General features: G+C 39.0%; 5 protein-coding genes across 5 annotated transcripts; 4 read left to right on the plus strand and 1 right to left on the minus strand.

Moving 5' to 3' along the window:
* The first annotated feature begins 12,436 nt into the window (after nt 1-12,436).
* Nucleotides 12,437-16,792, plus strand: LOC104118075 (uncharacterized). The gene is made up of 7 exons (XM_009629254.4): nt 12,437-12,745; nt 12,865-13,011; nt 13,452-13,550; nt 13,816-14,007; nt 14,435-14,554; nt 15,734-15,805; nt 16,303-16,792. The coding sequence occupies exons 1-7, from the start codon at nt 12,479-12,481 to the stop codon at nt 16,525-16,527; spliced, it is 1,122 nt and encodes a 373-aa protein (XP_009627549.1). The 5' UTR covers nt 12,437-12,478; the 3' UTR covers nt 16,528-16,792.
* A 34,267-nt stretch (nt 16,793-51,059) lies between these two features.
* LOC138906948 (uncharacterized) lies at nt 51,060-51,416 on the plus strand. Its single transcript, XM_070196612.1, has one exon. The coding sequence runs from the start codon at nt 51,060-51,062 to the stop codon at nt 51,414-51,416; it is 357 nt and encodes a 118-aa protein (XP_070052713.1).
* Nucleotides 51,417-63,880: 12,464 nt separating this feature from the next.
* Nucleotides 63,881-210,536, minus strand: LOC104114923 (large ribosomal subunit protein P1-like). The gene is made up of 2 exons (XM_070196663.1): nt 210,526-210,536; nt 63,881-64,650 (listed from the first exon to the last, which is right to left on the minus strand). Exon 2 carries the CDS (start codon nt 64,643-64,645, stop codon nt 64,313-64,315), a length of 333 nt encoding a protein of 110 aa, XP_070052764.1. The 5' UTR covers nt 64,646-64,650; nt 210,526-210,536; the 3' UTR covers nt 63,881-64,312.
* LOC138906949 (uncharacterized) lies at nt 72,176-72,727 on the plus strand. Its single transcript, XM_070196613.1, has one exon. The coding sequence runs from the start codon at nt 72,176-72,178 to the stop codon at nt 72,725-72,727; it is 552 nt and encodes a 183-aa protein (XP_070052714.1).
* On the plus strand, nt 82,464-86,440 carry LOC104098975 (uncharacterized). Its single transcript, XM_009605830.4, has 6 exons — nt 82,464-82,926; nt 83,182-83,257; nt 84,274-84,404; nt 84,488-84,558; nt 84,841-84,922; nt 86,065-86,440. The coding sequence occupies exons 1-6, from the start codon at nt 82,537-82,539 to the stop codon at nt 86,083-86,085; spliced, it is 771 nt and encodes a 256-aa protein (XP_009604125.1). The 5' UTR covers nt 82,464-82,536; the 3' UTR covers nt 86,086-86,440.
* Nucleotides 210,537-268,303: the final 57,767 nt, after the last annotated feature.

Consider the following 268,303-nt stretch of genomic DNA (forward strand, 5'->3'; position numbering starts at 1 on the left):
CCAAACTGAACATAATGGGACAAGCAGATATGTATGAAACATCAGAGGCTAGAACACATAACAATAACTCAAGCTTCAGCATTCAGAAAACGAAAGAGGAGGAGAAAGAGGCCTGAAGTTGTTTAAAAAGTGGGTACAAGTTAAAACGTTTTTTAAAAAGTAGGTATAGGTTAAATGGGGGCGACCAAATAGGGCGCCCCGTATAATTTTTACATGTAACAACCATCCAAACAAGTTGTAAATACATAAAATCTTTAAAGTTGCCACAACTTTCATTTAGCTAGAATAAACTCTTTATTGAATACCAATAAAAAATATGTCGAGAATTGTTGATCTTAGATAAGATTTTACATAGCAATACCAATATAGAACTATTGGAAGCTTAAAAGTATTATTGAATAGTTAAACTAATAAAATCTTAAAAAAAGAAGGTGAGTAAGAATAACAAAGAGAAAGATAAAAAGGATTTGGAAAAAGAAATATTGACTTGGACAATTTAAGGAAGAGAGTAAATTTTTTAATGAAGGACTAAAAAGTGAAAAACTGAAACGTTTGGAAAACTAGCCATCTACCCACTTTTAAGTAAGTCAAATTATTACTTTATTTATATATCTAAAAAGTAATAATTACTTTTTTTCTTTTATATTAAAAACTTTACTTTTGAATTAAAAGTACTAAATATTATTTTTAAGATATTTATGAACCTATTACTTTTAAAAAATGGCCCCCAAATTTGGAAGCCTGGGGCACAAGTCTTATGTCACGACCCAAACTGATGGGCCGCGACGGGCACCCGGTACCTTACTCAACCAAGTACCAACTTAACGTATCTTTCTTATTACATTATCATATACACGCGACATACGGGCCTAATAGGCCAACATGATCATTTATAAACTCTAAACATAGGCCGGCAAGGCCATACAAGCATTCGTATACATGACATCTGTCTACAAACCTTTAAGAGTATATACTTATCACAAAGGTCGGGGCAGGGTCTTGCTATACCAAACAATACACGTCTAAATTATACTGACCAAACAAGCAACTCTGGAGCAAATGGAGCGCACCAACATCTTCCGCTGATCTGATGGCCTACTTGGAGGACTTTCGACCTGTCTATCGGAACCTGCGGGCATGAAACGTAGCGTCCCCAGGCAAAAGGGACGTCAGTACGAATAATGTACCGAGTATGTAAGGCACATAAATAAGTACATAACAGACATAGAAGAAATATAGAGTAAATGACTCAACCTGTAAGTCTGAATAACTCTGTAAATCATGAAATAATTATAGTGTCATTCATATGCGTATGAATGTCATGTCGTGCATAGGTACATGTTTCATAACATCATCAAGCCTTTGAGGGTATCCCATCATATTATCTCGGCCACTATGGGCAAAATCATCAACGTATACCAGCTGATCAGGTGGTGGTGCGTATATAATGCCATAACCTTTTTCCATATCCCATATACATATAATATACACGTATATAACGTCATCTGGTCATGGGTCAATGTACATGTATAAATGCATGAAATGCATAAGAAATACGTTAATAAGATTTCTCGAATATCATAAAATCCATATGCCTTTCGGACAAACTTTATCAAATACGTATTTTTCTGAGACCCATGAACAGAGGATATAATAATAATTCACATAGGGAATCAAGAATATAGACACCCCTAATATTTCTATGAATAGAGTCATTTATGAAAGTTGCGTATTTTGCTCGTTTCGTTTGTATCATTTGGATCATGCCAAAAAGAAAGAAGGGATAGCCTTAACATACATGGAGTAGGGAAAAATTCGTATGATATTCTTGGAAAAGGTTGCACCGTACTCCTTTAGAACCGCAAATTTTTACGTTGCTACGGTTCTAACAATTCTCGTTTGAATTGTTTGGTTTCAAGAAGTTTGGTTGAAATCTTGTAAGAATTGCTTGAAGATGCTATGAAATCTCCCGTTTTGAATGGAATATTGAAGCAACTACGTTGCTAAGATGATAAGCAGCTTTGGTTGAATTCTTATTAAAGATTCACTGCTAAACATATGCACTTCCCGTTTCCATTTAATGATTGAAGGGAGGTTATTTCTTTGTCAAATTGAGTAGGCCCCACTTTTTGGATTACTTGGCCAACTAATTCTTAAATCTTTCCACCTAACTTTCAAGACTTGCTTAGTCATTATTTAATCCTTACTAGCTCCCACGTTTTTGCCTCTTAGGCTTATCCAATCCAAGATCCTAATTAAGTATTCACTAATTATTAATCTCTCACTAAAATCAATAATTACCCGATTATTCACATAATTAAAAATTATCTCAAATTACATAAAATACTACTCACTTTTACTACACTTTATATACCTTACTATCATAGCCGTATGGTACCTTGAATGATACTAGTCCATAAATGTCAGGTATTTTAGGTCGGGCCATATTTTATCCCAATATATCAAATTTCGACGAAATTTATTTTCTTCGATTTGCTTACCCTTTCACCTTCACAAATTTACTCACCACTTGTTTGAAATAGCATAATATTTGTAACGTCAAAATAATCTCATTCCCGAGCTTGCGTCGATAAACTTACGACGAAACTTTAACGTCTGAAAATGCGGGATGTAACATCTCATTTCCGAGCTTTCATCAATTTATTTCTGGCGTACTTCCACGTACGAAAACATGGGGTGTAACATCTTACTGCTCCTGAATCCAGCTTATAAACGCATTATACATACCCACTTTTGTTGATATGCATAATAGATGAAGTTTAAATGGTGAAGTTACCTCTTGAACTCAAATCTTAAAAAATTATTTTTTGTGATTTTTGAGTCATTGGAAGATTTTATGAAAAATCTATACTTTTGTATGTCAAAGTGATGTTCGAGTGTATATATATTTTGAGTATAATAAACTTGAATTAACACTTATAACATACCTTAGTTGGTAGACTTTGTGTATAGACCAAAATCGCCACTTTGAGTTAAAGAACCCTAAAAATTTATTTGTTGTTCTGACTGTGCAGTATTTATTATCTAGGGAGACATGCAGCGAGTGCATTGTCTTGGCTCATCGTCTGACTGTGCAGTATTTATAATCAATATTTATTATCTGACTGTGTCTCGTCCCGGGCTTGCCCGTGAGAGCTGTACCATGTGCCTAGTCTTGGCTCAGGAACCTTCCTCGCACTGCAAGGGAAATGCAAGGAGGTCCTAAAGCCTTCCCTTTACTCCACCTTTAGTTTCTCTACATGTTCTTGTCACTTTACCATATCAATGATTGTAGAATCATTGTACAACACCCATTTCGCAGGAAGTCTTTTGCCATTTATTAAACCATACATTTTGCATAGCTTATTGAACAAAAATGGCGATATTGTTCCTCCATTGATCAAGAATTTCTATTTTTGGGGTAACATTTTTCATTCTTTTGATCTCTTGCATTAGGCTCCGGACTAATTGGGACAACACCTCTTATTTTAGAACCATAACATGCACATCATTTATGAAATTGTCCGCCTTGTACAAAGTCGAACAATTTGACAAATGATGAGTACGATAATTCTAAAATCGAGGTGTTGTCACCAAGATACTCTTACTGTAAGCTTAAATAGGAACCAGCAGTGAGAGCGTTTTAGCTTGCACCTTCGATTTTGTACATGGCTAACAATTGCATAAATGTTGTGTATGGTGATTTGAATCCCAGATTTTATCCAACTCGTGAGCTTAATTGTCTCCTAAAATGCTTTCCCAAAATACTTTTACTATCTATATTATTATAAAAGCATGAATACAATGTCGGTTTACAAAAATAACCTTATAATTTTAAGCATAATAACTCATAATAAAAGGACATAACCGGAATTCTAGATATTAGCCTTATAATCCTATTAATTTTAGGACATAATATTACATGTTAGGAATCCTACATGACTACCTTTAGGAATCCTATTAGTATAATTATTTCCGGGTTGTCTAATCCATATAAAATTCCTATTACCAATTTAATTTAAAAATGTATTATAATGTCCTATTACTAATTTAATTTGAGACTGTATTATATTGTCCAAATCCATTAAGAAAAATGAGAGCATATACTATTATAAAAGCATAAATACAATATTAATATATCAAAATTGCCCTAAAATATTAAACAGAAGAACTCATAGGGAAAAGACATAACTGCAATAACCTATTTTTTGGACAATAGTATCTTCTATGCTAATTTTTAATATTTAAAACTTTAAATTTAATAAAATTTTGTCTATTAAATTCTTATTAAAAATATGTAGGAAGGTTTAATAAAATTAATTTCATAAGAATCCTCCGTATTGGCAATACATTACCACTACATAATGTTCTGACAAGAGACCTCGTCATTCCGGTGAGTACAGTGGTGCCTCACCTACAGGCCGGAGTACTTTTGGTAGAGGCCATCCTCCCAGGCCATTTCATTCAGCGCTTCATGCATCTCACGGTGCCTCAGGTGGTCGTGGCCCTCAGATGTATTATTCCGACCAGCTAGCCTACAGTGAACTATCAGCTCCTATTAGTGCACCTCCACTCCAGAGTCATCAGGATGGTTATTCAGGTCGACAGGGTCAGTTTCAGGGCCAGCAGTCACAGCAACCGAAGTTATGTTATACTTGTGGTGATTCGAGGCACATTGCTAGATTTTTCCCTTGGGAAATGGGCAGCTCACAGCATCAGAGTTCTCGTGCCATGGTTCTGGCACCAGTTGCTGCACCACCTGCTCAACCAGCCAGAGGTAGGGGCCAGGCAGCCAGAGGTAGAGGCTAGACTGTTAGAGGTGGAGGTCATGCCGTTAGAGGTGGAGACCAGCCAGCTAGAGGTCGTCCTAGGGACGTAGTTCAGGGTGGTGGGACCCAGCCCCGATGTTATGCTTTCCCAGCCAGGCCTGAGGCTGAGTCATCTGACGCTGTTATCACAGGTACTGTTTTAGTTTACAGTAGAGATGCTTCAGTTCTATTTGATTCGAGATCTACTTACTCCTATGTGTCATCCTATTTTGCTTCCTATTTGATTGTGCCCCGTGATTCTTTGAGTGCTCATGTGTATGTGTCCACACTAGTGAGAGATGTTATTATTGTAGATCGTGTTTATCGTTCTTGTGTGGTCACTATTGGGAGTCTTGAGACTCGTGTAGATCTCCTACTTCTCGACATGGTTGATTTTGATGTCATACTGGGTATGGATTGGCTGTCACCTTATCATGCTATATTAGATTGTCACGCCAAGACAGTGACCTTAGCCTTGCAGGGGTTGCCTCGATTAGAGTGGAGAGGAAATCTTGGCCATTCTGCCAGCAGGGTTATCTCTTATGTGAAGGCTCGGCATATGGTCGAGAATAGGTATCTAGCTTATCTGGCTTATGTCCGCGATTCTAGTGCGGAGGTTCCTTCCATAGATTCAGTGCCAGTTGTTCGTGAGTTTCCAGAGGTGTTTCCTGCAGACCTGCCGGGGATGCCACCCGATAGGGATATTGATTTCTGCATTGATTTGGCTCCGGGCGCTCAGCCTATTTCCATTCTGCCATATCGCATGGCCCCGCTAGAGTTGAAAGAATTGAAAGAGCAGTTGCAATATTTGGTTGATAAGGGCTGCATTAGACCTAGTGTCTCGCCCTGGGGTGCACCTGTGTTGTTTGTGAAGAAGAAAGATGAATCGATGAGGATGTGTATAGATTATCGGCAGTTGAACAGAGTCACCATCAAGAACAAATATCCATTGCAGAGGATTGATGATTTATTTGATCAGCTTCAGGGTGCCAAGGTGTTTTCAAAAATTGATTTGAGATCTGGCTACCATTAGTTGAGGATTAGGGCATCCGATGTTCCTAAGACAACTTTTCGAACTCGGTATGGACATTATGAGTTTCTAGTGATGTTATTTGGGCTGACAAATGCCCCAGCAGCATTCATGGATTTGATGAACCGGGTGTTCAAACCCTACTTGGATTCCTTTGTGATTGTGTTTATTGATGATATCTTGATCTACTCCCACAGTCGAGAGGAGCATGAGCAGCACCTTCGGATCGTTCTTCAGACTCTGAAAGACAGCCAGTTATATGCTAAGTTCTCAAAATGCGAGTTTTGGTTGAGTTCAGTTGCTTTCCTGGGTCACGTTGTATCAGCAGAGGGTATTTAGATGGATCCTAAGAAGATTGAGGCAGTCCAGAACTGGCCTAGACCTACATCAGCTACAGAGATCCATAGTTTCTTGGGTTTGGCGGGCTATTACTGTCGATTTGTGGAGGGGTTTTCATCCATAACAGTCCCATTGACCTGATTGACCCAGAAGGGTGCCCCGTTCAGGTGGTCAGACAAGTGTGAAGCGAGCTTTCAGAAGCTCAAGACTGCTTTGACTACGGCACCGGTATTGGTGTTACCCACAGGTTCAGGATCTTATACATTATATTGTGACGCATCTCGTATTGGTCTGGGTGCGGTATTGATGCAGGGTGGCAAGGTTATTGCATATGCTTCACGGCAGCTGAAGGTTCACGAGAAGAATTACCCTGTTCATTATCTAGAGCTGGCAGCCATTGTTCACGCGCTGAAGATTTGGAGGCACTATCTTTACGGCATGCCATGTGAGGTATTCACTGATCATCGGAGCTTGTAGTATTTGTTCAAGCAGAAGGAACTCAATTTGAGGCAGAGGAGGTGGCTGGAGCTATTGAAAGACTACGATATCACTATATTGTATCATCCCGGGAAGGCCAATGTGATGGCCGATGCTTTGAGTAGAAAGTCAGTCAGTATGGGTAGCCTTGCATATATTCCAGTTGATGAGAGACCGCTTGCATTGGATGTTCAGGACTTGGCCAACCAGTTCATGAGGTTAGATGTTTCTAAGCCCAGCCGTGTTCTAGCTTGTACAGTTGCTCGGTCTTCTTTGTTTGAGCGCATCACAGATCGGCAGGATGACGATCCTCATTTACTTGTCCTTAGAGACACAGTACGGCACGAGGGTGCCAAGCAGGTTAATGTTGGAGATGACGGAGTTTTGAGGATGCAGGGTCGTATTTGTGTGCCTAATGTGGATGGACTTCGTGAGTTGATCCTTGAGAAGTCCCACAGTTCCCGGTATTCTATTCATCCGGGCACCGCCAAGATATATCAGGACTTGAGGCAGCATTATTGGTGGAGGTGAATGAAGAAGGACATAGTTGCCTATGTAGCTCGGTGCCTAAATTGCCAGCAGGTAAAGTGTGAGCATCGGAGACCTGGTGGGTTACTTCAGAGGTTAGATATTCCTGAGTGGAAGTGGGAGCGTATCACTATAGATTTTGTTGTTGGACTCCCATGGACTCAGAGGAAGTTTGATGCAGTTTTGGGTTATTGTGGACAGGCTAACTAAGTCAGCGCATTTCATTCCTATGGCATTTACCTATTCCTCGGAGAGGTTGGCAGAGATTTATATTCGGGAGATCGTCCGTCTTCACGGTGTACCTGTGTCTATCATTTCTGATCGAGGTACGCAGTTTACCTCGCACTTTTGGAGGGCAGTTCAGCATGAGTTGGGTACGCGGGTTGAGTTGAGCATAACATTTCATCCTCAGACGGACGGGCAGTCTGAGCGTACTATTCAGATCTTGGAGGATATGCTCCGCGCTTGTGTTATAGACTTCGGAGGATCGTGGGATCAGTTCTTACCCCTTGCAGAGTTCGCCTACAATAACAGCTACCAGTCGAGCATTCAGATGGCTCCCTATGAGGCATTATATGGTAGGCGGTGTCGGTCGCTAGTTGAGTGGTTCGAGCTGGGAGAGGCTCGATTATTGGGTACAGATTTAGTTCAGGAGGCCTTGGATAAGGTCAAGATTATTCAGGATCGACTTCGCACAGCTTAGTCCAGGCAGAAGAGTTATGCCGACCGTAGAGTTCGTGATGTTGCATTCATGGTTGGAGAGAGAGTGTTACTCCGGGTATCACCCATGAAGGGTGTAATGAGGTTCGGGAAGAAGGGCAAGTTGAGCCCTAGGTATATCGGGCTATTTGAGATCCTCGAGAGAGTGGGGGAGGTAGTTTATAAACTTGCGCTGCCTCCAGGGTTATCTTCAGTTCATCCGGTATTCCATGTGTCTATGCTCCGGAAATATCATGGTGACCCGTCCCACGTGTTAGATTTCAGCTCTGTCCAGTTGGACAAGGATTTGACTTACGAGGAGGAGCCGGTGGCCATTCTAGTCCGGCAGGTTCGTCAGTTGAGGTAAAAGAGTTACCCTTCAGTTCGAGTGCAGTGGAGAGGTTAGCCTATTGAGGCAGCTACTTGAGAGTCCGAGTCCGATATGCGGAGTAGATACCCCCACCTTTTTACCAGCCCAGGTACTATTCTATGTCCCTTCGAGGACGAACGGTTATTTTAGAGGTGGAGATTGTGATGACCCAAAAGGTCATCTTATGTTTTAGAACTCGAATCTGCGCTCTTAAGCCTTAAAAATCTCATTTTTACCCTCCTTGATTTGTGTGTGCAGTCCGGGCAGGTTTCCGGAAAGCTTTTATGTTAAAAACTAATGAAAATAAGAATTTTTGCCTTAAAAGTTGATTTTAGTTGACTTCGGTCAATATTTTTAGTAAACAGGCCCGAATCCGTGTTTTGACGGTCCCGTTAGGTCCGTATCGAATTATGGACCTGGGCGTATGCCCGGAATCGAATTCGGAGGTACCTAACTCAAGTTATGAATTTTTGATAAAAATTAATTATTTTTAACAATTGATCGATGTTTGGCATTGTTAGTATCGGGTCCGTATTTTGGTTTCGGAGTCCGGTACAGTTTTATTATGATATTTAAGACTTGTCTGTAAAATTTGGTGAAAAACAGAGTCGATTTGACGTGATTCGGACGTCCAGTTGAGAGGATACAGATTTTAAAGTGTTCTTGAGAATTTCATTTGATTTGGTGCTAAATTCGTAGTTCTAGATATTATTTTGGCGATTTGATCATGCGAGCAAGTTTGTATGATATTTTTAGAATGGTGTGCATGTTTGGTTTGGATCCCTGAGGGCTCGGGTGAGTTTCGAATAGGCCACGGGATGTTTTGGACTTGGGAAAAATTTCATTTTCTGCAGATTCTGGTGTCTGGCATATCCTTTTTCACGTTCGCGAAGGTCCTCTCGCGAACGCGAAGAGTAAACTGGTGAGGCTGAGACTTCTTCTTCGCGAACGCGAAGGCCTGGTCGCGAATGCGAAGTGATGGGGGATTTACCCTTTACGAACGCGACCTGACCATCGCGAACACGAAGCACTTGGGGACCTGGGGGAGGGTTGGTCAAGTTCTTCTACGCGAACGCGTCCACTGGGTCGCGAACGCGAAGGCTAGGAGGGAGTTGCCTTACGCGAACGCGTAGGAAGACTCGCGAACGCGAAGGCCTTAGGCCGCTGTGCATCGCGATCGCGACAGGCCTCTCGCGAACGCGATGAAGGCCTGTCCAGTGGCTTAAAACAGACTCCAAACACGGGTTTGAGCCATTTATTCAACATTTTCAAAAACCAAACGGGTAGAGGCGATTTTCAAAAGTCATTTTCTTCCCCAAAGTGTTGGTAAGTGATTCTAAACCATTTTCTTTCAATTACCCATTATATTTCTTGAATTTTTAACCAAAAATCTAGAGTTTTCATGGTAGAATTAGGGGTTAGGGTAGAAACTAGGGATTTCGGGAATTTAGACCTCGATTTGAGGTCGGATTCTAAAACTAATTACATATTCGGGCTCGGGGTGAATGGGTAAAAGGATTTTGGTCCGAACCTCGGGTTTTGACCAAGCGGGCCCGAGGTCGATTTTTTGACTTTTTGGAGGAAAACAATTTGGAAAATTTAATTTATGAAATATAATTGATTTCTTTAGCAATATTTGATATTATTGAGTCATTTTTGAATAGATAAGAGTGGTTTGGAGGTGAATTCCAAAGGAAAAGCTGTGATTGAGAATTAAGTGACCTTCAGAGCGAGGTAAGTGTTGTGTCTAACTATGGCTTGAGGGAATAGGTATTGTGTGAGTATTTGCTACGTGTTTTGTTGTTAAATACGATGTATAGTTGAGATGATGGGTATCTATACGTTGTGGTCGAGTCATAGTACGCGAGTGAAATTCCATTCTTGCAAATTTGTAGTCTTAAATCTTGTTATCCATGCTTATTGTTGTTGTTGAAATGTTGGGAAACTTGTATCCGGTTCCACCAAGGTCGATAAAATTGTGAATATTGATTCGAGGTTGAGATGTTTAATTGTGAAAGTAATCATTTATGAAATATTAATTTTTTTGTGAAACTCCTCTCTATCCGTTGTTATTGATTTTGTGAATTGTAAAGAAGAGTGTAAAGCATGAAGGGCGATGCCGTGCATAATTTAATTATATTATGAGAAAGAGTGTAAATCACGAAGGGTGATGTAGTGCATAATTTAATTATATTGCGAGGAAGAGTGTAAAGTACGAAAGGTGATGCCATGCATAATTTATTTATATTGTGAGCAAGAGAGTAAAAGCACGAAGGGTGATGCCGTACAGTTTTCCTTGTTGTCTTAATTGCTCAATTCGTTTAAGGATTTTCGGTTTAATTATGTCTTTTCATTATTCTCACTCCTTATATTGTATTTCCCTACTGTATGTTCCCCTCCTATTATTTCTTGTTATTTCTTAATTACTGTTATTGCCACTAGTATAATTATACTGTTCAGGTTATATGTGAGTGTCTTGTCCTAGCCTCGTCACTATTTCGCCGAGGTTAGGCTCGATACTTACCAGTAAATGGGGTCGGTTGTACTGATGCTGCACTCTGCACTTTCTGTACAGATTTTGATACCGACTCAGGTTGATCGAGATTTGCTATTGGTCCGCTGTCCGGAGACTCAAGGTAGATTTGTCGGCGTTCACAGACCTTGAAGTCACCGTTTGTCCTTTATGTCTTACTGTTTTCTTTCATTCAGACAGTTGTATTTCTTTCGGACCATTACTTGTTGTAAATTCTAGAATGCTCGTGAATTGCGACTTCAGATCCGGGTGGTAGTAGTTAATACAGATTTATGATATTCCGCACTTGTTACATTTCGTTGTAGTTAATTAATGTTAATTACTAAATGGAAATAAGAAATTGGTAAATAATTTTCTAACATTGGCTTGCCTAACAAGTGAAATGTTAGGCGCCATCACGGTCCCGTCGGTGGGAAATTTCGGATCGTGACAGTAACAGACATCGATAAATTACTAATCAAAATGCATACAAATTATCTCGAACACCATCATTATTAGATTATAAGAGTCGATAATCTGAAAAAACATGATATGCAATTGAAAGTTCGTAAGTTCTTCTTTTTTAATTGTAGTAACTTTCTTTGTTTAGTTTTCATTTAATTTTCTTTTATTTTCAAAGAATCCCAATTATGTTTATCTTATACTTTGTCTTTTTTTAAATTGAACGTTTCGAATCGACTTTGTACTGAGATACGAAAGAGGTGGAAAGTCTGATTTGTTTACACTATTGGTTAAGACTTGAGAATACATATTTAAATTTGCTTTTTAGTTTTTAGGCTTTGTTTCCATTCTAATCTTTTTAAAATATAATCTTTTGTGCCTAAATGTACCTAGCATATTTAAGCTTTCAGTTTGACTCCCTTAACTTTTACCATTTTTTAAAATTTATCTTTAAATAAATTTTTCAACGTTAACTCAAATTTTGTCCGAACACATTCCTTTGCATGCCTTCCCTTTCCACTTTTATTTTCATTATTATTATTATTATTATTATTATTATTATTATTATTATTATTATTATTATTATTATTATTATTATTATTATTATTTCTTCCGTTTATTTTTACTTTTTCAATATTTTAAAAATAGATTTTTATTTTTACTTGTCACTTTTAGCATATCAAGAGAAGATAATTTCTTTTTTTATTGTTATACCCACAATATTAATTACTCATTTCAAATCATTTTCTCAAATTCATTAAAAATATGCATAAAAAATATGGGTATCATGGTAAATTATGCACTTTATTTATTACTCCATCCGTTCACTTTTAGTTGTCAAGTATTCTAAAAATAAATTTTTATTTTTACTTATCACTTTTCGCATATCAAGAGAAAAATAATTTATTTTTTTTGTTTCACCCTTAGCATTAATTACTCATTCCAAATAATTTTTTAAATCCATTAAGATTATACACCAATTAATATGTGTATCATGATAAATTATACACTTTATTTATTATTTTTTAAGGGTCGTGAAAAGTTTAAAGTGGACAACTAAAAGTGAACGGAGAGAGTATTTTTTAAGGGATATACAAAGTTCATATTTGACAAGTAAAAGTGAACAAAAAGTTATTAAAATTTTTCTAAAAGAAACTTTTTTGTGCTACTATTGTTCTAAAAATAAATAAATGTACTACTAACTACTTAGCATAGTCGGCTATTAAATTGACTACTTTGTTTGGGTTTAAGAAATGCTCTCAGTTTTCAGCAGAACTCTACTCCAAAAACCTAAACTCTTCACCTTCAAACATCAAAATCCTCTCGCATTCTCTCTAGTAATGGCTACCGCTAACTCCTCGTCTTTCTCACCTGTATCTTCCCCTTCAAACCATGTTCTCCTAAAGCGAGTAGGTACTCACAATGGTAGCTTCCATTGTGATGAAGCTCTTGGTTGCTTCATGATTCGTCTTACAAACAAGTTTTACAATGCTCAGATTGTCCGTACTCGCGATACCCAGGTTAGCTTAATGTTTTTTGTGCGTATTATGTTATTGGGTATTGGGGTCTGTGGGTAATTAGATGTTTGGGAAGGCTTATGTAGGTAAAATGTTTGACGAAATGCTTGAATGAATGAAAGGTGTTGGAAACGCTTGATGCGGTGCTTGATGTTGGTGGGGTTTATGATCCTAGTCGAGACCGTTATGATCATCACCAAAAGGGATTTCAAGAGGTCTTTGGACATGGTTTCACTACTAAGCTTAGCAGTGCTGGTCTTGTTTACAAGGTAATTTCTTTCTTTATGTAAATAGTTAATGTCATGGATGTGCATAAGTCTCACCCTTTCCGTTCTAAATTTCAACTATGTTGTATGTCACTGTGTACTTCCTCCCTCATATAAATATTGTCACTCAGTGTAATTTTTACACAATTTAAGAAAAATTGAGGTTTCAATATTTAATCTACGCCTTTAGATTATGAAAGGATTCGAAAACTTAAAAGTGATTGGACCATTTTGGAATATATGATCGAGTGTTGGAAATTTCACAGAATTTTGACGTGGGGGAATACTAGCTTGTGGATTGGATACCTTGTAGTGACTCTTTATGGAAGTTTAGTAGTTCAAGGTCTTCCATTTGGCTAGAAAATTACCTAGCTCTAATGTATTTTGATTAATTTCATATGTAGCTCTTAATTGCAATTTTCTTGGCCTTTCCTGCTTCATAGCACTTTGGGAAGGAGATAATTGCAAAGGAGCTCCAAGTTGATGAAGAACATCCGGACGTTCATAGGTTGTTCCTTGCTATTTACAAGAGCTTCATGGAGGTAAGGCATTCAGTCTGAGAAATAATTATTTCTTGGAATCTTCTTATCTCCAAGTTACTGATGTTAAAATCATCAATTGTGTCTATGTTGTGGTTTGTGATTGGATTCTTATTTTCTGATTTTGTTTCTTTTTTATGTTATTACAAGTATTTGCAAGGTTTACTTAAAATCTTGAGAGCTGATACCATGTGATATAATTGAAGGATCAAACTACCATATCTCTAGTACTATTAGTAAGCCTAATACAATTGCCGACTGCGAACAGGCAATTGATGCAGTCGACAATGGGATCAATCAGTACGATACAGACCAGCCACCAAGATACGTAAATAATACTCATTTGTCCTCACGAGTTGGAAGACTAAACTTGGACTGGATTGAACCTGATCAGTCTTCTGAAAAGGAGAATGAAGCTTTCGAACGTGCAATGGATTTAGCTGGCAGTGAGTTCTTGAATGTAAGACTTTCTTAACAGAGCTAAAAAGCTTTGTTTCTATTTTCTTTGGTTAGTAATATAAAGTTTATACTAGCACAGTGGCGAAACCAAGAAATTCAATAAGGGTGTTCAAATTTTGAAAACCCTTTGCTAGTGGGCTATGCAAGGGTGTTCAAAGTCTATTTTTAATCAATAACAAGCAATATTTTACCTTATACGTAGTATAATTTTTCGGCGAAGGGTGGTCGACCACCCTTGGGCCAACATATCTTCGCCCCTGTACTAGCATAATGGTTGGTCTTCAGAGTGCCCTTTTTCGTCACCAGACTGTCTTAAGTCATTTAGATAACACATTTACCAGCGTGATTTTATTCTGAAAGAGGCAGGTTTTAGAATGAGCGTATGGTTCAGTTTCTTTCCCTGAGTTAACATGTTTGTCTATGCACAGAGCGTCCGCTTTCATGTAAGATCATGGTTACCAGCACGCTCAATCGTTATGGAGTGCCTTGCTGCAAGACACAAGATTGATCCTAGTGGAGAGATTGTAGTTCTTACTACGTTTTGCCCGGTAAGTAAACTTTTGTGCATGAGGCAGCATGAACATCATTAAAATTTGCTTTGTTTATAGCTAAATAGTGCTAGAGGTCACAAGTTTTTAAGTTTTTTGGCTAATTTAAATAATGATTGTGTATTAGCTTCATTTTCTTACATGTAGAAAATAACTTTATCAAATGCCTAGTTCTCACTGTGACTAACGTGTACGGACAAAATTTTAGTCGGGCATAGTAGCTTTTGAATGTCACTTATATACCAGCATAAGTAGAGCATCTCCATTTTCAGTCAATCTATAAATATTTGGCACTTTATTAAAATGACCTGTCCTCTTGTATCTTGATAAGCTGCAGATATGGTAGTTCATTTCTAGGAAGCATCCTTCTACTGAGTACTTCCTCCGGTTGGTATGCATCACATCACATGTAAAATTGGGATACACCACAGATTTTGTGAAGAACCTGAGTCACAATATTCAGTGGTAGTATGGGAGAGGCTAGGAAGACGTGGAGGGGAAAGGGTAAGGTCGCCGTTGGTGAAATCGTATTATCCGGAGAGTGGAATAGGAGGGAGGTGTGGAAGAAATGTTCTAACCAAAGCACTAAAGAAGGCAGCTTTCTTGGTTTGGTGTGCCATTAAGGATACAATATTCACAGCAGATAATTTGTGAATGAGAAGAATGATAGCAAGCTATTGTTCTCTATGTAGAGAAAGGGGGAAAGACACTGACCATATTCTATCCATATCCTATTGCACCACAAATTTACTATGCACTTGTGGAATCTAGCATGTTCAATACGTTGCATGGGCAATACGAAGTAACGGTGGAGGAAACAATAACGAGTTGTAGGATTTGTAGGTTGATAAAAAGAAAGGCAATTTCCATTATGCATCTTATGAACAGTGGAATGAAAGAACTGGAAAATTGCCAGAATAGTGTAAGAGATATATGTCGTATAGGAAGGTTGCATGTATGTTTTACGTCTAAAGAATATTCCTGTGTATATATGATTGGGGTAGCTTATTAGCTAACTGTGCTTAAGTCACTTCCTCACATTTGGGACATACTTTGGTACACACCTTGTGTTTTTAGTTAATGAAATACCTTGAGTTATCATTAACAAAAGTGAATATTCACTGCTAGTATGAACTCTGTACTGAAAATACATTTTATTTTTGTATTCCTGTCCAACAGTGGAAGCTTCATTTGTTTGAGCTGGAAGAGGAGATGAAGATTGATCCTCCCATCAAATATGCTTTATATCAGGTGCCTGAGTTCTCTGCTGTTTCGTTCTTCCGTTTCTGCGCTACAGTTAATGTTTTGTCTCATATTTCTGCTTAAATTCTTCATTTTGGGTTCCTTGTATGCGAGGAGAGGAAAGATTCGGAGCAGGTTTGGTAATAGTGTGGGGGTTGTCTTTTCGCTTTAGGTCGCTCTGGAAACTTTATCACCCGTAAATATTTACTACTTGTATCAGTTGTAGAATGATTGGTTGAAGAAGTGTGCATTAGTATTAATTGCTCCATCAAGATCTGCTTTTTTGCTTAATCTCTATGTTGAACAAATGAAGAAGTGCTCAGGAATGATTTTGCTACATTTTCCAGTGTTATTGTCCTGGAAAAGAGTAGCTAATAATCACACAGCATGATAAAGGCAGTGGTGGGAAGCAAAAATAGAGAGAAACATGAAAGAGCGAAGTGTGGCAATGTTCTTTCTGTATTTGATTAAGAAAACAGCAAGTGACAGTGACTTCATGTTTGTAGGATGATAGGAGCAAAAGTTGGCGAGTGCAAGCTGTGGGTGTAGCTCCTGACAGATTTGAGAGCAGGAAAGCCCTTCCATCTCAGTGGCGAGGTTTAAGAGACGATGAACTCTCCAAGGAAACAGGAATTCCTGGCTGTGTTTTTATCCACATGAGTGGGTTTATTGGAGGAAATCAAAGTTATGAAGGAGCACTCGCAATGGCAAAAGCTGCTCTGAAGCTCTAGGCACAGAAACAGTTTTATAAATGGATTTCAGAAACTGAGTGATTTCTTTTTGATTTAACATTATAGCTGATCATGGCATCAGGTTGCCATTTAAATAGCACATTGGAGTTGAATTTATTCAAGGTTATTAAGGAAACTATACACAACCCGGCAGACAGTTTTTTACATATTCAGATGCTATCTTTTACTTTTACAGCCCAATGTTGTGTTTGCAGTTGTTGTAAAATACAATAGATTTCATCGTCATTCAAAATCTTTTTTGGTATTTGATGTCTACTAGTTGGTCATAAAGTCAGCTGCGCGAAGCTTTTTGATACATTCATCGAAGCCCCTGGCTCAATACTATTTGCGTTTGTGGATGCTCTGCTTTTGCGTGCTTCACCGTTCACTTATGTGTACAGAAGTTGCTGCCTTTGCAAAACTGAACAAAGCCACTGCCCACTGTATCCCAATCAGCATGAGCCTTTGCTTTGCTTGGTATTAGATGCATTTGGACGAGTACATTGCCACCAGAAATTCGGACAGGTCAGGAGAAATTTTTGTATTAATCCGATACATGCATACTTAGCTGACAAACGTCAACCTAATAGTACTACTAGTAAAATGTAGTATCCGGTTAATTTCCTAAAAGTGCCTAGTGAGTATTCTTTAACAAATTGATGATTATTGCGAGTGAATTAGAAACAATAAAAATCTAAAGACAGATAATAATTTGTTATTGGAAAGGCTAAATGGAACATTTATTTAGAGACGAAAGATATATGAATTGCTCAATCAATAAAGAGAGCTTGTCACGGGCCTAACTCAAGTAGGCAGACAACGTTGACAGCCTATATGCTATCCAAAACTTCAATCCTACCAAGAAACTTAGCTCCAAAGTAAAGGCGCACACAGAAAGGTAATGAAAGACAATGAAAGTAAAGGCACACAGAAATTGGGAGGCCAAAGCTAATTTACAGATTTACTTGATAAGAGAGAAAATACAAAGTTTGAGATGCCTTGCCTTAAGGCCTATACATGTATATATAATTGGGCTAGCCACTACTTGGCCTAAATTACAAGAGAATCTACCCTAAAGGTGCCTAACTAGAAGAGGAAAGGGTGCCTAACGTTGAGAGCTTGTGTGGAAAGGCTCCATGGCTTGTGGCAGCTAAGTTTGAATCAAATGGTGGTGCTTTAGGCAGCAAAGTCAGTAGGGAAGTTGGCGGGGCAGCACTCTCCCTACCTGAAATGGCGACGACCGCGGCGCCACAAAGCTTCAAGTAATCATGCACTTGATCCTTGAAGTGCCATAAATCTTAGTATTTTTTCCACGACACCTCCTCAGGTGATAGCCCCTTCCAATGGACAAGAAATTGAGCACTTGAATTGCCCCAACCTTTGCCTCAGACCAATTGATGATCAATTATGGCCTCAATCTTGTCAATAGCTGAAGGGGTGAGGGAACTCCACGTCCACATGTCTTCATAGTATGACTTCAATTGGCTAGCATGGAAGACTGGACATATTTTCAAATGGTGTGGCATGTCTAGTCTATAAGAAATCTTGCCCACCTTGGCAATGATCTCGAATGGCCCCTCGTAACGTCAGATCAAGCTTTGATTAACGCCTCTTAATGACTTGAATTGACAGGGATTAAGCTTTACTATGATTTTATCCCCAATTCCGTAGTGAATCGGACGATGCTTACGATCAGCAAATTTTCTTTATCTTGCGGACAACCTTGTGTAGATAAGACCTGGCCATATGAACATGCTCTTCCCACGCCTTTGCCATATGAAATGTGCATGGGTTCTTCAATTCCGCACTCACGGGAAAGGACTATGGTATGTTGGGCTGCTGCCCTATTAGAAGCTCAAAGGCTCCTCTCGGTTGATTCCCTATGTTGCAAATTGTATGAGAACTGATTTGTGTCAAGCAACTTTGCCCAGTCCTTCTGATTGGCGCTAATGAAGTATCTTAAGTACAGCTCCAAAAGCGCATTGACCCTCTCCGTTTGGCCATCCGTTTGGGATGGAAACGTGTTGAGAAATGCAATCCGAACCCATTAAGTTGAACAACTCCCTACAAAAAGTATCAGTGAAACATGGATCACGGTCACTAATAATTTGCTTTGGAATGCCCCAATGCTTTACCGCGTCCCGTAGGAACAAGCTGCCTCTTTGGCTTTGCAATTGGTGGTAGTGGCGATGAAGGTAGCATTCTCGGAAAAACGATCGACCAATACCATAATCATGCCAAAGCCTTTTGAATTTGGCAATCATGTAATAAAGTCCATTGTGACACTGTCCGATGGCCTTTTTGCCATTGGTAAGGGCTCAAGCAAGCCCCCAGGTACCTTCTGCTCCACCTTGTCTTGTTGGCAAATAAGACATGTTCGGACGTAGACCTCAATGGCATCCCTCATATGAGGCCAATAAAAGGATGACTCCAGTAATGTCATTGTGCGTTTTTGACCCGGATTCCTTGCCCATACCGTGTCATGACCCTCTTTGATCAAAATGCTCCTATGATTTCCCCACTTAGGCACAACGCTTTCCGGTGGTATATAGAAACCCATATTCCACCCAAAACTTCTTTGACTTGCCTTGGTTGGCCAAGTCAAGAAGCTGCTTCACCACCGGATCATGTTGCATCCTTTGCTTGATGGCATCAAGAATGTCACTACTAGTGGTGTTAACAATGGGTGCTAGCACTACTACGCGTCGGCAGCAACATTGGCTTTCCATGGTTTGTATTCTAAGGAATAATCAAATTCGGCCAAGAAGTCCTGCCACCGTGCTTGCTTAGGTGACATCTTCTTTTGGGGGAAATATCTTGTCGCCACACTATCTGTTTTGACAATCAAATGAGCCCCCAACAAATAATGGCGCCAGGTTCTTAGATAATGAACCACAACCGTCATCTCTTTCTCTTGGACAGTATAGCGATGCTCTGTGTCATTCAATTTTCTGCTCTCAAAGGCTATCAGATGGTCCTCTTGCATTAGGACGCCACCAATAGCAAAATCATAAGCATCCGTGTGGACCTCAAAGACTTTGGTAAAGTAGGGTAGAGCCAAGACAAGCTCCTCCGTAATTGCTGATTTGAGACCCTCAAACGCCTCTTGACATGAATTAGTCCACTACCAAAAGTGATCCTTCTTTAGCAAATCAGTGAGCGGAGTTGCTATTGCTGAATAGCCAAGAATAAATCGTTGGTAATAATTGGCGAGGCCAAGAAAAGATCGTAGTTCAGTCACTTTCGCTGCGGCCTCCCAATCTCTAATCGCCGCAACCTTGTTTCTATCCATCTGAATATGTCCTTGATTGATTGTATGACCCAAGAATTGCACTTGTAGCTAAGCAAAATAATGCTTCTCTTCTTTACAAACATGTCGTTTTCCCTTAGCACTTGGAAAACTTTGTTCCTTCATACAGCTGCTATAAAAATGTCTCAAGATAGATTACCACAAATTGATCCAAAAATGGATGGAACATGTAAAGACCCGATCGGTCATTTTGAGCTCTAGCACGTCGTTCGGTAATTTGAGGCCTTGAGTAGCTTCACTTCAGGTATTGTGACTTGTACGTGTAGTCGAAATTTAATTTTGGAAAGTTCAGGATTGATTTGGAAAGAAAATTCTAATTTCGAAAGCTTTAAGTTGGAATAATTGGCTAAGATTTGACTTTTGAGTAAATGACCTCAGAATCGGGATTTGAAGGTTCCAATAGGTTTGTATGATAATTTTGGACTTGGGCGTATGTTCGGGTCGAGTATCGGATCACCCGGGAGCATTTCAACGCTTATTATGGAAGGTTGGCATTTTAAAGGTTTAAGAATTTCATAAGTTTGGTTTGAAGTGGATTTTGATGTTATCGATGTCCGTTTGGGGTTCCCAGTCTTGGAATAGTTTGTTATGTCATTTGTGACTCGTGTGAGAAATTTGAAGTCATTCCGGATTGATTTGCTATGTTTCGGCACATGATATAGAATTTGGAAATTTGAAAATTTATAAGTTTGATTTGAGGCGCGATTCATGATTTTGTTGTTGTTTGACGTGGTTTGAGGCTTCGACTAAGTTCGTATTATATTTTGGGACGTGTTGGTACATTTGGTTAAGGTCCCGAGGGCCTCGGGTGAATTCCGGATGGTTAACAAATTGATTTTTGGACTTAAGAAATGCTGAAGCTGGACAACAGCTAGTATGATCGCTTCTGCTTTGTCTTGGTCGCAGAAGCGACATCATAGAAGCGACATCGTAGAAGCGAGGTCGAGCTTGCAAAAGCGAAATGGGAAGGGACTGGCAGCGGCCGCAGGTGCGAAGATTTTCCCGCATCTGCGAGACCGTAGAAGCGGCCCAGTGGTCGCAGAAGCGATAGGGAGTGAGGCGGGCTAGAGGCACAGGTGCGAGGTTTGTGCCGCACCTGCGGGACTGTAGAAGCGGATTGTTGGTCGCATGTGCGAGTGCGACTCCGCAAAAGCGGAGTCTTGTCTGCAGATGCGAAGGCATGGGGGCTGAAGGGTGACCGCAGAAGTGTTATTTTGGCCGCACCTGCAGAACCGCAGAAGCGGTCAAGTGGCCGCAGGTGCGAGAGGTCGCTGGGTAGTGTGTTCTTTTAAGACGGCGGTGTTAGATGCCACCACGACCTTTAGTGGATTTTGGGTCGTGACAGCTTGGTATCAGAGCATTAGGTTCACTTAGGTCCTACGAGTCATGAGAAAGTCTAGTAGAGTCTTGCGGATCGGTACAGAGACGTATGTACTTATCTTCAAGAGGCTACAGGGCCGTTAGGAGAACTTCCCTTCTTGATTTTCTCATCGTGCGATTTGATTCCATTGGGGCTTGTGCCTTTATTTCCTTCCTACTCAATCTTATGCGACGCGAAGCGCTTGTAATCAATTTGGCGTCGAGGAGTTGTAGTGGTACTGCAAACGTGGTGCAAGATATTTTTCCCCGCGTGTTCGGGCAGGCTATTATCATTTGCCTTACGGAAGGATGTTCTTTTGTTCCAGCTTAGTATCTGTATTTTCTATGGTTTCGAGACAGCGCACGGATTACTATGATGTCTATGCGTTGTTATCGCACAATGTTGGTGTAATGGTAAGTGCTCGTTTATGTGTTGAGGTAGTGAATGGCATGAAGAGAGGATTTCTCAGTGCATGATTAAGGGGTTCAACATTTAATTCCAGCGGAGGAAAGGCAATCGGACTATAGATGTCTAGGTTTGGTTAATGAAGTAACGAGACTTGATATTTTCGAGCATGGTGGAATTTTCATTGTGATGCAGTTTCACCGTCCTTCTTTAAACGCATTATGGTTCGCCGGTGTTATGGTCTTCTTGGATTTTGCCTTCGGGGCAGGGTGTTGTGAAATGGTGCCTGAGGGGCGGTTGTCAGAGATAGCGGTGTGCAGCGGTTCAGAATCGAATTGGTGGTATTTCTAATGTTGATGGCTCGAGGAAGATGATCTTCTAGGAGGTTTAGAGTTGGTAGCAATTCCTTAGTTCCGGTGCTACATGTATGGATTTGATTTGAGGCAACATTTGGGCGGTGAAGTATAAGGAAGGACACGGCGAGAGGTGACTCGCGGCGGATGAATTACTAGCAGGTCAAGCATGAGAAGCGAAGGTCGAGAAGTTGCTTAAAGGAGATGGTTTGACCGAAATGGGAGTGGCAGAGTAGCATATGGATTCTGTGGTAGAATAGTCATGTACCTTGAGGAAGATTAGAGCGATTTGGGAGGCATGGTGGAAAGTAACTATGTCACGACCCAAAATCCCAACCTGTCGTGATGGCGCCTATCTCGATACTAGGCAAGCCGATAAGCTCGATAAACCACAATTTCTCTTAAGTTTGAAAATACAATAATTAAATACAATACAAAATCTCACAAATATTGATACGAACACTCCCCAAAACCTGGTGTCACTGAGTACATGAGTATCTAAATGAATACAAAGTCTGATTGATAAACATCACTATCTGAAGTATAGAACAGTACAACAACTAAAGAGGAAGGGAATCAAGTCTGCGGTCGTCAAGCAGCTACCTTGATACTCTCCAACAGAAATAACTCCGAATTCTAGCAGTCGTCGTATCCGGGAGCACCTGGAGCTGCGCACGAGGTGCAGAGTGTAGTATGAGTACAACTAACTCAATAAGTAACAAGACTAACCTCTGGGCTAAAAGAAATGATGAGCTCCGCAGGTACAGTCCAGTAAAAATAATAGTACAGAAATGTAGGCATGCTTTCATGTTCAACAGTTAAACTCAGTACAAGTGAAATAGATCAATACTGCATGATTTGAGGCATATTCCATCTCAGTAGAAAGACCTCATGTAAATATTGGTCACAAATTATCCGGTCACTCGGTACTGTTTATGGCCAATCCAGCCCAGGGGTGTTCCAACCCGTATATATATGCACATCGACTGACAGTCAGTCACCCAGTACCGTATAAGGCAAATCCAGCCCTGGGATAATTTATCCCTAAATATAAATGATACTAACAAGATCCATTTCCAGATACCTCATTACAATACAATTAAGTAAGGCAAGTCCATGCCCTGGGAAAATCCATCCCATATATATATATATATATATATATATATATATATATATATATATATATATATATATATATATATATATATAAGCAGTAAGTAAGGCAAGTCCATGCCCTAGGAAGTCCATCCCGAATATCGATGATCATCTACGCTCACTGGGGGTGTGTACAGACTCCGGAGGGGCTTCTTCAGCCCAAGCGTAATACAAAGCCAATATGGCCTACTGCAGGCGGGCAGTCCCGATCCGTATAATAACAAAGCCTATAAGGCCTGCTGCAGGCGGGCAGCCCCCGATCCATAAAATAGTAAAGCCTATAAGGCCTCCTGCAGGCGGGCAGCCCCGATCCATATAATAATGATGTATAAAGCCAATAAGGCCTGCTGCGTCGCGTAGCTCAATCCCATAAATATCCTCACAATGGACAATTATTACTGAGTATGATATGTAGGCCTAATAGGCTTTATTATTATACAGATCGGTACTGCCCGCCTGCAGTAGGCCATATCCGCTTTATATCATGCTTGGGGTGAAGGAGCCCCTCCGGAGTCTATACACACCCTAGTGAGCATAGATGATTATATATTCGGGATGGACTTCCCAGGGCATGGACTTGCCTTACTTATTTATATTGTGACGAATTTTCCTGGACATGGATCTTGTCCATATCATTTACATTTGGGGATGAATTGCCCTAGAGCTGGATTGGCCCTATACGGTAATGAGTGACTGGCTATTAGTCAGTGTGTGTGTGTGTGTGTGTGTGTGTGTGTGTGTGTGTGTATGTGTGTGTGTGTGTGTGTGTGTGTGTATATATATATATATATATATATATATACAGGATGGAATATCCCTAGGCTAGATTTTCCATAAAGTCATTAAGCTTTATAGACATGGTTTCTGAACAACTACTCAGTTTAAGAGTATCTGGTACTGTTATGCCGTTTATTGAGATTACAGATTATAAGTTATTAAAACCTATAGACATGGTCTCTAAGCGATTTACGCAATAGGGGGAATGAAAACCATTGGGAATACTCATAATTACTCGTGTTTGATCCTATTGGCATGCTTTCTAAGCAAGTAGCAGTATTTTATAGCTAGGTTATAATAGTTGGCAGTTGAAAATTGATTCTGTAATACTTCATCCCTATAGGCATGTTTTTCTAGGCGAGCGATAGATATAACAGTAGTTGATGAATCAATTAAGAACCTATGGACATGATATCTAGATGAGGACCAGTAGAGCATAAGCTAGTATAATCCTATAGGCATGGTATCTAATGAACATGCTGCCGTTATGAAAATTGGAGGATGGTTATTGTCATTTGTTTCCTATAGGCATGCTGTCTAGTGACACATAGAAGTGGACATGGGAATAAATAGATTATTTAAGCTCATACTTTGATAGTAAACAAGTTGTGCGAGTGTGTGATTCCCCTAATGGCATGATTTCTACTAGTGTACATGAAAATTCAAATAGCATATATGGCAGGTTGGATAAAATAACATGCAAATCATACGAATCCTATAGGCATGTTTTCTACCCTTTTATGCAAACATTGGAATATACCGTTTTTCCAATTTCACTAACACCCCAATTATTTATTACAAAATTATTATAGACCAGATGAGGAATATAAGTCCAAATATTACACAAGAAATTATAGTAGGCCTAAAGGAATTATAGTAGGCCTCAGCTATAGTAGCGTTGTCCTTCCTGATACCACTTAAATCGTCCATTTTCCCTTTCCCTTTGTTTTTGCCTTTAGGATCACTTGGTGGAAGAGGAGGTGGAAGACCTCTGGATCTAGTGTGATATGTTGACGATGCTAGTATACACGAACCAACCTTGGGGAATGGGAATAATCAAAAAGAAGAAAAGCAAAAGGTAACCAAATTAGTATGGGGTATTGAAAGAATGCTTGAAATATTAAACATGTTTTGCAAAATTATGTAATAATTCACGTCCTAATTTGGGGACCTCGTTTTGCCCGAGGTAGGCCTAAGCGATACATAGACTTGGAGAAAATTGATGCCAATAATTGCGTCATTTCATTAATGTGAAAATGATCCAAACCTTCACTAAATCGACAATAATAATAAAGCTACTAATGGCATTTAGCCTTATTACAATTGAAATCTGAAACTAAGCTAGAAAACAATAAAGGACATTATTTGCTAGTCTACTTGGTCCCTGAAGGACCTTCTCTGTGCTTGGCTCTTTTGACTCCATCAATCAAGTTCCCCAGATCGCGCATATCCAATGATAGGTAAGCCTTTTCTAGATGCCATCCTTCACTGCCATCTGTGTTCTGACAATCCGCAAGCCTCTTTCTCATCTTTCCCTCAAGCTCCATCAATCCTTGTTCTAGATATTCCAATCTCTCGGTGGACATAGTGGCGATTTCCTTCCATTCATTAATTACCTCCATGTCCACTTTATGTTGTTCCAGATGTCTAACTTCCTACTTAAAAACCCTTTTGCGAAGCCTTCTATACTTGACCTGTGCCTCAACATCATCATCAATGATCCTATTTTCCAAATTGACCCCTGGCTTGACGTCTCCCGCTATATCATCTACCAACCATGATGGATAGAAATACACATGACCAACATGGTACCTGTCTGGCTCGATAGTCTCTCTTATAACAATGACCTTCTGGTTCCACATATGTTGCGCCTCTAACATGAAATGAATGATGTCCCCTTTGAAATCTGCTTTGTACTGGACCATGTTGGAAACCTGAGGTATGACCTGTTTTCTTCCTGCTTGTCTTATTACCCATATAGGATCATAAGGATAAATGCCTCGCAAATGATCAATACCAAATGAGTAGTATCCCTCGACCTGATGATGAACTCACTGCTAGGAAATCACTCAAACATCTAATGTACCTTCTCGTCTTTTAAATTGCTGAAGAAACGTACCCAACTTACAGGACTTCTGGGTTGTGCGAACCTATCTGGGATGAATGTTATTTTATTTGGATGGTGATAAGCTATGTAGTCATTCAATGGCTGTCGCAGAAGCTCTTGGCGATATTTTCCCCTCTGAAAGTGTTCCAATAGCCAGACTTGCAGTAATAGATTACAAACTTCAAAATGTCCAAACCCCTGCTTGCACCGGTCTAGAGCGCGGTACAGTTCAGCTAGGATCATAGGGATGATGGTTTAGATTTGCCCCTCGATGCCTTCCATTAAAGTTCTTGCAACCATAGCTAAACGAGTGTGAATCCTTCCCCCTTTCATTGGAAATATGAACAAACCCAAGAAGCAAATGATGAATACATAAAATCAGCGATGCGTCCAACCTAAGGAGGTAATGGCATGTTCTTCATGATGAAGACTGTACGACTTACTATGCCCATAACGCTCATAAAAAATCCCAAAGGGATGTAGGATTTCTTTAAGGAAAGCAATTCTTCATTTTTCTTAAAGCCCAACATCTTTAGAAAATCGTGAGGGGTGCGATTTTCTGGCACTAGTAACCCCGGACTATTCCATGGCAGCTTAGCAAAACCTCCTATTTCTTCTAAGAGAGGAGTCATTTCTATGTCACCAAATTGGAAGACCGCTCTTTTCTCATCCCAGAACATGGTAGCAGCCTCAATCAAAGCTCAATTTGGTTGGATATTAAGCAAAGATGGCAAGTCACCAAGTACTCTTCTCACATGACTCTTGTCGCAAGGCACAAGGTCTTTCCACCGGTCAAGTAGCAGAGGTGGGATGTTTTGGACCATGCCGAACCTGGGGACTTCGTCTTTCATTTTCTACAAACAAATAAAGTTAGCCCTTTCCCTCTCCAGATTTGACCACTTACACAATAATGATCAACATACTAGCACATTTTATCCAAGTAATGCACATAACATGGTGGCTCCCATTGGGATTATGGAAATCCCGTCGGGCTTTGGACAAGGCTTATCTTAGCGGGCTATTATGTTAACAACGTTTTAACCCGTACTAGATTTAACATGATGCATGTACATTTGATATTGGAATAAGGTTTCTAGAAAGGTCTAGATAGGTACTCTCAAGTGGAAAACTTGGGAGGGAAAAGCACGGGACCATCGACTGCACCGCTGATCGACTAGTCTACCACAAATAAGCCTTTCCGATTTTAAAAAAATGGAAATTTTGGAAGAGCGCGGACACTCATGAAGCGCCGCTATGTTGATAATTGGAACGAGTGGAGTATGATGTGGAGCATGCTTTATGCAGAAATAACACGTTGTCAAGTATTTTCATGGTAAATATGTTAAAGCAGTAAATACAATAGTAAGGTAAACATAGGAAATATAGAAAGGAAAAACAAAAGGAAAGAGTCAGTTTAGTTCGTAGAATATATAGAAGAATGTAATAAAGCAGATATGGGAATAGGGATGGGAGAGGCATGATATGGCAGTCTTATACAAGATGAAAGGAAGAGTGATCACAACAAATAAAGGTGAACGGGAAAGGGATGTGCATGTCATAACATATTTAAACAAATAAAGGTGAATGTGGAAGGGATATGTATGTCATAACAAATTTAAACAAATAAAGGTGAATAGGGGAAGGGTTATGCATGTGATAGCAAAATGTTTAAACAAATAAAGGTGAAGAAAAGAATTGCATGTAATAAAGCAAGTAATCCACATAAGTCAAGTTCATTATGGTAAGAGCCTAAGTGTAAATCCCCAGCAGAGTCGCCATGCTGTCGCACCTCTTTTTCTTGCGAAAGCGGGCTCTGACATTGTAACAACTCTTTTGAGTGGGAGGTAAAGTGTTAAAAGAAGAAGAGTCGCCACCTAACAATTTTAAGGTGCGTTAGAGCACCTATTATGCAGATAACTCTGTTTGACTAGTCAGTGCCACCAAAGATCGGGTAAGGGCTCAAATTACCTCAAAGAGAAGGTGTTAGGCACTCTTCGAAGTCCACAACTATGGGTCCCGGCCGAACTTAAGACTATGTGGATTATAATTAGGCAAGATGATTAAATAAACAAAGAGAATAAAGGGTCAAAGAGTTTCATTATAACACAATGAGAATTGGTACAAATCTTATGGACTACAAGGATACAACTATAACGGTCTATATTAGATGACTAAGTGTATAAAGAGAAAGGGGGTCCTAAGTTTTTTAGCCTAAAGGATCACCCCGTGCAACATAAATAATACTTCGTAACTCCTTTTAGACAGGAGTTGCTCATATTATTCAGCGGGCACAGACTATCATCTCCTGCTACTCGATTACTATATTGAAGTTGTTTACTTAGAGAGTTCTAATTCAATTCCAGGTCGCGTCCTATGCGTGCACTACCCGTCCCATGCTTATGGTCCAGGAGGCGTTGGACCTCTATTTGGGTGGTTCTAGACTTTACTTAGGCTGCTCAAAATGATAAAACTAAGCGACATTTAAAACAAATATGACTTCACTTAAGGACAGTTAAAGGCTCAAGTTAGCCTCCACACTTAAACAACAAATGCACGCAAACAGATTTCCACGTTAGGCACTAGACAATTTCAGAATTGAGGCAAATTGAAGTCATTAAGTTCTATAGACATGGTTTCTAAACAACTACTCAGTTTAAGAGTATCTGGTACTGTTATGCCGTTTATTGAGATTACAGATTATAAGTTATTAAAACCTATAGACATGGTCTCTAAGTGATTTACGCAATTGGGGGAATGAAAACCATTGGGAAAACTCAGAATTACTCGTGTTTGATCCTATTGGCATGCTTTCTAAACAAGTAGCAGTATTTTATAGCTAGGTTCTAATAGTTCGCAGTTGAAAACTGATTCTGTAATACTTCGTCCCTATAGGCATGTTTTTCTAGGCGAGCGATAGATATAACAGTAGTTGATGAATCAATTAAGAACCTATGGACATGATATCTAGATGAGGACCAGTAGAGCATAAGCTTGTATAGTCCTATAGGCATGGTATCTAATGAACATGCTACCGTTATGGAAATTGAGGATGGTTATTGTCATTTGTTTCCTATAGGCATGCTTTCTAGTGACACATAGCAGTGGACATGGGAATAAATAGAGTATTTAAGCTCATGCTTTGATAGTAAACAAGTTGTGCAAGTGTGTGATTCCCCTAACGACATGATTTCTAGTAGTGTACATGAAAATTCAAATAGCATATATGGTAGGTTGGATAAAATAACAAGTAAATCATACGAATCATATAGGCATGTTTTCTATCCTTTCATGCAAACATTGGAATATACTGTTTCCCCAATTTCACTAACACCCCAATTATTTATTACAAAATTATTACAGACCAGATGAGAAATATAAGTGCAAATATTACACAAGAAATTATAGTAGGCCTATAACATACTAAAGGAGATACCCAGTACTGCCTGGGCCTTCAACAAACTCCTTTTTCGAAAATAGCATGCCCAGATCCAAATAGGGGACTATGCCCATCAGCAGAGCCCAAAAGTCATAGAGGAACTCAAGCCAAACCAATCAATCACATATTACCCATATGACCCAAATGTTGAATTACACAAAAATCACTTACACAACCCAGTTTACAGATTATACAAATAATGTGAAGAAGAAAAGTTAAATGCCAGAGACAACTCAAGTTCCAGTAGCAAAGAGAGTGATCAAAGAACCCCAAATCCTAATGTGTTAGAGTTCACAAGGGTCTCAAATGGACCCCGAACAGTGCTCACACTAGGGAGGTCAATAGAGAGAGTTTTGGTGGCCTTGGATTTCAGCCGGCCAAGGGTGATAGATTCAGAATAGTGTAGGTAATAAATGAGTATGAGATGACAGTGATCAAGTGATAGAATTTGAAGAGGTGCACTTATATTTTAGAAGTAGACATAGTAGGGGTGATTAAACAAAGAACATACAAGCAAAGAGAATCAACAAAAACTCAAAGGACATGTTGATATCAAAAGTTCAAACACTTAGCATATTGGGCAGAAAATATTTTGCAAGAAGCAGGGGAATCAGGTTTTCTGAGACTACAAGATTAACATACAAAGGTGCACAATGTCAAACGAGTCTAAAGTAGAATACTAACTTAAAGGATTTAAAGCCTAGGGGTCCAAATTATGTTGAATATCCATCACAACACCAGAAAGTAAACATGCCAACTTATATCACTAAGACAAAACAGTATCAAACATTATAAGGAAACACACGTTAAGATGACTACTCTAAAGGTCCCAACTAATCACCAGGGGATACAAGATTAGGCAAACCGAAGACATAATGAGTGACAAAATAGCATGGGAGCAGGTCATAGCTAGAGTGAAGGTCATAGATTAGGACATATTATAGATACGAGTTAGTCATTACAGGAACCCAGAACAAAGCAGGGAAGCAAACTCATGCCAAACAGTAAATGTAGACATTCAGGTACCAACACATTAGGTAAACAAACTTAAGAGAGTCCAAATTATTCAAGTTAAGCATAAACATATCTCAGAACTGGAAGATTTAGGTAAAATTAAATGCTAAAGAAGTTCAGATCACAAAACGAGTTCAATGCCAACAAGGTTGCACATACAGATGGTCTAGAAACACATTAGGTCATGAAATTTCATAGGTATGAATATGCAAATCATGAACACGGGAGAATAAAATTGTGAAAGATAAGGAACTTACCAGTTATCACTTGACAAATAGACAAACAAGAAAGAACAAACTCCACAATACTCTAAACATCAGCAAAGAGCAATAGAACCCAGAATATTAGTGCGTTAGAGGTTCCAAAGGCTTCAAACGAACCCAGGGCAGTGCTCACACCAAGAAAAGTTGAAAAATCGAATTCCGATGGCCTTGGCCTTTAACCGGCCAAGAGCCAAAGTATAGAACAAGAGAATGAGAGAATAATAGAGTGACAACCTTTAGTTTTTAGTGAATCTCGTGAAAAAAAAATCTGTTACAAAGGGGAATGGGGAGGGATTTTTATAGTAGTAAAGATCAACACATAAAATAAGGAAATACAGTAGATTAAACACAAATATCAATTAGAATCAGTTTTAGGGTAAATCCAGGAATCCCTTGTTCCAACGAGGAACACAAATGGTAAAAAGCTCACTTAATCGAAGCCATGGGGGTATGATAGTGAGTGTATCAGGTCAGAAACATAAAGATGATATAGAATCAGAGTCAAACGAACACCAACAACTCAGCTTCCATAAATAATCAAGTATCCAGTACTTGTAACGTTCAAAAGATGGTAAGTAACTCCGTGTGTGCAAGAAAAAGAAAGGAATCATGGATGATTTCCATGTAATATCGGATTGGGGCTGGGATTTGAGTGAGGAGGCTAGGGTTTAGGTTTGAGAGATGAGAGCGTGTGAGGGTGGCTGGGGAAAGGGAATGGTCTCTAGGGATTTTGGGTAGGGATATAAGGAAAGGGAGTGAAGTGTTGTGAGCCGTTGATCGCTTTTGATCAACGGTTGAGATTTGAGGAGAGCTGGGTCGGGTTTTGGACTGGGTAGGCTTATTGGGGTTGGTCTTGAGGATTGGGCCAGGGGTTTGGGTATGTTCAGTCCGAAAATAGCACAAAATATTGGGCCAGCTTTTTAAATAAGAGATTAAAAGGGAAATAATTTAATACAATAGTTAACTAAATATATAAAAATGTTATTTATGCAAATTAATACCTTAAAACAATAGTAAAAGATTATAAAAAATGTAAAATATTATTTTGACCTTGAATAAAATGACAAATGCAATAAAGTTATAAAATATAGGCTATTATTGCAAGGTTGTGCAAATAGCCTAAAATACTAGTGTAAAAAATGAAGTTAAAATATTTGAAACAATGTATTATGGATGCAAATAATAATTTTAGATGATTAAGTCATCACAAAATGATTTGAAGGAGTAATTAATAAATATTCAAGTAATTTAAATGTAAGAAAATCAATTTTAAAGCTCTAAAAATTATGAAAAATTATAGAAAATGCTTGTATAGATTTTGTAAACTAAATAATAATGCGAAATGATATTTTGAAAGTATATATACTATTTGAGAAAATATGAGAGCAAAATAGGGTATCAACAACTGCCTCTCTTTACCCGGGAATGATGAAAGAGCTGTCGGGTAAAGAAAATGATGACCAATTTTGGCCGAATTTAGTGAGGAATGATGTGATTTGAAAAAATGGAGTCCGAACCCCGATTCCTGAGTTGCCTACATATCCTGGGAATCAGGCCGTGTGTAGTTCTGGATCCAACAGTGAATGAAACCGATGGAGTTGTTAGAGGAATGTTTGCATGGTTCAGAGAGGGTTATTTTGGGTATGATAGTATCGGATGAATTTATGCGGAGTCGTGAATGTGAATTTGAAACGTTACGGATGTGTCACAAGGCAGAAATCTGAACGGTCACAAAGTAAAAGGTAGGCAATTACTGGTAATTTGTTATGTTTGAAACAATTGAAGGATGTGAATGTTATGAACAAAAACCGGAGCGAAGGTTGCTCCCGTTTGTAGAACGGTTACCTCCTGGATTACCTACAAAACTTAAAACACGGTGCGTGCGAATATATATATGGGTTATTGTGAAAGTGTAAACATATATATATATATATATGGGTTATTGCGTAAGTTTAAACGTGATGCAAATTCCCTTTGGACCATGAAGGTTGTCTTTGGAAGATGAGGATGATGTCCTTAGACCATGACGTCCTGGGTTATGAAGCGAATGATAAGGGATTCGCAGGCCATGAAATGGTGTCCTCGGGCAACGAGGATGGTGCCTCTGGACTATGACGCTTTTGAATAATGATGTGCAATTTTGAGAGATCCTCAGGCCATGGAATGGTGTCTCCCGGCTATGAGGATGATGCCTTCGGACTATGATGCCTTTGGACAAAATGGCGATGTTTCAGCCCATGAAATGCAAAGATATGATGCCTGGTCACATGCGAGGATGAGATAAGACAAGGCTTAGTCTTGTATGAGATGAGGGCGGCACTTAGCCCTAGGTGACCAAAGAGATAGTGCTAGGTCTTAGGTAGCGTAGTGGAGATAGTATTTAGTCTCAAGCAAGGAAAGTCAATGCTTAGCCTTATGCAATTAGGGAGGCAGTGCTTAGCTTCATGCAAGAAAAGGAGACAATGCCTAGTCTCATACAAGGAAAGGTAGTGTTTAGCCTTATGCAGTTAAGGAGGCAGTGCTTAGCCTCATGCAAGAAGAGGAGGCAATGCTTAGTCTCATGCAGGGAAAGGCAGTGCTTAGCCTCATGCAATTAGGGAGGCAATTCTTAGCCTCATGCAACAAGAGGAGACAATGCTTAGTCTCATGCAGGAAAAGGCAGTGCTTAGCCTTATGCAATTAGGGAGGAGTGCTTAGCCTCATGCAAGAAGATGAGACAATGCTTAGTCTCATGCAAAGATGGGAGACAATGCTTAGTCTCATACAAGGAAAGGCAATTCTTAGCCTTATGCAATTAGGGAGGCAATGCTTAGCCTCATGCAAGAAGAGGAGACAATGCTTAGTTTTATGCAGGGAAAGACAATGCTTAGCCTTACGCAATTAAGGAGGCAATGCTTAGCCTTATGCAAGAAATGGAGACAATGCTTAGTCTCATGCAGAGAAAGGCGGTGCTTAGCCTTATGCAATTAGGGAGGCAGTGATTAGCCTCATGCAAGAAGAGGAGATAATGCTTAGTCTCATGCAGAGAAAGGCAGTGCTTAGCCTTATGTAATTAAGGAGGCAATTCTTAGCCTCATACAAGAAATGGAGACAATGTTTAGTCTCATGCAGAGAAAGGCAGTGCTTAGCCTTAGGCAATTAAGGAGGCAATGCTTAGCCTCATGCAAGAAATGGAGACAATGCTTAGTCTCATACAGAGAAAGGCAGTTCTTAGCCTTACGCAAGAAAAGCAATGATCAGCTGCGAGAGAGTAAAGTATTTCTTAGCTTGATGTATTTGCATTTAGCAACTTGTCATCATGGAGGTAGTGATTTTGCTGCGCGTATGTATTTGTGAATATTACTGTTGTGTCTATCGTACATGCATTCAAAGGAAAATTGTGAGTTTTGCGGGGGACGGTTGGTTCGTGCTCTTGATTCCTTGCTTCACCTTCACTCTTATCTTGCACTCCTGTTTGAGTTACTCTGGGTAGCATCCGACTGTTATAGAAAACAAATTTTTTGAATGTATGCATTTGACAAATTATTTGCAAAAATATAATTGCTTGAAATGTATTGTAGTATGTAAGAGCAAATAATTTAGATGAGTCGGTGACTGTGACACATTTAGAGACATTGCAACCTCCTTGTTTTTTTTATAATTCTGAGGGTCCTCCTCAAAATCCTGCCCCAGTTTAAATGCATACTTCTGACAATACTTTTTGGCTGTTCCATACACGATGAAGTCGACTGAACTTGCGAACTTGCCCCTAGTTTTTGACCATGGGAAAATGAAGATTTATTAAGATGCGACCGAACCCATAGGGCTGTCTACGTATCCCCTCTTAAACGGGAATCAGGTCAAGCGTAGTTCAGTTACATCAAGTGAAGAAGTGCGAACAATATTAAACATAGTATCTTTTGACTGCGTCTAAGTTGATAGGTTTTGGCCAAATCTCTCCGTCCATTTCTGCAAGTATGAATTCTCCCCCTATTAATACTCGATGAACCATGTAGGGACCTTGCCAGTTGGGTAAGAACTTCCCATTGGCTTTATCCTGATGTGGGAAGATCTGCTTTAGCACCAACTGCCCTGGTGTGAATTGCCTTGGTCTAACCTTTTAGTTGAAAGCTCTTGCCATTCTGTTCTGGTAGAGTTGACCGTGACATACTGCATCCATTCTCTTTCCATCAATGAGAGCCAGTTGTTCATAGCGGCTTTGTACCCACTCTGCATCGCTGAGCTCAACTTCTTATATAATTCTCAAAGAAGGGATTTCTACTTTGGCAGGAATAACTGCTTCAGTGCCATAAACCAATAGGTAAGGAGTTGCCCCAGTTGATGTGCGAACCGTGGTGCGATACCCGAGCAGAGAAAATGGCAACTTCTCGTGCTATTCTTGTAATTATCTACCATTTTCCTTAGTATCTTCTTGATGTTCTTGTTGGCGGCCCCTACAACTCCATTCATTTGCGGCTTGTATGCCGTGGAATTCTTATGCTTTATCTTGAAAGTTTCACACATGGACTTTATTAGGTCACTGTTGAGATTGGTGGCATTGTCAGTTTTGATTGACTCTGGCATTCCGAACCGACAAACAATGCGATCCCGAACAGAATCTGTGATGACCTTCTTAGTTACAGCTTTGTAAGATGCGTCTTCAACCCATTTTGTGATATAGTCTATGGCCACTAGAATGAATCTATGCCCATTCAAAGCGGCAGGCTCGATCGGGCCTATGACATCCATACCCCAAGCTGAGAAAGGCCAAGGTAAACTTGTTGCATTGAGTTCATTGGGTGGTACCCGTATCATGTCAGAATGTATCTGGCATTGGTGGAACTTCTGAACATACTTGATGCAGTCTGTTTCCATAGTCATTCAGAAATACCCCGCTCTTAGTATCTTTTTGGCTAAGGTGAAGCCATTCATGTGTGGTCCGCAGGTTCCGGCATGTATTTCCTCGAGTAATCTGGAAGCTTCCTTGGCATCGACACACTGTAATAATCCCAAGTCAGGAGTTCTTCTATACAATATTTCTCCGCTTTGAAAGAAATGGTTGGCTAATCCTCGAAGTGTGCGCTTCTGAGTATGGGTAGAGTGCTCTGGATATTCTCCTTTTGCCTAATATTCCTTGTTGTCGTGGAACCACGGATTTCCACCGCTCTCTTCTTCAACATGAGTACAATAAGCTGGCTGTTTATGAATTCCTATTGGGACAGGATCGATGAAGTTCTTATCTGGGTGTTGTATCTTGGAAGATAGAGTGGCTAATGCATCTGCGAACTCATTTTGAACTCTCGGAACATGTTTGAATTCTATCTTTGTGAACCTTTTGATCAGATCTTGTACACAATGCAAATATGGCAATATTTTGGTGTTCTTTGTGGCCCATTCTCCTAGAACCTGGTGCACCAAAAGGTCTGAATCTCTGATTACCAGCAGCTCCTGAACGTTCATGTCAATGGCTAACCGGAGTCCCAGAATGCAGGCCTCATACTCTGCCATATTGTTGGTGCATGGAAATATGAGTTTTGCAGATACCGGATAGTAGTGGCCGGTCTCTGATATCAAGACAGCTCCAATACCTATTCCTTTGAAGTTTGCTGCTCCGTCGAAGAACATTCTCAACCATCATATGCTTCGGTTATATTTTCTCCCACGAACGACACCTCCTCATCGGGAAAATACATTTTCAATTGTTCGTATTCTTCGTCTACGGAATTTTCTACCAGATGATCCGCCAATGCTTGCCCTTTGATCACCTTTTGAGATACATAGACGATGTCAGACTCACTCAGCAATATTTATCACTTTGCTAGCTTACCCCTAGGCATGGTTTCTGAAAGATGTATTTTAGCGGGTCCATCCTTGATATGAGATATGTAGTGTATGCATAGAAATAATGCCTCAACTTCTGAGTTGTCCATGTCAAAGCACAGCAGGTACGTTCCAGCAAAGAGTATCGAGCTTCGTAGGGTGTGAATTTCTTACTAGATAATATATCGCCTGCTCCTTTCTTCCAGTCTTATCATGTTGTCCCAGAATGCAGCCAAAAGCTCCATCTAATACAGACAAATAAAGCAACAGGGGTCTTCCTTGTTCTGGTGGGACCAAAACGGGTGGTTTAGATAAATACTCCTTGATTTTGTCGAAGGCTTTCTGGCATTCTTCAGTCCAGCTTGTTGTAGCATCTTTCCTCAGTATCCTGAAGATCGACTCACATATCACGGTTGATTGTGCTATGAAGCGACTGATGTAATTAAGACGCCCTAAAAAGCTCATCACATCTTTCTTATTCTTCGGAGGTGGCAAGTCTTGGATTGCTTTGACTTTTGATGGATATAACTCAATTCCTCTGTGACTGACGATGAATCCTAACAATTTCCCGGCAGGGACTCTGAAAGCACACTTTTCAGGATTCAGTTTCAGGTTATATTTTCGAAGCCGATCGAAGAATTTCCTCAGATCCGCTATGTGATCCGTACTCCTTTTGGATTTGATGATAACGTTATCCACGTACACTTCTATCTCTTTTTGTATCATGTCATGGAAAATAGTTGTCATGGCTCTCATGTAGGTGGCTCCGGCATTCCTCAGACCAAATGGCATCATTTTATAACAATATATTCCCCATGGCGTGATGAAAGCTGTCTTTTCAGCATCCTCCTCATCTATCCAGATCTGATGGTACCCCGCGAAGCAATCCACAAAGGATTAGAGTTCATGTTTGGCACAGTTGTCGATCAATATGTGTATATTAGGCAACGAGAAATCATCTTTGGGACTTGCTCTGTTTAGATCTTAGTAGTCAACACATTCTCTGACTTTCCCATCTTTCTTCGGAACTGGCACGATGTTGGCCAACCAAGTCGGGTACTCGACCACTCTAAGAACCTTGGAATTGATCTGCTTGGTGACCTCCTCTTTTATCTTCAAACTCATATCCGACTTGAATTTTCTGAGCTTCTGCTTTACCGGTGGACATGTAGGATTAGTGGGTAACTTGTGAGCTACTATGGATATGCTCAAACCTGTCATATCGTTGTAGGACCATGCAAAGATATCTTCATATTCTTTTAGGAATCTAATGTGCTCTTCTTTCTCTGACGGGGATAGATGAATGCTTATGCGTGTTTCCTTGACCAGTTCGGAATCCCCTAAGTTAACTGCTTCAGTTTCGTCCAAATTGGACTTTGGCTCATTTTCAAAATTTTCCACTTCTCTGACGATTTCCTCAGGTATCGTATCATCTTCCAGGTCTTCTGAATCACTATCCTTATGTTGAATTATCTCATTACATGTCACAGTCACAAGTTCATCGGGATAGGTAATAATAATGCTGTAAAAAGAGAAAATGTAGAGAATAATAGTAAATACGAAAAGTAGCAATGCATTAATTAAAATCTTTAAAACGTTAACAAATGTGGCTCGATAACTCGAGCAATTATTTCAAAGCAAAATACTGAAAATGTCTCAAATGCTTAAAAATAATTGATACTAATCTACCAAGCTACCCAAGAACTCGATGGGCCCGGGATGGTGCAGCAGTCTAGTTTTTTTAGAGCAGCTCCTTTCCCCACTGTCTGAATGGTAAGGTCTTCCTCCTCCTCAACTATCGCACTTCAATCCATATCTTCTTCATCCAGAAATAGTTTTCTCATGCCGGCTAAGACTTCATCTTCTTCAGATCCCCATATTATGTCAGCTTGATGAACTGTCTGGTGCAGAGGTGGTACTGGTTGTTCCAACAGATAATAAGTACCACGCCATGGCGGCGACCAATCCTGGTACTCTTGCCAAGTATATTCATATCTGAGCCCAAAAGTTGTGCCATGACGCTGCGGTTGTACGGGTTTGGTGATACCTTGGAGGTTTTTGCCAAGACCCTTGCCAGGTTCATATCCTATCCATATTAATATACTTTCTATCTTGTTACTCCACCATCGATCCTTTTCAATTGCGTTGACTCATTCAATGTGATGGTATGTTTCTCCACCCAGCTTCTTCCTATTCTCGATGACTGGAACGGTCTGATTGGTGTAGATGGGGTAGCTTCAATCCCCATGGATAATCACTTCTTGATGATTCCATTCAAACATCACAGCCTGATGCAAAGTAGAAGACACTGCCCCAGCGGCGTGTATCCAGGGTCGTCCCAATAATAGATTATAGGTAGCAGATATATCCAGTACTTAGAACTCAACATCAAACCAGGTCGGGCCCATTTGTAGGTTGAGGTTAATTTCTCCGATTGTGGCTCTTTGGGATCTATCAAACGCCTTTACATTCATACTTCCCATCTATATCTCGTGCAAGCCTTTACCCAACCTCTTTAGAGTAGTCAGTGGGCATATATTGTGACTTGAACCCCCATCTATCAGGACCTTGGCGATGAACTTATCCTCAAATTGCACTGTGATGTGTAGTGCCCTGTTGACTTAGTCCCTCTAGTGGTAATTCATCCTCGTGAAAGGTGATTTGTGGCTTTCCAGTACCTGCCCGACCATGATGGCCATCTCCCCACTAGTGATGTCGGTTGGTACATAAGCTTCACTCAGCACTTTCATCAAGGCATTCATGTGTGTCTCGGAGTTTTACTGCAGTGACAAGATGGATATTTGAGCGGGAGTTTTGTTCAGATGATCGACGATAGAGTATTCCCTTGCTTGTACTTTTCTCCAAAGGTCATCAGGGCCAGTCTCAACAACAGGCAGCTTAGATGTAGCTTCCTTGCTTGTTCCTTCCAAGATCTCAGGTGTATAAACTCTGCCAGTTCTAGTCATGCCTTGTGCCGCACTTGTTTCCTCCATTTTTGTTTTTTCTTTCCTCCTTGCTTCCGGAACATAATCCCATAGGATAACATCAGACTTGTAAAATGGCGTGGGAGCTACCATCACAGTGAAGGGTGTGGTTACCTCGACTTCAAACAGTGCTGGTGTGGTTACCTCGACTTCAAACGGTGCTTGGGTTTGTACCACAACGGGTGTGAGGGTGACCGCAGATGTTTTCGGATCATCTCCCTCTCGAATGAGTCCAATTGACCTTCCGTATCCCATTCCTCATTAGTCTCTATCACGTTTACTCCCTCACCTCTATGATCCGGAGAGGATTGTTACGAACATTTGGTGCAGCTTTCTTTGCCTGCATGATTTTAGTGTCGATAAATGTTTGAATCTTGTCCTTTAGTGTGCGATATTCATCAATGGTATGACCCTTCATGCCTGAATGATAGGCACATGTTTTGTTGGGGTTAACCCACTGAGAAGAATTCTCCATGGCAACGGCAGGAGTGGGAGTGAAATAACCAGTAGCCTTCAGTCTCTCGTATAGTTGGTCTATGGGTTCAGCAATTGGGGTGTATTTTCTAGGTGGTCTGCGGTCAAAGTTTGGTCTTGGTTTTTTGTAATTTTGGCAGGCGGGTGGTGGTGAGTCATAATATGCGGGTTGAGAGTTATAGGTGTGGTAGGTGGTAGCAGGTTATTGATATTTAGGGGGTAAAGGCTGGTGTGTGGGTGGAGGCGTTTGGTATGTTGGTGGAGGTGTTTGGTATGTGAGGGAAGACTTAGGACCCTGGGCCACCATTACAACACCCACTTCTTTCTTCTTCGAGATACCTCGCGATTGCAAGGCTTTATTTGTGGCCTGTAGTGCTTCAAAATTCGTCACCATCGCACTTTTAATCCCTTCTTCTATTCTTTCTCCTAGCTTGATGATGTCGGAGAATTTGTGGTTCTCAATAACCATAAACCTTTCATAGTACTGCGGGTCTTGATCTTTGACGAAGAACTTATTCATTGTTCTTCTTCGAGTGCTGGTCTTACTTTTGCAGCCTCAGACCTCCACCGAGTAGCCTATTCATGGAAGGTCTCTGTTGGTTTCTTTTTGAGGTTTAGAATGTAAAAAACATCTGGTGTGTTCTCGGTGTTGAACCTGAATTTGTCCATAAAGTCTGACGCCATGCTTACCCAGCTCAACCACTTCTTTGGATTCTGGCTGATATACCAGGATAATGCATCTCCTGTAAGGCTTCGCATGAACAGTTTCATGCGGATTTGTTTGTTTTTGCCCACTCCTACAAGCATGTCACAATATGTCCTCAGATGCACTTTTGAATCACCAATTCCATCAAACATTTCAAATTTGGGAGTTTTTTACCCCTCTGGCAACTCTACATCTGGCTGAATGCACAAGTCTCCATAATTCAAACCTTCAACGCCTTTACCACCTTCGACATTCTGAACTCTACCAGAGAGCTTCTTGAGTTCTTCCGTCATATTCCTGATGAGCAGGTTCTTCTCGGATGACTCGGGTATGTATAGGGTTTGTTATGGGGTGTGGGGTAAGGTATCCACATATATCGGGTTTCTTTGGTGGACTCCGGTGATCTGGGCATAAGGGTGATCATTTGTTGAGTTTTGGAGATCAGAAGTGGGTTGTGGTATATTTTGGGGAGTATGATAAGTGGTAGTCTGCGGGTATTGGTTTGGGTGGTGATGATGTTGTTGCGGAGTTGGTATTGGAGGAGGATTAGGGTTTTGGGGAGGTGTAGGGTACTGGTGTGGTGCAGGAGGGTTCGGTGGCGGGTTTTGGTTTTGTAGGTTTTGTGGGTATTTGGATTTTGTTGGTCAATATCAGAGACATTTAGAGTGAGAGAGAGGTTTGCCATGTTCCGAACCTGCTCAAGTTCTCCTTGTAGCTCCAAAATCTTTTGTTCCAGACGTAATACCAGTTCATTCTATGCCGGGGTGCTCCGACCATCTGAAGTTTCGACGTTCTCAGCTATAGTAGTGTTGTCCTTCCTGATACCACTCAAATCATCCATTTTCCCTTTCCCTTTGTTTTTGTCTTTAGGATCACTTGGTGGAGGAGGAGGTGGGGGACCTCTTGATCTAGTGTGATATGCTGACGATGCCAGTATGCACGAACCAACATTGGGGAATGGGAATAATAAAAAAGAAGAAAAGCAAAAGGTAACCAAGTTAGTAAGGGGTATTGAAAGAATGCTTGCAATATTAAACATATTTTGCAAAATCATGTAATAATTCGCGTCCTAATTTGGGGACCTCATTGTGCCTGAGGTAGGCCTAAGCGACACATAGACTTGGAGAAAATTGATGCCAATAATTGCGTCATTTCATTAATGTGAAAATGAGCTAACCCTTCACTAAATCGACAATAATAATAAAGCTACTAATGGCATTTAGCCTTATTACAATTGAAATCTGAAACTAAGCTAGAAAACAATAAAGGACATTATTTGCTAGTCTACTTGGTCCCTGAAGGACCTTCTCTGTGCTTGGCTCTTTTGACTCCATCAATCAAGTTCCCCAGATCGCGCATATCCAATAATAGGTAAGCCGTTGCTAGATGCCCTCCTTCACGGCCATCTGTGTTCTGACAATCCGCAAGCCTCTTTCTCATCTTTCCCTCAAGCTCCATCAATCCTTGTTCTAGATATTCCAATCTCTCGGTGGACTTAGTGGCGATTTCCTTCCATTCATTAATTTCCTCCATGTCCACTTTATGTTGTTCCAGATATCTAGCTTTCGAGTCAAAAACCCTTTTGCGAAGCCTTCTATACTTGACATGTGCCTCAGCATCATCATCAATGATCTTATTTTCCAAATTTGACCCCTGGCTTGACGTCTCCCGCTATAGCATCTACCAACCATGATGGATAGAAATACACATGACCAGCATGGTACCTGTCTGGCTCGATAGTCTCTCTTTCCATAATGACCTTCTGGTTCCACATATGTTGCGCCTCTAACTTGAAATGAATGATGTCCCCTTTGAAATTTGTTGTTGGAAACCCGAGGTATGACCTGTTTTCTTCCTGCTTGTCTCATTACCCTTATAGGAGCATAAGGATAAATGCCTCGCAATCCGATCAATACCAAATGAGTAGTATCCCTCGACCTGATGATGAACTCACTGCTAGGAAACCACTCAAACATCTAATGTACCTTCTCGTCTGTTAGATTGCTGAAGAAACGTACCCAACTTACAGCACTTCCAGGTTGTACGAACCTATCTCGGATGAATGTTATTTTATTTGGATGGTGATAAGCTATGTAGTCATTCAATGGCTGTCGCAGAAGCTCCTAGCAATATTTTCCCCTCTGAAAGTGTTCCAATAGGCATACTTGCAGTAATAGATTACAACCTTCAAAATGTCCAAACCCCTACTTGCACTTGTCTAGAGCACGGTACAGTTCAGCTAGGATCATAGGGATGATGGTTTAGATTTGCCCCTCGATGCATTCCATTAAAGTTCTTGCAACCATAGCTAAACGAGTGTGAATCCTTCCCCCTTTCATTGGAAATATCAACAAATCCAATAAAAAAATGATGAATACATAAACTCGGCAGTGCGTCCAACCTAAAGAGGTAATGGCAAGTTCCTCATGATGAAGACGGTACGACTTACTATGCCCATAACACTCATAAAAACCCACAAGGGATGTAGGATTTCTTTAAGCAAAGCAATTCTTCATATTTCTTAAAGCCCAACATCTTTAGAAAATCGCGAGGGGTGCGATTCTTTGGTACTAGTAACCCCGGACTATCCCATGGCAGCTTAGCAAAACCTCCAATTTCTTCTAAGAGAGGAGTCATTTCTATGTCACCAAATCGGAAAACCGCTCTTTTCTCATCCCAGAACATAGTAGCAGCCTCAATCAAAGCTCTATTTGGTTGGATATTAAGCAAAGATGGCAAGTCACCAAGTACTCTTCTTCTCACATGATTCTTGTTGCAAGGTGCAAGGTCTTTCCACCAGTCAAGTAACAGAGGTGGGATGTTTTGGACCATGCCGAACCTGGGGACTTCGTGTTTCATTTTCTGCAAACAAATAAAGTTAGCCCTTTCCCCCTCCAGATTCGATCACTTACACAATAATGATCAACATACTGGCACACTTTCTCCAAGTAATGCACATAACATGGTGGCTCCCATTGGGATTATGGAAATTCCGTCGGGCTTTGGACAAGGCTTATCTTAGTGGGCTATTACGTTAACAACGTTTTAACCCGTACTAGGTTTAACATGATGCATGTACATTTGATATTGGAATAAGGTTTCTAGAAAGGTCTAGACAGGTACTCTCAAGTGGACAACTTGGGAAGGAAAGGCACGGGACCGTCAACTGCACCGCTGATCGACTAGTCTACCGCAAATAAGCCTTTCCGATTTTTAAAAGAAAGGTAATTTTAGAAGAGCGCGGACACTCATCAAGCACCGCTATGTTGATAATTGGCACTAGTGGAATATGATGTGGAGCATGCTTTATGCAAAAATAACACGTTGTCAAGTATTTGCATGATAAATATGTAAAAGCAGTAAATACAATAGTAAGGTAAACATAGGAAATATAGAAAGGAAAAACGAAAGGAAAGAGTCAGTTTAGTTCGTGGAATATATGCAAGAATGTAATAAAGCAGATATGGGAATAGGGATGGGAGAGGCATGATATGGCAGTCTTAGACAAGATGAAAGGAAGAGTGATCACAACAAATAAAGGTGAACGGGAAAGGGATGTGCATGTCATAACAGATTTAAACAAATAAAGGTGAACGGGGAAGGGATGCACATGTCATAACAAATTTAAACAAATAAAGGTGAATAGGGAAAGGGATATGTATGTAATAGCAAATTTTTAAAAAAAATAAAGGTGAAGAAGGGAAGTGCATGTAATAAAGAAAGTAATCCACGTAAGTCAAGTTCATTATGGTAAGAGCCTAAGTGTTAATCCCCAGCAGAGTCGCTATGCTGTCGATCCTAAGTGTTAAAAGAAGAAGAGTCGCCACGTAACGATTTTTAAGGTGTGTTAGGGCACCTATTATGCAGATAACTCTGTTTGATTAGTCAGCGCCACCAAAGATCGGGTAAGGGCTCAAATTACCTCAAAGAGAAGGTGTTAGGCACTCTTCGAGGTCCACAACTGTGGGTCCCGACCGAACTTAAGACTATGTGGATTATAATTAGGCAAGATGATTAAATAAACAAAGAGAATAAAGGGTCAAAGAGTTTCATTATAATACAATGAGAATTGGTACAAATCTTAAGGACTACAAGGATACAACTATAACGGTCTATATTAGATCACTAAGTGTATAAAGAAAAAGGGGGGTCCTAAGTTTTTTAGCCTAAAGGATCACCCCGTGCAACATAAATAATACTTCGCAACTTCTTTTAGATAGGAGTTGCTCATATTATTCAGCGGGCACAGACTATCATCTCCTGCTACCCGATTACGATGTTGAAGTTGTTTACTTAGAGAGTTCTAATTCAATTCCAGGCCGCGTCCTATACGTGCACTACCCGTCCCATGCCTATGGTCCAGGAGGCGTTGGACCTCTATTTGGGTGGTTCTAGACTTTACTTAGGCTGCTCAAAATGATAAAACTAAGCGACATTCAAAACAAATAGGACTTCACTTAAGGGCAGTTAAAGGCTCAAGCTAGCCTCCACACTTAGACAACAAATGCACGCAAACAGATTTCCACGTTAGGCACTAGACAGTTTCTGAATTGAGGCAAATTGAAGTCATTAAGCTCTATAGACATGGTTTCTAAACAGCTACTCAGTTTAAGAGTATATGGTATTGTTATGCCATTTATTGAGATTACAGATTATAAATTATTAAAACCTATAGACATGGTCTCTAAGTGATTTATGCAATAGAGAGAATGAAAACCATTGGGAATACTCAGAGTTACTCGTGTTTGATCCTATTGGAATTCTTTCTAAGCAAGTAGCAGTATTTTATAGCTAGGTAATAATAGTTGGCAGTTGAAAACTGATTCTGTAGCACTTCGTCCCTATAGGCATATTTTTCTAGGCAAGCGATAGATATAATAGTAGCTGATGAATCAATTAAGAACCTATGGACATGATATCTAGATGAGGACCAGTAGAGCATAAGCTAGTATAATCCTATAGGCATGGTATCTAATGAACATGTTGCCATTATGCAAATTGGAGGATGGTTATTGGCATTTGTTTCCTATAGGCATGCTGTCTAGTGACATATAGCAGTGGACATGGGAATAAATAGAGTATTTAAGCTCATGCTTTGATAGTAAACAAGTTGTGCGAGTGTGTGATTGCCTTAATGGCATGATTTCTACTAGTATACATGGAAATTCAAATAGCATATATGGCTGGTTGGATAAAATAATAAGTAAATCATACGAATCCTATAGGCATGTTTTCTACCCTTTCATGCAAACATTGGAATATACTGTTTCTCCAATTTCACTACCACCCCAATTATTTATTACAAAATTATTACAGACCAGATGAGGAATATAAGTACAAATATTACACAAGAAATTATAGTAGGCCTACAACATGCCTAAAGGAGATACACAGTATTGCCTGGGCCTTCAACAAACTCCTTTTTCAAAAATAGCATGCCCAGATCCAAATAGGGGACTATGCCCATCAGCAGAGCCCAAAAGTCATAGAGGAACTCAAGCCAAACCAAACAGTCACAAATTGCCCATATGACCCAAATGTTGAATTACACAGAAATCACTTACACAACCGGCCAAGGGTTTTGGTCAATAGAGAGAGTTTTGGTGGCCTTGGCTTTCAGCCGGCCAAGGATGATAGATTCATAATAGAGTAGGTAACAAATGAGAGTGAGATGACAGAGATCAAGTGATAGAATTTGAAGAGGTGCACTTATATTTTAGAAGCAGACATAGCATGGGTGATTAAACAAAGAACATACAAGCAAAGAGAATCAACAAAAACTCAAAGGACAAGTTGATATCACAAGTTCAAACACTTAGCATATTGGGCGTAAAACATTTTGCAAGAAGCAGGGGAATCAGGTTTTCTGAGACTACAAGATTAACATACAAAGGTGCACAATGCCAAACGAGTCTAAAGTAGAGCACTAACTTAAAGGATTTGAAGGCTAGGGGTCCAAATTATGTTGAATATCCATCACAACACCAGAAAGTAGACATGCAAACTTATATCACTAAGACAAAACAATATCAAACATTATAAGGAAATACACGTAAAGATGGCTACTCTAAAGGTCCCAACTAATCACCAGGGGATACAAGATTAGGCAAACCGAAGACATAATGAGTGACAAAATAGCATGACAGAAGGTCATAGCTAGGGTGAATGTCATAGATTAGGACACATTATGGATACGAGTCAGTCATTACAGGAACCCAGAACAAAGCAGGGAAGCAAACTCATGCCAAACAGTAAATGTAGACATTCAGGTACTAACACATTAGGGTAAACGAACTTATGAGAGTCCAAATTATTCAAGTTAAGCATAAACATATCTCAGAACTGGCAGATTTAGGTAAAATCAAATTCTAAAGAAGTTCAGATCACAAAACGAGTTCAATGCCAACAAGGTTGCATATAGAGATGGTCTAGAAACACATTAGGTCATGAAATTTCAGAGGTATGAATATACAAATCATGAACACGGAGAATAAAATTGTGAAAGCTAAGGAACTTACCAGTTATCACTTGACAAATAGACAAACAAGAAAGAACAAACTCCACAATACTCTGAACGTCAGCAAAGAGCAATAGAACCCAGAATCTTAGTGTGTCAGAGTTCCCAAAGGCTTCAAACGAACCCCGGGTAGTGTTCGCACCAAGAAAAGTTAAAAAATCAAATTCCGGTGGCCTTGGCTTTCAGCCGACCAAGAGCCAAAGTATAGAACAAGAGAATGAGAGAACAATAGAGCGAGAGCCTTTAGTTTTTAGTGAATCTCGTGAAATAAAAGTTTGTTTCAAAGGGGAATGGGGAGGGATTTATATAGTAGTAAAGATCAACACATAAAATAAGGAGATGCAGTAGATTAAACACAATAAGGAAAATATGGCATGCAAAAATCAATTAGAATCAGTTTTAGGGTAAATCCAGGAAACCCTAGTTCAGACGAGGAACAAAATGGTAAAAAGCTCACTGAATCGAAGCCATGGGGTCTGATAGTGAGTGTATCAGGTCAGGAACATAAAGATGATACAGAATCGGAGTCAAACAAACACCAACGACTCAGCTTCCATAAATAATCAAGTACCCAGTACTTCTAACGTTCAAAAGATGGTAAGTAACTCCGTGTGTGCAATAAAAGGAAAGGAATCATGGATGATTTTCATGTAATATCGGATTGGGGATGGGATTTGAGTGAGGCGGCAAGGGTTTAGGTTTGAGAGATGAGAGCATGTGAGGGTGGCTGGGGAAAGGGAATAGTCTCTAGGGTTTTGGGGTAGGGATATAAGGAAAGGGAGTGGAGTGTTGTGAGTTGTTGATCGCTTTTGATCAACGGTTGAGATTTGAGGAGAGCTGGGTCGGGTTTTGGACTGGATAGGCTTATTGGGGTTGGGCTTGAGGATTGGGCCAGGGGTTTGGGTATGTTTAGTCGGAAAATAGCTCAAACAATTGGGCCAGCTTTTTAAATAAGAGATTAAAAGGAAAATAATTTAATAAAATAGTTAAATAAATATATAAAAATGTTTTTTATGCAAATTAATACCTTAAAACAATATTAGAAGATTATAAAAAATGTAAAATATTATTTTGACCTTGAATAAAATGACAAATGCAATAAAATTATAAAATATAGGCTATTATTGCAAGGTTGTGCAAATAGCCTAAAATACTAGTTTAAAAAATGAAGTAAAAATATTTGAAACAATGTATTATGGATGAAAATAATAATTTTAGATTTTAAGTCATCACAAAATGATTTGAAGGAGTAATTAATAAATATTCAAGTAATTTAAATGTAAGAAAATTAATTTTAAAGCTCTAAAAATTATGGAAAATTATAGAAAATGCTTGTATAGATTTTTTAAACTAAATAATGATGCGAAATGATATTTTGAAAGTATATATACTATTTGAGAAAATATGAGGGCAAAATTGGGTATCGACAGTCACAACGCATGTTTCGACCCGAGCTAGTACCACAAATCGAAGTCGAAGTCAACAAGCTCATCGAAGCGGGATTTATTTGAGAGGTGAAGTACCCATCATGCATATCGAATATTGTACTTTTCAATAAGAAGAATGGTCAAATACGTGTTTGTGTTGACTTTTGAGATCTAAACAAGGCATGTCCGAAAGTTGACTTTCCGCTACCAATTATTGAACTCATGGTTGATGCTACAACAAGGCATGAAACTATGTCATTCATGGATGGGTCCTCCGGATACAATCAAATCAGAATATCTCCAAAAGATGAAGAGTGTACTACTTTCCGAACTCCAAAAGGGATATACTGCTACAAAGTGATGCCCTTCGGTCTGAAGAATGCTGGTGCTACCTACCAACATGCAATGCAAAACATCTTTGATGACATGCTTCACAAGAGGGTTGAATGCTACGTCGATGACTTGGTGGAGAAGACTAAGAGTAGGCGTTACCATCTTGAAGACCTTCAAATTGTTTTTGAAAGGTTAAGAAAATTCGACTTGAAGATGAATCCACTCAAATGTGCATTTAGAGTTACCTCAGGAAAGTTTCTTGGCTTCATTTTGCGTCATCGTGGAATTGAAGTTGACCCCGAAAGATTTACGCCATTTAGAAAATGCCGGAGCTGAAGAACTTGAGGGAGCTTCGAAGTCTCCATGGAAACTTAGCATTCATCCGGAGGTTCATCTCTAATTTGGCCGGACGGTGTCAACTCTCCAATCATCTATTGAGGAAGGATATCCCTTTTTATTAGGATCAGTCGTGTCAAAACGCTTTTGAAAGCATCAAAAGATACTTGTTGAATCCACCTGTGTTAGGAGTGCCAATGCTTGGGAAACCATTAATACTTTACATCGCGGCACGGGAACGTTCACTTGGGGCACTACTTGCTCAAGAGAATGAGGAAGGAAAGGAACAAGCCTTGTACTACCATAGTCAAACTCTGATAGGAGCTGAGTTAAACTATACACCTGTTGAGAAAATATGCTTAGTGTTACTTTATGCGATAAATAATCTAAGGCATTATTTTGAAGCATACATCATCAAACTCATCTCTCGAGCAGATCCCGTGAAGTTCGTGATGACTCGACCTATTCTTTTTGGACGCCTAGAAAGATGGTCCATATTGTTTAACCAATATGAGATCACATACACACCTCAAAAGGTTGTGAAAGGACAAGCACTAGCCAATTTTCTAGTTGATCACCCTCTTCAGGCGGAATGGGAGCTTCCTGATGAGTTTTCAGATGAAGACGTTTTGTTCATTAAAGAATTACCACCATGGAAAATGTTCTTTTATGGATATGTACGTCATAATGGTGCGGGGGCAGGTGTTTTGTTGATCTCTCCAGAAAGACAAGTCTTGCCATTCTCCTTTGTTTTAGGTGAAACATGCTCCAACAATGCTGCATAGTACCAAGCTTTGATCGTCGGTCTTGAAATGGCATTAGACATGAAGATTCTACAGTTGGAGATCTACGACGACTCTTAGCTGATCATCAACCAACTTTTGGGTAGATACGAGGTAAAGAAGGAAGATATCTTGTCATACCATAAATATTCTTCTGGTTTACTTGAAAAATTCGACCATGTGTTCTTAAACCACGTCCCAAGAGAAGAAAATCGCAAAGCTGATGCTTTGACTAACTTGGCCACGACGATGGAACTTGGAGAGAATCAGTCAACAAAGGTATATGTGTGTCATCCATGGGTTGTTCCTAGACTTCTTGATCTTCAAATCAATGAAAGCCATCATACGTCTATTCGAGTGATTGAAGAAGAAGATTGGAGGCAACCACTGATAGAGTACCTTGAACATGGAAAGTTACCTGAGGATTCGCGACAAAGAACATTCATCAAGCGAAGAGCACCACGATTCATCTTTTATAAGGGGACATTGTTTCGCCGCTCTTTTAAAGGACTATTCTTGTGATGTCTTGACAAAGAAGAAGCCCGCCAAGTGATGGAGGAAGCACAGTGTAGCTCATGTGGAGCACGCCAATCTAGTCCTAAGCTCCATTTTCGCATCAAGAGGATGGGCTACTACTGGACGACAATGGTGAAAGATTGCATGGAGCATGCCAAAAGATATCAAGCTTGTCAATTTCATGCAAACTACATCCACAACCTCCAGAGCCTCTTCATCCAACTGTAGCTTCGTGGCCGTTTGATGAGTGGGGACTTGACGTTGTTGGACCACTTCCAAAGTCATCAAAGGGACAGATGTATATATTAGCTGCCACAAACTACTTCTCTAGATGGGCTGAAGTTGTTCCACTCAAGGAAGTGAAAAAGGAAAATGTTGCCAATTTTATCAAGTCAAATATAATTTTTAGGTACGGTATACCAAGATACATAATCACTGATAATGGAACATCATTTGACAACAAGCTCGTGAGGAGTATATGCGAGAAGTTCGATTTCAAGAAACACAAGTCTTCAATGTATTATGCACCAATGGCCTTGCTGAAGCTTTTAACAAGACGTTGGGTAACCTTTTGAATAAAGTTGTTGCAAAGAATAAGAGGGACTGGCATGAGAAAATTGGTGACACTTTGTGGGCATACCATACAACCTTCAGAACTGCTACACAATCAACTCCTTACTCTTTGGTATATGGCGTAGAAGCAGTCCTTCCACTGGAGCAACAAATTCCATCATTGTGGATCGCAATCCAAGAAGGACTCACGTCCGAAGAGAATGCTCAACTTCGCCTAGCAGAGTTAGAGGCATTGGATGAGAAAAGATTGGAGGCGCAATAAAAATTGGAGTGCTATCAAGCTCGACTAGCTAGAGCCTTTAACAAGAAAGTGCTATCACGATCATTCCAAGTGGGAGACTTGGTCCTAGCTGTTCGAAGACCCATATTCTCAGCAAATGAATAGGCGACAAGTTTACTTCAAAATAAGATGGGCCATATGTAGTGAAAGAAGCATATTCAAGTGGTGGAAACAAAATCGTTGATAAGAATGGTCTCAGAATTGGTCCAATCAACGGCAAATTTTTGAAGCAATATATACTTTCCATGAAAGTCACCTACGCTCCTTGACGCATGAGCCTAAACTGCACGTTGCTATACTCCTGGCCCGCATGAGTCTAAACTGTGTACGGCAACAACAAAAAATCTGCAAGGTTGAAAACCTCAAAAAAGGTGGCCTAGGAAAAAATCAAGACCAATTAAAAAAAAGCCCGCTAGGTTGAAAACCTCGCGAGAGGCGGCCTAAGCAAAAATTAGGATTAAAAAAATATAAAAAAAAACTCATCCCTCTGAACTACGTTATGACTTGATCCTCTTCACCGAGGTACGTAGGTAGCTTAGAGTTTCATTCTAAGTTCAGTCGCATGAGTTATAAATAAAAAAGAGATGGCGTCATGGTATCATCATATTAATTCTTTCAAATTTAGAGGCATATGTAATTGAGGAAAAGAAGACAATTTGGCTTTTGTACATCAATGATAAAAGAAGAATGAGACATCATCCTATACAAGGAATCTAAAGTCATGCAAACGATTGAAAGATAATCATGGTTTCAAACCCGTTCGTGACTTCTCCGTATGATGATCATCCTTGATGGCGTGCCCATGGCATTTAACAGCTTCCATAGTCCCTTAACTACACGTCTTGTTGTTGGCGCAAGGATATACTTCTTCTATTTGAATCTCTCATACATGATCATATACATCACTCTCAAAAGTTCCATCATAAGCTTCATGGAATATCAAAAATTCGAGTATACACAACTTTTGGGGAAATGAGTATTTTCACATGATGATCTCTCAGCAACATCGAGTACGTCTTTTGCATGGAGATTTTGTTTGTTTCTTGTTACTCAAAACATCAAGATATCCACATCTTGTGTGCCTTCTTTGGTCTGAAACCGTGACCTTTTGAGCTCCTTCACAAGTCTGCAAAAGAATAAACAAGGAGATAGGATTTGTGATGATAGCCAAAGTCATTACATGCGAAGCTGTAGAATCAAATTTTAAAATATTTGTTAAGATAGCTAATAATGAATTGAGCCTCCATCTTCAACATGATTATATTTATTGATGTCCAAATTTTATAGGATCAAACCGTTGGTGATTCCGACGCTCCTAGTTCAAGATACAGTTTTTCTTGGCCGAAAGTACGCAAGCCAGAAAGTTCCCTGCATTTAGGTCAAATTGAAAAAACAAATTCTATTGATAGCCCAAAACATTTTATGCCATGAAATTTATATATTTACAGGTCTCTAAGTTTATTTTCTAACGGCGCAAACGGATCTCCATTTGGAGATTACTAGCTCGAGATGTGAATTTTTCCACAAAAGCGGGCAAAACTGAAGAGCAATTTTGGCTGACAGACGGATCAAATTTAAGAAATTGCTGGGGAGAATCTGGAAGGAATCCTTCCATGATATCTTGAAAATTTTGTTTTTTCTGAGATTCTTGCTAATGGCACAGACGGATCATGATTTGGACACTCCTAACTCGAGATATCAATCTTTTGGCGAGACTGTGCAATGCTGTAAAGTTAAAATGCTGGACGCGTTTATCAACTTCAAAACAATATTGCGGCTAATCCTCCAGGAATTTGGTGCTAAATTTTTGATATGTTCCAGCCCCTCGAGTATGATTCTTTAGGAAGAAGCGTCTTGTGATTTCATTGCTCCTGCATCGAGAAATAAATATTTTTGCAGAGACGCGCTAGGTGCTTGCTCGCCGAAGTTGGAAAGGCCTACTCCAGTTGTCTTACTCGTCAACCATGTGGTACATGTTGGCTCGCCAATGATAAAATATTGTCTCTCCAAGCCTCCAAGAGTAGGGATTTTATCGCCAAGGTTGAAAGTACACTTCATGTGTCTCTTGCCAAGCCGCAACAAAGAGACGAGAGGTTCGCTAGCAATGCATCTTCTTAGGGATATCAAGATCGCTAAAACTCTGGCAAAATCCTGCAAAAGAAAATATCTTGAAAGTCCTCGGTCCCAATAGCACGACGTTTCAGCAACATGACACTTCAACCCCACTCATAAATGTCGATGCAGACGACATGAAACTTTTTGATTTCACATGATTGATTGGTGTCGACGGTGCAAAGCTCAATTTAGCAGTAAGTATCAATATTGACGACAAGATGCTTAATTCGACATAAGGCTTACTGCTATCTTCCTGTAGAGTAGTGTATGCTTTGGTTCCTACTGGTTGGGTTGGTTAACGATGATAGATGCATTCGGCGCACTAATTGAGACGTTCTGCTTTCGGACCAATGCTTCATGGGCTAATGCTAATTTTGTTTAGTGATTCTGCTGCTTCATGAATACTTCTCCACAGCCCCACGAGTAACAAAAAGTTTGATTAACAAAAAGAAGAAAAAGGTAAGCACGAGTAACAAAAGGCTTGATTAAAACTATCAGCATGGAAAGGGAAATTAGAATTAGGGAGCCTCGTTAATCTCTAGGCTCGACCATGAGTTAGGTCGTTGAATATCTGAAACCAGCAGTTCCACCAGCCACGCACAAGCCACAAAGACAATGGCATGGAGCTTTCACTCAGCAACAAGAACCGGTGTCAATGACACGACGCTTCAATGCTGATGGTGAGCATTGTGACGTGTACTTCTTCGTCAAATCTCAATGGATCGTATGCTTTATGAACCTCTTCCCTACAAAGGAGTGGTGATCATCCACTTCTTCTCATGATGCGGATTGGGGAACTCGCCATGTATATCTTCTTCAAACCTACAAAAAAAAAAAGAAAAAAGAAGTATGTTGCCCGAACAATCCTCTCAATTTCAGCACTTGATTCAAAGATTTGTTGCGTCTGGAACAAAAGGGCTGGAGCTTCGAGTTTTATAGATGTTGTATATCTCCGAGTCTTGTTGCCCAATAGTGCAAACAGCTCTTAGTTCGGATGCTCCTATCTTGAGATATGCATTTTTTAGCAAGAGCGTACAAAGCTGAAACACTAGAGCCAGCATGTCGGAACTCGTGTTCCAAATTCAGCAAATTATCTGGAAAAACCTAAGGACATCCTCACTGTGATTTCTACATATGTTGTAGCTCTAGGAGTCTAATTTTCACGCCGCAAACAGCTTTTGATTTGGACACTCTTATCTCGAGATACGACTTTTTCTCCGAGAGTACATAGAGCTGTGAGATCAACGGGCCAGACGTTTACACCAACTTCAAAAATTAATTTCATACAATCCAGAAGGAATATGGCTGTTAATTTTTGATATGTTGGATTTATTTGAGTCTAGAAGCAATAGAATTAAGTGACTTGTGATTTGGACTCTCCGATCTCAATATATAAATCTTTCGTCGAGAGTGCGCAAAGCTATGAGATCAACATGGGCCAGACGTGTAGATCAACTTCAAAAATTAATTCCAGCTAATACAAACGGTGATTTGTACTTAATTTTGGATATGTTTTAGTTCTATGAGTCTAGTTTCGGTAGAAATAAGTGGCTCATGATTTGAAGTCTCCTACAGCAAAATATGAATTCTTTTTTGCGAGGGTATAAAGCTGGCTGACTGGTACTGCAATTAAAAAAGGCATGACTGGTATTCTTTCTATTTTAGAGGAAAAAAAATAAAACGAAGAAAGAAGTGAAAGCAGACTATGAGCAGTCGTGTTCAGCGCGAAAGGAACCCTATGTTCACGACTCTCATATACCAAGGTAAAGGAAATAAAGATTCCTTATATTAGATTGTTTAAGGTGGTGGAACTTTCCCTATAAAAAAGAATTTTCTTCAAGTAAAAAGGAAATTCTTGTTTGACTTGAAAATTTTAAATGGTAAATATTCATTAGAAGATGACTTCTGAGACGTATTTGAATTCAAGTCAAAGTGGAAGAGGGGAAGGCTTCATGCATGAGCCTCACGTGGCTTTGTCATAAGAAATTGATCTGTGATAAAATTGTCACACATTGTTCAATGTGACCATGTTTTGGTTACCATAACTTTGCTATAAAGGTTACTAATAAAGTATTGTTTAAGTACAACATACTTGACGCCATAAGTTTCTTTCAATTCGATTTAGGCTTCACTGGAGAGTCACAATTGGCCAAAGAATTCAAGTTCTTTATTTATGGGCAAGAAAGAAAGTGTTCTTCTCATGGATACATCAAGCCTCCTCTTCGAGTTTCGACAAGCCTACACTCTGACAAGCCTTGAAATAGGGGGCATCTGTAGACATATAAAATTTATTCGGTATAATCCCTATAAAATTTGAATTAAATAATTAATTTAGACTTTATAAATTAAAATTAGTCTATTTTATTATTTTCAAGCCCAAGGTCCATTTTATCTTAAGGTCGAGACTCATGCCATGTGTCAAGTGACATAGCATGTCCAGTCAAACCCAAAGCCAAGATGATGCCACTTGTTAAATAATGTGGCAATCCCAGTACAAAACAGTGACCAATCACGAATCGCCAAGTGTCTAAAATGACATGTCTTGGCCAATCACAAGCAAGCTTATCACACAACTTGTGTGATAAGTTTGGTAACTCATATGAGCCAATCAAAATCAAGTAAGAGAGTTCATATGTAGTTGGAGTGTCCATCCTCTACCATTATAAATAGAGGGGTTACATAACTCTTTGAGGACATTCAGAATTGGAGAAGAACATTCCGCAATTGGTGAAGGCATCCACAAACAGAGAGATCAATCATCAAGTGCATAGTTCTTCAACAAAGGAGTGATCAACAGAGTTCTTCCCAGAGATCAACCCGTAACAACAAAGTGTTGCTCAATGTTCTTGGCGATTAAATACATCACAAGGAGGTCTGCATCATCCTACATTCGAGAAAGACGTTTCTCAAGCCCTCGAATCACGGAGAATTTCAGTGAGGAAAATCAAGGGATACATAGAATTAAACTCACAAATATTCATCAATAAAATCTCTTTTTCTTCATATTATTTTTGTTGCAGTTTATTTTCCATACTATGAAACTTTGTTGCGAACAAATTTTGGTACGCTATAATTTGATACCAAATGGGCAATACTCGATCACTAGCTCCTACATTGCACTGGTGGGGCAGCATGAAAGATGGAAGACTGCTAAGTTAATCTGGTCATCACTAGCTCAACCAAAACACAGGTTTGTGCATGGTTTGGTTAGTTGTACAGGGCAGATTGCTCACTAAAGCGAGGCTGAGACACCTTCATATCCCAGTAGCGGATGATACATGCTGCCTCTGTGATAGACAAGCTGTGGAGACTCCCCTGTACTTATTTGTAGATTGTGACTGGATAGGGAATGTGCGAGAAAGCATCCAGCAATGGATAAGGATTGATGTTTGGCTATAATTATATATTTTTAGTGCATTACTTATCTTATATTTTGAGGTTTTAAAGCTAAATTATACTATATTTGTGTTTAATTGAGTCTATTTTATGTGTAGGTACGTTGAAGACGAAATTAGGAGCAAAGTAGAGATTTTATGTGTACTTTATGCATTACAAAAATGGCTCGTGATTATTTGATGATGGAAAATATTATAATGAAATAATGAAACAATGAATGAAGACAAATGAGTGAAGACAAATCAAAAGAATACAAAAGTAAATTGCAAAAGAGGAAAACAAAAACGTGAAAGAAGGAAAAGTTAGGCAAAGCAAATCAAAAATAAGAATTGAAGCAAAAGTTAGGCAGCACATATGCAAAATGAGAAACGAAGCAGCAAAGCACGCGACACGAGGGATTCATCTCGCGCGAGAGCTTGCGACGCCAGTGCTGCAGCGAGCGTGTTTCGGATTTTTAAAGCCTATTTTGTCTCCTTTTTAATTTTGGACTTAGTTATTTTGTCTAGGTCTTTTCCTTACACATATAAATAGTCATTAAATACCATTTTTAGAGGGGAGAGCGCGGAGCTGCCGTGGAGACCGGAATTCATCAGATTCCATCTTTCTTCCATCAAACTTAGTAATCTTTACTTTTTTTTGATGATTTGTTATTTTTCTACCATGTCTATGTGGAACTAAACTTCACGTTCTAGGATTGTGGTTGTCATGAATATTGAAATTTATTAATTATATTACCGTTAATTTGAGTTATCATCTTTGGTTGTTTCTCTAATTCTGTGTATAATTGCTTAATTGTTTGGCCAGCAGTTGAGTTCTATTTACTATCTATGTTATGCTTGGGAAAGCCGTGTTTAGATTAGAGTAGAATTAGAGAGAGCTTGTTTCTGAACCCGTGGCTCGGGAAAAGATTTCGCGGTTAGGATAGGAATTTACCTAACAATCTTGCTTAGTTGAATACCGTATTATATTCGTTCATGATAGATTCAAGACCATAGGGATATATGGTTAATATATTATGGATAGACAGATAGTATTGTGGGAACATGCTATTTATATAAACGATCCGTTTAACTAACAATCATAGATAATTTGGATTAACATGTGTAATTACGAACTCAATAGGATTGATAAACCGATCACAACCCTGAAATCTATATCTCCCTTGGTTACATGTTTGAATTTCGCAATAGCAGTTGTAATAGAAAAGTTAAAATTTTGATCATCTTGGACAGTAAATTGATTTCAGTTTGCTTAGTTAACGTTTAATCTAAGTCTTTGTGGGTTCGACATCCGACTTTTGAGTCACTTTATTACTTGACGGCCACGTATACTTGCGTGTACTTGGGGAACCAACAAATTTTTGACACCGTTGCCAGGGACTTAGTTATTGATTGTTTATCTAAGTTAAGATTTTAATTGATTTTTGTTCAAGTTTTTAATTTTCTTATTTAGTTAGTATTTTTTTTCTTTTACTTACTTTCACATGGCATCTTGAAATGTAAATTGTTCGCATGATGATTATTCTTATTTTGATGATCATTGTCCATGTTGTGGAGGACCCCACTGGTGAAAAACTTATCATAATATTCCCGGGAGTGAGTTGTACGCACAATCTCAATCTTTTGAGTGAAATATTTGTAATGTGTGTGGTGGTCAAGGTGGCCATTGGGATGGCTGTCCTAATTCTTTTGATCCTTCTTCGAGCCCTAATTATTATGTTTCTGATAATTTTTGTGAGTTTGATAGGAACAAAGTGGAGAATGTGGAATATGATGCTCATATAATGGATATGATGAGGGAAATAATGGAGCAAACTCAATTTTTAAGGGAGCAAACTCATGAACATCGAAAAGAGATGGAAAATCTCAAGGCAATAAATAAGAGAATGTAGGCCAAAATAGAAAAATGGGTTGAAACATTTGATGATCAACAAGCTGCAGCCTTAGTTGATAGTCAGGAAGAGCTTCAAATTCGAGAAGAGAGTGAGTTCCAACAAGAGAAAAATTTTAAAGAAGAGGAGATTTTGAGCCAAACTTGGCTAATCGAACAAGCTGAGCGATTAGAAATATATAAAGTTCAACGTGAGAAAATTACAGATGGGATAAGAGACTTAATAAAGGGGAGAGCTGAACTGGGATAAGAGATCGAAAAATTTGGTACTGCTATTCACGACTTTGGAACTCAATTGATTGCAAAGGTTGATGCGTCTAACGCCCAACAAAATAGTTCTGAGTTGTGTGAAACTGAAAAGGAGCTTATAGGCCAAATTGAGGAGCTAAAAGTGGAGAGTCAATCATTCGACCGTACTTTTATTAATGATGTCCATGTTGAGGGAAGCACTCTAGAGTCATGTGAGGAAGTAGCTAATATTATATGTGAAGACTCTAGTCTGTGTACATATGAGGATGTAAAGAGTGATGCAATTCTAGATTTGGGGCGTACTGGATCTCATTCCATGCATTTTTTAACATTGTGTTTGGATGATGACATAGAAATCAAGTCATCTGAGCCTTTGGAGGAGCCAATGAACGAGGAACGGGGTGCCTATGTTCTTGAATGTGTTGTGCCAAAAAGTAAAAATTACATTCCTCATCTAAAGGCCAAGAAGTGTAGAGTGGAAAATTTAATGCTTGGCCTAGTTTTCTTTGAAGCCCCACCGAAGGAGCATAGCCACGGACTGGATACCCTATTGGGGGCTCAATTCATAAGTTCGAGGTGGAGGCAAAAAGTGGTTCAAGTCGTGTCGCGACGTTAAATCAGGTGCTTGTTGGGAGACAACCCAACTTTACTGCTTTCTTTTATTTTTATTTTTATTTTTATCTTATTATTGTTGTAGTGTCTGTTTTTATTTTGTAGGATTATAAGCATAGGAGGCAAAGCCATTGGAAGAGTGTAAAAGCGAGCTAGATGGTGAGAACTAAGTGGGGGGTGACCACACAAAGGACCATGCCCGGGGAAGTCTGAGCACCTGTGAGCCGCTATTGCTTCGGCCTTTGGCTTTTCAGGGAGTTTCTTATCTACCTTCGTTATTATTTTGCTTTATTTATGCATTGGGGACACTGCACTCCTTTAAGTGTGAGGTGAGAGAATTTCTCTAGATAATTAGTAGTAGTATGTTAGAAAATATTAACTTCTTATTTTGATTTTACCTTCTTATTTTTATTTTCGTAGTTGTGTAGTATGTTAGTAGCTTAATTTATTTATTTTTAAATGTGGAAAACAAGAAGAAGAAAAAATTCGAAAAAGGTAGAAAAATTGGACTTTTCCCGACGATGGATCTCCTAGACAGTTTTCTTGAGGGATTAAAGTCTAAACAAAAATCCAAAAATATGTCTTTTAGCTTTCTTTAGGTAGTAATAATCCCCAGTGATTTTTCTTTGTGCCTCGGTTCTTTTCCATGGGATGTAGTTTGAACAGGGTAGTAGTTTTTTCTTTTATTTGTTTTATTTATTTTTAGAGTAGATTAGAAATTAGGGAATAAATGGACGAAAAAAGATAAGATTCCTAGGCGCCCTTGACTTGTTTGATAGTAGCATATTTAGGTTTTGGCATGCATAGTATCTTCCCTATGTGCTAAAATTGCTTATGATGCCTTGGTCATTTGGATAGCATGTTTTGTGACGCCTACGTCTCATTTTCTTGACTTAATATGTTCACTTTGTGCTTAATGCTTAACATCTCGTGGCTCCGTGAATACTTGCATTAGTTTGAGAGTCGGAATGAAATTGTCCTTAGTGAGTTATGTGCTATGTGAGGTGAGATTTTTGTATAGTCCATGTTATTGTGCTTGTGTCTAGAACTTGCCCGGTATGTGAGTCGAAGCGAAATTTTAGGTGATACTCGGTTTGAAAAATAATTTTAGGCTATCTTTGTTCTTTTTGAGTTTAATGCTTATCATAAATAAAATATATCCCTAGTTAACCATTTTGAGCTTATAGACTTTTATTTGGCATCCACATTACAAGCCTAAACCTCTTTTGTTCTAAATTGATATTGTTTTGATCATTTTACCTTTTAAAGCACTTTAAGTGTGAGATGAGCGCTAAAAGAAGTAAGAAGGGACTAAGTGTGGGGTGACTTTTGAGTGGAACCAATGAAAGAAAGGAGTGTGCACTTATTTTGTAAAATAATACCCCATTAGCGGAAATTGATAAAGAAAAAAAAAAAGAAAAATCTGAAAAAAGAAAAAGAAAAAAATAGCAGATGAATTGATATTTTGTTCTTGCTAGTGGGAATGAATTAAAGTAGTGCTTAAAGAAAGAGGGAACATTGTTAGGGATGATTTTAGTTGTGAAATTAAAATTGCGATTGAAGAATTTGCGCTTACAGTTGATTATGTGATGTGTTAAAGTGCTTAGGAGGGTTAGCCAGTATTCCTAAAATATATCCTACCCGTCCTTTAGCCCATATTATAACCATAAAAAGTCCTAATTGATTTTAGATCGATTAAGCCTACATTAGTAGAGATTTATATTATGGACAAGCATATGGTACCAATTGCATGCATGTGACTTCTTTTGTGAGAGTGAGAGATTTTCTTTGATATATATGAGTCCTTAAAATATATTTGAGCATTTGATTTGAATGTATGATTTCAACTTACTCTCCTGTTCTTGTTGTGAGGGCACATGGTATCACGAGGGATAGGTAACGTTATTAGACTTCTCTCTATGATGTTGGGTGTTCAAGCCATGAGTACACTGTGAAATTGAGTTGGTTTTTGAGGCTAGGATTTTTATGAGCATGTTGTCTTTGTTTGCATATTTTTGAAGTATGGCATAAGAAAACGGAAGTGTATATAATTGCATATGCTAAGGTTTAATTGTTGCTATTTGTTGCTATCAACCATGGTCATTGGTGTAGTGTGCCTCAATTGTGTAAAAACAAAGTGCTCAAGGATAGTGTGAATTGTTGGTTGACTCGAGGACGAGCAACGTTTAAGTATGGGATAGTGATGTTTGGCTATAATTATATATTTTTAGTGTATTACTTACCTTATATTTTGGGGTTTTAATACTAAATTATACTATATTTGTGCTTAATTGAGTCTATTTTATGTGTAGGTACGTTGAATATGAAATTGGAAGCAAAGTAGAAATTTTATATGTATTTTATGCACTACGAGAATAGCTCGTGATTATTTGACGATGGAAAATATTATAATGAGATAATGAAACAATGATTGAAGACAAATGAGTGAAGACAAATCAAAAGAATACAAAAGTCAATTGCAAAAGAGGAAAACAAAAACGTGAAAGAAGGGAAAGTTAGGCAAAGCAAATCAAAAATAAGAATTGAAGCAAAAGTTAGGCAGCACATATGCAAAATGAGAAACGAAGCAGTAAAGCACGCGACGCGAGGGATTCATCATCTAGCGTGAGAGGTTGCGACGCGTGAAGCTCGCGTTTTGCCTCGCATCGCGAGGTCCGCGAGCATGTTTCGAATTTTTAAAACTTATTTTATCTCTTATTTGGTTTTGAATTTAGTTATTTCGTCTAGATCTTTTCCCTACACATATAAATAGTTATTAAATATCAATTTTAGAGCAGAGGACCGACTTTGGACAGACTTTAGACGAAGAGAGAGCACAGAGCCGCCATGGAGGCCGGAATTCATCAGATTCCATCTTTCTTCCATTAAACTTACTAATCTTTATTTTTTCTTGATGATTTATTGTTTTGCTACCATGTCTATGTGGAGCTAAACTTCACGTTCTAGGATTGTGGTTGTCATAAATATTGAAATTTATTAATTATATTACCGTTAATTCGAGTTATCATCTTTGGTGTTTTCTCTAATTCTGTGCATAATTGCTTAATTGTTTGGCCATCAGTTGATTTCTATTTACTATCTATGCTATGCTTGGAAAAGCCGTGTTTAGATTAGAGTAGAATTAGAGAGAGCTTGTTTCTGAACCCGTAGCTCGGGGAAAGATTTTGCGGTTAGGATAGGAATATACCTAATAGTCTTGTTTAGTTGAATACCATATTATATCCGTTCATGATAAATTCAAGACCATAGAAATACAGGGTTGATATATTATGGATAGACGGATACTATTGTGGGAACATGCTATTTATATTAAACGATCCAGTCAACTAGCAATCATAGATAATTTGGATTAACATGTGTAATTACGAACTCAATAGGATTGATAAACCGACCACAACCCTGGAATCTATATCTCCCTTGGTTACGTGTTTGAATTTCGCAATAGCAGTTGTAATAGAAAAGTTAAACTTTTGATCATCTTGGACAGTAAATTGATTTCAGTTTGCTTAGTTAACGGTTAATCTAAGACTTTGTGGGTTCGACACCCGACTTTCGAATCACTTTATTAATTGACGGCCACGTATACTTGCATGTATTTGGGGAACCAACGGGGATCACTATAAGGAAAGGAAAAGTTCATACTGTACTTGAAGGTATTAAGAGGAGACAGTGGAAACAGTTTCAAAAGGAACTAATAGCAGCAATTTGAGGAGCGGTAATATACCATGTATGGAGAGGAAGGAACCGGAAGATTTTTAGGGGAACAACCATAAATACTAAGATAGCGTTGGTGCAAATTAAAAGAGAGATTATAGATAGAATAGAAAGATTTAAGAACTCTAGGAAAGCCAAAAGTTTCCTTAGTTTAATACACATAATACGTTGTAATTAGATGTTACTTGATTTGTCGGAGGCCTGCTCTTCCTGAATGTGGAAGATGGGTGCTCTTTAGGTGTATGGTTTTGTGAGTTAATGGTATTATTTATATTTTTTTACCAAAAAAATAAAAAATTAAGGAAAGTAATTGCAATGGGTTATTATTGCACTATTCAAGCAAGAGTTGATTCTGAACGGGGTGCATCGCCAAGTCTAATAAAGCAATTCTGGGATCGTTCTATATCACTCAAAATAAACAGATATTACACATGCACATAGACAGAAGAAAAGGCTGCGCTTTATGATCAGCTCTGAATCCTCGACCTTTTTGTCTAGATGTAGAACTAAAAACAAACCACAACTTCAAATATATTAGTGATATTTAATAATTGTTTAATAAATTGATTCAAGAAACCCTAAATCCTTGCCTCTTTATCTCTAAAATAGAAATTAATAAATCGCAGCAACTATATAATAGTCAGAATTCTTGCGTATAAGTTAGGTCTCCTTAGTTCAATTTTCTGATAATGTTTTCTTGTGAGCCAATTACTTGGAAACCAAATCAGACAGAAACTCACCGAGAAGGAATTGATTACAAGTTCTATGATTAATGGACTATTTTTGTTTTAAATAATAATAAAGTAGCCCCAATATTAAAAACTTAAAATAATCCAGCAATAATTCTCTATATACTAAAGAGCCTACAAGTTGAGGATCGCTCAGTCAAACAAGCTGAACATGAGCTCATCATCACTCTCTTCTTTTACTTCTTCCTTCTTCTTGTCATTGGCGGAAGGTGCAGCGGCGGCATCGTGAGCGGGAGCAGAGGCGGTAGAAGCCGCGGTTCCGCCGACGCCGACGCCGACGTTCATGACAAGTTCGTCCACGTTCATCTTCTGACAAAGTTTTGCAAAAAGGCTCGGCCAGTATGATTCCACCTTCAAATTTGCTGCTTTTATGAGTGTACCAATTTTCTCGGCATTAATAGGAATGCCATCATCATGTAGGATCAAACAAGCGTAAGTACAAGTAAGTTCACCGGTGGAAGACATCTTTTCTGTATCTCTAGAATAATATTGCAGAAACCCTAATAGAGTAGTAGGAATTTTGAGGTTGTGAAAACAATTTTGTGGGGGTATTTATATAAGTACGAGAAATAGGTTTATTCCTAACATGAGCAGGAGTCCCAACTTGATAGGAATTTTAAGAAAAAAACGTCGGTCGTGTCAAATATTATTAATGCACTTGGCAAAGAGTCCTAAAACTAAAAGGAATTGAAGCAGGATCGAAATTTTACCTATTTTTCAGAAACTAGTTTTTGGATACTTGGGTTGCACGTCTAATATTATGTAGCTTGTCACCAAAAAAATAATATAATAACTATTAATTGCATACAAATTCCAAAACGTTTTGAGTTAAAAACATAACTTATAGTATACAAAATATTATTTGTAGTTATATTTTTATTATTTTATTAAGTACATAAATGTTATTGGTTATATCTAATTTAATAATTTCTTATAAACGATGCTGCTCATGATTATCTCTGTTGAAATCTAATTGATCTTAAATAAAACTAAAAAAACGACCAACCAACTATTGCTAGGAAAATTGTTTATCTTCTTTCTTCCCAAATATCTTGATGGAGACCACCTTCCGTCCTAATTTATGTGCTCTTTTAATATAAAGTACACTGCAATATTTGAATGAGAAAGTAAAATAATGAAACATGTTTACACAATATTTTTAGTGATACATAAAGATTATTTGCACTAAAAAGCTAATGGTCTGCTAGATTTCTTAAGCTCTACCAAGATGAATAAAAGATAGGCCATGAACATCTTCTTCAAGAGCGTGTTTTAGTTGCCCTAGTTTTGATAGATACTTATCTAATAACGTCGAGAAATAACTGCTTAAGACCTATGAATTTCGAAGAATCACTGAGAATACTTGTTATCCTACAAAAAGTTTTAGAGTTTAAAGTTATTTCTCAAAGGTAAAATTAATTGTGAATGTCAAAGATGAAGAGAAGAGCCGACATGGTGAAGATAGCTAAATAGAAAAATTTAAATTGGCCAAGCTATCATTTGATAAATTCCCCAAATGCACATACAACACTGAAGAGAAGGCAAATATGAAATAAAATAACAGCATTTGACTTTAACTCACCTAAGTCAAACTCCCAAACTGCGTGAAGAGAAAACATGTTAGTACTTAGCACCATAGATTTTGCTTTCCATAAAAGATCGCAAAGTGCTTATTTGACTTTGGAGCACATCAATCTAAGTGCAAAAAAAATTCCAAACCAGCAAAAGGAAGAATTTCAGAATGTTAATGCCAAATTCTTGTGTTTAAAATGAAATGAAACTATTAATTGCCACATTAATATTTCGTAATCTCCAACTGTAAATTCTTAACAGATACATTCTCAAACTTTGTACATATTTTGAATGAGTCATTAATTACCATTGACATGATAAAGGATATTTATGATGAAATATTTTTACCTTTTTATACAATAGTTTAACTACAATAAGAAATTATTTATTTATTTACTAAGGGTATAAAAGTTCACTATTTTTTTATGGACATTTTAGTAATTCAACTTTGACTTAGGGGTTTTCCACTTATAATATAGTATGATTAATTATTAATTTAATATATAAATTTAGTTCATTTCGAAATCTTTATATTAGGAGAATAAGTAAATGACTACTACTAAATATTAGAGATATAGTTAAATGACTATTTCGTCTAGTGTAAGATCTATTTTTAAAGGGTAAAAAAGACGAACGATATTTCACTAAGGGCCTTTGTGCTTTTAAATAACTATACTCTTAGGATACGTAGGATACGCGCGTTACGTGCGTATCCGATGCTAATAAGTATAAATTTTTTTAAAAATCACATAAATAATAATGTGCTTGAATTATAAAATAACAATTAAATAAATATCATTTCACGAAAATCGTGAATATAAATTTTAAGCTCTAGAAAGGATTTATGAGGATAGAAAGAGGGGTACGGTTTTAAGAATCTTGAAAGTTCAGAAATGGTTGAGAGAGTTCTTTGTGCGAGAAACTTTCAGCAACTTACTGGAAATTAAAAGTGGGAAGAGGAAGGGGACATGTCTTTCGAGAGGCTTCCTGAAATGTGTCTACTAAAAAAGTACCTGCTGAGTAGAATTTTATGACTAACAACATATCCAAAATTTTAGCTATGAGGATGAACCCCCTACTTTCAAAACTAATATCAAACAACCAGTTTGGCTTTGTTAAGGGTAGATTGATTACTGAATATATCCTCCTCACTCAAGAAATAGTCCATGGCATCAGAATTCATAAAAAAGAAGGCAATGCATTCATCAAACTTGACATGACCAAAGCCTATGACAAGATGTCATGGACATTCCTTATTTCTGCCATGAGAAAGATGGGATTTGTTGAAGGTATTATTGAAACTATTAATCTACTTGTCTCCAATAATTGGTACTCTGTTACCATTAACGGAACAAGATTTGAATTTTTAATTCCACCGGAAGTCTCAAACAAGGAGATCCTTTATCTCCTATACTCTATTTCCTATACTCTTTATTATTGTTGTAGAAGTTCTCACAAGGGCTCTCAACCAACTTCATCAAAATGATAGCTTTATTGGCTTCTCCGTGAAGAATAGAGGCCCCCAGATAAATCATTATGATCTGGTCCTTTTCTGTTCTGGGCACAAAAAGTCCACCAAGATGATTATGATTAACTCAATAAATACCAGAAGGCATCTGGACAGGAAATCAATAAGGAGAAAAGCTTCTTCGTGACCCACGATAATACATGCAGACTTTCCAGGAGCATGATTAGGAGATGGACAAGATTCAAACACTCACCATTCTCTTTCACATACCTTGGATGTCCCATTTACTCAGGAAGGAAGAAAATTTGTCTTATCTCTGATATTACTAAGAAGATTATGAACGAGGCAAATGGTTGGCAAGGCAGATTCCTTACAATTGGAGGTAAAGCTCTCATTATGTAACGATCCGAATTGTCGTTTTGAGCTCTAGCGATCCGTTCAGTGGTTCAAGGTCTTGAGTAGCTTCATATTGTGTATTATGACTTGCGTGCATGCTCGAATTTGATTTTCGGATGATTCGGAATGAATTTGGATGAGTGGTTCTCACTTTAGAAGCTTAATTTGAAAATGTTGACCGATGTTTGACTTTTGTGAAAACGACCCCGTAGCGGTATTTTAATAGCTCCGATAGGTCGTATCATATTTTTGGACTTGGGCATACGTCCGGAATCGAGTTCGGAGGTTCGTAGGTTGATTTGTGTTGTTTTGTCGAAAGTTGACAATTTAAAGGTTTAGAATTTTGATAAGTTTGATCGTAGGTTGACTTCGTAGCTATCGTGCTTGGATTTCTGTTTCGTAACTTGAAATAAGTCTGTTTTGTCATTTGGAATTTGTTCAAAAAGTTTAGCGTCATTTCGAGTTGATTTGGTAGGAATCGGACGCGCGGTTGTGTTTTTAGAAGTACTTGAGTTTCATGTTGAATTCATGTGTTTTGAGGTCCGATTCGTGGTTTCGGGTGTTATTTTGATGATTTGATTGCACGAGCGAGTTCATGTTATAATTTTAGACTTGTGTTGATGTTTGATTTGGAGCCCCGTGAGAATCAAAGTGAAAGTTTGTGAAACTTTGTCAAGTTTTTGAAAAGTAAGAATTTAAGTTTTGAGAGTCGATTTGGACTCGGATTTTAAAACTAATCACATATATGAACTCGTGGGGTTACGGGTAGTCAAAATCTACCATTATACCCGGGTTTTGACCGGACGGGTCCCGAGTTGACTTTTGTTGACTTTTGAGGAACTGTGTAAAGATTATAGCTTTAATTATTGGAATTGATTTCTCTTGCATTACTTGATGTTATTGAGTCGATTTTGATTCGATTTGAACCGAGCGGAGGCGAATTGTAAAGGAAAAGTTATTTTAGAGGATTGAGGGCTTTTGAAGTAAGTATCTTGCCTAACGTTGTGTGGAGGAACTACCTCGTAGGGATTGATTTATTTGTACCAATTGAACTACGTGAAAGAGTATACCCGAGGTGACGAGTGTGTACACGACTTATATGTGGAAATTTGACTGTTTAGGCTCGTAGGTTCTTATGTATATTAAAATGAAGTTGTCTTATCATGTTAAATCATCCATTGCTAAATTTACCCTTACATGTCTTAATTTAATTTGATTGGTTCATGTTCTACCCTTTATTGTCAAATATACTCTTCTATGCCTTAATTGAAGTTGTTACCTCGTTTATGGCCATGTTATCTCTTCCGTAGTTGATCATCTTAATTGAAGTTATTGTCATCTCTTCCCTTGTTGACTTATTCTTATTTGAAATCATTGTTACATGTTATCTCTCTTATTGTTGAGTTGTTCTTATTTGAAGTCATTGTTACATGTTATCTCTCGTATCGTCGAGTTGTTCTTAATTGGAATCATTGTTATATGTTATCTCTCTTATCGTTGACTCATTCTTATTTGAAGTCATTGTTACATGTTATCTCTCTCATTGTTGAGTTATTCTTATTTGATATCGTTATTACACATTATCTCTCTCATTGTTGAGTTATTCTTATTTGAAACCATTATTACTTGTCATGTCTTTCATTGAGCTCATTCTTCCGTTTCTTTGTGTTTGAAATTCTTGTGTTGATTTACTTGCCATACGCTCGTGTTATTGTTATTGTTGTTGTACTCAGTATTTTTGAACCGAGGGCTATGTGTGGATGTGGTATTGAAATTGTTTTAAATGTTGTGGTATATGGGACCATGTGATGCGGGTTTTTGTATTGTGTTGTTATGTTTTTGGTACACGTGATATTATTGAGAGGATTGTCGGGGTATTCGCACGTGAGTTGTCTGTGCTATTGTTATTATTGATATTTTCAAATGCGGCGCGACAAGGCAGGCTATATATATGTGGGTTTGCGCATGTGGCGAGACAAGGCAGGAATATTATTATGTGCATGCGGCGAAACAAGGCGGGAATTTACTTTATTGTTGTGCATGTGACGAGACAAGGGGGCTATATCGGGGATGATTTGTGATGACTTATGATGGCATGGGGGAATTGTTATGATGATACTTGTGTAGTGGTGTGACTACCTTGTGTGAGTAATGCATTTTACGTTTTGTTGTATTGTTTCATATGTATCATTCGTTGTCTCTGTTCATACTTGTTGACTCGAGTTGTGATAGAACACTTGGACAAGCATACACGTAATTAATCATTCATATCGGTTTAAAAGATGAATCCTGATGTTCATGGATCATTTACACTTATTCTCGTTTATTTGCCTTTTGTGTGAGAGTTGTACTATTGGCATGTGAGTTGTCTGTGCGGTTATGAGTTATAGTTATTGTTGGCACGTGAGTTGTCCGTGCGGATATGAAGTATTGTCACTCCCTTAGCACGTGAGTTGTCCGTGTAGATATAAATTACTAATGGTATTGACACGTGAGTTGTCCGTATAGCACGTGAGTTGTCCGTGCAATTATGATTATTAATGTGAGTACAAGATGCCAAGTGATTAGAGTTCATGACTTGGGACCCGCGAATTGTGGTGATGAGGTGTGGTACCTCGGGAAAGTTCTTTTATAAATCTTGTGTGAATGCGATTGTTTATTCGGTTGCTACATGTTTTCCCTTACTTGGTTTCACCGGACTTTGTCTGTATTCAGCTTACTCTAAGGTGTTATTACCTCTTTGTTCCTTGTTTCTAATTGTTGCTTCTAGTTTTCTATTGCAAGTATTGTTGTCGTTTTACCATGCTTAGCTTTATATTGATATTGTCCCCTGCTAGTTTCATATTTATACTTATATAGGTTATTATGTCTAGTAGGTATCTTGACTGTTCCTCGTCACTACTCCACCGAAGTTACTCTTGATACTTACTGGGTACCGCCGTAGTGTACTCATGCTACGCTTTCTGCATATTTTTGTGCAGATCCAGGTACTTCATAGTTTGTTGATCGTTAGCTAGTTGATCGGGTATTGCTGTGGAGACTCAAGGTATACCTGTCGTCGCATTCGCAAGCCTCGGAGTCACCTTCTGAAATTTTTCTTGTACTATTTATTTCTATTTTGGAACAGTTGTACTTAGAAATTTTCAAGTGAACTCAGTAGATCTTTTGACTTGTACTACCGGTTTTGGGATATTGTATCATGTAGGGATTGTTGGTTTTATATATAAATATATGGTTTTGGTTTAATGGTTGTTTTAGTTAAATTATGTCATTTGATTCAATAAGTGTTAGGCTTGCAATCACGACATCCTACGGAGGAAAATTGGGGTCGTGACACATTATCAATCATATTTTGCAATCTCAAACTCTCAATATCTTTGCAGCTCTTATGCCTCCAAACGTCGTCATTAAAGAGAATGAAAGCTATTTTGCCAATCTCTTTTGGAGACAAAGAGAAGGCAAAAATAAATATCATTGGTGCTCTTTGAGCAATGTGTGTTTTCCTAAGAATGAGGGAGGTTTGGGCTTTAAAAATTTGCAAAATATTTGTAACTCCTTCAATGCTAAGAGATGGTAGAGGTTTAGGACAAAACATTCTCTGTGGGCAGAATTCTTAAAAGCTAAGTATCGTGCAATCCCTTCTAAAGTTATTAGCTCCAAAGACTCTAATGCATGAAAGAATCTTCTAACCATCAAAGAGAAAATGGACAATATCATAAGCTGGATGATTAATAATGGTAACTCACTCTTTTGGTGGGACGGCTGGACTGGCCAAGGGTCATAAATTCTCTTATTTCTCCTGCCATTAAATCTGGGAATGAGAAAGTCAAGGATTACATTGATGATCATGCTTGAGACCTTGACAAAGTGAGAAATATTATCCTTGATAGCGTCACTAATATGGTTAATGAGGTAAATATTGGGAATGGACTTCTTAAAGACCACGCTACTTGAAAAATTACCCCCAATGAAATCTTCTCTTATGCCTCGGCATATGAAGAACTAAGATTGAAAAATAACAAAATTCTAATTTCTCTAGAATTTGGATCAAAGAACTTCCCTTTAAAATTTCTTTCTTCATGTGGAGACTTGTAAAGGGAGGACTTCCATTGGATGATAATATGAGTAGGTTTGGGGTCAATTTATCATCAAGTTGCTCATGTTGTAGGGTTCCAAAAGTTAAAACTGCAAATCATGTCTTTGCCAACAGTAACATAGCAAAGAAGGTCTAGCATCAGATAGCTACCCCTTTGGAAATTCACATCAATGGAACCAGCCTTACAAACTATCTTTGGCATGGTGGAACTCTATACCAAATAACAAAGCTCGCCAATTTATTTTTTGAATTACTCATAGTATATTATGTTGGGAGATATGGAAGACTAGGTGTACTAAGAAGTATGATCAGAAAACCACTTCTGTTTCTAAAATTTGCCACCAAATACTTTTTCAAATTAAAGTGACAATGGGCAAAAAAATTCAGTAAATGAGAGATAGTTGGAATTGGAGTTGAGTATGTAATATTGCAGAAAATTACAAGCCTAAAAATCAGTAGCCTCATGGTACATTGGTTGAGACCACATGGTAACAACTGGAAGTTCAATACAAATAGCAGCTTCATGACCAATCAAAGAAAAGGTGGAGCAGGTGGAATTGTTAGAAATATAAGTGGAAACATGACTATGGCCTTTGCCTATCCTACTCAGTTCTACACTAACAACTTTAGTGAAGCTCAGGTTGCGGTTATTCGTATTACTTGGTGTTGTGATCAACAATTTGATAGTTTGGAACTAGACATGGACTCAATGATTATTGTTCAATTGATTCAGGGATCCGTTAAACCTCCCTGGTCACTGCATAATTTGATTGAGAATATCCAAAAGAAAATGAACCAAAGAAATATTCAAGTGAATCACTGCATTAGGGAAGACAATGAGGTTATAGATGCTCTTGCCAAATATGCAACAACCATCTCTGATGAAAGAATTTTGTACACAGAGAATGATCTCCCAGGTAAAGCTAGAGATCCTCTAAGAATGAACAAGCTTCACCTCCCCAACTTCAGAAGGAAAACAAAGAAGCATTCCACCTGGTACTATGATCCTTCATGAACTGTATCATACTTCATGGGGAGGTGCAACATTATCATTTTTTCTATATTTAAAGAACTACTCACATTTTTCATCTCTAAAGGCCAAGGCCATCAAATTTAGTAGGAAGTATTTTCCTAATCTCCTAATATTTTTATAAATGGTTATCTAGGCAAAGCCCCTCCTTTGTTTTCCCTTGAAGTCCCTTTTAACTTTTGAGGTAAGGTTATATGCCCCCTCGTTGTAATCTTCTCTTTCAAATAATTTACAAGATAGGGGTCCAGGGGTCTAGGCCAAACCCACTACCACCACTGAAGGTGAAAGTCTCGGTGGATGGATTATATATAAAATAAAAAACAAAAACAAAGACGTCACTCAAGTTGCATCTTAACATGATTGATATTCCTAGTAAATCTGTTGGTTTCTCCCTTCACAAAGATTTTATAGATTAGAAGTACTACATACTAGAAATATATTGTAGACAGAGGCCCTCAAGACTCTAATTCAAAGTTTGGACCCCTATTTATTTTTTATTTATGTTTTGCCCGAAAAAATGTTAAGTGGTGATTTAAGTTTGATCAGGGGCTATTTTAAAAAATTTAAAACTTCTAGGGCAAACTTAAAATTCAGCAAATAAATCAAAACAAATTCTTCCTCAAGCTTGAGCATTAACTAGCAGCTTCTCCACTCTACTTCTTCTTCATTGTCTACGTTTTGATAGTAAATTTGATTGATTCAATTGTTGAAGTTGATGTTGTCTCTTAGAATTTTAAAGTTAACCATTGTATTCACTATATGTGAAAGAACTTGAGCTTGAAACTTGAAGGAGAAGAACAAAACCCCATTAAAACTCATTTTGAAGCTTGGTTGGGAGATTGGATTTTGTGAAAATGTTTGGATTGGGTGTTGATACAAGAGATTGGGTCCATCTGGGAGAGTTTATATCTCAATTTTGAGGAAGTTTGGTGAAGATTTAAAATGATTTTGGATGAAATTTTAAATTTGAGCTTGGGTTGAAGATGAACAGTTCAGATTTATGTTGTCTACAAATTGCATTTCCTTTTAATAAATTTTAACTCGGTCTATGTACGTTATTATAAATAGTCTATTGATTTATTGTAAATTGAATTTAGCATCAAAGGTTCTAAATGTGCTTATGTTGCTAAATGAATTCAACTTCCTTTTTTTGGAAACTCAAAGGAAAAGTGCTAAATGAATTTCAAAGATTCTAAAATGATAGATAATGCTCCTCATCTGTACGCTACTATGACAAAACATATGATTCAACAATCATGAAAACTCGTCAGCAGTGTCTAGTGCTTCAACCAAACTTATAGTGATTCTAACTTCTATACTAAGCGATCTGAGATTAGGTATTTTCCAGAAGATATGTTGAACTCAAATTAGGAATTTTCCTGAAAGCATTTGAAATTTATGCGTTGCCGCTTTAGAATTCTTCTGAGTGGTCTTTCACAAGTCGAAATATTGGTAAATTAAGAGATAAAACTTCTCCATTTTTAAAGAAACAAACTTTATTTTAAACGTACAGATGGCTTAACAATAGACTACTGATTTATTATAAACTACAATATAAAAATAGTTTTTAAATAAATAAATAATATTTTATTAAGAAATGTGACATTCTAAAGTATAAAAATTAAAATTGATGACTAAACAATATGTTAACAACATAAAATTGGTGACTTAAATATAATGATAATCTAAAATATGATAATTAATAAGTAATATTAACATATGTTGATGAAAAGGTTGTGATGACTTGTTATGAATTATTTGGCAAAATACATAAACAAATACTTAAAATTGGCCTGAGATGTCAGTTAAACACTCCAATCTTTGAAAAAGATGAAATCTTTTCGGCTCTATAAAGCTAAATTGTGTTCAAAATCTGAAAATATTTTCTCGATTTCATGGTGATGACGGCTATGGAGGCGACAGATTCAAGGTTATATTTCTATTTATTTTACAGTAGTGGTGATTATGTTTATGTGAAAAGTGTAAGAGGGACGGGAGGAGATCACAATTAAAAGAGGAAGAATGGGGTTGAAAACGTGGGGGAGGGGCTGGGAAGGAAGAAGAAGAATGGGGGTGGGAGTTGTTGTTATACGGTTAAAATAAGGAAAAAGTTAAAAATACATCACTAATGACACATGCCAACGTCTAATTCGTTCATTTGACGCAATTGTAAGGCACGTATTAATTGTAAGGAGCGAGTTGAGGTGTCTAGATGGTCACTTGGTAAGTTGGAGTATTTAACTGACAGATGAAGCAAGTTTAAGTATATGTTTATGTATTTAGCGTTATAATTATGTTAACAACTTGAGAGTGGTGACATAACTATATGTGAACAACATGAAATGTTCTTTAACTATATTGCAATAGGTAACTAAACTCTATGGCAACAAAATGAAATGGGCACCATAGCTATATTACGAACGCTACAGTATCTAAGGATTATAATATACACACTTGTAATGTTAAGATTTATAACGAACGACTCGTAACATCTCAATAATAGTAACATTGATTTGATATCTCATTAACATATTATTAAATCATCATTTATTAATAAAAAATTATCATTTTCAATAAGGAAAATGCGTACTTAGAGGCTTTTAAGGGGGAGTGGCAGTTTGAAGTCTAGATGTTGATAATAAACTAAGCACGTAATTTAGTATAAACTAAAATCAACATAAGCACATTTAAGTCGTTTAATATAGACTTAGTTAAAATATATTATAGATCACTATATACTTTTAAAACTTGTCATGAAAAGATATGACCGGGAGCAATTTACAAGGTGTCGCTTCAGCCTTTTTAGAGTTCATAACATAAAATCTAAAGTTCTAATTAGCAGATATCTAGATTTAATAGGTTAGTCCAAATTACAACTACCGTAAAAGATGTCTGTCGCATTTATAATACCCACTGCCACTAGCAGTGGCTCATACTCCCTCCGTTCAAAAAGAGTGTCTACTAATTTTTTTTTTCTTTCAAAATAAGTGTTCACTTACCAAATCAAGAAAGAATTAATCTTTATTTTTAAAGATTTTATTACCAAAATGGTGTTGAATTACAAAGCATTGGCGACTGAGAGTTGGACAATAGCCCCAACACTTCAGTCAGACTCACGATAAAAATAAACTATATGCTAAACTACCAAAGCAAACTACTTATTACTTACGTAGGACAGAAATTAAAACTTGCCAACCAATTAGCTACTTTGGGTTTCTTACTATCTCTAAAATACACCTCTTGGATTATCTACTTGATCATTAACTCCACATGTTGTTTGTCTTGAAATACTCTCATGTTCCTCTCCCTCCATATAGAGTAGACTGCAGCTACAAAAAACATTCTATACACCTCTGCTCTAGCACTCCTTCCATTAGTAAAACTGATTGACCATTGTGGCTCATCATCCTAGTTCTTAGGCCTTCTGTTAATACCTTGCCATTTGAGAAACTTCTGTCAGACTTAAGCAGACAATTCACATGCGAAGAACAAATATGAGTCGTTTTCAATCTTCTGGCCACACAAAGGACACACTGTATCGCTAGTCATACCCCATTTACTTAGTCTATCCCTTGTATAAAGCTTGCCATGGACTGCTAATCTTAGCACGAAGATCCATTTAGGAAATCTAAGGTTATTACATACCATTTTCCTCCGGGCCGCCTTTGGAAACTCACCTCTTAGTCTCTGGTAAAATTGTCTTGAAGAGAACTGATCCATATTGTAGATATCAGTTAGTTCATATCCTGCTTCTATATTGTACTTTGATACCTTCATAATCTTCTGAATGATCTATGAAGTCTGTTTTGGAATGTCCTCCAGGAAGTTCCTATTAGCCCCTATAATAACAATTTGTTAATAGCAGTTTTGTTTCAAGCTGTGATGTCTAGAATGTTTAGGCCCCCAACATTTGTAGGTTGACATAGTCTGTCCCAGACTAATAAAGCTTTCTTTGAAAGTTCAACACCACCGGTCCACAAAAAAATCTTCTACATGTAGCTTCTATGATCCGCACAACTCTCTTAGGGAGCACAAAGTTCTGAGCCTAAAAGACTTGTATAGAGAATAAGATAGATTTGATGAGTTGTGCTCTACCAGCATATGACAGAAACTTGGTAGTCCGGGATTTAATTCCATGCAGAATCTTATCTAGCAGAGGCTTACATTGTACACATGAGACTCTTTTGGAGCTAATAGGAACCCTTAAATATCTTAAGGGGAGTTGTCCTTTAGTGAATATGCCTCCAAAGTAGACAATTGCCCTTATTTATGTATCCCTAAAAGTCTTTTAAATAACTCCAATTTTCTATGATATTATTAAATAGGTTCAACATTTGGTTATTCGAAGTTTGACTGCAATTCAAATTTTTGCCATTCCATATTTGTCTATGGATGCAAAATTTGGCACACTTATGGTTTGGTACAGGGAGTGTTTATTTAATTATTGCAATATGTTCATACTAGTTAATATGAGTGTCAATGGTTCTGTTCGGTTCGGCTAGTTATTTTATAAACTTTATATCATACCAATTTTTTGGTTACTCTATTTTGTATAATCAAAATTAGACTTTTTGAAATCGTCCCGATCATCTCGATTTCTCTTCGGTATTTGTGTGATTCGGTTAATTTTCAGTAATTTTGTTAAAATGTTATGTATGGGTCGCTAATAGAAGTTAAAACGCGATAAGATACGTACTTACTTAGGATTTCAGCAAAACTCTCTATACATTTAAAGGCGATGAATTAAGGGAATATGAAAGATAGCCGGAATAGAGATTTATCTCACTATTCTACTACAACATAAGAGAAATTAAGCAAAGATAAAATAAATATAGATCACACGAGTTGGAATATATTAATTAAAATTGGACTCAAGAATAGAGTCTATTAAAAGATTAAATATCAAATAAGAAAAATCTAAATCATATGAGAGAAAATATATTCAATACTTATGGTTTGCCGCTCAAGATCGCTAGAATACATGTGGCATGGTACTCAAGATGCTAGCTAGAATTAATTTAGTTTCAATTGGACTAGTATAATAGGCTTGAGAGTTGAGACTTTAGGTTTTAATTACTTGTTGGCCGTAAATGTTTTCACAATCACAAAGGCCAAGGAAAATTGATATTTTGTTATTTTTAAAACTTGATATATAAAATATATTTTTCTTATCTAAAATTATTTGGTACATTTCGGTATTTTTTCAGTTTATTTTTGTAAAATTAAAAATCTACCATAATTATCGGTACGAATATAAATTTATATAAAAACCTAAAGTTTATAAAAATAAACCCAATAATCGATACGATACTGCTCGATTTAGTTGGTTTTTAGAGATCCATTGACATCGCTACTAGTTAATGTTAAGTGTTAAATGACCAAGTTCCATATGTCAAGTTAAAATACAAAAATTTTAATTAGGGGTAGTTTAGTTAAATTATTTATTCCCTTTTTAGGAGTTTATATTTTCTTAAGATGTGTTTAAATGGGTAGTAGGGGTTACAATGGTTCGGTTCGGATGGTTATTTTAAAAAATTTGAACCATACCAATTTTTTGGCTATTCTATTATGTATAAGCAAAATTAAACTTTTTGAAAACGTCCCAATCATGTCGGTTTCTTCGGTATCGGTACGGTTCGGTTAATTTTCGGTATTTTTTAAAATGTCATGTAAAAGTCACTAGTAAAAGTAGAATGCAATAACGTACATACTTTTATAGGACTTAGCAAAACTGTCTAGACAGTTTTACTGTTTAAATGGTTGTGAATTATGAAAACATAAATGTCACGACCCAAAATCCAACTAGTCGTGATGGCACCTAACCCAACCCGTTAGGTAAACCAATTACCAACTATCCAATTTCAATAATAATTATTAAAATAATTTAAGTGAATAAAGGTCTTAATCTTATACAATCCCCAAGAACTTGTAGTACAAATCATGAGATTCTAAGAATAGAGTTTACAAAGTAGAAATGAAATAAATACATAGTCTGTTTGAATAGTACATAAACAGAACTTTTATAAATCTAAGGCTACCATGAACAAGAGGCAGCTACAACAAGAACGCAGGTACATCTTCAAATCCCGCAACCATCGAGCACAGCAATAACAGCAGCCAACATTTGCATGCAATGTGCAAAAGTGTAGTATCAGTACAACCGACCCCGTGTACTGAGTAAGTAGCAAATCTAGCCTTAGGTTGAAAGTAGTGATAAGCTTCTACTAAGGTCGGGTCCAAAACAAATAGTCCACAACAGTCCATAACAATATAAAACAAATAATACCAGAAGTAACTCAAAGATAAAATGCTTAGCAAAATCATGATTTCAAAAATAATAGTTCTCCCTTTCAAGTACATCAGTGAAAACCCAAATCGTTTACCGAAGTTGCCAAAAATATGAATAAGTTTGAAAACAATAATTTTTCCCAAAAATCCTTTCAATAATAATTGAGATGTTTCATTTTTCTTCTATATAACCCGTGTAAAAACAAATGCATCATTATGCCCATCTCTCAAAAATATGTAAAAATCATCAATGATGTGATGCAGTACAGCATGAGAAAAATACATCTCTATGCATGTATGTCATGTGTGCATGCCAATACGATGCAACTCAATGATAAAATCATAAATAGCCCCTCGGGCAGACCTCACAATCACTCATATACAGCCCCTCGGACTTACCTCACAATCAATCGTAAACAGCCCCCGAGCATACCTCACAATCACCCATGCCTCCCAGTCACTCAGCACTCGGCACTCGCACTCAGTAGGTACCTGTGCTCACTGGGGGTGTGTACAGATTTCGGAGGGGCTCCTTCATCCCAAGCGCTATAATTTGCGCGGACAACTCACGTGCCGCACGGACAACTCACGTGCTATAATAATATCTAGATCCGCACGGATAACTCACGTGCCATAATAAGCCAATAAGGCCTGCTGCAGGCGGGCAACCCCGATCCATATAATAGTAATAATATATATATAACCAACATGGCCTGTTGCGGCGTGCAACCCGATCCCAAAAAAATATCCTCACAATCAGGCCCTCAGCCTCCCTCAGTCATAAATCTCTCCAATCACTCTCTCTCATGGGCTCGCAATATCATGAGAATAGCCCAAAAATGATGATATAATGTATCAATGAATAACAACAGAGATTGAGATATGATATGTAATGAAATGAATATGACTGAGTATGAATTTTCAATTTAAAACAAATAATTTACAACAATATGACCTCTGCGGGTCCCAAAATACTGGCACATAGCTTCAACATAATTTTTAATATGATTTTCAGCTCAATTTCTTTGACACATAAAACCGCATGGAGAATGCAAGGATTATTTAACTATAAAATTCCACAGAAATAATTATGTCATAATTTATATAGTGCACGCCCACACGCCCGTCACCTAGCATGTGTGTCACCTCCCAACGATTCACATAATACATATATTTACGGTTCATACCCTCAACTCCAAGATTAGAAGAGTTACTTACCTCGAACAAGCCAAATCAAATGCCGAGCAAGCTAAACAATGCTCCAGAAAATCCATTATGCGCGTATCCACTTCCAAACGGCTCGAATCTAGTCACAATTAATTTGATCCAGCCCATGAAAATTATAGAAATTTATACTATATCAAAATACTAATATTTTTCAAAATATCCGAAATTACGTCCCAAAAATTACCCGTGGGGCCCACGTCTCGGAATCTGACGAAACTCATAAAATACGACAACTCATCCAATTACAAGTTCAACCATACTAATTTCACTCAAATCCGACTACAAATCGGTATTCAAACTTGAAAAATTCGTTTCGTGACATTATAGAAATTTCCTTCTATTTCTCTTGAAGATTCAATAATCTTACACCAAACATGAAGATTAATTCATGAAATATAACCACAAGGAAGTCAAGAACACTTACCCCAAGTTGTTTGAAAAAATTTCTCTCCAAAATCGTCCAAACCGTGCTTCAAAATCCGAAAATTGGTGAAAATGTCGAACCCTCAAACTTAAAGGATTCTGTCTAGTCGATCCGCACCTGCGGACAAGATTTGTGCACCTGCGCCTCCGCTTGTGTGAGCAAAATGTCGCATTTGCGGACTTCACTTGCATGCCCAGTTTTCACTTCTGCGAGCATCCGTCCGCATCTACGCTCACGCAGGTGCGAAATTTTCCCTCGCACCTGCGACCAATGCCTCACAGCCCTCTGCCCGCATCTGCGCTCCTTCTCGCGCAGGTGCGATTCCGCACCTGCGAAGCTCCTTCCGCACCTGCGCACCTCGCTTCAACGCACCCCTGCTCGCACTTGCGAGCTCGCACCTGCGACTACTTCTCCGCAGGTGTGATTACACCAGAAGGCTTCAGTTCCAGCAGTCTTCCAAATTTAAAAATCAATCCGTTAACCATCTAAAACTCACCCGAGGCCCCCGGGACCTCAATTTACTATATCAACAAGTCCCGTAACATAATACAGACCTACTCGAGGCCTCAAATCATACCTAACAACATCGAAACGACGAATTACACCTCAATTCAAAATCAACGATCTTTGAACTTTTAAATTTTACGTCTTGTGCCGAAACACATCAAATCAATCCGGAATGACTTCAAATTTTGCATACAAGTCACATTTCATATTATGGGCCTATTCCAATTTCCAGAATCAGATTCCGACCCCGATATCAAAAAGTCAACCCCCCCGGTCAAACTTCCCAAAAATCTAACTTTCGGCATTTCAAGCCAAATTCCACTACGGACCTCCAAATAATTTTTCGGATACGCTCCTAAGTCCAAAATTACCATACGGAGCTATTGGAATCATTAAAACTCCATTCCGGGGTCATTTACACATAAGTCGACATCCGATCACTATTTTAACTTAAGCTTTAAACCTTGGAACTAAATGTTCCAATTCATTCCAAAACCTCACCGAACTCGAACCATTTACCTCTATAATTCACACAACAACTGTAAAGTATAATTTGAGTAGTAAAGGAGAAAACAGAGTTGTAATACTCAAAACGACTTGCCGGGTCGTTACAATAAAAGATGGGCAGAGTATAGATCCATCAACTACTCTATCGCTGCGTAAAAGAAATTACGCAAAGACAAAGAAAAGATAAACCACACAAGTCAAAAGATATTAACCAAGTCGAGACTTAAAAATAAAGTCTATAGAATATTAAATACTCAAAAAAGATAAATCTAAATCATACAAAATGAAATATATTCAATACATTGTAGTTTGCCACTCATAATCGTTAGAATACTTTGTGTCTTCCTGTTGAATATGCTGGAAATAATTTAGTCTCAGTAGGAGTAACATAATAGGTTTGGGCATTAGGATTTTGATCTTAATTACTTGTTGGCTTGTAACAATTTTTATAATTCCATGACCCAAGGAAAAATTTAGTACTTTATTATTTTTAACTTAATATATAAATATATTTTTCATATGTAAATTTATTCGGTACGGTTCGGTATTTTTTCGGTTTATTTTTATAAAATAAAAGACATACTTTAATTATCAATACGGTTGTAAATTTATATAAAATTCTATAATTTTATTAAAAAAAATTTAAAAATCAGCACGGTATGATCGATTTAGTCTGTTTTTAAATATGAGACCGTTAATGGATAGTGGGCATTTATTTTGAACTGAAGGGAGTATAACTTTTAATTTGGATTTGTTTTATTTTATGGAGTAATATATTTTCAGCTTCTTTATTTTTTTCTCCAGACAGTCCATAACCTCCTTCCTGCTCAACGCCACCCACATGGTTCGTTCCATCTTCAAATCGTTTCTAAATCTTACAAAACCCGTCGCTACCATCTCCATACTACCACCTCATTCAATCTCCATTCCTACCACAAATCCAACATCAAGAATCTACCTACCAGTTGGCAACAGAATTCAACAATCATTATTTAATCCACCCCTTCAAATTCAAGAATATGGGTCGGCTAAATACAGCACCAATAATAGCAATGGAACTGTTGATACGGGTCTTGTTGGTGGGAAAGAATACTTGTTGATGTCAGATGAGGAGTTGATGAGGCAATGCGAAATGGACACTTTCAAGGCTTCAGGTCCAGGTGGACAACACCGCAACAAGCGTGAATCTGCTGTTCGTTTGAAGCATAACCCTACTGGGATTGTTGCTCAGGTTTTAGTTTTTATTTTTTTGGTGAAAATTTTTATGACCCATTTTTGGATTTTGAACTGAAATTTGCTATTTTTTTTGGGTATTTGTGTGTTGAGTTTAATTTCTGTGCTTGGAACGTATGAAAAATATTGAATATTTTAGAATAAATGATAAGTGATCTCATTTAACAGGTTAAATTATACTGATGGTGTAAAAAGTTCATTTCACTGTCCGTGTGTATAACTTAAATCCTTGTGTATTTGGGGTTCATTTTAGGCTGTGGAGGATAGATCCCAACACATGAATCGTGCCTCTGCTTTAACTCGTTTACGAGTGTTACTGGCTCTTAAAGGTATTCATTTCATCACTTAGTTGTTTCCACTAATATCAAATTACAGATTTGCTTGATTATTTTAAACATTGCATTTTAACATGGTTTGAGGTTTCATATAACTGATCCCAACTTGTTTGGTACTGAGACGTTGTTGTTGTTGTTGCTGTTGTTTTATTTGAAGATTTCTCTATTAGAGTTACTTTTCAACCATTACTTTAATATTTGCTCCACAACCAGTGATTTATTATACAAGTCAAATTAAAATCTTAAACTCTGTGCCATGTCAAATGCATTGTACAAAAAGTGAGTACAATTTTTTGTCTAATCAGCGTGTACTATTTCCTTGTACCTCTAGTAACTTTGAGTTCTGTGATTAAGTGTGCGACGTGGAATTTTAACTGTATCAAGTGAGGAGCTTGGAGTGCACTGTTGAGTTAGCAGAGTTGTGCCGGGACAACTAGTTGTACTTATGACACCCAAATAAAAGAGCTAGAGCAGAGGGAGACCTACCTAATACACTGCACTAGAGAGGAGACCTAATGAGAAATCGTGTACTATTTCTTTTTCTTGGTGAAATGCGTCCACTTTCCTTGTTTTGAGGCAGATTTTTTCCTCGCACCCACTAAACCATATTTCTGAAATTGGCTTGTTTAGGTGCAAATTCCCAGATCTTCAGAGCTTTAGTGTCTTGAGTTCTATGTTGCCACAAAATAGAACTGAAAGGCTTTACGGGTTGGCCGTTGACTAGGAATATAGAGAAGCAATAAAAGAAAGAGACAGGGTTTCCTAATGGATGAATGGGTGAAAAGTTGTTGGAAAATAAGGGTATTAATACAAAGATAAAAATAAGCACATAACTGTGTTATAGTTGAAACCACACCTTATTTGATGGAAATTTCTCAATTTATCTTGTGCCACTCTGGAATCGGGCTGCAGGCTTACTTTATATGTTTAAGCTCATAAGCATAATGTTGATGCGGCTCTACATCTAGATGATGATCTAGAAAGCTTACGTTTTTATTATTTTCATCTAGTTAGGAACAACATCGATCTTGATACATATACACCTCCTCAAGAGCTGCTTCAAATTCTTCCCGCTAAATCAACAATCAGGGGTTCAGATTGCGGCCCGCAGATTGGACCAAAGAATCCTAAGTTTGCTTTGGTATACTTTTCCTCCTTCATGTCTTTGATAAAATTTAAATCTTATGCAAGATGTTTACTTTATGTTTCTTCTTTAATCCATAGGGAATGCAAGCTTTACTAGATCTAATTTTTGCTGTTGAGGGCTCGGTAGCAGATGCTGCTAAGAAGTTGGGGTATGTATTTGTGTAATTTGCATCAAACTGTTGTTGATGTTTTGGCGGATGCGCTTTTGTTAGTGGGTCAAAAGAAACTAAAAATAATAAGTAGCTATTTTCTAGCAAAGTAGCTCAAACTTGTTCCACTTAATAGTTTTACTATATCTTTCCACTAGGTTGGGAATTCCATATATCGTTGTTTAACAAGCCAGGCTTCCTGCGTAGATCCCTTCAATCTCGTACCGTAATGTGGGCAGCAGAGTGCTTACTATACATTTGTTTTGCTGAACTTTCTGGCAGGTTGAGCACTGGGGCTTTATCAAGATTGTTATTATCTGATGATAATCTCAGAATGGCGGTGAACGAGTTCAGAATATCCAAGGTATGGATGCATGCCTTTAATAAATCTTTTAGCTCATAGGTATTGGAACTTGGTTTCTTATTTAATTAATTGTAAGTATATCATTATAATCTCCAGCTCGTACTAAATGTCCACTATTATGTTCTTGTACACGATCAGTTTAAATCACCTGTAGAGATATAGGCATCAGCCTAAAAGTGGAATTGTCAAGTAGGGTACGTAAAGGGGAATTGGAATATCACTGCTGCCGTGTCCTCCATGAAACAGATCTCTCTTCTCACAGTTTGTCTTTGTGTTGGAGAGACACCACATGGTCCTTTTGGGGGTTGGTTTTCTGCCTTTAGAAGCTAAAAACTATGCCAAACTCGGGGGTTTGTTAAGATGAGTAATGGTTAGAGATGGTTAAGGTTGAATTGCATTAGAAAGAGGTTTGTTAGATTATTTAGGGTTCTAAACATATCGACCCTAGGTATCAGTCTTATGTCCTTAAGCTAGTATATCATAATGTTGTACTTTGTCATAGTATTCCATCACTGCATGGTGGTCTTTTAAAACTCTGTAATCTAAACGTCAAGATTATTCTTTTTCTTCTTGGACAAGGACGGATTTGTTTGGAGAAAGGTTTGAAACCGTGACCTATATTCACAATAACTCCACAGACTAAGGCAACACGAGCGCACCCTGCGTGGGATGCCTAAACTTCAAGAATTCATAGTATCATTTATTTATAGAATATTTTATATGCAATCTTATGCACAGTTGTATACTACTTTAGACTATAAAATGTAAAGACGAGTATCTTCAAGACTATGAAAAGTAAAGGCATCTGTATCTTCCCAAAAGTTTTCTGAAAGGTCATATAACATTTTGTGCTTTATCCTCTTTTTCTCTAAAAGACAGATATGACCACTCACCACGCCAAAAAGAAGGTTTGTCGATCTACTTCAAGCTACCAAACTAGAAAGGAGGAAATAAGTTAAAACGGGAACATGCAAATCTAGCAACTTGAATAAGAATATATTTTTTATGCTTCTAGTCTTCTACCATTTCAGTATTGAAATTTAGTAACCTATTAAATCTTCTACACACTTGCATAAGTTCCGATTTCAATACTGAAATGGAATAATTAATAAGCTTTTCTTGCTGGTCATGTAAATGTGCAGGGTATGAAGCCTCTGAAATAGGACTCCTTCGTACTATTTGCTCTTCATTTCCATTTGAGATGTCAAGCTTCAGGAGATAATGCTGGAGACATGTTTGAATAAACAATGTCTGCTTAATGATAATTTTTGTGGAAATGAAGTGTTGCTGCTGATTCTGATATGCTTGGCATTAGGTCTGCTGCGCTGGAAAAGTGCTGCAAGTTTTTATTGTAAATTCCCTTTTCTTCTAGTTTTCATTGCTTTTATGTGTTAGCCTACATAATGGATCAATGTAGAAAAGGATATTGGTGTATATTTGAGATTTCTGCTAGGGATAATGGCTGTACGCCTTTACCACGTATACGCTGCTTCGGCGTACGTATATTTTTTTTGTTAACTTCTCTGGTTGTCTTATCTTTATGTCAAATTGACGAAAAGAAAGAGGCTATCTTTATTGAATTTTAAAAAGAAAAAGAAAACAAAATGAGATTTGACGTATTGTTTTTGGATTTAACCTTTTTTAATGCCGGTGGAATTTTTTCTCATCTGCCTATCACCCTACTCAATGCTAGAATGGTGCATTATCACGACGGTGGAATTTCTTCTAAAACTCAACTTAATTTCCACTTTCACTTACCTCCGTTTCTTCACCCTATTAATTTAGAGGAAACTACGCCATATACCTACAAAACAATAAAAAATTATCTGTCTTTACCCATTTTAAAACTAATTGCAAAAACTACCTACCCTACAGAATCATATTACCCACCTAAATCATGAAAAGCCTCTCTCTTCTTTATTACACAACCCTAACTTCTCCAAATCTCTTCTTCTTATTCATATGTAGTAGGGGTAATTTAGGGGAATGGAATGCTACAGGTGAAGTCAGATGAACGAACATGGCAAACTAATCATGATTGTCGATGGTTACGCTGAAACTTATGATTTATATCGGAGGCTTGCATATCGTGTTTGAAATCATGCTGGTGTTAAAATTTAGTTATCACTGTAAACATTATTCTCAACTTGAAGTATTTCGGTGGAGATTTAATCTGATTTGAATAAGAAATTACAGCTAAACGCTTGAAAAACACAAATTAATTTTTGATGATTTATTGATGTTTGAAATAATTTTTGACTGAATTTTGTTCGGATTGTTGTTTGAAAGTTGTGGTTAAATTTCACTTTATTGAAGTTGATTTTTGAATTTTAAGTTGAAATTGAGTTGGACTAGCGAAGAAGACGAATTTATATTGTATATCGAAATATAATATTGTATATTGTATTGGTATACAATAATTAATTCAAGAGTATATAATTAATTACAACAGTATATTACTAATTTTTTTGAAGGAATGAACCAATCCTCTATATACCAAAATAACATACTATATACCATTTTGATATATAATATTTAATTCAATAGTGTATAATTTATCGCGTTGAACTGGCGAAGAAGAATTTGTACTGTATACCAAAATAATATACTATATACCATTTTGATATACAGTTTATTCCAACGATATACTATTATAGTATACTATATAATGTAACAGTATACTATTACAATTTGGTCCTTTTAGAATTTTCTAAAATTTTTATTGAGTTCTTTTTCAATTTTCAACAGAGTTCTCATGCTTTTTTCAATTTTTTTTTCTTAAACCAAAATATTCAGTTTGAAATATTTGATTAGAGATTTGTGGCTAAATTTTGAGTCAATTTGGTAGAGATTTTAGAGTAGATTTTTAAATTTTGGGTTGAAATTGAGTTGAACTAGCAAAGAAGATAGATTTGTACTGTATACTAAAATGTTATATTGTATATCGTATTGTTATACAATAATTAATTCAAGAGTATATAATTAATTATACTACTATAATTTTTGAAGGAATGAACCAATCCTCTATATAAAAAAAATAATATACTATATACCATTTTGGTATATAATATTTAATGCAATAGTGTATAATTTATCGCGTTGAACTGGCGAAGAAGAATTTGTACTGTATACAAAAATGATATACTATATACCATTTTGGTATATAGTTCATTTCAACGATATAATGTTACAGTATACTATTACAATTTGGTCCTTTTAGAATTTTCTAAAATTTTTATATTAGTTCTTTTTCACTTTCAACGGAATTCTCATGCTTTTTCAATTTTTTTCTTAAACCAAAATATTTAGTTTGAAATATTTGATTGGAGGTTTGTGGCTAAAGTTTGAGTCAATTTGGTGGAGATTTTAGAGTAGATTTTTAAAATTTGGATTGAAATTGAGTTGAACTAGCAAAGAAGATAGATTTGTACTGTATATCAAAATGGTATATTGTATATCTGTAACACCCCGAAAAATTTTAAAGTACTTAAGTGCTATTAAAGCTTTTTTCACAGCTTTGACCAGGTAAGACACCCCACCCCTGTCTTCTTTTCCTCTCTCTCTCTTGCGTTCTTTTTCTTCCCCCTTACTCCCCTCCCCCCTTTTTTGCTTTTCAGATCTGCCCCCTTCCTTTTTTTTTTTTTTTTAAATTTCCCTTTTCTTCTTCTCCTTTCTTTCTCTCCCCTATACCTCGTCTCTTCCACCCCCATCCCCCTATTTTCTGGCGCACTGATCTAGCCTAGCGGCAGCGGCGGCTGAGACAATTTTCCGGCGAGCCTCAGGCAAAGCGGGCGAAAACTTTCAAAACATAGCTGTTGTGGACAACACCTTTCTCGGCACTCGTGGTGACTTCAGGTTCTATTATTCTTGCTTTGAATTTTCTATTCTGCTCGCGGGAGTTGGTACCTCCCGTTTTTCAGTTTCCCTTTGTTGTGAGTTAAATTGCTGGCATCTTACCTCGTACTAGTTTATTCACCGTATTAGTGTGCCTGTTGTTGCAACTTGTATTCTTCTGGTTTGGTCTGTTGCCTTGTGTGATAGTGATTCCCCTTACTCTGCCGTAGATATAGTGGCTGTGGTCTGGGATGGTCGAGTGAGGTCATGTCCTCGGGGGGAATGGGGGGTGGTGCGGGAGGTAGGGCAGGGTTTAGGGGGTGGGGCAGGAGGTAAAGGGAACAAGGGTGTCTGTAGGTTGAGAATTGGATCATGGAACGTAGGTACATTAACGGGTAAATCTATAGAGTTGGTGAAGATCCTCCAGAAGAGGAGGGTCAATATAGCGTGTGTCCAGGAGACAAGGTGGGTAGCGTCAAGGGCGAGGGACGTGGACGGGTATAAACTTTGGTACTCAGGAGTCTAGAAAGGTAAGAATGGAGTGGGCATCTTGGTGGATAGGGAACTTAGAGAGTTTATAGTTGGGGTTAGACGAGTGAATGATGGATTGATGATTATTAAGTTGGTGGTTGGAGAGTGCACCCTAAACATCGTTAGCGCCTATGCACCGCATGTGGGCCTAGATGAGGAGGTTAAACGGCACTTCTGGGAAGAGTTAGATGAGATAGTGCGCCAGGTTCTGCCTGCTGAGAAGCTATTCATAGGAGGGGATTTCAATGGGCATATTGGGTTGACCGCAGGTGGCTATGGCGAGGTGCATGGAGGCTTCGGTTTTGGGGAGAGGAACGGAGGAGGTATATCGTTGTTGGACTTCGCTAAGGCTTTTGGGTTGGTGATTGCGAACTCTAGATTTCAGAAGAGGGAGGGGCATTTAGTTACTTTTCAAAACGCAGTAGCGAAGACCCAATTGACTATCTCCTCCTCAGGATGTGTGACAAAGGGTTGTGCAAGGATTGCAAGGTGATTCCGGATGAGATACTCGGGACACAGCATAGGCTCTTGGTGATGGACGTTGGTATTATGTTAAAGAGGAGGAAAAGGTCTACTCGAGGAAGACCGAGAATCAGGTGGGGAGCCTTAACTAAGGATAAAGTCCAAGCGTTGGAGGGGCGGTTGTCGGCTATGGGAACTTGGAAGAGTAGCGGTGACGCGAGCACTATGTGGTCAGCGACAACAGACTATATTAGGGAGGCTGCGAGAGAGGTGTTAGGGGTCTCGATGGGCATATCTGGTGGGCACAAAGGAGACTGGTGGTGGAATGAAGTGGTCCAAGGTAAAGTGAAAGCAAAGAAGGCGGCGTACTTGAAGTTAGTGGGGAGCATAGGTGAGGAGGAGAGGCGAGTATGCATGGAGAGGTATAAGGCAGCTAAGAAGGAGGCTAAGTTGGCGGTCACAGAGGCTAAGACTGCGGCTTATGGTCGTATGTACGAGGAACTGGGGAAAAAAGGTGGGGAAAAGAAGTTATTCCGGCTGGCCAAGTTGAGAGGCAGGAAGGCTCGGGATTTGGACCAAGTGAGATGCATCAAGGACGAAGATGGTAGAGTATTGATGGAAAATGCCCAGATTAAGAGGAGATGGAAGACTTACTTTTATAAACTTCTGAATGAAGAAGGGGATCGGGATATTGTGCTAGGCGAATTGGAGCATTCCGAGAGTCACCATGACTTTGGGTACTGCAGGCGTATCGAGGTTGAGGAGGTCGTAGGAGCTATGCGTAAGATGAGTAGGGGCAGAGCGACCGGGCCAGACGAGATTCCGGTGGAATTTTGGAAGTGTGTGGGGAGAGCAAGTTTGGAGTGGTTGACTAGGTTGTTTAATATCATTTTTAAGGGGAAGAGGATGCCGGATGAGTGGAGGTGGAGTACGGTGGTTCCATTGTATAAGAACAAAGGTGATATCCAGAGTTGTAACAATTATAGGGGTATCAAATTACTGAGTCATACCATAAAAGTGTGGGAGAGGGTGGTTGAAGCGAGGGTGAGGATGACAGTGTCTGTATCCGACAACCAGTTCGGGTTCATGCCGGGTCGTTCGACTACAGAAGCTATACACCTTGTTAGAAGGTTGGTGGAACTATACAGAGAGAGGAAGAAGGATCTGCACATGGTGTTTATTGACCTAGAGAAAGCGTATGACAAGGCTCCTAGAGAAATTCTCTGGAGATGCCTGGAGGCAAAACGTGTGTCGGTTCCCTACATTATGGCGATTAAGGACATGTATGATGGGGCTAAGACTCGGGTTAGGACAGTAGGAGGCAACTCTGAGCATTTTTCGGTTGTAATGGGGTTACACCAAGGTTCTGCGCTCAGTCCGTTCTTATTCGCCCTGGTGATGGACGCGTTAACACACCATATTCAAGGGGATGTGCCATGGTGCATGCTATTCGCCGATGACATAGTTCTGATTGATGAGTCGCGAGCCGGTATTAACGAGAGGCTGGAGGTTTGGAGACAAGCTCTTGAGTCTAAGGGTTTCAAGCTGAGCAGGACGAAGACGGAATACCTGGAGTGTAAGTTCAGCGCTGAGCCAGGTGAAGAGGGCGTGGATGTGAGGCTTGATTCGCAGGTCATCCCGAGTAGAGGCAGCTTCAAGCACCTTGGTTCGGTTATCCAGGGGGGAGGGGAGATCGACGAGGATGTCACACACCGTATTGGAGTAGGATGGATGAAGTGGAGGTTAGCATATGAAGTCCTGTGTGACAAGAGAGTGCCATCGATACTCAAAGGTAAGTTTTATAAAGCGGTGGTTAGACCGGCCATGATGTATGGGGCTGAGTGTTGGCCCGTTAAGAACTCACATATCCAGAAGATGAAAGTGGCAGAAATGAGGATGTTGTGGTGGATGTGCGGGCACACTAGGATAGATTAGATTAGGAATGATGATATCCGAGAGAAGGTGCATGTGGCTCCCATTGATGACAAGATGCGGGAAGCGAGGCTTAGATGGTTCGGACATGTCCAGAGGAGAAGCCCAGATGCTCCGGTACGGAGGTGTGAGCAGCTGGTTGTGGATAGCACGAGAAGAGGTAGAGGGCGACCTAAAAAGTATTGGGGAGAGGTGATCAGGCAGGATATGGCGAGGCTCCAGATTTTCGAGGACATGACACTTGATAGGAAGATGTGGAGGTCGAGTATTAGGGTTGTAGGTTAGGAGGTAGTTGAGTCGTGCCTTACTTCGTACCATTGTGGGACTAGCCATGTAGGGTTTTGTCTAAGATAGCTATTGGTAATGTTGTGGCTTACTATTTCACTTTTCAGTGCATGTCCTATTTACTAGCTATCACTTTTGCTTTGCATCTTTCTTCTAGATTTCATGGTGTTCCTATTTTTCTTATGATTGTTGTGGTGATACTAATATTTACTAATATTGTCTCCCTTTGCTTTGCATCTTTCTTCTGGATTTCATGGTGTTCCTATTTATCCTATGATTGTTGTTGTGATACTAATATTGTTTTCTTTTTGTCATTTTGTCATTTTGTCTTTTTATTTTTTTTTGAGCCGAGGGTCTTTCGGAAACAGCCTCTCTACTCCTTCGGGGTAGGGGTAAGGTCTGCGTACACACTACCCTCCCCAGACCCCATTAGTGGGATTTTACTGGGTTGTTGTTGTTGTTGTTAAGTGCTATTAAGAAAGTTGATGCACGCAAAGTACATTATTTTGTGTGCAGACGAGGACTATTAATATGATGGATATCAATTGTATATTATAGTTTATATATGAGGTGCATTAATAATGGTTTATGGTCTAAGGAGAGCCCTAAGTCCAAGTCAAGTTGGAAATTTCATAATAGACTAAAGTTTCAAGTGAGTTCGCACAAGACCTAATTTCAAACGAGAATAACTCTCATTATACGAAGTGTTATATGGTGTATTACCTACAAAATGAAAGATCTTTGAGTGTAATTTCTAAAGTTTCAAACCGTTCGTCATTTGGACACTCCTACAAGAAGTTATGACCAAATTACCAAAGGCTGGCAGAATGCAATTCTGCGACCAATTCTGCGACCGCAGAACCATTCTGCGGGCCGCAGAAGTGGTTATGCGACCGCAAAATGGCCGCAGACCTAGCCAGCGCAACCTATTTCTGGGCATCGATTCTGTGATGCATTGTGCGACCCGCATACCCATTCTGCGATCCATTATGCGACTGCAGACCTGATTTCGGAGGGTTAATTTTTCTATTTTCATAACCCGACCCCATTTTGATAAATAGCCTTTAGGGCTTATTTTGGGGTATTTTTCTGAGGGTTTTAGAGAGAGGTAAGAGCATTTTAGAGAGAGAAGGAGGGAACCTAATGTTCTAATCATCCAATCTTCAAGAACAAGGAAGCCAATCACAGGATCTTTATCTAAGAGGTAAGATTCAAACCCCTAGTCTTCAATTTCGAGTTTGGGATAAGAGATGGGTGATTGGGAGTATGATTCTTGGGTGTAAGAGTATTATGAATATACCCATATACCAATAAGGTTTGTGGGAAGATTGTTGAGCTCAAATAAGTAAGGATTGGGGTTGTGGAGTGAAGAAAATCTTGTAGAAGAACCTTGTAACCAAATCTGCACATCTAGTGTTTGATAAAATGCTCAAATGAGCTGAAACCATGAATATCTTCCTAATTATGGTTCACTTTTGTTATGTTTCTAAATAGATTGAAGTTTCTAGGATTTCCAGAACCTCGTAGTAATGTAAGGAAGGCTCAAGAAAGATTGGAGCTGTCCGGAGGTCAATTCACATGAGAAAGCTATTTTGGACTATCAGCCTAACTTCAAAAAGGTAAGTATCGTGCCTAACATTGAATGGGGGAATTACCCCTTAGGAATTGAGTCTTATGTAGAAATTATGTAATTAAAAACCATGTACGAGAGGTGACGAGTACGTACTTGGTTTAGATGTGCAAATTATATTGGTTGAAAATCGTAGACGCCCTTATGTATTAAATTGGAAAATCGTTGGAACTTAGTAAATCCTTGATTTGTCATGCCTCATTCCTTGTTTGTCGAGTTTGTATTCTATATGATAATTTGGTGTGATTGTCACTTGGATTTTTATGTGAATTCCGGGTGTTTGTTGATTTGATATCTTGGAAATAATCATATTATGAATTTTTTATCTGCAAATAATTAATTAAATAAGTTTAAATTGAGGGGTTTATATATTTATCTAAAATTTGGATTAAAGAAGGCGTTATCCTATGATGAGTAATTTTTCCATCCTTGTGGTTGTTTTTGAGATTTTATATATATTGTGTTGAGCCGTGGACTATCTGTTATGAAATTAATTGACTTTATTGTACCTCTGTAATGGTTGTGGCCTACGGGAATTTTGTAAATACGAGCTGATGATGTTGTGCTGTTGTGATAATATTCTGTGTGAATTATTGTGTGATTTGGGTAACTGTTAAGCGGCGTATAAAGATGGCATTCCATTGTTGACATTATGTGGGCATAAGGGTGACATTTCAATATTGTTATGTATGTTGGGATATTGTCTGGGAGGAGTGATAAGGGAGGCTATTAAACGGAGCGATAAGGGAGGTTATTATAGGAGTGATAAGGGAGGCTATAGGAGCGATAAGGGTAGCTATTGATATTGTCAGGGCGGAGGAATAAGGGAGGCTATTATAGGAGCGATAAGGGTGGCTATAGGAGAGATAAGGGTGGCTATTGTCAGGGATGATATGTGATGATGTGGTGTTATTATATCGATGAGTTTTATATGATGATGTGGTATTATGGTGTTGATGATTCTTATGTAATGTTGTGATTCTCCTTGTGTTTATTATTATATCTTATACAACTTGTCTTTTTATTTCGGTAAACTTGATAATAGTCTAATCCATGTTGAAATTGTGAGCATGTGGCTATTGCCGGGCGGATTATGTTATTGGCACGTGATTTGTCCGTGCAAATGTGATATGATATGTGGGCACGAGGTGCCGCGGAAATATGATGATTATGATATTGGCACGTGAATATTTCGTGCAGTTGTGATATGAGATGTGGGCACAGGTTCGTGAGTAAATAATAATTGTATTATTGGCACGTGAGTTGTCCGTGCAGTTATGATAGAAATATGTGCACGAGGTGTCGTGGAAATGTAAAAGTGGGTTGAGACCCACGTTACGAAAATATGAAAGTGGGCTGAGACTCGTGTTTTATGATTATGAAATGAGGTGTTAGAGAGTGACATTTATTTGAAAGAAGTATATTCGAAAGATATTTATTTGAAAGAAGTATATTCGAAAGATATTTATTTGAAAGAAATATATTCGGAAGGTATTTATTCGAATGAATTATATGTGAAAGATTTATATTCGAAGGACATGTTTAATTGGTTGTACTTGTGTTCTTTATTCGTTTGAGTAATAATTATGGTGTTCTTGTTGCCTTATTGTTTATATCCCCGGTTGATTTTTTGCTACTATTGCTAGTTGTTTTCCAGTACCATTGTATACTGCTATATTGCACAGGTTATTTGACTAGTGAGTGTTTTGACTCTACCCCGTCACTACTCCACCGAGGTTAGCATTGATACTTACTGGGTACCGACCGTGGTGTACTCATACTATACTTCTGTACATTTTTGTGCAGCCAGATATTGGAGATATCAGACTCGGGCAGAGTTAGTGGGTTGATCGCAAGGATTCAAGGTAGAGCTGCTTGGTCATCGCAGTCCATTGGAGTCTTTCCATTTCATTATACTGTTAATTATTATTCGAACAGTATTGAGTATTCGATCCTTGAGATCATTTCATGTATTCAGTTAGAGTTTGTGACTTAGTATTACCAGTCTTGGGAGTTTGTTTGAATATTTTCGCTGTTGGTTTTGACACTTGTATTAAATTACATGTTTAAAAAAATAGCTTGAATTGTTGTTATAGTCGGCTTACCTAGTCTTAGAGACTAAGTGCCATCACGATGCCTGTGGTGGGATTTTGGGTCGTGACAAGTTGGTATCAGAGCTCTAGGTTCATAGGTTCTACGAGTCACGAACGAGTTTAGTAGAGTCTTGCGGATCAGTACGGAGACGTCTGTACTTATTTTCGAGAGGCTACAGAACTGTTAGAAAATTTCCACTTCTTTCATTCTTGTCGTGCGGAATTTGTTGAATTTTTAATTTGAGCCTTTGCATCTCTATTCTCTCACAGATGGTGAGGACACGTGCTACCGGGTCAGCTGAGCAGACAACCGCGCATACTGCTAGGGCCACAAGAGGACGGGGCCGAGGTAGAGGCCGAGGAAGGGCATGTACCTCGACTAGAGCACCTGTCAGAGCAGCAGTTGAGGAGCCGCCAGTAGCTCCAGTTGGGGGATAGGTACCAGAAGCACCTGTTGTTACCCCCGGACTTCAGGAGATTTTAGCACAGTTTTTGAATATGTTTGGTACATTAACTTAGGCGGGATTGATCTCTGTTGCACCAAATATTGCACAGATTGGGGGAGTAAATCAGAATCCTACCGTCCATGCTTCAGAACAGCAGGTTCACATTGGTCAGGTTTCGGGTATAGTATCGGTACATCATCTTATTCTGGTTCAGCCTGAGGTCAAGCCAGAGGCACCAGAAGAAGAACAAAAGAGACTTGAGAGATTTAAGAGGTATAGTCCACCTACTTTTAGTGGCATAACTACTGAGTATGCCCAGGGATTTCTAGAAAAATATAACTGTATTCTCCGCACAATGGGTATTGTGGAGGTGATTGGAGTTGCCTTTACTACATTTCAATTGTTAGGAGCAGCTTATCGATGGTGGCAAGCATATGAAGAGGGCAGACCAGCCTATGCAACACCACCAACTTGGGCACAATTTTCAGAAAGGTTTTTGAAAGAGTTTGTTCCCCAGACTTTACGGGATGCATGGCGCACAGAGTTTGAACGGTTACGTCAGGGCACCATAACGGTGTCAGAATATGCTATCAGGTTTAGTGAGTTAGCCCGACACGCACCTATCTTAGTTCCTACAGTCAGAGAGCGAGTCTGCAAATTTATTAAAGGGCTCGATTATGATTTTAAAATAAGCATGGCTCGAGAATTGCAAACTGGCATTCCATTTCAGCAAGTAGTAGAGATTGCCAGGATGTTAGAACATGTTCAAAGTGAGGAAAATGAATCTAAAGAGACCAAAAGGTCTCGAAGCTCTGGAAGGTTCAGTGGATTTCACGCTTCATCTATGACCCATTATGGCGGAGGCTCGAGCAGTCGGCTAGCTCAACCCGTACATCAGATTACTCGGGGTGCTCCAGTAAGTTCTTATAGTACACCACCGGCACGAGGTTCTTATAGTGGTTATTCCAGTTATCCGGCACAGACTTAGTACGAGCAACCGCGACCTCAAAGGGGTTGTTATGAGTGTGGTGATACTAGGCACATCATGAGAGATTGTCCCAGACTTGGGAGGGGTGGATTTCATCAGAACACTCTGGCTACATGCGTTATTCCAATTAATACTCCACGTGCACAGCAAATTAGGGGTGGAGGACATGCGAGTAATGGGCACCCTAGAAGGGGAGGCCCAGCCCATTGATATATTTACTATGGTATGGCTGAGGCCACCACACCAGATGGTGTCGTTACAGGTACGATCCCGATTTGTTATAAAGGGATATTTTCCTTAATTTGATTTGGTTCTGAATATTGAGGCGAATCCTCTTATTATGCTCCACTTATGGGTGAGCTTCGTAATTTTGTGACACGCTTATATGTTTATCCCTGTTGGAAAATTTGATGATGTTAGCCCGTGTCTATTATTTTTTATTTTTGTACACGATCGAGGGCTATAAGTCCAAAATTGACTTTCTATTACTCACTACAGTCGGTTTTGATGTGATTTTGGAAAAAAATAATCTCAATTTTACGAATTATATGCCCTATTGGTATGGGGGTTCATTATGTGTGTGTGAAAAATTGTTTACGGAATTTATTAAAAAGAAGAAAGAAAGGGAATGGAAAATCTCAGTTGGCACAATGTGCAAAATACTTGTGATTCGGAGTTGAGGATGAGATCCTCGCATTCTTATATGATGTGAAATATTTAAACTGGGCTACAAGCCGCGGTGGAGGTTATATAAGGACGAAGTCCTTGTGGTGAAAAATTTATGAGTTTAAATTCTACCTTTGTGAAATTAAATTTGTACTATAGTATTAATAAGGAGTCATGTCTGTTAGGCTTATTTGATAATTTTGTATGTATTTTCTGTGCATATTTAGCCATATTCATGTTGTAAATATTGATTTTTAGCCTATGAGATGAGTGCCCAGGTGGCGTTAAATGTGACTCGTTAATTCGGATAAATAGTTATGAGGTCTTCATGCCTCACGTGTTGTTGTCAGTGTTGTGAAAAATTTGAAAGGAGATTTTGGTTAATATAAGATTAATTGAGGATGCTGGAATTAATTATGAACAGTTATTATGACCAGAGATATGATTATGGGCATACATATAATGTGTGTGTAGGCACGAAATTGCTACCGCCGGTTGAGACTAATAAGGTGTGTTAATATGGGAAATCAGGCCTTATGAAATCTGAAGGAAATGGGCCAAACTTTGAGCATGATGTTTCCCCCATCATGGTCCTCCATGTACCCGGTGTTTCATGTGTCTATGTCTAAGACAGTAGTTGGAAATCCTTTATCTATTGTTCCGGTGGAATCTAGCAGAGGTGAAGTTAATGGATATTTAGCTTATGAGAGGTACCTAATTGTCATCCTTGCTAGATAAATCCGGAAGTTGGGGTTGCCTACGTTAATGTGTTATGGCAAAGTTTGTAAGTCGAGAAGGTCACCTTGAAGGCTGAAAGTGTTGTGGGAAGAAAATATTTTCCCTTGATTGTATAGAAATTGGTTTTGATTTGAAAGGTACTTTCTAGGTGTTATGATTTAAAAATGTGCAGTTCATGTCCAGATATCACTCTTGATAATATAATGCCGGTAATGTTGAGATTAATATTGTTGATATAAATTGTGATGCTTTGTCGAGTTGTGGATGTTTTGATAGGGTGATTTTGGTGATTCTTTGGCAGGTGGATAGGCCCAGTTACAGGGAAAACTCTGTCAAAATTTTTAAGAATTTGTAAAGATAGCCAAATTTTAAGGGCCATAAGTAAGTTGAGATTTTGGATAGGAAGTATAAGACCCATGTAGTCATAAGTGCCTATGCATAATGGTTGGAGGAAAAATGATGGTAACTCTATAATTAAAAGAGACTTTTAAAACATTCGAGGACGAATGTTCTTAAGTGGGGGAGAATGTAACACCCCGAAAAATTTGGAAATACTTAAGCGCTATTAAAAAAGTTGATGTGCGCTAAGTATATTGTTTTATGTGCAGACGAGGACTATTAATATGATAGATATCAATTGGATATGATAATATATGTATGAGGTGCATTAATAATGGTTTATGGTCTAAGGAGAGCCCTAAGTCCAAGTCAAGTTGGAAATTTCATAATAAACTAAAGTTTCAAGTGGGTTCGCACAAAATCTAATTTCAAACTAGAATAACTCTCATGATACGAAGTGTTATATAGTGTATTACCTATCAAATGAAAGATCTTTGAGTCTAGTTTCTAACGCTTCAAACCGTTCCTCATTTGGACACTTCTACAAGAAGTTATGACTAAATTATCAAAGACTGACAGAATGCAATTTTACGATCAATTCTGCGGGCTGCAAAAGTGGTTATGCGACCGCAAAATGGCCGCAGACCTGGCCAGCGCAACCCAGTTTTGGGCATCGATTCTGCGATGTATTGTGCGACCCGCATACCCATTCTGCCGTCCATTATGCGACCACAGACCTGATTTCGAAGGGTTAATTTTCCTATTTTCATAACCCGATCCCATTTTAATAAATATCCTTTGGGGCTTATTTTGGGGTATTTTTCTGAGGGTTTTAGAGAGAGGTAAGAGAATTTTAGAGAGAGAATGAAGGAACCTAACATTCTAATCATCCAATCTTCAAGAATCAAGGAAGCCAATCACAAGATCTTCATCTAAGAGGTAAGATTCAAACCCCTAGTCTTCAATTTCGAGTTTGGGGTAAGAGATGGGTGATTGGGAGTATGATTCTTTGGTGTAAGAGTATTATGCATATATGCTTGTACCAATAAGGTTTGTGGGAAGATTGTTGAGCACAAATAAGTAAGGATTGGGGTTGTGGAGTGAAGGAAATCTTGTAGAAGAACCTTATAACTAAATTTGCACACCTAGTGTTTGATAAAATGCTCAAATAAGCTGAAACCATGAATATCTTCCTAATTATGGTTCACTTTTGTTATGTTTCTAAAGAGATTGAAGTTGTTAGGATTTCCGAAACCTCGTAGTAATGTAAGGAAGGCTCAAGAAAGATTGGAGTTGTCCGAAGGTCAATTCACGTGAGAAAGCTATTTTGGACTATCGGCCTAACTTCAAAAAGGTAAGTATCTTGCCTAACCTTGAGTGGGAAAATTACCCCTTAGGCATTGAGTCTTATGTGAAAATTTTGTAACTGAAAACCATGTACGCGAGGTGACGAGTACGTACTTGGTTTAGATGTGCAAATTATATTGGATGAAATTCGTAGAAGCCCTTATGTACTAAATTGGAAAATCGTTGGAACTTAGTAAATCCTTGATTTGTCATACCTCATTCCTCGTTTGTCAAGTTTGTATTCTATATGATAATTTGGTGTGATTGCCACTTGGATTTTTATGTGAATTCCGGGTGTTTGTTGATTTGGTATCTTGGAAATAATCACATTATGGATTTTTTATCTGTAAATAATTAATTAAATAAGTTTAAATTGATACGTTTATATATTTATCTAAAATTTGGATTAAAGAAGGCATTGTCCTATGATGAGTTATTTTCCCATCCTAGTGGTTGTTTTTGAGATTTTATATACATTGTGTTGAGCTATGGACTATCTGTTGTGAAATTAATTGACTTTATTGTACCTTTGTAATGGTTGTGGCCTACGGGAAATTTGTAAATACGAGCTGATGATGCTGTGCTATTGTGATAACATTCTGTGTGAATTGTTGTGTGATTTGGGTAACTGTTAAGTGGCATATAAAGGTGGTATTCCATTGTTGACGTTATGTGGGCATAAGGGTGATATTTCACTGTTGTTATGTGTGTTGGGATATTATCTGGACAGAGTGATAAGGGAGGCTATTAAACGGAGTGATAAAGGAGGCTATTATAGGAGCGATAAGGGAGGCTATATGAGCGATAAGGGTGGCTATTGATATTGTTAGGGCGGAAGAATAAGGAAGGCTATTATAGGAGAGATAAGGGTGGCTATAGGAGAGATAAGGGTGGCTATTTTCAGGGATGATATGTGATGATGTGGGGTTATTATGTTGATGATTTTTATATGATGATGTGGGATTATGGTGTTGATGATTCTTGTGTAATATTGTGATTCTCCTTGTATTTATTATTATATCTTGTGCAACTTGTCTTATTATTTCGGTAAACTTGATAATAGTCTGATCCATGTTGAAATTGTGAGCCTGTGGCTATTGCCGGGCGGATTATGTTATTGGCACGTGATTTGTCCGTACAAATATGATATGATATGCAGGCACGAGGTGCCGTAAAAATATGATGATTATGATATTAGCACGTGAATTTTTCGTGCAGTTGTGATATGAGATGTGGGCACGAGGTGTGTGAGTAAATAATAATTGTATTATTGGCACGTGAGTTGTCCGTGCAGTTATGATAGAAATATGTGCACGAGGTGCCGTGGAAATATGAAAGTGGGTTGAGACCCATGTTATGAAAATGTGAAAGTGGGATGAGACCCGTATTTTATGATTATGAAATGAGGTGTTAGAGAGTGACAGTTTATTTGAAAAAAGTATATTCGAAAGATATTCATTTGAAAGAAGTATATTCGAAAGATATTTATTTGAAAGAAATATATTCGGAAGGTATTTATTTGAAAGAATTATATGTGAAAGATTTATATTTGAAGGACATGTTTAATTGGTTGTACTTGTGTTCTTTATTCGTTTGAGTAATAATTATAGTGTTCTTGTTGCCTTATTGTTTATATCCCTAGTTGATTTTGTTGCTATTATTTCTAGTTGTTTTCCAATACCATTGTATACTGCTATATTGCACAAGTTATTTGACTAGTGAGTGTCTTGACTGTACCTCGTCACTACTCCACCGAGGTTAGTCTTGATACTTACTAGGTCCCGACTGTGATATACTCATACTATACTTCTGCACATTTTTGTGTAGAGCTAGATATTGGAGATATCAGACTCGGGCAGAGTTAGTGGGTTGATCGTAAGGATTCAAGGTAGAGCTGCTTGGTCATCGTAGTCCTTTGGAGTCTTTTTATTTCATTGTACTGTTAATTATTATTCAAACAGTATTGAGTATTCGATCCTTGAGATCATTTTATGTATTCAGTTAGAGTTCGTGACTCAGTATTACCAGTCTTGGGAGTTTGTTTGAATATTTCCGTTGTTGATTTTGACACTTATATTAAATTATATGTTTAAAAAAATGGCTTGAATTGTTGTTATAGTCGGCTTACCCAGTCTTAGAGACTAAGCGCCATCACGACGCCTGTGGTGGAATTTTGGGTCGTGACAATATCGTATCGATATACAATAATTAATTAAAAAGTATATAATTAATTATACTGCTATAATTTTTGAAAGAATGAAACAATCCTCTATATAACAAAATAATATACTATATACCATTTTGGAATATAATATTTTATTCAATAGTGTATAATTTATTGCGTTGAACTGGTGAAGAAGAATTTGTACTGTATACCAAAATGGTATACTATATACCATTTTGGTATATAGTTCATTCCAATGATATACTATACTATGTAATGTAACAGTATACTATTATAATTTTGTCCTTTTAGAATTTTTTGAAATTTTCATTGAGTTCTTTTTTAACTTTTCAGCGTCATTTTCATTTTTTATATTTTTTTTTCTTAAACCAAAATATTTAGTTTGAAATATTTGATGGGTGGTTTATGGCTAAAGTTTGAGTCAATTTGATGGAAATTCTGGAGTAAAATTTTGAAGTTTAAGTTGAAATTGAGTTGAACTAGCGAAGAAGACTAATTTGTACTATATACCAAAATAACATACTATATACCATTTTGGTATATAATATTTAATTCAATAGTGAATAATTTATTGCACAATATACTATTACAGTATATGATATAATGTAAAAATACAAATAAATTTGATATTTTTTTAATTTTTCAAAAAAAAATTCAATGAGTCATTTTATAATTTTCTAACAGAGTTCTCGATATCATATACCATGCCAGTATATGATATATAGCATGTGGGTATCATACTATACTGCAATAATATACTTCAACTGCTACTAATATATTATTTTTGATATACTATATGCTAAAGTCATTTCTAATAATTAATATATAAAATATATAGATAAATAAAAAGAACAAAAATAAAGGAGCCAAAAATGTGTGCAGAATTAGATTATGAAAAAAATAATTTGAAATAATAATAAATAAAATTAAAAAAAGAATAAAAAAGAAATTGAAAGCGATAAAGAGAAGAGAAAACAATTATAATGTATATGTTGTTCTAATAATTGAATTAAAAAGAAAAAAAGAAAAAAAAAAGAAAAAAATGTATATTATACCAGTTATATTAAAAAAATATGAACAAATATTTACTATATCAATTATCTTTTCTTATTGTATAAGCAAAGAAGAAATAAAGTTGCCCTCAACGCTACTTGCAAGGTTTGTGGCCTAAAATCCTTCGCAGAATGTGGCACTCCCTATGAAGCGTACAGATGAAGGCTTTGACCTTAATGCTTACAGGCTATTTGCAAAAGTTAGATACAATCCCAATGAGCCATCAAAATTAGGGAAGCTCCCATAAGAAGCTGCTACAAGGCAATCACGTGAAGGTTTGGGATATAAAACAACCCTCACCAGTGCGCATCTCCATAAGAAGGGCAAGCAATAATGTAACGACCCGACTTGTCGTTTTAAGAATTAACGCCCCGTTCAGTGACTTAAGGTCTCGAGCAACTTTGTAATAAGTATTATGACCCGCGGGTATGGTCGAGTTTAATTTTCGAAAGATTCAAAATTTAATTAAAAGAACAATTCTTATTTAAGAAGCTTAAAAATAAAAGAATTGATCGGGGAGTTGACTTTTTGATATTGCGGCCGGAATCTAATTCTGATAATTTGAATACCTACATTATATCATTTATGATTTGTGTGCAAAATTTAAAGTCATTCCGGATTGATTTGATACGTTTCGGCGCAAAACATAGAAGTTAGGAGATTCGAAAACTCATAATTTGATTCGAGGCGCATTTCGTAATTTTGACGTTATTTGACAAGATTTGAAGCCTCCACTAAGTTCGTATTGTATTTTGGGATGTGTTGGTATATTTGGTTGAGGTCCCGAGGGGCTTGGGTGTATTTTTGGATCATTGGTTGAGAGATTAGTAAAGTTAAGAAATTTGGGAGTTTGACCATGGTCAATATCGGGTCAAGACGACCTCCTTTCAGTGTTGTGAGTGTGCGAGCAGGTCCATAGCGTATTTTATGATTGAAATTCATATATGGTTTGTGTCCGAGAGGTTCCGGATGAGTCTTAGGGTGAGTTTTAAGCGAGTCCGGGTATTTCGGTACTCTAATATTATTCTGGCACTTTTGGGGGCGCGAACCGCGCATTTTGGGGTGCTGAGATAAAGGAGAGGTGCGGACCGCACATAAGAGTGCGGACCACAGCAGAAAAGTGCGGACCTCGGAGGAAGGGCGCGGACCGCACAATTCTGTCTGCGGCCGCACTCCAGGGAATTCTGCAGATTCACCGGTCCGAATTCGGAAGCTTATATCTTTTGATTCAGAAGGAATTTTGAGATGATTGAAAAACGAAAGTTGTAGATTTCGTGTCTAGTTTCCAGAAAGGTAAAGAAATCATAATTAGGACATCTGTAGAGAAAGTTATGGCCAAAATACTAAAGCTTGGAAGTGCAGTTCCAAGAGAGTGCGACCGCACCATTTTTGTGTGACCACAAGAGCTGGGGATGTGCGGCCGCGCCATTTTTGTGCGGACCGCACATTGGAAGTTCAGAGGATGTACTATATATCCGAGGTTTAGGTTATTATTTCATTTTTGGACTTTGGGAGCTCGGTCTGAGACGATTTTTCGTGAGTTTTTCAAGAAATTCATTAGGATAAGTGATTCTAAATCGGATTTGGTTATTATACATGAATATATCACTGATTTCATCATTTAATTAGTACTTTGAGATGGAAATTTGGGAAAAATTATAGAAACTTCATAAACCACAAATTTAAGATCTAGAGGTCGATTTGTTATTGGAATTTGATAAAATTGGTATGGTTGAACTCATATCGGAATGGGTGTTCGAATTTCGTAAAAATTTTGTCAGGTTCCGAGAAGCGAGCCCCGCGTTGACTTTTTGGAATAAATTTTTTAGTCTACGTATTATTATCCGGAATTATTTTCGATGAATTTTAATGAGGTTATTGTAACGACCCGGCCGGTCGTTTTGAGAGTAATATCCCCGATCCCCTATTTACTGTTTCCCCCGTACCTTTTTCTGCTTAGGTGACTTGCCGGGAGGTTTTATTATTGGTTTCGGAGTGTTTTGGGACACTTAGTCCCTAAATGAAGGTTTAAGCCTTAGGAATTGGACTGTAGTCGGAACTATGTGAAGACGACTCCAGAATAGAATTCTGTCGGTTCTGTTAGCTCCGTTAGGTGATTTTGGGTTTAGGGGCATGTCCGGATTGTCTTTTAGAGGTTCGTAGCTTATTTAGGCTTGAAATGGCAAAAGTCGAAATTTTTGGAGATTTTGACCGGTAGTGAACTTTTTGATATCGGGTCGGATTCTGATTCCGGAAGTTGGAGTAGGTCCGTAATGTTGAATATGACTTATGTGCAAAATCTGGGGTCAATAGGACGTGGTTTGGTTAGTTTCGGCATCAGTTATCGAAATTGGAAGTTTCAAGTTCTTTAAGTTTGAATCAGAGGATGATTTGTGATTTTAGCATTGTTTGATGTGGTTTGAGGATTTGACTAAGTTCGTATGGTGTTTTAGGACTTGTTGGTATGTTTGGTTGAGGTCCCGGGGGCCTCGGGTGAGTTTCGGATGGTTATCAGATCATTTTTGAACTTGGAAGATTTTTCTGGTGCTGGTTCTGTTGTAATCGCACCTGCGCAAGGCTGCCCGCAGGTGCGAGTAAATTGGCGCAGAAGTGGATTTTGGCAGCCTGAGCTGGGACCGCAGGTGCGCAAAGAATTTCCGTAGGCGCGCACGCGCAGGTGCGGCCCTTTATCGCAGGTGCAGAGACAGAATGGGGGTAAGTGATTTGCGCAGATGCACACATTTTCCGCACAAGCGCACCCGCAGGTGCGAGCCCAGGTTCCGCAGGTGCAGAAATACCTGGGCAGTGGTTAAAACTGAAGGGCTTCGCGATTTTTATCATTTTGGACTTGGAAAACTCGGTTTAGGGCGATTTTTGAGAGCATTTTCGAGAGATTTCTTAAGGTAAGTCCCTTGGGCTTATTTTGATCAATAATCTTGCTTCCTCGTTTATGTTTCCACCTAGTTAGTGTGTATTTAAGGTAGAATTTGGGAGTTGAGACTAGGGACTTGGAAAGTTTGAATTGTGGATTTGAAGGACCATTTGGTGTCGGATTTTAGTAAATTTGATATGGTTAGACTCGTGAGTGAATGAATTTTCAGATTTTGTGACTTTAACACGATTCCGAGACGCGGGCCCGGGTCGACATTTTAGGGTGAATTTTAGAATTTTTGTTAAAGTATTGATTTAATTAATTAGATGAGTCTATTATGGTTGTATTTATGATATGTAATTGCTTTTGGCTAGATTTGGGCCATTCGGAGCCGGATAATCATGGGAAAGTCATTCTTACCAATTGATTGAGCTTGGTTCGAGGTAAGTGGCTTGCCTAACCTTATGTGGGGGAATTCCCCGTAGGATTTGTACTGATTTGATATATGAGCGCCGTATACGTAAGGTGACGAGTACGTACACGGGCTAATTGTGTAAAAACCCAATTTTTCTACTAAGTAATAACCTGATTTCTATTTTATTTGAGTTTCATTAGCATGTGTAGTATCCTGCTAGATTAGAATAACATGCCTACTTGCCTTAACTATTTACTTGAACTACGTACAACATGTTTAGTGAATTTACCTGTCTTTTCTTAACTGGTACTTAGGTTGAACTGTAGAATTTCGTGCCGTAACTATTAAATTCTATTGTTTTCGCTGCATTTTTATTTTGGGACTACGGAACGGTATTCCGAGAGATGCTCCTATAGTGCATATTTACTTTGGGACTACGGAACAGTATTTTGGGAGATCCCCCCTGTACTGCATATTTACTTTGGGACTACGGAACGGTATTCCGGGAGATCCCCCTGTACTGCATATTTACTTTGGGACTACGAAACGGTATTCCGGGAGATCCTCCTGTACTATACTTTTATGTTTAGGACTACGAGACGGTATCTCGGGAGATCCCCTGTTATGTTTCTGTGTACTGAGATGTTACCTGACCTCGTCACTACTCGACCGAGGTTAGGCTTGGCATTTATTGGGTACCAATTGTGGTGTACTCATTCTACTCTCTGCACATATTTTTCGTGTGCAGATCTAGGTACTCCTTATCAGCCACACTATCAGTGAGCCGGGATAGCTTTGGAGACTTCAAGGTATATCTGCCGCGTCCGCAGACCTTGGAGTCCTCTTCTACTCTTTCTCATGTCCATTATCTTCTGTATTTTTCCTTTGTTAGACTCTGATGTATAGAGACACTAGATTTTTCCTTCTGTATTTTGTGATTCACGATGTTCCAGATTTTGGGATTGTTGTGTATTTTTTAATAGTTTATTAAATTTATATTTTCATTTCATTATTCCGCAAAAATATTAGGCTTCCCTAGTTGTAGAGACTAGGTGCCCGTCACAGGAAGGGGAAATTAGGTCGTGACAAGTTGGTATCAGAGCTCTAGATTCATAGGTGTCGTGAGTCACAAGCCGGTTTATTAGAGTCTCTCGGATCAGTATGGAGACGTATGTACTTATCTTCGGGGGGCTATGGAACTCTTAGGAAAATTTCACTACTTTGATTCCTTGGCGTGCGAAAATTGTTGACTTCAAAAATTCTAAACTTCTGTATTCTGTTCTCTCACAGATGGTGAGGACACGTACAAGCGGATCTGATAACCAGGCATGCACCCCCTGCTAGAGCCGTGAGAGGCCGGCGCCGGGGTAGAGGCCGATGACGTCCACGTGGTGCAACCAGAGCACCCGTACGAGCTGCTACAGAGGAGCCCCCAGTAGCTCCAGCTGGAGGGCCGACACCTGAGGCACTTGTTCCTGTACCAGCCCTCCAGGAGACTTTAGCCCAGTTTCTGAGCATGTTTAGCACCTTAGCTCAGGCTAGATTTATTCCACTTGCCCCTGCCATATCTCAGGCTGGGGGAGGAGCATAGACTCCCATCGTGGGTACTCCAGAGCAGCGGGTTCAGGTCGACCAGGTTCCAGAGATTGTACCAATGTAGCCGGTAGCTCCAGCTCAGCCCGAGGTTAGGGCAGCATCTTCTGAGGCGGAGAAGCTCAGACTTGAGAGGTACAAGAAGTACTACCCACCTACCTTCAGCAGATTGGCTACAGATGATGCTTAGGGTTTCTGGAGGAGTGTCATCGTATTTTTCATACTATGGGCGTAGCGGAGATGAGCGGGGTTTCTTTTACTACATTCCAGCTTAGAGGAGTAGCCTATCAGTGGTGGCGTGCCTATGAGTTGAGTAATTCGGTTGAGGTAGCTTCACTTATATGGACTCAGTTCTCGGACATGTTTTTGAGAGAGTATGTCCCTCAGAGCCTCAGGGACTCATGGCGCACAGAGTTTGAGCAGCTGCGCCAGAGTGCTATGACTGTGTCAGAGTATGCAGTTCGCTTCTGTGATTTGGCCCGACATGCACCGGCCTTGGTTCCCACAATTCGAGAGAGAGTTCGACGATTTATTGAGGGACTTTACCCCAGCATCAGGATTAGTATGGCCAGGGAGCTGGAGATGGATATTTCTTATCAGCAGGTTGTGAGTATTGCCAGGAGATTGGAGGGCATGCTTGCCCGAAAAGAGGAGAGGGAGGCCAAGAGATCTCGAGAGACTGGTTATTATTCTGGATCTCGTGTCCCAACAGCTCGCCATGGTAGAGGTTATGTGAGTCGCCCCGTTCATTTAGCTCTTCCAGCCGCCAATGGTGTTCCAGTTCCTTCTAGGCCCCAGGAGCCTTATTATGCACCGCCAGTATCTAGTGTGCCTCCTGGACGGGGTGTTCCTAGCGGCTAGTCCAGCAGCAGCCACGCCCTCCCAGAGCTTATTTTGAGTGTGGCGACACTCGCCATATGGTGAGGGATTGCCCCAGATTTAGGAGGGGTGCACCTCCACAGACTTCTCCACCGGGAACTCAGGCTATGATTACAGCACCATCTGCCACCCCACCTGCTCAGCCAGCCCGAGGTGGAGGTCAGGGAGGTAGAGGTCATCCTAGAGGGGGAGGGCAGGCCAGATATTATGCCCTTCCTGCTTGCACAGAGGCAGTCGCTTCTGATTCTGTCATTACAGGTATTGTTCCGGTCTGTCATAGAGATGCATCGGTATTATTTGACCCAGGCTCTACATATTCTTATGTGTCCTCTTATTTTGCCCCTCATTTGGGCATATCTCAGGATTCTTTGAGTTCCCCTGATTATGTGTCTACTCTTGTGGGAGATTCTCTTGTTGTGGACTGCGTGTATCGGTCGTGTTTGATTTCTCTTAGTGGTTTTGAGACTAGAGCCGATTTATTATTGCTCAGCATGGTGGACTTTGATATTATTTTGGGCATGGACTGGTTGTTGCCCCATTATGCTATTCTTGATTGTCACGCTAAAACCGTGATGCTAGCTATGCCAGGTTTACCGCGGTTAGAGTGGAGAAGTACCTTAGAGTATACTCCCAGCAGAGTTATTTCATTTCTTAAAGCTCAACGAATGGTTGAGAAGGGGTGTGACGCGTATCTAGCTTATGTGAAAGATGTCAGTATTGATACCCTTACAGTTGAGTCAGTTCCAGTAGTGAGGGACTTTCTAGATGTGTTCCTAGCTGATCTTCCAGGCATGCCGCCCGACAGAGATACTGATTTTGGCATTGATTTGTTGCCGGGCACTCAACCCATCTCTATTCCGCCATATCGTATGGCTCCTCCTACGTTAAAGGAGTTGAAGGTGTAGTTACAGGAATTGCTTGATAAGGGCTTCATTCGGCCCAGTGTGTCACCTTGGGGTGCTCCTATCTTATTTGTGAAGAAGAAGGATGGTTCTATGAGGATGTGTATTGATTACCGCCAGTTGAACAAAATCACAGCGAAGAACAGGTATCCATTGCCTCATATTGATGACTTATTTGATCAGTTACAGGGTGCCAACGTGTTTTCCAAGATTGACTTACGTTCAGGATATCATCAGTTGAAGATTCAGGAGCCAGATATCCCGAAGACTGCTTTCAAGACCAGATATGGTCACTATGAGTTTCTTGTTATGTATTTTGGGCTGACTAATGCCCCAGCAGCTTTTATGCACTTGATGCACAGTGTTTTCTGGCCTTATATTGACTCATTCGTCATTGTGTTTATTGATGACATTCTGGTGTACTCTCAGACTCGGGAAGATCATGAGCAGTACCTGAGGACTGCACTTTATACCTTGAGAGAAAAGAAGTTACATGCAAAATTTTCAAAGTTTGAGTTTTGGCTAGATTCAGTGGCATTCTTGGGTCATATAGTATCAAGTGAGGGGATCCAGGTGGATCCAAAGTAGATTGAAGCAGTGCAGAGTTGGCCCAGACTGTCCTCAGCTACAGAGATTCGGAGTTTTCTTGGCTTAGGGTATTACCATCACTTTGTAGAGGGATTCTCATCTATTGCAACACCTATGACTAGGCTGACCCAGAAGGGTGCTCCGTTCAGGTGGATAGAGGAATGTAAGGAGAGCTTTCAGAAGCTCAAGACAGCTTTGACTACAGCTCCAGTATTGGTATTGCCTACAGGTTCGGGGTCTTATACTGTATATTATGATGCATCGCGGATTGGTCTCGTTGCGGTGTTGATACAGGACAGTAGGGTGATTGCCTAAACATCCAGAAAATTGAAGGTGCATGAAAAGAACTATCATGTCCACGACCTTGAGTTAGCAGCTATTGTTCATGCCTTGAAGATTTGGCAGCATTATTTGTACGGTGTTCCTTGTGAGATTTACACCGATCACCGGAGTTTACAGCATCTGTTCAAGCAGAAGGATCTTAATTTGCATCAGAGGAGGTGGTTGGAGCTGCTTAATGATTATGATATCACCATTTTGTACCACCCTGGGAAGGCTAATGTGGTGGCCAATGCTTTGAGTCACCGGGTAGAGAGTTTGGGGAGCTTAGCATATCTACCAGCAGCAGAGAGGCCCATGGCGTTGGATGTTCAGGCTTTAGCCAGCCAGTTTGTGAGATTGGATATTTCTAAGCCGAGTTGAGTATTGGCTTGTGTGGTCTCTCGGTCTTCCCTTTATGATCGTATCAGGGAGCGTCACTATGACGGCCCCCATCTGCTTGTCCTTAAGGACACGGTCTAGCACGGTGATGCTAAGGAGGTCACTATTAGAGATGATGGTGCATTGAGGATGCAGGGAAGGCTATGTGTGCCCTATGTAGATGGTTAGCGTAAGTTGATTCTTCAGGAGGCTCACATCTTGCGGTACTCCATTCATCCGGGTGCCGTGAAGATGTATCAGGACCTGAGGCAGCATTATTGGTGGAGGAGGATAAAGAAGGACATAGTAGAGTATATGGCTAGATGTCTAAATTTCCAGCAGGTGAAGTATGAGCATCAGCGACCAAGTGGGTTACTTCAAAAATTGGAGATTCCGGAATGGAAATGGGAGCGGATCACTATGGATTTCGTTGTTGGACTCCCACAGACTCAGCGGAGGTTTGATGCAGTTTGGGTGATTGTGGATAGGCTGACCAAGTCATCTCATTTCATTCCTGTGATGACTACCTATTCTTCCGAGCAGCTAGCTCAAATCTACATCCGTGAGATCGTCAGGCTTTATGGCGTACCAGTATCTATTATATCTGACTGGGGTACGCAATTTACATCATGGTTCTGGAGAGCTGTACAGCATGAGTTGAGTACTCGGGTTGAGTTGAGCATAGTATTTCACTCTCAGACGGACGGGCAGTCCGAGCGCACTATTCAGATATTAGAGGATATGCTCTGTGCGTGTGTGATAGATTTTGGGGGTGCTTGGGACTAGTTCTTGCCACTTGCGGAGTTTGCTTACAACAACAATTATCAGTCCAGCATTCAGATGGCACCGTATGAGGCTCTGTATGGTAGGCGGTGTCGGTCCCCAATGAGTTGGTTCGAGCCCGGCAAGGCCAGATTATTGGGTACGGACTTGGTTCAGGATGCCTTTGAAAAGGTTAAGGTGATTTGGTATAGACTTCGCACAGCCCAGTCCAGACAGAAGAGTTATGCGGATCGGAAGGTTCGCGATGTGGCATTCATGGTTGGAGAGAGAGTCTTGCTCCGAGTTTCGCCTGTGAAGGGCGTTATGAGGTTTGGAAAGAAGGGCAAGCTGAGCCTAAGGTTCATTGGTCTATTTGAGGGGTTGCGGCGAGTTGGGGAGGTTGCCTATGAGCTTGCCTTGCCTTCCAGTCTATAAGGAGTTCTTCCGGTATTCTATGTTTCTATGCTCCAGAAGTATCACGACGATCCATCTCATGTGTTGGATTTCAGCTCAGTCCAGTTGGACAAGGATCTATCTTATGTTGAGGAGCCAGTGGCTATTTTAGACAATCAGGTCAAAAGCTAAGGTCAAAGAACATTGCTTCTGTGAAGGTTCAGTGGAGGGGACAGCCGATCGAGGAGGCGACTTGGGAGACCGAGCAGGATATGCACAGCCGTTATGCTCATCTTTTCACCACTTTAGGTATATCTTTATGCTCGTTCGAGGACGAACGATTATTTTAAGAAGGGGATGATGTAATGCCAGTCATTTTGAGAGTAATAGCCCCGATCCCCTATTTATTGTTTTCCCTGTACATTTTTCTGCTCAGGTGACTTGCCGGGAGGTTTTGTTTTTGGTTTCAGAGTGTTTTGGGACACTTAGTCCCTAAATGAAGGTTTAAGCCTTAGGAATTGGACCGTAGTCGGAACTGTGTGAAGACGACTCCAGAATAGAATTTTGTTAGCTCCGTTAGGTGATTTTGGGTTTAGGGGCATGTCTGGATTGTGTTTTGGAGGTCCGTAGCTTATTTAGGCTTGAAATAGTGAAAGTCGAATTTTTGGAGATTTTGACCGGTAGTGGACTTTTTGATATCGGGGTCAAATTTTGATTCCGGAAGTTGGAGTAGGTCCGTAATGTTGAATATGACTTGTGTGCAAAATTTGTGGTCAATAGGACGTGGTTTTGTTGGTTTCGGCATCGGTTGTCGAAATTAGAAGTTTCAAGTTCTTTATAGAATTTTAGGGTGAATTTTAGAATTTTTGTTAAAGTATTGATTTAATTAATTAGATGAGTCTATTATGGTTGTATTTATGATATGTAATTGCTTTTGGCTAGATTTGGGCCATTCGGAGCCGGATATTCGTGGGAAAGGCATTCTTAACTATTGATTGAGCTTGGTTCGAGATAAGTGGCTTGCCTAACCTTGTGTGGGGGAACTCCCCGTAGGATTTGTACTGATTTGATATATGAGCATCGTGTACGTGCGGTGACGAGTACGTACACGGGCTAATTGTGTAAAAACCTGATTTTTCTACTAAGTAATAACCTGATTTCTATCTTATTTGAGTTTCATCAGCATGTGTAGTATCCTGCTAGATTAGAATAACATGCCTACTTGCCTTAACCGTTTACTTAAGCTACGTGCAGCATGTTTAGTGAATTTACATGTCTTTCCTTAACTGGTACTTAGGTTGAACTGTAGAATTTCGTATTGTAACTATTGAATTCTATTGTTTTCGCTGCATATTTACTTTGGGACTACGGAACGGTATTTCGGGAGATCCCCCTTTACTGCATATTTATTTTGGGAGTACGGAACGGTATTCCGGTAGATCCCCCTGTACTGCATATTTACTTTGGGACTATGGAATGGTATTCCGGGAGATCCTCCTGTACTACACATTTACGTTTGGGACTACGAGATGGTATCTCGGGAGATCCCCTGTTGTGTTTCTGGGTACTGATCTGTTACCTTCTATGATTTCATTGTTGTTAAATTTCTGCCTTTATTTTATTGCGATATTACACTCTATCTTGTTTTATTTTATATTTACCAGTAGGGACCTGACCTGACCTCATCACTACTCGACCGAGGTTAGGCTTGGCATTTACTGGGTACCGATTATGGTGTGCTCATGCTACTCTCTGCACATGTTGTTCGTGTGCAGATCTAGGTACTCCTTATTAGCCGCACTATCAGTGAGCCGAGATAGCTTTGGAGACTTCAAGGTATATCTGCCGCATCCGCAGACCTCGAAGTCCCCTTCTACTCTTTCTCATGTCCATTATCTTTTGTATTTTTCCTTTGTTAGACTCTGATGTATAGAAACACTAGATTTTTCCTTCTGTAGTTTGTGATTCACGATGTTCCGGGTTTTGGGATTGTTGTGTATTTTTGAATAGTTGGTTAAATTTATGTTTTCATTTCATTATTCCGCAAAAATGTTAGGCTTAACTAGTTGTAGAGACTAGGTGCCGTCACGACGTTACACGGAGGGAAAATTGAGTCGTGACAGTTATACAATTAATTTGGATAGATTTGAGCTGTCCGTAGGTCTATTCAAAGAAGAAGGCGATTTTGGAAAATTGGCATAACTTCAAAAAGGTAATTGTCTTGCTTAAACTCGAGTGGGGGAAATACCCCTTAGACATTGAGTATTATGTGCAAACTGTGTAATTGAAAATCATGTACACGAGGTAACGAGTACGCTCTTGGTTTATATGTGCAAATTTCGTTGATTAAAATCCTTAGACGCCCTTAGATATTAAATTGGAAATTTTTGACACTTACTAAATCCTCTATTTGTCATGCTTAGATCCTTATTTGGTGAAATTATTTTATACGATCATTTGGTGTGATTGCCATCTTGATTTTATGTGAAATATTATTTTGTTGAGCTGTTCACTTCCGGATATTTTTGTTAAGATTTTGTGCACATTATGGTCGAGCCATGGGCTCCTTATTGTGGAAAATAATGTATTGTTGATTTTTGTGGCAAGTTATAATATTTGGGTACTTGATGTGCAATTTGTGATATGTTATAAGATTTGAGCACTTGATGTGCAATTTGTGATATGTTGTAAGATTTGAGCACTTGATATGCAATCTGTAATATGTTGTAAGATTTGAGCACTTGATGTGCAATTTGTGAAGTGTTGTAATATTTGGGCACTTGAGGTGCAAGTTGTATTATGCTGTGATATTTGGACCCTTGAGGTACGATTTGTGAAATATTGTGATATTGATACGCATGCGGTGAGATAAGGGTGGTTTGAAACGCGTGGCTAGTAGGGGAACTACTAGAAGTCATGCGGTGTGATAAGGATGGCTAAAACGCGGGATGCTATTTCGGGAAAAATGATTTCTTTAAAATTAAATGTGAAGGCTCCCTCGGTGATATAAGAAAATGAGATATTGTGAATTTATTTATGATTTGGGACTACGAGGCGGTACCTCAGGAGTGCCCTGTTGATATTTCTTTATTTATATTCTTGCCTTGGGTATTTTGTTTCATTTAATATGTAAATTCTTGTCTTCTTCCGTGATGTAGTAGTTGACTTTATTATTATGTGTTTTGTGCTCCTAGTTGTATTGTGTTGGCTTTAGCTTTTTAGCACGAGACTCTGAAGAAGTATATTTCTGGTCTTTCTTACTGATTTTCAATGATTGAGTTGATTTAAATAAAAGAAATTATTATTATGTTTTAAATTAAATAGTTTTACAACCAAACCAGTAGTTTATCGGATGCTTTAATTTAAGTGCAATGTTATTTTCTTCACCCAAATGATTTCAAAAAAAAAAATTCAATTCTTTGTTGATTTCTTTCTTGATTAAAAAAATTCTAAACTCACTTTAGTGGAAATAAATTGATCATGTGGATCTTATATACATTAAGGATATTGGCATATGAATTGTCCGTGCAGTTGTGATATGAAATGAGGGCACGAGGTGCCGAAAAAATATGATGATTTAATTATAGGAACGAAGTGCCGTGGAGATATGAGAAATGGGTTGAGACCCGTGTTTATGAAAAATATAAAAATGGGCTGAGATCCGAATTTTTATGATTGTGAAATGAGGTGTCACATGGTGACTTTTTAATTGAAGAATTATATTCAAAATATTTATTTGGAAGGATTTTTATTTGGAAAGTATTATATGAAAGAATTATATTTGAAAGATATTTATTTGAGGAAAATTATAATTGAAAGAGAGTTATTTGGTAGAATTATATGTGAAGGACATTTATTTGAAGAAATTGATTTAATTAGGTGTACTTGTATTTATTATATGTTGAGCGATATTAAATGGTATTTTGTTGTCTTGTTGTGCATATCACTGGTTGTTTTATGATGTCTTTATTGTTATCTGTTTCCTACTATCTTGTATATTATATTGCACAGGCTATTAGACTAGTGAGTGTCTTGACTGTACCTCGTCTCTACTCCACTGAGGTAAGTCTTGATACTTACTGGGTACCCACCATGGTGTACTCATACTAAACTTCTGCATATTTTTGTGCAGAGCCAGGTATTGGCGATATCGGACTTGAGCAGAGTTGAAAGTGGGATTGTAAGGATTCAAGGTAGAGCTGCTTGGTCGTCGCAATCCCATGGAGTCTTTTCATTTCATTGTACTGTTAATTTTTAATCAAACAGTATTGTACATTCGGTCTTCGTGATCATTCCATGTATTCAGTTAGAGTTCGCGACTCAGTACTACTAGTCTTGGGAGGTTGTATATTCATATTTATTCCGCTGTTAGTTTTGGTTACTTATTTAATTCAAAAAAAACCGGGCTTTAAAATGTAATAGAAATTGACTTACCTAGTCTTAGAGACTAGGTTCCATCACGGCGTCTGTGGTGGAATTTTGGATCGTGACAAATAATTATATTACTGTAGAATATGAATATAATCTACCGCTTCTAATAGGCCTTTTGTATTTGATCGTCTTGGAAAATCAACTGTGAGAACTTCCGTATTTGAGAGATTGGGTCCATTAAAGAAGGGGAACAAGTTCCAGAGAAATTATCAAAGCATAAGAACACTTGATTCGCCCAGAATCCAGAAGATCTCTAAGAATTTCATAACTTTGGTTCCTTCCAGAATGAGGCGACAAAAAAAATGTTACATCCCGTACTTTAATATTAGGATGAGTCGTAGTAATCCATATGAGCTTGAAGGGATTAAGACCATTCATGAGGTTATAAAGGATTTGTAACTATGTTATTGTAAGACCACGTAAGTTTAACAACCTTGATACCGTTATATACATTTGATATGGTATTTTGAGTGGAACATTTTTGTAAAAGAAGGTTTGAAAAATATGATTTTATATAGTTATTAATATTACTACTTTCGAATAATCTTTAAATTATACACAGAATACGAGAAAATTTATGAGATTTTCTTTATTGTAAAGATAGAAATTATTTTCTCACAAGAAAAGAAGGTTATCTTTTTACCATTTTAAGAATTAAGCGTACGAAAATTTATACTCTTTATATGAGATTAGAAAAATTAGAAGTTGAGAAAATATTTATATTTTTACATGGATGTTTTAATGAATAATAGTGTACGCAATGCCATGATTTATTAATATTTTAATATTATAATAGTAGTACTTAAGGATGAGGACAAGACTATTTTCGAGGTTATAAGTATTTATGATATGTCAAACAAGTGATAAGTAAGTGTTATAAAGGTTAGAGGGTAAACGAATCGAAGAAATTGAGTTTCGACAAAGTTTGACAATTTGGGATAAAATACAGTCCAAGCTATAATACCCCGCATTTATGGATTAGTGTCATATAAAGTACCACATGACCGTGATAGTAAGGTGTATAAAGTATGTTAAAAGTGAGTAGTATTTTAAGTAATTGGAGATAATTCTTAATTATATGGATAATTGGATAATTATTGATTTTTAGTGGGAGATTAACTAATTAATTAAAATCTTTGGATAAGTTAAAGAACCTCACGTGGCAGCTTTTGCCTTAGGAAAACTGTGACTCTTACATTCATTAAAATAGGTGGCATAATCAAAATGGGACTTTGAGAGAAGGGATAGCTGGCGGTGGCAGTGTTTAAAGGGAGGAAATATAGGAGTTATTTTAATTCCTTCCATTCACTTTAAAATTAAGGGATATCTTTTGAAGAAGGGAGATATTTTATTTTCTCGTGTGATCAGTGAAAACTAAGAGTAGACTCGTATCTATTTGCGGATTTCAACAACAGCGAGCCATAAAGTATTGAGATACTATTCGTGATGACGGAGCTAGTAGCTGACGAGTTCGTATGAGCATTCGAGGTTAGATGTTTATCAAAAGGATTTACTAGTCGTAGTCATCAAAAGATGGAATTGAGGAATGTTAAGGCTAATCCTTTCTTCTTTTGGCATGATCCAAGTAACGATATGTAAACGTAATGCTATTCCATAAGTGGTTCTACTCTTAGCAGTTAAGGATGTCTATATTATTTATTCCCATAAAGTTATATTCAAGTATGTCTAAGTACGTTCCTAGGTCTCTATTGAGGTATATGATAAAGATGTTAATGTTTATAATATAGTGATACATGCATCTTCATATATTTACCACCGTGCTACGGCCGGTTGGGCAGATATGGATATTCATTTACCACCGAGCTACGGCCGGTTGGGCAGTTCCACATTTACCACCGAGCTACGGCCAGTCGGGCAGCCATGCATTTACCATCGAGCTACGACCGGTTGGGCAGTTACACATTTACCACTGAGCTACGGCCAGTTGGGCAGACATGCATATTCATTTACCACCGTGCTACGGCCGGTCGGGCAGTTACCACTAATCAGTTGGACAGACATGCATCATACGATATGGATAAGAGTCTCAAAGAGAAGTATTATATATATAAGTATACTAAGTATGTATATTCAGTGGCACTTCAGAGATTCAGGTTGATTCTTATATGTCTTTAATTAATGTTGACTTATTGTTATGTTTCAGTTTCGCCTTACATACTCGGTACATTATTCGTACAAACGTCCTTTTTTTGGGGACGCTGCATTCATGCCTGCAGGTATAAATAATCAGTTTGACGAGCCCTTATAGTAGACGAGGTTAGCATTCGGCGAAAGATCGGTAAGACTCCACCTCATTCGGAGTGCAACTGAGTCTATGGGTCATCATATCAGAGTTTTGCTACAGACTTATGGGTAGGCCGGTACCCTATTATATTTGATATCAAATAAGGTTAGAGGCTTTGTAGATAGAAGTTCATTTTGTACAGTGTGTCAGAGGCCTTGACGACCCATATGTATTCATGTTTTAAGAAAGATGGTTCATTGATACATTATTTTCCCACTTACAGTTGTACATTATGAGTGGTGGCCATGTGGGCCCATGATAGTTACAAAAGGAATGAATTCAGTTAACTCGACCTATGTATGTTCTAGTTTTGGTTGAACTATCATGAGTTACAAAGTGGTTCGCTTGGGTCAGCACGGCATAGGGTGCCAGCCACGCCTCCCCAGGTTTGGGGCGTGACAAAGTGGTATCAGAGCAAGTCGTGTCTTAGGGAGTCTACAAAGTCGTGCCTAGTAGAGTCTCACTTATGGGTGTGTTGTATGCCACATTTATAATTGAGAGGCTATAGGGCATTTAGGAAATGTTACCTATCTTTTGTTTCCAGATCGTTCCATAGATCTAAGTCATAAGAAGTTAGTATGAAGCTTCCACCAGATTTTGTATGAACTAGAGGTGCAGGTATCGTAGTAGAGCTTTAAGGAGTGGATCTAATTTCCACCTACATGGAAGGGAGGTTATGAAAGCGACAGAAGATACGATGCAAGATTGAAAGGTAAGTAAGGTAAAGGTGAAGAGGATACGAGATACTCAAGTACAAAAGGTTGTGAATAGTCGAGACTTCAGATATAGTTTGGGTTTTAGTTTACAGAGGAGACCTTAGTGAAAATTTTGTAAATCTCTAAGAGTTAACATTCGAGAAAGAATGTTTTGGGGGGGGGGAGGGGGAGGAGGATGCTACATCCCGTACTTTAATATTAGGATGAGTCGTAATAATCCATATAAGCTTGAAGGGATTAAGACCATTCATGAGGTTATAAAGGATTTGTGACTATGTTATTGTAAGACCCCGTAAGTTTAATAACCTTGATACCGTTATATACATTTGATATGGTATTTTGAGTGGAACATTTTTGTAAAAAAAAGGTTTGAAAAATATGATTTTATATAGTTATTAATATTACTACTTTAGAATATGCTTTAAATTATACACAGAATATGAGAAAGTTTATGAGATTTTCTTTATTATAAAGATAGAAATTATTTTCTCACAAGAAAAGAAAGTTATCTTTTTACCATTTTAAGAATTAAGTGTACGAAAATTTGTACTCTTAATATGAGATTAGAAAAATTAGAAGTTGAGAAAATATATGTATTTTTACATGAATGTTTTAATAAAATAATAGTCTCTGCATTGCCATGATTTATTAATATTTTAATAGTAGTACTTTAGGATGAGGACAAAACTATTTCCGAGGTTATAAGTATTTATGTTATGTCAAACAAGTGATAAGTAAGTGTTATAAAGGTCAGAGGGTAAACGAATCGAAGAAATTGAGTATTGCCGAAGTTTGACAATTTGGGATAAAATACGGTCCAAGCTATAATACCCCGCATTTATGGACTAGTGCCATACAAGGTACCACATGACCGTGATAGTAAGGTGTATAAAGTATGTTAAAAATGAGTAGTATTTTAAGTAATTGGAGATAATTCTTAATTATATGGATAATTGGGTAATTATTGATTTTTAGTGAGAGATTAACTAATTAATTAAAATATTTGGATAAGTTAAAGAACCTCACGTGACAACTTTTGTCTTAGGAAAATTGTGACTCTTACATTCATTAAAATAGGTGGCATAATCAAAATGGGACTTTGAGAGAAGGGATAGCTGCCGGTGGCAGTGTTTAAAGGGAGGAAACATAGGAGTTATTTTAATTCCTTCCATTCACTTTAAAATTAAGGGATATCTTTTGCAGAAGGGAGATATTCTATTTTCTCGTGTGATCAACGAAAACTAAGAGCAGACTCGTATCTATTTGCGGATTTCAACAACAACGAGCCATAAAGTATTGAGATACTATTCGTGATGACGGAGCTAGTAGCTGACGAGTTCGTATGAGCATTCGAGGTTAGATGTTTATCAAAAGGATTTACTAGTCGTAGTCATCAAAAGATGGAATTGAGGAATGTTAAGGCTAATCCTTTCTTCTTTTGGCATGATCCAAGTAACGATATGTAAACGTAATGCTATTCCATAAGTGGTTCTACTCTTAGCAATTAAGGATGTCTATATTATTCATTCTTGTAAAGTTATATTCAAGTATGTCTAAGTACGTTCCTAGGTCTCTATTGAGGTATATGATAAAGATGTTAATATTTATAATATAGTGATACATGCATCTTCATGCATTTATCACCGTGCTACGGCCGGTTGGGCAGACATGGATATTCATTTACCACCGAGTTATGGCCGGTTGGGCAGTTACACATTTATCACCGAGCTACGGCCGGTTGGGCAGTCATGCATTTACCATCGAGCTATGGCCGGTTGGGCAGTTACACATTTACCACCAAGCTACGGCCAATTGGGCACACATGCATATTCATTTACCACTGTGCTACAGCCGGTCGGGCAGTTACCACTGATTAGTTGAGTAGTTATGCATCATACAATATGGACAAGAGTATCAAAGAGAAGCATTATATATATAAGTATACTAAGTATGTATATATGGTGGCGTTTCAGAGATTTATGTTGATTCTTATATGTCTTTAATTAATGTTGACTTATTGTTATGTTTTAGTTCCGCCTTACATACTCGGTACATTATTCGTACTGATGTCCTTTTGTTGGGGACGCTGCATTCATGCCTGCAGGTATAGATAATCAATTTGACGATCCCTCATAGTAAACGAGGTTAGCATTCAACGAAGGATCGGTAAGACTCCACCTCATTCGGAGTGCAGCTGAGTCTATGAGTCATCGTGTCAAAGTTTTTCTACAGACTTATGGGTAGGCAGGTACCCTATTCCATTTGATGTCAAATAATCTTAGAGGCTTTGAAGACAGAGGTTCATTTTGTACAGTATGTTAGAGGCCTTGACGGCCCATATGTATTCATGTTTTAAGAAAGATGGTTCATTGATACAGTGTTTTTCCACTTACAGTTGTACATTATGAGTGGTGGCCATGTGGGCCCATGATAGTTACAAAAGGAATGAGTTCAGTTAACTCGACCTATGTATGTTCTAGTTTTGGTCGAACGATCATGAGTTAGAGAGTGGTTCGCTTGGGCTAGCACGACACCGGGTGCCAGCCACGCCTCCCCAGGTTTGGGGCGTGACACAAAACTTATGGTTTCATGTAAAAGTACTGAAGGTAAAGCCATATTCTGTGGTTTACACTAAGCAACATGATGAACATGAAGAAAGTGTGCGTTATTCGTATCATATTAGTGCACTAGGCGGGAATGGTATTTCGTCTCTAATGGAGGATGGTGAGAAATTGGAGGATGCTTCACCGTGTTATCATATATCCTTTAACGATGGGGACCCTCAAGATGATGAAGATGCGAAAGATGCTCCACCTGAACTTGAAGAAGGGGTAAAGACAACAGTTGATGCCTTAAAAGAAGTCAACCTTGGCACTGGTGAAGAACCAAGACCCACCTACCTAAGTGCTTTACTAGAAGTTGATGAAGAAAGCACTTATATTGAGTTACTCAAGGAGTTCAAGGATGTCTTTGCTTGGAGTTACAAAGAGATGCCTAGCTTGGAATCGAAAGTAGCAGTCCATCACCTTGCAGTCAAGAATGGTGCTTGTCCTGTTAAACAAGCTCAAAGGCGCTTTAGGCCGGACTTGGTTCCCTTGCTTGAAACTGAAGTTAACAAACTCATCGAAGCTGGCTTTATTCGTAAAGTTAAATACCCAACATGGGCTTCAAGTATTGTCCCTGTAAGGAAAAAACTAGCCAGATTCGAGTGTGCGTTGATTTCAGGGATCTCAATAATACGTATCCAAAAGATGAATTCCCGTTTTCTATTCCAGAGCTGATGATCGATCCTACTACCGGATACGAGGAAATGTCATTTATGGACGGTTCATCGGGCTATAACCAAATTCGCATAGCACCAAAAGATGAAGAGCTTACTGCATTCCGTACCCCCAAGGGTATTTATCGCTACAAGGTAATGCCTTTTGGCTTGAAGAACGCCAGTGCTACTTACCAAAGGGCTATGCAGAATATTTTTGATGATCTTCTCTACAAGAATGTCGAATGCTATGTTGACGACTTGGTGGTAAAATCAAGAGAGAAGAGCGATCACTTGAAAGACTTGAGAATGGTGTTTGAGTTGCTCCGGCGGTACCAACTTAGGATGAATCCATTAAAATGGGCCTTTGGAGTTACTTCTGGAAAGTGCCTTGGTTTCATTATCCGACATCGAGGGATCGAAATTGATCAAGCCAAAGTGAATGCTATTTTGAAATTGCCTGAGCCTCGGGATATTCATGAATTGAAAAGTCTGCAAGGAAAGCTAGCATACCTTAGAAGATTCATCTCAAACCTAGCTAGGAGGTGCCAACCGTTCAGTCGCCTCATGAAGAAAGGCATTCCTTTCAAGTGAGACCAAGCTTGTAGCAATGCTTTTGAAAGTATTTAAACTTACTTGATGAAGTCTCCAGTTTTGGCAGCCTCTATACCTGGAAAGCCGTTAATACTATATATTTTGGCACAAGAAAGGTCTGTTGGCCAAAGAAAATAGTGAAGGGAAAGAAAACTCCCTTTACTACTTGAGCAGGATGATGATACCAAATGAGTTGAATTATTCGCCAATCGAAAAGTTATGTTTGGCACTAGTCTTCTCAATCCAAAAGTTGAAGCACTACTTTCAAGCTCATATGGTTCGTTTGGTTTCTAGAGCAAATCCCATCAAGTTCGTGATGTCAAAACCTGTCCTTATTGATCGACTAGCATGGTGGTACCTCAAGTTTCAACAATTTGAAACTGTGTACATCCCTCAAAAGGCTATAAAAGGACAAGTGTTAGTGGACTTCTTGGCATATCACCCTATACCTGATGATTGGGAGCTAACTGACGAACTACCTGATGAGGACGCAATGGTCATTGAAGTTCAACCTCCATGGAAGGTGTACTTTGATGGTGCTGCACATCGTGGAGGAGCTGGTGCTGGTACTGGTGTAGTATTTGTCACTTCTCAAGGTGAAGTTCTGCCCTACTCTTTTACGTTGACGCAATTCTGCTCTAACAACGTTGCTGAGTATCAAGCACTAATACTTGGGCTTGAAATGTTTGTCAAAATGAAACAGTTGCAATTGCAAGTCTTTGGTGACTCTCAATTGGTGATCAACCAGCTTTTAGGTAGTTACGAGGTCAAGAAACCTTAACTACGCCCATATTATGATTATGCTAAAAAATTAATTGGGTGGGTCGGTGACGTGACTATTCAATATGTACCAAGGAAAGAAAACAAGAAGGTCGATGCTTTAGCTGTCCTAGTTTCATCGTTAACCCTGCCTGATCAAGCATAAGTTACTGTTTGCCAAAAATGGGTAGTACCGTCGCCAAATAAGGCTGAATGTGAAAAAAATGAACTCAAGCATCTTGTCGCTGTTTCTGAAGCTGAGAAAGAAGAATGGCGACAACCCATTATCGACTACTTTAACTATGGGATACTTCTAGAAAATATGAGGAGAATGACTGAAATTCGTCATCGTGCACCTCGCTTCCTTTACTACAAAGCTACTCTATACAGAAGGTCATTCGAGGGAGTACTTTTGTGATGCTTAGGGGAATAAGAAGCACTCCAAGCTTTACAAGAGGCACATTATAGGATATGTAGGTCACACCAGTCTAGACCAAAACTCCACTTTCATATAAAAAGGATGGGATATTATTGGCCAATGATGGTAAAAGATTACTTGGACTACGCTCGAAGATGCAAGGCTTGTCATTTCCATGCGAATTTTATTCATCAACCTCTTGAAGTGTTGCACCCGACTGTTGCATTTTGGCCGTTTGACGCTTAGGGATTGGATGTTGTTGGACCACTACCAAAGTCCTCTGGTGGGAACCTATACATCTTGGCTACAACTGACTACTTCTCAAAATGGGTTGAAGCTGTTGCTTTTAAGGAAGTAAGAAGGAAAATATTGTAAGCTTCTTCCGAGTAAACATTATCTATCACTTTGGAATTCATCGTTACATAATAACGGATAATGGCAAGTCATTCGACAATAGGTTGATAAACAAGATTTGTGAACTCTTTGGCTTCAAACAACGTAACTCTTCTATGTACAATGCTTCTGTCAATGGTCTAGCCGAGGCATTCAACAAGACTCTATGCAACTTATTAAAGAAAGTCGTCACCAAATCCAAACGGGATTGGCATGACCGTATGGAAGAAGCTCCATGGGCATATAGGAAAACTCACCACACGCCAACACAAACGACCCATTATGCACTCGTTTATGGAGTCAAAGCCGTCTTGCCACTCGAGCGTCAAATACCTTCATTATGATTAGCTATTCAAGAAGGGATCACTGATGAAGAAAATGCTCGACTTCAATTAGCAGAGTTGGAGGCTCTTGATGAGAAGAGGTTGGAAGCTCAACAATGTCTTGAATGTTATCAAGCTCGATTGTCTCGCGCCTTCAATAAAAGAGTTCTCCCAAGATCCTTTCAAGTATGATATCAAGTCCTTGCCATAAGAAAACCCATTATTACTTCCCATAAATATGTAGGGAAGTTCACTTCAAAATGGGATGGGCCATATATCGTGCAAGAACCTTATTCAAGTGGGACTTACAAGCTGGTTGATGCAAATGGTATGAGAATCAGCCCTATCAATGACAAGTTTTTGAAGAAGTATTATCCTTGAAATTGCAACGCTCCTTGACGCATGAGCCTAAACTGCATGTTCATACACTCCTGGCCCACATGAGTCCAAACTGTGTACTGCCCAAAAAAAATAAAAAAAATAAAAAAAAGTCTGCTAGGTTGAAAACCTCAAATGAGGCAGCCTAGGAAAAAGTTAGGACATAAAAAAAAGTTTGCTAGGTTGAAAACCTCGAAAGAGGCTGCCTGGGCAAAAGTTAGGACATAAAAATAAAAAAATAAAAAATAAAAAACCTTCACCCATTCTGAACTACGGTATGACTTGATCCTCTTTACTGAGGTATGTAGGCAGCTTAGATTTTCATTCTAAGTTCAATTGCATAAGTTCAAAAGATACATATTGCCCCAATAATTGTCCAAATGGATTATGATGGAAGTAATTCATCCAACCATAACTTGAAAATTGGGCTGAAATATTATTCTTTTATTGAATCTTGGATCTCATATGACTTAGAGGGAACAAGACTCCATGGTAAACCAGTGTCTTCAATGGGACAATTATAGTCTTTTAGAAGGCTACTAAGTATTTGCATTGAAGCTCGGAGATTCACTATGTCTTCATGTTCACCAAATCTTTAAGACCGCCAGTCTTCAAGTTCGCCGCTCTTCAAGTTGAAATATTTAAGCCCTCCAAGTCTTTAAGTCCTTCGGTCTTCAAGTTGAAGTCTTTAAATCTGCCGGTCTTCAAGTTGAAGTCTTTAAATCCGCCGGTCTTCAAGTTGAATTTTTTAAGCTCTCCAAATCTTCAAGTTGAAGTCTTCAAGTCTGCTAATTTTTCATGTTGAAGTTTAAAAGTCCACCACTCTTCAAGTTGAAGTCTGCAAAGTCCGCTAAATTTTTAAAGTTTGCCAAGTGTTCGAGTCGGTGTCGTCGAGTCCACCAAGTCTTTGAGTTGAAGCTTTCTAATTTTCCATTTTTAGGTGGACATTTAAGTCCCTTTGCATCTTAAGTTGGCCTCTTTGTGGGTTTGTCCTTAAAAGGAACTATAACTTTCCAATATTAAGGTGGACATGTGAGTTCCTTTGCACCTTAAGTTGGCATGTTCGTGGGTTTGTCCTTAAAAGGAACCATAATTTTCCAATCTTAAGGTGGACGTTTAAATCCCTTTGCACCTTAAGTTGGCCTCTTTATGGATTTGTCCTTCTATATGTTGCCATGGATTTGTTATCCCATATGATGTTGAGGATTTGTCCATCTATTTATTGCAATGTACTTGTACTTCGATATACCGTATGAACCTCTGCACCTTGAGAGTAATCTCTCCGATATTCGGGCCACCTTGAGAGTAATCTCTCCGATATTTGGGCCACCTTGAGAGTATCTCTCTGATAGTTGGGTCATCTTGAGAGTAATCTTTCCAATAGTCGGGCCACATTGAGAGTAATCTCTCCGATAGTCGGGTCGTCTTGAGAGAATCTCTTCGATAGTCGGGCCACATTGAGAGTAATCTCTCCGATATTAGGGCCGTGATGAGAGTAATCTCTCCTATATTCGGGACAACTTGAGAGTAATCTCTCCGATATTTGGGCGGGGATAAATACTCATCCCCTCACACCCTAAGATTGTATTCTTCATGCATGGTCATCTCGTTAAACAAGAACACATCCTTCTTGTTTGACCTACAAAAAGCCAAAAAGAAAAAGAAAAAGAAAAAGAATACAAGAGAAGAAAATACCTTAGGGGTGAACGCTATAGGCGGACTTGAAACTGCTCGGGAGCAGTGGCGGAGCCACCTTATAGGAAGGGGTGTCAAATGATACCCCTTCGCGGGAAAATACACTGTATAGCTAAGTAAAAAAATAAATTATATGTAAATCTACTATGTATTGACTCCCCTTAATTTTTTTTGACCTACAAAAAGCCAAAAAGAAAAAGAAAAAAAAAATACAAGAGAAGATAATACCTTCAGGGGTGAACGCTATAAGCTGACTTGAAACTGCTCGGGAGGAGTGGCATTTGATATCCCTTCGCTGGAAAATACACTGTATAGCTAAGTAAACAAAAATTATATATAAATATACTATGTATTGACTCCCCTTAATTTCCTGATATGTTTACCTTTATATATTTTGACGCCCTTAACAAAAATTCTAGCTGTGCCATTGCTCGGGAGCGCTGCAAATTGAGGCCCATAATACGAGTGCATGAGGCTATATTTATATAAGTATTAAAAGACGGCTGACAAGAGGTTATTTTGATGTGGGATCAGATGCAATAAGGCGGCTAAACATTCCCTTATTCAATTCAGACTCGAAATTGGCCTCACATTCTCTCAGAATTTATGTCTCTTGTGTTGTAGTTGGAATAAATCAGGACTACTACAAGTAATTGAATTTGTATCAGATGTAAAAGAAAGGAACAAGAACTGACAACGAAACTTAAAGGATATGAGTCATATGACTGTGGCAATAACAATGCCACGTAGAAGTCAAAGTGTAATCTCAAGCCTAATGAATATATTTAGAAAGGATTATTTTGTTGGATTTGGAGATCCTTTGGTAACGTTGGAATTCAAGTAACAAAAGTTCCAAATTCTCAAACTAACATGGCCTGGCTGGCTCAGTTCTGTTCATATATGAATTTGATACCAAAGTCCCCAAGACAAATTTGTCTCAAATAGCTCGTTGGGTCAATGGATTAAATTGCCGAAATATATTATATTTTGGAAATTTTAAGTCGGCCCCGGATTCAAATTTATTATCTTTGCTAGTATTTCAAGCCCTATCGCAAGGATTATTGTATCTACACTACGACAAGTCTTGAAGTAGAGGACATTTGTAGGCAATTAAAATTTTATTGAATTTAGACCCATAAAAAATTTGAATTTAATCTCAATTAAATATATTTCGATCCAAATAAATATTATGGGCTAATATATTTGGATTAATTATTCAAATCCAATAAATATGGATTTAATAAATAAGTCCAAATGCGTTGGGCTAACCCATTTAATTGGGCTAAAAGTGATGAACCCGCTTCATTAGGTCCAAAATGTCATCTTCCTAGAGACCTAGTTTGGTGCCACGTGTCAAATGACGTGACATACCAAGTCAAACGGAAGAGCCATTAAGATCATGCTACATGTCAAAATGACAAGGCATACCAAGTCACATTAAAAGGCCAATAAAATCGCGCCACATGTGCAAGTGACATGTTCTGCCCAATCAAATACGGCCTTGTCACACTTCAATTTGATTGGTTGGAAATAGTTTGTTCTTATCATGACTCTCCCCTCCCACAACTATAAATAAGTGTCTTTATAATTGAGAAAAGACACTAGAAGTTATAACAAGAAGCAAGAGAGAACTCGTGGATCAAACGCTGCAAATTTCTCTACAAGTTTCAAGTTTCAAGCAATCAAGTTCAAGTTCAAGAAATCAAGTTCAAGCTGAAGAACAAAGAACAAATCAAGGTTCAAAGAGTACGAGTTCAAATCAAAATTCGTGCTAGTTGAATTCAAGATCATCGTTCGTGGCAATAATATAGATTCAAGATCAAGCTCGAAGGCCCTTGAATTTATTTTCTATTGGAAAGAAGAATTAGAGGATTCATAGAAATTATACACTCATATCATTTGAAATCAAATACTATAATTGTTACAATATTTTTCGGTTTGATTTTATTTTTTCGACGTAAATTATTGTCTACAATGTGATTTTGGGCAAAAAGTAAATTGACGAAAAAGGAGAAAAAAGAAAAAAAATAAGAAGAAAACTAAAAAAAGGAGGAGAAAGAAAGAAAAGAAGGAAAAAAGAAAAGAAGTAGAGAAATAAAAAACAAAAAGAGAAAAAAGAGAAAATTACCCACAAAAGTTGCCACAGGCATTGGCGGAGCCACATTGAAGCAAGGGGTGTCAAATTACACTATTTTGTTAGATAATATTTTTTTATTTTATGTATATTTGTTATGCGTTTACTCCCCTTGACTTTTCGATATATCTAATTATTTATATTTTGACACACGTTGATGAAAATTCTGGATCCACCACTGGTCATGGGTAGGAAAGGTAATTAGTTTGATGGGTAAAAAAGTAAATGGGTAGACAAGAATAAATAGTTCTGTTTTTGTGGGTAATTATGTCATTCATTGCGTACATTTCAACGTAACAAATCCTTCTGAAGCTCAAAATCATATGATCTAGTAGATTTTCTTCAAAACCTGCTTAAATATATCACTTTTCTCATTTAAAGGTAAAACCCCTTTTCTTTTTCTTGGTTTTTCAATGTATCTGTTGTGTGAATATGTTATTTATCAAGCTACTCTAACATTATCTAGCTTACATGCACCTTAACTATTCCATTGGATGCAAGCTAGCATAATGCAAGTATCACGTAAATCGTAATTATGCCAAGCAAAACTTAGACAATTGGGAATAAAACACCTAGCGTGCTAATAGCTACATCTTGTAGGAGGCTGCCTGATAGATTAATGTAGATGCAGCACCACTGTTCGCAGTTGTAATTAGAATTTATTTAGCTGCTGTTTGCTTACTTGCCCATGCATCTGTAGTTTTTGAACTGTGTAGTGGTGCAGAAATTAATGGTCAGTGTGAACGAAAAGAAAGCAACTTGAATATGTGGTTTTCTTTTCTTGGGCGTACTTGTTATGATGCCGAATTTTGATTGATTATCTGAATTTGGGTACGTTTATGTAAATATAGGACTTTAAATGGATGGGTATTTTAATGATGGTGAGTTTTGAGTGATACCCATTTAAGATTTTTTTTTCTCTCTCTCACATGATATGAAATCTGAATTTGGTTAATATATATGCAGAAAGAGGAGTTCTGAAAGATGATTTTTCTTTAGATGTATTTTCTTATTAGGGTGATTATTTCCTTTTCAAAAGAAAATCAAAGATGATTTTTCTTCGTTCTTCTTATTGTTATATGATTATGAGTGCGAATCTACTCTCGTTTTTTTTTGAGGAACCAATCTTCTCATTTACAATCAATATTTATTGAAGCATTTCTTGAGATCGTGTCAACAAATATTGTGGACGTAGGCAGTCGTGTGTGTTGCATATTGTTGTTGGAAACTCTATGATCCAAATTCATAAAGTTCAAATTCTGAATCCGCTTCCGATTATAACCATGCATTCAACCACCCAAAACTAGGCGACCTCATGGGCGAGTTGTCCAATGTGGTCGCTGCCATATGTTGGGGCATTCTCAGAAGAAATGTGTGTCACGTTGCCTAGTTGATACTTGGAGCTGTCTGTTATCTTTTCTATCTCAGAAATTCTCACACAAGTTATGTTTTGTAAGCTGAACATATTTACTAACATGAGGATGGTTGGGTTTCTTGGTGCTCCCTTGCATATATTTGGTAGGAACATGTTCTTCTCAATGTATTTTTAATTAGCTAAGACTTTGGTAAAAATAGCACGGCTAGCCAATTTTCGGACTAGTAATGGAAAAATAGTCAGCGTTTGCAAAGTCATTAAAAAATAGCCACTATTTTGTTGCAGCACGGAAAGTTCCCGCATAATATACTGGAGATTGATGCACATGTGCATGAACTTTCAGCGTATTATGCTGGAACTCCAACACACGAAAAGTTCCAGCATAATATACTAGAGATTGGAGCACATATGTATAAACTTCCAGCATGTTATACTGGACCAATATATTATACTGGAACTCCAGTATATTATGTTGGAACTCCACCGTATATTATACTGGAACTCCTGTATATTATGCTGGAATATTTTCCGGAATTTGAACAGTGTTTTCGTTCAGATTTATCTTTATATGAAAAGTGGCTAAATTTCGATTACTTTTAAAACTGTGACTATTTTTCAATTACCACTTGTAAATCTGGCTGTTTTTGAATTTCACCCGAGACTCTAGGAACTGTATTAATAAAAGCCTTTGATTTCAAACTTCTATAGTTGTGATTAGTGGCGGCAAAATGGATAAAGAAAAACGGTTATCCACTCATATTATCCATTCAAAATGGGTTGGATAAAGAACTTTTTAAAAATGAGTCAAATATGGATATGAACTATATTAAAAATGAATAACCAATGGATAACTAATGTCTTTAACTTTTACATTTATAAAACTTCAAATTAGGGGTTCTTCAAGTCTGAGAGATTAGGAATTTTTCCAAAATTGATCATATTCAAGAAATAATGGATAATATGTATATCTATATAACTCGTTGGTTAACCCATTTTTTATATCAAATATGAATCGGGTCGGATAATTCCGTTTTTGTATTACCTGTTTTCGATCTGTCTCATATCTGATCCGACTCGTCCGTTTGCCACCCCTAGTTGTAATTGCTTTTCCTATGCTAAATTTCAATGGTGTTAGAGTCTTTGGTTCTCAAATATTTTTAGGTTAAATTGCACTAAACGCCCACTTAATATGACTCAATTGCAGATAGACCCATGTATTTAAAATCAAACACTTGTTATTACTTGTTAAACTTGCTTGTTTAATAGTTATCCATATATTTTTTCTGTTGATAAAATCTGACTGATATAAATCAAATATGTACCGTAAAATCGTTTAGTAAAAAAGAAGAAGAAGACATTCCTTTTTAGTTTGGTACAAAAAAGAAGAAAATTAGGGCCGAGCGAGCAGTAATTTACGATTGGGGTTTTTTCTTTCCTATACCCTATATGAAATCTTATTACTAAAATTATCTCAATTTTGAAAATTACCCGCCCTAAATAGGGCTTGCTTACAATTTATATACAATCCCTTATTAGTGCATTAAATTATGAGGATTAAATTACATCATTTTCCTTTTTTGGCTCATCCTGTCTTTCCCTATTTTCTGCCACCTCTTTCCATTTAATATCTATTATTAGTTCCTTAAATTAAGGAATTTAGTTATATTCTTTTCCTATTTTTTCTTTCCCTCTCTTCTTTCTATAAGTGTAAAAGGTTAACAAAAAAAAACTTTACCATATATACAAATACAAGAGCGATTGAAAACCTATAGGTTTTGAATAGCAGATTCATTCTTGGCCAATTCACTTTATTTGCCCAACAAATCACTTTAATTCCTGCAGCATAGAGATGGCAACGATGGCCAAGAGAAAGAAAGCTTAATCTCTTCAAATAAATTCTTTTTATCACTATTAATTAGGGTGACAATAGCTAATTATTTTTAAGTATTAGGACTTTTAACTAGTACTATTAAGTAGGAGTATTAACAAGGTACTCATAAATTTTATTCTTTCGGTGATAAAAAATTAAATTTCGTACAAATTTGATATATCTACAAATTAAAAAATAAATTTCGTACAAATTTGATACATCTACAACAATATACTAATTATATAGTATACAATATATTTACAACTTATCTATAACTTTCATACATTATTTTCACCCAGTTAAATACATCTACAACATCATACAACTTAAATATAATTTTCATACAAATTTTATACAATATGACTTTTGTATCTGATTTGTATATATTTTGTATGTGGTGTGCTCGTCTTCCTCTCTAAAATCCAATCAAAACTTCCTCTCTTAATGCAGTTTTGATACATATCAACAACTTTATGTAAAAAGATAGTACTTATACTTAAATACAAATTTCTTACAACGATTCATATATTATACAACTATTTTTTAACTTTCATACAACATTCAAATTAAAAAAAAATATAACTACAACATAATACAACTTAAATACAATTTACATACAACTATAATACATTCTTCTTCTTCTTCTTCTTCTTCGACGATTTTCAATCTAAAATTCGGCCAAAATCAAGCCTAATCTTCACCAAACACCCTCAAAATTGAGATATAAACTCCAAAGAATATTCTCAATTATTTGCAACAACACCCAATCGAAACAAATAATAGTTTTTGAAAATTTAAATTCGAATTCAAAGTTTCAAAACTTTTTAATGGCTATCAATGGTGGAGAATCAAATACTTTTAAAATTTATTGATTGACAATTTTAATTCGAACATCAATTGTGCAACATGAAAGAAAATTGCTAAGTTAAAACTCTATAGTAAAACGAGTGAAATCCATAGATAATTCAATTAAAACTCTATATAACAAGAAAGTATAAAAAACATATAACATCAAAGGAAGAAAAATTGGGGAAAAAACGGAGAAAGAGAGATAGAGAGACAAAGAAAGAGAGACGGCGAGAGGGAGCGGCAAATATAAAGGGATAGAGAAATAATTGATATTCTTTATTCAATTCCTAATATAAATGGATACTCATTTAAAACTTATTTATATATAATTGGTAAATTGTATATGATCATATAATTAAGTTAACTTGATTATAATAAAATTTCATACTTAAAGCCCAACGTTTCAATGGGTCCCTAAATATTTTGAGTGTTTTTCTCCTCCTATCTGCCTATAAAACCCTTACAGCACATAAAGATATACATAAACCCTACTACTTTATTAGCCTTCGCTTTGTTGAAGCAGCGGCCGCCGCTCCATAGTGGCCCTTACCATTCTGTTATACAGAGAAACCGCGGTCGAGGAAACTGAGAAATTTGGATTTTTTTTTATCCCTTTTCTTCTCATTCTCTGCCGCGTTTCTCCGTATAACGAAATGGTTTTTGGGTTAATATTATTATTCTTTTGTGTCAATTGTTTGTATTTTTGTGCCTTCTCTGTGACGACAACTTTAGGAAATTTCTCAGTTTCTATGTTAATGCTGTGATTAAATTTGAGTTTTATTTTACATTGTGATTTCAGTTAGATGTTATGACTAGTTTTTCATAGATCTTGTAGTAGTAGAAGATCTGAATTGTTGTTAGTGACAGTTGTGAGTAGCAAAATTTTACTATGGAGTTGGAGTTAAAATACTTGTAAAGTAAAAATGAATTATATTGTGGAAGTACAACTTTTGGGAGTACAATTTAGAACAAATGATTCATCAAAACACTCAGATTGCTAATATTGTTACTTGCTTAAGATTGAAATTTCTGAAATGTTTCTCTAGTATGAATGTGATTCTCCTAGAAATTGTTCTCTATAGGATTCGACCCCGACTCATACTTAGGTAAATTATATTGTATGCGACCGTGTCCATTTACTTTTTAGTAGTGGATTTGGACATCAACTATTCATATATTGGAGAATATGTTTCGTGCCTATGTTATGGAGTTCGGGGGTTCTTGGAATCAGTTCTTGCCGCTTGAGGAGTTTGCCTAAAATAACAACTGCCTATTGTCTTTGGTTGGTTGTTTGAAAATACTTGATCCACCCTTATCTCGCCGCATGTGCCTCACAATGAAATTCCTCCATTATGTCACCACATACGCATCTCGCCACCCTTATACTCCACACAACATCAATCAACCCACATATCATGTCCACATGTTCCACAATATCACAAAACAACAAAATCAATACTCACGTCAAAATATAGTCTCACAACTAAAAAATAACGTGCACAAGGACAAAACAATAACATAAGAGTGCGGGGAGTATTCAACAATAAAACATGTTTCATATAGCAAACAACCCCAATTCAAGGCATATTAAAAACCTAAGGTCTAATCTAGCCATAAATCACACACGCTCGTCTACACAATCGGCACCTCGTGTACACGTAACTCACATAACACAATATGCTATTACGACCAAATCCTAAGTTGCAGTTCCCCACACAAGGTTAGGGAAGATACTTACCTCAATTTAGCCAAATCAATACTCCAAAAATGCTTTTCCTTTAAAATGCATCTCCGTTCGGCTCAAATCTAGCCAAAAGTGACTCAACAATATCAAATAATCCAAAAGTAATCAATTTCGATTAATAAAGTTGCAATCTTTACTAAATTCCAGAAAAAGTAAAAAAAGTCACCCCTAGGCCCCGCCGGTCAAAGCCTGAGTCGAGGGGTAGATGTCGACTACTCATTACCCCTCGAGCCCTAATATATATTCAGTTTTCAAAACCAAGTCCAAATCTTTCACGCCTCGAACTCGAGAAGCGCGCCTGACGCTCAACCGAGTGAACCCGGCCGAGCAAGCCTGTAAGATTTCTTTCTACCCAAACACAACCATGAATAAAGAGGAGATGCACTCCATTAATCAAACACTGAAAAGATTTCATTAACAACTCTCATTTCATTTCCATTAGCAGCTTCATTCATATTTTCAAAATTATTACGAGTTTATAGATATAATGAAAACATGTTTTCCAAATGCCAACACTTCTAGTTTAATTCCCAACATCAAAAACCACCCACAACATGTCTATAGAGCCTCTAAGTACAACAAAAGAGTAATATAAAAATGCCGGCAAGAAGGCCCCGGCTATACCTTAAAATACAAAGTACAACATCAAATGACATCAGGCCCAGAATAGAGTAGGGCTCACCAAAACATGTTGAATAGGGAGTAACGGCTAACAAGGACTAAAGTTGCCCGCTGATGAACCACCTGCGCCCATTGAAGATGCAGTGCCCCCGACAAAAGGGACGTTAGTACATATAGAATAGTACTAGTATGTAAAACTTACTGTCCTCTTTCAAAATAGAATGCCAATGTAAGAAAGGGGAAATCATGAGAACAACAATCAACATTCATGATATCCAAATGCCAAGTTAAAACATACTAATTTCAAAAATATGAAGATAATACTGTGAAGATGATAATCAAAATATCAATATAATATTATTTTTTTGGGAGATCTTTAGCACTGATATACCACTGTACACAATATCACCGTTTACAATACCAATACTACTATACTTTTAGCACGGAGTCCGATCACGACCTCATCGGCTAGACCGTCTCATCCGAGATCTCAACGACAATCACAATTTCAATTATAATTTCCAGCACAATTACCATCATGTGTGCGACATGGTGTCCTATCACGACCCGATCGGCTAGGCCATCTCATCACAATGTCGTGTGGATCGCCATCATCCTTTTCTATCAATCATCTCATCCTAATGATACGGAATAATTTTATCACATCAATCTCATCCCAAATAAGGGGAATAATTTTATCATATCAATCGCATCCCAGATAAGGAGAATAATCACAATCAATTCCTACACCGGCACTTGAAGTTTCGGGGTTAGGTTATTTCAACCTACCATTCCTCGGTGACTATCGATACTCCCAAAAATATTTTTGATTTGCATACAAAGGAAACAACAATACAAATGCATTTACCTCATAACTTTTCATACCATATATAGCCTCATTGGTACTTTCAACCACTTACAACATCATTATTTCATTGGCTCTCTTGGCCATACATATGATTCATCATTCGTGTCACGGTGGCCGTATTTCATATTTCACACTTTTATTTCTTTCATTTCATGGAGAAGCATCATAAATATCAACAAATAGAATATCCTGGAAATCACAACTTTAGGTTCATTAGTAATGAAGATTTTAAACATAATGAATTTCTTTACAAGAAATGGAGTAAAATGATTTACAATTGAAGCACAAGTTAAAATCATAAACGAGTAACACATCATTTATTCTTGAAATACTTTTCCCAAAAAGGAAAATACATAATTTCCACTCACGAATATGTAAGAATCCAAAACATATTGAAAATACTCATAAAGCATAGCAATAGTTAAAACAACCACATTGGAGCATGACTTAAGGACATAAGATTTTAGGCAAATCTACTTTTGAAGTAATTTTGGAACAGTTGAATCAAGGCTCATTTCATAATCTTTCTCATATCATCTCATTTCATTGGCACCTCTATCCACAAGTATAACTTTTATTCTTGGCACGGTGGCCACACTTTATATCTTCAACTCATTTTTCTCACTTTCAATCATCTTTATAGATTATCAACAACAAGGAATTTCCAATCAAGACTTTGGGTACACATATGAGCAATTAAGAGTCTTAAGCATATCGAGTTTTTCTCACACAATTTGGCATACTATCTTTCATTTGGAACATGACTCAAAGCCATAACATTTGAATACATAACCCGTACGTTGAACATATATCTTTCGACATAAGGCTCATTCGGAATAGTCAAGTTTATAAGGAATAACTCGGAACATAGGAATATGAACTTGAGCCAACCATGCTTGAAACTTACGGGAACATCATGAAATTCAATTCTAAGAGAGTAGTTTAGCCAACATACCTGGAATTTTCCCCTTAATAATACTATGATGATCCACTACACTAAGAAACTTCAATATACAATAACAACATCCAATGGGACCAATATTATTAATAAATTCCATAATTTAGGCCATTTAGGCACTTTATCAAACACCTAGTAGGCATGAATATCTACATCTCTTAACCATAGAATTAGTTCATCCAACTACTTTCATTTACCAACAATTTATCTCACCGCCATTCTTAAACAATTTTTAACTTCCAACACCACATATATGACCATCCATCCACACCCGACCAACAAAATTCCATCATATAATCACCTTTCAATCTCTACAATGTTTATGTATTTAAATTGGAAACTTATGACTTCCAATTACCATACCATATGTTATAACACACATTTCATACATAAATAATCACCATAGATTAGTTAGAGATGGCATACATACCACTTGTAGTGAGAATCTTGAAAATCCCAACTTGTAGGGTTCTTGACCAATTTGGGGATTTGAATGGAAATCTATGGATCTTCAAGATTAATCCTTGTTAATATAGGTGTTTAGAAGTAGTAATCAATTCAAAATACTCCACAAAATTACCTTGCTTCATGAGAGGGAAGTGTTGGGCGGATTTCCCTTGATATGCAAGCCCTAGCTCAAAGAAATGACTTAGCCCCTCTCTCTACCCGACCTTGGGGGTATTTATAATGGGCTACTACGTGCGTGGTCGCGCACCTGGGCAAGTGACCACGCATCTGGTCGCGCACCTGAGGCGGAATAACCTCTAAGATGCGCGGCCGTGCATCTGGGCGCGCATATGGCATAGGTTTGGTAAAATGGCCATAACATTCTGTAATAATATCCAAATGACGAACGGTTTGATGCGTTAAACTAGACTCAAAGAGCTTTAATTTGATTGGTATATAACCTCCTAAGTCTTTATAGTTTAGAAGCAGCATGCGTTTGAATTAGGATCTTGTGCGAATTGAGACATCCTTTGTACTTAATGTATCCAACTTATTCCACACAAGTTCTTGCAATTCACGAAACGCCTTAGATCCCCTTTGTGCAAATTTCAAAATCAGCGTTTGTTCATAAAATTTCCAATTTTCACTTGAAGATGTATTTTGAAAATTATAAAATTTGAAAAAATCCAAAAAGTTATTTTTCAAAATTTTCACTCAAATCAATCACAAAACATCAAAAACAACCCAAAATTATATTCATGTCCAAACACAACTCTAAATTTCAAATATCATTTTCACTTGAAAAAGATTTTTCCCCTATTTTGGAATTTTACAATTCTTATGTCAAAACGCCCACTTAGTATATTCCAACACACCTTAAACATATATTTTCATTTCAAAATTAATGAGATTCTATCCCATGTGTCTCCTTTAATACTCAAATACGTTATTCCCAAATACCGTTGGCACACTTTAAAATCTTAAATCATTAGAAAATTTTTAACAGGGCCTTACAAAATCGACTCTCAAATCTTAATTTTTTATTTTTAGTAACTTTTTTTCATAAACACCAATTTCACGCATTGATTCATCAATTAAATAAAAAATAAATATGAGATTAATGAAAAATAATCAAATCCGAGTCAAGAAAACTTACCCAAATCAAATTGGTGAAGATGCCTCAAAATCGCCTCAAACGGAGCTCCCAACCACAAAATATGAAATAATGAGTCTAAGTCCCGAAATCCCTTTTAAAAACCAGCTACAAATGTCGCATTTGCAATCTGGGGTTCGCAAATGCGACCTCCGCAAATGCGAATCCCGAAAGTGCAACCCATTGACCGCAAATGCGAAGCCTTCTAAAACCAGAGGATGTCGCAAACACGACCACTGATTTCGCAAAAGCTAATTTTCACTCTACCAGTCAACGTTTGCAAAAGCGACCACAAGGTTGCAAATGTGACATGCACATACCCCAAACCCCTATGCAAATGCGACTGATACCTCAGAAATGCGAGGCTTACAAATGTGAACTGGTTCTTGCATTTGAGAGATCTGCATCACCAACAACATCAGCAACACTGAAACAAGTGCCAAACATTCTAAAACACGTCTGAAACTCACCCGAGCCCTCAACAATCACAACCGGGCGTCTGATTCCTACCAAATTAACTTGGAATGACATTAAACCTTACACATAAGTTTCAAATGATAAAATGGATCTATTTCATGTCCCGAAATAAAAATTTGATCCCGATAGACATAAAGTTAACTCATGGTCAAAAATAGGAATTTTGAAACCTTCAAATTGTCAAATTTCAGCAAAAAGAGCCAATTCATTTTAGGTTCTCAAAGATTGATTTGAGATCGGGGTATCATTGGTTGACGATTCGGCCTTCAGATATTTTGAAGACAACTTTCAGGACCCGCTATGGTCACTATGAGTTTCTCGTGATATCTTTTGGGCTAACCAATGCCCCAACAACCTTTATGTACTTGATGAACAGTGTAGTTCAACCCTACCTTTATTCCTTCATCATAGTTCTCATTGATGACATATTGGTATATTCACGTAGCCAGGAGGATCATGAGCAACATCAAAGGATCGTGCTCCAGACTTAATTCTCCAAGTGTGATTATTGGCTTGATTCTGTGGAATTTTTGGGCCATGTGTTTTTTAGTGAGGGGATTAAGGTGCATCCGAAGAAGGTGAAGGCACTTCAGAGTTGGCCCAGACCGTCTTGTACTATTGAGATCGGTAGTTTTCTTTAGTTTCGTCGGGTATTACCGTCATTTTGTGCAGAGTTTCTCATCCATTGCTGCACCTTTGACTAGATTGACCCAGAAGGGTGCCCAATTCAGGTGGCCCGACGAGTGTGAGGAGAGCTTTCAGAAGCTCAAGACTCTCTTTACCACAGCTCCAATTCTGGTTTTGCCTTCAACATCGAGTTCTTATATAGTTTATTGTGACGCTTTGCGGATTTGCATTGGATGTGTATTGATGTAGGATGGTAGAGTTATTGCATATGCTCCACGTTAGTTGAAGCCCCGTGAGAAGAACTACCCTATACATGATTTGGAGTTGGCAGCCATTGTTAAAGCATTGAGGATTTTGAGGCACTATCTCTATGGCATGTCTTATAAGGTCTTCACATATCACAGGAGTCTACATCACTTGTTCAAGAAAAATGATCTGAACTTAAGGCAATGGAGGTGGTTAGAACTATTAAAGGACTATGATATCACCAATTTTTTAACATCCGGGGAAGGCCAATGTGGAGGCCGATACTTTGAGTAGGAAGGTTGAGAGCAAGTGGAGTCTTGCTTATTCCAGTAGGGGAGAGAATGTTAGCATTGGATGTTCAGGCTTTGGACAATCGGTTGGATATTTTGGAGCCCAGCCAAGTTCTTGCTTGCGTGGTTTCAATGTCTTTGTTATTTGAGTGTGTCAGTATGATGATCCCTACTTGCTTGTCTTGAAGGACATGGTGCAACACGGTGATGCAAAGGAAGTTACTATTGGAGATGATGCAGGGTCGGTTCTGTGTTCCGAATGTGGATGGGATGCGAGATTTGACTTGTGGAGGCACAATTTACAGTATTCCATTCATCCGGGTGCCGCAAAGATGTACTAGATTTGAGGCAGCACTATTGGTGGCAGAGGATGGTGAATGATATTGTTGATTATGTTGCATGGTGTTGAACTGTCAGCCGGGGAAGTACGCGCATCAGAAATTGGGTGGTTTGCTTCACAGGCTTGACATTCCAGAGTGGAAGTGGAAGCGTATCACCATGGATTTTGTAGTTAGACTTCCATGGACCTTGAGGAAATTTGATGTAGTAAGGGTCATTGTGTATAGACTGACCAATTCTTTACACTTCATTCCTGTCGTGATATATACTCTTCTGAGCAGTTGGCTCAGATTTATATTAGTGAGATTGTTCGCCTTCATGGTGTGCCCACATCTATTATCTCGGATTGAGGCACTCAGTTCACATCGTAATTTAGTAGAATAGAGCAGTGAGAGTTGGGCACATAGGTAGAGTTGAGCATATCATTTCATCCCTGGACGGACGGGTAGTCCGAGCACACTATTCAGATATTGGAGGACATGTTACGTGCCTGTGTCATTAACTTTGGAGGTTCATGGGATCAATTTCTTCCGTTAATAGAGTTCACCTACCACAACAACTATCAGTGGAGTATCCAGATGGCTCCTTATGAGGCCTAATAAAGGAGGAGATGTCATTCTCCGGTTGGTTAGTTTGAGCCTGGGGAGGCTAGGTTGTAAGGAATTGACCTAATCCATGATGCTTCGGAGAAGGTAAAGTTGATTTAGAAGTAGCTTCGTATAGCTAAATACAGGCAGAAGAGTTATGATGACATGAAGGCTTGTAATTTTGCATATATGGTATGGGAGAAGGTTATGCTTAGAGTTTCACCCATGAAGGGTGTGATGAGGTCCGAGAATAAGGACAAGTTGAGCCCTAGGTATATCGGTCCTTTGGAGGTTCTTGAGAGAGTGGGAGAGGTGGCCTATAGACTTGCCTTGACACATAATCTATGAAGGGTTCACTCAATATTTCATGTTTCGATGCTCCGGAAGTATTATGGTGATGCGTCTCAAATTTTTGACTTCAATATTATTGACTTCAATATGGTGACCTCAACTTCCGATTGGCAGGTTCGGAAGTTGAGGTCAAAGAATATAGAGTTAGTGAAGGTGTATTAGAGAGGTCAGCTAGTGTAGGAGGCTACTTAAGAGATTGAGCAAGAGAGGCATAGCAGATATCCTCACCTTTTTGAGACTCCAAGTATGATGCTAGACTCGTTCGAGGATGAATACTTGTTTAAGAGGGGGAGAATATAATGACATGGCCTGTTGTTTTGAGTACTTTAGCACAGGTTCCCCTATTTTGTGCTTTACGTCTGTGTTTTTCAGGTTTCGTGACATGTGGTTGGTTTGGCTTCGGTGATGTTTTGCAGTGAACTGGAATACTTAGTCCCAAGGTTTGAAGCTTAAGCTGAAAAGAGTTTACCAGAGTTTGACCTTTGCGTAGATAACTCCGGAATAGGGTTTTGATGGTTCCAATAGCTTCGTATGGTAATTTTGGACTCAGTCTTATGTCCCGATGTTGATTTGGAGGTCCGAAGGTTGATTTGGTGTTGTTTAGCGAAAGTTGGAAAATGGAATGTTTGGAAGGTTAATAGGTTTGATCGAGAGTTGAATTTTATGATATCAGGTTCGTATATTGGTTCCCAAAGTTGGGATAGGTCTGTTGTGTCATTCGGTACCTGCATGTAAAATTTGAGGTCCTTCAGAGTTGATTTGATATGCTTTGGCATAATTTTTAAAAGAGGAAAGTTCATTAGTTCATTAGGCTTAAATTGAGATGTGATTTGAGGTTTTGATGTTGTTTTATTTTATTTGAGGCCTCGAGAAGGTTCTTGTTATGTTTTAGGATTGATTTGTATGTTTGGACGGGTTCCCAGGGGCCTCGAGGTGTGTTTTATATAGATCTCAGGCCTTTTTTGGACTTGGTGTTATCGCTGAAGCTTTTGACTTCTGGCGCTTTCGCACCTGCGGTGGGATTGGCCGCAGATGCAGAGACATAGGTTTAACTTTTGTTGTGCAGGTTCAAGGTTTTCTTTGCCATGGGAGGTTTGTAGAATTCCGTAGAAGCGGATGCACTTCTACGAGGAGGGATCCACAGTAGAGGAGTTTGGCTGAAGCAGCATGGACCGTAGATGCGGAAGGGCTCCACAGGTGCTGGAGCATGTCCGCAAAAGCAGTAGGTTTGGATATAAGCGGTGTTCACATGTGCGTGATTTTTGCCACAAATACGATATCGCAAGTGCGTTGTTATGGATCATAGATGCAATTTTGCTGGTAGAATCCATAATATCGAGGGTTTGAGTGTTTTTCTTATTTTTGTTTTTGCGGAGCTCGGTCCAAGGCAATCTCTAGAGTGTTTGGCATTGTACTTGCTTATATGTGATATTTATGCAGAGTGTTGGTGTTTTCACTCGGCTATTAGAATGATCCCACCTCAGTATGGGGCGGGTTGTTGAGTGGCTACGTAGTGTTGCTCTTGCAGAGCTTGCTGTTAAAGAGAGCTTGTTGGTAGAAGATGGCAATGTAGCTGTAGAAGATTTTGCTTCTCTTAAGTTTTCCTATGTATATATTTAGCCGCATGACAAGGCGAAGATGCACGTAGATTCAGAAGGATGATTGGTGAGAGAGGGAAAGAAGACACCCTTGTTGCAGCTCAATTTGAGATTGATGAGGTGATTGCATATATAGATGACCTGTATGGAGCTATCCACCTTTCGGAGATTGATCTTTGGTCTTCTCATCAACATCTTAGAATTAGGGAAGAAGATATACTTGAGATAGTTTTCAGGACAGATTTTAGGAGTTTTTTGTGATGTCCTTTTGACTGACAAACTATGTTGCTCGAATGTTTCAAAAACATTGCCTCACTCGTGTTAGATTCTCCACAAATATCCGTGGGATTTATCTTAGAGCTAGCTGACATACACATTCTGCTCAATTTGTTGTCTCTTGACACTGAGTTCGTCAACCTAAAATAGTAAAGAATGAGGTTTTGCTTGTGTATCACAGCGCAAGTTACAAGTGTGTGACTGCATTATGTTTGGAATTTGTCGTGATTTTCTCAACTCATTTGGATTTATTCTTTTACTCGAAGGAAAAGTAGAATATTAACCATAATTGTTTTATAGAAAAATATAGATCTTTTTCATATTTGACAGATCGCTTTCTTGGAAGAAAACGTTGTGACCTCTATAAATTAAGGATCTCTCCTTTATACACAAAAGCACAATAACATCCACAATGTAGTTCTTAAGAGACTTTTGTTTAGGGAAAAATGTATTTTCTCGATAATTTTTTTTCTTTCTTTTATATTAGTGATTGATGTAGGTCATCGATTGCCCAAATCATATTAAAGTAAGTTATGTCTTTTTTAGTATAATTCTTGTCACAAAGGTTTACTTTGTTAGCTTGCACATGATGCCTTGTTATTTTTTACTCCAATAAGTGGTATCATAGCTAATAGTTCAAAGCAAGGTTGAAGACAGGTTCAAGGCGGATTCAGATCAAGCAACCCAATTTTGGCGATACTAAAGATTTTTTATCCCAAAAAAAACTCAGAATTCTACATGTGGAGATAAATGACCAGCCATAAAACAAGAATCTTGTTGTTGCATATACAAAAACAAAAATTATTTTTAAGCCATGCTTATGGGCTCCACTTTTAAGCTTGTTCATGATTTTTAATGCAGGGCTCCAATACTTTTAACTCATTCTCGCTTTTAACGCGTGGACTTAACTTTTAATCCTCTTCACTTTTAACTCATACTTACTTGTATTTAACTCTGCTCACTTTCAATGCAGGGCTCCAATATTTTAACTCAAGAGGCTCTAATCTTTAACCCATACCAATTTGTCATGACCCAAAATCTACTATAGGCCGTGATGGCGTCCAACGTCGCCATTAGGCAAGCCAACAGTGAACTACCAACTTAATCATTCATTTTATTATTTTAAAAATCATGAATCTTATTAGATATAAAAATGAATGCATTAAAAATCGTAAATACATACATTTGGATAAAATATAAAGTAAAAATGTGTCAATGTAAAGCAAACCATAAACAAATTCTAGAACATCCCAAAACCTGGTATCACAGTGCATGAGCGTCTACTATGGAGTGTAATAATAATACATCAACTGTCTGGAAAATGAAATAGATATGATAAAATAAATAAATAAGATGGAGACTTTGAGGGCTGCGGTACGTAGCCTAGGAAGCAACTCACCATAAAGTCCCCTCAGCAATTGCGCTTACGCGCCAGGATGACCACCAAATGAACCTGTCAGATCCTTCACGTTCAGTTCAGAAGTGTCGCGTGAGTACATAAATCAACACGTACCCAGTAAGTATCTAGCCTAACCCCAGAGAAGTAGTGACGGGGGGTTGACATCGACACTTACTGTGATCCAATAAATAAAATACAAGAATTATATGTTGACATGAAATACAATAATATCAATAGAATAAGAAACAATAATTAACATGAGCCTTTAACGAAATATCAATTTAAAATTTCCATATAGTACATGCAATCTCAACAAATAAGAATTGTCAAGTAATTTATCCAATCTCCGGTCACAAAGGGATATCATATAATTTCCAAGTTCAATCAAGAGGGAAAATCTCGTGGGTATTCGGACTCGTAGCGATTTTACGCACGAATTATGCCGAGGTCGTTCGGCCTGATCCATATAGTCGTGTACATACACTGCCGGGGTCGTATGGATCGATCCATGGATACATCTCATATATACATATACTGCCGAGGCGTTCGGCCCGATCCCCAAGAAGAGAAGAAACTTATCGAATTACGGGCTACTTGTTTGCAATACATGAACAGGAGCATAAAGTAAATATGAATTTTACCAACTATCAAATATCTCGCCAAACAACTTAAGGTGGTGAAGCTTTGGTCTAACATAATCCCAAATCAATTTTCATTATAAATTCAAGTAATTAAACTAACAAGTTGAGTTTAAACAATACAAATATTGCATGATAAAGTCCTAAGTCTACTCGGACATAAACATGCTTTTAGCTACGTACGGACTCTTGTCACCTCGTGTGTAGGTAACACCCACAGCTAGTAGCACATAATAATTTAATACCTACATGGTAGTTTCCCCCTCACAAGGTTAGACAGGAGACTTACCTCACTTCGAAATCCCATAACCAGCTCCAATGCCTCTTTAAGACCTCAAGCCGATGCCCATCAATCCGAAACTAGTCAAAAACAACGTGCAAACAATAAAAATATACTCCAATACTCATAATTAATCAATTTATAACAATTTTAGACTCCGCTCAAAAAGTTAACAAAGTCAACACTGGGCCCACGTGTCTGGATTCCAAAATATTTTGAAGATAAACGTTACCCATAGCACCACGAACTCAAATATATAATTTATTCCTAATTTCATGGTCAAAATCCAAAAATACCATTTCTAGGTTTTCTTCCAAAATTTCTTCAATTTCTATCAAATTTCATGCTAAAATCTATATATAATCTATGTATTTAACTTGAAACAAGTAGGAATTACTTACCTTATGATATATGGAGAGATTGGTCTTCATGAATCACCCCAAATCGCCCCACATGTGCTCCAAGAACTTAAAAGTGAAGAATGAGCTCAAAAATGCCAAATTAGATATTAAATACACCTTCCAGGCCTCCTTCTTTGCGATCGCGGTTTACAAATTTTCCAGCATCGTTTTCTTCATAACGATCGCGGAAAAAATCCCGCGATCGCGATATACAAATTTTGTTTTCTTCTTTATAGAGACCCTTCGGTATAAAGGTCATAAAATTTTGTTCAAAATTCCAAATAACAAACGGTTTAATTTTTGGAAAACTAGATTTAAAGTGCTACAACTTTTATTTTTGGATTATTGCCAAATTCCTTATAAATTACCAGATATAAGCTTTCGAAGTCAAACCACTGACGACAGAAATTCCTTCTACACGATCTCGACCTTCCTTCCGCGATCCCGATTCACAAGGCTTTGAATGCAATTTGCTCTTCGCAATCGCGGCCCAAACCTCCATGATCGTGATTCACACCCTGGCATCAGATATCAAGAGTTCAAAAGGGCCTAAAAGTGGTCCGAAACCATCCCAAAACTCACCCGAGGTCCGAGGAACCCCGTCCAACCATTCGAAAAAGTTTATATACCCTATGTAAACTTGTTCAAAGGCTCGGAACATGAATTACAACATCAAAACCAAGAATTAAAGATCAAACTCAATTTCTTAAATTTTTAACTTTCAAGCCTTCATGCTTTGCCGAACGCGTTCGAATCCCACTTAGACATTCCGAAATGACGCTAAATTTTACGTACAAGTCATAAATTACAATATGAACCTATTCCAAGGCCCAGAATCCCAAATGGACATCGATAACACCAAATCCCACTTCAAATCAAACATAGAAAATTCTAAAACCTTCGAAATGCCAACTTTTCACATTAGGCGCCGAAACGCTCCCGGACCATCCGATACTCAACCCGAACATACGTCCATGTCCAAAATTATCATACTAACCTATTGAAACCTTCAAATCATGATTCCGAGGTCGTTTACTCAAAAGTCGAGCCTTGGTCAACTCTTCCAACTTAAAACTTCTGAATTGATAATTTTCCATCCGAATCAACTCCGAACTTCCCGAAATTCAATTCCGACTACGCGTACAAGTCGTAAAACATGAAGTGACGCTACTCAAGGCCTCAAACCACTGAACGATGCGCTAGAGTTCAAAACGACTGGTCGGGTCATTACATTCTCCCTCACTTAAACATGCGTTCGTCCTCGAACGTGCCAAGAACCATTCCAGAGTTGCCCCAAAATCACTGTTTGACACAACGCGTACCTATCCGTGCCACCACAACCCATATGAGCACATCGGCTCAAGAAAGACTGAAGATCCTTCCTGTTACCTTAGCCCCCAAGCCTTAGAACCAAATTCTAACATCCAGAATTCTTTACCAGGTCTGATTCTAACATACGAACACCGTATTAACCTCAACTCGCTGTACCAAAACATGATCATGCACCCATGCTGAAATCATACAATGCACCGCATAATTCGTATGCCCATAATAACATCCTCCAGCCATAGAAGCTGCAAATTCATTAACCCTATGCCTGTAGTATACCTCATAACACGTATAAGCCCTGTCCCAACCCTCACAATATTGCAACGATGAAAGAGATGTGTAGAATCTCAGAAGCACCCGCCAAATCAATAATTCATGGAATTCCTCCGCTCAACAAGAACCCTTGCCTCATTTTGAACTGAATAGTGATATTTTCCCTCTAATATACATTATATAAATCTGATTGCACTGATTTCAGGTTCAACGACCTCATCTAACCCAATACAAGCCACTCGGGCAATAAGCCACCTCAAACACCATCTAAAATCTCATACGACGCCATCAATGCTCCAACAAGCTACAACTCAAATATGACTAATAAGAAAAATGAACTCGGGTAAAGAACTACCCAGTCTGCATAACTGTATCACCTCAAATTTTTTTTGAAGTATTAAGCGCTATTAAGAAAGTTGATGTGTGCTAATTGTATTATTTTGTGTGCAGACGATGACTATTAATATGATGGATATCATATGGATATGATAATAAATGTACGAGGCATATTATAAGTGATGTGGGGTCTAAGGAGAGCCCTAAGTCTAAGTCAAGTTGGAAATTACATGATAGACTAAAGTTCCAAATGAGTACGCACAAGACCAATCTTTGGACGATCATATCTACATATATATATATATATATATATATATATATATATATATATATATATATATATATATATATATATATATATATATATAGGGGTTATGTGATGTTTAACCTATCAAATAAAATATCTTCAAGTCTAGTTTCTAACGCTTCAAACCGTTCGTCATTTGGACACTCCTACAAGAAGTTATGACCAAGTTCCCAAAGGCTGGAAGAAAATGATTCTGCGGTCAATTCTGCTACCGCAGAATCATTCTGCGAACCGCAGAAGTGGTATGCAGACCAGAATGGTCGCAAACCTGACCAGTGTAGCCCAGTTCCGGGCATCAATTTCACGGTTCGTTGTGCGATCCATTCAGCGACCGCAAACCTGAGTTCGAAGGGTCCATTTTCCTATTTTTATAACCCGACCCCATTTTGATAAATAGCCTTTGGGGCTTATTTTAAGGCGATTATCTGATGGGTTTAGATAGAGGTAAGAGAATTTTAGAGAGATAAGGAGGAAACCTAATATTCTAATCATCCAATCTTGCTCAAGCCTTGAAATCCAACAAGAAACCTCGCAAGTTCTTCTTCTAAGAGGTAAGGTTCCATACCCTAGTTTTCAATTTCGAATTTGGGTAGAAGATAGTTGATTGGGATTATGATTCTTGGGTGTAAGAGTATTATTTATACATGCATATACCAATAAGGTTTGTGGAAGATTGTTGAGCTCAAAAAGTAAAGATTGGGTTGTGGAATGAAGGAAATCTTGTAGACGAACCTTGTAATCAAATTTGCACACCTAGTGTTTGATAAAATGCTCAAATAAGCTGAAATCATGAATATCTCCCTAATTTGTGTTCAATTTTGTTATGTCTCAAAATATATTGGGATTTCTAGGATTTTTGGAATATTGTAGTAATTTAAGGAAAGCTCAACGCGAGGTATGTTGGCTAAACTACTCTCTTATGATCGAATTCTAAAATGTTCCCGTAAGTTTCAAGTATTGTTGGCTCAAGTTCCTAATTCCCATGTTCCGGGTTATCCCTTATAAACTTGACTATTCCGAATGAGCCTTATGTCGAAATATATATGTTCAAAGTGTTGATTGCGTATTAAAATGTTATGGCTTTGAGTCGTGTTTCAAATGAAAGCTAGTATGCCAAATTGTGTGAGAAAAACTCGATATGCCTAAGATTCTTAATTGCTCATATGTATACCTAAAGTATTGATTGAAAATGTCTTATTGTTGATAATCTATAAAGATGCTTGAAGATGAAATAAGTGAATTGGGGATATAGAGTATGGCTAACGTGCCAAGAATGAAAGTTATAGTTGTGGATAATGGTGCAAATAAAATAAGATGACATGAGAAAGATTATGAAATGAGCTTTGATTCAACTGTTCCAAGATTATTTCAAAAATAGAATTGCCTAAAAGCTTATGTACTCAAGTCATGCCCATATGTGGATGTTTTAACTAATGTTATGCTTTGTGAGTATTTTTAGTGTGTTTTGCATTATTACATATTCATGAGTGGAAATTGTGTATTGCCCTTTTTGGGGAAAAGTATTTCAAGAATAAATGGTGTATTACTTGTTTATGATTTTAACTTGCGCATCAATTGCCAATCATTTAACTCCATTCTTGGAAAGAAATCTATTCTGCTTAAATTCTTCATTTCTAATGAACTTAAAGTTGTGATTTTCGAAATATTATATATGTTGATATTTATGATGATGATACATGAGAGGGAAGAATTGAAAGTGTGGAATATCAAATACGGCCACCGTGCCTTGAATAAAGAATCTTGTGAATGGCCAAAAGAGCCAAGGGAATATTGTTGTTGTTATTGGTTGAAAATACTAGCGGAGATTCATACAATGTGAAAGATGATGAAGTAAATACATTTGTATCTATGTTACCTTTGTGTGCAAAAATAAAAAAAATATTTTTGGGAAGTATCATTAGCAAACCGAGGAAGGGTGGGTTGTAACAACCCACACCTAAAACTACACTTGCCGGTGCAGGAGTGGATTGTGATTATTCCCCTTATTTTGGATTAGATTGATGGGTTGATATTATTCCCCTTAATTGGGATGAAACTGGTAATAATTGTGGATTGGAAAAGTCAACCCACGACATATGTGGGAAGGCAGCCTAGCTGATCGGGTGGAGATCGGATGCCATATTGTGCACATGGTGGTACTACTCTTGGTAACACTTTTCTTTCGCATCACATATCGAACCACTTAGTTCGTGGGGAGATGGCCTAGCCAATCGGGCGTGATCGGAATTCGTGCTACAAACACGGTGGTATACCGGTGCTAATGATCTCCCAACCAATAATATATATTAATTTCGTGTTTTGAAAATTATTATGTTTTAACGGGACATTTGGATATTGTTGATTGTGACTTGTTGTTTCTATGGTTTTCCCTTTCTTATATGGGCATTCTATTTTGAAAGAGGACAGTTAGCTTTACATACTAGAACTATTCCATATGTGCTAACGTCCCTTTTACCGGGGGCACTGCATCTTCAATGGATGTAGGTGGTTCATCAGCGGGCAACTTTGGTCCTTGTTAGCAGTTACTCCCTATTCAGCAGGTTTTGGTGAGCCCTACTCTATTTCGGACCTGATATCATTTGATGTTGCACTTTGTGTTTTGAGGTATAGCCGGGGCCTTGTTGCCGGCATTTCCATATTACTCTTCTGTTGTACTTAGAGCCTCCGTAGACAGGTTGTGGGTGGTGTTTGATGTGGGGAATTGAACTAGAAATGTTGGTATTTGAAAAATATGTTTTTCATTATATCTATAAACCTGTAATATTATGGAAATTATGAATGAAGCTGCTAATGGAAATGAAATGGGAGTTGTTAATGAAATCTTTTCAGTATTTGATTAATGGAGTGCATCTCCTCTTTATTCATGAATGAGTTTGGGTAGAAGGAAATCTAATATGCTTGCTCGATCGGGTTCACTCGGTTGAGCGCTGGTCGCGCTCCTCGAGTTTGAGGCATGACAATAACACTCAAATCAACCAGACAAACACTATGAACCTATCCTAAGGGTAAGAAAGAACGCATGCGAAATAAGTATAAGGAACCGTACTCAACATCTTACTGTTGCGACGTGCAACCCAATCTACACCTCATACCCATGGTGGCATGCCACCTGATCCACACATAGCAATCAATAAGGAAATACCCATCAAGCCAAAATGCTCATACCCAAAAAATGCCCAAATACAGACCATAATCAAAGCCAAGTGCATAAACACAAACCTTGGGGGAGACATATAGCGCCAACGCTACAAAATACCAAGCACGACTAAGGCGCAATAAACAACCTGCATCTTGAGAACTATCTCCCTCATATAATATCACAAGATACACAAGACCACAACACACGTGTGAATAATCAAGCCGTCTCATAACCCACGTGGCATAAAAGAGTAGCACCTAAAATAGACTAAGGCAAGAATATCATCCACCACGCTCGAAGATTCATCCATAAGCAATGCTATGCTGAATAAGCATATCTGATCTGGTATAAAATATACATTCACATAAGGCCTTCCCACGTAACTCAAAGCTGATTCCGGTCATCCCAAAATAGGTCAATAACCTTCCAAAGATCCATAATGAACCTATCCATGACACATACAATCAGCCGTCAAATCAAGAACAAACTTCCACATTCCACAACCAAAGAAATTGAGGCCTCTCATACATAAACTCTCCAATCAACGACAACACCAAAATCTTCATACCTGATTTCAATCTCTAACACTTAAATGACTAACATATCACACTTATACGATCATCCCATGGGATATACTCCCACAACCTTCCACACCAACTAGTAAAATCTGCACATCCATGGCTACCAACCATACTATTTCTGTAATGCAAATCATGAACCCACAACTCAATACACAATGCCTCTTCCATAGAACACCATTCTCATGCGACACTAAAATAGCGCCAGCATACTCTAAATGTCCGAAATCTCTGCCGCTTCTTTGAACTCGTGACATCCTCGACAAAAATAAACCGCAACCTTGACTTTTCAATTCCAATTCCATACCTCTCACTGCACCTATCATGCTGTTACGCAAGAGTACAAGAATTCCATCATAACTCCCGAACCACCAGTAGAATAAACACTTCATCGGCTAGAACCCCTTTTACTCAACACATTTAAGAAGAACAATTGCAACACGCAACCTGTCACGACCCAAAATCCCACCACAGACGTCGTGATGACACTTAGTCTCTAAGACTAGGTAAACCGACTATAACAACAATTCAAGCCATTTTTTTAAAACATATAAATTAATACAAGTGTCAATACCAACAATGAAAATATTCAAACAAACTCCCAAGACTGGTTATACTGAGTCACGAACTCTAACTGAATACATGAAATGATCTCAAGGGTCTAATACTCAATACCGTTTGAATAATAATTAATAGTACAATAAAATGAAAAGACACCAAGGGACTGCGACGAACGAGCAGCTCTACCTTGAATCCTTGCGATCACACTCTAACTCTATCCGGTCTGATATCTCCAATATCTGGCTCTGCACAAAAATGTGCAGTAGTGTAGTATGAGTACACCACAAGCGGTACCCAGTAAGTATCAAGACTAACCTTGGTGGAGTAGTGACGGGGTACAGTCACGACACTCACTACTCAAATAACCTGTGTAATATAATATACAAAAATAATAAAAAATAAATAGTAATGATAGCAACAATAATCAACTAGTGATGTAAACAGCCAGGCAACAAGAACTCCATAAATATTGCTCAAACAGATAATGAATACAAGTACAACCAATAATCAAGTCCTTCAAAATATACACCTTTCATCTATAAGTTTTTCAATAGAAATCTCTAGAACATAATCCTTTCCAATAAATCTATTTCGAATATACTTCTTTCAAATAAATATCCTTCAAATATAATTCTTTCAAATAAATATCTTTCGAATACAATTCTTTCAAATAATATTTTTAATAAAATCCTTTCGAATAAATATTTTGAATATAAATCTTTCAAATAAAAGTCACCCTGTGATACATAATTTCATAATTGTAAAATACGGGTCTCAGCACCTTTCATATTTTTCGTAACACGGGTCTCAGCCCACTTTCATATTTCCACGGCATTTCGTGCCCATAATTCAATCATCATATTTTCCCCAGCACCTTGTACCCATATTTCATATCACATCTGCACAGACAGTTCACGTGCCAATAATAAAAACCATCATATTTTTTCCGGTACCTCGTGCCCACATTTCATCTCTGTTGCGGCGTGCAACCCGATCCCATATAATATTATATGCCGGGCAATAGCCACAGACTCACAATTTCAACATAGATCAGGCTATTATCAAGTTTACCGAAACAACAAGACAAGTTACACAAGATATAAGGATAAACACAAGGAAAATCACAACATCACATAAAAATCACCAACACAATAATCCCACATCATCACATATCATCCCTGACACTAGCCACCCTTATCTCTCCTATAGCTGCCCGTATCACTCCATAATAATAGCCACCCTTATCCCTCCTCCCTGACAATATCAATAGCCACCCTTATCGCTCATATAGCCACCCTTATCGCTCCTATTGCCACCCTTATCACTCTACCCAGGCAGTATCCCAACACACATAAGCACAGTGAAATGCCACCCTTATACCCACATAATGTCAACAGTGGAGTGCCACCCTTATGTCCTCAGAATAATAACTCGAATCACACAACAATTTACACAGAATATTATCACGACAACACAATACAATAATTCATATCACGATTTGTCAATAGGCCACAACCAATTCCAAAGATATAACAAAATCAATAAATTTCTCAACAAATAGCCCAAGGCTCCACACAACGAATATAAACTTCGACACAATAGCAGAGATGGAAATGTAACTCAGCATAGAACAACGCCTTATTTAATCCAAATTTTAGATAATTATGCTAACGCCTCCTTTTAGACTTATTTAATGATTACTTACAGATAAGAAATCCATAATGAATTTAATTCCAAGAAAATATCAAATCAACAAACCCACGGAATTTACATAAAAATCCAAGTGGTAATTACACCAAATTATCATATAAAATACAAACTCGACAAACAAGGAATGAGGTATGACAAATTCAAGGATTTACTAAGTTCCAATAATTTTCCAATTTAATACTTAAGGGTGTCTACGGATTTCAACCGATATAATTTGCACATATAAACCAAGTACGTACTCGTCACCTCGCGTACTTGGTTTTCAATTACACAATTTTCACATAAGACTCAATGCCTAAGGGGTAATTCCCCCACTCAAGGTTAGGCAAGATACTTACCTTTTTGAAGTTAGGTCGATATTCCAAAATAGCTTTCTCACGTGAATTGACCTCCGGACGGCTCCAATCTTTATTGAGTTTTCCTTACATTACTACGAGGTTCCGAAAATCCTAGTAACTTCAATCTATTTAGAAACATAACAAAAGTGAACCATAATTAGGAAGATATTCATGGCTTCAGCTCATTTGAGCATTTTATCAAACACTAGGTGTGCAAATTTGGTTACATGGTTCTTCTACAAGATTTTCTTCACTCCACAACCCAATCCTTACTTATTTGAGCTCAACAATCTTCCCACAAACCTTATTGGTACAATCATATATTCATAATACTCTTACACCCAAGAATCATACTCCCAATTACCCATCTTTTACCCCAAACTCGAAATTGAAGACTAGAGGTTTGAATCTTACCTCTTGAGTGAAGATCTTGTGAGATTTCCTTGTTGGATTTCAAGGCTTGAACAAGATCTTGGTGAACAAAACACTTCATCTACTTCCTCTCTCTAGAACACTCTCACTTCTCTCTAAAATTATCAGATATATGCCTCAAAATAAGCCCCAAAGCCTATTTATCAAAATGGAGTCGGGTTATGAAAATAGAAAAATTAACCCTCCGAACTCAGGTATATGGTCACACAATGGACCGCACAATGGGTATGCGGGTCGCACAATGGAACGCAAAACTGATGCCCAGAACTGGGCTACACTGGTCAGGTTTGCGACCATTTTGCGGTCTGCAAACCACTCTTGCAGTCCGCATAATGATTCTTGGTAATTTGGTCATAACTTCTTGTAGGAGTGTCCAAATGACGAACAGTTTGAAGAGTTAGAAATTAGACTCGAAGATCTTTCATTTGATAGGTCATACATCACATAAGTCCTATATATATATATATATATATATATATATATATATATATATATATGCTCGTCCAAAGTTTGGTCTTGTGCGTACTCATTTGGAACTTTTAATCTATCATGCAATTTCCAACTTGACTTAGACTTAGGGCTCTCCTTGGACCCCACCCCACTTATAATATGTTTCGTACACTTATTATCATATCCAATTGATATCCATCATATTAATAGTCCTCATCTGCACACAAAATAATATAATTAGCGCACATCAACTTTCTTAATAGCGCTTAAATACTTCGAAATTTTCCGGGGTGTTACACAACCGAATTCCCATAACGCAGAAAATGTTAACCTCAATTCATAGTCTAAACTGCCATAACTCTTCCGAGATCCATTTACACATAACAAAACCATCAAAATCAAGTACCTCCAAATCAATCAAATTATGGTGGCTGTCAAGCCTGTACGTACAACCATGAATCATCTGCATAGCTTAACACTCCGAAGGAACCGATCATTTCCACAATGATGCTGATTCAAACCATTACTAACTAACTCTACTTCTTCCCATTTACTCTTGACTTGCGTTTGGAATAATAGTCCTATTCAAATACATAACGGACCTCAAACAACACTCACCCCGAGTGACCTAAATCACGAGACCATATTGTCTCAATACCCATAAGCCATCCCATACCCTCCTCGTGCACTCAATAGTATTACAACTGATACACCTGTTCTGGAAGACCTGCTGTGAATCCGAAGCTGTTTCTCTAACACTGTACCGTAGACCCGATGATAATATAGAAATTCCCCAAGTATTCTTCACGCTTTGTTGTAAAACCCAGTCCTCAGTCACCTAACGAACCCAAAATCCTTAGACACCGCACTTTAATTTTTGAACCCACTAGAGCCATTATTGGGAGTCACCCACTCTGACTTGGTCCCGATTATATAACCAACCACTGGTGCTCTGCTAGAAAATGAACACTTGCAAAGAAACAATCGGATGAATTCTTTTCCTTGTACATCACATCCACAAGAAGCATAAACTCTGAGTCATCCCAATATCTGCACACGAATCAATAAGGTGAAATGTAGCACACATACATCAAATTCCTTGCCCGAAATACCCTTGATGTTTTCTCCCCTTGGTTCGCATCGTCACTCTGCCAAATTACTCGCAATCCCTTGTTAAACTTTACATAACATAACTCGAAGTATCATCTCCAAACACACACTCGACCTCCTGACCGCTACACCATCTTCTTCAAGTGATCCCTGCTCACATCGTTGTACATACTTCATGTTGGATAGGAAATAAAGTTCATTAGAGGACCTTTATTAGAAATTATGCAACTCCTAACACCTCACATGAGATAGCCCACCTGTGTAACCCCATATCGATATCTTCCAACGACATTGCCCTGATTACAGCCATCACGAAATCAGTTATTCCTTCTAAGACCACACTCCCCCACCAGTCAAAGGCACCCACTCATTACCGTCAACATCAAATGAAGGTCCAACGATGCATCCAAAACTAGAAATCATATTACATCCCAAGAGAACTCTTTCCGTCATATTCAAGCTTCCGAAGAACAAAGCCATCATCTCAAACAAAATACATAGACTTAGTCCCTTGTTCACCATGGCCATAATCGCGCCAAGCTTTCTGGAAGCATGTGGCAATCCTACCACGAAATCCATACGATACGCTAACATTCCCACTCTGAGTTAACCATCTTTCGAAGCAAACTACTCGACCTCTAACAATTCAACTTCCGCAAGACACCTCCCACCATGTTCTTCCTCATCCTTTGCTTCCCAAATACTGCCTCAAATCATAATCCATGTCTATAGCACCCGAACTAATAAATTACTACCAATCTCAAGCCTCCTCGAAGATCATCTTTCTTGAGCCATCAACTTTAGAAACACCAATTCGACTTTGAAACCGCTACATGCCGTCATCTAACAACCACTTCTTAGGAAACATTTCACAACACCCTGCCCCAAATACAAATCAAAGAAGACCATAACACTGACGACCCTTAATGCATTCCAAAAAGGACGTTAACTACCCACTAGTTTCACTAAGATTATTATTCAGAGAGTGTTAACTACCCACTAGTTTCACTGAGATTATTATTTAGTCAAATATTTCCGAGTTCAAAAGTGTGATTACACTACACAATAATTCTAACAAGTAACTAATTTATCAAGCAGCAAAATGGTTGTTGTGTATTTAGTAGAGACAAATATTCCAGGGTTGTGATAGATTCACCAGTCCTATTGTGCTCTAGTTAACTCTCCCTTTCATACAATTCACTCATGGTTGCTAATTAATCGAACAATTGCTCTCGTATCCTTCTACCGAAGTACTACTCGCCTATTCAAAATAGATTAATGCCTATATTCCTATGGAATCAATCTATTAAGAACACATTAAGATTGCGATATGTAATTAAGCACAATGACTAGGTATATTCCTATCCTAACCAGAAATATGCCCCCCTCAGAGTTAAGATCATTCTCTCTTCAATTCTTCTCTAATATAAACATGGCTTTCCCAAGCATAGCATAGATAGTAAATAAAACCTAACTGTTGGCCAGACAATTAAGCAATTAATCACATAATTGAAGAAATAATCATATATTGGTGAATTGTAATCGAGGTTAAGTCAACTTTAAACGACAATATTTATGGCTAATTCACAACCCTAGAACTATGGGTTTTAGCCACTCATGATAGTATCAAAACAAATTCACAAGTGTTGAATAATTGATAATACTGAGAAAAGATGAAGAAAACTGAGATATCCTCGCTTCCAGATGTTCCTTGTGTGTATATTTTCTTCAAAGTGGCATCTCCCCTCTCAAAATAGGCTTAGTCTTGCTTTTATACGTGTTGGGTAGGTCTTGGGCCGAAATAACCTTGTCCCGGACAAAGTTGGAGAAATTCCCGTAACCAGCGCCCAAGGCAGCGTGGGGCGCTAGCCCTGGCGCTGGCAAATTAAACATTCTGGAAATGGCGCCACAGGTAGCGCCCCACGCTGCCTGTGGCGCCCCAATGGCCAATTTTTCATGTTTTGCTTCTTTTTGACTCTAATCTCGCACCTTTCGCCCCCTATCGCCCCCGAATGATTCCTACATATAAAAATACCACAAATAAGCATAAATCAATGCATTTCACATCCAAAATCCATAAAACACGAGTAAAATATGAGGCAATATACATATAAATATATATACTTTAAGCTAAATATCAATACCCCACACTTAAACTCTTGCTCGTCCTCGAGCAATGGGACTATCAACTACAACCCAATAATGTACACATCTCAACTAGAGAGGAGCACTTCACGTTTTAATCATACATTCTACCTTGGACTATGATCGATACCGGCAATCAAGCATGAACATACCAAATTCACATTCTTCCAGTTGTAAACATGCCCAAGTATAAACATTTCAATTCAATCAATTAAAACAACCTATCTGTAACCACCCTACCTCAAGAGCCGACTCGTTGCCACTAAGCACCCTCAACTCGTGCACTCACCCAACATGAGAAGTTTACAACATTACCAATTCTTCATGAGATCATGGGCCCTCACCAACAAACAAAAGATTGAATATAAAGTAGTCCACACATTCAAGTATGCAATTGAATATAATTTAAGGACATCACATAATTGAACAAAATTTGCTCACTCTCACAAAGAATTCATGTGCATCCCGTGGTCATACTATAAGCTTGCCCGTAGTATACATCTCTACTAATCTAAGCTAGCCAAATCTAGGATCAATTAGGATTTTAAGGTTGTAATGTAGGCTGAGGGACGGGTAAGATACATTTAGGAATAGTGACTAACCCTCCTAAGCACTTTAATACACTACATTCACAAATCGAGTACATATTCTTCTCAACCACTTCACTTGCCACAATCCATATAAAATATAGCCTCTTTGTTTTTTCAATTAAGCATCTCTATACTCCCACTAGCAGGAATTAGTAAGATTAGGAGGTGTGTGTTTTTCTACATTATTTGAACTATCATTTTCTTTTTCTTGCAATTTTTTTTCTCTTTTTTTTTCTACACATACTCCATACATTAAGGTTCATCGGCTAGTGACCTTTTTTCACAACTTTAGTGCACCTTAAGGGCCCTTCCATGGTTCCACTCGACAGCTACTCCCCAATCTCTCACCTTACTTCTTTTAGCGACTAAGTGCCTTAGGAGGTAAAGGTTTAACCATCTCAAATTAAGAACAAAAAAGGGGTACTGCTTGTAATGTGGGTGCCAAGGAAAAGGTCTATAGGCTCAAAGGGGCTAGCAACGGAAAATTTTATTTTTAAGTGACAAGCACATCTATGATCAAGAAAGAACTGCCCACGTCATCTCCTAGACTAGCACAACTTAATGATTTCGCTTCGATTAACACACGAGACAAGTTCTAGACTACACATGATAGCACATAAGATCACAATTCCTCACACACATATTGTGCATGACTCAATCAAGACGGTTATGTTCAACTCTTAAGTCAAGCAAGCACATATAATTGAGAAATTTTAAGCAATATTGTACTATATGGCATACAAGTCAAACAGCTGAGAGAAATGCGTCACCGAGTAGGCTATTTATTTTACTCAGGCATCACAATTCAAATCAAATATACGGGAAGACAGAGCGCATGCCATAGCCTAATGTGGCGGCACCAAACACGTCAATAGGTACCTCAGAGCAACTCAGTTTCTTCCTAACCTACTCCTAAAAAACATAAAGTACCCGGTTCGAGCTATACCCTTTGAAAAGAACTGGCGCCCAAAGAAAAACCAAGGGATCCTACGTAACTATCCTAAACAAAAAAAAAAAAATTCTTTTTGGTATTTTTTTAATCGAACTTTAATACCTAAAGAAAATTATCCAAAAGATCCATCGACGGGAAAAGTTCGAGCTTTTTCTGATTTTTTTTCTTTTCTCTCTAAAACTAGACTAAGTAAAAACTACTAAAAAGAAACAAATTTATGCAATTTATACAATGTACATCACAAGAAGTAGTTCTCCCACCCCACACTTAGCATATGCATAGTCCCCGATGCATGTAAAAATGTAAAGCAAAGTAGGGTGAAAAGAAAACTCTTTGCTAGTCAGAGTCCTCCTCCTTAGCATGCCTGCCAACCGCATCTCTGGTCTCATCAACATCATCAGGTCCCAGGGGCACCAAAGCTATGGGCCCCGTGAGTTCATCACTAATCTCATCCTCAGTGTCAGATCCTTTGTAAGTGTTCTCATCCTCTGACGGGTAAATGGGACTAGCAGGTGCAATCCCCAACATCTCTTTGGAATAACTAGACAAATCATTGCATAAATGCATACACTCCTCGTCTGATACACCCATCCTGCTCATGATCACATTTAAGGAGTTATAAAGATATCATTTGAAGTTCTCATCTCTTTCATTCCGTGCTGCCTGGGTAAGCTTAGACATAGTCTCCAATAAAGACATGATGTCCATCAACCCCTTAGGAGCCTCCATAACCTCGTCATACCCGAGGTATTCAGGCACCTACCGGGAAAGCATATACTGCGTGAGCAAGTTGACAAAGAAGAATCGCTTGATCTGCTGCCCAAATCATGTGCGGGCCATCTCCCCTAGCATGATATCACCCACATTAATGGGTCGCCCAGTCATCAAAAAGAATATCACACACACTCGAGCTTGAGTGCATTCACTGTTGTGTTCAACTGGCATGAGGCGGGCCTGTACAAAATTTTTCCACACTTTGGTGGTCTTTTTGAAATCAAAGAGGATCATCTCAAGATGGGCATCGCCATTAGTTCTAGTTCACTTGGCATTCGAATCGACTCCACAAAGAATGTGACGTATCGCTGTGTAACTTGGGCTTTTGACAAATATTTGTAGCCTCCTCGGGTTAGAGTTCTCAACCCCCAAAAATTCATATAAGGACCGCCTATCTAGTGGCACGTCCTTTCCACGGACATATGACCTGAACAAGTCCGCATTCCAATTAGCATACAGTTCTCGCACCATGCTCAAATTTGCATAACGGGGGCATTCTAGGAATTTTTCCATGTTCAGTTCTCGCAACCGGCCAAGCACGTTCGGGAAGTTCTTTTCTAAATCTTTCACATTAATGCCCATCACGGAGACGTAGCTCCCATATGTCACGAAGTCCCTATGCCGTGCAATGGCAGCATCGCTAACTAGTTTCAAACGAGGCCTCAGTTGCAATGGAGTCTGCTGTGATCCGTCGGAACTTGTTTCCCTTTTGCTTGCCTAGATGATCCTTCCCCTTGCTTGCGCATTTTAGGCGCGGGAGTAGTGGTTGAGGACTTCCCCACTCCCTTGCCCTTGTTTGCACCATCACGAGCCATAGCAACCTACAACACAAATAAGCGTGAATGTGAGAATGAATCAAGAAATTTGCCTAAGGTTATCGTGAGAGTCAAAGATGACTCCACACTTAAAACCGAAGGCTCAATATACTATACTCACAATCGTGGTTTTTAAAACGCACAAGTGTTGCACCACAAGGCAATGGGTACTCAAGACTTCCCCATGCTACACAATTATAGCTCACGAACTATGCCACACAAATCACATGGTCGATAGTGACCGAGTGATTTAGCCTTGATGCAAGCAAGTGATACATGATCATTAACCTCTACAACTACTACACTACATTAGATAATTCTTCAAAGTATTACAACATACATAATACAAGCTACATGGTGTGGGCGGCATGTGCACAATAAAACCAAGCTCCAAATTATGTAAAATCATCCCCAAACACCCCACACTTAGCTCGATATCACATACAACTACACTTGGTTACTCAGACTTCACTTGTGCACAAAGTACTCATTCAAACATTTTAGCAAACACATTGTGGGCATGAAGTGTGTGCAACTTAGTCCAACAATGGTGTAACATGGTGTCCCTCCCAAATTTCAATGAAGTAGAGGGAATCCTAGTTTACTACTCCGTATACAACATCACAACAAAGTTGTCACAACTAATTTCTTTGCACAATAGGGCCACCCACCATAAAAAAGAACTCCAAAAAACTAATTATGGGGGAAATTTTGGGGCTGGGGCGTTTTGAAAGGGAATGGGGAACTTACTCACAAAATAAAATTAATAGAGAAGAAGGAACATACCTTGATGATTGAGGATGAAAGCAAGCAAGAAAAACTTGAAATACTTGAGAGAGAGAGAGAGCGAGAGAGAGAGAGAGCGTGAGAGAGAGAGAGCGGGTGAAAAGGGGAGGGGTTAGAGTTATGTGAAATTTATTTTTTGTTTTAGTGGAGATGGGTTGGGTGATTGGGTCTGGGTTAGAATGTGAATGTAGATTGGTATATGGGTCGGGTTTTATGGGTTTGGGTCTTTACCTAATAAAACAAAAACAATTTTTTTAACACTTACGTGACCCCTAGCTCAGCGCTCCACACTAGGCCTAGTGCTGGGGGCATTGAGCACACTATAAAGTGCGCCCCCGGCAGCATGGGGCACTGGCCTGGGCGCTGGTTCGACAATTGTTTTTTTGAATAAATTCCCCGATCCCCCGAGCACTTTATATATTCAATTTACATGCCTCATGCCATTCTACCTATAATTTCTATATCTACAAAGAAAATGCAAACTCTAGTCTACTCTAATTATAAATAAATAAATTAAAAAGCTAAGCTATGAAAGCAATAAAAGTTGGGTTTCCTCCCAACAAGCGCCTGATTTAACGTCGCGGCACGACACAGGACCTCGCTTACTCATCAGCGAGTACTACTTTGGTCTTCTTACGATCAATTATTCCTCCCCAATAGTGCTTGACTCTATGCCCATTCACTAAAATTTTCTTTCACCATGTAAAGCGCGTAGCTCAATTGCACCATAAGGAGTGACTCTCACCACCTCAAATGGACCTGACCACCTCGATTTTAACTTCATAGGAAACAACTTGAGCCTAGAATTGAATAGTAGTACCTGTTGGCCCGGTTCGAAGCGACGTGGCTTGATACGCTTGTCATGCCATCTTTTCGTTTTCTCTTTGTGAAGCTTAGCATTTTCATAAGAGTGCAGCCAGAACTCATCTAACTCATTCAACTGCAAGAGTCTCTTCTCGCCCGCAGCTTCAAAGTCCATATTCAACTTTTTAATGGCTAGTACGCCTTGTGTTCAAGTTCAACAAGCAAGTGACATGCCTTCCCATAAACAAGCTTATACAGCGATGCCCCAATTGGTGTTTTGTATGTAGTTCTATATGCCCATAAGGCATCATCGAACTTTGCTTCCCAATCCTTCCTATTCACACTCACTGTCTTCTCTAATATTTTCTTTATTTCTCTGTTGGACACCTCAGCTTGTCAACTTGTTTGCGGATGATATGCAGTGGAAATTTTGTGGCGGACCCCATATTTAGCTAGAAGGTTATTGAACAACCGATTGCAAAAATGTGTTCCTTCATCACTAATCAAAGCACGTGGAGTCCCAAACCTCGAGAATATGTTCTTCTTCACAAAAGCAGCTACCACCTTGGCATCATTGGTTGGAAATGCAATCTCCTCTACCCATTTCGACACGTAGTCAACTGATAGCAAGATATATTTATTTCCTTTGGACAATGGGAACGGTCCCATAAAGTCTATCCCCCACACATCAAAAATCTCGACCTCCAGGATGTTATTCAAAGGCATCTCATGCCTATTTTTGATTGTCCATGTTCTTTGACATTGGTCACACTTCTTAACAAATGCATGGGCATCCTTGAACAATGTTGGCCAAAAGAACCCAGACTGTAGCACCTTTGCAGCTGTCATATCACCCCCATGATGGCCCCCATAAGGTGAGGCATGACAATCATACAACACTAATTCCACCTCCTTTTCTGGAATGCACATCCTCATAAACTAATTAGCACACTATTTGTACAAGAATGCCTCATCCCAATAGTAGAATTTTACATCATCCAGAAACCTCTTTCTAGCTTCAGATTCAATCTTAGGAGGAAGTACCCCACTCACAAGATAATTCACATAGTCCGCGTACCATGGGGGAAGGTCTTGGGTAATAGCAAAAAGTTGCTCATCAGAGAATGCCTCCTTAATTTGTCCACCTCCTCCACATGCTCATGATTTTCCAGCCTTGATAGATGGTCGACTACTTGGTTTTCTGTGCCCTTCCGATCTCATATTTCTACATCAAATTCCTGCAACAATAAAACGCAGCACATCAATCTAGCCTTGGATTCATTTTTTGTAAATAGATACCTGATTGCTGCATTATCGGTATGGACTATGACTTTTGTTCCCACCAAGTATGCCCGAAATTTCTCAAAGGCCCACATAACAGCCAACAACTCCTTTTTATTAGTAGTGTAATTCAGATGTGCATCATTAAGAGTCTTACTCGCCTAGTAGATGGAGTAAAACATCTTGTCCTTGCTCTGGCCTAGCACTGCCCCAATAACATGGTCGCTTGCATCGCACATAAGTTAAAATGGTAAGGACCAATCCGGTGCCGCAATAATAGAGGCAACCACCAACTTCCTTTTGAGCTCCTCAAATGCCTTCAAGCAGGCTTCATCAAAATTGAAAGTTACATCTTTTTTCAAGCAACATGCACAAAGGAGTAGTAATTTTTGAAAATCCTTAATAAAGCGTCTATAGAATCCTGCGTGTCCCAGGAAACTCTGGACACCCTTCACAGAAATTAGGTGGAGGTAATTTTTCAACCGCCTCCACCTTCGCCTTATCAACTTCAATGCCATTCCTTGACACTTTGTGTCCCAACACGATGCCTTCTTGTACCATAAAATGACACTTTTGCTAATTTAACACCAAATTTGTTTCTTCACAACGGGCCAGCACCTTGCTCAAATTCTTCAAACAATCATCATAATAAGACCCAAAGACTGAAAAATCATCCATGAAGAATTCAACAAAGTTTCCACCATATCGGTGAAAATAACCATCATGCACCTCTGGAAAGTGGCCGGTGCATTACAGAGACCAAATGACATTCGCTTGAAAGAGAAAGTACCATAAGGACAAGTAAAAATGGTCCTCTCCTAATCCTCTAGGCATATGACAATCTGGTTGTACCCTGAATAACCATCAAGGAAGCAATATTATTCATGCCCCGCCAATCTGTCCTTCATTTGGTCAATGAATGGAAGTGGGAAGTGGTCCTTGCGGGTTGCTTTGTTAAGATTTTTGTAATCAATGAAAACTCTCCACCACGTCACGGTGCGAGTAGGAATTAGCTCATTTTTGTCATTCTCTACCATAATCATCTCCCCCTTTTTAGGCACACATTGCACTGGGCTTACCCAGTTGCTGTCAGAAATAAGAAAGATGATACCTGCATCGAGCCACTTAATTACTTCCTTCTTCATGACCTATTTCATAATGAGATTTAATCTTCTTTGTTGCTCAACACCAGGGTGGTGTCCATCTTCCAGAAAGATTTTATGCATGCAAAATGATGGACTGATTCCTTTGATGTCAGCAATTGTCCACCCAATAGCTTTGTTATGCTCACGAAGTACTCTGAGCAATTTTTCTTCTTGCACATCGGTCAAGCTGGATGAGATAATCACTGGAAATGTCTCAGAGTTCCCCAAATAAGCATAGCGCAGATGCGCTGGAAGGGGCTTAAGCTCTAGCCTTGGAGCTTCTTTAATAGATGGCTTAGGAGGGGTCAGAGTAACAGGCCTGTCCAACTCCTCAAATCTCCCAAACCCATGGACATAATTGCAAGACATGTCAAGTGCTTGCTCAATTTCTTCCATTATCTCATCTTCACTGTCTTCTTTATCCCCAATCAAGGCTCTTTCAAGAGGATCTATGGGGCTCATATAAGGAACCAATGATGTCACATCACTTTCCACCACAGAAATCATGGATAGCTCTTCAAAGTGGGCTAGCAATCTGAGTGCTTTATACACATTGAATACCTCCACTCGATTACCTACTCTCATTGTCATCTTTCCTTTGCATACATCAATAATAGCTTGGCCCATGTCAAAGAATGGACGCCCCAAAATAAATAAAACTTCCTGATCAGGTTCATAGTCTAAGATAATGAAATCAGCAGGGAATATGAAAGAACCTACTTGAACTAACACATTTTCAATCACTCCTTTAGGAGGAGCAAGGGAGAGATCAGCCAACTGTAAAATTACCGTGGTTTGGTGTGGCTCGCCCAATCCTAACTGTCTGAACATAGATAGCGGCATCAAATTGATGCTTGCTCTAAGATCACATAAAGCTCGCTCGATTGCGTGCTTACCAATCGAGATTTGGATAGTGAAACTACCTGGATCCTTCAATTTTTGAGGTAGTTTGCTTTGAATTGCTGAGCTACATTCTTCAGTGATTGCCCAGTCTCGAACTCTGTCAACCTCCTCTTATTTACAACTATGTCCTTGATGTATTTAGCATATTTGGGCACTTCTTGCAAGATGTCTACTAGTGGAATGTTGATTTGCACATGCTTCAAAATACCAAGAAACTTTTTATAGGCCGCATTATCCTTCACTTTCTGCAATCTCTGAGGGAATGGAGGTGGTAGCCTTGCAACTAATGGTGGGGGTTGCTTATCCACCGCCTCTTCAGTTGGCTTCTCTGACTCCTTTGATTTTTCTGCTTCTACTTCTATGATGGTCGGTTTCTTATAAAAAATCACTTGCTTCCTCTTTATTGATTGGACTTCTTCTAACTGTCTCCCATTCCTCAATGACACATCATTAATAGATGCCTTAGGATTAGCCTCAGTGTCTCTTGGAAGAGCTCCAACTGGTCGAGTATTTTGGGCACTGGCAAGTTTCCCCATTTGTCGCTCCAAATTTCAAATCGCTACAACATGGGCTGCTGCTTGAGCTTGCTGGTCAACCATTAGTTTCTTCATCATCTCCTCAAGGTGACTTGTCGGGTTTGTCGGTTGTTCAACCTGAGGTGGTTTATATTGCTGTTGAGGTGCTTGTGGCATGTACTGATTCTAAGCACCTTGGTTTCCACCCCAAGAGAAGTTTGGAAGGTTCCTCCAGTTTGGATTGTAAGTGTTCCCATACTGATTTGTCTGGCCCTTATTTGCATTACCCACAAAATATACAGACTGTGGATTAACTAGGCATAAGTCGCTCGTGTGACCCTCTCCACATACTTCACAAAATATTTGAACCTGTTGCACTGGCTGAGCTTGTTGCTTGTTAATAACTAAGGTCATCTGATTGATTTGGTTGGCCAGTGTGGCAATCTGTGTGGATAATGCAGAGACAACATCTAACTCGAGAAATCCTGCAGATTTGTGCACTATGTGTCTGCCCATCTTTCCTAGCCAATCCGGATTGCTTTTGGAGAATTTGTTCAATAATGCATATATTTCATCGAAGCTTTTCTCCAACACTTGACCTCCCGCTGCAGCATCCACCATAATTTTTGTCACATGATATAGCCCTTCTATGAAAGTGTGAGCTAACACTTCATTTGTTTGATTGTGATGAGGACAGTCTCTTGGCATCCTCTTGAACCTTTCCCAAGCTGAGTATAAAGATTCCCCCGATTTCTGTTTGAAGACGACTATCTCACTTATGATCTTTGTAGTTTTGCCTGAAGGAAAGAACCTTGCCAAAAAATTTCCTTGCCAGATCATTCCTTGATGTAATAGAATTAACTGGTTCCACCTTCAACCATCGCTTTGCTTCATCCAACAGAGAGAATGGGAACAGTGTGAGCCTCACATAGTCTGGAGTGACTCCGTTAGTGATATAAGTATCACTAATCTCCAAGAAGTTCAGGATGTGCTGTTGTGGATCCTCGTGTGGAAGACCCATAAACTGCCTATTCGCATGTAGTAGCTGGATCATGCTCTATTTCAGCTCAAAGTGCCCAATGATTCTGCTCTTCACAATGCTGGAGGTGACATTAGCAATGCTGGGCATCGCCACCTCTTGAACAACCATATGTTGCTCCTCTGCCATGTCCATAGGAAATTGAACAAGTGTTTGAAGATTATTTGTGTCCCTTGCTTCCCTCAACCTCCTATGAAATGTTCACTCAGGTTCGGGGTCAAAGCCTTTCACCCTGCCCCAAATGTCCACAGGACATTACTCGTTGCTCCAAAACGCACGCGCAAGTATACATGGTCGACAAGTAATATAGGATTGTAAGTCTAGATATCGTACCCACAGGGTCTTGTGATTAATTATTTACTAAATTAAACTAAGACAATTAATCTATTCAAGCACTTTTCTAAAGATTATTAACTATAACTAATCTAGAGTCAAAAACTAAGAAATTAAAGAAAACAAGTCTGCAATCTTAGAGATGAATTCAATGGGAGAAAATATGCCAGAGCTATGGGTTAGCTAACTTTCACGACCCAAAACCCAAACCGACGTGATGGCACCTAACTCGACCCGCTAGGTAAGTCAATTAACTATAAAACACAATATAATAATACTGATGTGAGTCAAAGATGAGATAAATGAATTTATACAACTCCCCAAGGACTGGTAGTATAAATCATGAGCTTTTAAGATATTGAGTTTACAAAGCTGGTTTGAAATAAAATACACCATATGTTTGAAATATACATAAACATATCTGAAATACTAAAGGTACCAAGATCAAGAGTTAGCTACGACTGGAACACATGTACATCTTCAGATCTAGCTCCCGCCGTACACAGCTACATCAACATCCAACATCTGTACGCAAGGTGTAGAAGTGTAGTATGAGTATAACCGACCCGATGTACTCAATAAGTAACAAACCTAACCTTAGGTTGAAAGTAGTGACGAGCTGGGACAAGGGTCAGAGTCCAAATCCAATAACCAGCAATAGTTCATAACAATATAATAAAGATAATACAAGAAATAACTCAGCTGGTTCACAGTTACGGAAAATAGGCATGCTTTTCAATTATAATAGCAGATCCCAGATCTTTCACCGAAAACCTCAAAAATATATGAATAAGTTTGAAAAACTGTTATTTTCCCAAAAACCTTTCAACAATAAATAGGATGTTTCATTTCAGATAGCATGAGTAAAATACATCTCTATGCCTACATGTCAATATACAGGTGAAATCATGAATGTCACCAAAACCGGGAAGCATAAGGAAATGCATCTCTATGCCTGTATCTCAAGTACGCATGTCGAATGCAATGCATCTCAATGATGAATTCATGTACTCACACTCTCAGAGTACTCAATCGCTCAGTACTGTACGGGGCAGGTCTAGCCTAGGAAAGATCCATCCCTCAATATAAATGTACAGGGCAACTCCATGCCCAAAGAACTCAATCCCAAATATGAATATATAGGGCAACTTCATGCCCAGGGAACTCCATCCCAACTATAATATCCACTTCGCTCACTGATGGTAGGCTATAATTGCGTGTTTTAGTTGCTTATCACACTCTAATCTACTGCAATTTAATTGAGTTTGAGCCTTAATCACTAGTGTTTTGTACTATTTGTGTGTTTTATGCCTTGTAGGACTGATCCCGAGCTATGTAGATGTTGTGGCATGAATTCATGCTATTTTAGAGCTTTGAAGTCTGAGTAAAAGCCCAAGGAGTAAGTTGGGATTGAGTTCGGGGATCAACGGACAATTGTGCATTCAATGAGAGAAACGAAGAATCGAGCAGGACGTCACCCAGGTGCGCGAGCGCACACTGGGCGCACATGTGAGGCAGAAGACCATCCAAAGTGCGCGGCCATATGCGCGAGCACATATCCAGGTGCGCCGTGCACGTCCAACACCGAAAGTTGTCCTATTTTGCATAGGAAAATGTGTGTTCATTTGGGCCCGACCCTAATTGGTATATATACATGAAAAAATGGTATTTTTGGGACTTTTGACATATCTAAGACCTAAAGAAGCTAAGGAGGAGGTAGAGAAGCAAAAGCATAAGGATTTCATCATTCAATCCTTACTCAAGACATGAGTTTGGATCGTTTTATGTTTTCCTTTAACTTAAACATATTTGTGATGAATTGCTCCATGTCTATGGAGTAGTTTTCTTTAGTGTTTGATGGATTTGGTGTATTGATATTTGTTTGTGGATATTAACTGTAGTTTGTATGTATTGTATCATTTTTGGATGTTTATTTATTGCATTTATATTCACATGTTCATATAATCGAGAGAGGCATAACTTGTGATATTTTTGCATTATCTTGTTGGTTGAATTCATTAATTCTTCTTAGTAATCGAAAGAGGGTAGTTGAATTGTTGATTCAACCTAGTTAGGAGGATAATCAAAAGAGGTTCTCCTAAGGACCAATCCACTACGAAGTCGTGCATACCTTCACCGAGCTTATATTGGTTCATATTGTGAGGTTAAGACTTAATCGAGATAGGAGTTTCTACTAACGAGTTGAACTAATAATTGAGTGAATTCGAGAGACTCACTTGGATATTAGAAGTGAATTAAATAGAGTTAAATCCCAGACATTTATCTTGCACCTATCCAATCAACCCCTATTTTCTCCCATTGATATCTTCCTTGCTTACTTTTGTTAGATTGTCATTCGTCAATTAGTTCTAGATTATAAGTTAATTTTAGTTTTAAATCACATAATCCTAAACTGTTGATTATCTTGGATAACAATCTAGCTACGAACTACGATAATACTGTTTAACTCTAATCCCTGTGGATACGATATTATATTATACTATATTCGACTAGCGAGCATATTTAAGTGTGTGTTTTGCGCTCGTCACTCACTGTGGGTGTGCAGACTCCGGAGGAGCTCTTTCAGCCCAAGCGCTATAATAAGCCAGGTCCAGGCATAAATAAATTAAAATATGCTGCGACATGCAACCCGATCCCATATATATCACTCATAATCAAGCCCTCGGCCTCACTCAGTCATCAATCTCTCCAGTCTCTCGGACTCACAATGTCATGAAACTAGCCCAAAATGATGATATGATGTATCAATAAATAACAACAGAGATTGAGATATGATATGCAATGAATGAATATGACTGAGTACGAAATTACAAATTAAACACATAATTCGAGAACAGAAATGACCTCAGTGGGTCCTAATAATACCAGCATTTGCCTAAGCATGATTTCTAACATGAGTCACAACTCAGTTTCTCTAACATATGAAAAATACAATTTAATTGACTACACAACTCTACAGAATCGACTGAGTCTTAATTTCTATGGTGCACGCCCACACGCACGTCACCTACCATGTGCGTCACCTCCAAACAAATCACATAACACGTATAATCAGGGTTCATACCCTCAGCTCCAAGTTTAGAAGTGTTACTTACCTCGAACAAGCCAAATCCAATGCCGAGCAAGCCAAACGGTGCTCCAAAAATGCCATCTCACACGTACTGACCTCTGGACGACTCGAAACTATCCAAGAGCAATTCAATACAATCAACACGAGCTAAAGGAATCAACTCCATAAGAAAATACTAAGTTCTTAATCAAAAGGTCGAAAGTCAACTTAAAAACCCCCCCGGGCCTACGTCTCGGAATCCAATAAAAGTTACAAAATCCGGAAGCCCATTCAACCACGAGTCCAACCATACCAAAATTTACCAAAATCCAACACCAAATCGTCACTCAAATCCCCAAATTAAACTCTCCAAATCCCTAGCCTCAAACTCCCAAAATTACACCTAAAAAATACACAAACTAGGTGGGAAATTCAATGGGGAAACATAATTAGTGAACAAAATTAACCACAAGTTACTTACCTCAAGAATCCCTTTGAAATCCCTCTCAATCGCCTAAACCCGAGCTTGAACTTAATACTCTGTCCAGCACTTTCACACCTATGACTCATTTAGTCACGCCTGCGGTCTCGCAGCTGCGAGAAATCCTCTGCTCCTGCGGTTTGCCCAAGGCTCCACTGCCTCCACTTCTGTGACCACATGCGCGCAGGTACGAGTCTGCACTTGCGGAATTCCTTCCACATCCGCGCTCTACAGTAACCAAGTCAATTCCCACTTTTGCTATCGTTGCTTCTGTTCCTGCGCACATGCAGATGTGCCTCTTCCTCTACATCTGCGAAGACTCAAAGTCTAATCTTCTTTCGCTTCTACGATGACACTGCCGCTTTTGCGGCTCCGCACCTGTGCCCATAGCTCCGCAGGGGCGGTCACACCAGAACCTTTGCCAAACCAGCATTTAGCCAAAATTTCCAAAATCTTTTCGAACCTTGTCCGAACTCACCCGAGCCCCTCGGGACCCCGTCCTAATATACCAACAAGTTTCATAACATAACACAAATCGCACCTCAAATCAAACTCAAATGAACTTTGAACTTTCAACTTCCAAAACTCCCGCCGAAACATAACAAATCAACTCGGAATGAACTCAAATTTTGCACACAAGTCCCAAATGATATAACGAAGCTATTCCAATTCCTGGAACCACAATTCGAATATTTTATCCACAAAGGAAACTCGCGATCAAATTTATGAACTTTTCAAACCTTCAAATTTTCCACTTTCGCTAATTAGTGCCGAATCCTTCTAGAAATATCCAAATGCAAATTCGGGGATACGACCGAGTCTGAAATAACCACCCAGACCTAACGGAACCATTAGAACTCCGTTTTGGGGTCAAATTCACAAAAAAGTCAAATTCAATCACCTCTTCCAACTTAAAGCTTCAACAATGAAATTCATTCTTCCAAATCGATTTCGAATAACCTGAAAACCAAAACCGGCATTTCACACAAGTCATAATACATCATACGGAGCTACTCATACCCTCAAACTGCCGAGCGAAGTGCAATTGCTCAAAATGACCTGTCGGGTCATTACACTAACAATCCCGTTGAGTTTTTGTCACGACCCAAATTCTAACCTGTCATGATGGCGCCTATCTCGAAACTTGGCAAGCCAAAAACATCATAAACAACAATTTCTTTTAAGTTGGAAAATATAATATTTAAATAAAATCCACAAATCTTACAAATACCGATACAACCACTCTCAAGACCTGGTGTCACTGAGTACATGAGCATCTAATATGAATACAAGTTTGGAAAAGTGCGGTCTATAATAGTCCGATAGCAAATGCAATAAACGAAAAGATAGGGAAGGAGAGACAAGGTTTGCGAAACAGGGCAGCTACCTCTGAATCTCCGAAAAATCAACTGTGCGAAAGAATCAACACCCGCTATGTCCGGGAATACCTGAATTTGCACACGAAGTACAGGGTGTAGTATGAGTACAACTAACTCAGCAAGTTACAATAATAAATATGGAACTGAAAATAGTGACGAGCTATACATTTGTAATTCATTTTCAGTAATTCCAGCAAAGAATAGACATGCTTTCAAATCCGGCAGTTTAAGTCAAAATCAATTTTATAAAATTCAAGTTTATGTAATCCGGATATAAAGATCTTTCAGAGAATTTCACAACAATGACAGATAGCAACTAAGTGCAACAACAAATGAAAAGCAAGTCCAGCCTCTCAGGCCAACAATCATTCCACTCATCACAACAACTCATCCACTCAGCTCTAAGCCCTCAACACCCACACTCAATGGGTATCCGCGCTCACTGGGGGTGTACAGACTCCGGAGGGGCTCCTACAGCCCAAGCGCTATAATCTGCACTGACAACTCACGTGCCATAATATAAATATCTCGATCCGCACGGCCAACTCACATGCTGCACGGCCAACTCACGTGCTGCACGGCCAACTCACGTGTTGTACGGCCAACTCACGTGCTATAGTATAATATAAGGATCCGCACAGCCAATTCATGTGCTGCACGGCCAACTCACGTGCAATAGTATAATATAAGGATCCGCACGACCAGCTCACATGCTATAGTATAATATCTCACAATCAGGCCCTCGGCCTCACTCAGTCATAAAGCTCTCCAGTATCTCGGGCTCTCAAAAATCATAAATATCAGCCCAAACAACAATGATATGATACATCAATAATGAACAATAGAGACTGAGATAAAATAATTAAGTAAATTGTGACTGAGTACAAAGCAACAACTTAAAACAGATAATTCAACATGTACTCGACCTCTGTGGGTCCCAACAATACCAACACATAGCCTAAGCATGGTTTCTAGCATGACTTATAGTCAAATTTCCACGGGATGGACCAAGTCATAATCCCCTCGGTGCACGCCCACACGCCCGTCACTTAGCATGTGCGTCAACTCCAAAATAATCACATGACATAAAATTCCGGGGTTTCATACCCTAAGGACCAGATTTAAAAGTGTTACTTAACTCAAAGTGTAAAATTCTTTACTCTGCTATGCCTTTGCCTCGCAAATCGGCCTCCGAATGCCTCAAATCTAGTCACAAATAATTCATTTGAGTCAATAAAATTTATTAGAATTAATTCCATATGAAAAATACAATTTTCCATAAAAATCCGAATTTTTAGCTCAAACATCGCCCATGGGGCCCACGTCTCGGAACCCGACAAAAGTTACAAAATCCAAAATCTCATTCAACCACGAGTCTACCCATACCAATTTTACCAAAATCCGACCTCAACTAGACCCTCAAATCTACAAATCTTATTTCCAAATTTCTAAGTTCAAATCTCTGATTTACACCTCAAAATCATGTAATCTAGTCGGATTATTCGATGATAATTCAATATTATGGTGTAGAAATGATCCTAAAGGACTTGCCTCTAGTTTTCCTTGAAAATCTATCAAAAATTGTCTCTCCTCAAGCTCCAATTTGTCAAAAATGGTGAATGGGATGAAGTCCCTGTTTTATAATTTTGCCCAGACAACCTCGGTTCTGCCTCGATCTTGGCCTTCGATCGAGGTCCTCTATCCTGGGCCTCAATCTTGGGCCTCGATCCTAGGCCTTGATCTTGGACTTCTATCATGGCCCTCGACCCTGTCTTCGACCCTGCCTTCGATCGTGGCCCTCGACCCTGGGCTCGATCGTGGCTTCGATCATGATCCTCGACCCTGCCTTCGATCGTGGCCCTCGACTCCGGGCTCGATCGTGGCTTGATTCTAGGCTTGATTGTTTTTTGGGCTTGATTCTAGGCTCGAATCTGGGCTCGATTTCTAGGCTAGATTCTGGCAGAAGAAATTTCCAGTAGATGAAAATTGTAGTAGTTGTTGTAGTTCAATTTTTGATCCGTTAACCATCCAAAACTCACCTGAGGCCCTTGGGACCTCAACCAAATATATCAACAAGTCCTAAAATATCATACGAACTTAGTCGAACCCTCAAATCACCTCAAACAATGTTAAAACCATGAATTACACCCCAATTCAAGCATATTGAACTTTGAAATTTCTAATTTCTAGAAATGACTCCGGAACCTGTCAAATCACGTCCGATTGACCTCAAATTTTGCACACAAGTCATAAATGATATAACAGAGGTATTCAAATTTTCAGAATCGGATTCCGACCCCGATATCAAAAAGTCAACCCCCGATCAAACTTCCCAAAAATTCAACTTTCGGCATTTCTAGCCTAGTTCCACTACGGACCTCCAAATAATTTTCCGTACACTTTCCTAAGTCCAAAATCACCATACAGAGCTATTGGAATCATCAAAATTCAAATCCAAGGTCGTTTACACATAGGTCCATATCCGGTTAACTTTTCTAACTTAAATTTTCAATTATGAGACTAAGTATTTCATTTCATTCCGAATACCTTCCTGCCCCGAACCAACTAACCCGGTAAGTCATAAAACAACTATAAAGCATAAATTGAGCAGTAAATGGGGGAACAGGGTTATAATACTCAAAACGACCGGCCATGTCGTTACATTCTCCCCCTCTTAAACAAACGTTCATCCTCGAACGGGTTTAGAATAATAACTGGAGTCTCAAATAAGTGTGGGTATTTACTCCACATCTCCTGCTCAATCTCCCAAGTAGCTTCTCCGATTGGCTGGCCTCTCCACTGCACCTTCACTGATGCTATGCTCTTTGACCTCAGTTTTCTAACCCGCCGATTTAAAATAGCCACCAGCTCCACATCATAAGTCAATTTACCGTTCAGCTGTACTGTACTGAAATCTAAAATATGAGACGGATCCCCGACATACTTTTGGAGCATGGATACATGGAACACTGGATAAACACCTGATAGACTAAGTGGAAAAGCAAGTTCACAAGCCACATCTCCAATCTTCTTAAGTATCTCAAAAGGCCCAATATATCGAGGACTCAACTTGCCCTTCTTCCCAAATCTCAACACACCTTCATGGGTGAAATCGTGAGCAGAACCTTCTCCCCAACCATGTAAACAACATCACGAACCTTCCTGTTGGCATAACTCTTCTATCTAGACTGTGTCGTGCGAAGCCGTTCCTGAATCACTTTGAACTTCTCTAAAGCATCCTGAACCAAGTCAGTACCCAATAGCCTAGCCTCACCAGGCTCAAACCAACCCACCGGAGACCGGCACCATCTCCCATATAAAGCCTCATATGGAGCCATCTGAATACTCGACTGGTAGCTGTTATTGTAAGCAAACTCCGCGAGTGGCAGAAGATCCCAAGAACCCCCAAAATCAATGACACAAGCATGTAGCATATCCTCCAATATCTGAATAGTGCGCTCGGACTGTCCGTCTGTCTGAGGGTGAAATGCTGTACTTAACAGAACCTGTGTGCCCAATTCTCGCTGCACTGCTCTCCAAAATTGTGATGTAAACTGCGTGCCCCGATCTTAAATGATTGACACCGGCACACCGTGTAGGCGAACAATCTCGCGGATATAAATCTCAACCAATCGCTCCGAAGAATAATTGGTACCAACTGGAATATAATGTGCGGACTTAGTCAACCTATCTACAATCACCCAAGCCGCATCAAACTTCCTCAAAGTTCGTGGAAGCCCAACTATGAAGTCCATGGTAATACGCTCCCATTTCCACTCCGGAATTTCAAGTCTCTGAAGTAATCCTCCCGGTCTCTGATGCTCGTACTTTACCTGTTGACAATTTAAACACCGAGCTACAAACTCAACTATATCTTTCTTCACCAATAGTGCTGACTCAAATCCTGATACATCTTCGCGGCACCTGGATGAATGGAGTACCATGAACTGTGAGCTTCCTGGAGAATTAACTCACGCAAACCATCTACATTAGGCATACATAGCCTACCCTGCATCCGTAATGCACCGTCATCTCCAATAGTGACTTCCTTGGCATCATCGTGCTGAACAGTGTCCTTAAGGATAAGCAGATGTGGATCATCATACTGGCGCTCTCTGATGCGATCATATAAAGAAGACCGAGAAACCACACAAGCCAAAACTCGATTCGACTCGAAAATATCCAATCTAACAAACTGGTTGGCCAAAAGCCTGAACATCCAATGCTAAAGGACTCTCTGCTACCGGTAAGTATACTAAGCTGCCCAGACTCTCCGCCTTACGATTCAAGGAATCAACCACTACATTGGCCTTTTCGGGATGATAGAGAATGGTAATGTCATAATCCTTAAGCAACTTTAACCACCTCCGCTGCCGCAAATTAAGATCTTTCTGTTTGAACAGATGTTGTAGATTCCGATGATCGGTATATACCTCACACTGGACACCGCACAAGTAATGCCACCAAATTTTCAAGGCATGAACAATAGCTACTAACTCAAAATCGTGGACTGGATAATTCTTCTCATGTACCTTTAACTTTCTGGACGCATAGGCGATCACCCTACCGTCTTGCATCAGCACTGCACCGAGACCAGTACACGATGGATCATAATACACAGTATAAGACTCTGAACCTGTAGGCAACACCAATACTGGAGCCGTAGTCAAAGCTATTTTAAGCTTCTAAAATCTCTCTTCACACTCATCCGACCACCTGAATGGGGCACCTTTCTGGGTCAATTTAGTCATAGGCGATGCAATAGACGAGAAGCCCTCCATGAAGCGACGATAATAACAGGCCAAGCCGAGAAAACTCCGAATCTCAGTAACTGAAGATGGCCTGAACTCTGAACTGCCTCTATTTTCTTTGGATCCACCTTAATTCCTTCACTGGACACTATATGTCCCAAGAATGCCACTAAATTAAGCAAGAACTCACACTTAGAGAATTTGTCATAAAGTCTCTCCTCTCTCAGCCTCTGTAATACAATACTCAAGTGTTGTGCATGCTCCTCCTGGCTACGTGAGTACACCAGAATATCATCAATAAATACTATGACAAATAAATCAAGATATGGCTGGAATACACTATTCATCAAATACATAAATGCTGCTGGGCATTGGTTAGCCCAAATGACATCACAAGAAATTTGTAGTAGCCATAATGAGTTCTGAATGCCGTCTTTAGACTATCCGAATCCCGAATTTTCAACTGGTGATACCCCGACCTCAAATCAATTTTGGAGAATACCTTCACTCCCTGAAGCTGGTCAAATAAGTCATCAATGCGCGGCAAATGATATTTATTCTTGATTGTAACCTTGTTCAACTGCCTATAATCAATGCACATCCGTATAGTACCATCTTTCTTCTTCACAAACAGAACCGGTGCACCCCAAGGTGACACATTAGGCCGAATAAACCACCTTTTTAAGGAGTTCCTAAAGTTGCTATTTCAATTCTTTTAACTCACTGGTGTCATACGATACAGAGGAATAGAAATGGGCTGAGTGCCCTGCACCAAGTCAATACCGAAATCAATGTCCCTGTAGTGTGGCATACCCGGCAGGTCTGCAGGAAATACATCCGTAAAGTCTCGCACGATCGATACTGAATCAATAATAAGAGTATCTGCATCAACATCCCTCACAAAGGCCAAATATGACAGACATCGCTTTCCAACCATACGTTGGGCCTTCAAATAAGAAATTACCCTGCTAGGAACAAGATCTAGAGAACCTCTCCATTCAACCTTTGGCAACCCCGGCATCGTCAACGTCATGATTTTTGCGTGACAGTCCAGAATAGCATGACATAGAGACAACCAATCCATACCCAGGATTACATCGAAATCAACCATACCGAGTAATAAGAGATCAACCCTAGTCTCTAGTTCCCCAATAGTTACCACACACGACCGATACACACGGTCTATAGTAATAATATCGCCCATCGGTGTAGATACACAAATATGTAAAACTAAGGACTCACAGGGAATATCCAGATAATGAGCAAAATACGATGATGCATATGAATAAGTGGAACCAGGGTCGAATATTATAGAAGCCTCCATGTGGCACACTGAAACAATACCTATGATCACTGCATATGAAGCAACAACATCTGGCGTGGCAGGAAAAGCATAGAATCGGGCCTGCCTGCCATCTGACCGGCCTTCCCCTCTTGGGCGACCCCTAGCTGCCTGACCCCTACCCCGTGCTGGCTGGGTGGGTGGTGGAACTGCTGGTGCTGGTACCGTCAGTCGAGGATTCTGCTGTGGAGCCTCACTCAACAGCCTAGGACACTCTCTCTTGAAATGACCAAATTCCCCGCACTCAAAACAACCCTTCCTCTGATGGAACTGCTGCTCCTGATAACCCGAGGAATTACCTGCAGAATCCTAAGCGGACGAAGCATGATGAGAAATCTTCGCTGGTAGTGCACTGAATGAAGACTGGCTTGAGTGAGCATTATAAGAACCGTGGCTAGCTGATGCACCACGATGTGCTGGACGACCCGTCTAGGCATGTCTGTAAGAAAAACCCCTACCGCGGTAAAACTGACCCCTGAAGGAACACCGCTGTAATCACCTGGATCACGAGCCCTCTTAGCCTCTCTTTCTCCATGTTCCTGGCTACGAACCATCTCTATTTGCCGAGCAATGTCCACTACCTCATCAAAGGTAGCACCAGATACTCTCTCCCTAGTCATAAGTAACCGCAACTGATATGTGAGGCCATCAATGAACCTCCTAATCCTCTCCCTATCAGTGGGAACCAACCAGACTGCGTGACGAGCCAATTCAGAAAATTTCATCTCGTACTGCGTTATGAACATATCACCCTGGCGAAGCTACTCAAACTGTCTGCGAAGCTCTTCTCTGCGGGACTAAGTCACAAACTTCTCCAAAAAGACCACGGAGAACTATTGCCAAGTAAGGGGTGCTGCGCTAACAGGCCTACGCCTCTCGTAAGTCTCCCACCATATGAATGCGTCCCCAGAAAACTGAGAAGTAGTGAATGAGACCCCACTGGTCTCCAGAATACCCGCTGTCCGAAGCATCCATTGACACCTATCCAAAAAACCCTGAGCATTCTATGACTCAGTACCGCTAAATGGTGGAGGTCGAAGCCTCCACCACCTCTGACTCAGTACCGATAAATATCTGGATCCGCACGGCCAACTGATGTGCTGCACGGCCAACTCACGTGCTATAGTATATAATATAAGGACCCGCACGGCCAACTCACGTGTTGCACGACCAACTCACGTGTTGCACGGCCAACTCACGTGTTGCACGACCAACTCACATGCAATAGTATAATATATGGATCCGCACAGCCAACTCTGCGCTAGTAGTGCACTGAATGAAGACTGGCCTGAGTGAGCACTGTAAGAACCATGGCTAGCTGATGCACCACGATGAGCTGAATGACCCGTCTGAGCGTTTCTGTAAGAACAACCCCTACAGCGGTAAAACTGACCCCCTGAAGGAACACCGCTGTAATCATCTGGACCACGAGGCCTCTTAGCCTCTCTTTCTCCACGTTCCTGGCTACGAACCATCTCTATTTGCCGAGCAATGTCCACTACCTCATCAACGGTAGCACCAGATACTCTCTCCCTAGTCATAAGTAACCGCAACTGATATGTGAGGCCATCAATGAACCTCCTAATCCTCTCCCTATTAGTGGGAACCAACCAGACTGCGTGACGAGCCAACTCAAAAAATCTCATCTCGTACTGCGTTACGAACATATCACCCTGGCGAAGCTACTCAAACTGTCTGCGTAGCTCTTCTCTGCGGGACTAAGGCACAAACTTCTCCAAAAAGACCACGGAGAACTGCTGCCAAGTAAGGGGTGTTGCGCCAACAAGCCTACACCTCTCGTAAGTCTCCCACCATATGAATGCAGCCCCAGAAAACTGAGAAGTAGTGAATGAGACCCCACTGGTCTCCAGAATACCCGTTGTTCGAAGCATCCATTGACACCTATCCAGAAAACCCTAAGCATCCTATGACTCAGTACCGCTAAATGGTGGAGGTCGAAGCCTCTCAAATCTCTCAAGTCTTCTCTGCTCATCATCTGCCATAACAGGAACTACCGGGGCATGAGCAGCTGCAACCGACTGGGCTGGTAGTGCCCCCGGTATCTGAAGTCCCTGTACTACTTGGTCTGGAGTACGGGCAACAGGGTATGAGTACCTCCCCCGGCCTGAGAGGTGGCAGGTGCGGCCTGAGCCGAAACCACATGAGCAAGACCAGTGCAAACTGTCAATATCTGGGCCAAAGTTTCCAGAAGGCCTGGAATCTTAATAGGCACAGCTGGTACCTGAGCTGGTCCTGTCGGCTCAGCTATATCTGGAATCTGCTCTTGAGCTGGAGCAACTGGTGGTATTACAGGTGCTGGTCCAACTGTGGTACGAGCTACACCTTGAACTCTACCTCGGTCCCGGCCTCTCGCGGCCTTAACTGGTGGCTAACCGTTCGATTCGGTAGTACGCATTCTCGCCATCTGTGAGAGAATATATTAATAAAATTTTAGTTTCCAGAATCAACAATTTCGCATGACAGAATACAAGAAAGTGAAATTATCCTAAGGGTGCTGTAGCCTCTCGAAGATAAGTGCAAACGTTTCTGTACCGATCCGCAAGACTTTACTAAACCTGCTCATGACTCGTGAGACCTATGTAACCTTGGCCCTGATACCGACTTGTCACGACCCAAATTCTAACCTGTCATGATGGCGCCTATCTCGAAAATTGGCAAGCCAAAAACATCATAAACCACAATTTCTTATAAGTTTGAAAATATAATATTTAAATAAAATCCACAAATCTTACAAATACCGATACAACCACTCCCAAAACCTGGTGTCACTGAGTACATGGGCATCTAATATGAATACAAGTTTGGAAAAGTGCAGTCTATAATAGTCCGAGACCAAATACAATAAATAAAAAGATAGGGAAGGAGAGACAAGGTCTGCGAAACACGGCAACTACCTCTGAATCTCCGAAAAATTGACTGTGCTAAAGAATCAACACCCGCTATGTCCGGGAATATCTGGATCTGCACACGAAGTGCAGGGTATAGTATGAGTACAACCAACTCAGCAAGTAACAATAATAAATAAGGAACTGAAAATAGTGACGAGTTATACATTTATAATTCATTTTCAGTAATTCCAGCAAAGAATAGACATGCTTTCAAATCTGACAGTTTAAGTCAAAATCAATTTTATACAATTCAAGTTCATGTAATCCGAATATAAAAATCTTTCAGAGAATTTTACAACAATGACAAATAACAACTAAGTGCAACAATAAATGAAAAGCAAGTCCAGCCTCTCAGGCTAACAATCACTCCACTCATCACAACAACTCATCCACTCGGCTCTCAGCCCTCAGCACTCACACTCAATGGGTATCCGCGCTCACTGGGGGTGTACAGACTCCGGAAGGGCTCCTACAGCCCAAGCGCTATAATCTGTATGGATAACTCACATGCTGCACGGATAACTCACGTGCCATAATATAAATATCTGGATCCGCACGGCCAACTGACGTGCTGCACGGCCAACTCACGTGCTATAGTATATAATATAAGGATCCGCACGGACAACTCATGTGCTGCACGGACAACTTACGTGCAATAGTATAATATAAGGATCCGCACGGACAACTCATGTGCTATAGTATAATATCTCACAATCAGGCCCTCGGCCTCACTCAGTCATAAAGCTCTCCAGTTTCTCGGGCTCTCAAAAATCATAAAAATCAGCCCAAATGACAATGATATGATACATCAATAATGAACAATAAAGACTGAGATACAATAATCAAGTAAGTTGTGACTGAGTATAAAACAACAATTTAAAACAAATAATTCAACATGTACATGACCTCTGTGGGTCCCAACAATACCAACACATAGCCTAAGCATGGTTTCTAGCATGACTTATAGTCAAATTTCCACGAGACGGACCAAGTCACAATCCCCTCGGTGCACGCCCAGACGCTCGTCACCTAGCATGTGCGTCACCTCCAAAATAATCACATGACACAAAATTCTGGGGTTTCATACCCTTAGGACCATATTTAAAACTGTTACTTACCTCAAAGTGTGAAATTCTTTACTCTGCTGTGCCTTTGCCTCACAAAACGGCATCCGAATGACTCGAATCTAGTCACAAATAATTCATTTCAGTCAATAAAATATATTGGAATTAATTCCATATGAAAAATACAATTTTCCATAAAAATCCGAATTTTTAGCTCAAAAATCGCCTGTGGGGCCCATGTCTCGGAACCTAACAAAAGTTACAAAATCCGAAAGCCCATTCAACCACGAGTCTACCCATACCAATTTTACCAAAATTCGACCTCAACTCGACCCTCGAATCTACAAATCTTATTTCTAAATTTCTAAGTTCAAATCTCCGATTTACACCTCAAAATCATGTAATCTAGTCGGATTATTCGATGATAATTCAATATTATGGAGTAGAAATGATCCCAAAGGACTTACCTCCTATTTTCCTTGAAAATCTATCAAAAATCGCCTCTCTTCAAGCTCCAATTTGTCAAAAATAACGAATGGGACGAAGTCCCTGTTTTATAATTCTGCCCAGACAACCTCGGTTCTGCCTCGATCTTGGCCTTCGATCGAGGTCCTCAATCTCGGGCCTCGACCCTAGGCCTCAATCATGGCCCTCGACCCTGGGCTCGATCATGGCTTCGATCCTGATCCTTAACCCTGCCTTTGATCGTGGCCCTCGACTCTGGGCTCGATCGTGGCTTGATTCTAGGCTCGATTTGTTTTGGGCTCGATTCTGGGCTTGAATCTGGGCTCGATTAAGGCAGAAGAAATTTCCAGCTGAAGGAAATTGCAACAGCTGTTGTAGTTCCATTTTTGATCCGTTAACCATTCTAAACTCACGCGAGTCCCTTGGGACCTCAACCAAATATATCAACAAGTCCTAAAACATCATACGAACTTAGTCGAACCCTCAAATCACCTCAAACAACGCTAAACCCATGAATTACACCCCAATTCAAGCCTATTGAACTTTGCAATTTTTAATTTCTACAAATGACTCCGGAACCTGTCAAATCATACCCGATTGACCTCAAATTTTGTACACAAGTCATAAATGACATAACGGAGGTATTCAAATTTTCAGAATCGGATTCCGACCCCGATATCAAAAAGTCAACCCCCCAGTCAAACTTTCCAAAAATTTAACTTTCGGCATTTCAAGCCTAATTCCACTACGGACCTCCAAATAATTTTTCGGACACTCTCCTAAGTCCAAAATCATCATACAGAGCTATTGGAATCATCAAAATTCAAATCTGAGGTCGTTTACACATAGGTCCATATCCGGTCAACTTTTCTAACTTAAATTTTTAATTATGAGACAAAGTGTCTCATTTCATTCCGAATTCCTTCCTGCCCCGAACCAACTAACCCGGTAAGTCATAAAACATATATAAAGCATAAATTTAGCAGTAAATGGGGGAACGGGGTTATAATACTCAAAATGACCGGCCGAGTCATTTCAGTTTTCTAATTAAATCGTCTAATTAATTTATCTGGTTTATTGATTGACAGGGTTAATATTGCTCGTAGCCTTATCTCAAAGTACTACTCGCCTATTCAAGCTAACCTAATGCTTATATTCCAATGAAATTAGGATTAACAAGAACACATTTATAATTCCCATATAATAACCAAGCAAGGTGATTAGGTATATTCCTATCCTAACACAAATCCGTTCCCGATGCTCGAGTTCAAGATCTTGCTCTACTCAATCTTATATGCAATCTAGAATTTCCTCTACCGAGTTCAATCCTAGATTCGTAGATAGTATTTAATTGGTGATTAGGAAATCAAATAATTAAGCACAAGACTGAATAAATAAACTAATATAATAAAATAATAAGAACAATTCAAGCTTCAAACTATAATGTTCATGTAGCACCCAAAACTCTAGAACTAATAAATTATGAGATTAAAAGAAGGGAAGAGAAGAAAAACTAGTTGGAAGCCTCCTCCAAACGTGGTTCGTGTTCCCTCACGTGAATTCCCCTTCAATTTGTGTTATATATCCTCCAAATTAGGTTTAGGACCCCTTTTATATGAGTTGGGGCCGTGTAGGACCCACATAACCTTATCTCGGGCGAAATAGGAAAATCATGCACCACAGCGTCTAGACCAGCACGCGAGGCGGTGGCCTAGTGCTGAATCCAGTAGCGTTTCACATCTACTTGGGCGTTCTTTCAATTGCTGCCTAACTTCTGCTTCGTTTCTCATTCTTTTCCTTAACTTCTCAATTCTTTGCAATTGTCTCTTTTGTCTTCTTTTGTAATATTAAACTTTAATCATTATCCAATAATTAAATAATCATGAATTCATTCTTGTAGTGTATAAAATACACATAAAATATCTACTTTGCTTCAATTTCATCTCTAAAGTACCTACACATAAAATAAACTCAATTAAGCACAAACATAGTAAAATTTAGCATTAAAATACCAAAATCTAAGGTAAGTAATGTACTAAAAATATATAATTATAGCCAAACATCACTACCCTACACTTATACATTGCTCGTCTTCGAGTCAACTAACAATATACATATAATTATAGAAGCACACTATACCAATTACTATGGTTGATAGCAACAATTAAATCTTAGCATATGCAATCACATACACTTCCCTTTTTTTTATGGCATTCTTCAAAAGAAACATTCACAATGAAGACAACTTGCTCATAATAATCCTAGCATCAAAAACTGACTCAATGTCACAATGCACTCATGGCTTGATCACCCAACATCATCCACCCCACACTTAGTCCTTACTTCTTCTAGGCGCTCATTTCACAATTAAAGTGCCTTAAGAGGTAGCATGATCAAAATAATGTCAATTAAGAATAAAAGGGGTATGGCTCTTAATGTGGGTGCCAAATAAAAGTCTATAGGCTCAAAAGGGTTTACTAGGGATAAATTTTATTTGTGATAAGCAATTAATTAAGATCAAAAAGATCAAAGAAGGCCTAAAATCTTTTTTCAAATCGAGCATTACCTGAAATTTCACTTCAACTCACATACCGGGCAAGTTCTAGACTCAATCACAATAACATGGACTACACAAAATCTCACTTCACACATGACACATGACACATGACTCACTAAGGACGGTCTCATTCCGACTCTCCAATAATGCAAGTATTCACACAGCCACAAGATATTAAGCATTTAGCACAAAGTGAATATAAGTGAAGCAAAAGAGACATAGGCGTCAAAAGACATGCTATCCAATTTCATCAAGGCATTATGAACAATTTCAAAATATAGGGGAAGATACTACACATGACAAAGCCTAAATATACTACTATCAAACAAGTCAAGGGCGCCTAAGAATTACATCATTCTTCCTCCTTTTATTTCCTAAATCCTAATCTACTCTAAAAATAACTACTACCCGGTTCAAACTACATCCCATGGAAAAGAATCGAGGCACAAAGAAAAATCACAGGGGATTATTACTACCTTAAAAAAAAATAAAAGACATGTGTTTTTTTTTGGATTTTTCTGTTTTTCAATTTTTTTTTGTATTTTTTTTTATTTTACAAAAATCATTACACTAAGAAAGAATACTACAATTAAGCTAGAATAGCACAAAAAATCACCCAAACAATCTCCTCACCCCACACTTAAAATTGTGAAATGTCCTCAATGCACACTGTAAATAACAAGAGGATAAAAGATACTCCCTGGTAGGCCAAAGACCGAAGAATTAATAGCTCAAGGGATACTCAAACTTCTCTCAAGTATAGTCCTTTGTGCGGGCACCCCACACACTTAGTTTTAACCACCTGCTTGATTTTTCACAGGTCTATTGGCTTTGATTCCATGCTCCTAGTCCTACAAAACACAAAAAACAACACTACAATGATAACACAATAAAAAAATTAAATAAAAGTAAAAAGAAAAAAATAGAATTGAGTTGCCTCCCAACAAGCGCCTTATTTAGAGTCGTGGCACGACTTGCTCCACTTTCACCACTTTTTCTTCCATTTTCAGGATATGAATTGCGCCCCCAATTTTGCATCAATTTTTCTGTCATGTTCTTGGGGCGGTGGTACAAATACAAAAGAGCCAGGTAAAAATTGTAGCATCTTGCACTTCTTGGCCTTTATGTGAGGGATATCGTTTTGTCTCCTTGGCATCACAAATTTTAAAATATAGGCACTTTGCTCCAGTAATGACTCGGCCAGTAGTTTTTAGATTGCTAGACCCGATCCCCTATTTTTTGATCCCTCTATTTCATTATGTGATTACGTGACTTGCCGTGAGGGTTTGTTTTTGGTTTCGGAGTGAAATAGGACACATAGTCCCTAAAAATAGAAGTTTAAGTCGTAGGGGTTGACCGTAGTTTGAATTGTATAAAGACGACTTTGGAATGGAGTTTTGACGGTTCCAATAGCTCTGTATGGTGATTTTTGTCTTAGGAGCATGTACGAATGTTGATTTGGAGGTCCGTAGGTCATTTCGGCGTTAATTGGCGAAAGTTGGAAAGTTGGACGATATTTGGAACGTTTGACCGGTAGTGGACATTTTGATATCGGGGTCGGAGTCTGATTTAGTAAGTGGGAGTAGGTCCATAATGTCAATTATAACTTGTGTGCAAATTTAGAGGTCAATCAGACTTGATTTGATAGGTTTCGGTATCAGATGTAGAAGTTAGTAGTTCTAAAGTTCTTTAGGCGTGAATCGATGCGCAATTCATGGTTTTAGCATTGTTTGATGTGATTTGAAGGCTCGAATAAGTTTGTATGATGTTTTAGGACTTATTTGTATATTCGGACGGGGTCCCGGGGGCCCCGGGTGTGGTTCGGATCAAATTCAGACTAATTTTGGACTTAGCTTCATTGCTGAAGTCACAGGCCTGCTGGTGTCATCACACATGCGGAGGGTTTGACCGCAGGTGCAGAATTGCAGGTGCGGAGGTTTAAGCGCAGAAGAGAAAGGAGACCCAAGGGCTGGGCTTGCAGGTGCGCCTCCGCACGCGCGGCCTTTTCCTCCGCAGAAGGGGAAGTGGAGGAGGGGCTTTGGACAGGTTCGCAAAAGTGGTCTCTTTCTCCGCAGAAGCGGGCTCGCGGGTGCGAGCCATGGTCCACAGAAAAGGAACTCCTGGACCTAAGTGGAATCCGCACCTGTGATGGTTTATCCGTAGGTGCGGCGTCGCAGAAGTGACCCAAAAACCGCAGAAGCAGAAGTCACTGGGCAGAAAAGGGAAAATTTGAGGGTTTGATTTCACAATTCATTTTGGGACATTGAGAGCTCAGTTTGAGGCGAAATTGCGAGGGATTTTCAGAGGAATTATTGGGGTAAGAGTTGTTGAATCTATTTCTGGTTAAATGACACTAATCTATCATTATTTTTATCATCTAATTAAGGATTGGAGTTGGAAAAATTAGGGAAAAGTGGTAGAACTTCTTAGACTAAGTTTTTGGGTTTTGAAAGGCGAAATGAGGTCGGATTTGAATAATTCTTGTATGGTTGGACTCGATGTTGAATGGGTGTTCAGTTTTTGTAATTTTGGTCGAATTTCGAGACGTGGGCATAGGTCAACTTTTTGGAGCGATTTTTCAATTCTTTGTTAAAGTCGTAATTTCATTATTTAAATTAGTTTCTTAGAGTTATATTTATAGTATGAAATTGTTTTGGCTAGATTTGAGCCGATCGAAGTTGGAAAATCGAGGGAAAGGCCTTCTTATTGATTGATTAAGCGAGGTTTGAAGTAAGTGACTTGTCTAACCTTGTGTGGGAGAAATTCCCCTTAGGATTTTGTATTATTATGGTAAATTGCAATATGTGAGGTCCGTGTACGCGAGGTGACAAGTGCGTACACGGGCTAAATGTTGAGATTTCGGTTTTATTTAAGTAGTTTCCTTTCTATACCTTAATTGAGCTACTCTAGCATGTGTAGTCAATATGTTTAGCCTATTTTCACATGTCTACGTGTCTTACCACTCATTTGCAATTTTTACAACATGCGTAGTTGAATTACCTGTTTCCTTGATTCCGTATTCATTCTTTAACTGTAGGATTCTTTACTTGTATCATCATTGTTTTAATTGTTATGTGTTGGTTTTCGTGATGACTGTTGGTTGTGGCATGAGGTTTCTACCGTGTGGATTGTTATTGTGGCACGAGGTTTTTGCCTTGCAGATTGTTATTGTGGCACGAGGTTTCTGCCGTGTGGGTTATTATTGTAGCACAAGGTTTTTGCCGTGCGGTTGTTATTGTTTGCACGAGGTTTCTGTCGTGCCGTTGTGAGATTTTTACTTTTGGGACTACGAGATGGTACTTCGGGAATGCCCTTGTTGTTTTCCTATGTTTGCTGCATTGTTGTTGTTGTTCCTTAACTTGTAAGATTTGTGTTTCCTTACCTGTTGTAATTGTCTTCTTTTATTCCGTGTTGTTATCTTCTATGAATTTCTATTGTTACACTTCTCTATCACTTCATTACATCATTATATCTTTTGCCTTGTTTTTCCTATTATTCCTAGTAGGGCCCTGACTTGACCTCGTCACTACTCTACCGAGGTTAGGCTTGGCACTTACTGGGTACCGTTGTGGCATACTCATACTACGCTTCTGCACATATTTTTGTGCAGATCCAGATGCATCCTATCAGCCTCGATATTAGTGCGTTGTGTTGCTGCTTTGGAAACTTTAAGGTACACTTGCCCGCGTCCGTAGGCCTTGGAGTCCCCTTCTATCCCGTTCTTTTCTTACTTCTTTACATTTTGATTGACAGTGATGTATAGGATTGTTCGATACTGTATTTAGAGCTTGTGACTTATATCTTACCAGGTTTTGGGATTTTACGTATTGAGTTTTGGTAGATTCATTTTATGAAATTGTTGGGATGTTCAAGTTTTAATCTCTTATTTAATGTTTCCGTATATTGATTAGGTTTACCCAGTTTTAAAGACTAGGTGTCGTCACGATATACTATGGAGGGAATTTGGGGTCGTGACAAGTTGATATCAGAGCACTAGGTTCATAGGTGTTATGAGTCACAAGCAAGTTTAGTAGAGTCTCGCGGATCGGTACGGAGACGTATGTGTTTATCTTCGGGAGGCTATGGAACTGTTAGGAAAAGCCTCACTTCTTTGATTCCTTATCATGCAAAATTTTTGAATACGGATTCTAAATTTCTGTCTTTCTATTTTCTCACAGATGGTGAGGACACGTATAGCTGGATCTGATGACCAGACACCCGCACTCCCTGCTAGAGCCGCGAGAGGCATGGGCCGGGGTAGAGGCCGAAGACGTCCATGTGGTGCAACTAGAGCACCCGCACGAGCTGCTACAGAGGAGCCACCAGTAGCTCCAGTTGAAGGGCAGGCACCTGAGACGCCTGTTACTGCACCAGCCCTCCAGGAGACTCTTGCTCAGTTTTCTGAGCATGTTCAGCACTTTGGCTCAAGCAGGGTTGATACCACTTGCTTCTGCCACATCTTAGGCCGGGGGAGGAGCACAGACTCCCGCCGCCAGTATACCAGAGTAGCGGGTCCAGGTTGACCAGGTTCCAGAGGTCATACCAATGCAGCCGGTAGCCCCAGTTTAGCCCGAGGTTAGGGCAACAGTTTCTGAGGAGGAGGAGCTCAGGCTCGAGAGGTACAAGAAGTACCACCCTCCTACTTTCAGTGGCTTGGCGTCAGAGGATGCCCAAGGTTTTCTTGATGAGTTTCACTGTATCCTCCCTACTATGGGTATTGCGGAGTCTAGTGGGGTTTCTTTCACTACGTTCCAGCTTAGAGGAGCGACCTATCAGTGGTGGCGAGCATATTAGTTGGGTAGTCCATTAAAGGTAGCTTTACTCACTTGGACTCAATTGTCAGATATGTTCTTGAGGGAGTATGTCCCCTAGAGTCTCAGAGATGCATGGCGCGTAGAGTTTGAGCAGTTGCGCCAAGGTTCTATGACCGTGTCGGACTATACGGTCCGGTTCAATGATTTGGCTTGGCATGCACCAGCCTTAGTTGCTACTGTTAGAGAAAGGGTTCATCGATTTATCGAGGGGCTCAACCCCAGTATTAGATTTAGCATGGCCTGAGAGTTGGAGATGGACATCGCATACCAGTAGGTAGTGGGGATTGCTAGGAGTTTGGAGGGTATGCTGACTCGGGAGAGGGGGGAGAGAGAGGCCAAGAGGTCTTGAGAGTCTGGCACATATAGTGGTATTCGCTCCCCCGCTGTAGCTCGTCAGGGTAGGGGTTATGTGAGTTTCCCTGTTCATTCAGCACTTCCAGCCGCTAGCTGTACTTTGGCCACTCCTAGGCCCCTTGCTCCTTATTATGCACCGCCAATGTCTAGTGCATCTCTTACACGGAGTGCCTCCAACGATTAGTCCAGCTGAACAGGCTCGAGCTAGACATAACAACCACGTCCTCTGTGATCTTGTTTCGAGTGTGGTGACACTCGTCATATGGTGAGGGATTTCCCCAGGCTGAGGAGGCATGCACCTCCACAGACCACTCAGGCACTGCGTGACCCACCGGGTCCTCAGGCTATGATTATAGCACCAGCTACCACTCCACCTACACAGCCAGCTAGAGGTGGAGGTCGAGTAGGTAGAGGTCACCCTAGAGGGGGAGGCCGTGCCAAATACTATGCTCTTCCTGCTGAGAAGGAGGCAGTTGCTCCGACTCTATCATCACAAGTATTGTTCCGGTCTGTCGTAGAGATGCATCAGTCTTATTTGATCCAGGCTCCACTTATTATTATGTGTCATCTTAGTTTGCTCCGTATTTGGATGTATCCCGTGATTTTTGAGTTCTCCTGTCTATGTGTCTACACCCGTGGGAGATTCTATTGTTATATTGACCATGTGTATCGGTCGGGTTTGGTTGTTCTTAGTGGTTTTGAGACTAAAGCCAATTTATTATTGCTCAGTTTGGTGGATTTTGATGTTATCTTTGGCATGGACTGGTTCTTACCCCTATCATGTTATTCTTGATTGTCACGCCAAGATAGTGACGTTGGCTATGCCAGGTCTACCGCGGCTAAAGTGGAAAGGTACTTTAGATTATGTTCCTATCAGAGTTATCTCATTTCTAAAGGCTTATCGGATGGTTGAGAAAGGGTGTGATGCGTATCTGACATATGTGAGGGATGTTAGTGTTGATACTCCTACCGTTGAGTCAGTTCTGATAGTGAGGGATTATCTAGACGTATTCCCGGCGGATCTTCTGGGCATGCTGCCCGATAGGGATATCGACTTTGGTATTGATTTGTTACCGGGCACTCAGCCCATTTTTATTCCACCCTATCATATGGCCCCATCAGAGTTAAAAGAGTTAAAGGAACAATTGCAAGAGTTGCTCGATAAGGGCTTCATTCAGCCCAATGTGACACCTTGGGGTGCTTCAGTCTTATTTGTAAAGAAGAAGTATGGTTCTATGCGAATGTGTATTGATTATCGCCAGTTGAACAAGGTTACAGTGAAGAACATATATCCATTGCCCTGTATTGATAACCTATTTGATCAACTTCAGGGTGCCAGAGTGTTCTAAAGATTAACAGTTGAAGATTCGGGAGCCAGATATCCTGAAGACTGCTTTCAGGACTCGGTATGGTCATTATCAGTTCCTTGTGATGTCTTTTGGGATGACCAACTCCCCAACAACATCCATGCACTTAATGAATGGTGTATTTAAGTCCTATCTTGACTCTTTCATCATTATGTTTATTGACAACATTCTGGTGTACTCTCGGAGTCGGGAGGATCATGAGAAGCACCCGAGGACTGTGCTTCAGACATTGAGAGAAAAGAAGTTATATGCAAAATTTTCAAAATATGAATACTGGCTAGATTCAGTGGCATTTTTGGGTCATGTAGTATCGAGTAAGGGGATCAAGGTAGATCCGAAGAAGATTGAAGTAGTGCACAGTTGGCCTAGACCGTCCTCAGCTACAAAGATCTGGAGTTTTCTTGGCTTGGGGGGGGTATTACCGTCGATTTGTAGAGGGTTTCTCGTCTATTGCAGCACCTATGCCCAGGTTGACCCATAAGGGTGCTCCATTTAGGTGAAACGAGGAGTGTGAGGAGGGCTTTAAATAGCTCAAGAATTCCTTGACTACAACCCCAATATTGGTATTGCCTACTTGTTTGGGGTCTTATACGGTGTATTGTGATGCGTTGCGCATTGGTCTCGGCACATGGTTGATGCAGGATGGTAGGGTAATTACCTACGCATCTAGACAACTAAAGGTGCATGAGAAGAACTATCCTGTCCACAACCTTGAGTTAGAAGCTATTGTTCACGCCTTGAAGATCTGGCGACACTATTTGTATGGTGTCCCTTGTGAGGTCTACACCAATCACCGGAGTCTACAACATCTGTTTAAACAGAAGGATCTTAACTTGCTGCAGCGGAGATGGTTGGAGTTTCTTAAGGACTATGACATCACCATTATCTATCATCCTGGGAAGGCCAATGTGGTGGCCCATGCCTTGAGTCGCAAGGCGGAGTGTTTGGGAAGTTTAGCATATCTATCCGTAGCAGAAAGGCTTTTAGCCTTGGATGTTCAGGCCTTGGCCAACCAGTTTGTCAGATTGGATGTTTTCGAGCCGAGCCGAGTTATGGCTTATGTGGTTTCTCAGTCTTTTCCTTATGATCGTATCAAAGAGAGTCAGTATGATGACCCCCATCTACTTGTCCTTAAGGACACAGTTCAGCACGGTGATGCCAAGGAAGTCACTATTTGAGATGACGGTGTATTATGGATGCAGGGCTGGCTATGTATGCCTAATGTAGATGGTTTGCGTGAGTTAATTCTCCAGGAGGCTCACAGTTCGTGATACTCCATTCTCCCAGGTGCCGTGAAGATGTATCAGGACCTGAGGGAGTATTATTGGTAGAGGATAATGAAGAAGGACATAGTAGATTATGTAGCTCAGTACCTAAATTGTCAGCAGGTAAAGATTGAGCATCAACGACCAGGTGGATTGCTTCAGAAGCTAGATATTTTGGAGGGGAAATGGGAGTGGATCACTATGGATTTCGTTGTTGGGCTCCCATAGACTCAGAGGAAGTTCAATGCAGTTTAGGTGATTGTGGATAGATTGACCAAGTCAGCACATTTCATTCATGTGGTTACTACTTACTCTTTGGAGCAGCTGGCTAAGGTTTACATTCGCGAGATTGTCAGGCTTCAAGGCATGCCAGTATCTATCATCTCTAACCAGGGTACGCAATTTACATCGTGGTTCTGGAGAGCCGTACAACACGAGTTGGGTACTCAGGTGGAGTTGAGTACATCATTTCACCCTCAGATGGACGGACAGTCTGAGCGCACTATTCATATATTGGAGGATATGCTTCGTGCATGTGTGATGGATTTTGGGGGTTCTTGGGATCAATTCTTTCCACTTGCGGAGTTTGCCTATAATAATAGTTATCAGTCAAGCATTTACATGGCCCCGTATGAGGATTTGTATGGTAGGCGGTACCGGTCCCCGGTGGTTTGGTTTGAGCCGGGTGAGGCTAGGCTATTGGGTACATATTTGGTCCAGGATGCTTTGGAAAAGGTTAAATTGATTTAGGATCGACTTCATACAGCCTAGTCCAGACAGAAGAGCTATGCATATCGAAAGGTTTGCGACATTGCATTCATGGTTGAGGAAGGGGTCTTGCTTTGTGTTTTGCCCATAAAGGGCGTTATGAGGTTCAGGAGGAAGGGAAAGTTGAGCCCTAGGTATATCGGGCCTTTTGAGATTCTTGAGAGGGTTGGAGAGGTGGCTTACAGACTTGCTCTACCACCTAGTCTCTCTGCAGTTCATACAATGTTCCATATTTCTATGCTTCGGAAGTATCACGGCAATCCATCTCATGTGTTAGACTTCAGCTCAGTCCAGTTGGACAAGGATCTATCTTATGTTGAGGAGCCGGTGGCCATTTTGGATAGGTAGGTTCAAAAGTTGAGGTCAAAGAACATCACTTCAGTGAAGGTTCAGTGGAGGGGTTAGCCAGTCGAGGAGGCGACTTGGGATACCGAGCATGATATGCGTAGCCGTTATCCTCATCTTTTCACCACTTCAGGTATGTATTTAAACTCGTTCAAGGACGAACGTTTATTTTAAGATGGGGAGAATGTAATGACCCGACCGGTCATTTTGAGAGTGCTAGCCCCGATCCCCCATTTTTTGCTCCCTCTAGTTCATTATATGATTATGTGACTTGCCGGGAGGGTTGGTTTTTGGTTTCGGAGTAAAATGGGACACATAGTTCTTAAAAATTGAAGTTTATTTCGTAGGAGTTGACCATAGTTTGAATTGTGTGAAGAAGACTCCGTAATGGAGTTTTGATGGTTCCAATAGCTCCATATGGTAATTTTTGTCTTAGGAGCGTGCCCGAATGTTGATTTGGAGTTCCGTAGGTCATTTCGGCGTCAATTGACAAAAGTTGGAAAGTTGGATGATTTTTGGAAAGTTTGATCGGAGTGGACTTTTAGATATAAGAGTCGGATTCCGATTCTAGAAGTAGGAGTAGGTCCGTAATGTCAATTATGACTTGTGTGCAAAATATTAGGTCAATCGGACTTGATTTGATAGGTTTCGGCATCGGATGTAGAAGTTAGTAGTTCCAAAATTCGTTAGGCTTGAATCGATGCGCAATTCATGGTTTTACCGTTGTTTGATGTGATTTGAAGGCTCGAAAAAGTTTGTATGATCTTTTAGGACTTGTTGGTATATTCCAACGGGGTCCCGAGGGCCCCGGGTGTGGTTCGGATCAAATTCGGACCAATTTTGCACTTAGCTTCATTGTTGAAGTCACAGGCTTGCTAGTGTCATCACACCTGCGGAGGGTTTGACCGCAGGTGCGGAATCGCGGGTGCGGAGGTTTAAGCGCAGAAGTGAAAGGAGACTCCAGGGGCTGGGCTCGCAGGTGTGGACACCTGGGCGCAGGTGCGCCTCCGCAGGCGCGGCCTTTTCCTCCGCAGAAGCGAAAGTGGGGAGAGGCTTTTGGCATGTTCGCAGGAGCGGTCTCTTTCTCCACAGAAGTGTGCTCGCAGGTGCGAGCCATGGTCTGCAGAAGTGTAACTCCTAGACCTAAGTGGAATCCACACCTGCGATGGTTTTTCCGCAGGTGCGGCGTCGCAAAAGCGGCCCAAAGGCTGCAGAAACAGAAGTCATTGGCCAGAAAAGGGGAAGATCGAGGGTTTGATTTCATAATTCATTTTGGGACTTTGAGAGCTCGATTTGAGGTGAAAATGCGAGGGATTTTCAGAGGAATTGTTGGGGGTAAGAGTTGTTGACTCAATTTTTGGTTAAATTACACTAATCTATCATTGTTTTTATTATGTAATTAAGGATTGGAGTAGGAAAAATTGGGAAAAAGTGGTAGAACTTCTTAGAGTAAGTTTTTGGGTTTTGAAAGGCGAAATGAGGTCGGATTTGAATAATTATTATATGGTTGGACTCGATATCGAATGGGTGTTCGGTTTTTGTAATTTTTGTCGGGTTTCGAGACGTGGGCCCGAGTCGACTTTTTGGAGCGATTTTTCAATTCTTTGCTAAAGTCGTAATTTCGTTATTTAAATTAGTTTCCTAGAGTTATATTTATAGTATGAAATTGTTTTGGCAAGATTCAAGCCGATCGGAGTTGGAAAATTGAGGGAAAGGCCTTCTTATTGATTGATTGAGTGAGCTTTGTGGTAAGTGACTTGTCTAACCTTGTGTGGGGGAAATTTTCCTTAGGATTTGGTACTGTTATGGTAAATTGCAATACGTGAGGGGCGTGTACATGAGGTGACAAGTGCGTACATGGGCTAAATGTTAAAATTTCAGTTTTTTAAAGTAGTTTCTTTTCTATACCTTAATTGAGATACTCTAGCATGTGTAATTATCATGTTTAGCCTAATTTCACATGTATATGTGTATTACCTCTTATTTGCAATTTGCATAACATGTGTAGTTGAATTACCTGTTTCCTTGATTCAGTATTCATTCTTAAACTGTAGGATTCTTTGCTTGTATTATCATTGTTTCAATTTTTATGTGTTGGTTTTCGTGATGATTGTTGGTTGTGGCACGAGGTTTCTTCCGTGCGGATTGTTATTGTGGAAAGAGATTTTTGCCGTGCGAGTTGTTATTGTAGTACGAGATTTCTGTTGTGCGGTTGTTATTGTTTGCACGAGGTTTCTGTCGTGCCATTGTGAGATATTTACTTTTGGGACTACGAGGCGGTACCTTGGGAGTGCCCTTGTTGTTTTCCTCTGTTTGCTGTATTGTTGTTGTTGTTCCTTAACTTGTAAGATTTGTGTTTCCTTACGTGTTGTAATTGTCTTCTTTGATTCCGTGTTGTTATCTTTTATGAATTTCTATTGTTGCACTTTTCTGTCATTTTATTACATTATTATATCTTCTGCCTTGTTTTTCCTATTATTCCTAGTAGGGCCCTGACCTGACCTCGTCACTACTCTACCGAGGTTAGGCTTGGCACTTACTAGGTACCGTTGTGGTGTACTCATACTACGCTTCTGCACATGTTTTTGTGCAGATCTAGGTGCATCCAATCAACCTCGATATTTGTCCGTTGTGTTGCTGCTTTGGAGACTTTAAGGTACACCTGCCCGCGTTCGCAGGCCTTGGAGTCCCCTTCTATCCCGTTCTTTTCTTACTTCTTTACATTTTGATTGACAGCGATGTATAGGATTGTTCGGTACTATATTTAGAGCTTGTGACTTATGTCTCACCAGGTTTTGGGATTTTACGTATTAAGTTTTGGTAGATTCTTTTTATGAAATTGTTGGGATGTTCAAGTTTTAATATCTTATTTAATGTTTCCGGATATTTAGTAGGCTTACCTAGTCTTAGAGTGCCATCACGATATCCTACGGAAGGAATTTGGGGTCATGAAAGTTCCCCATGCATTGACTCCTCCACAGGCTCGAATGAATCAATTTTCGTGTCACCAACCAAGCACACTGTTGAAAAGTGTTTAGAATGAGGTCCAATATGCTCAAATGCTAAAAACGCTTTACTTTTAACATCCACACTTTTGCACACTTCCTTAACCTTGGCATCATTAATAATATTTTGGTTAAATAGTTGGAATTCCTCTTTCCGCTCCACAAGCTGGTCAGTATCCACAAAAATTGGTTGTAGGGCATCAGACGCCTCAACCTTTTTATTCAATTGAGCCAGTTGAGCTTGTTCTTCTAGCCAAGATTTGCTCACGATATCTGCTTCTTTAAAGTTATCTTCTTGTGGGAACTCGCTCTCTTCGTCGAGTTGAGGTTCTTGAAAATTGGCCATTAATTCTTCCATTCTAACATGCAGTCCTTCTATTGCTAAGGCTGTTTTTTGTGAATTTCATCTTGTTGCTCGGCTACTTGCCTCACCATGTCCATAATACGGGCAGCACGTTCCACATCCTCCACTTCATTGCTCCTATCAAACTCATAAATATTATTAGAAATATCGTAATAAGGGCTCAGTGAAAGGTAAAAAGAATTAGAACAACCATCCCAATGGCCACCTTGACAACCACACCCATTACAAAAATTCCACCCATAAGATTGAGATTCACAATTTTGCCACAAGTGTGGTCCTCCACAATATGGACAGGGATCACCAAAATAAGAATAACCAATATTTGACCAATTTTCATTCCAAGATGCCATGTCAACAAAGATAATAGAATATTAAACTAAGATAAAAAAAAAATTGAATAGACCAAAAGTAAAAATCTAATCTAGTAAAACAGTTAATTTCTAAGTCCCCTATAACGGCGCCAAAAAGTCGTTGCTCCAAAATGCACACGCAAGTATACGTGGTCGACAAGTAATATAGGATTGTAAGTCCAAATATCGTACTCACAAGGACTTGTGATTAACTATTTACTAAATTAAACTAAGACAATTAATCTATTCAAGCACTTTTCTAAAGATTATTAACTACAACTAATCTAGAGTCGAAAACTAAGAAATTAAAGAAAACAAGTCTGCAATCTTAGAGATAAATTCAATGAGAGAAAATATTCCAGAGCTATGGCTTAGCTAACAATCCCGTTGAGTTTTCCACTTATTTCGTTTAATTAATTTATCTGGTTTATTAATTGACAGGGTTAATATTGCTCGTAGCCTTCTCCCGAAGTACTACTCGCCTATTCAAGCTAACCTAACGCCTATATTCCTATGGAATTAGGATTAACAAGAATGCATTAACAATTCCCGTATAATAACCAAGTAAGGTGATTAGGTATATTCCTATCCTAACCGCAAATCCGTTCCCGATACTCGAGTTCAAGATATTGCTCTACTCAATCTCATATGAAATCTAGAATTCCCTCTCCCAAGTTCAATCCTAGATTCGTAGATAGTATTTAATTGGTGATCAAGCAATCAAATAATTAAGTGCAAAACTGAATAAATAAACCAATATAATAAAATAATTATAACAATTCAAGCTTCAAACTACAATGTTCATGAAGCACCCAAAACTCTAGAACTAATAAATTATGAGATTAAAGGAAGGGAAGAGAAGAAAAAGTAGTTGGAAGCCTCCTCCAAGCGTGGTCTGTGTTTCCTCGCGTGAATTCCCCTTCTATGTCTGTTATATATCGTCCAAATTAGGTTTAGGACCCCTTTTATATGAGTTGGGGCCGTGTAGGACCCAAATAACCTTGTCTCAGGCGAAATAAGAAAAATCACGCACCACAGCGTCCAGACCAGCGCGAGGCGCTGGCCTAGTGCTGAATCCAGTAGCGTTTCACGTATGCTTGGGCGTTCTTTCAATTGCTGCCTAACTTTTGCTTTGTTTCTCATTCTTTTCCTTAACTTATCAATTCTTTGCAATTGTTTCTTTTGTCTTCTTTTGTAATATTTAACTTTAATCATTATCCAATAATTAAATAGTCATAAATTTATTCTTGTAGTGTATAAAATATACATAAAATCTCTACTTTGCTTCAATTTCATCTCTAAAGTACCTATACATAAAATAAACTCAATTAAGCATAAACATAGTACAATTTAACTTTAAAATCTAAGGTAAGTAACATTAAGCACAAACATAGTACAATACCAAAATCTAAGGTAAGTAATGTACTAAAAATATATAATTATAGCCAAACATCACTACCCCCACACTTATACGTTGCTCGTCTTCGAGTCAACCAACAATTTACACATAATTATAGAAGCAATCTATACCAATGACTATGGTTGACAGCAATAATTAAATCTTTGCATATGCAATCACATGCACTTCCTTTTTCTTATGGCATTCTTCAAAAGAAATATTCACAACGAAGAAAACATGCTAATAATAATTCTAGCATCAAAATCCGACTCAATGTCACACATTCAAATCACACGCTCAATATATTTTAAGGACTCATATACATCAAAGAAAGTCGCTCACTCTCACAAAAAAGTCACATGCATGAAATTAGTACCATAGACTTGCCCATAATGTAAATCTCCACTAATGTAGGCTTGCTCAATCTAAAATCAATTAGGACTTTTCATGGTTGTAATGTGGGCTAAGGGGCAGGTAGGATATATTTAGGAATAGTGGTTCACCCTGCTAAGCACTTTAACACATCACATAATCAGTTTTACTGCATATTCTTCAATCCCAACTTCAATCATGAATCTTATTAGTGTCACGACCCCAATTTCCATCGTAAGATATCGTGATGACAACTAGTCTCTATGACTAGGTAAGCCTAATACTCACCGGATTAATAACATAATTTAACCAAAAATAACTATTAAGCATGAAACAGAAATTTCTATGATAAACCAACAATCCCAAGTACAATACAATATTCCAAAACCGGTAGTACAAGTCATATGCTCTACTGAGTTCACTAGAAAATTTCTAAGTACAACTGATCCGAAATAGAAATAAACAGTACAAAGTAATATATCAGAAGGTGACTCTGTGGCCTGCAAACGCGACGACAGGTATACCTTGAGTCTCCACAGCAATGCCTGATCAACTAGCTAATGATCAACAAACTCCGAAGTACCTGTATCTTCACAAAAATATACAGAAAGCGTAGCATGATTACACCACAGCGGTACCTAGTAAGTACCAAGACTAACCTCGGTGGAGTAGTGACGAGGGACAGTCAAGACACCTACTAGTCTTTAATAACATGTACAAGTACGAATGTGAAACTAATAGGGAAAAATATCAATATAAAGCTACGCATGGTAAAATAACAAAAATAATACTTGTACTAGAAAACTAGAAGCAACAATTAGCAATAAGGCACAACATGTAATAACACCATAGAGTAAGATGAATACAGTTTAAGTCTGGTGAAACCAAGTAAGGAAAACAAGTGACAACTCAAACAACCGCTTTCACACAAGGTTTATTCAAGAATTTTCCCGAGGTACCAAACCTTATAACCATAAGTCACGGATCCTGGTTCACGAACCCTAATCACTAGGCATCTTGCGCCCATATTACAAGTCATAATCACATGGACAACTCACGTTCTGCACGGGCAACTCATGTGCCAATACCATTAATACCTCATATCTTGTAACGACCTAACCAATCGTTTTGAGCTTTAGCATTCCATTCGATGGTTTAAGACTTTGGGTAGCTTCATATTATATACTATGACTTGCGTTTATAGTTGGTTTCAGTTTTCAAGCGGTTCAGGATTGATTTGGAAGAATGATTCTCGTTTTAAAAGTTTTAAGTTGGAAGAATTGACCAAGGTTTGACTTTTGGGTATACAGACTCTAAATCAGGTTTTAATTATTCCAATAAGTTTGTATGATGATTTTGGGCATGGGTTAAGGTCTAAACCATAACCTAAGTCAAACCATAACCTAAGTATTTCTCTTTGATTCATTCCCTTGGTTTAAGCTTTAATCCATGGTTTTAATTGAAAACCCATTTAATTCTTTAAATCAAGACCTATGGTTATGTCCTAAATTTTAAAAATTAAAAATGAGTTAGAGACGTTTATTTCCCGATTTCTTTTGGGGTTTTGTTCTCCTATATTAGGAGAACAATATACTCAAATTAGGCGAGTTTTGGAGGAGTATTTCGGTAGATATGGGATCCAACTAGTGTGTGTTGGACCCTTGGGTTATGAACACCCAAGAGCGATGTTTTGGTAAATTGGTTGAGCTATCAGATTCCGATTGAGTTAGTTTTTGTTCGTGTGAGCTTGTATTGGTTCGGGCTTTGCTCGGGTAAGCTTGGATTCAGAATCCAAGGTGGGCCTGGCATTGACTATTGTTGACTTTTTGGGGAAAATATAAACATCATAGATTTATTTATTATAATTAATTTCTCTTGCATTGTTTGATGTTATTAATTCATTTTTGGTTAGATTTGAGCCGTGTGGAGGCAAATTTTAGGGGAAAAGCTATTTCGGAGGGTTGGGTTGGCCTAGTTGAGGTAAGTATCTTGCTAACTTTATGTGGGGGAAACTCTCTTAGGATTTGGGTTGATTGTGCTATTTGTGTTATGTGAAAGCCGTGTACGTAAGGTGACGAGTGGGTACACGGGCTATATGTGATATTTGACCGGTTTAGATTATCTGGACTCTTTCCATGTTATAACATGTTATATCTCTCATTGTTAATCTACGCTTACATGCTCTATTTGACGTTGTTAGCACTTGTTCTACCTATTACTTGTTATTTTGCTCTTATATGCTTTAGTTGAAGTTCCTTATTTGTCTTGTTACCTCGTAATTGTTGAATTACTTTTAATTGAATTTGTTATTTCAGGAATATTATCTTATTGAGTTATTGGTGTTGAAGTTGTAATAGCTGTTAGCACATTGAGGCGAAGTTGTTAATTGTGGAGATACCTTTCTTTGTTGAGCATTCTCATTCATTTTAATATTGTTGAAATTCTTGTACACATTGTGGTTGAGCCATGGGCTATTTGTTGTGGAAATATTGGTGTTGTTGATTTTGTGGCAGGTTGTGGCATAAGGGCACTTGTGGTGAGAGATGTGATTGTCTTGTGATATTGATACGCATGCGATGTTATAAGGCTAGGGGTTGATACGCATGCGGTGAGATAAGGTGGGCGTGATACGCGTGTTTCTAGTAGGGGAACTACTTGAAGCCACGTAGTGAGATAAGGTAGGCTAAAACACGTGTAGCTATTTCGAGAAAAATGATTTTCAAAACTTAATGTAAGGCTCACGCGGTGATATAAGGAAATATTGTGATTGACATTGTGAAATGTGAATACGAGGAGGTACCTCGGTTGTGATTTTCATTGTACATTCCATGTTAGAACATCTTGTTGATTTGAATGATCATTATTATTCCTTCAATCATTCATCCACATTATGATTGTGTTTGGTTATTCGTTGTTATCTTGGTGTTGGAAGAATTGTGGTTTCTTGTGTGAGTCATGCATTCTACGTGATTTGTTGTGTTGCTTTAACATACCAATCTGTATGTAACGACCCAACCATTCGTTTTGAGCTCTAGCGCGTCGTTTAGTGGTTTGATGCCTTGAGTAGCTTCACTTCATGTATTACGACTTGTACGTGTGGTGCGAATTGGATTTTAGGTAGTTCGGAGTGGTTTCGGAAGGAAAATTCTAAATTCAAAAACTTTAGGTTGGAATAGTTGACTAAGGTTTAACTTTTGGGTAAACGACCTCGGAATCAGGATTTGAAGGTTCTGATAGGTTCGTATGAAGATTTCAGACTTGGGCGTATGTTCGGGTTGAGTATCGGGTGGTCCAGAAGCATTTCGATGCTTATTATGAAAGGTTGGCATTTCGAAGGTTTAAGAATTTTTTAAGTTTGGTTCGAAGTAGGAACTAGTGTTATCGATGTCCGTTTGGGGTTCTGTGCCTTGAAATAGGTTTGTATTGTGATTTGTGACTTGTACGCAAAGTTTGGCATCATTCCGAAATGTTTTGATACGGTTCAGACGCATTCGTCGAAGTTTGGAAGTTGAAAAAAAGATTTTGAAGTCGATTCATGATTTTAATGTTATTTGTGGTGTTTTGAGCTTTTGGATAAGTTTGTATAAGGCATTGGGACTTGTTGGTGTGATTGGACGGGGTCCCGGGGGTGCCGGGTGTGAATTGGATTGAACGGATCGAGTTTGGACTTGGGTGAAGTGTTGAGGCGGCTGGGATCTGGTACAATATGCACATGTGTGGAAAGGGTCGCTGGCGCGAACCCACATGTGCGGCATTGGGGTCGCAGAAATAACATTTAGAATGAGCTGGGATGGCCGCAAATGCGAGGATATTTCTATATATGCGAGCCCGCAGATGCGAAGAATGCTCCGCAGAAGTGGAAAGCGAGCTGGGCAGCTGGGGTCGCAGAAGAGAAAGGTCTGCGCATATGCGAGAGCGCATGAGCATGGAGTGGACCACAGAAACAGTCGCGTAGGAGCAGAATTTTGTCCGCATAAGCGGATTTGCCTAGCTTGGAGAGAACTGCACCTGCGATGGTTTTTTCCGCAGGTGCGGCTAGAGATCCGCGGTTGCGAAAGTCTCTGGGCCGTGGTGCTTTTAAGTCGAGACTTAGCTCTCATTTCTCTTATTTTCTCTTGGGTTGGCCAAAGTTGAGGATATATTTTGAGGGGTTTTCATCGAGCAAAACGAGGTAAGTGATTCCCACATATTACAAGTTAAATACTTGGATTATATACAGATATTTACATGGAAATTCATGGAAATTGTGGAATTTTAAGAGGAAGACCTAGAATTGATAATTTTGGTTTTTCATCATGATTTTGGAAATGGAATTAGGAATAAATTGTATATTTGAGTTCATGGTGTTATGGGTAAAGTTTATCTTCGAATATTTCAGAATCCGGGCACGTGGGCCCGAGGGTTGCCTTTATTGAATTTTTGAGCGGAGTTGGGAATCATTATAAATTGTTATATTTTAAGCATTGAAGTATATTTTGATTGATTTACACGTTGTTTGACTAGTTTCGGTATGTTTGGCTATGAGTTGAGGTGTTAGAGAGGCGTTGGAGCCAGTTATGGAACTTCGGAGCGAGGTAAGTCATTTGTCTAACTTTATGAGGGGAAACTACCCCCTAGGTGACATAATTGTTATGTGATACTAGTTGTGGGTGATACGTACGCACGAGGTGATGAGAGTCTGTACGTGGCTAAAACATGTTTATGTCCGTGTAGACTTAGAACTTTATCATGTAATATTGGAATTATTTGAACTCATTCTACTGTCTTAATTAATTGAATTCATAATTGAAATTGATATATATATATATACACACACACACATATATATATATATATATATATATATATATATATATATATATATATATATATGTGTGTGTGTGTGTGTGTGTGTGTGTGTGTGTGTGTGTGTGTTAGGCTGAGCCTTTCACCTTGAGTGGTTGGCAAGTTATTTGAGAAACGGTAAAGATTATATTCACTTTGTGCTCATGTACTGTATTGTAAGCACGTGTGTCGTAATTTGATAATTTCCTTCCTTTCTTGTGGAGCGGGCCGAACGTCTCAATAGTATAATAATGCATCAATGGTTCGTGCGGCTCGACTCTCGGCAGTGTACACATTATTCTGGAACGGGCCAAACGACCTCAGCACAATCGTGCGTTATATCGTTGGCAGTCGAATATTCACGAGATTATCCTCCCAATGATGCCTAGCATTTTATATGGTATTCCTTATCTGTTTGATATTGGCACTTGATGCATTTGAGTTGTTGAGGTAGAATACAAGTCTGAGAAATTCATAACTTAATATTTGGAAGATTATGTAACTTACAGATTTACCCCATTATTGTTGTGTGCTTCATATCTGCTTATGATTTATTATATTGCTTTATTGGACCTCTAGTAAGTGTCGATGTCGACCCCTCGTCACTACTTCTCCAGGGTAGGCTAGATACTTACTGGGTACGTATTGTTTTACATACTCATGCTGCACTTCTGTACTAAATGTGCAGGAACCGACATGTTTATCTGGTGGTCATCTTGGCGCGTAGGCGCGGCTGTTGAGGAGACTTTATGGTGAGTTGTATTCCAGGCTACACATCACATCCCACAAAGTCTTCATCGTACTATTTACTTTATCCTGTCTTATTTACATTTCGGACAAATGTTGTATTATTATTGTATTCCTTAGTAAATGCTCATGCACTTGTGACACCGGGTTTTGGGATATGTTAGTTGTTGCTTACGAATTTATATATCATTACCGCCTGTCATTTCTTTTATAAACTACTACTTATGTACGTTCCCATGTATTTAAAATTGTAAATTTCCTTCCTTAATAAAATTTATGATTTCGAAAGTAATAAAATGAACAATTAATGGATAGTTCACTGTTGGCTTGCCCAACGGCGACGTTGGGCGCCATCACGACCTATAGTGGGTTTTGGGTTGTGACAGCTTGGTATCAGAGATCTAAGTTCACTTGGGTCTCATGAGTCATGACTAAGTCTAGTAGAGTCTTGTGGATCGGTATGAAGACGTCTGTACTTATCTTTGAGAGACTACAGGGCTGTTAGGAGCATTTCCCTTCTTGATTCCTCATCGTGTGATTTGATTCCTTTGAGGCTTATGCCTTTATTTCCTTCCTACTTAATCTTAGGCGACGTGGGATGCTTGTTATCAATTGGGCATCGAGGAGTTGTAGTAGTACTGTAGACGTGGTGCAAGATGTTTTTCCCTGCGTATTTGGGTAGATGTTCTGTTGTTTCAGCTCAGTATCTGTATTTCCTTTGGTTTGGAGGCTATTCACAAATTATTATGATGTTCATGCATTGTTATCGCACAGTGTTGGTATGATGGTAGGGTGCTTATTTATGGATTGCGGCAGTGAATGGCTCGAAAAGAGGATTTCTCGGTTCATGGTTTAGAGGTTCAACACTTAATTCCAGTAGAGGAAAGGCAATCGTTCTATGGATGTTCAGGCTTGGGTTGATGAAGTAACGAGACTTGATATTTTCGAGCGTGGTGGAATTCTCAATTATGATGTGGTGTCGTCGTCCTTGTTGAACGCATTAAGGCTCACCGGTGTTGTGTCTTCTTTGATTTGCCTCCGAGGCAGGGTGTTGTGAAATGGTTCCTGAGAAGCGGTTGTCGGAGATGGCGGTGTGTAGCGGTTTCAGAATCTAATTAGTGTTTCTAAATTGATGGCTCGAGAAAGATGATCTTCGAGGAGTCTTAGAGTTGGATTTGGTGGCACGCCGCCACGGGTATATTGTTGGATTGGGTGGCACGCCGCCACGGGTATGTTGTTCGGATCGGGTTGTATGCCACAACAGTATCATAGTTGGATTGGGTTGCACGCCGCAACATTGAGATTTTAAGTACAGTTCCCTATACTTATTTGTGTGCCTTGTTTCTTATCTCCGAGATGGAACCATAATATCGGCTTGGCCGTTTTATTCATTACGTGGGCTGGGTAGTTCTTTTCCAGAGTTTGCTCCTCCTTATGTGTCGTATTCAAGTTGTAGCTTGTCGGAGGAGCAAACTCTGGAAAAGAACTACCCAGCCCATGTAATGAATAAAACGGCCAAGCTGATATTATGGTTCCATCTCGGAGATAAGAAACAAGGCACACAAATAAGTATAGGGAACTGTACTTAAAATCTCAATGTTGCGGCGTGCAACCCAATCCAACTATGATACTGTTGTGACATGGCACCCGATCCGAACAACATACCCGTGGCGGCGTGCCACCCAATCCAACCCGAACATGCTACCGAGTGGTACTCAACCCGAACATGCTACCGAGTGGTCCGGAAGCATTTCAGCGCTTATTATGGACGGTTGGCATTTCGAAGGTTTAGGAATTTCCTAAGTTTGGTTCGAAGTAGGCATTGGTGTTATCGATGTCAATTTGGGGTTCCGAGCCTTAAAATAGGGACGCAAAGTTTGGCGTCATTCCGAAATGTTTTGATATGATTCAGACGCATTCATCGAAGTTTGGAAGTTGAAAGAAAGATTTTGATCGACGATTCATGATTTTGATGTTATTTGTGGAGTTTCGAGCTTTTGCATAAGTTTGTATAAGGTATTGGGATTTGTTGGTGTGATTGGACGGGGTCTCAGGGGCCCCGGGTGCGAATCAGATTGAATGGATCGAGTTTGGACTTGGGTGAAGTGTTGAGGCAGCTGGGATTTGATGCAATCGGACCTGTGTGGAAAGGGTCGCAGGCGTGAGCCCATAGGCGCGGCATTGTGGTTGCAGAAGCGACATTTGGACTAAGCTGGGATGGCTCAAATGCAAGGATATTTGCGTATCTGCGAGCCCGCAGATGCGAAGAATGTTCCGCAGAAGCCGAAAGCGAGTTGGGCAGCTGGGGTCGCAAAAGCGGAACGTATCCGCATGTGCGAGAGCGCAGGAGCATGGGGTGGACCGCAGAAGCGGTCTGCGGGAGCGAAATTTGGTTCACAGAAGCAGATTTGCCTAGCTTGGAGAGAACCACACATGCGATGGTTTTTGCCGCAGGTTCGGCTAGAGATCCGCGGGTGTGAAAGTTGCAGGGCAGTGGTGCTTTTAAATCAAGACTTAGCTCTGATTTCTCTCATTTTCTCTTGGGTTGGCCAAAGTTGAGGAGCTAGTTTGAGGGGGTTTTCATTGAGCAACACAAGGTATGTGATTCCCACCTATTACAAGTTAAATACTTGGATTATATACGGATTTTCACATGGAAATTTATAAAATTTCATTGAAATTGTTGGATTTTAAGAGGAAGACCTATAATTCATAATTTTGGATTTTCACCATGATTTTGGAAATGAAATTAGGAATAAATTATATATTTGAGTTCGTGGTGTTATGGGTAAAGTTTATCTTCAAATAAATTTGGAATTCGGGCACGTGGGCCCGAGGGTTGACTTTATTGACTTTCGAGCGAAGTTGGGAATCATTATAAATTATTAAATTGTAAGCATTGGAGTATATTTTGATTTATTTACACGTTGTTTAACTAGTTTCGGGACGTTTGGTTTTGAGTTGAGGTGTTAGAGAGGCGTTGGAGCCGGTTATGGAACTTTAGAGCGAGGTAAGTCTCCTGTCTAACCTTGTGAGGGGGAAACTACCCCATAGGTTATGTAATTGTTATCGGCTACTAGTTGTGGGTGCTACGTACGCACGAGGTGGCGAGAGTCTGTACGTGGCTAAAGCATGCTTATGCCCGGGTAGACTTAGGGCTTTATCATATAATATTGAAATTATTTGAACTCATTCTATTTTCTGAATTAATTGAATTCATAATTGAAATTGATTTAGAAATTTATATATATATACACACACACACACACACACACACACACACACACATATATATATATATATATATATATATATATATATATATATATATATATATATATATATGTATGTATATTAGGTTGAGCCTTATCACCTTGAGTGGTTGGCAAGTTATTTGAGAAACAATAAAGATTATATTCACTTTGTGCTCATGTACTGTATTGTAAGCACGTGTCTCGTAATTCGATAATTTTCTTCATTTCTTGTGGAGCGGAACGAATGCCTTGGCAGTATAATATATGCATCTATGGTTCATACGGCTCGACCCTCGGCAGTGTACACATTATTCTGAATCGGATCGAACGACCTCGGCATAATCGTGCGTTATATCGCCGGCAGTCGAATATTCACGAGATTATCCTCCCACTGATGCCTGGCATTTTATATGGTATTCCTTATCTGGTTGATACTGGCACTTGATACATCTGAGTTGTTGCGGTAGAATACAAGACTGAAAAATTCATACCTTTAAAAGAAATTTTTGGAAGATTATGTAACTTACAGATTTACCCCATAATTATTGTGTGCTTCATATCTGCTTATGGTTTATTATATTGCTTTATTGGACCTCTAGTAACTGTCGACTTCGACCCCTCGTCACTACTTCTCTGGGGTTAGGCTAGACACTTACTGGGTATGTGTTGATTAACGTACTCATGATGCACTTCTGCACTAAATGTGCAGGAACCGACATGTTCATCTGGTAGTCATCTTGGCGCGTAGGCGCAACTGTTGAGGAGACTTTATGGTGAGCTGCATTCCAGTCTACACATCGCATACCATAGAGTCTTCATCGTACTATTTACTTTATCCTGTCTTATTTACATTCCTGACAGATGTTATATTATTATTGTATTCCTTAGTAAATGCCCATGCATTTTTGACACCGAGTTTTGGGATATGCTAGTTGTTGCTTACGGAGTTATATATCATTATCGCCTTTCATTTCTTTTATAAACTACTAGTTCTGTACATTCTTGTGGATTTAAAAGTGTAAATTTCCTTCCTTAATAAAATTTATGATTTCGAAAGTAATAAAATGAATAATTAATGTGATAGTTCACCGTTGGCTTGCCCAACGGCGACGTTGGGCGCCATCACGGCTTATAGTGGGTTTTGGGTCGTTACAATGTGCCTCCATTATAACTTGGTGAATTGATTGTCAATGTGAATTTAATTGTGTAGAGTCACTATATCATATTCTGTTGAGTCATTGGTAACATAATGGTTTAAATAAAAAAATTACTTACATGCTTTATTCTATGTGCCTCTTAAGATAGAACTCGTTATCTCACTCAGTGCCTTATTATTCTATATGGTTATCGAAGTTTCACTATAATTCGGTTCTCAAATTATACTCATCACCCTATTAGGTGTTTACCTTACTTAAAATTGTTATCATGTTTTTCCCTAACAAATTCTATATATAATTCGTTAATTTAACTTAATTTTTTCTTTATTTAAAAATGATACTTTAACTCAATTTTATTGATTTCTAAACTAAACCCATCTTATACTCTGTTTCGTACAAATTGTATATTATTTTACTTTACTTGATTTCTAAAATAAACTCAGTATTTCATTTGACACCTTACTTTATTCAAGATTGTTATTATATTTTATGGTGTTTAAATATATCTTTCGTTCATCTAAATTAATATTTATCACGGTTGCAAAGTACATGGTAGAACATGGACTTTGTCGTGCGAAGGTGATTGTTATTGTGGGCACGAGGTGTTGTATGTGTAAGATTTGAAAATTGTGGTCTATGACTTGTGGTGCCTCGGGGTAATTCTTGTGTAGGTCCACGCGTTGGGAGCGATTTGATCATTTGAGTTGTCATCCATTTTTCCTTATTTGAGTTCATTTATATCTAATCGGTGTTCTGATTATATTGTTTCTTTATTACTCGTTTACCACTTGCTGCCATTTATGTTTCTATTACTTCATTGTTGGTTGTAAATCAATAATTTTTCCGCCATTGGTCTTACATTGATGTTCTTTTCATTGTTAGCTTATGTATATCTTGAACAGGTTTTTATGTCTAGTAGGTGTCATGACCTGACTTCGTCACTACTCTACCGATGTTAGGCTTGATATTTACTAGGTACCATTATGGTGTACTCATGCTACGCTTCTGTACATTTTTGTGCGGATCCAGGTATTCTGATTATGTTGTTGAGAGTTGCGTTTGCACGGTGAGAGACTTCAAGGTATACCTGTTTGACGTTCGCAGGCCTCGGAGTCACTATCTTACTTCATTATGCTATTGTTAAATTAAAATTCAAAATAGTATTATTTTTAGAAATTCTAGTGTGTTTTAGTAGTGCTTATGACTTCGTACTACCGATTTTGGAAAATGTATAACTATTGGCCTCTTGCGGATATGTATGTTATTTAATGGTTTATGATAAAAGATTAAATTCTTCAATTCTGTTATTTAATCAGCATGTGTTAGGCTTACCTAGTCATGGAGACTAGGTGTCATCACGACATCCTAAGGTGGGAAATTGGGGTAGTGACAAGTTAGTATAAGAGCTCTAGGTTCATAGGTGCTACGAGTCATAAGCAAGTTTAGTAGAGTCTTGTGGATCGGTACAGAGACGTCTGTACTTATCTTCGAGAGGATGCGAAACTATTAGGAAATTCCACTTCTTTCATTCCTTATCGTGCGACAGTGATTAATCTTGAAGCATATATCTTATATTCCTTTGTATCCACTCGTGAATGATATTGCGCACTCGGTATCAGCTATGCTCCGACGATTTGTGATGCTTCAGATGGACTACGATAGAGCTAGGGATACTAAAAAATTATCTCAACGTGTCATCCAGACTGAAGATGCAGATGTATTGAGAGATCATTCAATTGTTCATGTGGGGGTGAAATGGGTTCTGGCATCTAGTTGATAAGTACGAGCTTGGGAAGATTTAATTGGTTGCCTAATCATCGCGATCGTGGTAGGGTCATGAGGTAGGTGTGGATTTTAGGATAGTTGGTGGTATTAGAGACTATGTGGTTCGTATGGGATTGCTACTCAGTGAAAGGCATATCTTATCATTCAAGGCACTGGACGAAGCGAGTTAGACTGTCACGAGGATGGACATGCGCTTAGTATATGATTTGAGGTATCTCATGATTGGTGTGGTAAGAGCTATGAAGGTTAGTATTGTTGATCATCGGATGTTGTGTCTTATGGCTTCGCGCCAGGTGGGGGAGTCCACTATCGATGATTAGATTGCAGGGTCATGTGTTATATCAGCTTTGGGTCTGAGGTATATATGTGGTATATCTGTATTACTGCTAAATCTATATTTCAGTATTAGAGAGGTTAGAGAAGAATCTTCAGATTCACAGAAGGCCTCTTTAGAGTGGGTATCTCGGTTGCAGCATTGTTGGGTGCTTCAGAGGAAATACAACGATTTATGGGCCTTCGAATGGCGTGGTCCGTGCTAGGATCTCCCGCAGCGAACTTTGATTTGGAATCATTATATACCGATGAGGAGAAGTATTAACTTGAAGACAAGTCAAGGAATATTCGAGGAAGTGTGTCAGCTCAGTGGTGTTGGGTCAGCATGGTAATAAAGGCAATTGGTTCTTTTGGTATAGTAATGCCTTACCTGTATTTTTGTGGCAATACTCTTGGGTTTGACGGCTTGTGTGACTTGGTTGAGTTGGGGAAGTTCAGTTCTGATGGCTTGGTGGTGGCAGACGGGCCGCGAAGAGTTCTTGATAGTATTGACCATAGCTTGAACTAGATATCTGATACCGGCATAAGGAACATGTTGCGTGTTACAATTTTTGATTGGATGTGGTCACATGTTTTAGACGACATGGACGATTTCAGATGTTTAGAAGAATGCTAGCATCATTTGGTACCACCTGGGAAGGGTGCGCACCCCAGAAGGCGCACTGTGCTTTGACTTGCAGATGCCTGACATGAAGGAATTATGAAAGTATTTATCATGAGATGATCGTGTATGAGGAAGGTGTCAGTCATTTGAGTAGTGCAGTTGGGATCGGATATGGAGATTCTGGCATTTTAAGGATCAGAAGACTAAGAAGTTTCTCAGAGGCAGCTTATTCCATGGTTGCGAACGGTAAAGGTATGCTAAGAGATTGGCGACTGATGATATATGCTATAGCTATGCTGTTGTGGGATTTTCGGAAACTATCCACGTATTTCGGAAGGATCATAATTGATTTTGAGGCAGCTGGTAGGCGTAATGAGAATGTATATTCTACACCGGGTCAAACTTGTTTACTCATCACAGTTAATATAGCGGGTGGTATCATCAGTTAGAGTTGACATTATTCGTGTTCAGATATGTTCTATGTGTTACTCTTCTACGCCACGACGGGTTGTGAGACTATTGACTATTTACATATGATGCGGTTATGTTTGGGCTTTGTAGCGAAATTCGAGCGAGATTGCTCTTGGGGTGGTGAATGGGTGATTGTGCCTTGGTTATGGTCTCCTTGTTTCTGGTATATAGTGATATCCGTATCTCCGTGGTTAGGGTCACGTGGTTTGTATGTTTGTTGTTGATATGCTTATATTTGTTGATTGTGAGTATCATGGCTCGACGTATTCCAGATGGACGGGTATCAGATAGGGTCATGCATCGCAGCAGCGTTATGTTAGGATATGATCCTTTGTGCTTATTTCGTGTGTTATGTTTCCCCTTGTGTGGTGGATTAATAGTATAGCGCTTCGTGGTGGTATCTATTGAGCTGACAGGACGATTCCTTCATTTTCATTCTCGTTCCATCATTGGTGTATCTGAGTTATTGTTTGTTGGTGCACGGATTGCATGGCATGTGGCTCTAAGTAGGATTTGTGTGACAGTTCAGTCGAGTAGATGTACTGGATGAGGTGAGGTTATTGAGCCTAAAATGAGTGCCATCAGATTGGATTAAGGTATGTTTGGAAGAATAGTATCACTAGCTAGCTTAGATTTTAGCTATGGTTCTTATGGGGCAAGAGAGCTCCACGACTTGTTGATCTGATGGATGGTTATGAGTTTTTGTATGTTTCTTTCATCATTGGTAGTGTACAAAGGTTCGGATTAAGGTTTTAGCTGATATGAGGGTTGTTACCAGTGTCGGGTTAGTTATCGACCAGCTATTGCGGTCGAAAGTAATTGCTATGAGTATTTGAGTTGTGTGGTATATTATGTGATTATGTCTTGAGATATGATTATGGATTGATACAGCTTGCTCAGAGTTATACGGTGCATAAATGCAAGAATTGGGTCATATAATGAGTTCCAGATGTTGGGGATTTGGGTTTTAAGGGTTGTAGACTAAGGTAGAAGTAAGGATCCTCTGTTGAGTGGTGTTGTCGGGCTTATATGGATTGGGGTGACATGGTATTATGTGTATGGTGAGGTTATATGGCGATTTGATGGCTTTAGAATGACTCTTGGCATGTTCGAGGACGAACGTATGTTTAAGTGGGGAAGAATGTAACGACCTGACAGGTTATTTTGAGCTTTAGCGTTCCATTCGATGGTTTGAGACTTTGAGTAGCTTCATATTATGTATTATGACTTCCGTGTATGGTTGGTTTTGGGTTTCAAGCGGTTCGGGATTGATTTGGAAGAATGATTCCCGTTTTAGAAGTTTTAAGTTGGAAGAGTTGACCAAGGTTTGACTTTTTGGTAAACAGACTCAGAATTAGGTTTTAATTATTCTAATAAGTTTGTATGATGATTTTGGACATGTTCAAAAATTTTGGTTAAATTCGATGAGTTTTGGATAAGTTTGGGTTGTATGGTGATTGTTTTCGGTTTCGACGTCGATTTAAGCATAAATATTACCATATTGAGCAAACGACCTTTGATTCATGTTTCGACTAAACCATTATATCCTTATCATAATTTTGAAACCATAGGAACTGCAATCATCAAGTTTCGACATCGTATGAGGAATTTATGGTCATTTTACTAAGAATTGAATTACCAGATTTGTTTCAGATTAATTACAAAATTACCACTGAATTCGTATTTAAAAATCTGCACTATTTCCAATATTGAAATCAACTTATCTCCTTCATTATAAGGTCAAATGGAGTGATTCAAAAGCCTACCTTGATTGGAATTTCACGAGGCATACATTGGAGGTATCAAAAGTGAGTTTTGGGATCATTTGGTATAAGAAACAAGGAAGAACAACTGGACATTTTTGGCTACTAATGTTGTTGGAGTTTTTCTCATCTTGAAAGTTTGGGATTAGGAGAAATCAAAGATGTTCTTCAAGTTTCTTCCATGGGGTAAGGTCTAAACTATAACCTAAGTATTTCTCTTTGATTCATTCCCTTGGTTTACGATTTAATCTATGATTTTAATTGAAAACCCATTTAATTCTTTAAATGAAGACCTAGGGTTATGTCCTAAATTTTAAAAATTAAAAATGAGTTAGAAACGTTTATTTCCCGATTCCTTTTGGGGTTTTGTTCTCATATATTAGAAGAACAACATACTCAAATTTGGCAAGTTTTGGAGGAGTATTTCGGGAGATATGGGACCCAACTAGTGTGGGTTGGACTCTTGGGTTATGAACACCCAAGAGCGATGTTTTGGCAAATTGGTTGAGCTATCGGACTCCGATTGAGTCGATTTTTGTTCGTGTGAGCTTGTATTAGTTCGGGCTTCGATGGGGTAAGCTTGAATTTAGAATCCAAGGCGGGCTCAACATTGACTTTTGTTGGCTTTTGAGAAAAATATAAAGATTATAGATTTATTAATTGTAATTAGTTTCTCTTGCATTGTTTGATGTTATTAAGTCATTTTTGGTTAGATTTGAGCTGCGTGGAGGTGAATTTTAGGAAAAAAGCTATTTCGGAGGGTTGAGTTAGCCTAGTTGAGGGAAGTATCTTGCCTAACTTTGTGTGGGGGAAACTACCCCTTAGGATTTGGGTTGATTGTTATTTGTGTTATGTGAAAGCCGTGTACGCAAGGTGATGAGTGGGTACACGGCCTACATGTGGTATTTGACCGATTTAGATTATCTAGACTATTTGACGTTGTTAGCACTTGTTCTACCTCTTACTTGTTATTTTGCTCTTATATGCTTTAGTTGAAGTTATTGCCATCCTTATTGTCTTGTTACGTCTTAATTGTTGAATCACTTTTAATTGAAGCTGTTATTTAGTGGAATATTATCATGTTGAGTTATTGGTGTTGAAGTTGTAATAGTTGTTATCACATTGAAGAAAAATTGTTAAATGTGAAGATACCTTTTTTTGTTGAGCATTCTCATTCATTTTGTTATTGTTGAAATTCTTGTACACATTGTGGTTGAGCCATGGGCTATTTGTTGTGAAAATATTGGTATAGTTGATTTTGTGGCAAGTTGTGGCATATGTGCACTTGTGGTACGAGTTGTGATTGTGTTGTGATATTGATACACATGCGGTGGTATAATGCTAGGGGTTCATACGCATGAGGTGAGATCAAGTGGGCTTGATACGCGTGTTGCTAGTAGGGGAACTACTTGAAGCCACGCGATGAGATAAGGTGGGATAAAATGCGTGTAGCTATTTCGGGAAAAATGATTTTCAAAACTAAATGTAAGGCTCACGCGGTGATATAAGAAAATATTGTGATTGACAATGTGAAATGTGAATACGAGGAGGTACCTTGGTTGTGATTATTATTGTACATTCCATATTGGAACAACTTGTTGATTTGAACGGTCATTGTTCTTCCTTCATTCATTTATCCACATTTTGATTGTGTTTGGTTATTCGTTATTATCTTGGTGTTGGAATGATTGTGGTTTCTACTGTGAGTCATGCATTCTACGTGATTTGTTGTGTTGCTTTAAAATGCCAATCTGTGCCTTCGTTATAACTTGGTGAATTGATTGTCAATGTGAATTTAATTGCGTGGAGACACTATATCATATTCTGTAAAGTTGTTGGTAACATTATGGTTTAAATAAAAGAATTATTAACATGCTTTATTCTATGTGCCTCTTAAGATATAACTCGTTATCTCACTCAGTACTTTATTATTCTATATGGTTATCGCACTTTCACTATAATTGGGTTCTCAAATTATACTCATCACCATGTTAGATGTTTACCTTACTTAAAATTGGTATCATGTTTTTCCTTAACAAATTCTATATTTAATTCGTTAATTTAACTTATGTTTTGCTTTGTTTAAAAATAATACTTTTACTCAATTTTATTGATTTCTAAACTAAACCCATCTTATACTATGTTTTGTACAAATTGTATATTATTTTACTTTACTTGATTTCTAAAATAAACTTATTATTTTATTTGATACCTTACTTTATTCAAGATTTTTAATTTGTTTTATGGTGTTTAAATATATTTCTTTCATCTAAATTAATATTTATCATAGTTGGAAAGTACATGGTAGCACGTGGGCTTTGATGTGCGAAGGTGATTATTATTGTGGGCACGAGGTGCCATACGTGTAAAATTTAGAAATTTTGGTCTAGGACTTGTGGTTTATGAGGTGTGGTGCCTCGGGATAATTCTTATTGTAAGTCCATGCGTTGGGAGCGATTTGATTATTTGAGTTGTCATCCGTTTTTCCTTATTTGAGTTCATTTACAGCACATCGGTGTTCTGATTATGTTGTTTCTTTATTATTCGTTTACTACTTGCTGCCATTTATGTTTTTATTACTTCATTGTTGGTTGTAAATCAATAATGTTTTCGCTGTTGGTCTTACATTGATATTCTTTTCATTGTTAACTTATGTATATCTTGAACATGTTTCTATGTCTATGAGGTATCTTGACCTGGCCTCATCATTACTCTACCGAAGTTAGGCTTGATCTTTACTGAGTACAGTTGTGGTGTGCTCATGCTATGCTTCTACACATTTTTGTGCATATCCAGGTAGTCTTATTGTGTTGTTGAGAGTTACATTTGAGTCGCAGGAGACTTCAATGTATATCTTCTTGACGTTTGCAGGCCTTAGAGTCACCATCTTACTTCATTATGCTATTGTTAATTGTAATTCAAAAATTATTGTGTTTCAAAATTCTAGTGTATTTTAGTAGTGCTTATGACTCCGTACTGCCGGTTTTGGGAAACGGCAAAAGGCCAAATATACCCCTCTACTTTCGAAAATGGTCTAAGAATACCCCTCGTTATACTATTGGATTATCTATACCCCTACAGTTATACTTTGGGTTCAAATATACCCCTCATTTAAATGGAGGGACACGTGTCATCGTCCTGTTGGTCAATTCTAAATATCTCCTAATTAATTAAAAAGACTCATTACCCAAACCCGAAAAATAATATTTTTTTTGTAAAAACTAGAAAAAACTAAAAATATATTTTTACTAAAAACTGAAAAAAAAAACGAAAATATCTTTTTTCCAGTTTTTACAAAAAAACTGAAAATTATTTTCTAAAATAATATTTTTGTAAAAACTGAAAAGCAATTTTTTAAAGCAATTAAAAACTGAAAAAAACTGAAATATTTTTAAGTAAAAACTGAAAAAAAAGAAAATATTTGTTTTTTCAGTTTTTACAAAAACATTGCTTTAGAAAATTACTTTTTTATTTTTTTTTCAGTTTTTACAAAAATATTGTTTTAGAAAATATTTTTCAGCTTTTTTTAAAGTAGTTTTTTTGTAACAACTGGAAAAAAAAATATTTTCGTTTTTTCATTTTTTCGTAAAAAACATTTCTGTTTTTTTCAATTTTTACAAAAACAAATTGCTTTAGAAAATTGATTTTCAGCTTTTCTTTTCAGTTTTTACAAAAATATTATTTTAGAAAATATTTTTAGTTTTTTCTAAAGCAGCTTTTTTGTAAAAACTGAAAAAGAAATATTTTCATTTTTTTTTCAGTTTTTAGTAAAAATAATTTCAGTTCTTTCTAGTTTTTACAAAAAAAAAAATATTGCTTTAAAAATTTATTTTTCGGGTATGTGTAATGGGTCTTTTTAATTAATTAGGAGATATTTAGAATTGATCAACAGGACGATGACACGTGTCCCTCTGTTTAAATGAGGGGTATATTTGAACCCAAAGTATGACTGCAGGGGTATAGATAACCCAATAGTATAACGAGGGATATTCTTAGACCATTTTCGAAAGTAGAGGGGTATATTTGGCCCTTTGCCGTTTGGAAAATGTATAATTATTGGCCGTTTGCGGCTATGTATGTTATTTAATGGCTTATGATAAATGATTGAATAGTTCAATTTTGTTATTAAATCAGCATGTGTTAGGCTCACCTAGTCTTAGAGACTAGGTGCCATCACGACATCCTAAGGTGGGAAATTAGGGTCGTAACATATCTGCACGAACAACTCACGTGCTAAGGGAGTGACAATATCTCATATCCGCACGGACAACTCACGTGCCAACAATAACAATAACTCATAACCACACGGACAACTCACGTGCCAACAATAACAATTACTCCTAACCGCACTGACAACTCACGTGTCAATTGTACAACTTTCACACATAAGGCAAGTAATCGAGAATACATGTGAATGGTCAATAAACATCATGATTCATCTTCTTAAATCGGTATGCGTGACTAATTATGTGTATGCTTGTACATGTGTTCTATCACAACTCGAGTCAACAAGTAAGAGAAGAGACAACGAATGGTACATTGGAACAACACAACGAAACATAAAATGCATAATTCACACAAGGAAGGCACACCACTACACAAATATCATCAACAACAATGCCCCCAGGCCATCACAACTCATCACAAATCATCCCTGACATAGCACCCTTGTTTCCCCACATGCGCAACAATAAAGTAAATATCCGCCTTGTCTCGCCGCACGCGCATAATAATATTCTCGCCTTGTCTCGCCACATGCGCAAACCCACATATATATAGCCCGCCTTATCATGCCACATGTGCAAATATCAATAATAACAACAGCACGGAAAACTCACGTGCAAACACCCCGACAATCCTCTCAACAATATCACGTGTGCCAAAATGTAACAACACAATATAACAATTTGCACCATATGGGCCCGTATTCCACAACATATCCTCAAAACAATTCCAATACCACAACCATACATAGCCATCGGCTCAACAACACTGAGTAGAATCAATAACAGCAATAACACAAGAGTACGACAAGTAAATCAACACAAAAATTACAAAACACAAAGGAACGAAAGAACGACTCGCAATGAAAGACATGACAAGAAATAATAGTTTTAACAAGGATAAATCAACAATGAGAGAAACAGTGTGTCACAACGATATCAAATAAGTGTAACTCAACAATATGAGAGATAACATGTAACAATGATTCCAAATAAGAGTGACCCCAACGATAAAAGAGGGACATGTAATGATGGTTCCAAACAAGTACAACTCAACGATAAGGGAGTTAACATGTAACAATGACTTCAAAATGAGGATAAGTCAACAATGGAAGAGATAACAATAACTTAAATTAATGATAATCAACTACGGAAGAGATACATGGAAATAAAAGAGGTAACAACTTCAATTAAGGCATATAAGAGTATAATTGGCAATAAAGGGGTGGAACACGAACTAATCAACTTCAAATAAGACATTTAAGGGTAAATATAGCAATGGGGGATTTAACATGATAAGAAAACTTCATTTTAATGTACATGAGAACCTAAGAGTCTAAGTCGGTCAAATTTCCACATACAAGTCGTGTACACACTCGTTACCTCGTATACACGTCTTCCACGTAGTTAAAATAGTGCAAACAAACCAATTCGTACGAGGTAGCTCCCCCACACAACATTAGGTAAGATACTTACCTCAAAATCCCTCAATCAACAGAATTGCTCAAATCTAACCAAAATTGACTTAATGACATTAAATAGTGCAAGAGAAATCAATTCCAATAAATAAAGTTATGATCTTTACACAATTGCTCAAAAGTCAACAAAAGTCAATCGGGACTCGCCCGGTCAAAACCCGGGTCCAATGGTAGATTCCAACTATCCATGACCCCACGAGTTCATATATAGGATTAGTTTCAAAATACGAGTCCAAATCGACTCTCAAAACTCAAATTCCTATTTTTCAAAAACTTGACAAAGTTTCACAATTTCTCACTTTGATTCACATGATTTTGATGTTAAATTCCAAGATATATCGATGGAATATGATTATAAATATATTATAATCACTTACCCAAGGTTTGTAGATGAAAATCCCTCTTCAAAATCGTCTCCTACCGAGTCTAGGGTTCCAAAATATGAAAAAGGCCAAAAACTCTCGTCCCTCAGCTTTTTGTCTAGGCGCAGGTGTCACAATTGTGACCTGGGATTCGCAATTACGAACCCCACAAATGTGAGAAATCCATCTCAAATGTGAAGAAACTCATATCCCTATTTTCATCGCAATTGCGATGATTTGTTCGCAAATGCGAACATGGGCACATCGCAAATGCTACCTATTTGATCGCAAAACTCGCAATTGCAAGACCTGGGGCATCAGATCACACCAGCAATTTCCCATGTCTTCCAAACATTCCGAAACGTGTCAGAAACTCACCCCAGCCCTCGGGGTTCCAAAATAAAACATTGACACAAGTTTAAAAATATAACACGAACTCGCTCACATGATCAGATAATAAAATAACATCTAAAACCATGAATTGGACATCAAAACATATGAATTCAACATGAAACTCAAGAATTTCTAAATATACAACAGCGCGATTGATTCCTATCAAATAAACTCAGAATGACGCCAAGCTTTGCATACAAGTTCCAAATGACAAAACAGACTTATTCCAAGTCCCAAAATAGAAATCTAAACATGATAGCTAAGAAATCAACCTACGGTCAAACTTATAAAAATTCAAAGCCTGGTTTCACTTATTCATATGTGTCATCGTATTTTGCTCGTTATTTGGATATGCCCGTGAGTCCTTAGTTTTGTCCGTTCATGTTTCTACGCCGGTGGGAGATTCTATTATTGTGGACTGTGTGTATCGGTCGTGCGTGGTGACTATTGGAGGATTAGAGACTAGAGTTGATCTCTTATTGCTTAGTATGGTTGATTTTGATGTGATTTTGGGCATGGATTGGTTGCCCTCATGTCATGCTATTCTGGATTGTCACACTAAAACTGTGATGTTGGCGATGCCAGGGTTACCTAGGATCGAGTGGAGAGGTTCTTTAGACTATGTTTCCAATAGAGTGATTTCTTATCCGAAGGCGCAACGGATGGTTGGGAAGGGGTTTTTGTCATATTTGGCTTTTGTGAGGGATGTTGGTGCTGATACTCCTACCATTGATTCTGTTCCGGTGGTGTGAAACTTTTCGAATGTGTTTCTTGCAGAATTGTCGGGCATGCCGCCCGACAGGGATATTTATTTTGATATTGACTTGGTGCCGGGTACTCAGCCCATTTCTATTCCTCTGTATCGTATGGAACCGGGAGAGATGAAGGAATTGAAAGAGTATCTTTAGGAGCTTCTTGATACAGGGTTCATTAGGCCTAGTGTGTCGCCTTAAGGTGTACCGGTTCTGTTTGTGAAGAAGAAGAATGGTAGTATGCAGATGTGCATCGACTATAGGCAGTTGAACAAAGTTACAATTAAGAACAAGTATCCTTTTCTGCGCATTGATGACTTATTTGACCAGCTTCAGGGAGCTAGAGTGTTCTCTAAGATTGATTTGAGGTCTGGGTATCACCAGTTGAGGATTCGAGACTCGGATATTCTAAAGACGGCATTCAGCAACCGTTATGGTCACTATGCATTCCTTGTGATGACTTTTGAGTTGACCAATGCCCCAGTAGCATTCATGCATCTGAGGCACCCAACACAATTTTTAGGCCTGAAAGCACGCGTTGTACTCTTTTTCCATTGATCCGACTTTGTCCCAAATAGGTTTTCCGGTAAGATTTTTAACGAGGTAGCAGTGAAATCGTGCTAAATTAGAATTGAAGTCAAACAGTATTCGAGGCTTATCTATGACAAACCCCGAACACTGGGGGCATAATCCAGGGGGAATGATTTTTTATTCTTGTGCTCAAACAATCTAGGCTCGGTCAATAAGATTTAAATAAGATTTTCTGTAAAAGCCAAACGGTCGATTGAACCGTGCCCACATAGATCACCCGGGCCTGGACACAAAATACAAGTTTAATTTTGTATACTACGCACAAAGTTGAAAGGAAGTCTATGCCTTTTGGATAAAAGTTCTTGTCCTTTCAAAGATCACTTCACTCGGGGACTGCCACCTAAGGCATTGCCTAAATTAAAAGGCTACGACCATTACGGGATAACAAAACCCGATGGCACAAAGTGTATTTGGCATTGCCCGAACTAAAAGGCTACGGACATTCTGGGATAATAAAACCCGAGGGCACAAAGCTTATTTGGCATTGCCCGAACTAAAAGGCTACGACCATTCCGGGATAACGAAACCCGAGGGCACAAAGCTTATTTGGCATTTCCTAAACTAAAAGGCTATGGCCATTTCGGGATAACGAAACCTGAGGGACCAAACCTTATTTGGCATTGCCCAAACTAAAATTCTACGGCAATTTTGGGATAACTAAACCCGAGGGAATGAAGCTTATTTGGCATCGCCCAAACTAAAAGGTTAAGGCCGTTCTTGGTTAACAAAACCCGAGGGCATGAAACTTTTTTAGCATCGCCCAAACTAAAAGGCTAAGGTCGTTCCGGGTTAACAAAACCTGAGGGCATGAAGCTTATTTGGCATTGATCGAACTAAAGGCTGAGGCCATTTCTGGGTTAACAAAACCCGAGGTTACAAAATCTTACGAAAACCTGAGCAAAACACACTATCGGCAAGTCATATTCTAAAAAGTATAAGTATTTTGGGTAAAAGTTCCCGGACATACCGGATCCCACGATGCCCTAGAGATAATGAAATCAAAGGCAAAGCCTGTTCGGAATTTCGAACATGACTATTTAATGCTAAGGCATTCCAATCTTTGCAAAACATAAAAAGAAAGGCAAAGGAAGAACTTGAGAATTATCAAAAAGAAATAGAAAGTTTGTATTTATGAAGTATTGTCTTTACAAAGGCCGAGCGGCCTTGACACAAAGTACTAAGTACAAAAAGAAATAAAATCAAACAGAAGCAGCCTGATCTTGGCCGGAGCCCGCCTCGTCACCGGGATTCCCGGGGTCTTCTCCATCCTCGGACCTGACCGAGCCCTCGGAATCTTCCTCCTCGGGATAGGCCAACTTCCTGGCCTAGGCTTCGAACACCTTGGCATCCTCAATCTCAGCCGATAAATCAAAACCCCGAGCGTGAACTTACTCGAGGGCCTGCCTTCGAGATTGCCACTTCATATGCTCGGCTATATTTTTTGATTGGTCTTGAGCCGTGTCGGTATTGGCCTTGTACTGGGCCACCATTTCAGCAGCTTCGGCCTTGACCACAACGACCTCTGACTTGGCCGTTTAAAGCTCCTTGTCCAGATTATCTCGATCTGAGATGGACGAACCGAGCCGAGATTGGAGCTCCTCAACATTTTTTGTCTGAACCCCGGCCCTTTCCTTTGCCGCTCTTAGCTGGATTTTGGTCGAAGTTAGTTGTGCCCGAACAACTTCTTTTTTCGAGGTCAAACGATCCATTTTTCCTCTCCATTCATCGGTCTCAGCTTTGACTATATCCATTTCATCTCGGAGCTGACCAATCCGATCGAGTTTTTGTTGGACCTACAGATTTTGACCATCAGTCACAATCAAATTCATCATCACTTACTTTGAAAACTTTTACCTGCTCGACCAAGTCAGCATGATCCTTCGGAGCCACTTCCAGCTCGGCACAGAGGTTCTCAGCCTCCCCTTCGAGCTGCTCACTAAGAAGTTTAAAGGCATCCATCTTCTCAATAAGCTCTCGCACTTCGGCTTTGAGTTGTTTCAGGTCATCCCAGTACATCAAAAATTCCTCGTGATGAAGCACCGAAGCCTACAAACAACAAAAGAAACGCAAAGTCATCTGCGAAATAATCTAAGTGTAAATCAAAAATTCACTTAGGAAAGCATGAAGTTACCCGGTTCAACGCCTGTTGTGCTTCGTTGAAAAGGCAGGGTGCATCCACCTCGTTCATCTTAGCTTGATCATCTTCGGTCACCAGGGACCGAAGATAGCTGGAACCCCTACGGGGGGGAGGGGGGAGAGTCTGGGCGTCCTCCGGAAGGGAAACAATAATGGTATGTTTTCGATCGGGATATGAACTCGGAGCAGGACATTTACCGACCAACCTCGGGCTCAAAGAGGGCCTGCTTGCTTCCGGGGATTGGCTTTTCCTAGGTATGTCTAAGTCTCCCAATCTGGTAGCACATTATGTGGCTGTCGAGTCCACGCCATCGAAGATACCGCGGAAAAGGTCGTTCGCTCCTTGAGTCCCTTCGGCGAGGCATTCTTTAGCAGCTTGCGCCTCGTTGAACATCGACTCTGTAAATGAGGGCGACTTGGCAATCTCAATTACGCCAAGTGCTTCCTTTGAAGCGTTACCCGCAGCTCGTGAGGCTTCGGCCCCGTCCGCCTCGTTTTCTATACCTTGAAGAGGGTCAGCCTCACCCCTCCTCCGGCTTGGAAGCTCCTTGCCCTTCGAGCTGAGGCGGCGCGCTATCCATCAGGTGAAAGGCCACTCCTTCCCCATCGGATTCATCTCTCAATCGGTGGAGTGAATTCGGAGGCAGTGCTCAACCACTGGTGCTTTCCTTGGGTTTTCGCACCAATCGCCTCTTCGGCTTGTCCTTCACGGGCCCCGGAGAATACGAATGCTCAAATATCGACCACAAGCATGCCAAGTGCATAATACAAGCCATGGGGAGACGGATAGCGCCATACGCTACAAATACCCAAGCACGACTAAGGTGCAATAAATGATCTGTATCTCGAGACCCATCCTGCTCATATAATACCACAAGCTACACGGGACCATAACACTTGTGCAAATAATCAAGCCGTCTCATAACCCACATGGCATAATAGATTATTACATGGAATAGCTGACGACGGGAATAACATCCAATGCCCCAAGACTCCTCCGTAAGCAATGCTATGACGAATGAACACATCTGACCTAACATAGAGAACACATTCACATTAAACCCACCAACGGACCTCAAACAGATTTCGATAATGTTGTAGTGCACCCGAATTGTTATCATGCGAAGATTAGTGGAACGACAATGGTGTATCTGATTGAAATGCCCGAACCCTACTTACCCTTAGTAGAATTTGATATAATAAAAGAAGGGTACCCCTTAATGCCAGGGAAGGAGTTACCCAAGATATGGTTGGAGGGGATATGCAACTACAGGAGTGGCGAGGGGGGTAACGCCATCAGGGGTAGGTTATGGAATATATATATATATATATATATATAAAGTAAGATATATATAAGAATTTGATATAATAAAAGGAGGGTACCCCTTAATGCCAGGGAAGGAGTTACCCAAGATATGGTTGGAGGGGATATGCAACTACAGGAGTGGCGAGGGGGGTAACGCCATCAGGGGTAGGTTATGGAATATATATATATATATATATATATAAAGTAAGGAGGGTACCCCTTAATGCCAGGGAAGGAGTTACCCAAAGATATGGTTGGGGAGAGTATGCAGCTACAGGAGTGGCGAGGGGGGTAATGCGGTCAGGGGTAGGTTATGGAATATGTATGTGTATATATATATATATATATATATATATAGGCATTTTGGGCAGAACAGAATCATATTGCAGATATATTTGACTTGAAGAGGGTGCAGATGTTGAGGTATATTCCAAGTGGACCATAACGTTCTGTTAAACTATATATACTTGTGTAAATATCCTAGTGTTTTCACTTCTTTACAAAATTGGCAATGATGGAGGAATCCTATTTTGTCATTGATGAAAGTTATGAACATGAAGAGGCAGCATGCGTCTTTTTCGCTTTATTAGGTAGATGCCTTTCTCTTTGCCTTGGCAATCGCCAAAGTCGTCTATCTCTCTCTGGGTTTTCTGGAGCCAAAATGAATATATCGACCTGCGTGAGTAACTTTCAGTTTCTCATATTATAACTTTGCTGGTGCTGCTTCTTCCTGAAATACTGTTACATTTAGAAGAGAGAATTTAAGGCCTTGTTTGGACATGTAGGTACTGGGATTGAATCTGCACATGGATTCATGGGCTTCAGGGACACGTTTTTTGGCGCCCACTAAATTGATTGCAAATATTCCCTCAGAACTTCAGATCAACCTTTTGGTTTAACTGCACTTGACAAAGGACTGTGTTGGTATCGAAACAAGTACAAACTTGTTAGGATCGGGAACCCGGTTAGTGCGGAATTTAGCCTAACAGCGGTATAATGACAATAACAAAGACAATGGAAGTTGATAACAACGGCAATTAAAGCATATAAAGAAGACACCAATTTAACGTGGTTCGGTCAAAATGACCTACGTCCACAAGCGGAGAGGAGCAATTTTACTATACCAATAAGAGTACAAAATTAGAGTACATACTCTAATTAATTCCAAATATCCTAAGGGAATAACCTTACAAGATCACTCCAAAGAAAGGGTTCACACAAGTGCTTCCCAACACTTAACTCTCATACAAAACACTCTTAATAAAGGAAGAAATGAAGAAACAAGAAATGAAGACTCAAATCTTGTTGGTGTGTCTAAAATGAACTAATAGCCTTCCCTTTTATAGGCAAAAAAGTCTTGGCCTCTTAGGTGTAAAAGAAGAGATACAACTTGTGCAAATGATGTCCACCACACAATGTAATATTTTTGGGTCCCAAAGAATATTGCCAACAAAGTGCAAAGATACTTATACTTATGTGATATGGACTCCATTAGCCAAAATAATGGCCATATTACAAAACTTCTGGTTGATGAAGAGAGTGAAGAAGGCCATGGACTCCCTGGACGTGTGTGTGTGTTCTTGCACGAATCAACTCCAAATGTACAATGTTACACTAGGAAGATTTTACATAGATTAACTTTGACATTTCAAGTGAAGTGAAGGTTGACCGTTTTAAGACAAGTGAAACTTTAACATCTCGAATGCTTGCTTTTCTAACGTCATAATTTAAGAACTTGCATAATTGCTTTCAAATAACAAATATGTTTAGGAGCAAGCACACACTAGGATATGTATACAACTTTCTTAGCCTATGTACTATATACCGAGGTGTTTCACTATCTTAGTTGGATTATGAATCATGGGATCTATCTTTTACGATAAATTGAGCATGGCATACTAGTTTGCACTATTAGGAAGCATGTAGAGATGTATAGCCTTGCTTACTGTGTTGAGACTCGTAGCATGACTCTCTCTTATCTATTGCTATTGTTATTGCACTGTTTGCTTTGTGTGCATTTGGTTGCTGAGTTGAGATGGTGCTAGCATCATACCAGGTGTGGTATGCATCATATACCGCATAGTTAGATTGCTACCGCAATGGTATGCTACGAGTTACCATACTGATGGTTGGGCATAGAATAAGTTTATTGTTGGCTATAAACGGTCTACTGAAACGCATAGTTCAACACAATACTCCTATGGATGGGCTGTTGATACGAAGAGGTGACATGACTATGAGATACAATTTATGTGCCTATGGACGTGTTATTGATACGCATAGGTGAAACTACGATATGATATTTATGAGTTGTTGCACGCATATGCTTTCCGTTTATACATGCATTACATTTATGATATATGAGTGTTGGCCTGTTAAAAACTCACATATCCAGAAGATGAAAGTAGCAGAAATGAAGATGTTGAGGTGGATGTGCGGGCACACTAGGATGGATAAAATTAGGAATGATGATATTCGGGAGAAGGTGTGCGTGGCTCCCATTGATGACAAGATGCAGGAAGTGAGGCTCAAATGGTTCGAGCATAGAGGAGGAGCCCAGGTGCCCCGGTAAGGAGGTGTGAGCGGCTGGTTGTGGAGGGCACGAGAAGAGGTAGAGGGCGGCCGAAGAAGTATTGGGGAGAGGTGATCAGGCAGGACATGGCGAGGCTTAGATTTCCGAGGACATGACACTTGATAGGAAGATGTGGAGATCGAGTATTAGGGTTGTAGGTTAGGAGGTAGTTGAGTCTTGCCTTACTTCGTACCGTTGTGAGACTAGTCTTGTAGGGTTTTTGTCTAAGCTAGCTAGTGGCAATGTCGTGTCTTACTATTTTGCGTTTCAGTGCTGGACCTATTTACTAGCTATCGTTTTTACTTTGCATCTTTCTTCTGGATTTCATGCTGTTCCTATTTTTCCTATGATTTCTGCGGTGATACTGATATTGTCTCCTTTTGTCCTTTTGAGCCGAGGGTCTTTCGGAAACAACCTCTCTATCTCTTCGGGGTAGGGGTAAGGTATGCGTACACACTACTCTCCCCATACCCCACTAGTGGAATTTCACTGGGTTGTTGTTGTTGTTGCTATACCTTGTTCATAGCATGCACATTATTTTCAGATACTTGCTTCACGAGGTATGACGGAGGGGCGAGTGGATAATCTTGTTGGGCCTAGGCTCACCCTTGTTGTTGTTTCCTGCCTTGCGCAGATTCTACCATTAGTACCACAGTGGGATCATATTAATCTTGTTTGAGGAGGTAGCTGTATCCAGCCAAGGTGAACCAACCACATCTAGTCGTGTCTGGACTATCTTTACTTTATGTCTTGGTTTTTGGGCTGCATCCCTAAACTCTTGTATTCAGATTTATATTAGATGCTCCATGACTAAACAGTGAAAGGTGGAATTTCAATATCGGATAATCCTGTTACAGGAAAAATTCTACCGAAATCTAAAGAATGAAGCATGCATGACTTAAGCGATGAAACAGGAGCAGCTAAATAGGTGATGAGTGCACTTAGGATATAGGAGAGGAATATCAACGACATCGAAACTGCTGGAGTTTGCCTTTTGTTATTTTTTTTTAATAGCCCAGAAATTCCGTCGAGTGCGATTGGTGCACAGTTAGGAACTCATTGGATAACGGGTCCACCCCTCTACCCTTTTTCACTTAAATAGTAGGCTTTGGTTTGGACAAGATTCGAATTTGTAACCTGCGCCTAACCCACACATAACAAGCTGCGCTCTTATCACGAAACTAAAACCCTAGGGACGCCTTTTGTTATGCTTTTAAGCTAATAACACTTGATTTTATTGGAAAGTTGTAACACCTCATATTATCAGGCTAAGGTTTGACCCGTATGATGTGGGTTTAATGGCACCAAGATTGGAAATGCGGGAACCAACAAGGACAAGAAGTCAAAAGTGACTAAGCAATTTAAGACTGTAAGATGCGACAACATGCTTAGATATACTGTTTTGCGTGCCCAAGTAGGATACAAAATAATATCATTTCATATGGTCATAACAATAAGTGTCGGAGGTGTTATGAAAGTTAATTAAGGTACGCATAAGGAGAGCGCTAGCACAAATTCAAGTGAGAAGTTACACAACGGACCCGTATTTCAAAGGAACTTGCACAAGCTTCAACAAACAAGTATACCTACTTTTGTATGATGAGTGAGGTGGTGAATTACCTAGCAAGTTAAAGGCTTTCGAGTCTAGGTTCCAAAGCAATAAACCGTTTGTTAATTCGATCTCGGAACAAAAAGTTATGCATATTTTACTACGAACCTGCACAGTGCCTAATGAATACGGGACACGTGACACCTCCTAGGTTAAGTTGGCCAAACTTTATGTTTTATAAGAATACGTGGGGAATTCATTCTTAGTCACCTACTAAATATTTTGGGGCAGAATTTCTCCATTTTCTCCTCTTCTCTCGTCCTCCAAGATCAAGGTAACCAAGGACATGAATCTCAAGGTCCTCCTCTTAGTACATGCGAGTGAAAGAACTTCTAGGGTTCTATCAACAAGGTAAAATATCTTCTAAGATATGACATGGATTCATATGAGTATTTCTAGTATGCCATGTTGGAATGTTGCAGTTATGTGTCAGCGCTGATATACGAGGAGTCGCGTACTTCTAGCATAAGCTGCTGGGAGATTAGAGGATAAGAATGCAATTGTCAGGAAATTTGCACTCAATCTACAACCATTGCAATTAAGTAGTAGCATGTTTTTCTCAACTGCAAGCCTTTTCTTGCTTTTGTTCTCGTTCAATCTCAATTATCTAAATAAATTATTGAGTTTGATTATTATTATCAAAATTAATAATACCGACAAACTATTCTAATTAACTTTTTTTAGTATTCCAACATTATATATGCTTAAAAATATTTTTTTATATCATAAATAAGATTTATCAGGTCTATAGGTGAGATTATAATATTGATTAAAAGAGAAAAAATTATGATAGTGTTAAAAAGAAGTAAAAAGAGGCAGGTTGATAATTTACCGTGTGAAATAGGTGTTTAAAATGTTTAATTGAGAGATAAAGGGTGGAGAAAAGTTAGAGGGGGAAAGTTTTATAATTCAAAGTTGGGGGAGGTATTTGATTTTGAAAATAAAGTTAGAGGGGAAAAAGCAAATGCAATTAATAAATCCCATTTACAACAATTGTGTAATGAAGCAATAAAAGAAGAGTATTGTTGAGAAAAGTAGAGAGAGAATTCTTATTGATTTTGTGATGAATTACAAGGGAATAGAACCCTTCTATTTATAGGGAAAAAATGACTTAACCACCAAGTAACAAACCCTAAAATCTATCTAAAATATAGACATTCACCTTAAATATAATTTTATTTATAACAAATTGCGGTTTATTAGAGTTGTCATTGCGAGTTATAAGTCACAGTTGGTAATTGCGATTTATAAATCGCATCGCAAAGGTTGTCAGTAGCAGTTGGTAAATGTGATTCTACCCAAAAGAATGCGATTCATAAGACGCATTTGTAAATTGCGATTAATAATTCGCATTTCACAAATGCGACTTATAAGCTTCATATGATTAAAGGTTTGTCAAATATTGTCCGACTTATAGGCCCCGTTTGTCCATAAATATTTTTTAGTTTTTTTCAGTCTTTTTGTTTTTTCAAAAATGTGTTTGTTTATGAAATTTTACAAGTTTTTGAATTTTTTTAAAAAAAATGAAAAGCAACTCGTGAGTTAATGGAATTGGGAGCTACAAAGGGCAAGGTACTGTATTTGATTACTAATTCATTGGAGATCAACCTCTCGTTGCTTTTTGGATCGTCAGATCCAGATGAAATTACTAGTCTTTAATTCGGTAGTCCTAGACACAAAAGACGCCTTGAATCTTATAATTGGGATATGTGCTACCAAGTAGAACAATCATGTGCTTCAATTCAGCACTTGGTTCACATATACTACAATTTTGCTGTTTCGCATCTGGCTGATGCAGTTGAGCCCGCTGCCCAGGCTGGTGTCTACTCATTTTGGCTTATTAGTTCCACATTTAGGAGGGGAGTCTTATAAGATAGATAAGAAATGCTCATGTTGGGGTACTGGGGAAGTTGCTCAGCCAATGATACTGAAGCTGACTCAGAGTATATATTGCCTCCGGAAAATGTTGCCACCGGTAATGCTTACTTTAATTTGTTAGTTGGAGCAAAGGGTGATATCTATTTGCTCTGTAGTTCTGTATTAGATTATGCTTATTCCAGGTTCTTATTTGTTTAGTTGGTAATCAAGCTTTACTTAAAACTCTGAGCACCACATCTACAGGTATTTTCAGAAGACAAAAAGCAACTAATGAAGCGGTTGAGAATGCTTTTGTTACAATTTATATTAACAAGAATCCAATTGAAATGGAGCCGATATTGGAGATTTTGCTGCTCTGGCGGTCATAGTTGGAGCTTGGTGTCAAAAGGCGATATAACTACCAGCACAGTATGTTCCTGAACAGCTACGTATATTATGGGATTTCTTTTCTCTCAATATTGGTGGAACAACTGCAGAGCAAAGTCGTGGTGCTTATCTGTCTTATGCATGACTGCAAAAACATCAATTTACTTGCACTTCATAGGCTGCCTGAAGAGGATAAGAAAAAACTATTATCGCCGGGTATTTTCCTAGAATTCTTGGTTACTGGTTCTTGGCTTCCTAAACACATATATGGTATAACTACCATTTATGGTATTCATCCATATCCTGATTAAACGGCTGCTGAAAAATCACTTAGTTCAGTGTTTGATTTTGGTGAACGGTATGAGCTTCAGAGTTGCATTCAAAATGGTAGCTCCAATTTGTTAACCACTAATCACTTAGTTCACTAGATATCGTTTTGTTCTAAGCCATGTAGCAACTGTTAGTCCCGCCAATATTGCTGTATTTGTAAATAATAATTCTGGGAAATATAAATTATCGTAATAAAACAGTAATTAATTCGAGCCCACTGAATTCACAATGTTTCCTTAAAGAATTTAATCCCCTCCTAGTACCCAAGGTTATGGATTATTTCCTCCCAAGATAGAACGAATCACACACTGGTGTAGCGGTACTTCAAACCCCAGTGTTTCAGCGAACACAAAGTTCGGTAGCAAATCACACTTACAGTTGCTTTGTTTGAAGTTAAAATAATGCAGAACAAAGGAGTAGAAACTCAGAAAATCGTATGGAAATACTGAGAGGAAGGAGTGCAATGTATAGCCAAAGTTGAGCGTTTTCAGTTTGGAACAGCTGCTGCACATATTTATAGCAGTCAGCTTTGAAGATGAACGACCCTCCACCCTCCATGGTGGAGTATGCACTAGCTTGTTTGTGGAGCAAGCACTTGGCCATGGTGGGAAGAGCATTAGGCGGCTGCTATTGCAGCTGGTGGTCAATACACGGATTGAAACATATCCGTTACAAATGCGGATAATCTTACGTTAATATTTACTATTAACAAATAAATTTGGTCCAAAAAATTAATCAATCAATCATTTGACCGAATTCGAAGCCGAAGCCGAAGCCGAGCCGAGCAGAGCGAGCGAGCGACGACGACGGCGCGAGGCTTGCTTTCTTTTTAACTCTTTAAGAGCTACAAGAAGAGCAATTATATATATACCCATCAAAAAAAATTTCCTCTTCCAATATGGGACAATGTCTCATCAAGAGGGGGAAACTTAAAATTTTACTCAAAATTTCATTTTCCCTCCATTTCCCATTCACCCTCATTTTAAGAATATTACATCTTAAAAATAAAACCTCAACAATCCCCCACATGAATGGGGAATGGCTATATCACGGAAGTATGCATGAAAAACTGTGTGATTTACAAGCAAGGATTAATTGCATCTGGATAAGTAGGTTTCCCTTTGAACTTTCCGTAGTAAACTTATGTCGGATATACTCGGTCAATCGGTAGATTTGATATCTTTGAACCGTCGATCTTTGGTGTATACCTAGACAACCATAAGTCACACAATCAACCCTTAACCGTCTTTGGTTCTCATTGTTGTGTTCGTTTCAGCCATGAACACCGCCTGGTTTCATAAGTGCGTAGAGAACTGGCCTTACAAAGTTCTCCTTGAAGCGGCTAACACTTCACACTTACATAGGTGATTCCTAAACGTGTCATCCTGTAGATACACTATTTGATATACCCCGTATCAAATTTAGAAATCATTAAAAAGCCTTAATGCTTTATCCTTGGTACTGAACATTGTCTCATCACGAGAACGGACTAAAATTTTATTTGACAATGTTGAACCGTCATTAATGACTTTGTTTGATCTCCTTGAACCTAGATCTTGGGATCTCCAGTCTTCTAGGTAGAGTTACCGCCACAATGACTTGTTCTCGGCCATAGCCCTATTCCCCTTGATGATTTCTCAACTACCTCTCTAGTTAGGCCTTTTGTAAGTGGATCCGACACATTATCACTTGACTTTACATAGTCAATCGTGATAATTCCTCTAGAGAGTAATTGCCTAACGGTTTTATGTCTTCGTCGTATATGACGAGATTTACCGTTATACATAACGCTCCCAGCCCTTCCAATTGCCGCTTGACTATCACAATGTATGCATATTGGTGCCAACGGTTTGGGCCAAAATGGAATGTCTTCCAAGAAATTCCGGAGCTATTCAACTTCTTCACCGGCTTTATCTAAGGCTATGAATTTAGCCTCCATTTTAGAGCGGGCAATACATGTTTATTTGGACGACTTCCAAGATACCGCTCCTCCACCAATAGTGAATACATATCCACTCGTGGACTTAGAATCAGTTGAACCGGTGATCCAATTTGCATCACAGTATCCCTCAATCACCGCAGGGAATTTACTGTAGTGCAAGTCAAAGTTCTGGGTATGTTCTAAATATCCCAAAACTCGTTTCATTGCCATCCAATGAGATTGGTCTGGATTGCTCGTATATCGACTCAGTTTACTTATAGCACAAGCTATATCTGGTCGTGTACAATTCATGATATACATTAAGCATCCCAACACACGAGCATAATCCAATTGTGATATGCTTTGGCCTTTATACTTTGCTAATGCAAGATTCACGTCAATTGGAGTCTTTGCAACTTTAAAACTCAAGTGCTTGAATTTTTCAAGTACTGTCTTAATATAATAAGATTGTGACAATGCCAGACCTTGAGGAGTCTTATGGATCTTAATTCCCAGAACTAAATCAGCAACTCCCAAGTCTTTCATATCAAACTTGCTATTGAGCATACGCTTAGTAGCATTTATGTTGGCAATGTCATTACTCATTATCAGCATATCATTCACATATAGGCAAACAATGACTATGTGATTTGGAACATTTTTAATGTACACACATTTATCACATTCATTTATCTTAAAACTATTTGACAACATTGTTTGGTCAAATTTCGCATGCCATTGTTTGGGTGCTTGTTTTAGTCCGTAAAGAGACTTAACAAGTCTACATACCTTCTTTTCTTTACCTGGAACCACAAACTCTTCAGGTTGTTCCATGTAAATTTCTTCCTCCAACTCTCCATTTAAGAAGGTCGTCTTAACATCCATTTGATGAATTTCAAGACCATACACTGCAGCTAATGCTACTAACATCCATATGGACGTAATTCTTGTAACTAGAGAGTATGTATCAAAGTAGTCTAGACCTTCTCGTTGTCTATACCCTTTGACTACGAGTCTTGCCTTGAATTTATCAATAGTGCCATCATCTTTGATTTTTCTCTTAAAAATCCATTTAGAACACAAAGGTTTATTTCCAGGAGGAAGATCAACCAATTCCCATGTATGGTTGTTCAATATGGATTCTATTTCACTATTGACTGCCTCTTTCCAAAACAATGATTCGGAAGAAGTCATAGCTTCTTTAAATGTTTGAGGCTCATTCTCCAATAAGAAAGTCACAAAATCTGGTCCAAATGAAGTAGACGTTCTTTGACGTTTACTACGTCTTGGATCCTCCTGATTACATATACTTTCTTTTGTTTCTTCCCGAGGTCGTTTAGATCCTTCACCAAATGACTCGCATTCCTTTTTATACGGATATATATTTTCAAAGAGCTCAGCATTATCTGATTCTATAACCGTATTATTATGAATATCGGGATTTTTTGATTTATGAATCAGAAATCGATATGCTTTACTATTTGTCGCATATCCTATGAAAACACAATCAACGGTTTTCGGTCCTATCTTTACCCTTTTGGGTTTAGGAACTTGCACTTCTGCCAAACGCCCCCACACTTTAAAATAATTCAAGTTGGGCTTCCTTCCTTTCCATTTTTTATATGGAATGGATTGTGTTTTGCTATGGGGCACTCGATTTAATATTCGATTAGCCGTAAGAATGGCTTCCCCCCACAAGTTCTGTGGAAAATCAGAACTCATCAACAACGCGTTCATCATCTCCTTTAATGTGCGATTCTTTCTTTCCGCAATCCCATTAGATTGGGGCATGTAAGGGGCTATTGTTTGATGAATAATTCCATATTCTAAACATATTTCTTCAAAAGGAGATTCATATTCACCACCCCTATCACTTCTTATCATTTTTACTTTCTTGTTAAATTGCATTTCAACTTCATTTTTGTATTGCCTGAATGCGTCTATTGCTTCATCTTTACTATTCAGTAAGTAAACATAGCAATATCGAGTACCATCGTCAATAAAAGTTATGAAATACTTCTTTCCACCGCGAGATGGTATTGACTTCATGTCACAAATATCTGTGTGAATTAAGTCTAAAGGATTTGAATTCCTTTCAACTGACTTATAAGGATGTTTAACATACTTAGATTCCACACATGTTTGACATTTTAATTTTTCGCATTCAAACTTAGGCAGTATTTCCAAGTTAATCATTTTCCGCAAGGTTTTATAATTGACATGACCCAAACGTACATGCCATAAATTATTTGACTCAAGTAAGTAAGAAGAAGATGAAATATTATTATTAATTTCCACAACCATTACATTTAGATTGAAAAGTCCCTTAGTGAGGTAACCTTTTCCTACAAATATTTCATTCTTACTTATGACAACCTTGTCGGACACAAAAACGCACTTAAAACCGTGCTTAACAAGAAGTCCAGTAGAGGCTAAATTCTTTCTCATTTCGAGAACATAAAGGACATTGTTCAAAGTCATGACCTTGCCAGAAGTCATTTTCAGAAATATCTTCCCATATCCTTCAACTTTTGCTGTTGAAGCATTTCCCATATAAACTGTCTCTCCGGGTCCAGCAGGAGCATAAGTAGCAAAAGCTTCTCTAACTGCACAAATATGGCGAGTGGCTCCAGAATCAAACCACCACTGTTTAGGATTTCCCACCAAGTTACATTCAGAAAGCATGGCACACAAGTTATCAACATCATCATGCTTTACTACCATGTTTGCTTGACCCCTTTTCTTGTCTTTCTTCGGAGTACGACACTCTGTAGATTTGTGTCCGATTTTCCCACAGTTGTAGCAGTTTCCACTGAATCGCTTCTTGCTTGGGTTGTATTTCGGACCAGAAGCCTTCTTCCTCTTTTTGTTATCTTCAATAATATTTTCTTCCATTATTGTTGAATTTCCACGGCCTCTCCTTTCAGCAGCTTTATTGTCCTCTTCGATTCTCAACCGAACAATGAGATCTTCAAGGGACATTTTCTTTCGTTTGTGTTTCAAATAATTTTTGAAGTCCTTCCACAACGGAGGCAACTTCTCAATCATTGCTGCTACTTGGAATGCTTCATTGATGACAAGACCTTCAGCAAGTAGATCATGAATAATCACTTGCAATTCCTGGACTTGGGTAATAACAGACTTGCTATCTACCATTTTGTAGTCCAAAAATTTTGCGGCAACGAATTTCTTCATCCCGGCATCTTCAGTTTTATATTTCTTTTCAAGCGCATTCCACAATTCTTTTGACGTCTCCACGCCACTGTATACATTATACAGATTATCATCAAGTCTGCTAAGAATATAATTCTTGCATAAAAAATCAGAATGCTTCCACGCTTCAATCACGACAAAGCGTTCATTCTATAGAGTTTTATCTGGCAGATCAGGAACATCTTCCTTGATGAACTTCTGTAGACATAACGTAGTTGAGTAGAAGAACATCTTCTGCTGCCAGCGCTTGAAATCAATCCCGGAAAATTTTCCGGGTTTTCTGCCAGTGCCAACGCCGGTGTTCGGCTTGTCGATGCGTTGGCAGTCACCGTCGGAACAGCTTGGTTTTCGCTTTCAGTCATCATTTTTTCTGTAAAAGAATGACACAAACAAACGTTTAATAAACGTTTTCAAACTGGAGTAAAAATCACGTAGATTTTAATCTCCAACAAAATGCCACAAAGGCTTTACTCTCCAAAACGGGAATACACAAAACCACAAAGGTTTTAGTTTGCAGAATAATAAGAATAACACAAATATAGAAATAAATATTAAATTCCTTAAGATTGTTAGTCCCGCCAATATTGCTGTATTTGTAAATAATAATTCTGGAAAATATAAGTTATCGTAATAAAACAGTAATTAATTCGAGCCCACTGAATTCACAGTATTTCCTTAAGGAATTTAATCCCCTCCTAGTACCCAAGGTTATGGATTATTTCCTCCTAGGATATAACGAATCATACACTGGTGTAGCGGTACTTCAAACCCCAGTGTTTCAGCGAACACAAAGTTCGGCAGCAAATCACACTTACAGTTGCTTTGTTTGAAGTTAAAACAATGCAGAACAAAGGAGTAGAAACTCAGAAAATCGTATGGAAATGCTGAGAGGAAGGAGTGCAATGTATAGCCAAAGTTGAGCGTTTTCAGTTTGGAACAGCTGCTGCATATATTTATAGCAGTCAGCTTTGAAGATGAACGACCCTCCACCCTCCATGGTGGAGCATGCACTAGCTTGTTTGTGGAGCAAGCACTTGGACATGGTGGGAAGTGCATTAGGCGGCTGCTATTGCAGCTGGTGGTCAATACACGGATTGGAACATATCCGCTACAAATGCGGATAATCTTACGTTAATATTTACTATTAACAAATAAATTTGGTCCAAAAAATTAATCAATCAATCGATCATTTGACCAAATCCAAATCCAAATCCAAATCCAAATCCAAATCCAAATCCGAAGCCGAAGCTGAAGCCGAAGCCGAGCAGAGCGAGCGACGACGACGACGGCACGAGGCTTGCTTTCTTCTTAACTCTTTAAGAGCTACAAGAAGAGCAATTATATATATACCCACCAAAATTCTTTTCCTCTTCCAATATGGGTCAATGTCTCATTGTCAAGAGGAAAAAACTTAAAATTTTTTACTCAAAAATTTTATTTTCCCTCCATTTCTCATTCACCCTCATTTTAAGACTATTTTATCTTAAATAACAAAAACCTCAACAGCTACGAATTAGTTGGTTTACATTGAATCTTAGGTTTGTGTTTACCCGAAAAACGGATATAGTTGAATTTATACGTAGTTCTAAGGATATGTGATATAGCTCAATACAAATCATACGTAGAAGTGGAAATGTTTAGATTCTTGGCTATAAAAACAGGATATAAATTATTGAACAAGAAGAGTGAGTATGCTGAGTAAAACAAGCTCAAGAGATTTATTCTTCAATAAGAGAAGAAGTCTTTTCTTATAATGTGTCCACCTCCTCTGTGCTTACAAGGATTTCCCTATTTATAGTAGAGGGATCTTATATTATTTATAATTAAAAAAATATATAGTGGAGAACCCATGATAGATTGTCTCTTCCTCGATTTCCGCCAAGATTCTCTCCCCTAGTGCGGTTGCAACGACTCTTGTCTGCAAGCTCGACACTGGCTCGAGCTCGGTATTGGGTCGCGCCCTCGGCCTTGGTTCGAGTTCGACATTCAGGGTGAGTGTCAATCGGTCTGTGCGTCTCCGACAACCTTCACGTTGCCTTGCGGTTTGATTTGGTCATGGGCTCGATAATCATACCGAGCCGATTCCTCGATCGGTCTTGGAGCTCGAAGCTTGTTTGTATTATCTTCGGAACTCGTCTCGAAGTCTCACTTCGGTCGCTTATCCTTCGAACTCAATCAAACGTACGAAGGTCGAAATCTATTTCGACCGTATACAGATAGTCCCCTCATTTCTCAAGAAGAATGTGGTGAGAAACGATATGATTTTCAACGACTCGATCGGATTATAAGCTGACGTTTTCACTGGGCTCGATCATGACGTACGTGATAGCTGTCCCATCAATTTAGTCTTTCAAGGTATTTAATGCATGTCAGACGGTGGTCGGCTACCACTGATACTGAACCGCCACGTATAAACCTATAAATAACCCTTCCATTTATCATTTACCACTTTTACATCTTCAATCTCCCAAATTTTCTTACTCTTTCTGCCTCTATTTCGCCGCTTGTAGAGCCACCTTCATCAGCGTTTGGCACCATCAACCTTTCATCTTCCTTTGCTTTTCTTTTTCTTATATCAATGGCAAAAATGTCAAAAATCGTACCTCAGAAGGAGAAAGCTTCCTCTTCACGGCCGTCCGGCGACAAGGCGCCGGTGGAGCCGCCTCCTCACGAGTATGTTCCTGGCCCGTGCACTCAAATATCAATTTTAAGGTTGAAAATCCTTCGTCGGTTCTGGGTCAATGTGAGCATGTGTCGATGTACATGTGCTCGATAACAGAGGGTCATCTCGAGGCTGCAACTGGGGTCCCGAGGTTGTGTTGCAAATTCCCTCTCCCGAAGAGAGCATCATCACTCATGTCGAGGGGTTTTTAAGTGTTTATACTTACCCCTTCACATTGGGTCCCATCGACCCAGTGATCATTGATTTTTGCAAAAGATATCAGGTCACCCTCAGTCAAATTTATCCTTCTCTATGGCGTATAGTAATCTTAATTCGCTTCTTCTCCGACAAGGCTGGGGGGCTGGATTTCACCCTAAATCACCTCATACGATTGTATCGGCCTCAAATCTTTTGAGGACTTATCAGGCTCCATCGTCGGGCAACAAAAGCTTTAATGTCGAGCATCGACGAAGACTAGGATCGGGGTTGGATGGGCCGTTATATTCAGGTGAGGACCCATGACCTTATCCAGGAAGAGAAGATGTCGTTCCCCGAGGAATGAAATTTTGACCATAAGTGATTTTCATAAGGCGTTGCTTTTCGTATCTTTCTCTGATTCTATCTGATATCTCCCTCCGATATACAGCTACCCCTTGGATGCCACAAGCGGTACCCAACCTCGAGGATTGGTTTCGGAAGTTAGCCTCGACTTCTTCTTATGCCGAACGCGCTTGGCGTGATTTGGCAAAAGGTAGGTGGGAGGCCAAGAATCACGGTAAGGGTCACTTCTGATGTTTTTCGAAACATTTTTTTATGCTCCATTCGTTACTGACTTCCTTTCATGCAGGAGTAACCAAGGATGCCGTTTTGAGGCCTTCGAATGGTGAGGAAGGAACCAAGTCCCCGGTCCTGAAATCGGGGAAAGATAAAAAGCGAAAAGCTGTCTCTCGGTCAGAGGACCCCAAGCCCAAAACTCAAAGGGTAAGGAGGAAGGAAATTGCTCTTTCGATGGACTCGGTCCAATGACTGAGAGAAGAAGAAGAAGATGCTTTGGCTTTGGTGGTCCGATCCGCAAAAGCTATCGAGGTCGCCAGACCTTCTAAGTCGATGACGGCTACACCGGTCGGGGCGGTTCCGATACCCCAATTCTCGATCAAAGCATCCCGAGCGATTTACTCGGGACCATGATAGAGGGTCATTTGCCTTCTCTTCCGACCTTTTCTGAGGAGGCGTTAAAGAAAGCTCGAGAATTGAAGACCCCCCGATATGGGCGGAGGCTCTAGTGTAGGGGATCCTTTTCGGGATTGCTTTACTGGAGTCGGTGATGCCTCCGATATTAGTGACGCTTCCGATATTAGTGACGCTTATCTTCTCCTAGAAGAGGCCCAACGTTAAATTTCTCGAGTATGATTTTACTGCGCTTGGTTTCTTCGTTCTTTTCTAAACCTGACTTATGTATTATTTTTTCTTCTTTGTAAGACATTAGCAAGTTTTGAGCCGACCTCAGCCAGTGTGAGGTCGAGCTTCAGAAGGTCTCGGGGGAGAGAGATGCTCTGCGGCTTCTTTGCGGCCAAAAGGATAAGGTTATGAGGGACTTCCAAGCAGATTTGGCTAAGGCTCGTGAAGAAGAGGCCGAACTAGATACTAGATAAGCAGGTGAGCCTCGTTCTATTAGAGTACGGGTTTGACCCAACTGTGTAAGCTAATCCTTCGTTATCTCAGCTGCAGCAAAAGGTCAAAAAGATCGGGTTGCTTCGGAAAGAAGTCGATCAAATAAAGGCCGAATGTGATCGGTGGAAGGAGACTATCGACCGCCTGGCTGCAGAAAAAGAAACTATCTTGGCCAAATTATCATCGGCCGATGTTCAGCTTTGAAGAGTCAAGCAAAAATGTTCGCTCAGGCCAAGAGGATCGAGGAGCTTGAATCAAGGCTTGTTGAGGCCAAGGCGGAGATTGAGTCATCGAAAGTCATGGCGGACAAGTCTATTGCTGTGTATTGAGCCGATACCGAGGCTGCTCAAATGGAGGCAAGAGAGACAGCGGATACTGCCCACACTCGAGCACATTGGGTTGCCGAACTTGCTAAGTGTCGATCTCGGAGGGCGACCCTCGAGGAGATACACGCTCGAAGTTTCGATCTTACTGAAGAGATAAAAAGGGCCAAAGAACTCGAAGCTGATGCTGAAGCCTTGGCTTCTGATGGCGACAATGATGATGATGGTAGCAAGAGCGGGTTTGATAATGCGGGGGAGCCCGGTGGAGAAGAGACCGTTCTCGATGATAACCCAGAAGCTTAGCCCTTAGCTTCTATGTTGCATTTATTCATGTAAAAAATCTTTGTATATTTATACTAATATCTTTTTCTTTTACTCACTTGCTTCTGCTTTCTTTCCTTGTGAAGATTTCATTCATGCCTTGCGAATGTTTTCATAAGGATTTAGGTGATTTCATTGAATTTGGCCTTCGTAGCCTTTATGGCCGAGTGAGTGTTTGCTCGAACTCGAAATAAAAGTAGCCCACAAGCTTAGTAGTCAAGTGAATGATTCGAACTCGAACTTAAAGTATCGTAGCCCGTAGGCTTTTATGATCGAGTGAGTGATTGCTCAAATTCGAAGTAAGACAGCCCTTAGGCTTTTTATGATCGAGTGAGTGATTGCTCGATCTTGAAGTAAGATAGCCCTTAGGCTTTAATAATTGAGTGAGTGATTGTTTCGAACTCGAACTCAAAATATCTTAGCCCGTAGGCTTTTTATGACCGAGTGAGTGATTGCTCGAACTCGAAGTAAGATATTCCTTAGGCTTTTATAATTGAGTGAGTGATTGTTTCGAACTCGAACTCAAAATATCTTAGCCCGTAGGCTTTTTATGATCGAGTGAGTGATTGCTCGAACTCGAAGTAAGACAGCCCTTAGGTTTTAATAATTAAGTGAGTGATTGTTTCGAACTCGAACTCAAAATATCTTAGCCCGTAGGCTTTTTATGATCGAGTGAGCGATTGCTCGAACTCGAAGTAAGATAGCCCTTAGGCTTTAATAATTGAGTGAGTGATTGTTTCTAACTCGAACTCAAAATATCTTAGCCCGTAGGCTTTTTATAATCGCTTTTATCAAAAATCCTTTTGATGGTGGTTGGCCTTTAAGCCTGTTTGAATCATGAAGCAGGAAGATCTTTTCGAAGCGTTAGATATCTGAAAAAAGAAGAAGTTCTCCTTTATAAGTCATTATACATGTGTTTGTATCTTGTGCTAGAGTTCGAGCAAAACAACGTGGGCATGGTTCGTTTTGACCATTTGCCCCTTACACTTTTCTCTATCGAGACCCTGATCGACATGAATTTGATATGAAACAACTTTCTTGTGCCGAACTTGATTTATTCGATTGGTAGCCCCCCAGTATTCGAGGTTGATTATGAAGGAGCCTCGGATACTATTGATTTGTCCCGGGTAGCACATAGTTGTTGTCTTGTTAAAAACCTTGCCGGAAAAACCCATTTGGGATAAAAAGCCGAACTTAAGGGAAAAAGAGTACAACACTTGCTTTGAAACTAGGGGCTTGATGTTTTTTGTCGAATTCCTGTAATGAGTTAGTGTCAAATATACGTATATAGATGATAGAGAAGAGAAAATCATACCTTAACAATAATATCGTTTGAGAAGCGATATATTCCAATTGTTTGGTAATGGTTTTCCATCCATTGCTCCAAGTTTATAAGACCCTTTCCCGACTATATCGAGGACTTGATAGGGTCCTTCCCAATTTGGGCCGAGCTTACCTTCATTAGGATCTCGAGTGTTGAGGGTGACCTTCCTTAGGACCAAGTGCCCGGTCTTAAAACGGCGGAGGTTGGTTCTTCTGTTGTAGTACCTTTCGATTCGTTGTTTTTGTGCAGCCATTCGAACCAGTACCGCTTCTCGTTTTTCATATAATAATTCGAGCCTAGTATTCATTGCCTCGTAGTTTGATTCTTCCTATATATGTCGGAACCTTGCGCTTGGTTCCCCGACTTCGACCAGAATTAAAGCTTCGGAGCCATACACTAAGGAAAATGGAGTCTCTCCTGTACTGGATTTAGATGTTGTCCGATATGCCCAAAGGACTTCGGGCAAAATTTCTCTCCACTTTTCTTTAGCTTCGTTCAATCTTTTCTTTATGTTTTGGATGATAATCTTGTTCGTTGATTCGGCCTGTCCGTTCTCACTAGGATGATATGGTGTTGACAATATCCTTTTTTATTTTATGATCTTCGAGAAATTTTGTCACTTTACCAATAAACTGCTTACCATTATCACATGTTATTTCTGCTGGTATACCAAATCTACACACGATGTGATCCCAGATGAAATCTATAACCTCTTTCTCTCTTACTTTTTCGAACGTCTGTGCTTCAACTCGTTTAGAGAAATAGTCAGTCATAAACAAAATGAATTTAGCTTTACCTGGGGCCGATGGTAGAGGGACGACAATATCCATTCCCCATTTCATGAATGGCCATGGAGAACTGACTGAATGAAGCTGCTCTCCGGGTTGATGGATCATTGGTGCAAACCTTTGACATTTATCGCATTTTCAAACGAACTCCTTATTGTCACTTTACTGCCAATAAATTGCTTACCATTGTCACATGTTATTTCTACTGGTATACCAAATCTACACACGATGTGATCCCAGATGAAATCGATAACCTCTTTCTCTCTTACTTTTTCGAACGTCTGTGCTTCAACCCATTTAGAGAAATAGTCAGTCATAAACAAAATAAATTTAGCTTTACCTGGGGCCGATGGTAGAGGGACGACGATATCCATTCCCCATTTCATGAATGGCCATGGAGAAATGACTAAATGAAGCTGCTCTCCGGGTTGATGGATCATTGGTGCAAACCTTTGACATTTATCGCATTTTCGAATGAACTCCTTAGTGTCCTTTTCCATGTTATCCCAGTAGTATCCTGCTCTGATGATTTTGCGAATTAGTGGTTCGACGCCGGAGTGGTTTCTATAGGTGCCTTCATGGACCTCCCGTAAAACATAATCGGTGTCCCCTGGCCCCAAGCATACTGCTAGTGGTCCGTCGAACGTCCTTCTGTACAATGTTCCATTTTCAACCAACGTGAATCGAGCAGCCTTGGTTCGTAGAACCCTCGATTCTTTAGAGTTCGATGGGAGTTTTTCGTTCTTTAAGTATTCAATATACTTATTCCTCTAATCCCAGGTTAATCTTGTGGAATTTATCTCGGTATTCCCTCCCTCGATTATAGATCTCGAAAGTTGAACGACAATCCCCGAGTCGATCTTATCTTCTTCGACCGACGACCCCAGATTTGCGAGTGCGTCGGCCTCACTATTTTGTTCTCGAGGCACATATTGTAGGGTCCATTCTTTGAAACGGTGTAGATTTACGTGTAGTTTGTCCAAATACCTCTGCATCCTATCTTCTTGAACTTCGAATGTTTTGTTCAATTGGTTCACCACTGGCAAAGAGTCACATTTGGCTTCAATGACTTCTGCTCCCAAGCTCTTAGCTAGCTCGAGACCTGCAATCATGGCCTCGTACTCGGCCTCATTGTTAGTTAATCTAGTAGTTTTGATGGATTGCCTAATAATGCCACATGTGGGAGTTTTTAATACGATGCCAAGCCCGGATCCCTTCACATTTGAAGCACCATCTGTGTAGAGGGTCCAAACCCCCGATGATGTACCTGATTTTAACAAGAGTTCCTTTTTAACTTCTGGTGCGAGGATTGGTGTGAAATCGGCCACGAAGTCTGCTAAAATTTGGGACTTGATGGCCGTTCGAGGCTGATATTCAATATCGCACCCACTGAGTTTGACGGCCCATTTGGCCAGTCGGCCCGATAGTTCGGGTTTGTGCAAAATGTTTTGAAATGGGAAAGTTGTTAAAACGCATACGGGGTGACATTGAAAGTATGGTCTTAACTTTCTAGAGGCGCTTATCAATGCAAGCGCCAATTTATCTAAGTGTGGGTATCTAGTCTCTGCCTCTCTTAAGGTCCGACTTACATAATAAACATGAAACTACGTACCTTGCTCTTCTCGAACTAGGACACCACTTACCGCGATTTCCGACACCGCTAAGTATAAGTAAAGCTTCTCATCTGTCTTCGGAGTGTGAAGTAATGGTGGGCTCGATAGGTACCGCTTCAGTTGTTCAAGTGCCTGTTGGCATTCTGGGGTCCAGGTGAAATCGTTCTTCTTTTTGAGTAGAGAGAAGAATTTATGGCTTCGATCTGACGACTTTGAAATGAATCGGCCTAAGGCAGCTATCCGTCTGGTTAGCCTTTGCACTGCTTTCACACTATCCATGACGGTGATATTTTCGATGGCTTTGATTTTGTCGAGGTTGATCTCGATCCCCCGATCCGACACCATGAACCCGAGGAACTTGCCCGATCCTACCCCGAAAGCACATTTCTCGGGGTTGACTTCATGTTGTATTTCCTTAAAACTTTGAACGTTTCCTGCAAATGAGTCAAATGGTCCTCTGCGCGTATGGACTTAACTAGCATGTCATCAATGTAAACTTCCATCGATTTACCTATTTGTTCTTCGAACATTTTATTCACTAGGCGTTGGTACGTAGCCCCTGCGGTTTTTAGCCCGAATGGCATTACATTATAGCAATAGGTTCCATACTTGGTGACAAATGAAGTTTTTTCTTGGTCCTCCGAGTTCATGCTAATTTGATTGTACCCGGAATAGCCATCGATAAAAGTGAGGATCTCGTGGCCGGCTGTGGCATCAATCAGCCGATCGATGCTAGGCAGTGGAAAAGAATCATTGGGGCATGCTTTGTTTAGATCTTTATAATCTACACACATTCTAAGTTTGTTCCTTTTTTTGGGGACTGCAACCACATTGGCTAACCATTCGGGATATTTTACTTCCCGAATTGACCCTATTTTGAGAAGTTTAGTTACCTAATCTCTTACAAATGCATATTTTACCTCGGATTGAGGTCTTCTTTTTTGCTTCACTGGTTTGAACCTAGGGTCCAGACTCAACTGGTGTGTTGTTATCGATGGTGGGATCCCTATCATGTCTAAATGAGACCAAGGAAAATAATCTATGTTATCAATAAGAAATTGAATAAATTTTTTCCTGAGTTCGGGGGTCAACCCTGTTCCCAGGTATACCTTTCTCTCGGGCAGACGTTCGATTAATATAACCTGCTCCAGCTCTTCGATCGTCGACTTGGTGGCGTCGGAGTCGTCAGGGATGATGAGAGTTCGAGGTGTCGGAAACTCTTCCTCGTCATCTTCTATCTCCTGCTTAACCGATTCGGTCGGGATTGGTTGCTGTGATTGCTATTTGGTTTCTCGCCTATCTTTTGTGCTCGACCTTTTTGAGGACGATAACGTTGGTATCGGTGTTATCTCATTGACCGCAAATATTTACTTCATAGCATGTTGCTCCCCGTATACTGTCTTCACGCCGTCCGACGTAGGGAATTTCATCACTTAGTGTAGAGTCGAAGGCACTGCCCTCATATTGTGGATCCATGGTCTTTCGAGTAGGGCATTGTACCTCATATCGCCTTCAATTACGTGGAACTTGGTGTTTTGGATGGTTCCAGACACATTTATGGGCAGAATAATTTCCCCTTTAGTTGTTTTGCTAGCCATATTGAAGCCGTTTAAGACCCGAGCAGCGGGCACGACTTGATTCTGTAAACCGAGCTTCTCCACTACCCAAGATCGGATGATATTCGCAGAGCTACCTGGATCCACTAAGACACGCTTAACTTGAACTTTATTTAATAGGATAGAAATTACCAGAGCGTCGTTATGAGGTTGAGAGATGCCCTCAGCTTCTTCAATTCTGAATGATAAAGTGCCCTTGGGTACATAGCCTTGAGTTCGTTTTCCCCCTGTGGCCGATATCTTGCCGTATTTGAGCATGGGTCCCTATGGAGTATCGACCCCATCGATGATCATATGAATGATATGCAGAGGTTCCTCTCGTTTATCTTTTTTGCTGGCGTCCCTTTCTCTGAAGTGATTCTTGGCTCGGTCACTGAGGAACTCTCAAAGGTGGCCCTCATTGAATAGACCGGCTACCTCTTCTCTTAATTGTCTGCAATCCTCGGTCCTGTGGTCATGCGTACCATGATACTTGCACATCGAATTCGGATTCCTTTGGGAAGGGTCGGTTTGCATGGGTCTAGGCCACCTAGTATCTTTGATTCTTCCGATCGCCGATAGAATGCTCGATGCGTCAATGCTGAAATTATACTCCGATAGCCGAGGTGCCTCTATAGGATCGGCGTATTAATCAAAGCCACTCTTGCTCATAAGCCCCCGAGAATTTTGTCCTCGATCACTCCTTCGATTGTTCCGAACGGCATTGCGCGTTGAACCGTTGTTCATTCGATCTGTGGCGTACGGTTGATATCGATCTATGTTCGGCCTTTGCTCTCTGTCGATGTCCCTCTGGTTTTTAATAGCTATCCTGTTCTGATACATGGATCCGGAAGGAGCTCCCAATTGGTCTTCTTCGACCCTAATTTTTGACTGATATCGGTTGTGTACATCCGCCCAAGTTATTGCTGGATACTCGATCAAATTTTGCTTCAGCCGACGTGATGCTATTGAACTTTGCTCGTTCAACCCTTGGGTGAAAGCTTGGATGGCCCAGTCGTCTGTGACCGGTGGCAATTCCATGCGTTCCATTTGAAATCGGGACACGAACTCCCTCAGCATTTCATTACCCCTTTGTTTTACTTTGAAGAGATCTGATTTCCTTGTTGCAACCTTTATGGCACCAGCATGTGCCTTTACAAACGAATCCGATAACATGGCAAAAGAATCGATGGAATTTGGTGGCAGATTATGATACCAAATCATCGCTCCCTTCGAGAGGGTCTCTCCGAATTTTTTCAATAACACATATTCGATCTCATCGTCTTCCAAATCGTTACCCTTGATGGCACACGTGTAAGAGGTAACATGTTTGTTGGGATCGGTCGTACCGTTATATTTGGGAATTTCGGGCATACGAAATTTTTTGGGGATTGGTTTTGGGGATGCACTCGAGGGAAAAGGCTTTTGTATGAATTTTTTCGAATCCATCCCTTTTATCATTGGTGGAGCTCCCGGGATTTGATCGACCCTGGAGTTATATGTTTCTATTTTTTTATCGTTGGCTTCGACTCTTTTTGTGAGTTCCTCGAGCAATTTAGTAATTTTGGGAGTAGTCCACGATTCTTGCTCGTTTGACTTCACTATGGATGGCTCCGTTCTGTGGGTGATTTCTCAAAGTGGATTGGGCTCCGGCCTGCTTTGTACCTGAGTTTGGCTCTGTAACTGAGCTATCGCTATTTGTTGGGCTTGTAACATCTCGAAGATCATCCGTAAGCTGACTCCGATCTCCTCCACGTTATGGTGTCTCGAGCTACTGATCGAGTACCGCCCTGAATGCTTTTTTCCAGTTCGGAACGTTGGTTCGCCTCAAGAGCCACTTGTGAATTGACATCTAGCGGTACTTCGACTCGAGCTTCAATGACATCGTTAAGTGGCCTTCCGGCCCTGGGTATCAAGTTGTTGGTTTCATCTTGAAGGCCGACTTCGTGGTCGATAGGTAAAGCGATCAATCGAGGGTTTGCCATTTCTAATTCGAAGTTGCAAACTGGTGTGTATTGCAAATTTGTATCAAATAACCTATGTTACCCTTAGCCCCACGGTGGGCGCCAAACTGTTTACCCGAAAAATAGATAGAGTTGAATTTATACGTAGTTCTAAGGATATGTGATATAGCTCAATATAAATCATACGTAGAAGTGGAAATGTTTAGATTCTTGGCTATAAAAACGGGATATAAATTATTGAACAAGAAGAGTGAGTATGCTGAGTAAAACATGCTCAAGAGATTTATTCTTTAATAAGAGAAGTAGTCTTTTCTTATAATGTGTCCACCTCCTCTGTGCTTACAAGAATTCCCCTATTTATAGTAGAGGGATCTTATATTATTTATAATTAAAAAAAAAATATAGTGGAGAACCCATGAAGAATTGTCTCTTCCTCGATTCCCGCCAAGATTCTCTCCCCTAGTGCGGTTGCAACGGCTCTTGTCTGCGAGCTCGACACTGGCTCGAGCTCGGTATTGTGTCAAGCCCTCGGCCTTGGTTCGAGTTCGACATTCAGGGTGAGTGTCAATCGGTCTGTGTGTCTCCGACAACCTTCACGTTGCCTTGGGGTTCGATTTGGTCATGAGCTCGATAATGATACCGAGCCGATTCCTCGATCGGTCTTGAAGCTCGAAGCTTGTTTGTACTATCTTCGGAACTCGTCTCGAAGTCTCACTTCGATCGCTTACCATTCGAACTCGATCAAACGTACGAATGCCAAAATTTATTTCGACCGTATACAGTTCGGAAGACTCAGAAAGAGAAAGCGAAGAGAAAGAAAATGGTTGTTGAAGATAAGAATGGTCATGCTAATGATACAACTCTTGATGCTCAGAAGGTGAAAAGGAATGAGATATTTTTCTGATAATTTTCAGTCATTTTCAACTTTAGATGCTTTGCTTTTGTTTTAGATGCCACGAAAATGCTGGAAAGTATATACTTTTAAAGAAGATCACAGTAAAATGAAGGAAAGGAAAGTCATTTTCTTGCATGTATATGCTTGAAAGGAAAAGGAAATATTAAATAAGACGAAAAAGTTTCTGTTTAAATTTCCTATATACATTTTGCAGGACTTTAATCTGGAGGAAAGTCTTCTTCCCATGGTCTTAAGAAAATGGAAAAATGAATATGACCAACTGACTCCTTCAATAGATTTACTAGTAACCACAGTAAGTTGAAATCTACAGGAACAATATATGACTTATTTGAAAAAGATCAGTGCTGCTCTGAGTTTTCCAATCCAATCTTTTTAAAACATTTGAAGTTCTTTGGTCATCCTTCATATTCCACTACAAGCGTTTCAGTTTCTATCCAAGTGTCACTTGAACTCAATGTTTATTATTCACTACAACAGCTATGGCTCAATCCCAAGCAAGGGCTATATATATATATATATATATATGAATACTCGCTGACCTATTTAGTTTGTTATTCATTGTATAGTGTTCTCTGACCTATTATTTTCTCTAGTTTGTGCCCTACGGCTGGATCTTCTTAATTGGTGATACAACAACAACAACATACCAATATAATTTCACGTTTGGGGTATGAGAAGGATAATGTGTACACAGACCTTATCCCTACCTGGCGAGATAGAGAGGTTGTTTTCGATAGACCCTCAGCTCAAGAAAAGGTGAAAAGAGAGAAAAAGGAAGAAGACGAAGAAGAAAGAAAGAATAGGGGGACAAAAGTCGATAAGGAAAAGGAGAAAAAGACAACTACAACAACAACAAGTAAAAGAAAAAGTAGCATCAAATAGTAACAAACTGGAAAATACGATACACGGAGCGAACGAACCAATAAGCAAATACTAGAGGTCAACGAATACGAAAAAAAACAAGAGAGCTATTAATACTACTAAAAAGAACGGGGAATTCTCGACTACCTACTAGCCTATTTGTCACGACCCGAAATTTCTACCTTCGGGACCGTGATGGTGCCTAACATTTCACTTGTTAGGCAAGCCAACGTTAGAATAATATTAGCCATTTAAAATAATTTTAAATTAATTAATAACAAAGAAATAAATGTGGAAGTATAGTCTGAAATGTAGTGAATAATCCATAATAATAGCGATGTCTAAATACCATCCCAGAACTGGAGTCACAAGTGCACGAGCTTCTAGAATAATACAAATAAGGGTCTGAATAAAATAAAGATGTCCGAAAGCAAACACACAGCTAAAATAAAGTAGACGGGGACTTCAGAACTGCGGACGTTGTGCAGTTATACCTCAAGTCTCCTCTGAGTAGCTGGAATCCGAGCAAGTCTATGGTACGTCGCTGGGACCAACTCCGAAATCCGCACAAGAAGTGTAGAGTGTAGTATCAGTACAACCGACCTCATGTACTGGTAAGTGCTGAGCCTAACCTCGACGAAATAGTGACGAGGTTAAGACAAGTCACTTACATTAACCTGTACGCAATAATAGTAATAACCACAATGATAGAAATAAATCAGATAGCTTATTATAATAGTTGAAGCCAACTCAACAGTCATAACCAATTATTATTTCAATCAATTTCCGTTGCAGAGTGCAACCCGCTCCCACAATATATTCATATTCAATTCTGTTGCGGCATACAATCATCCCTCAATATAGACTTTTAAATAAGTCTGTTACGGCATGCAACCCGATCCCCCAATATAGACTTTTAAATAAGTTTGTTGCGGCGTGCAACCCGATCCCCCAATATGGACTTTTAAATAAGTCTGTTGTGGCGTATAACCCGATCTCCCAATATATTCATTTCAATCAATTCTGTTGCGGCGTGCAACCCGCTCCTCCAATATATTCATTTATCAATTCTTATAAAAGAAATTACCCCAATAAATGCAACAATTAATATAAAATTATAAGATAACAAGCATGCAATAATTATGATTTAATTATTAAACAAACAATGACAAATAGCAATTTATTATGGAAATCAGGGAGAAAATAAGCAGTTTAATATTTAATATGTTAAATGTCAAGTGGCAATTAAGACACTTAAATCAAATAAGCATGTAACAATTATTGCAGAAATTCAAGAATTAATAGTTGACAAAGAATAGGAGAGAAACAATTATTATTATAATAATTAATTCGTGTCTTAAAATAATTTAAGATGTTTAATAATTAAGCAACCAATTAAATTGATAAAGTATAGGCACTTATCACCTTGCCTATATATCGTTGCACATGAAATTCACATAGCAATAATTTAGGGGTTCTATTCCCTCAAGTCAAGGTTAACTACGACACTTACCTCGCTTTGCAACCAAATTTCAAGAATTCAATAAACCTTTGCCTCGCGAATTCGTGTCCGAAATCCTCAAATCTAGTCATCAACAATTCAATATACTCAATACAAATCGTAGGAATTAATTTCATATAAATTTATAAATTTTTCGGATAAAAATACGAAATTTATTTTAATATTCGACAGTGGGACCCACATTTTGAATCCCGAAAAAACTTACGAAATACGAACACTCGTTCCGATACGAGTTCAACCATACAAATATTATCGAATTCCGACATCGTATTGACCTTCGAATCTTCATTTTTTATTTTTTGGAAGATTTTATAAAAATCTGATTTTTCTTCCATAATTTTATGGATTCATGATGTAAACAAGTATAGAATCATGAATGTAGGATAAGGAACACTTACCCCAATATTTTCCCGTGAAAATGGCCCAAAAATCATCTTACCCGAGCTCAAAATCGAAAATGGTAGAAAAATGGGTCGAAATACCATTTCCAAAACTTAAGTTCTGTTTGCCCAGATTTTTACTCATCGCAAACGCGGTCAGTGCCTCGCGTTCGCGAAGCACGAATTTTTGCTGTCCAACATTGCCCTTCGCGAACGCGAGAGCTACCTCGCGAACGCGAGAGCTACCTCGCGAACGCGATGCTTGCCTTGCTTGGCCTTCGCGAACGCGAGATGCCCTTCGCGAAAAGCGAAGGCAAAATTCCTGGCCAGCCTTTTTCCCTTCGCGAACGCGATGCCCTATCGCGAACGCGAAAAACAACCCCGCCTGCCTCCAGTTTCTTCTTCGCGAATGCGAGACCCCTCTCGCGAATGCGAAGAAGGAAACCAGAAGCAGATTTCTACAGTTTTCCCAAGTCCAAAAATGATCCGTTAACCACCCGAAATCAACCAGAGGCCCTCGGGACCCTAACCAAATATATCAATAAGTCCCGAAACATGATACAGACTTATTTGGGGTTTCAAATCACGTCAAACAACATCAAAATCACAATTTACATCTCGATTCGAACTTGAGTTTTAAACTTTTCAATATACAAAGCTCGTGCCGAAACATGTTAAATGAATTCGGAATGACTTAAAATTTGGACACAATACATAAATGACATAACAGAGCTATTCAAATTTTCGGAATCTCAATCCGAGTCTGATATGCATAAAGTCAACCCCGTGGTCAAACTTTAGAAACCTTTAGCCTTTAGATTTCTAGTTTTCGTTAAAGGGTGATAATTTGAGCTAGGGACCTCCGAATTTGATTTCGAGAATACGTCCAAGTCTCAAATCACGATATGGATCTGCCGGAACTGTCAAAATACTGATTCAAGTCCGGTTCCTCAAAATGTTGACCAAAGTCAACTTAGTTGAGTTTTAAAGCTCTATTTCACATTTTAATTCATTTTTCACATAAAATCTTTCCAAAAAATTGTACGGACTGCGCACCAAGTCGAGGAGTGATAAATAGTGCTTTTCTATGTCTTAGAACACAGAATTAATTATCAAATTTAAAGATGACCTTTTGGGTCATCGCACTTTTACCCTAATCTTCGACCTCCTCACCCTTTTATACCGAGTCATGTCCTCAGTGAGCTGAAGTAGCGTCATGTCCTGCCTAATTACCTCTCCCCAATATTTTCTTGGCCTACCTTTATGCCTTCTCAGCCCTACCACAACCAGCCTCTCACACTTTCTAACCGAAGCATCCGTACTCTTCCTCTGCATGTGCCCGAACCATCTCAGCCTCAACTCCCGCATCTTGTCCTCCACAGGGGCCACTCCCACTTTGTCCCAAATAACTTCGCTCCTAATATTAGCTCTCCTGATATGCCCACACATCCATCTCAACATCCTCGTTTCTGCTACTTTCATTCTCTGAACATGTGAGTTCTTGACTGGCTAACACTTAGCCACATACAACATAGTAGGTCTAATCACCACTCTGTAGAACTTATACTTAAGTCTTGGTGTCACCTTCTTATCATACAAAATACTGGATGCGAGCCTCCATTTCATTTACCCCGCACCGATACGGTGGGAGGCCTCATCATCAATCTCCCCGTTACCTTGCATTATAGACCTGAGATACTTGAAACTACCCCTTCTCGAGATGACTTGGGTATCAAGCTTCACATCCACGTCCGCTTCATGAGTCTCGTCACTGAACTTACACTCAAAGTATTCCATTTTGGTCCTACTCAACTTGAAACCTTTAGACTCTAGGGTCTGTCTCCATATCTCCAGCCTCGTGCTAACCTCGCTTCTCGTCTTATCAACTAGCACTATGTCATCGGCAAATAACATGCACCATGACACCTCCCCTTGAATGTGTCGCGTCAGCACATCCATCACCAAAGCAAATAAGAATGGGCTAAGAGTCGATCCCTGGTGCAACCCCTTCACTACTGGGAAGTAATCTGAGTCACCTCCCATTGTCCTCACCCGAGTCTTAGCACCATCATACATATCCTTGATTACCCTAGTGTATGCTATCGGAACGCCGCTAACTTTCAAACATCTCCACAGAACCTCCCTCGAGACTTTATCGTACCCTTTTTTTAGGTCTATAGATACCATGTGTAGGTCCTTCTTTCTCTCCCTATACTGCTCTACCAATCTCTTCACCAGATGAATGGCTTCCATAGTCGTTCGCCCCGGCATGAATCCAAACTGATTCTCGAAAATAGATACACTCTTCCTCACCCTGACTTCCACCACCCTCTCAAAAGTTTTCATAGTATGACTTAGCACCTTGATACCCCCATACTTATTGCAGTTTTGGATATCACCCTTGTTCTTGTACAAGGAAATCATCATACTCCACCTTGATTCTTCATGCATCTTCTTCATCTTAAAGATAATATTAAACAACCTAGTAAGCCACTCCACACCTGCACGGCCCGCACTCTTCCAGAATTCTACCGAGATCTCGTCTGGCCCAATCACTCTTCCCTGCTCATCTTACGCATCGCTCCTATAACCTCTTCGACCTTAATACACCTACAATAGCCAAAATCATGTAGACTCTCGGAGTGCTCCAACTCACCCAGCACAATGCTTATGTCCCCCTCCTCGTTCAGTAGTCTGTGGAAGTATGTCTGCCATCTTCGTCTAATATGAGCGTCTTCCATCAATACTATGTCGTCCTCGTCTTTGATGCACTTCACTTGGCTCTAGTCATGAGCCTTTCTCTCCCTCACTTTGGCTAACCTGTACAACTTCTTGTCCCCGCCTTTGCTCCCAAGTTCCGCATACATGCTTCCAAAGGCAGCAGTCTTAGCCGCCGTAACCGCTAACTTCGCATAAATAGTAATATGTGGTTTAAATTCGTAAGCTAAGTCTAATGTGGATATACATGAAGTTGTTTTGTATTCATTTCTTGCCAAAAGAGATCTAGCTTTGTTGACAAATGGAGCTATCGTAGTTCTGCTTCACAGGTCAACGGATCATTCAAACTACTTGCTTAGCTGCCTAGCTGAATGGAAACGTAATCTCAACTCTAATGAAAGATTTTTATCAATTTTTTCTTGCTCTAAAAAATGACTAGTCTGTGTTTTGCTTTTCTATAGTAAGAGCTGAGAGGCCCTCTCTTGTTAATTAGCCTGATTGCAGTAATCTTGCTTCACAAATTTGTTAGAATTTCGTTAAAGATCCAGACCGGCTGGCTGTCACTTTTTTTGGTTTGTCCTGTTAGTTTTTAAGACTTCATTTCCTATTTTCACTAGGTTCTTGTCTTCCTGGGCACAAAAATATATTACCAATACCTCGTTTTTGTATCAATCATATTTTAAGGCTTAAGATGTGCAAAGGGTTTGTTGCTAGTAGCAGCGAAAACTCACCCTTTTCTTGTTTCATCCTTGTTGTTTTGCAACACGGTAAAAAATTTACTTGCACCCGGTGTTTACATCAAATAGTTTATCAAGGTTAAGCCATAAATTAAGGTGAATTAAGTAACTAAGGTTTACTGTTAAGAGCGTATATGCAGTCATGTGTTCATTGGGTTGGTGCACACACATGTGCGAATAAGTTTTTACCGTTGCCATACAATCCTTGGTGGCGTGGCGAGAGATGATGAAACAAATTCTTGTCAAGAAGTCATTAAGAAGTTGGCCGTTTTCGTAAGGAATTTTGCTTGAGCCAAGTATGCTTGTCCTTAGAAGTACATTAAAGAGAATAATGCTGAACTTGGATTTGAAACTTCTGTATATGTTAGGAGTAATAAGATGGTTAATTGTGCACTCAAAGTGCATGATGATAAAGGTTCTTTTCCATTCTATAATAACTTAAAGGGAATAGTTCTTATCTTGGGTAGTTGGATGAGATGGGCTGCACGCCTCTTGTAAAGAAGTATATATAGATATAGTTAAAAAAAATGACAGTTCGGTGCATAAAACATGCTGCATTCATGCATGGTCTAGGGTCTGGGGAAAGGTCATATCCCAGATCTCTGGGGGTGTGATGTGGACAACCTACTCTAATGCAAGCATTAATTGTTGGTTCCAGAACTTTTAGTTATAGCAGTCTTCTGAATAGACTAACCAAATCAGATACTCTCTCCGTTCCAATTTATATGAACCTGTTTGACTGGACACGGAGTTTAACAAAAAATGAAGACTTTTGGAATTTGTGGTCCTAAACAATTCAAAAAGGAGCCCAGAGTATTTGTGTGGTTATAAAAACTTCTCATTAAAGGTAGAATTGTAAGTTTAAGCAAAATTGTTTTCAAATTTAGAAAGGGGTCATTATTTTTGAAACGGACTAAAAAGAAAACAGGTTCACATAAACGAAAAAGAGGTAGTAATAACTTTTAGTTTCTTTGTTTAGTTTGGCTCTCTTTATTTAACGTTCCTGGACTGCTAGTGATGAAGTGAAAAAGGATATTCCAGTCAAGTAGCAAATTAGAAGAATATTCTATTTTTCCTGTAGTGCTACTTAGCCCTAGATCACTACAAGTTGGATTTTGTCTCCTATCCATACGGTTGTTTGTGTTACCGGTTTAAAGTTGTGTGCGCGTAAAGATTATTTATACCATCATGTTAAATTGATCTAGTTGATTTTGCTTATCACTAGTGTTGTATGAGGAAGTTATAAATAGTATGTAAATTATATTAAGGGAATGCATCAAGGACCTCTGACTTCTCGTCGACAATTCTGACCCAACACTAAATATAAAAAGAGTAGCATGGTGCATAAAGCGTCATGCGTTCATGTAGGATTCGGAGAAGGGTCGTATCTTTAGGTAATGTGAAGTAGGCAATCTACTCTGGTGCAAACATCAGTAGCTGATTTCGCAGTTCGAACCTGTGACCTATAGGCCACACAGATACAACTTTAATGTTGTTCCAAGGCTCCCCTTCCGAACACTAAATATAAATAGCACGAATTATGTCTAAAAGCACGAGTCTACTTGGAAAAATGGAATTCTAGCTTCTTATGACACAGTTGAGCCAGAAGATCAGTAGAGACAATCAACTATAGTAATCACCAAAACTTAAAATGGATACCATAGGGCATACATACTAGGAGAGTTGATTTGGAAAGATGGTGGTTGCATATCTATATATCCTGTGGATGCATTTGTAAAAAAAAAGGTGGTTCGATACACAAAGTATTCTGCGTTCATACAGGATCCGGGGAAAGATCGCATTCAAGGGGTATGATGCAGACAGTCTACCCTAATGTAAATATTAGTGGATGTATTTATATAACAATTATTGAATTATTATTCACTGCGTAACGAACTTCGCATTATAAATAGCTAGTAGTTGAACCAGACAACCCTGTGAGTAGAAGTGGAAGGGTATGTAAGTAGTTTTACTAAAACAATGTGCTGCAGCTGAAGCTCTTTCCTGCAAATCAGAACCTTTCATACCATCACCACTGAAGTCTGAACCCTATCAAACTTAGACTTCCCCCCATTCTATTCTTTCCTTTTCATCTCTCCACTATTAACAAGCCATTTGGCTTGGACACTAGATAAGTCCACGTTTTGGTTTCATTCCTTTACTTCTATATGTACTTATAACCTTATCTTCTTCCCATTTTTAGTACCACAATATGGGCACACTTCTCAACTTACTATAAATAGATCTCACCCTCTCTTTTTTTCTTCATATCCTTATTGACTTTATCAATTTAGTGATTTTCTTGATTTTTGGAATGCCTAAGAAAGTGCAAGCTAAAAGAAATGCTCCCAAAGGCCACTTTGTGGTTTATGTTGGTAGTGAAATGACAAGGTTTGTTCTGCCTACATCTTACTTGAAGAATCCATTGTTCCAAAAGCTACTTGATAAGGCTGCAGAAGAGTATGGTTTTCATAACACATACAAAATTCTTCTTCCTTGTGATGAATCCACCTTTCGCCAACTTATTGCCATTTTAGGCAAGTCCTAACCCATGCAAGAGAAAATCAACCTTTAATTCTATCACTTACCACAATATTATTTGCTTCCTTTAAGTTGAGGTGCTTTGGTAAGTATAGTTACTAATTATAGTGTAAAGAATTGTTACACTGTATGTACATGTGTATTTTAATTTGTTGTAACATGTAACCTACCATATTTTCTACGTTACTAATCATATTGATAATTACACGTAGTTATCTTTTAGATAGTCTTGACTTATCGTATAAAAATTCTTCAATTCTGTCAAATCTAAAAGTTAATTAAACTCTTTTGGTAAAAGTTGGCCTCGGGATATTCCTTATTTTAAATAAGAAGTGAGGAGTTAAATTACTATATATAGTATGGTCAAGGCTGGTAGTTATGAGTTATGAGTATCTTAGATCGAGAAAGGCAAAATACATAGTTTACCCACTAATCTTGCACCCAAATCACTCTTACACACCTCTCTACCACGGGTAACCTTTTACACATCCAACCTTTGTAGAGTGTGTCTAAGACACACCAATTTACCCATGTGGTCAGTGCGTATCTGTCACGATCCAATTTTTCCTCCGTTGGGTATCGTGATGACACCTAATCTTAGGGATTAGGTAAGCCTAACATATACTAAATAACAATAATAATTAAACAACATCTAATAATTTTTTAAATAGAAATCTCTATAAAATTTACAATTCCTAAAACCGGTAGTATAAGTCATAAGCTCTTCAGAATTTGCTACAAATTTCTAAATACATCTAGAAATAGGTAAAACAGTGTGAATACAAAATAGGAAGGTGACTCCGAAGCCTGCGAACACAGCAATAGGTTTACCTTGAGTCTCCACAGCAACAATCCGCACATCTAGCTAATGATCAACTGACTTCAAAATACCTGGATCTGTACAAAAAATATGCAAAAGTGTAGTATGGGTATACCACAACGATACCCAGTAAGTATCAAGACTAACCTCAGTGGAGTAGTGACGAGGTACAGTCAAGACACCTTCTGGACTAAATAACCTGAACAAAGTATAAGTATAGGAACAACAGAGTATGATATCTACATAAGGACTACGCGAAATGGCAAATAATACGGTAATTTCAGTAAGAAAGAAAACAACAACTATCAGCGGAACACCATAGTAATGACATAGAAGAACGAACGGAAACACAACCTAAATCCGATGAACACAATTAAAAGAAGGGCAGGTAGCAGCTAGATGAAAACAACCACTTTCACACCAGGTTTTAGTCAATAAACTCCGCGAGGTACTGAACCTCATACTATTCATAACTCACGGATCCCAATACATGAACCCTAACACTGGGCATCATGTGCCCTCATTACACTTTATAACCGCACTGACGACTCACGTGCCAAATAGAGTTATTCTCACATAGAAGGCAAGTAACAAGGGTGTGCATCTATACTCAGCAATATCAAGAAAACCTCTTAACCGATAAGAGTGCTCAACTACGTGTATGCTTGTGCAAGTGTCCTAACATGGTTCATGTCAGCTAGTAAGTATAGGAAAGGAAATAGACAGCACGTAGAATGTTTTCTCATAACTTTTCACAAGATAAAACTCACACAGGTAAGTGTACCACTACACAAACATCAATAACAAGAATGCCCCCAGGCCATCACAAGTCATCACAAATTAATTCCTGATACAAAGCACCTTGTCTCGCCACGTGTGTAATAATATAGTAAGTACCTGCCTTGTCTCGCCACACGTGCATAACAATATTCCCACCTTATCTCACCACATGCGCAACCCACATATATATATCCCACCTTGTCACGCCGCATGTGCAAATATCAATAGTAACAATAGCACGACAGAAACCTCGTGCAACCCAATAACACTCGCACGACAGAAACCTCGTGCATCACAATAACAACAACCGCACAGCAGAAACCTCGTGCATCATAATAACAACAATCGCACGACAGAAACCTCGTGCATCACAACAACAACTACAACAACAACAATGACAATAATACAATGGTACGATAGATAAGTGAACTCAGAGATTCCAGAACTCAAAGAAACGGAGGAACTAATTCATAAGGAGTAGCCACAATTGGGAATGCTAGTCATAATAAGAATATCTCAACAAGAAAGGAAATACTATATAACAACGGTCCAAAATATACAGTTCGACAACGAGGGAGCTAACACAAGTTGAATAATTCCAAATAAGGACAAGTCAACTAAAATATAGGATATCTAACTTCTTTTAACGTTGGGCAATTAGGAAAGAGATACAACAAATTCAGCTAAGAAGAAGCAGCGGAAAGATAATCATAACCTCAATTAAGGCTAAACAATTACAGAAGAGATGGTAATAATTTCAAATAAAGATAAGCAGTTAGGGAAAGGATAACATGGCAATAGAAAAGTAACAATTTCAGTTAAGGCACATATGAATTAAATAAGCAATAAGAGTGAATCATGAAGCAATTAATTCCAATTAAGCAGGTAGAGGTGAAACTAGTAATTAAGAAGCGTAATCATAACAAGAACAACTGCATATTCAGTGATTACAAGGGTCTAAGAACCCTAAAAGGCCAATTTTCCATAATTAAGTCTGAGCATGTACTCGTCACCTCGCGTGCACGGACTATAGTTAGCATAGAGGACTCAAATCCTAAAGTGTAGTTCCCCCACACAAAGTTAGGAAAGATACTTACCTCAAAGAAGACAGACCGATACTCAAAAATGAACTTCTTGGTGAAATGGCCTCCAGACAGCTCAAATCTAACCAAAATAACTTCAAAGCACAAATAAAACTCATAAGAAACTATTCCGGATCATAAAGCCTCAATCTTTATCAAAATCTAAAAATCAACCCAAAAGTCGACTCCCGGGACCGCACCTCGGAACCCGACAAATTTTACGAAATTCGAATACCCATTCCGATACAAGTTCAACCATACTAAAATTATCAAATTCCGATATCAATTCGTCCCTCAAATCATGATTTTTCATTTTTCATTTTTTTTTCAAAAATCTCCATTTTTCTCAACTCAAACCACAAATTAAATAATAAAAATAAAGATAAAAATATGGAATATAATAAATTCTAGGTGAAGAATACTTACCCAATCGATTTGCTTGAAAAACCCATAAAGAATCGCTCAAAACTGAGCTCTACAAATCAAGATATGATAAAATGGCCTAACCCTCGATTTGGAAGATATATTCTGTTGCCTAGGTGTTAAAGTATCGTGAACGCGGAAGACTACTCGCGTTAGCGAAGAAGGAAAAATGAAGGCTGCCCAGATATGCTTCGCGAACGCGAAAGATGGCTCGCAAATGCGGAGAGAAAATTTGATGGTCCAATGACTGGGCTACGCGAACGCGTGAAGGGGTGCGCGAACACGAAGGATGGGGTGGCATACCTTCGCGAACGCGGGAAGAGAGACGCGAACGCGAAGAGGAAAAATGCAGACCTTCGCGAACGCGAGAGCATGAATGCGAACGCGAAGGGTAAATATGAGGCGGGTCAGCAGAACACTACGCGAACGCGAAAGGCACTTTGTGATCGCGAAGAATAATATCAGATGACAGAAAACAACAGTTCAAAATAGGAGGAAATGACTTGTGGCCCATCCGAAACACACCCGAGGCCTCCGGGACCCGGTCTAAACACAGAAACAAGTTCTATAACCTAACACGGACTCACTCGGGGTCTCAAATCTCATCAAACAATACCGAAACTACAAATCGCGCCATGAATCGAACTTATGAACTTCCAAATCTTTCAACTTCAAAAACCCGTGCCGAAACCTATCAAACCAACCCGGAATGACGTCAAATTTTGCAGGCAAGTGCCAAATGACATAACGGAGCTGTTTCAACTCTCGAAATCGCATTCCGATCCCGATATCACCAAAGTCAACTATTGGTCAAACCTCTCCACTTTCCAAACTTCAACTTTTCCAATTCTAGCCGAAATGCTTCAAATCACCCTACGGACTTCCAAATCCAAATCCGGACGCACGCCGAAGTCCAAAATCACCATACAAAGCTGTTGAAATCATCCAAAACCCATTCCGGAGCCGTTTACACAAAAAGTTAAATTTTGGTCAACTCTTACCGCTTAAACTTTCAAAACTTGAATCCTTCTTCCGATTTGACTCCGAATCATCCAATAACTGAATTCAACCACGCACGCAAGTCAATACACATAATATAAAGCTGCTCAAGACCTTATGCCGCCGAACGGGATTTAAATTCTCAAAACAACTAGCCGGGTCGTTACAGTATCTTTACCATCAAATGAAGCGCGTGAACAAGAGAATTTTTGTATAAGATTTCAATTTTTTAGCTTTTTTTTAAAATTTTAAATAGGGTCATCTTCTTCCTTGTTTAAAAACCACCAAACCTACCATGGTTTCTCCTTGACACTTAGACCCACTTCTCTCCACCCGATCTACTCTTCTCAAATAGATCTACCAAGATTTTTCATATCTCTTCTTGTTGATCATTAGTATTTAATTTTGTAGATTTTTTTGTTATGAAATTATAATTAGAATTCAACAATTAAAACTCTTTGTAGCTCCACCAACTATTAAAGCTTGGCTCAAGAGTATGTACAGAAAATTATTTTCTTTTCTAGAAAATTTTAGTTTGAGCTTTTGTCATGGCTAAGTTAAATTTTTCGAAAGGGTGGATTTTTCAAAAATATCCTCAGCCATTAAAGCTTACCTCAAGTTTTGTAGATAAGCATATTCTTTAAATTTGTTAATGGATAAATTTATAAATCATTAAATTATAAAATTCTTAATCTTCTTCGCAAAGAAATGCACATTCCTCTTTATTATTACTATCCCACTGCTTCAGTTGAGGAAATCGAAAGAGAACGAACAGAAAATTGAAAGCATGGTGATGGCAGTTATGGTGGACAGGATGAAGAAGATATGGATATAATTGTAATTTTGTGTGCTATCTTTTTATTATTAGTCAGTGACACGTGTCACGACTTTATTGGGGCATAACAATACACATGCTTTGAAAATTCGGTGAAGAAAAAAGTAGTGTGTCTTAGACACACTCGATAAATATTGGATGTGTAAAAGGTTGCTCGTGGTGGAGAGGTGTGTAACAGGGATTTGGATGTAAGGTTGATGGGTAAATTATGTATTTTGCCATCGAGAAAAGAAGATGTTGAGGAATTCATGGAGCCTTATGTTTGGCTAAGTCAATCCCTAAATACTCTTAATATGATGTGTTATTATCAATTTTAGGCTAAACTCACACGATTTTTTCCAAAAGGTATCACAGTATTAAAAGTATTCTTATATCTTATATGTAGCTTTTTAATCTTTTCAACTATTAATGTGAGACTTTATTCACACACGCCCAACAATCTCCTTCCTCGAACGAATTGAGCCATCAGCAAGCCCCGCAACAATTGGCCCATCAACAAATCCTCGAATTATGTTCCAAGTGATCCATTACGACAATCCACGTGTCAATTCCAAGCTTTAGCAAGTAGCTTGGTGTCAACATAGGTAGAGAGGAGTTTCAAGCTGTACATTGTTATTAGTCACGAATATTTCAACACAAAGTATCATCATGATTTGACTTACTGGGACTAGTGATTGTAAAGGTAAAATTGGCGAAGTGCAATTTTATGGGGCCCTTGCCTACAGATAAGATATCAACAATAACAACAACAATTCTTTTTTTTTTGGTTGATACACATACTTTCTTTTTTAGTTAGCACGGTTTACTATGTTGTAGTCTCCTAAACGACCAATTCCTGTTTACTCTTTCGGATCACTTTTATTTGTCTATTATATTTAATGTATATTTTTATTTTTACTTATTAATTTTAACAAATTAAA

Source organism: Nicotiana tomentosiformis, chromosome 3, assembly GCF_000390325.3.
Source record: "Nicotiana tomentosiformis chromosome 3, ASM39032v3, whole genome shotgun sequence".
In the NCBI taxonomy this organism is placed as follows: domain Eukaryota; kingdom Viridiplantae; phylum Streptophyta; class Magnoliopsida; order Solanales; family Solanaceae; genus Nicotiana; species Nicotiana tomentosiformis.

Bases quoted from the DNA above. Each gene is read 5' to 3' on its own strand.
- LOC104118075 (XM_009629254.4), top strand. From the start codon at position 12,479: ATGCTCTCAGTTTTCAGCAGAACTCTACTCCAAAAACCTAAACTCTTC. The intron at 14,008-14,434 runs GTAAGACTTTCT...GTCTATGCACAG, and splicing joins CTGGCAGTGAGTTCTTGAAT to AGCGTCCGCTTTCATGTAAG. The intron at 15,806-16,302 runs GTGCCTGAGTTC...TCATGTTTGTAG, and splicing joins TCAAATATGCTTTATATCAG to GATGATAGGAGCAAAAGTTG.
- LOC138906948 (XM_070196612.1), top strand. From the start codon at position 51,060: ATGCGAGAAGTTCGATTTCAAGAAACACAAGTCTTCAATGTATTATGC.
- LOC104114923 (XM_070196663.1), bottom strand. From the start codon at position 64,645: ATGTCTTCCACCGGTGAACTTACTTGTACTTACGCTTGTTTGATCCTA.
- LOC138906949 (XM_070196613.1), top strand. From the start codon at position 72,176: ATGGTACATTGGTTGAGACCACATGGTAACAACTGGAAGTTCAATACA.
- LOC104098975 (XM_009605830.4), top strand. From the start codon at position 82,537: ATGGTTCGTTCCATCTTCAAATCGTTTCTAAATCTTACAAAACCCGTC. The intron at 84,405-84,487 runs GTATACTTTTCC...TTTAATCCATAG, and splicing joins AGAATCCTAAGTTTGCTTTG to GGAATGCAAGCTTTACTAGA. The intron at 84,559-84,840 runs GTATGTATTTGT...ACTTTCTGGCAG, and splicing joins GATGCTGCTAAGAAGTTGGG to GTTGAGCACTGGGGCTTTAT.